Source organism: Pomacea canaliculata, linkage group LG8 (assembly GCF_003073045.1).
Source record: "Pomacea canaliculata isolate SZHN2017 linkage group LG8, ASM307304v1, whole genome shotgun sequence".
Taxonomy (NCBI): Eukaryota; Metazoa; Mollusca; class Gastropoda; order Architaenioglossa; family Ampullariidae; genus Pomacea; species Pomacea canaliculata.
The window spans coordinates 10,983,269-11,235,330 of NC_037597.1; the positions used below are offsets into that span (position 1 = coordinate 10,983,269).

At 40.0% G+C, this 252,062-nt stretch overlaps 5 protein-coding genes across 11 annotated transcripts; 3 read left to right on the forward strand and 2 right to left on the reverse strand.

Annotated features, from left to right (window-relative positions):
* The first annotated feature begins 6,024 nt into the window (after window positions 1–6,024).
* Window positions 6,025–81,571, forward strand: LOC112571248 (protein O-mannosyl-transferase 2-like). 2 transcript variants are annotated; one of them, XM_025250123.1, is made up of 20 exons: window positions 6,025–6,731; window positions 7,117–7,201; window positions 25,764–25,868; window positions 26,109–26,217; window positions 28,160–28,268; window positions 31,205–31,255; window positions 31,810–31,903; window positions 35,298–35,404; window positions 39,427–39,509; window positions 41,017–41,126; window positions 41,474–41,601; window positions 43,341–43,419; window positions 56,169–56,320; window positions 57,316–57,404; window positions 62,892–62,968; window positions 63,178–63,249; window positions 67,078–67,234; window positions 71,195–71,335; window positions 76,062–76,173; window positions 81,302–81,571. In XM_025250123.1, exons 1-20 carry the CDS (start codon window positions 6,181–6,183, stop codon window positions 81,405–81,407), a joined length of 2,517 nt encoding a protein of 838 aa, XP_025105908.1. In that variant the 5' UTR covers window positions 6,025–6,180; the 3' UTR covers window positions 81,408–81,571. The 2 variants fall into 2 exon arrangements, with proteins under 2 accessions (XP_025105908.1, XP_025105907.1); XM_025250122.1 differs by having other exon boundaries at window positions 6,026–6,731; window positions 31,190–31,255.
* A 1,735-nt stretch (window positions 81,572–83,306) lies between these two features.
* On the reverse strand, window positions 83,307–107,612 carry LOC112571249 (coiled-coil domain-containing protein 42 homolog). The gene is made up of 8 exons (XM_025250124.1): window positions 106,870–107,612; window positions 106,294–106,399; window positions 102,453–102,557; window positions 101,096–101,181; window positions 100,607–100,778; window positions 99,816–100,048; window positions 99,142–99,226; window positions 83,307–83,622 (listed from the first exon to the last, which is right to left on the reverse strand). The coding sequence occupies exons 1-8, from the start codon at window positions 106,923–106,925 to the stop codon at window positions 83,527–83,529; spliced, it is 939 nt and encodes a 312-aa protein (XP_025105909.1). The 5' UTR covers window positions 106,926–107,612; the 3' UTR covers window positions 83,307–83,526.
* Window positions 107,613–114,501: 6,889 nt separating this feature from the next.
* LOC112570696 (protein FAM161B-like) lies at window positions 114,502–122,692 on the forward strand. The gene is made up of 5 exons (XM_025249264.1): window positions 114,502–116,656; window positions 117,062–117,137; window positions 118,446–118,595; window positions 119,283–119,382; window positions 120,056–122,692. The coding sequence occupies exons 1-5, from the start codon at window positions 114,946–114,948 to the stop codon at window positions 120,173–120,175; spliced, it is 2,157 nt and encodes a 718-aa protein (XP_025105049.1). The 5' UTR covers window positions 114,502–114,945; the 3' UTR covers window positions 120,176–122,692.
* Window positions 122,693–123,884: 1,192 nt separating this feature from the next.
* LOC112570695 (nephrocystin-1-like) lies at window positions 123,885–188,707 on the reverse strand. Of its 3 annotated transcripts, XM_025249261.1 has the most exons (30): window positions 188,523–188,707; window positions 185,672–185,757; window positions 184,717–184,777; window positions 179,945–180,019; window positions 175,912–175,973; window positions 172,965–173,056; window positions 170,967–171,093; window positions 169,035–169,278; window positions 168,645–168,736; window positions 159,654–159,723; window positions 154,292–154,325; window positions 151,755–151,809; window positions 150,820–150,862; window positions 149,843–149,927; window positions 148,430–148,524; window positions 146,528–146,603; window positions 142,910–142,962; window positions 140,931–141,005; window positions 140,539–140,611; window positions 140,237–140,274; window positions 139,987–140,069; window positions 139,671–139,747; window positions 136,648–136,650; window positions 133,475–133,574; window positions 132,809–132,921; window positions 132,039–132,112; window positions 130,780–130,824; window positions 128,741–128,857; window positions 127,242–127,400; window positions 123,885–125,476 (listed from the first exon to the last, which is right to left on the reverse strand). In XM_025249261.1, the coding sequence occupies exons 1-30, from the start codon at window positions 188,586–188,588 to the stop codon at window positions 125,462–125,464; spliced, it is 2,388 nt and encodes a 795-aa protein (XP_025105046.1). In that variant the 5' UTR covers window positions 188,589–188,707; the 3' UTR covers window positions 123,885–125,461. The 3 variants fall into 3 exon arrangements, with proteins under 3 accessions (XP_025105046.1, XP_025105047.1, XP_025105048.1); XM_025249262.1 differs by lacking the exon at window positions 136,648–136,650 and having other exon boundaries at window positions 188,523–188,705; XM_025249263.1 differs by lacking the exon at window positions 185,672–185,757 and having other exon boundaries at window positions 188,523–188,663.
* Window positions 188,708–190,030: 1,323 nt separating this feature from the next.
* LOC112570697 (Golgi resident protein GCP60-like) lies at window positions 190,031–241,277 on the forward strand. 4 transcript variants are annotated; one of them, XR_003100682.1, is made up of 11 exons: window positions 190,031–190,427; window positions 193,579–193,720; window positions 195,500–195,517; window positions 213,499–213,639; window positions 217,002–217,115; window positions 218,684–218,771; window positions 223,452–223,716; window positions 228,226–228,356; window positions 232,144–232,318; window positions 233,948–234,068; window positions 234,488–234,614. XR_003100682.1 is itself a non-coding variant. In XM_025249266.1 (10 exons), exons 1-10 carry the CDS (start codon window positions 190,268–190,270, stop codon window positions 234,700–234,702), a joined length of 1,449 nt encoding a protein of 482 aa, XP_025105051.1. In that variant the 5' UTR covers window positions 190,034–190,267; the 3' UTR covers window positions 234,703–241,277. The 4 variants fall into 4 exon arrangements, 3 of the variants coding, with proteins under 3 accessions (XP_025105051.1, XP_025105053.1, XP_025105052.1); XM_025249266.1 differs by lacking the exon at window positions 233,948–234,068 and having other exon boundaries at window positions 190,034–190,427; window positions 234,488–241,277; XM_025249267.1 differs by lacking the exons at window positions 228,226–228,356; window positions 233,948–234,068 and adding an exon at window positions 229,420–229,541 and having other exon boundaries at window positions 190,040–190,427; window positions 234,488–241,277.
* The last annotated feature ends 10,785 nt before the right edge of the window (window positions 241,278–252,062 follow it).

Here is a 252,062-nt window from a genome sequence, read left to right on the forward strand (position 1 = left end):
TTTTTGGAGCTGAGCTTAATCTGCATGAAGACTTAAAAAAACACTGACAGTCAATTATACAATGAAGAAACACAGGCATCAACAAACAGATAATGGTTTTAGCAAACACAAACCGCATGAACAAAGAACTGAGGAGTTCACTTAATTAAGAGATACTAATTAAAAGAGGAGGTTTTGAGGCTGGAGCTTTGAATAGAGACACAGTTCAAAGAAAAAGGGGAAAATAAATCTAGGCAGTTGGCCTGAGAAGAAGAAGTAGCATCAGCCAAATTTCTCTTATCTGATGTGTGGCGCAGACAGGAAGTAAGCACAAGTAGACTAAAGAGATGGACTCAGTAAAAGTGTCAGTAGCTTATACATATATGCTGGTGTGAGGCTGTAAAGACAACAATAGCCCATTGTGGTGATCTTGTAAGCAATGCAAGCTCAAGTGGCAGCCAACACAAAAGCAGATACATTTTTGGCAAGGTTAAAATCCCAAGATTGGTAGATTGTTGTGTTAGTAATGACTTCAATTTAAATGCGCAAAAGCAAAGATACCAGGAATTTATTTTAGGTGACGGAAAGTTCCACTTCTGCCTCTTGTCATCAATGGCACATATGCTGAAAAGCTCACCTTCAAATTGTTTACAACAGCAACCCTAAATGACATGAGCTAGAATGTGAACACATTATTGTGAAGAAATGTCAGCAGTAACAGCACTTTGAGAAGTTTGGCATGCTTAAGAAGCTCATGGCGCAGTTCTATCATTGCTGTAATTGAAATCCTTTATTTCTCCCTAATTGTCTACTGCTGTTGTTAAGGAAAAAGTGTTTCTGCCTAAAGGTCAAAAGCAATATGAAAGGGCCTTTACGTGGAAGCACCTTTCCCTTCCAAAAACAGCAAAAAAAAATACCAGCTCAAACATACTGTTAAGTTAGCCTCCAGGATTGCTGGCTGATTTTTGAGTTCTTTCTCATATGCATCAAACAGAAGGCTCATTAGATCATCCAAGATTCTTTTCACCCAACCATTTATCTTCTGCTTTCAGGAAAACTTTACAAGGCACCTATGAGGACACGATGGCTTTGCTCCAGCTCCTTACCCGAGGCAGTTCTGTCCGTAAACCACAGAACTTGACTCAGCACCAACTACTCCAGTCCATGTGTACAAGCATATTTTATGGGGTAATATGATGTATGTTTTTGTCACACCAAGACACAATCCTTGTTTCACTTGGATAGCAAATTATCTTATTTTTATCTTTTATTTTCAGTTTGTTGAACATCCAAGGTTTCATAGAATCTACTATTTGTGGTGCGGACCATTTGGAGCTGATAAGCAAGGCAAGATGCTTGCAGCTGTGTATAATCACCACTAACATTGTATAGTTTGCAGCAAGCCAGATAATATTTTTGCAGAATAATAATACTGTATTTATAAAGCACCCATTCCTGTTATGGCAATTCACAGCATACACATAAAAGAATTTATAAATACAAGTATATATATGCATGTATACACACACAATGGAAGGAGAAAAAAGTTTTAAGAGATGTTCTACAGGGAAAGAAAGGTTTCTAGTGAATATGGAGTGGCAATTTATTCCAGTAAGACAATCAGAGACAAAATAGGCACACGCAATAAATGTAAGAAATCTGGTCCAAAGGGTAAGCCAATCAGAAGCAAAGGCAATGAGGTGATGTGTAGATATGAAGAGAGCTGGACAGGTAGGTGGGAGCAGAGCCATTAAGATATCTAACAGAGGATGTTGACTTTATAAGTTTAGCAACAATTTGAAACACTTATTAGAGGTGTGCAGGCAGAAAGTTTTTTTTTTTTTACCTTAAGTTCAATTACTATTAGTATAAAGGACACAGCAATGAATGAGAGTAGTCCCTGGGTAAATGAGTGCAAGTGTTCATCTGAAAGGAAATTGTGTTGGAAAGGTTGAGTGAGACAATTAGTTTTGTTTCACTTGTTTTGTGGATGACAATTTTTTACAGCTTTAAAGGGTAACATCACAATTAAAAAACACAAAACAAAGCAGGAAATCAAAGTAGATTGTTACATGAAATCGCTGTTCCATATTTTCGAAAAACCAACCTAATTTTCAATGAGACACAAAATCTGATGTTTCAAGAAAAGGAGTTGTAAGAATGTCCACTTTTTTTTTAAAAAAGCATAGTAAGCTTGATGTTGCTTTGGGTACCATGCTATATAAGCTCACTGATTATTATTACCATCAACATTACTGTTGGGCAGCAGGCCTTGCGTTAGACCATTTCTTTCTCATAAGAGCAGCCTGTCGTTTTTTCTCTATCTCCTCCTGTGAACACTTCCTGCTGGAGAAAGATGCCTGACCATTTTCTTGTGACTGACTTTGCAGGCTGCCCGGTAAACCATTTTGCTGGTTCGCTAGAGCTGTTGAACAACCATTTGTTATAAGAGTTAGTTTTATTTGAAATGGCTACTAAAAAAAGCTGCTTAAGCCATATTTAACAACAGGATTTCAAAGACATGATCACAGATAAGTTAAAATCCCCGAAGAAAAGTAACCCTCATGTAAAGGGTAAAAATTACTGTTGGAGGGCTTGCAGAAATCATTTTAGACTGAATTGATGAACTGTTTTAATGGGATTCAAATTAGCTATAATGCCTCATACTTCAGCAGCAACAATTTTAAAAATGCATCTAAGAAGTGTTCACCTATGGATCAAAGCAACCTCAGTATTTCAACCAATCCCTTTTTTGCCATTTTGTTTAAAATATGTGAGAAAGACAATCAGATACTAAGACACTGTAGCAGTAGTAGCTCAGGTCAGAGATAATTGAAATTGACATCACAGGGAGAATGACATCAGCAGGTACTGAGGTATGTGAAAAAAAGGTTGCTGAAAAAGCAAATGTTAAAAAGATGGAAGCCAGATCAGAATAAAGAGGCTTACTCTTACATGGAATCAGAAATGTGGATTTACTCAACCCACCAGAACCATTGCAACTACAAAGTAATGTTGCCGACAATGGGAATCGCTTTAAGCAAGCGTTTCAAATTTATCAAGCAACAAGTGGCCTAGACACTTAAAGCAGTAAGGTACAGAGCATGACATTGCTTCACATTGCTGGGCCAGAAGCAATAGACATATATAATATGTTTCAATGGCTAGCAGATCAGTGCAAGGACCACTGTGATGCAGCAACTGACTTTCATATTGTTGACTGCATTCTCAGTAAATCTCAACAATACTTTGCCCCAAGAAAGAATGTCACCATCAAGAGACGTGTTTTCTTCTAAAAAAATCAAAATGAAGGTGAAATGTTTGATAGTTTTCTAACAGACTTGAAAATTAAAGCTAGAACATGTGAATTTAGAATGCTGAAAGACTCTCCGATTAATGACAGAGTTGTGGAAGGCATCAAGAGTGACCATGAGCAAGATTACTATGAGAAGCTGATCTCTTGCTCCAGAAAGCTGAGGACATATACCAAATATCAGAAGCGACAGAGATGCAAGTCAGACTCATGAAGGAAGATCCACAAACTGTTAGCACCATCAAGAAGAAAGAAATGGGGAAGAAAGAAAAGACAGACCATACAACAAGCACTGACAAAGTATGCATCTACTGTGGCAAACGAGACCAGCCCTGCAAGTGTCCAGCATATATGGACAGACCTGCAAGGGTAGCGGGAAAATGAATATCTGCAATAGCCATGTTATGTATGTGTGATAGTGTTAGGCCCTAGAAAATTGCATTACAATCCTCTCTTTTAAAAAATACACATGCTAGCGCCGAACCAACTGTAACTTCAGATGTAACCACCGCTGAAGCAACATGTGACCCAGCACCTGACAGGCAGGGGGGTGGGGATTGGTGTTTTACGCCGTGTCAGCAACTAAGGCTATAATACGGCAAGCAGCAAGCCCTGTAAACAAATGCCACGTGCAGAGAAAGAACAGCGTGCCCGAGACGAGAAATGAACTCAGGGCAGCCAACCTTCACTGGATTGGTGACAGGCGCTAACCGTTGCGCCACCGGACCGCTCTAGCACCTGACAGGCAGGCTCAGCCTGTAGTAACCACACACTATGGCAGGCAAAGCTGACCTCCAGTGCGATTTCCAAATACATTGCAATCTTGACAGACCATCTTGCATTTAACATTGAATAGTTAATGATAATTATTTATTTTATTTTTTATGTCATAAGGTCATATTAATGTTGTTGTTGTTAAGAAGAAAGATGTAGCAGTAATACCTCAGTAATACCTCAGGTCAGAGTTAATTGAAATTGACTTGTGGAGGGGGGGGAGGTCAGCAGGTATAGGTGTATGGAAAAAAGGATGTTGAAAAATCAGACGCTAACAAGATGGAAGCTAGATCAGAATAAAGAAGCTTACTCTTACAACATTTGTACATATTAGAGGTGACCTGGCTGTCATACAACCATTTCCCATTTCTCTTGAGCAGATATAAAAAAAAAAAAATTCCGAAATACAGCTATATTAGATTTATCTAAGTTAACTCGTAAACCTAAATTATAATTATTAGATGCGTGTGTTAAGACATTTAGTTGATTCTAAAGACCCCTGATGGTATCAGAGATGAACAAAAAGTTTAGGTGTGCATAGGTTTGCAACTAGTGAATGTGGACAATAATTTATATTGATCTATTGTTGTCAGTGTGTCAGTTTGAAATGCTAAACTGCACTTTAAAAAAAATGTTCTTGTAAATGCATGGCATTAAAATACACATATTAATTTCTTGTGTGACAACAAGCTGTATTGCATCATATGAAATGCTTATTCTGCCTGTGGTGAAAGCTTTCTTTCAATGACCTGGTGATGAAAAATTAGATGTTAACCCTCCATGTACTACTAAGGGCACATACAAGTGTCATATCGTCTATTCCAAAACTTAGAGTCCAACCACTGACAGAAGTCTTTCAAATAACAAATTAAGGTGATGTGCAGATTGCAAATACATTTCCATAAGTCATTCGTAAGATATGACAAATAATTTCTATATTACGGTGGTTACATGATCCACATCTCACCTGTATGCAAAGCTGGTAATTTGCAAAGCTAACCTATTTGTAATGGCCACAGGCTTTCCAGCCAGTAAACTAGTGCTTTGCACAATATTGACAGGTTTCAGAACAGTCATTCTTCCTGCCACTGCATCTACTTCTAGCATTGCATTGCCCTTCACCAAAGTGGTGAGAGGTCCTACTCGTGGGCCACTTTCATGCCAGTTTTGCTGAAAATTACCATTTTGCTTAAAAAACAAACGACGAGTAGGCTTTCTGTTGTTGTCGTCCCGATTCGAGGTTTCAAGGTCGAAGGTAAATTCATCTACCATCTCTAGAAAGACATGATGATGAAATCTGAACTTTTAATACACTTCTTTGTCGTCGTATATATCTGTCTATCGCAAAATACTTATTTATTAGAAGATCCACCGTGAATATCATCTTCACGTCTAAACTCTACAACTATGGCGGCCATCTTTGCGCCAGTGGCGTACTACCTCTAGAGGAGGTAACGCGTTTCGCTCCGGTACGGCCCGACCGTCATATGCGCCCGCGTTGCGATACACTCAGGGCTGTGATCTCGCTGCGTATGAAATGCTTAAAGAATGAAAGCATTAAAAACAATATTTTAGAAGCATGCGGTGAAAACAATGGATTGCAATTGAGGTAAAGGCCGGGTTAGATAGGCAGCCACGTACAAGCCGTACTACTCGGCTACCTATATATATAAAAAGACTTGAAATTAAAAGGATTTTTTGCCCCGAAGTAAGATTTGTGCCATCAATGGCTTCGTAGTGTTTGTCCATCCCCATTTTGTCAAATCCCCATAATTTTCAACTACTTATCCCTGAACATGGTATTGTGGGTGCTATATTAAAAGTAGCAGATTGAATTACTGACACTTACCAGTGCGTAAAAAATGTACTGCTATCAAAGATACTAAAAACTAGCATCTTTGCTGCTGTCAAATATGTGTCAAAGTGGGTAAAGGTTATGGTTGTGAAGACAGAGGGAGACAATTTGAAAGGGACGCCACTCTGTCTAAACAAGAAATGAGGCAATTTGTAAATCAATAGGAGCTAGCTACAGGTTAGAGCGTGTGGCCATTTAGACAGAGTGTTGCTTGAGGCACGATCTTTCATACTACAATTACCTACGTGGATTTGCGCTCATGGATGTTTTTGAACCATCTCTGAGACACAGAAAAATTCCCTCGAACAGAGCTCTTCCGGATTTGGCGACAAGTAATTCTAACTGCAAGGCGAACCAGTTATTAGAATCTAACAAAACGGAATGTTTCGGTGCTACAAATTTAGATGCTGGAGCAAATCGGCCCTTAAGTAGTTCGACCACTTTGACAGTCACCAACACAGAGAAGAAATCATGCTCGTCAAGCTTTTACGATATCATTAAGGCTATGAACAGCTTCACACGAATCGGCGATGAAAGTGGAGATTCGAACCCTAATAAAGGTGATGCAGAAAAGAGCGACAGCAAAACCGAAGCGCAATCTGGTAAAGAATTCAGTTCAATTGAAGAAATATCAACTCACTATAAAACCAAAAGCATGGAGAGGGACAAAGACTGCATCTCTAATCAAGTAAACAGTCAAAATGCAACAAACATCCAGACACCAAGAGCTTATTACCCAAGTTTGCTTGTATTTTCAGTAACATCTTTACTCTTGAGATTACACAACATTGAGACACCTGCGCATATTTGGTAAGTAAATTTCAAGATATTGAATTGAAAGGGTTATATATGTTTTATGTAAAGATGCTATGAGTTATTATATATGATGGAATAATGGTTCACCATGGAGATAAACTATTGTGTGTGTGTGTACTTATATAGGTGGATGGGTGAGAAAAATTGACAGCTTCTTTTCAGACTGAAAAGCTTTTAGTTGTACTGATCAGCTAGTTTCTAGTAAGTTAAAAGAATGCTAAGTTGTACACTCTAAAGACATCTTTTAAGCACATTATGCTCAATTCACAATTTGCTAATATTTTGTACAAGTAGAGCACTAAGTGAACCATACAAAGTAATACATTATTTATGTGTATAATCTGTTTTGTTGGTTGTCTTTCGTGTCTTATTGCATCAGCTGGGATGAAACACATTTTGGCAAGATGGGAAGCTGGTATATCAACAGAACATTTTTCTTTGATGTTCACCCACCTCTTGGAAAGGTAGGAAAAAACATATTTTACTAACTTCTTTTCAACTTGGTTTTAATTTTTTTTTCTTTTTGTTTCCTCGGCTGACCAAATACTCTTTTAGAATCTGCAATAGTTCCCAGCTGAACCTGGTCATAGCTTTAAAAAAAAAACAACCCAAAACTAGTTAGGATGATTTGACTATGCTCATGGAGTGATATGACTTGGGAGAAATGACCGGCCACCCAAATCTAGGAATCAATTATTGCTATTGTTTCATCATTGTCACAGTCAGCTTTTTATTTATATACAGTGATACCTCGGTTCTCGAACGCCTTGACTTTCGACCAAATCGGTATTCGACCAGGAAATTCGAGAAAATTTTGTCTTGGAATTCGAACAAATATTTGGAACTCGAACATCCGAACGTCCGAGATGAGCCGAGTTGAGCTGAATGGCGTTCATTCGGCCCAGCGTGCCTTGCTTGCGTCATCAGTGACAATAACCATCCCCCTTCCCTCCTCCCTCCACATTCATTCCCTCCTGCCATAAAGTTTGGTACAGGTACAGTAAATGAAACACAATTTACTGTACTGTACAGTACATTTGTTTTTGTTTTTGTTTTTGTTTTAATAAATACACTTTTATTTCTTATTTCTTGTTGAGACTCATGTTTTTCTACATATTATATACAAATTAGGCCAGTAAATAGGCATTTTCTGGGGCTTGGAACGAATTAATCCAGTTTCCATTATTTCCTTTGGGTTTCATTGCTTTGGTTCTCGAACAATTTGGTTCTCGACCGTCCTCCCGGAACGAATTATGTTCGAGAACCGAGGTATCACTGTATTTATAATGTGAGGCAGATAGTAGTTTACCCTTATAGCATGATGAGTCACAAAAGTGGCTTTGCCCAAATGACTCAAGAAAAGCTCTCCTCTTGGTTGACCCAATTGAAACCAACCAATCAGAAAGTTTGTTTCTATTCTCAGATCTTCTTCCTGCAGTATACGAACCATTTTGAATCTGTTCCGAACGATTTTGCGATTTTTTTTCCTTTTTAAAAAATCAGTCTCACATTGAGCTATCGCAGGAGGATGACTTTGTTGGTGACACCAGCAAAGAGTCTGCTGTTGACAGCAACTCTGCCAGCAATTTTGAAGGTATTTGTGCCAGTTTTTATACTGCTAATTAATATGTAGATGCTTTTGCCAATCTCGTCGATGAAGGCATGTAGGCCACATGGAATTGTTGATTTAAAATAAATAGTTCACTTTGTTTGTAAATGTTTTGCAACCACTAAATTCTAAAGTGTTTTATTATCAATATTGTATCCAGAGAGGTATTTATGAATTAGATTTGTCTTTTTCATTGATCCTACTTTAGTTTTCTTTGTCATTTCTGCAGCAGTCAGTGTGTGCCTTTTGAATTACAAAGATAATTTAGAAGTGTATGTCAGAGCAGAGAGAGCAGAGAGCCTGGTGTATCAACAATGAGGGATGGGAAATTACTGCTGATTATTTCCAGTATCACTGTTACAGTGTTACTTATTTTTGTATTTTCACAATGCAATATACACAGAATAAAATGTCATTATAAGTACTATTCAAAATGTAACTAATGTAATATTTTTAACGGCTATGTTGGTGTGGGGGTGAGACGTTGATATGTGACTGAAAATGAAAAAGTGTTTAAAGTGTTTAAGTGTTAGCACATGTATGCATGTATCATTTATCATGTGGCATTATCATAGTTTTTCAGTATACAAAACAGTAATAATAATAATTAATTTTTGTTTGAATATGCAGAGTTTAGCAGAGGAGAGAGTAATGATACTGACCAAGCTGATGATAATGAGGGTTATGGCCAAGGTGTACACCACATTTGGCTGCCCATCACTGGGACCTCACTGGGACCCTGGACCTCAGTCTATCCACTTCACCACTGCTCCATGCCTGAAGCACCCTTCATCCCAGGATGCAAGGCCTGTTGACTTATTTTGCCTTAACCTTTGTGGAGCAAATAGTGACTGAAACCAACCAGCATGCCAGAAAGTGGATTCACATTCACAGTGACTACCTCTGTGACAAGCTCAGTTCTGCTGTGCACCAGTGGATTAAAAAGGGAAACCAGGAGCAATTTCAGGCATTTCTGTGCGTTTCCCTCAACATGGGAACATTTTAGCAATATATAGTGAATATATAGTGACATTTTAGCGATATATAGGTGAATTGTTTGTTGTTGAGGACAGGAGATATGATAGGCATGTGAGAAATTCGTTGATGGCTCTGCAACGGACCTACATTGCCGCAGGAGTTGAAACATAAAGTTTACTTGTGACAGTGATTCGTGCTTGTGAACTTACTCACATTCTCGCCTTTAGTTTTTCCAAGGATTCCCCAATGCTTTTGAAAGCACAACAGGTTGCAGACATCTACGGTGCATGTTACTATGCAGAATACTACAATACAGTGGAACCTCGGTTAACGAACTTAATCCGTTCTGGAAAGCTGTTCGTTATCCGAAACGTTCGTTATCCGAAACAATTTTTTCCATAAGAAATAAAGGAAATAGATTTAATTGGTTCCCAGCCCCTGTTGACTCGCTAATATTTGAAAGTTACAGGCTATACAGGTATTAGTTTTAATGAGAACAGTTATAATGCAATATAACTGGAGTTGAATAAACATAAAAACATTAACGAAAGCATTGAAACATCAGAAAACTTGCCGTTTTGACGGCGTGGTTGGAGGCAGGTGGGGGGAGGAAGGGGTGGAATTACTGCTTTGATTCCCCCTTCATGAGCACGTGACATTGTAAAATCGGGGGAGACTTCCCTTTTCTGTAGCTTTGAGGTTAAAGAAAAAACTTGTCCAGTGTCTGTTGCTTCTGCCTTATTTTTGTAAAACTCTTGGGTAATACGACATCACATATCCGACAGACGCATGCCACCTTCATACTTTGAAATCATTTCCTTTTACAATTCAATTGTTGGCCGCTTCCTTGTCATTACCTCACTACTGTTAATTGCTCTTAATCTTCTTTGGAGCCATGATTGAGGATTATCTTATTAAAATAAAGCACAAAAATCACTAAATAAGAAGGATGCGCACAGATAAGGAACTACCGATCGTAACTGTGTCTCGAGCACGAATGATGACATGCTAGTCGGTCACGTGTGGTTCACGTGGCTGTTCGTTATCCGAAATTTTGTTCGCTATCCGAGACAAACTTTTAACGAAATTTTTGTTCGTTAACCGAAATATTCGCTATCCGAGGCGTTCGCTAACCGAGGTTCCACTGTATATGAATGTAGTAATAAAGAATAGTGTCATTATCATTGTCATTCTTTCTCTCTCTCACTCTGTGGAACATGCCGGCGGATGTGATCCAGCTGCATGTAAAGAACTGACTTTTTAGCCCGGACTTGATGGTCATTCTACAGATAAAGGCTGACATTGCGAGGCGATGAATCAAGGGACTCAATTCACAAAACTGTGTGATCCGCTATGTCATTCTTCTTTATTTTATCTCACTGTTAGAGAGGTGTCAAACTTATCCCGGGCCCTATGGATGAATGTACCTTCAACAAAATTTTAGAAAGAATAGAGAAAAAAATGTAGGAACAACTCAACGTGCAAATAGAGGCCTTTGAAAAACTTTCAAGAAAGTTAGATGAAAATCAGTGCTGAAATGAAGAAAAAATAGCTCAACTTGAAAATGATTTGAGTATATTAAAACACACACTTGACCAACATTCTGGGGACATAAACAATCTATATGTAAGGGACACACACTCCAACTCATGTATGAACGAACTAGAGAAAGAAATGGATTCTTTAGAGAATTTCTCCAGAAGAAACAATGTGAAATTTATAGGTGTCAGAGAGTTGGGTAAAGAGGACTACAAGGAGTGAGCACGAAAGATTGTGAAAATCCTAAACGATCACTCGAAAACAAAAGACTGGACAACAGATAATATTGAGTGGGCACACAGAGTGGATCTTCATAAGGATCATTGTACGCTTTTAAAAATGGGGAGATAAGATGGCAGTGTTACAAAATTCTGAACTAAAAAATACCCTCAGGAATAACGGGATTGAGGTCGCTGCCGACCTAACAAAACGACAGCGAGCAGAATTAGAACACGTGAAAAAAGAAGGAAAATTTAGCTACTCCAAGAATGGTAGACTCTATAATGAATAAAAAAACTTATGGATACAAGACCCCAAGAAGCCTCCAGCTTCAACCTTCAACGAAGTACTGAAACACATGGAGAAGTGACCAGAGACGCCTGTGCGGACTACCCTCCGCTGACCCCACATCTCTCAGATATAAACTAGACAAGGGAGACAACCAGGAGGCTCCCCTCTCCAATGGAGAGGAGACAACCATGTGCGACGAGAGACCCAAGCATTGAGAGAAGTTCATCTGATTCAGACTCTATTCAACACAGAGGTAACAGTGTTACAGGAGGTAGCCGCAACAGAGACCACTCTGGCAACAGTACTATAGGAGGTAGTCGCACCAGAGACCATTCTAGCAACAGTACTACAAGAGGTAGTTGCACCAGAGACCACTCTAGCAACAGGTCCCAGTCTCTACTCACCGACATGTTCCAGCGGTCACCGATCACCACTCGGTCTGGCAGCACAAGAGGTACACAGAGACAAGAAACGGACCGTAGCTAGGGATGTGGCCCTGGCCCCAACCTCACTAACCTGCCTAATGTTCTTAATGCTTTCTTTACTCGTTTCGAGACTCATGACTTCTCAGTGCAAATGAAAGATGTGCTTAGTTCTCTTCACCCTGTACAGAAGGTTGAGATTTGTCATGAACAAGTTGTGGAGCTGTTTCAGCGAGTAAATATTTGCAAGGCCTCTGGTCCGGATGGTATTTGTGGCAGGACATTACGTTTCTGCGCGCACCAACTTGGAGGCATTTTTCAACATCTTTTTCAGCGCTCTATGGATTCATTCTCCATCCCAGCCGCTTGGAAATTGTCTACCATTGTCCCAGTTCCCAAGAAAGTTTCAGCTCGGCATCTCAATGACTTTAGACCAGTGGCCTTAACATCGTTGGTCATGAAAGTATTTGAGTCAATCATCAAGGCATTGATTCTTAAAGCCACTAACAATTGTCTTAATCCCTTGCAATTTGCATACCAGTCCAAACAAAGTATCGATGATGCTAAACTGTTCATCCTCCACACTTTACTCAAACACCTGGAGAATCCTCGAGCCCATGCTCGACTGTTGTTTGCTGATTTCTCGTCGGCCTTCAACACTATTCAGTCACATATCCTAGCTAGAAGACTCCTAGACGAGTTTTCCCTTGACCATCTGTTGGTGTCATGGATCATTCACTTCTTGGTTGACAGGCAGCAAAGAGTTCTTGTCAATGGCACTTTTTCCGACTTAATCACCACGTGCACCGGCTCACCTCAGGGCTGTGTTCTATCCCCGCTTCTGTTTATTCTGTACACCAACAGTTGTCACAGTCGCCATGAGGGTCAATATCTTGTCAAATTCTCTGATGACACTGCACTGCTGTCTCTCCTTAGCGGGCCAGTGCATACCCACGGTGTAGCTTTGGAGGAATTCATTGTCTGGTGCGATGACAACTTTCTAGAGCTTAATGTGAGTAAGACGAAAGAGATTGTCTTTGATTTCCGTCGGAATTCTTCACCATGTTCTGTGTGTGTCATCCATGACAAGGAGGTGGAAATTGTTTCTGCTTTTAAATACCTGGGCACCATCTTCGATAGGCGAATTTGCTGGAATGTCAAAACTCTAAAGGGTTGTGAAGAAGGCTCAACAATGCCTCTTCATTCTACGGAAGCTGAAGTCTTTCTCTGTCTCCCACCAATTTCTTTTAGCTTTTTTACAAATCGCACATAGAAAGCATACTGTCCTTCTCGTTTATTTGTTTCTACAACAGTTTATCGGTGAAGGACAAGAGCAGCCTACATTGTGTGGTATCCACCTGCTGCTCCAAAGTCATTGGGTCAACTCAGAGTTCTCTTCAGGCTCTGTATAATAGGCGGGCTCTTCTAACGGTGTCTGCCATCCTTCGTGATGACAGGCGTGCTCTGTCGACAGAAATTGTCCGGCTCCCGTCGGGCTGCCGATTTTGTGTGCCTGCATGCAGGACAAACAAACTGCGGCTGTCTTTTGTTGTTTCAGCCGTGCAACTTTTGAATGGGTTATGAATGAGACATGAATAGTTTTGTGCATGCAATTGTGTATGAATTCTAATCTATTTTATAAATCTAATCGAGCTGCACCAGAATTGCCCTCTGGGACAAATAAAGTCTTATCTTATCTTATCTGGTTAACAGAAAACATTAACCTTTCTATGTTGGAACGTCAAAGGTGTGATACAAAAACTCTGCGAGTCTGATTTTCTTGACTTTATCACATTTGATTTATGCAGCTTAACAGAGACATTTACGAGCCATTTATCTGACTTCTCCAGTTACTTTAACAACTTCAGGGTTCTCCATGTACCGGCTTTAAAACTATCTCACCAAGGCCGCAGCTCAGGTGGAATCCTTCTACTGATAGGAAAAGACCTCTCCAAGTTTGTTTCAAATATGAGGATCCCCATAGACAATACTATCTGTGTCAAAATTCAAGGCACCTTACTTAGCAATCCACAGGACGTTATCCTTGTATGCACATATGTACCACCATATGGTTCACCTTACTATAAGACCAAGACACAGAATAGTAACATTCCACTCCTTGAAGAGTTTCTACTCAATCTAGAGCAGACCTGGGCAAGGGCCGGCCCGCCTCCTATCTCTGACCAGCCCGCCCGCTGGCCAGTATATATACTATATATATAGTATTGGGTAAAACTGAGTTAACTATATTAGTCCGGCCCTCTAAAACCATCCCAATTTCTCATGCGGCCCCTTGGGAAAATTAATTGCCCACCCCTGATCTAGAGGATGCAGAACAAAATTTTCAGACTATTTTATGTGGAGACTTAAACACACGTACCGGTCAATGACAGAACAGTTCACAGGAGGACACCCCTAAGGCTGACCCAAGATGGTTTACACAGGAGAACGAAAACCAAAGACAATCACAAGACACAGAAAGAAACTATTTTGGTCGTCTTTTAATTGAATTGTGCTCCTTGGTGTCCTTGTTTGTGTTAATCAGTGATTTTGGCGACGATTCTGCCCGCTACACTTACGTGTCACCCTACTGTAATAGCATGGTGGACTGCTTTTTGTGTAGCTCTGACCTAACGACCAGGTGTTCAGTGAAGATCACCCCATGAATAGTCCTCCCACATGCCAGTTGAGATGTACATTTCAAACAGTTTCCAAGAGGCAGGAGAGACTACCGAAAAATAGTGCTCACTTAGATTTATATGGGACCCATCAAAAGAGCAGGAATATAAAGACTGAGTAAACTCAGAAGAAATCAGAAAATCTTAGAAGAAGCTTATGAATGCATGCAGACATCCCCAGACGCACCTATTCAACACTTCACTGACTTCTTACTAACTTTTCAACAACAGACCACATATGCTCACTAGGATCTATAATCCACATGTTCTAAGCACAGACAGAAATTATATGTTGCTTTCATTGACTACAAACGGGCCTTTGACTCGGTGGACAGAGAAAAGCTGTGGGCGGTGTTGCGCAAGATAAAGGTTTTTACTAAAATGTCTGAAATGCTGAAAGCTATGTATAGGTTAGTCCAAGCATGCGTGAGAGCAGGCTCCCAGTATTCTGACCTCTTCGACTGTCCAGCTGGAGTTCGACAGGGTTGCTTAGAAAGCCCACTAATCTTCTCCCTTTTAATCAACGAAGCGGCAGAACATGTCCATTCACACAGCAAACACGGGGTACAGCTCTTGCCTGGCCTTCAAGAAATATTTTGCCTTCCATTTGCAGACAATGTCGCACTCATCTTGAAGACACCCACAGGTCTACAAAACCAAATTACAAACCTTGAGCAGTCCTCAAAACAGCTTGGATTAGAAATTAACCTAGAGAAAACAAAAACCATGGTATTCAGAAAAGGAGGGCATCTCTCAGAAAGTAAACACTGGTATATTGGCTCAAAGGAAATTGAAGTTGTAAACAGCTACAGGTATCTAGGTTTTATTTTAACAACAAAATTCTCTCTCACGACTGCACTCTTTGAGGAAAAGAAAGAGTAGCTCAGCTACTGAAAATGATATGGAGGCTAGGTAACCTGAATTCTAGTATATTATTTAAACTGTTCGATACCCAGATGTTACCATTCCTGCTATATTCCTCTGAAATCGGCGGTATGACACCTTTAAAAGAGATAGACAAGGTTCACTTATTCGCTATTAAAAGGTTTATGTGCGTAGACATTAAAACTCCCAACCATATGGTTTATAGCAAGGGCGGGAGATACCCTCTGTATATCAATAGTACAATACGAGCTGTAAAATACTGGTTAAAACTAAACACCATGGACAGGTCAAGATTCCCAAACCAAGCTTATAACATGCAGCTAAACTTAGGACTACCATGGGCAAAGATAATGGAAGATACCCTGTGCGACTACGGATTCAGACACGTGTGGGAACATGGTGGTGTATGAGATGCCAGGGCTTTTATCTTACTGCTCAAACAAAGACTGAAAGACAACTTTGTACAAAAATGGTCAGACAAAATGTAGACGAGTGATAGGTACTCAGCCTACAGACAGTTTAAAAAGGAATTTGAACCAGAAAGACATCTTTCAGTATTAACCATAAAAAAGTTCAGAAATACTCTAATATGATTTAGACTAGGAATTAGCAAAATAAATATCAATAACAGATATTCTAACACTTTGATCAAAAACTGCCCTTTTTGCCAAGACAAAACGGAAGATGAACACTTTCTGCTACACTGTCAAACCTATGTGGATATCAGGACCAATTATCTTACACCCCTGATGCCAGCAGACGACGTTGGCTGTGTTGCTGTCTAGAGAGGAAACAAACGATATCAAAATGTAGCCATGTTCATTCTTTTTGCTTTAAAGAGGCACGACGAGAACATTGAAACTACTGGACAAACAACATGACCCAAGGTGGTTGGACTCACAGGACTGGTCAAAATGTAAAGCAGGCTGGGGCCGATGGCCTAATAATATATGTGTGTGTGTGAGAGAGAGTGCGTGCATGGGTTTGTGCATGTGTGGAGCGTGCGTAGGTGTAGGTGTGGAAGATGAGAGAGAGGGCAAATGAAGAATGGTTGGTAAGTACTAGGTAGTGAGTGATTGAAACGATACGAGCATATTTATGCACTTCATGTAATTTACATATTCTACCTGTGTATATTCTACTGCTGAGGACGAAATGTATACCACGCCCTGCTTTGAAAGGGTGGTTGACCCATCAAATAAATAATTCAATTCAATTCAATCCCTCAACATGGGTTGGATTTGAAATCCCGCCCTCAGCTCATACCAATGACTGAGAAACAGAGAAGTCCCTGAACACTGCAAGGGGCAGAACACCACTGATAGGGCCAAGCTGACCAGGCACTAGTTCATGGTTGAGGTTGTGTTGTCTGATGGCTACTACCCACCCAAGGTTTTTTGGCATTGCTGTACAGCTGCAGAAATCTTGGCTGCCAGATAAAACATCTCTCTGCAAGTTGCCTCAACCCCAGCCAGCTGTTGGAGATAGTGGACATAAACTTAGAAAGTTGACTGTAGCCAAGAAGAGAAACTGCATGGCTGGACACAACAGATGTGTAAGGTCATTTGCATGTGATATATGACTGTTACCTGAGGGAAATGGCTGGCCCCCTTTATTCATTGGGATAGGAGCTGTTTCTTTCAAGACTTGTGTTACTAAGAATAATACTTAAAATTTCCTTTTAAGTAGGTTTTTACCTGTTAGAAAATCGTAAAAAGTGCTGCTGTTCTTAAGAATGCGAATACTGACATTTTAAAAAAAAAGTTACAAAGATGTGAAAAAAAATGAAAGCTTCACAGCCTGAAAAAAGCTATCTTGCATAATCTAATATTTAATAAAATTTTCTTTGAGAATGGTTTGTTCAAATCCCATATTCCTGGCTAAAGAACAGAAGCAGTTTTAATAAAAAACATGCACCATTTCAAGGGCTTTCTGTCACTCACACATGCACACACAGAGAAGGAAAGGAGGAGTGAGAACCCCTCCTGCAGAAGACAGAACCATTAAAAAGTGAGAGTAGGTGTCTTAGAATGAAAGAGGTCATGTCACCAATTTTTCGTCCCCCCACACCCCCCATGACTGAAACTAGTTTAAAAGTACAACTCAAAGCAGAAAAATACAGGAAGAATAATAATAGAAAATAACACAATAGAGCTGAAGCTTCTTCAGCCCCGAGAAGAAAAGTTACTGATAAAATTGTGCACCATGTTGTATTTTCTTTTTTGTAATCTTTACATCAGTAATAAATGAAATAAAATGAGTGACAGATGACCTGTAGTTTTGTTTGCATGTTGTGAGAACATCCTTGAATGGTCCTTAAAATAAGCTCATTAGATGTTCTTGTTTTCAGTTAGACCTGTGTGAACCCTGTTAAAAGGGTTGAAGTATATGACAGAAACTCCAATTTTGGACCTCAGCACAAGACATGACACCAGAATATAATTGCAAGACTCTACTTTAGCAAGCTATTCAAATTTACATTCTGATATGGCCTTTCCTGCTCTGATTTTGTCTGCTGTTTAATAATTTATTACAGTTTAACAAGCAGATTGGGAAAAAAAGCCATTAATCTTGATAACAACAGCTTTGTAAATTACATTCAGATGTCGAAAGAGGGAGACTTTAATTTTTTTCTTAAAGCAGATTGTCAGGTAGACTTGAAGATGGGGGTGAGTTATCTGATGGATATCTCCATCACAAAGATGGTGTAATACACGAGACTCAAGTGTGTGTGTCTCAGGGATGGGACCTCATGCACATTGCAAACATGTATGTTCCATTATTTTGGGGCTGACTAATTTTGTTGTAAACAGTCAGTTTAAAACTCTTAGAACATGTATTGATCAAATGCAGAGATTCCATCAAGCAAGAAAACACTGAGGTGTTGGTCAAGATGTTGATTTTTAACCTCGTCTTCCACAATTTCAGGTCTCATTGTCATGAACCTTGGGGAATGAGTATGTGAAGACAGCCAGGGGGTTATAATTGCTGTTGCCTTGGACTGATTACATTCTCATATTGACATTTATGTGTATGTGTGAAACACAGTTCAATTGCTAGTAATGATTCAATCTCACTTCAAGCCCCCAGCGAATGTCCCCAAAAACAAACTCAAGGCAATTTAATGTATCAAGAAAATTATTAATAATTGAGAGTTTTTACACATCAATTACAAAGAATTACATTTACAATTACAAGAGTTACAATTACATTCCAAAATTCCACTTGTGGGTGTTTTCTAGGAGTCCTGTTACAATTCCTTATGGCTAATCCAGATATTGTGTCATTACCTTCACTCCTCGTTCATCACACACTCACCACTTATCTCTACACACGAAAGTCTCTTGCGATGTGGAGGAACCTCTGATGTTCTTGATATCTGGGTATCAGTTGATATCACCTTGTCGGATATCACCTTGATGCCTCTTTCATGAGCACTGAGACTCTGGGCACGACCATGTGCCACCTTGTGTCTTTTCCGTTGCCTCTAGGCCGGACTGCTGTCTGAATCTTAACAGCGCCTAATAAGTCACCAACGCTTATGTATCAGTCTCAAGCCTCTGCTGTTTGCGATGAAACAGCTACTGGTGTTGAAGCATTAAGCACTCTGTGTCAGAGTAGGTCTTTACACACCTCTGAGTCGGCTGTGCTGAAGTAGTTGCGATTCCATTCTTGGCCTTGTCCATCCCGATGGCCTGGTATTGTCAAAGGGCAACCGCTGTGTTCACTATGTAATGCCACCTTAACAACTAACCCATTCCCCAAGTTACCTATTTATAAGCACATATGCTTAACTTGTGTAGGAAGCAGAATTGTGGCACCAACACTATAACCCTATTCCTGGTTATCTTATAATATTAATAAATGCAAAATTTGTAAAGCGCATGCTCACACTTCAAAGGAGCATGCTCTTAGTGCCTAAGAACGAGAATGAAGCATCGACAGCATATGAGGGACAGGAAAATAAACGAATAAAACATGAGCTAAGAAGAATAAACAAAAGTACTAATGATGAATAAAAACATGAACAGAAAACGCAAGGAGGAACCAAATAACAAGAACTGAGAGTATCATGATAAAGATGAGCAGGGAACAGTGTGAAAAAAGGACTAGCATGGTGGGAAAGGGTGTTACGAATAATGTTTATGGAAGAGGTGCATTTTCAGTGTACATTTAAAGGATTCAGTAGTGGGTAGGTGGTGGATGTGGAAAGGGAGAGAGTTCCATTGTTTCACTGCACACAATAACTAAAAATTCTGTGGTCATATGTTGTTCTGGTGACAGAAGGAGTAAGGAGGCAATCATCAGACAAGGAACGGAGCTAGGATGTAAGGGAAGAGCTATCTATCTATTCCTCTTAGTGCATCAGGTTGCACATAAGGTCTCAACCAGAGTCCACCACTGATGTCGATCGGCTGAAACCCACTCCAGGTGACCCCATGTCCAGCCCTTTCCTTTCATCTCCCTTTCCACTGTTCCTCTCCAAGTTTCCTTTTGGTGGCCTCGTTTTCTTCGGCCGTCTGGAGTCCATCGTAGGGCGACTCTTGAGAGGTCTGCTGTCTGCTGGCGGAGTACATGTCCAATCCATCGCCAACGCCTTTGTTGAACCTGTGTGGTGATGAACTCAGTTTCAGTTCTTTTGTGGAGTTCTTCGTTGGTGATGGTATTTGGCCAAAAGATGTTAACTATGCACCTGAGGCATCTGTTTGGGAAGAAGTCAAGCTTGTTACTGATGGTTTTGGTCAACTTCCATGATTCTGATCCGTAAAGGAGGGTGCTGATCACATTTGACTTGAAGATTCTCAGCTTGATCTTCTGGCTGATGTTTTTTGCCTTCGATGTGCTCCTGAGTGAGGCGAAGGCCTGGCTGACTTTTGCCAGTCGGGCTCGAATCTCCACCTCTGCATCCCCAGTGTTTGACATTTTGGACCCAAAATAGGTGAAACTGTCAACTTCCTCAATCTCTTCTCCATTTACTTTGATGCTGTCTTGGACTCTGGCGTTCACTCTTATATTATTTGTTTTCTTTGCGCTGACCTTCAAGCCAAGGTTTCCAGCTGTTTCTGAGAAGGCATTTGTTTTTTCCTGTATGTCTTAGTGGCGGTTTGACAGCAGGGCAATGTCATCAGCCAAGTCCAAGTCTTTACAGCGTTGTTGTTGCTGTCATAGTCATGGTCCATCTGATCCCTCTCCTCTCACTGTCGGTGGAAGTCTTCATGCTCCATTCCATGGCCAGGATGAAGAGGAATGGCGACAGAATGCAGCCCTGCTTCACCCCAGTACTGACATTGAAGGGGTCTGTGAGCTCAGGTGTCACAGACACAATGGAAAGGGAAGAGCAGTTCAGAGAAATAATCAGGGCAGGAGCCAGCAAAGAAATTAAAACACGGCGCGGACAGTTTGTACTTGACCTGAGAGTGGATGGGAAGTGGATGCAGAAAATGAAGAAGAGGGGTGGCATTGTCCTGTTTCCAAGCTTTAAGCACCAAATGTGCAGCAGTTTTGTATTTTCTGGAGCTTGTGAAGAAGGTATACATGACACCGAGCAATCAAGGAATTGCAGTAATCAAGCCTGGATTGAAGATGGCGCTGATCTTGCATAGTTTGTAATAGGCAGACTGACAGACAGCTGTGACTTGTTTAGCAAGAGTCATGTCTGCAGTGACAATGAATCCCAGTCTTCGACATTGTTAATACAGGCTTCTATGGTGCTAATAGCAGAGTGAGACTCAGCCGGTGTAGTGGAGCAGTAGAGTTGTGTATCATCAGCATATGATGAGAAACGTTGCGAGACTGGAAGCAAGATAAAGCGGTTTTTTATTCAGAATGAACAGAACTGGGCTGAGTACTGAGTCTTGAGTCTTGAGGGATGCCACAAAAATGTGGAGCTGGGTGAGGGTAGGTGGCAGATATGGAACAGTGAGATAAGAGTTAAAGCACGCTTCTGCTGGTTCAGAAATTCCATAGAGGGTGTGTTGTCTATGAAGGAGCAGAGAGTGGTTGATAATGTCAAATGCAGCAGACAGGTCCAGTAGAGTTAAGGCAGAAACATCACCACAGTCAAGGGCAGATAATATGTCGGTGGTCACTTTAATTAGAGTAGTTTCGGTACTATGAAAAGGCCTATATGGTGACAGCAGGAGAGATGAACTGGTGCTCCTGTAAGTACGCCCAGAGCTGTGTCAAAGCTACTTTCTGTATGATCGTTGAGAGAAAACACAAGTTGGAAACTGGGCGATAATTGTTCAACATATTGGCATCAAGCATGGATTTCTTAAGAAGTGGCTTCACCGGGGCATTTTTAAACAAAGATGGGAAAACACCTGATGACAAGCTGACATTTAAAATGTTTGTGATGGAAGGAAGTAAAATATTTATGCACTCAGAAAGAAGGCTTGTGGGTATTGGGTCTAACTGGAAAGATGTTGGCTTGGCTTTCAGAATAATCGCCTTTATATCAGCATCAGAGACTGGTCGAAATTTGGTCAGAGATCATCCCAGAAGATTATCACAAGATGCTGTCAGGCATTGGTTTTGAGTCCAAGGATGATTGAATATCTGAAATCTTGTTAGTAAAATAGTCACAAATAGTCACTTGCAGCAGCTGTGAAGCAGGACAGGCAGTGGGCAGTGATATCAGCTTGCTAATTCCAGTCATTCGATTGCATATGTCAAAAAGAATAATCGCCTTTATATCGGCATCAGAGACTGGTCGAAATTTGGTCAGAGAGTATTCCAGAAGAACATCACAAGAGATGCTGTCAATGACCGATATCAAGTCCTAAGATGATCGAATGTCCAGCATCTTTGTAGTGAAATAATCATTGAAAACTTGCAGTAGCTGTGAAGCAGGAAAGGCGGTAGGCAGCAGCATTGCCTTGCTAATGCCAGTCAATCGACTGCAACCGTTGAAAATTGTCTTGGAGGACATGCAATTAATATTATTTGGGCCTGAAGATATGATGTTTAGGTCTTGTTGATACATTTTGCAACGCATCACTTCGCTGTGTTATAAATTTTTTTGTGGATGGTGAGTCCACTGTTCCGCCAAACGCGCTCAGCTCGCTGGTGAGTATGGGCACAGAGCTCAACATGGATTTGCGAATACCAAGGTGCACATTTGGACTGACGCATCAGACGTTGAGACACTGGGGCATGGTCATCAACAGCTCTATGCAAAACACAGTCAAGTTGCTCAGCAGAGGGTGGCTGGAGCAGGACTATTTGCAGTTGTGCTTTGAATGCGAGGATATCAACACTGTGACGAGCAAGTGAGTCTAACAACGGGCACTGATGATGGGCATTTGCGATCAAGCTTGATTAATGGCCCAGTAATGGTGAGATGTGAGATCTTGAGAAACATGAACTGACTGCACTAATTGGTTATATCAATCCATGACCCATTCTAAGATGTGATCTCTTTTATGTGGGCTGCAAAACAGCATGAATGAGACGAAAACTGTTCAACAATTCTGACATTTTTATGTGTCAGGATGAGACTTGTTGTCAAAATGGACATTAACATCTCCAAGAAGCACTACGGGTCCATTCAGTGCATTGCTATAGTCCAGCAGATCGTGAAATTCTGAGTAAAAGGTAGAGGTTATGAGTTTGTTCTTGGCACTTGGAAGGGGGATTGATGCAGAATGGGTGCATCGAGCAATAGGGAGCTGAAAAAGAGACTTGTACACATTCAAAAGATGTATGTGGGAACATTGAAGCAGTAGTTAAAGACAGGTACATGTACTTGGCAAGTGATGATTTGAAGATAATTTGAGGATTTGCCGCCTCCACATGTAGGATTAGGGAATGATTTCAGGCAGTAGCTCACATACTGATCAACACACATACTGTCGTCACCTTGCTTTTTAAGCCACATCTCACTGATGATGAAAATATGACAGCAAGTGATTAGTTGTGTGGGGGAAATGAGGCAGTCTCCTGTTCTCATACGACCATGTTGATTTTGTCAGTCATGCTTACAGCTGGTGTTACAGGTGATAACATTAACTAGTACTCTTTGATCATGCCAATGTTGATCCTGATGCTGACTATAAATCAGAGAATCTCATGACACCCATCATATCCAGCATACTTCCAGAACTTTTTGCTAAATTCAGAAATGCATAGGGATGATCCAATAACTCAGCTCTACATACTTGATAATCCATATGCAGTTAGATTGGACCATGACTACTTTAAAGATATCCCCCTTCAGATATGTTTTTAAACCATCAGCATCTCAGAAGTTGATGAATGATTAAGTATATGGCTCTAATAAAGCATGTGAGGGGAGAAAAAAAATGAAGATCTAAACCTCTGTGTGCCTCTAATTTTGGTGACATTTGTCTCATGACAAAGATCAACAGTGAAAGGGTAGCCCAAGGGCTTCTTAATCCTAAAAATGTTCAAGTCAAAACATGCCTTGCATAGTCATACATTTGAACCAGTAGCTGTCAAAATAGTATAAACAACTGTATAACATGTCTACTGCTGAGACTGGATTAATAATCTGCAGACACCATCCATTTCTGGCCTGCACTCCAGATTGAATTGCTAGTAATCATCTCCTTGAAGTAAAGTTCCCTTTTTTTTGCAAGAGACCCCCCCAAAATAAGCCCAAGTACTGTGCCATACTTGATCATAGATGAAAGGAATCTCATGCTGGAGCTGAAGAGCAGCAGTGCTTATTTTTACCAAGTATAAGGTCAAATGCTATGCACAGGCACTTCAACAGTGGATTTTGCAGTTTTCACTCATGAGGACTTCAAAGTCATTTGAGCTGAAAAAGATGAAAAATTTACTACTGAAGTGCTGTTTTCAAAGAACTGTTCTTGAAAAAATTTCAATCACTTGAATAAATTGGTCACATCCACATTACTTGTGCTGAGAACATGCTCCTGTGAAAGACAGTGGGCGCAACAAGTACAATTTTGCAAAGTGGGTATAGGCTTTAACCTGGAGACTCATAGAGATTTCTCTGTGACACCTAGTTGATCTGTTTTTATTATCAGCCAGTGCACATGCTTGCTAGATTCTAATAAAGTTAATTTTCCATTGAAAATGCACCTCTTCCATAAACATTATTCCTAACAGCTTTTCCCACCACGCTAGCCCCTTTTTCATACCCTTCTCTGCTCATCTTTATGATACTCTCAGTTCTTGTTATTTGGTTTCTCTTTGCGTTTTCTGTATTTCTTTTTAATCATCATTAGTACTTTTATTCTTTCTTAGTTCATGTGTTAGTCATTTGTTTTCCTGTACCTCGTATGCTGTCCATGTCTTGTTCTTAGGCGCTAAGAGCATGCTCCTGAGGAGTATGAGTATGCGCTTTACAAATTTTGCATTTATTATTATTATTATTTTTATAGTCATCAAAGGCTAGCTCAGAGCACTTTACAAAAATTAATAACAAACTGACAGAATAATAATAACTGTTTCAAAACAGAAAGTTCATTGTGTTCATGATTAATGTAGCTGATTTTGAGAAATAGGTGAATGCCACCAGCATATATGCCATCACTTCATCTCAGTAACTACCAAAATATCCCATCTACCCTTCTCTTCTTCTCTCATAGTCATTTGACTTGTGGCAATGCTTTGTGGTTGTAGTATTAGTAATAGTAGTGGTAGTGAATGCAAAAACATATTTTGAAGCATACAGAACTGGCATGGAGCCTGTGTCAACATAATGGCAGTGAAGAATGAGGCATGATTGTAGACAAGAGATCAAAGGATTAAGCCCATGCATGAGGCTCATTTGGGTGTGGGGAAGTTGCAAGGAAAATGGACCGTAGACCAAAAAGTGTTGAACAGCTGCAGGAAAGTACAAAATTAATCCAACAAACAAGAGATTCTGTGAGATGCGATATACAGAGATAAACGTTTTACTGAAGAAGGCTTTAGGACAGGGGTCTCAAACTCATATTAGCATGAGGGCCGCAGTGGAAAGTAACAGCCAGTCAGCGGGCCGCACCACGAAAAGAAAATGTTTTTTCATTAAATTTTACGAACACTACTGTCACTGCAGTTAAATGCTAAAATAAAGTTTTTATAATTATTAATTACATTTAGTGTAGTTTATTACATGCACAGGCAGTTTAGTTTATTAAAATAAGTTGACGTTGTCTCTGTCACTAATAACGGGGGTAATTTTCACTGCGGGAGTTAATCACCAAGCACAACATACATATACACCGCGGACGTGGCCGAGGGCCGCACAAAAATGTTTCGCGGGCCGCATTCGGCCCGCGGGCCGCGTGTTTGAGACCCCTGCTTTAGGATGAACCAAGATGATTTATATGAATAATTGTTAGAAACTGTACGTTTGAAGACAGTATCACGATATTTGCATATGTTGTCACATTACCTTTCAATATGTGGTAGTGTTTCAAAAATGTTTTAGATGCTGATTGGCCTGGCTGGCTACTTGACAGGGTATGATGGATCTTTTTCATTTGCTAAGCCTGGAGATGAATATGGTGATACCCCATATATGGGTATGAGAGTGGTAAGTAGTATTGTGTATTTTATTTGCCACCTTCGGTACTACTCTTTGAGTGAAATCATTAAAATAGGTATGATTATGCCATAATTTGATGTGATTTGTTTGATGTTTTTGTCATTTATTTCTATCTTTTCATATAAATGTGTGCAAATTTTGTTAAATCACATCAACTATGAAGGAAAAATAACACCGTTTAAAAAAACCTTTGACAAATTAGAAGGAATATGTTGTATTACTTTCCAGTTTTGTGCCATTCTTGGAGCAGCCTTAGTGCCAATGACATTTCAAATAATCTGGCAGTTTACTAGCTCCATTCTACCTGCTATTTTTGCAGCTTCTTTTGTTCTCTTTGGTGAGTACACCCAGTAGCATACGCTAGTAGGAGGCTGAGTAAGGCTGAGAGAGCATATGCAGCATGTGAGAAAGAATATTTGGCAGTGATTTTTGGTATTTAGAAATTTAGCCTGTATCTCTATGGGCAAGAATTTGTGCTAGAAAGTGACCATAAGCCCCTGGTATTCTTAGCCCAAGCCAAACACTCTAACCAGAGATTAATGAGATGGTCACTTTTCCTTCAGGAATATCATCCCTACATTTAATACATAAAGGGGATAGAAAATGTTGAGGCCGACTACCTAAGCCGTAGCTAATGTCCTGGTCCAATTTAGAAGCAGGGTGGTGTAATGAACATGTAAATATAATGGGAGCTGACTCTGCTATTCTTGGAAGTTTAAGTTAATTTTACCTGTTAGAGTTCAATACTTTGTTCTTTCAAAGAGGAGAGTTCGAGTAGCCAGAAGGAAGAGCATTATAGGTGAGGGTTCTATGTTAAAATATTTTGCATAGTGGAGTTTATCAAATCAATATAGCGACCTAGTTGGAACAAATCTGGGGGATTTCATTTTTAGCAAGGGAAAGTGTGGTGAGTTGTGGTAGTCTTATATTGTTCTGTGTACGAATGGTGTCTTGTGTCTGACGTCATTTGTTCCACATCACTTGGAGCGGGGAAAAAGATATCATATATAAGAAAAAAGCAGTTGCTCTAAAAATGGCCAAGTGAGCGGGGAAACACAATGGTCTTCTCCGCCATCTTCTTTGTGACTCGGTGACATTCCTCAGAATTTGTGCCTCTTCGATTTAATTTACCTACAAATCTCTTCATCCTCATCGTCATTTGAAGGGGGCTTGTCGAGTGTTGGGTTATATATGTGTAATACATCGTGCATATACAAGGTAAGTGTACGTTCTTCATATTACAGTGGCCTTGGCCTCGAATGTCTACCTCTTACAGGTAGTGCAAGCCCTGATCACATAGCCCTTTGCTTTCAATGGTGACAGCAGGCAGTCCTGACAGTTCTTCATCACTGACTCGCTCCCTTGCTCAAGGTTCTCTAACCCAAGCGTCCATCCTCCTGAGACTTGTCATCTTGGATTAAGACTCGGTCTCAAGGTACAAGTGAAGTTGGCATTAGAGATGCTGAAGCCGCTTCGACTGCTGACCAGTTGCTCCATCCAATCTGCCGTTGTTCCAAGAAGTGTCCTGCTGGTTCTCCATTCCCTATTTTACTTTGTGCATTCGCATGTCACCTACACCAAGGGATGCCATTGGTCACTCACCAACCAATCAAGAAGCCCACATTGACAAGAGAACAACCACCCTACTGACGCTCCACCCCACCTTCAGTGGCATGGTGGACAGGTGACTAACCCCCCCTCCCTGTCAACTTGGTGGACAAGTTTGTGAGCCCCTGAAGAGACGTCACTGACACCTCTGCCAGCTGGCTGGTCATGCTTGGCTTACTGTAACCACTTAGGGCTGTCTCCCACTTATAGCACCTCTGCGCTCCGACTGCATACAACACCTCTACACTGGCACATACGTTCCCCCTTTTCTTGTCTAAGGTCCTTGGGCTTGTCAACAAGCCATCCTAGATGCTAATTGGGCAATTGTTACTTCCCCATTTAAGTTACCACATGACAGTTTTTCTTTTTTCCGACCCACCACACTTTCGTATATGATGAATGAAAGATCAACATGGGTAGATCAACCTTTAACAGTAAAGGAAACTACATTAAAATTCATTTGTTCACTGGTCAAATTATTGCATGAATGATGCATTTTAATTGACTGTTGGCAGTAGTCAAATCGACCATAGGCAGTGGTCATTTTTATTTGTGCAGTAAAATCAGCAAATGCTTGAATTGATTTTTATTTTATATTAAATATTTGAACAGACATGACTCATTATCATTTTGTATATTGTGAGGTTGACTAAGGTCATGTTACTGTGCAGATGTTGGCACAAACACATTATCCCGGTACATCCTCTTGGATCCCATCTTGATGTTCTTTATCCTGGCTGCCACTTACTGTAAACTCAGGGTTTTGAATCTCAGAAAATGGTAAGATGTGCTCACATACACACACACACTGTTACTGCATGCATGCTGATACCATAAAAAACAGGAAAGAGAGAGAAAGAAGATAGCAGGTAGAATAAAATAGTACCAAAAATATTTTTAAAATCATGAGATATAATCTTTTTGGCATATAACCAGCAAACATCTTCCCACATTATCTGGTTTGTCTGTCGACTGTTCATTAGTATCATGTACTTCATCACATAATGTCATTGTAAGTTTATACAGGGATTAAACTCCAAAAAGAATTATGTGGTGATGGTTGGTTGGTTGCTATGGCAGAATAGTGCTTTCACCTGGAGGTAATTTCACATTATAAGAAGAGAAAACCTCTGTGAATACGTGCCACATACAGACAATGTCCTGAGACAACATCTGAACTTGGGATCTCTGCAGTAGTGAAGTGACAAACAAGTGTTTTAACCACTATACTGCCAACTGCCTCTATTATGTAGTGATCTGTATTCAGTTATTTTAACTGTGTGCATGATTACCGCCTTGATAGACAGCAGGTGAAACTCCAACACAGTCGCATCGAAGGCAATATATACCAATAGACTAAATCCTACATGCACAACAGATGATCCTTGTAACTGTTGGATAGTGTAGTCAGAAATTACTCCTATAGCAAGGCATACCACAAGGACTTTTCTTTTCTATTCTTTGTTAATGACTTTGTGCTAGAGCTTCTTAAAAGAATCTATGTGCTACTTTTCATGCAGATGATCTGGTTTTCTGGTGCTTGGAGAAGTATGGAGCTATGGCATTGTATAAGATGGTCTGAAAAAAATTACAGGTGTGTCAGGCAGCAAGAAAAGACAACAGCAACCCTTTTCTTAAACCCTTTACCAAAGCACAAACTGGCAAACTACTGATGGGAAACCTCTAAAATATGAAGATCAACAGACTTTTATGGATGTGACCTTTCACAAAAGACTGATAGAGAAGCTTTATATTTCTAGTGTTGAAGGCGAGGCCAGAAGGAAACATTAAGAGAAAGCTTGGCACAGACTAGTGGAACAGGGAGGCAACGAGTAAATCCTCAAAACCATGTATCAAAGAATTAAGAAAACACTTTGAATATGGGTCAAGCACATAAATGATACATCCCCTGTGGGACCCCAGGGTATGCTTTCCTAGCGAGCATTGCAAGAATAGGGTCCCTGCCATCCAGCCAGGCATGTTGTAAGAGGCGACTAAGGTGGACAACTCACCTAGAGGCAAAATAGGTTGTGGTAGGGCTAACAACCCCTCCATGTAAAAAAAAAGCTTGTTACAGAAACCAACATTGTCACGGATGGTGAGAGTAATGAAACACATGAATGATAGTACAGTGGAACCTCGGTTAGCGAACGCCTTGGATAGCGAATATTTCGGATAATGAACTAAAATTTCGTTAAAAGTTTGTCTCGGATAGCGAACAAAAGTTCGGATAACGAACAGCCACGTGAACCACACGTGACCGACCAGCATGTAATCAATTGCGCTTGAGACACAGTTACGATCAGTCGTTCCTTATCTATGCGCATCCTTCTTATTTAGTGATTTTTGTGCTTTATTTTAATAAGATATTCCACAATAATGGCTCCAAAGAAGATTAAGAGCATTTAATAGTAGTGAGGTAATGACAAGGAAGCGGCCAACAAATGAATTGAAAAAGGAAATGATTTCAAAGTATGAAGGCAGCATGCGTCTGTCGGATATGTGATGTCATATTACCGAAGAGTTTTACAAAAAAGGCAGAAGGAACAGATACTGGACAAGTTTTTTCCTTTAACCTCAAAGCTACAGAAAAGGGAAGTCACCCCCGATTTTATAACACCAATTAAACAAGATGAAGCAAGTAATAGCAGTTCCCCCCATGAGCTACAAAAGAAAGTGCAAAGCCATCAAATATAAACACCGCACGGACCATTTAATGATTGGCAGGTGAAGACAACTATCTTTATCCACGCTTAAAAGATCAAGCTTCGTGAGAAAGACACAGGCACTGCAGAGACAACACCAGAAGCAGAGAACTGGATCCTCTCTAACAATTCTCCTAAAAAATGGCAGAGAACCTCTTTGTCATCTGTATCACAGTTTCCCATTTTAGAGCCAAGGACAAACATTAAGCAAGAAAATCCTAGCACTTGTTGGTAAAAGCTACCTGGCATTTAAAAGAAGAGAAATACCCATCTAGAACCATAAAATATAGGCTTACACAGACAGGTCAGTGACTGATGCTATCCAAAATGCACGAGCTGAGTAATCCATGATGGTCACAGGCAGGAGTAATCATATCAACAAGTTCTCACTTCACCAACAAGAAATATTGATTGCTTAAAAATAATACTATAGGGGATACCTTCACATCATGATTTTGAAGGCAATGAGCAGGCTGACAAAAAAGGCAAAACTTGGGGATAAGACAGGAGGAAAACAACCTGACAGAGATGAAGACCATCATTAAGGCTTTGTACAGACCACCTAGCTATCAGACAGCTACAATCATCGTCCACATCAGATCAGGTGATAATTTCCAGCTCAGAGAGAGGGTACAACAGACTAAAGACTGGTGTCTTCCCTGCTTTGCTCATTCATAGATGCAGAAGAAACCATGTAAGCTCCTCCAGGAACTTGAGGCCCGAAATCTGGCTATTGCTGATGCTCCTTAATATTAAGCTGTATGCACTTGTGGACGCGTTGCAGGTGACTGCTAGTTTGATCTCAAGAGGTAGCCTCCAGGGGTAACTAAGGCAGAGAAAGACCGTCCATTTTAAGTGCTGACGTATGTCAAACCCTTATTATTTCATTCCATGATTTAGGGTTCTTTTTTATTTAAAGCTCAGTTATCTTTCACATGCAGTTGCCTCAAACCAAATTTTTTTATTTAACTGTGCCTCATTTTTAAACCATTGCAGTCCCTTTTCATTCAGTTGGTGGTTCTGGTTGACTGCTACTGGTGTCAGTTTAGCGGGAGCTATGGGGTAAGTGTTTAATATTTTCTATAGATACCCTTTTAACTTTTTTTCACAATTTATCCAATCTGTTATAAATGCTCATAATATACTTAAAACTTTCCTGAAAACATAATTTGATGTTTACAAAGAAATCTTTTTTTGTAAACTTCATGTTCTTTGCTTTTTTTCATTAATTTTGTTATCATCGACACTTGAAGCAGTTATTCATTGTTTTGAGTGTGCATTATTATAGAAAACAAATTTTGAAAATCACCAGCTGTATTATTTGGATATGAATAAATAAGGAAAAAGAGGTGTGTTTCACAATTTGTTTTCCTTTGTTTTCAGTTTCTTACAAACTTTGTCTCTACTTTCAAAGATTATTTTAGTTTGCTAGTTTGCTCACCGCTGAAAACAACTTAAAGTAGTCTTTAATGAAAGTTTCATGACTATGTTATAAAAGCAAATCTATTTCTGGCATGAAGAGAAATGCATAGAAGGCACACATGTGATGTCAAAGATCAGTGAAGGATTTTTTATTATTTTTTTGTTTTTGTTTTTTGCTGTAATCTTTGACTCAGGGTGAAGTTTGTTGGTCTCTTTGTGGTCCTGCTGGTCGGTGTGTTGACTGCCAGGGATCTTAACATGCTTCTGTCAGATCTCACTCTGGCAATGGTGATTATAATACTACTATAACTACTAATAATGATGATGTTACTATGATGATAATAAATGTACCACAACATTAGAGTTATCCTATGAGCACCCCTTTAACATGGCAACACAACTAGGTGCTTACTTAGTAATCACAAAGGCTGATCACAAAGCTGTACAAAGCACTCTTATGCTACTCACCCATTATGTTTTATGTATTTTAAATGCAATTGGACAGTTTGAGTGAATCCATTGTCCAGAAACATTCAACACTCGTTAATCATAAAGGAGTTGCGTTTTGTCTCGACAACATAAGACCATACACAAGTTTGATCACCCATCAAAAGTTATTGAAGCTTGGATGAGATGTGTTGACACACACACCATACTCGCCTGACCTAGTGATGTCAGACTTTGACTTGTTTTGATCTCTTCATAACTCCTTGTGTGGTATAATGTTCTGTTCAGATGAGGGTGTAAATGAGTACATTCTTCAGTTTTTCGCCAATAAAGACAGGTCCTTTTATGAACAAGGAATTATGAAGCTTGCTTGAACAAAATGGGCAATATATCATTGATTGATCTTTGTTCTTTATATAGATAAATGGCTTTAGAAAAACAGAAAAAAAAACTTTTCATGATTCAGGGCTTCTGCTTACGCAAAAAATTGCGTACAGTATGCATTAAAAGTTCGGAGGACCCCTTCAGTTTTCGTCAATGGGGTCCGAGGGGACCCCTTAAAATCTGGGCGAAGAACAGATACAAAATTTGGTAAGTGTAGTGTCTGACATCGTAGCCCAATCTATTGTCGTCTGCTACAAGGTGAGAGTCACTTCCCTTGCACTGAGTTTCTTCCTTTACTAGTAAGAGTTCCAAGATGTTGACAGCGAGGTTAGAATCATCGTCTCAGAAACGGAAACAAAGTGCGCACCCCAAGTACAGTGAGCTCATAAGCTCATCACAGATGCTTGCATACTCTTCACGGCACAGAAATCTCGCTGTTTCTGACTAGACATTACAGTGCTTTGTGTGTCTGAAAGGCAGTTGAACAAAGTAGTTGATTTGTTGGGTTTTTTTCAACTTTGTAAAGGGACCCCTTAGAGTTAGCCTGGGACCCATTAGAAATCTGAAGAAGGGGTCCCTGGGACCCCAAAGAATTTAGCCTTAGCAGAAGCCCTGATGATTTTTCTGACAACCCAATACAATGTTAATCATCCTTCATTGCATCTTGGGGCGGTCCGGTGATCAGAGGCCTGACAGCCAGTAACTATTCTACTTGGGCCAGACTCAAACTTTTGGAGGTGTGTGGCCATTTCATGCACGAAGATGACAATATCTCACTAAAGCGTTGTCAGAATTCTTTTGAAAAAGATACTGTGGTATCACGTTGGAGCATCAACATGAACTATACCATAACTTCATCGATTTCAAAAAAGCTTTTGATCGTGTCTGGCACGATGGACTCTGGCAGGTCATGAGATCATTCAACATAGAGGAGGGACTGATCCAGATGGTAGCAGCACTCTACAAGAACGCCTCCAGCGCGGTACTACTCAACAACCAACTAGGCGAGTTCTTCGCGATGACGATCGGGGTCCGTCAAGGGTGCCTACTCTCTCCCATCCTTTTTAACATCTTCCTTGAAAAAATCATGCAAGAAACCCTCCACAACCACCTTACCTCAATCTCCATTGGTGGCAGACCCCTGTGCAACCTCCGCTTTGCAGATGACATTGACCTCATGGCAGGCAGTAACAACGAACTTCAGGATTTGACGGACAGACTCTCCAGGCGAGCGGGGGCCTATGGCATAGAAATAAGCTCAGAAAAAAGCAAAGTAATGATTATTTCCACCACCGACAGCAGCAGCAACATCGTCATGAACGGCCAGAAACTGGAGGAGGTCAACAGCTTCAAGTACTTGGGTGCCACCCTGACTAGAGATGGTTGCTGTACAGCAGAGATCCGTATCAGGATTGGTATGGCAACATCCGCAATGCTGGACAGGATCTGGCGAAGCAACTCAATCAGCTTCAGTACCAAGCACAGGCTGTACAAGTCCCTCGTAGTGTCAATCCTACTCTACGGCTGCGAAACTTGGACGCTGCTTGCCACAACGGAAAAGAAACTCCAGGCCTTTGAGAACAAGTGCCTGAGAAAGCTGCTCCGCATCTCGTACCGCGAACACAAGACCAACGAATACGTACGGAGCACCGTAACCTCTCTCGTGGGCCCACATGAGCCCCTTCTGGCAACAGTGAAGCGGCGCAAGCTCGCCTGGTTCGGTCACGTCACCCGCCACAACACCCTGTCCAAGACGGTCCTACAAGGAACCCTCGAAGGGAGCCGTCGTCGTGGTCGTCCGAGGAAAAGCTGGGTCACCAACATCAAAGAATGGACCTGAATGCGAGATGCCAGACCTGCTCTCATCTGCTCAAGACAGAACCGGGTGGAAAATTCTATCTGTTGCTGCTGCCGGACGGTCCCCCCTACGCCCGGACCGGGCATGGGACTGACCTGACCTGACCTGACTGTGGTATAGTAATGCCTTGCTAGAGATGACTGATCTAGTGACAAAATGGCACCCTAATTTGAACTAAACATGAGAAATCAGGTGAGTGGTGTCAGACCCCCACCGTGTAATTCTTTGTTTGAAATCTCACCAAAGACTTAGGAGTATGATGATTATAGCATTACCCATACTGACATTGCTCATCAGAAAAACAAAAGTAGTCCTTATCTCTTCAGTCAAACAGGTATTGTTAAAAAATCACATGTATAATGAATGAAAAGCAACTCTAAACTGAAAGAGTGTCAGTAGTACTGTCCATTAGAAATAGTATGAATTTTTATAGAGGGTTTCATTGGTGTTTCCCATCCATCAAATGGAAGGGGTTTTCAGACCCCCAGTTAAAATTGGTGGTGGTGGTGGGGGGTTTATGTTGCAGGAAAAAACACAGTGTATATTTATTAGCATTATATTATAATGATCTTGATCCCTGATGTCAGTAAATTGCTTTAATTATTAATGCAATATTTTTATGCTCGTAGATCTGTCTCAAAGAGTGTTATTTCATAAATGTTGATAAAGTATGAACATAATATATATAGGTAATTGCAAAATGACTTACCTAATGAGATCTTCGACCTAAATTCTATGATTTTCAGACCCTCTTTGCATGCTTTGAATTTTTCTTACATGATGTACACATATTTCTGCCATATATCTCAAATATGCACATATGCATAAATACACACTTGAAGGTACACTAGTGTGCACACAACTGTTACCACATGCTCACACACCTCAGTTATTATTTTTTTTAATTTTCTTATAGCAAAGGCTAAATTTTAGATTTCTTCCATGTTGTCCCACAAGAATAAAAAGATCATTTTGCCTTTCTGTTTTGTACAGAATCATCTGATAAAGCACCTGATTGCACGCATTATCTGCCTGATTACAGTGCCCTTCATTTGTTATCTCCTGTTCTTCCATATCCACTTTAAAGTGCTCAATCACAGGTAACTATAGAGGACGCGAGAGTGGCCATTTAGTGTGAGTGAATGGGCTATTCTTCTGACTTAAGAAATCTAGAAAAGGTTAATATTTCATGTAGTCCTACTTTCCAGGAAATCATTTCATGAAGTATGACTATGGATTTCATAAGCTATTGTTCAGTTGAACCAAACACAAACATGATTGTGGCATTGACTCATTCAAAAAGCAGTTGTAGGGGAAAAACTTGCACCACTTGCCCATTCTCAGTGCTGTGGAAAGCAGACATTGAGGCTTTGACTACTACCCTCAATTCATCCAAGTAGACATTGACAAACAGTCTAGTCAATAAGCCCTGGGTCACATCTGACATACTAAGTCTGTGTGACAAGAAAAACGAATTGAAAATAATAAGTTCAGCGCTGAGGGAGCAGAATAATCCAAATGATTTAGCCAAATCAGAAAGAACATGATAAAAATGAGAGATTTGCATAGAGAAGCATTATCATGACCTTAATTTATTGCAGTCACACCGGCAAGCTGCAGCTGGTGGCTTGCCTTGTTTGATAAGTCACACCATACACATGTGCGATGCTTTTAGTATTTTTTAAATTCATGAATGGTTAACAGTACAGGAGCAAACAACAGCTCATTTTAAATCTGAAGCATTTCACCATATGTTACATCCTTTGGATTGTTCAACAACAAATCTGGTCTTTTTTTCGAATTTAAATTCTTTGTGGTATAACGAGCAAAACATGATAGAGTATGTGGGTTGATATTCCCCCTGTTTTCTGTCAGTTTTGTCTTCAAAATCAGCTGAATTACTGTGTATCTTGTGATTTTCCTGATTCTGGATTCTGGATAATATGTATTCACATTAGGATGAAAGTCTACTTGTGTATATTAATAACTGGAACTTTTTAAATATATACCAAGTTTTCACTGTTGCTCTACTTATGAATTACGAATCTACAAGTCAGTTTTGGATATGCTGATATATGTGAATTTTCTGCAAAAGCAAAACATACCACCTCCTACAGGTAAAGCAGTTCATTTATGCTAAATGTGATATATTCAAAGCTAATTCAAAATTATATTTTTGTGACATATAGTTTTGTATAATTTTTGGAAAAAATGGCTAAAAATGTGGCAACTAATGGAGAAATCATGTCTGAAAGGGAGGTGACCTTAGTTAAAGAAAAGTAGAAGAGTGAAAACACAATAATAAGACAAGGGTGGGAAAATATTGGAGTTGAGCTGTTGTCACAGTCCAGGCTGGCGTCTCTGTCCACTGACAGTACCAGCCTTCCAGTCTACCCCTAGCTGCTGTGCAAAACATGGCACCTTGCCTACGTGGTTTCTCACCACTGTCCAAAAACAACCCGCTCCTCTCAGCATCTTAGAGAGAATGCTTCAAGGGATGGTTTGCTGCATGGTCTCCCAGGGGCTGAAACCAATGGCCAGCACCCACAACACCCAAGCCACGCTAAAGCGCGTGAAGACTTTTCGCGCCAAAACTGCGGACAGGGTTAGGAGGGGCAATGAACAGCGAACCCCTAATGCTAGAACAAGCAGCAAACTCAGCACTCAAGCAGATGACGCATGACGTAGCATGGGCATGACTTCAGGCGTTGTACAGTCTGTGAAAAAGGCTTCAACCTTTACCTGTGAACCAGGTAAAAATAGCCTGGAATATAACATCTAACGTCGTCTGCTGTAAGCTGCCTTTCTAATACTGGTTCGTCCCAAGTGCTGAGAGAAAGACAGTTCTATTGTTTAAAGTTTCTATATTTAGAGATAAAGAAAAGACATGCTACTCTATGCTTAAGATGTTTTTCATCTATTGTGTATTATACTTTTCCCATGAAATATGTTGTATGCAAACCCTTTTGAATGGGCCCAAAGGCCTAACAAACCATTCGTATTCATATTTGCAAAACAAGGGTGAGTCTTAGCCATTCAGGAAAAATCAGTTAATTGTCTCATAGAAAAACATGACTGATAGACAGAGTAATGCTTTGAACTAAGCAATCAAAAAGCCAGAGGGTACCTAGAGGTACTGAACATTTCTGTTCTGTTATGAGGATAACTCAACTTCCTGCAGCTGTAGAGGAGCACAGAAAAGACTGAAGAAAGGGAAGTTACCAAAGATTGACAAGTCTACCTGGGAGCAGTTAGGCTGTATCTTGAATATAGCTCATCAGCATGATCTACACCAGATTATGGACATAGTCTTCAGCATCTGTACTCACTGAACAAGGTTACGAATTAAGCTCTGTACATTATCACTGGGTTCATGCAATCCATACAAACCAAAGTTGGTGCCATCCAGCAATAAACAGAAGAGAGATGTAAAGGTCATGGTCCAGGCAGAGTGAATTCTAGTGCCTGCCAAAATGTCTAGTAAATAAGACAATTGAGAAGCTGACAAAGAACTGCCTGAAGCACAGTGGTTTTGTTCGCTGAAAAATAGGACTTTCCAGAATAAATCAACACTTTGTTGAGTCCCCTGGACTTACCATAACCCAGGAATAAGTTTTCAAAGAGATTGACATCTCTACAATAGTTCCCCAAGTTGCCTCAGGATTGCTTTGCCAAATGCGTTCAGACACTGGCCACGATTGCTGTGTGCTCGGGTGACACTACAACACAGTCGCACCAGACAAATACGCGTTCTTTCAAAAAAACACAAAATGATTGCCCGAGGCTGTCCAAATCATGTTATTTAGTTGTTGAGTGGCTTAGGACTTTACAAACTACATCACATACATGCATAACGTACAGCTCGCCTCAACTCAATACTTTTCCGACGACACACAGCTCACGATACATACAATGTTTACAATCCGTGGCCATCCCCGATCAGTCACACTATAGCAGTCTTGACAGTCTTAATTACTTTACTTACAGTTCGCCGCTCTTCACAGGTGTCGTCAACAGGAATCCAAAAATATGAATCACACATGCACACACACTGGTCACAAGGGAAGTAATCCACAGTGACGTCATGGAGCTCCTAGCTCACGTGCTGCTCAATGCGGAGCCAAAACCGTCGATCCCGGAATGGTCCTGAGAGGTGATTCTTCTTTCCAGTAGAGCTCCAAATCTTCCGTCCATACACTTAAAAACCTGTAACTCGAAGTTACACGTTACTATACTTCTATTTTCAACCATATTTTCTAGTCCACACAACTTCCTCTCATACGTTCGTTCTTTAAAATCTACATAAGTTGTATTGCCATTCCATGAATAAAAACCCAACAAAAAATTGTCATACCTCGTCTAGGCAAGGTTACGCCATAAACGGGTGAGTGCCGCGCCGTATCCAACGTCGATCGACACTACCCTCTATTACACACAAAAATCTCACTCGGGAGATGTACACTCGTGACTTACCACTTCTTCCCTGGTAGACAACATAAGGTATCCTTGTTGACCAAACCAACAACCAGTCCTGTGTGCTTGTGGAAGTCTGACATTGCCCAACTGTCTCAGGTCTTCGTGGCCACAATTGAAAACCTTTAAATAAAGAGCCCACCTTGATTACAAATATAAAAAATCTTTGTTAATCCTTTTCAGGAAATTGCTTTTTCTGCCAACAAGCTATAAAAAGCATAAATTGACTATGTCATTATGATTATGAAAATGTGTTCCCCTTTGTCTTGGAAGAGGTCTGGATTAGTTCCAGCAGGATAGGTGCTTACTTAGTAATCACAAAGGCTGACCACAAAGCTGTACAAAGCACTCTTATGCTACTCACCCATTATGTTTTATGTATTTTAAAGTTAGTTTAAATAATAGCTTTTGTCTTTCACTTGAGCTTCTCTTTCTCATTTCACACATTTTAAAATTGGCTTTTTTTGCTATTTGCTGTTTTGTAAAACAGAAACAATGGCGACATGCCACAATGCTGTCACTCTGTAAAATATTGTTTTGTTTTCTGTATGGACTGGGAATTGAAGAATAATATGACAGTTATGGTAAGTTATTTCAATGATTTATTATATGAAATATGTTTGTTTATTTGATAATTTTTTTTGTGCAGTGGAAGTGGCGATGGATTTTTCAGTTCTGCATTTCAGTCCCAACTTATTGGCAACAAACTTTATAATGTCAGCATGCCTGAGAGTAAGTGAAAATAAATTTTATTAAGTGCATTCAACAAATTGTGAATGGTATTATCCACAATGTCAGTAAATAGCAAAACTACTTGTCTACTCATTCTAGGTGTAAACTATGGATTATGGATTTAATTTCTATTCATTTCATATAAAGATTGCATAGAAAGTAATGAATGAAAAGAACAAGATACAATTTTTTTTAATAGCTCAAAAATAAAACAGGGTTACCTTCTAGCTTGAATGCATTTAACTAAACCGTACACAATATGTGGTAGTGATCACTTACCCTAGAACGTTAGTATTTTCCCCAAGGGTGAATGGAACATGACAAGATAGATTGGCCTGCTTTTCAGACCCTTCTTTCAGGCTCTTGTTTTAAATTACAGATTAGGACCATTTTTATTTGCTTTAAAGTGGCCCTAAAACTTTTCTTTTGCACCACCTCTTTCAGGTTTTAGTAGGGTCTATCCTGTCAGATCCTCAGGAGCAGGAAATGAGCATCCCTCATGGCAGCATTCTTTCACTGAGTCTTTTCAACTTTAAAATAGATTCAATCTTGAAATCTGTCTAGGTTTGGAGGCCTTGTTATATGTAGATAACTTTGCTCTCTGCTGCGGCCCTATGCTCTTTGAGGAGTAACAAGGGCTAAACTAACCTTGCTTTCTGCAACTTTAGTACATCTTGCTTGCCTTGGAACATGTTCACCGCTCTGCAGAGCACAACTGTTTGATATTTTCAGATTCCCTATCTGCCCTTCAAGCTCTAGCCATTTTGACCACCCTCTAGTGGTCCAACTTGATCTCCAGAGTAACCTCCGGCAGTTTTTTTACAGCAAATCCTTTGTTTCTTTTGTTTAGGTCTGTACCTTTGGCAGCAGTCTTTATATTTTTAAGGAGGATAGGACTCTACCTTCAGATTAAGAAATTTTAAGTCCTGATAACTGTTGTCTTTTGGTTTGCTGGTGGCCTTTTTGGGCATCAACGCTCCTTTTTACACTTTACCCACTCTTTTACATATTGTTTACTTCTTACTGTGACTACAAGCAGCTTTTTACATTTGGCTCTTTGTTTTGTTTTTTTTTTGTTTTGTTTAAGTCCACTCCACTGGCATGTATTTTTTCATTTTGTAAGATGGTAAAGCTTTATGATCAGATGTAAAGTTTTAGTTTTGCTAATAACCTCTGGTTTAATGGTTGCTTTATAGGCCACAACACAATTTTATAACATATTATTACATTATTTACTCTTTTATGTTGTCCTTTTTCTTTTTTTCTAGTTTGTTTCGCTAGTAGTATTGTTATTTAATCACCTAGAAGTCCTTCACTGTTTTGATCAAAGTTACTCTCTATTACCATGATATAGTGTTAGTTATTGGCACCATGTTAAGCCCAAACAACCAACCAACTTTTATTTCCAGTTCTCTTTGATAGTCCAGAAATGCAGGTTTGTGATAATTATCATCTATCAATACAGCTAAAGCACAAATGTAATATAAAACTTAATGTGTCATGACAGATGTTGCATTTGGCAGTATTATTACGCTTAAGCAGAGACGGATAGGAGGGGCTTACTTACACTCACATCCACATCTTTATCCAGAGGATCACCCTCCTAGACAGCAGCAGGTAGAGTTATACCAAGATTTTTTAAACAGTTTTCTTACTTTTCTTGTCTTTTTCTTCTTCGTCTCTTCTGTTTTCCCTTCTTTCCTTCATCTTCCTCTTTCCTGTTTCCCTATTCCCTCTTTGTTTAGTTTCCCTCATCTCATTCTTGCTTACCCTTTTCCCTGTCCCTTCTCTGTTCTCAACATCTAACTTTGTGTAGGCATGTGTTCACATGCACATGCTTGTATGTGTACACATTTTTTTGTACAGGAGATAGTGTAAATCTGTTTTCTTTGCCATCTTGTTACTGAAACATGTTGTTATTTAATATGATTCTTTGTAAACTATTAACCTTTGCTTTAACACAGGTTACTACCTACAGTCACAAAGATGATAATAACTTGTGGAAGGTAAAGCCAGCTGACCAGGATGTTGACAGCTCTGAGACAGTCACTTTGTTGAAGAGTGGAGACCTTGTGCGTTTGGAGCATGTCATGTGAGTAGCATTTGTGAGGATGATGAAGATGACAGAGGTGTAGAGGTACCCTGTTCACTAAGTTAACTCATTCAAGCTGTTAGCGTCTAATTTGAAACTCCCAGCAGTAACACTTTTTGTGCCAGGAGTGGATTGAATAAGCTGCCCCTTTTTATCTTCTGGTTACCAATGCATTTTTTTGTGGACAAATTTCTCTCATTTTTTCCCCTAAATCTTTAGCACATTTACTACATTGAAGAGCAAGTCCATTCATGCTTATATTTGTGGTGGCATAAAAAGTACATTACGTTATAATAATAATAATGGGATTTATATAGCACATTTCCCCATGTGAAGGTGAGCTTGAAGTTCTTTACAAGAGACCAGGGGAAAAGAGGCCGTGTGATGTAGTTGTCACAATCAAGTACAAACAAGCGCAACGTACACGAACACGCACCAGTTAACAATACTAGAACATGAAGAAACGCATAGATAGGAGTGTGGAGGAGAGGACAACACGATGGACGAAATATAGTAGGTGTTTCCAAAAGATAAATGTTTTTAGTCCAGATCAGAAGGTATGAACTGACTTAGCTGTGGAGAGAGATGAAGGCAGGCCAGAGATGAAGAAAGAGTGACGGCTGAATGTCTCCACTGATACATGAAATAGAAAACCATCATGGGCCAAGTGAACTGACCTGCAAGACTGATCATTGAACCCACACAAAAATACATGGAATAAAAAGGTAGAACTGAGCAGTAGAAAACATGCAGTGCAAATGCAAGCCCTGTTCATTGTCAACACAACTCAGTAATTTTAGAGGCCTGGGAGAGTTTATTGCTGGTTTCTATGTGCCTTTTCAATCATGTCTCATAGACAACTATTAAGTACCGTCAGCCAAAGGAGGGTTGCATGGTCCACCCTGTCATGACACCTGCATACGCTGGGTATGACGCTATCTGGCATGGACAAGGCAGCAGTGGGCCACAGTCTTCTTTGCTGATGAATCTGTTTGTTTTTGAAGTTTGTAATCTTTGTCACCGTATTTCTTATTTGGCTTTGCTACTCAGTGAGGAAATGTGCTATGTAATTTCTTCATTATTATTATTAGAGGTTACGGTGTACTATCTTGGTTGCTGTTACCTAAATATCTTTCTTCTAAGTTATCATATTTCTTGGATAGAGAAGCACATGCATGCATAGTCATAGCACACACAAGGCTGCTTTACTTGTGGCTACGCAGACAAGATGGAAAGGTAAGATGGAACTTGGTATGGGTTTAATTTGTAAAAAAAGACAGCTTCTCTTTAGTCATATCACGGACAGGTATAGGTGGACTGCTGTCCATCTGCCAAGACCAACACTTAGCCTCTTGCGAAGTTCTCCACTGTTAGTCTTGGCAAGCCTAAACAATGAATGGGACTAAACCAGGAGCTTTGTATACACCAGCCTCATTCTAGTAGTTAAGCTGAAACGTGGCAAAATTGGAAGCTTTGTATATAACAGTCTTGTTTTAATAGTTAACTGGAAAAAAATCATCTGTAACCAGTGCAGTAATACAAGTTCAGAAGGTGGTTCTATTTTCTTACAGAATTGCATCATCTTAAGTTTTTCTGCATTTTTCTCAAAATCTTATTTTACAAAAGACAGCAGAACGGCATCAGAAAGTAACAAAAAATATTCTCACTAAATTTTATTTATATATTCTTATTATTGTGATGATATTAATACTATTAGGTTATGATGACATTTATTATAGGACACAGAGAAATCTCCACAGTCACCGGGAGCCAGCACCTCTTAGCAAAAGGCATTACCAAGTGTCAGGATATGGGGTGGTATGTAGCGTCTTTATGTTTCCTGTTTCATGGTGTCTTTTGCAGTGCAGTAAGATCTCTACATACGAGTGAACCAACATACAAGTAATTTGAGATATGAGACCAAAATTCATGGAAATTTTTTCTTGCAAGCAAAAATTCGATATACGAGCTTGTGTCATTTATATATTGTAGCATAAATCTCTTGGCAACTCTTGCTTACTTGCTATTGTTGCCAGTCCCGCAAGGACAGTGTTGAAAAGAAGAAGCGTATGATCTCCATGGAACAGAAACATGATATCATTAAAAAGCAAGAGTGTGGTGTTATGGTCGTGGACACTGTCCACAAGTACAGTTGAAGTACAGCTACATTGTGTACAATTTTAAAACAGAAGGACCAGATCATGAGTATGCCCCCCTGGGCCTGGATTATCATGCTGGGGGTGAACACCCAGGATCTCTCTGGCCAGGCTGGGTGACTAAGGTGGCCCGCCCCTTTTTCTTATGCTTTTCCTTTTTCTCCCTTACCTGGCCCTTTCATCTATATTTATCTTCTAAACAAACATCTCCCTGTCATAATACAGTTTTATCTTTCATATATTCTGTCGACACTGGTCTTTCTCCTGTCTTCTTGCTTCCCTTCATGCCTTTCTGGAGGTTGAAGTCCCTGATGGGTTGCAGCCCATCATACCAACACACCTCTTTGGCCCTAATGTCTCCTAGATGGGAGGTTGGTATGGCACACACCAATCAACTGGCTGATCATGTATTGCCCTAGCTTTGCTAGAAGGCTGCGGTTAGGGTCAATCTGATCTTCATACTTGGAAAGCCAGAGTATATTCCATATGTATCCCTGGTGTGTCCCAGCTGGAAATGCCCTAAGTGGTACTGCTTGGTCACATCCCTTTGTTGGAAGGGAGCAGCATGAATGAATCATTAGATAGTAGGATGAAGTGAGAGAAGCGTGAAAAAGAATGTTGAGGGGGCCTGGCCCTGTTTTCTTGTGGTAGAGGGGGCAGAGCTGGCCCAGATGCTCTCATCTCTCTCCCTTTTTGCAATAGCAAAAGGGTTTAAGAGTATCTGTAAGAATATCTCTGCTATCAAACATCTGCGCTTTGGACATTTTCTTGTCCAGTTTGCAAATCTGAGGCCTTGCGCCTATGGGACAGAAAACAGTTCGTCGACCGACCCATAAAAGTAACCACACCGAAAGTACCCCAACTCTTCAAGCTGTGTGTGTGGGGGTCATTCGTTGCCCTGACTTTGCCGGAATGTCAGACAATCAAGACAGAACTAGCATCCCAGGGGGTCACAGAGGTGCAGAGAGTCATCCTAAAAAAATGTTTAAAATCTGTTCTTACCTATTCACTTTTCATAAATGACTGTTTGCCCAAAATACCTGACTTCATACCTGTTTTCTTTTTTTTCTAACACTTAGTCTCACTTTAAATTCACACATGGCGGACCTCCACTATGTTGTATAGCCGTGAGTACCTTCTCGCACTCTCTCTTACTTCAGCGACCCTCCATTATGATACTTCCACCTTTCCAACTAATATCCTACCTCAAGACTCGAAAGTCCATCAGAAAGAAAAAGCGAAAGAGAGGTAGGAGAGGAGGAGTTCAGCGCCGGCTGAGGAAATACGGTCTAAACGACAAATGTAAATCTCCACCACTACTACACCTAAGCACCAAACGAGGTACAAATGGTGGGAAAAAGAATGGTGACCTAAATTTTAATGTGAATTTTCCTTTGTCAAAGAGCGGGCGACTTTCAATAGAAACGAAAAACATGACAAGTATATGTGTTGGTCACTTTAATGTGCAGTCAGTCTGCAACAAGGCTGTGGACATTCATGATTTAGTGTTGGATAATGACTTTGATGTATTTTTCTTGTCAGAGACATGGTTAACAGAGATAGGTGATGAATCAGTAATCAAAGATCTTACGCCACAGGGTTATACATTTGCACATAATCCCAGGAGTGGTAGGAGTGGAGTTGGAGTTGGAGTTTTATTTAAAGTACATTTGAAATTTACAGTGCTGAAGAGACAAACACTGTACAGGTCCTTTGAGTACATAACAGCAAGACTGACATTAGCCAAGCAGACATTAGAGATCATTTGTTTGTATAGACCTCCTCCATCTAAAAAGAATCAGCTTTCCGATTCTCTGTTTCATGAGGAATTTACTATGCTGCTGGACAGTTTACTCACTAAGGAGAAGATTCTTATTTTGGGGGATGTAAATTTTCACTTTGATAGACCTCAAGATAGTGATGTGAAGCGGTTGATTGAGGCTTTAGATAGCCATGGTCTTTGTCAGCTGATTGATAAAACAACTCATAGACTTGGACACATTCTTGACTGGGTTATCACTCATGCGCCATCAGAGTCACTGGTCAAGTCAGCTGTTGTCGAGGATTTTTTGATTTCAGACCATTTTGTGCAGTCCTTGGTGACTGATCTTTCTTGACCAAGGCGTAAAAAGACATCTGTTTTGTGTAGAAATTTGAAGAAGGTTGACCTGAATGCTTTCAGAGAAGACCTGCTTCAGTCAAAGTTGTTATTAGATCCTCCCACAGATGTTGATGAGTTAGCAGAGTTATATAATCAGACTTTACTAGAGCTGCTTGATAAGCATGCGCCTGCAGTTAGCAAAATTGTTGTAGATAGACCAGATTGTGCGTGGTTTTGTGAGGGGGTGAGTGAAGCCAAGAAACAGAGATGGCTGGCAGAGAAAAAATGGAGGAGGACCAAACTTGAGATTGACAGACAGCTGTATAAGTTAGCCAGAAATAAATATGTTTGTGCTGTAAAAAAGGCTAAATCGCTATTCGTGCAGGAGCAGCTAGAGGCTGCGAGTGGAAATCCCAGAAAGACTTTTGACATTGTGAACAGATTGTTGGGTAAGAACGGCGCTAGTCCGGTTCTTCCTGAGGTGGATGTCAAGTCAGCTGCTGATCAGCTGTCTCCCTTCTTTGTTAATAAGATAACAGAAATTAGTGCTGGACTTGAGAGTGCAGCTTGTGAGTTGCCAGAGTGTGAGGAAGATTATTCTGTGCCATTTGTTGGTGTTCCGCTGACTTCTTTCACGTGTATTGATGAGAGTTACTTGAAGAAACTTGTGGCGAGATCAACTACAACTTCATGTGCCGTGGATCCTGTACCAACTAAATTTCTTATTCAACTTCTGGACATTCTATTTCCTGTCATCTTGGACATTATTAATGCCAGTTTGAGAGCAGGATGTGTTCCATGGTGTTTTAAACAGGCTGTTGTGAAGCCCTTGTTGAAAAAAGCAAACCTGGATCCCTCTGACTGTAAAAACTATTGTCCAGTGTCAAATTTATCATATATTTCCAAGCTACTGGAGAGGGTGGTTGCAGAGCAGCTTATGACCCATTTTATTACTTATGGCTGCCTAGATAAATTTCAGTCAGCGTATCGTCCTGGCTTCAGCACAGAAACTGCTCTTCTTCGTGCAACTTAGTGCTGTTAGTATTACTCAACTTGAGTAGTGCGTTTGACACCATCAACCACCGCCTGCTGCTCCAGAGACTGTCATCAGAGGCTGGTATCCAGGGCGCTGCACTGCAGCGGATTGCCTCCTATCTTGCCGATAGATCTCAGAGTGATTGTCGGCTCTGCAAGCTCTGAGGCAGTTCCTCTGGCGTGTGGCGTACCACTGGGATCCGTTCTGGGTCCATTATTATTTTCGGTATATGTTTCACAGCTTGGACGGGTAATTGAGCGCTTTCAGATGGGACGTCAGTTCTTTGCGGACGATACACAAATTCTAAACAGTTTTCCCCCCAACCCAGCAGCGGCTAGGAATGCGCTTCAACGACTTGAATCTTGTTGTGTTGCGGGGAAGGCGTGGATGACCAGGAATCGTCTTAAACTCAACGATGACAAGACAGAAGCGTTACTGTGTGGCCCCAGGGCCAGAAGGGAGCAGATTGGCATTAGTGCCGTGCAGGTCGGTGACGCCTCCATCGCCTTTGCTGTGTACGGGACCTAGGGCTGTTTATTGATGCAGAGCTCTCTATGTGCAACCATGTTAGTTCTGTTGTGGAAAAGTCCTACTACTTTTTGAGGCCTTTAGGTAGGCTACGGCCCATGCTGACTCAAGCTGCTGCCAACTCACTTGCTGTGGCTAACGTCATATCACGATTAGACTACTGTAACAGTGCATTGTGGGGTATACCTGCTACTCAGTTGGATCGACTCCAAAGAGTTCAAAACACAGCCGCCAGGATTGTCACCCGTGCAAAGTCGTCCACTGAGTACATCACCCCTATCCTACAGAGCCTTCACTGGCTCCCAATGAACAAGCGTATTGACCATAAAGTACTGTCTATTGCTCAGTCCTGCATGTTTCAAACTGCTCCTGACTATTTGCAAGAGATAATTCCTCCTTACCAGCCGTCGCGTACCCTGCGCTCAGGCTCCCAGTCAGTGACAGACACCAACAGGAAGCGCACTGGAGCCAGGACCTTCAAAAACGTGACACCTAAGCTGTGGAATGCTCTGCCCTCGTCACTCTCCACCATCACCTCACCAACCACGTTTTGAAAAAGGCTGAAGACCCATCTGTTTCTTTCAAAACAGTCTTAAACAACCAAGAAACACTTCTGTCTCTATTTTTTACTTTCTTGGTGTTTTATATATTTGTTCACTTTATTTTTTCTTCTTTTGTTTTTTGTGCGCAATGAGCATTCTTCTGAATGGATACCTGCGCATTACAAATCGACATCATCATCATCGACATCATTCATTGAGGTTGGGTATTTGCGGGTCAAAGTCTCTCTGTTTATACCTTCACTGTTGTGCTGCTTCAGCTGTCAGCATTATGGTCATGGGGGTAGCTTTTGCAAGTACAGGCCATACTGCAGCTGATTGTTCTCGAAGCACCAAGTGTGTTAACTGGATGGGTCTCATGTTGCTTCTTCTAGAGAGTGCACAAAGTAGAAGGAAGAGGCAGCCATTCAGCATATACAAGCGGAATTTGCGTCTCTTACGCCGATGCTCACTGTCATGTAGTGGGTGGCTCCTGAGCAGCTTTTTCTACTGTAAGCTCCATTTCCTAATCGGCAGCGGTAGCATAGAAGACCATCAACCTCTGTATCTATCCAGACGGACATGATATGGGTCTCTTCTGAGGGCCCTGTCCCTGTCCATCAGGCTATGCCTCCTCTTTTTACATGCAATGGTGGCTCCTAGTCATCACGATCATCTCAAACCACACAAGCATCCCTCTTCACCTGTCAGAAACACTGCACGCCACCAAGCACACAACACAAAATCACCAAGAAACTAGAACACAAAAACAAAACCAAAATCCCCAGAAAAACCCACTACTCAGCAGAAAACATCTGGGACCACCACAGCAACCCTTGTTTCTAACCGCTTTGCTTCTCTTGGTGAGCAGGGGATGGATGTGGATGAGCGACATTTAGTGTCACCTTTTCCATCCTGGCGCCCCCTGCCTTCCTCTTCTTCTCCTTCCTCTGCTTCTGTGAGGCTTTTCCTCACAGGTAAACTATGTCTACAATCCTTCAATGGAACTGTCTAGAGATCCGAGCCAACTTTGAAGAACTCCGATGCCTAGCATCTTGTTTCTCCCCTGATGCAATAGCTCTACAGGAGACCCTTATCCTACGTTCGACCTCTTTTTCCTCTTTTTTCTCCATTTGATGGAGATCCAAACTACTATGATAATGTATCCTTACTCATAACTGTGTGTGTTAAATGTCTGTATGAGTATGTATGCCTGCCCTTGTGAGCAAAAGAAAAATTTCTGTCTTGGGTCTCCTCGACAGACATGAAAGTCTGATTTGATTTGATTTAATTTTACGTCAGGATTCTCAGACTGACGTCCCTTCAAGTGGGACTGCTCTTGTCATTCGCTCCCACCTTTTGTTTAGTTAGATACCACTTTCCACTTCTCTTCAAGCTGTTGCTGCCTTGGTTACCCTGGACAAGACTATCACTACTTGCTGTATCTATATTCCTCCTTCTGCTCGAATATGCCGACAAGACCTCGAGTGCCTTTTGACCCAACTTCCAGCTCCCGTTCTTCTTTTGGGGGACTTAACGGGCACCACCCCATGTGGGACGAGTAGGGCCTTGACTGACACCAGGGCAGAGATGTTTGGATTTTTTTTTTATGGAAAGTGATCTGTGCCTTTTGAACGACGGCTCTGACACCTTTTGTCCATACAGTAGCACAGTATCAGCAGTCGATTTATCAATGGTCATCCCAGCACTGTTATTAGATTTTAACTGGGCTGTTGTTGAAATACCTGTGTGGCAACGAACACTTTGCTATAATTTTACTTTTTCTAACAAGTCTGGAGCGGGATAATAATCTTTATAAAAGCAGGTGGAATTTGACTAAGGCACATTGGCCTGCCTTTCAGAATCTCTGCTCCACCCGCCTCCTTCATAGTTCTAGTTTTAATTTTGAGGTTAAAGACCTTGTTAATGATCCCACATTACATCCTGCTAAGCTCTTTACCTCAATTTTAAAGGAAGTCGTGTTGGAGACAATTCCTGCATGAAGGCATCGTCATAACTATTCATGTGTTCCCTGGTTTACGGAGGAGTGTAGGGTGGTTCAGTGCTTTCAGAAGAAGGCCCAGCGCCTTGCCTTCCGCCAACCCACTCCTGAAAATGTGATAAGTTTTAAACGTAGTAGAGCTCAGGCTCGTTATATTTTTAAATAGGCAAGCAAACTTGAATTGCAGAGGTTTATATCCTCATTGTCCTCCCGTATCACTTCCCAAGCAGTAAGGGTGGCCATAAGGAAGATAAAGGGAAGGTTTCAGGCTGGGTCGATAGGCAGTCTGCGAGATGGAGACTCTGTCCTCACAGAGGCATGAGATATAGCTGATTCCTTGGCATCCACCATTGCTCACAACTCCTCTACTCTCCAGATTTTCAGAGCCTGAAGTCTTTTCAGGAATCGTTTGACTGTGACTTTTCTTCTAATAACTCCGAAAAGTACAAGGCCCTTTTTCAAAGCTCCAGTGTCTTGATGTCTGATGCATCAGTCCAAATGTGCATCTTGGTATTTGCAGATCTGTGTTCAACTCCATGACCTGAAGCATACTCTCTGGCGAGCTGAGCGTGTTTGGCGGAAGATTGGACTCACCATCCACAAAGAGAGTATAACGCTTCTGTGTCAACAAGACCAAGACAACATATTTTCGGGCCCCAATAAATAACTGCACCTCCTCCAGAACAATTTCTGACTTATGCTATCGAATGTCTGGAATTAGCATGACAACGCTGCTGCCAACTGCCTATCCTGCTTCACAGCTGCAAGAAGTGTTTTGTGACTATTTCACTCTTACTAGTTGTCTGTGCTAAACTCTAGAACACATGGTGAATGCCAGGCTCACCTGCCATCTCAAGTCTCAAAGTCTCCTCTCCAATCTGCAGTGTGGCTTCAGAAAATGCAGCAGAACCCAGGACCATCCGGTCCATTTTGAAACTTTTGTCATGAATGCATTTGTTAGCAAAGAACATGTTTTTGGGGAGTTATCTGATTTGGATAAAGTGTATGACACTACCTGGAAGCAAGGTATTCTGTTGGAGCTTCACGCCCTTGGCTTCTGGGGTCATATGCCACTCTTCATCAAGAATTTTCTTTCTGACTGCCTCTTTCAAGTTTGAGTAGGGTCTATCCTGTCTGATCCTCCTCAGGAACAGGAAATGAGCATCCTTCAGGGCAGCATTTTCCTCCAACCCTTTTCAACATCAAAATAGATTCAATCTTGAAATCTGTATATCCTGGTTTGGAGGCCTCGATATACAGATGACTCTGCTCTCTGCATCCAAGGCCGATTCTTACCATGCCTCAAACTTTAACTTTAACTGTGCATAAACGCTGTGCAAAGATGGGTAACCTAAAATGGCTTCAAATTTTCTCCAATGAAGTTAGCATGCATCCACTTTTGGAAACTGCGAGGTATATTCCCATACCCATCTATTTCTGTCAATGGTACGGTACTCAGAGTAGTCCAGGAAGTAAAATTCTTTGGAGTCATCGTTAACCGTAGACTACCTTTTCTCTCTCATATCAAATCTCTACACCTTTCTTATCAGAAAGCCTTGGACATTTCCAGAGTAGTAGTCAGCTGGGGAGCGAACTGCATGGTCCTACTTCGACTGTATCGTTCCCTGGTCCATTCCAATTTAGACTATGGATCCATCATCTGTGGTTCTGTTTGAGAGTCCTACCTAAAAAATTCTCGATCCTTTTCACCACCAAGGGTTCCACATCTGTTTGGGTGCCTTCCGCACCACTCCTGTACAAAGTTTGTACACAAAAAGCTGGTGATCTTTCATTTTCCTTCTGTCATCTGAAACTCATGTATCATGTCTGTCATTTAAAAGCTCACACTAGGAACTCTGCCTACCATGTTGTTTTTGGACCAGAGTGAGACTCAGCCGGTGCAGTGGAGCAGTATAGCTGCGTATCATCAGCATTTGATTGATGAGAAACGTTGTGAGACTAGATGCAAGATGAAAGAGGCTTCATATAATAAACATTTAATAAACAGAACTGGGTCGAGTACTGAGGCTTGAGTGACACCACAAGAAAATGGAGCAGGGCGAGATGCTCGACCATCACCAAACACAGTCTGCATCCTATCAGTGATGTAGGAGTTGAACCACACTAGTGCAGGTCCAGAAATCCCGTAAAGGGTTGTAGTCTATGAAGGAGCAGAGAGTGGTCAATAGTGTCAAATACAGCAAACAGATCCAGTAGAGTTAAGGCAGAAACATCACCACTGATAATATGTTGTTGGTCACTTTAATTAAAGTAGTTTCAGTACTGTGAAAAGGTCTATATGGTGATTAGCATGGGAGATGAACTGGTGCTCCTGTAAGTAGGCCCAGAGCTGTGTCAAAGCTACTTTCTGTATGATTGTTGAGAGAAAACACAAGTTGGAAACTGGGCGATAATTGTTCAACATATTGGCATCAAGCATGGATTTCTTAAGAAGTGGCTTCACCGGGGCATTTTTAAACAAAGATGGGAAAACACCTGATGACAAGCTGACATTTACAATGTTTGTGATGGAAGGAAGTAAAATATTTATGCACTCAAAAAGAAGGCTTGTGGGTATTGGGTCTAACTGGGAAAGATGTTGGCTTGGCTTTCAGAATAATCGCCTTTATATCAGCATCAGAGACTGGTCGAAATTTGGTCAGAGATCATCCCAGAAGATTATCACAAGATGCTGTCAGGCATTGGTTTTGCGTCCAAGGATGATCGAATATCTGAAATCTTGTTAGTAAAATAGTCACAAAACACTGCAGCAGCTGTGAAGGAGGACAGGCAGTGGGCAGTGGCATCAGCTTGGTAATTCCAGTCATTCGATTGCATATGTCAAAAAGTGATCTAGAGGAGGTGCAGTTATTTATTGGGGCCTGACGATATGATGTCTTGGCCTTGTTGACACATTTTGCAACACTTTGCTTGGTGGCATTATAAATCTCTTTGTGGATGGTGAGTCTAGCCTTCCGCTAAACACGCTCAGCTCGCCAGCAAGTATGCTTAAGTCACGGAGCTCAACATGGACCTGCATACCAAGGTGCATATTTGGACTGATGCATCAGATGTTGAGACACTGGGGAGTGGTCATCAACAACTCTACGCAAAACAGTCAAGCTGCTCAGGAGAGGGTGGCTGAAGCAGGGCCAATTGCAGCTGTGCTGTGAATGCCACTATATCCACACTGCGTAACGGACAAGAGAGTCTAAAACTGGCGCTGATGATGTGTGATTAAGCTCAATCAATACACAGTAATGGTCAGATATGAGACCTTGAGAAACATCAACTGCCTGCACTAACTGGTCGTCAGGTCGATGCATGACCCAGTCCAAGATGTGATCTCTTTTATGAGTGGGCTGCAAAACAGACTGGATGAAACGAAAAGTGTGCAACAATCCTGACATTTTTACTGTTTCAGGATGAGACTTGTCAAAATGGACAGTAACATCTCCAAGAAGCACTGCAGGTCCACTGAGAGCATAGCTATAGTCCAGCATATCATGAAATTCTGAGAAAAAGGTAGAAGCTGTGAGTTTGTTCTTGGCACTCAGAGGCAATCTATAGATACAGAACAGGTGTAATGAGCAATGGGGAGCTGAAAAAGAGACTTGTCCACATTCAAAAGATGTATGTGGGAACAATAAAGCAGTAGTAAAAGACAGGTACTTGGCAAGTGATGATTTGTAGATAAGAGCAATGCCGCCTCCATGTGTAGGACGGGGGAATGTTTTCAGACAGTAGCCCACTGGAGTGAGATCGACACACACGCTGTCATCACCTTGCTGTTTAAGCAGTGATGATGAAAATATTGAGGTGGCGATCGTTTATAAACTCAGCTATTTCAACACACTTCAATGAATGTTGTGCTGTTGTGCTGACGATACAGACTGGGCGTTGAAAAGCCCAACTTGGAGGCAAGTGTTGAGTTGTCGTCCAGGAGAAACATGGCAGTCTCCTGTTCTTATGCAACCATGTTGATTTGGTCGGTCATGTTTCCAGCTGGTGTTACGGATGATGACATTAACTGGTACACTTTGATCGCACCGATGCTGATCCTGATGCTGACGATGAGTCAGAGAATCTTTACAATGGCTGTGAATGTTCAAAGTACTACACACATTGAAGAAGGTAGTGTGCAAATGACGCATGGAAGAAACATGATCCAGTAGAGAGTTGACAACACACAGCGAAACTTTGGCAGAAGTGGAATCTGTGTTAGAACTTGGTAACAAGGGACATTCAGCAGAATAAGGACGAGTGGCAGAGCAGGTGGTGGATTTTTTCAAAGGACGCTGTTTACGACGACCAGCACAGCAGCAACAGATTTGAATCCGTTGTCTTGATGGAGTGTCAGAATTCACAAAAAGGGAAAGTTTTCTCAAAATGTCAGCTAAACAGGCTGGAAGTTTCAGGGTAGCCAGGGGATTCAACAATGCCTCCCTCTACTACCAGCTCCTCTATGGACCCCTTCTGTTCCTGAGATTTGTCACAATCTTACAGCCTTTAAAAATGGGACACTAGCCACCTAATTTTTCTCCAACGCTTTCAGGAACTTCTTTCTGACTATCCTGGATTCTATTCTTTCTTTACAGATTGCTCTAAAGTCCCAAGTGGTGGCTTGCTGCTGTGGCAGCAAATCCATCCCGCCAACTGCAACGGGCTGCATCAGCCTAACTGGCGGTTGGCTGCTTTATTTTCTGTGCAGCACTTAAGTCCATCCTGCTTGCCTTGCAGCATGTTCACCGCTCTTCGGAGCACAACTTTTTTGATTATTTCAGATTCCTATTCTGCCTGCTAAGCTCTTCTTTCCAATGATTTTGACCATCCCATTGTGGTCCCATTTCATAAAATTCATGCAGCATTGTAATTCATTGTAACAAGGACATTGTTTTTATCTGGGCTCTTGGCCACGCAGGTATCCCAGCCAATGTTTGAGCAGATGAGGCTGTCAAGGCTGCATGTCAGTCTCTTGGAAAATTGCACTTGCTGGTAACCACAGATTGTAAATCTATCTTCTCGGCCTATATTCAGTCCCTATGGCACCATCACTGGGAAACTCTGGGACAATATAAATTACATGCCATCCTTCCCTGTCTTTCCGTCTGCCTACCTTCATGCCATCCTTTGAGGTGGGAGTAGGTGGTCTTCAGTAGATAAAAGTTAAGACACACCAATGCCATGCAAGAACACTTCTTGCAAGGTGAACCACCACCAGTTTGTCCATGGTGTAAAGGAAGTTTTACCATGGTACATGTTTTGATTGCTTTTCCTGAGCTCCAAAGTATCCACCAGCAGTTTTTATTGAAAATTCTTTGTTTTCTTTGTTTAGGTCCATCCCATTTGCAACAGTCTTTACATTTTTAAGAAGGATAGGACTACCATCAGATTTAAGATTTTTATGTCCTGACATCTGTTGTCTCTTGAGTTTGTTTGTTTGCTCTTTTTGTTTGTTGATGGCCTTTTGGGGCCACAACACTTCTTTGAACACTTTACCCACTCTTTTACATATTGTTTACTTTTTGCATTGACTTTTTTTGAGAGTGTTATGGTTATATTACTAGGGAAGGGGGTGGGGGTTCCCTTAAATATTTAAAGGTAAGAATACTATTTGTTGTCATGATATAGCCTTAGTTGCTGGCACGGTATTAAACTCAAAGAACGAAAGATTATGAGTATCTCACTGGCCAAAGGGATCACCATTATCTCGAAGAGAAGGTCAAGTGTGAATGAAGAGATGGAGAGATTGCTGTTATTGTCATTGAAAGAGATGCAGTTGGCTGGAGACACAATAAACAAAGACCTAAAGAAGCAAGAGCCTGGTACTTCAGCATATTCTTTATTATTTTATCATCTGTATTATTTATATTATTGTGCCATTACTTTTTTTATTTTATATGGGAAAAACAATTTTATTATATGAGTTTTTTTGACATGCTAGCTTGGTTGTGGAATAATTAAACTTGTATGTAGAGGTATTATATTTTTTAGAAACAACCTATGTTGTTTCAAGTTATTTTTGTTGAAGGAGATGGTAACTTCTGAAATTCTTACATCATACCATTTACATTCTACTCTAATTTTTTGGGTGGCATTAGGAAGTAATGGGAGAAACTAGGAACATATTAAGATAAATATATTGTTGAAGAGCTATTTCAAAAAGATTTTTTTTTCTGTCTGTCCTTTTTTTGGTGAAAGGCAGAAAGGAACAGGTGATGCCAATGATATTTGGTTGGTAGAAGTAGCTGGAGCAACTCCTGGTTCTCTGGTACAAACAGTGCGCTCAAGGATACGTTTTGTTCATTACTATGTGCGATGTGCTCTTTTCTCTCATGAAAAGAAGCTGCCAAAATGGTGAGGTACTTCATTCTATATGATACAATATATAGTTTCTTCCTTCTGGTTAATGTAGGAGAGATAAATGTATAGTCTGAAACACTTTCTACATGTACTAGCCTTGTGTATAAACTTCAGTGCTGAAGGTACTAATCTTGTGCATAAACTTTAGTGCTGAAGGTGTGATGATATGACAGTTAAAAAAAGTAAGTACCTTATTCCATAAACCATTTCAAGATATTAGCAACCCACCACAAAGTCAGAAAGTCACAAGGACTCTCAATACTTTGACGCTGTCAAAAGTGTGTGGCCTCCATTTACTGCCATCCGTTAGTCCATCTTTCTTACATAGTCTGAACAAGTATCTCTAGATTCACTTGAAGGGTGGCCAGCCTGCTGCAAGAAGTGGAACACCTCTACTATGTTTGCTGCCTGTTGGTAATTAACCTGAATGCAGCATCTTAGGATATTCCAGATATGCTTGATGCAAGCCGATTCAGGCAAACATTGTAGTCAGCCAACCTGCTGAATTTGCTGCTGCTGCAAGAAGTTGGTCACCATGCAAGCAGGATAAAGAGGGGCATTGTCATCTGTTAGCACATAACCTGGACCCATGGCCTTTAAAGCTGATATGATGAAAGGCTAAACAATCTACTGCTGCAGTCTACTTAAATGTGTGCAGGGATTGTCATCACTGCTTTGCACACAAGATAATAGAAGTTTCTTATTTTCAGGAGCCAGAAGTTCTGTAGTCAGATGCACCCACAATCACAAGCTCAAGAAATATAAGTGTATCTAGTAGCCAAAATAGTTTTGCGGTCTACATTTCCTACTATAAATGTTGGAGGAAATTTATGCTCCAAGATATTTAAGTTTCTTGTACACTTTTGCTAAAAACCTCAATTTGGTTTCAACATTTTCCAAATGGCACATGCATGCCTAAAATGGATTGATTGCATCAAGCATATTTTTGTTAACCATGTGTTTATTATAAAATGTCATTTTTTACCAAGGGGCTGGGAACAACTAGAGGCAACTTGCACTACAAACATTCGTGATCCTCGTGCACAGTGGAGTGTAGAAGAAGTTCATGACAACAGACGTAAGTTGAAATGTTTGTTAAGGCTATAAATTTGGTTGGATTTTATAATGTTCCCTTGGTGAAGACATCTTGGTTTTATTTGAATCTTCCTTTCTGGTTATTGTTCTTTTTAAGTTAAAACACTATCATTGTCAAAAAGTTGTCAGGTTAATTACAGGTTAATGTGCATTGGATCCTGTTCCGACAACATCTTGTTTCAGTGCCTTGCCGGACATCATCAATCACTCCTCATCTACTGGCTTTGTTCCTTCCTTTTTCAAACATGCCACTGTCACTTCACTATTAAAGAAGTCTAACCTTGACCCTAACAACCTAAAGAACTACCACCCAGTCTCCAACCTTCCTTTCTTATCCAAGATCCTGGAGAAAGTCCTTCATCAGCTGCTACAACATTTCAAAATGTACAATCTCCTGGAACTATATCAGTTGTCCTACCATCAGCACCACTTGACTAAGACTGCTCTGGTCCAGGTGGTGAACGACTTTTCTGCTTTTAAATGCAGTCAAATATCTATGCTTTGATCTGCTTTTGACGTTAAACTAACCAATTCTACTTCAGTGGCTTCACACTACTGTTGGCCTCTCTGGCACAGTCCTATTTTGGCTCCAATCCTGCCTCTCTGCTCACACCAACTCTGTTAGTGTCCATGGCTCCACATTAGAACCCACTGCTGCACTTCATGGAGTTCAGTCCCCAGTCCTCTCCTATTTACTGCCTATGTCCAGCCACTTGGCCTTGGTATCCGCCACTTTGACTTGCAGTATCACATGTATGCTGATGATACTCAGCTCCTGGCATCTGGCCCACCTTGCCAATGCCACAGTCGGCACTCAGCAAACCCTCAACTCTGTCAAACATTGGATGTTGATGAACAAATTAAAGCTCAGTTGAGAGAAAACTGATCTTCCATGCTGCCTGCTTGACAAGCTAGAGAGCTCAGAACAATGCTACTTGCATTGTATTCTATAAGAAGAAGGCCAACCATGCTACATCGCTTCTGTGCGATATTCACTGGCTCCCAGTTTGGGCTTGCATTGAATTGAAGATTGCCAGGCTTTGCTATTGTGTTGTTCATGGCCTTGCCCCTAATAAAATAAAATAAAATAAAACTTTATTGTCTGTCCAAGGAAGTCCAAGACAGAAATTTTTCTTTTGCTCACAATCACAACCACATACACAAACATAATATGAACTTAAGTATATATACAACATAATGGGCAGACACGCATAAGCATACATCATACACACACACCTACACCTTTCACATACATGTGAAACCTCCTAAGAAGGATGCCAGGTAATATGGTAGACCCATGAGTCCTTGTACCTTTTATTCAGGGTGGTGATGGCTACTGGCATGAAGGACCTCTGGTAGGCAGTTTTTCATGCACGTGGCACTATGTAGTGCCTGCCCGATGGCAACAGCTGAAAGTTGGGATGGAGAGGGTGTGTTTGGTCTGAAATGGTGTTATGTACCATCATTCTGACTGCATAAAGGTACAAGTCAGAAAGTGGCAGCTGTGATGTGCCTATAATTTTATTTGCCTGGTGGGAGACTAGTCTTGCCTTGTCTTTGACGAGGTGACCATAACAGGCAGCAATGTTAAATATGAGAATGCTCTTAACAAGAGACCTGTAAATAGTCTCCAGCACCCCAGAGCTGATGTTGAGACTGCGTAGTTTCCTCAAAAGGTTTACTCTCTGCTGTGGCTTTTTGTACACTTTTTTTTTCAAGTTTTTATTTTCTCCACCAATAATGTATCTTATAATATGAAACACAAAACATTACACAAAAGTTCCTTTGTATCAGAAATTCACAGGCAAAAATTGACCTATAAATGTTGTAAAACAAAAAAAAAAAAAACAACAACAAAAAAAAAACCAACAAAAACAAAACAAAAAAAATTGGTACTGCAAAAATGTGTTTAGGATTGAACACTGTGCATCTATACAGCATTCAAAAAGAAGGGTGTGCATGCACACACAAAAGAGCATAGACAGAGACTGAGAAACATGTAAAAGGAGTAAACTGTACTAAACTTTTCAGCAGCCCACAGAGATAAGCACTCCCGTTTGAAGTATCAACTGACCAGTAGGAGAGATTAAATGTTTCCCCAAGAAAGCATAATGCCAATACTGTCCAATAACATGTGGCAACCACATGATTACAACTGGCAAAATTTGGGCAGTACTCATAGGTTTCATTCACAATTTGACCATTTCCCAAACTCAGAAAATATCCATATAAAAAATATTCACTCAAGAAAAACTCTGGAAATGGCATATTAAATGACCCATCTTAGTTAACACCAAAAATAACTTAAACAAAATGTTAGTCACTGAAACTTTGACATGAAATCATTATTTTCATTCCAAAAGTTTGCATATGTAGCATCACTACTAAACAGACTTCTTAGTCCTGTTTGCCCCCACTGGAGCATAGGACTGCAAACAAATCAATAAACAGTACCCACATAAATAACATATCAATAAAAACAATTAGAAGTTGCACAGTAATTGACGTGATAATTGGTAGAACATGGAGGAAATAATGTCTGTTTAACATTTAATTATTTTTCTCTGAACCTCCCAGATGTTTGTTTGTTGAGAGAAAATAGGACTTTTAAAACTAAATGCAGAACAAATTAAATATATTTTACTTTTCTTGTTTTACCTCTCCCCCAAAAAAACAACCCCAGAGAATAGCTTTTTGATCTCCCACCCCTGAAAATATTCTTAATTTCAAACACCTCCAGGCACAGGTTCACCACATCTAAAAACATCAAAGAAGGATATGGCAACATTTCGTTTCCTCGCTGACAAGCCGTACTTTTTTCTGGTTGGTTTGGCCTTTTCATCTATATTCTTCTTCTAATCAAACATCTCCTTGTCATACTACAGTTTTATCCTTTCTGTCTTCTGTCTACACTGGTCTTGCTTCTGTCTTCTTATTTCCCATCGTGCCTTTCTTTTGATGACCTTTTTTTTCTCTCTGTGGCCTCCTTTAGGCAGCCTGCGTTCGCTGTGCAGGGCAACCAGTGTCATGGGAGGATGGGATCCTGGAGATTGAGGTCCCTGGTGGGTCGCGACCCATCATACCAACAGACTTCTTTGGCCCGAACTTCTCCTTGACAGGAGGTTGGTGTGGCCCACATCAATCAACCGGCTGGTCGTGTATTGCCCTAGTTTTGCTAGAAGGCTGCGGCGAGGGTCAATCTGGTCTTCATACTGGGAAGGCCAGAGTATATTCCTTATGTATCCCTGGTGCGACCCTGCTGAAAATGCCGTAAGTGGTACCGCTTGGTCGCATCCCCTTGTTGGACTCCATGGTGGGTGGGGAGCATAAGGAACAAATCATATTGATTCCATTATGGCAACAACAAAAAATAAGCCTGGGAAAATGCACAAGAGAGGATGAATCTTTGGATAGTAAAGAGGCGAGAGATTGCGTGAGAAAAACGTTGAAGGGGCCTGGCCCCGTTTTCTTTTGGTAGAGGGCGCAGAGCAGACCCGGCCGCTGTCATCCCTCTCCTCTTAAGCAATAGCAAAAGGGTTTAAAAATCTCTGCAAGCGTCTCTGCTGTTAAACGTCTCCACTCTGGACATTTTCTTGTCCATTGCTTAAATCAGAAAGCATCTGAGGCCCTGTGCTGTTGGGATGGAAAACAGTTCATTGACTGACCCACAAAAGAAACTCCTCGTCGACCCCTCAACTCTTCAGTTTGAAGAGTTCATGTCAAGTTAATGTCTTAACTTGACATCAAATCAGAACTGCCACCCCACGGGGTCACACGGGACTCACATCCAGTGAAGAGAGTCATCCTAAAAAAAGGACAGAAAATCTATTCCTACTAATACCATCTTTATAACTTTCTGTTTGCCCAAAATACCTGACTTCACTGAGGCTGGGTATTTGCCGGTCAGAGTTTTTTTAATTTATACTTCACCGTTGCGCTGCTTCAACTGTCAGCTGTAATGGTCATGGGGCTAGCTTCTGCAAGTCCCAAACCTGCTGCTTTCACTGCAGCAGTACAGGCCATGCTGCAGCTGATTGTTCTCAAAGCACTAAATGTGCAAACTGGGACAGGTCTCATGTTGGTTCTTCCAAAGACAGCCTGAAATGGAAGGAAGAGACAGCCATTCAGTGTGTACATGTGGAATCTAAGAACACAAAACAAAACCAAAAGAACCAGAAAAACTCACTACATGTATTTAGAAAACATCTTGGACTACCACAGCAGCACCATCAATGCCTGTTTCTAATCACTTAGCTTCTCTTGGCGAGCAGGGATTGGATGTGGATGAGCGACGTTTAGTGTCACCTTGTTTATCCTGCCACCCCCTGCCTTCCTCTTCTTTTTCTCCTCCCTCTGCTTCTGTGAGGCACTCTACTATGTCTATGATCCTTTAATGGAACTTTCGAGGGATCCGAGCCAACTTTGAAGAACTCCGATGCCTAGCATCTTGTTTCTCTCCTAATATTATAGCACTGCAGGAAACTCTTCTCCTATCTTCCACCTCTTTTTCCTTCAAAGGCTTTCGAGTTTCACTTCAGGAGTCACAGACTGACATCCCTTCAGGTCTCCCCCTTTCCATATCCGCTACCTGTCTACTATTGAATTTTTTAAATGTGCACTAAAAACACACCTCTTCCCTCAACATTACTCCCAACACCTTTTCCCACCATGCTAGTCTTTTTTTACACCCTTCCTTTTGCAGTATCATGTTACTCTTAGCTCTTGTATTTTATTTCATTTTTTGTTAGTAGTGTTTGATTATTCTTTTATAGTTTGTATGCTACTTGTATATTATCATGTCTGTCAGTTTTCAGTGCCAACACTAACAGTTTTTCTATCTAATAATATCCAACATTATAGACCAACACATACTCTAAGGTCTCAAAAAGCCTTGTAACTTACTCCCTATCCATATTTTACAAGAAATCCTTTGCAGTATTGTACCAGTATAGCATTACTTGCTTGTGTTCATTACATGATTCCAATACTTGTAAGTTTAAAAAGTCATCTTAAAAGTTGGGATTTCAAAACATAATTTTTGGCTTAACAGTTTTCCTGATAAATAGAGCTACAGTATTGTTTTGTTCAATATCTACCAGAATTTTATTGTTTGAAATTTTGATTGTTCAATTTTATGTCTTGTTGATGTTTACTACTTTTATCTTCAATTTGTCACTTTACTCTTGAGTGTAGCTATTTAGTTAAATGTCTTGTAGTTTTTTGCTATTGTTCTCTCTTAAATGAGTTTTTTTTTTAGCATTTTAGTAGTGAGGGCAAACATTTTCTTTATAATTTGTTTTTATTATTATTTATTTTTGTGTTCTTCAATACAGCATTTACAGTACTTAGTTTTTCAAAGTTCATTGACAAGAGCTGTTGGCTTGCTGTAGTGTTCAGGTTTTTTCCAGTACTGATTGTCAACTTTTTCACCATTCTTAATGAAAAAATTCATAGAGTACATTCTTTTCAGTACCAAATGTCAGCTTTGACCTCTATTCACCATCATTTTTAGAGAAATTCCTGGAGAGCCATGCTGTAATGTCTCAGGTGAGAGTTAGACATTGTGTGGAGTTTACAAAGTAATTGTGTTAATCAAGAAAAATGTAAATTACCTCTTCCTTAATTTTTGGTCATTATAAATATTTATCATCACAACTGGTGATGCATTTTTTTCATTCTCCATCATTTTTCTCTTTTTAGGTTTAAATGTGTACAAATCATTATTTCAGCAGTATGTGAATGTTTTTCATTATCAGGGTAATAGTGGACTGAAACCAAAAGAAGGTGAAATCACATCTAGACCATGGCAGTGGCCCATCAACTACCGTGTAAGTATATTACAGTTGTTACCTTGATTCCCATTTCACAATTTTGGTCACTTTTTTTTTCACAAAGGTCAAAATTGTACAGTGACTTTTGGGACATTCTGTTTTGGACACAATATATTATAAAATGCATATACCTGTTAATAGCTTTCTTAGCCGGCCATGCTAAAAAAGCATCTAACCTTTAAAGTTTAAAAGTCCAATTCTTCTTTACCAATTTCTTGTGGACACACCTTTGATTGCAGAAAAGAGATGGAGGAAGCATATAAACACAGGCACATTGTTGAAGAAATAATGGTGTACAGCAGTTGTGCCAATATTTTCTTGCCTGAGGGCCAGACTGGAAATGATATAAAATCTCGTGGTCCAAAACAAGGCGGTTTCGCCAGAATCATGATGTTAAAAATGAAATTATGTTGATTAGTGGGCCAAATGAGGCACCTTCATGGGCCGTAGGCTGGGCAGCCCTGGCGTGCTCATCCTGGAAACTCTGCGTACTGTGCTGTTTTCAGACCTCAGCGTGCTGCCCTGTATACCATTTGTGCCAGGGAGCAAAAGCCATTATCACTCCACGTTGCATCTCACCTACAAGCTGCTGGAGTAGATATTCAACAAGTAGAGCCTCTTCCAGCTCCTCCTTTGACCCTTCTGGTTGCAAAGATTCCTCTTGATCTTACAGCCTTTGAAAAGGGGACACTAGTGACCTCATTTTTCTCCAACCTTTTCAGGAACTTCTTTCTGACTATAGTATGCGTTTTGAGCCTGCCTGAAATGGTGGGAAAAAAGCGCTATGCAGATTCAACATCTTCTCTTCTTTCCTATACGCCCCCAGTGGAGCATAGAGCCGCAACCACACGCCGCCATCGGACCCGGTCCTGGGCGTCCCTTTCTAGCTGGCACCATGTTATGCCAGCTGTCTCTGACTCCCTGTGGACTGATCTCCTCCACGTCTGTCTGGGTCTCCCAACCTTACGCCTCCCCTGTGGGTTCCAGCCCAGAGCCTGTCGCGTTATATTGTCGGCTGGCTTTCGTAGAGTGTGGCCAATCCAGCCCCACTTTCGCTTCTTGATGTCTAGGCTGGCAGGGTTTTGGTTGGCTCTCTCCCACAGGTCCGCATTGGAGATCTTCTCAGGCCATCGGATGTTAAAGATGCGGCGCAGACAGTTGTTGATGAATGTCTGTATCTTGTTGGTGATGGCATTTGTCACCCGCCATGTCTCAGATCCATACAGAAGGACTGACTTTACATTGGTATTATAGATGCGGATCTTGGTGTGTAGAGACAAAGCCTTGGAGTGCCAGATAGGTCTTAGGGTGTGGAATGCAAGCCTGGCTTTGTTTATTCGGCTTCTGACATCGTCATCTGTACCTCCGTCTTTGCTGCTGACTATACTGCCAAGGTAGGTGAAACGGTCAGACTCTGTAATACATTCTCCATGTAGTTGGAGTGGGGCTTCTTGCTTTGTGTTGACTTGCATTACCTCCGTCTTCTTGATGTTGATGGTTAGGCCAGTCATTGCTGCTTCTTCTGAGAGCCGAGTGAGTTTTGTCTGTGCGTGTTGTTGATTGTGGGACAACAGGCTGATGTCATCCGCATAGTCAAGATCCTCAAGCTGCCTGGCGAAGGTCCACTGAACGCCCGTGTTGCTGTTAGAGGTTGTTCTCCTCATGATCCAGTCTATGACGATCAGGAATATTGTCGGTGAGAGCAGACAACCTTGCCTCACTCCAGTCCTCACTGCGAAGGGGTCAGACAGTTTTCCCTTGTGTATCACCCGGCATGTCGAGTTCTCATACAACTGCTGGATGATGGCAGTGAACTTTGTCTAGATTCAACATATGATATTATTATCATCATCCTGGATTCTGTTCTTTCTTTACAGATGTCTCCAAAGTCCCAAGTGATGGCCTTGTTGCTGCTGCAGCAGTTCTATCCTGCCAACCGCAACAGGTTTCTTCAGCCTGACTTGCGGAAGGCTGCTCTATCTTCTCTGCAAAACTTCACGCCATCTTGCCAGCTGTTCAGCACGTTCATCTCTCTTCAGAGCACAACATTTTGATATTTCAGATTCCCTCTCTGCCCTCCAAGCTCTTCTCTCTAGTCTTTTTGACCACCCTCTCATGGTCCAACTTTACAAAATTCATGTGGCTCTCATTCGTTGAAATAAGAACATTGTTTTTATCTGGGCCCCTGACCATTCTGGTATTACTGGCAATATCAGAGGGGACCAAGTGGCCAAGGCAGCTTGCTAATCTCCCAATCAGTTTAAATCACTATTATCATCTGACTACCTCTATCTTCACGGCCTATATTCAGTCCCTGTTATTGTTCAGCGAAACATGGGAACTCTCACCCTTTCCATATCTGCAACCTATCTACTATTGAATCCTTTAAACCTGTATTGATTTTTTGCACTAAAAACACACCTCTTCCATAAACATTATTCCTAACACCCTTTCCCGCTATGCTAGTCCTTTCTCCCTTCCTTTTGCTGTATCATGTTACTCTCAGCTCTTATTCTTTTTCTTTGGTTCCTTTTTTGCATTTTCTGTATTTTATTTCATTTTTTGTTAGTACTGTTTGTTTATTCTTTTATAGTTTATATGTTATTTGTTATTTTCCTGTCCCTCGTATGCTGTCCATGTTTCGTTCTTGTTCTTAAGTGCTGAGAGCATACTCCTTAGAAGTGTACGTGCTTTACAAATTTTGTATTTATTATTATTAATGTAACCTTCACTTGCTATGATAAGACCTTAGTTGCTGGCATGACCTAAAACTCAACCAACCAATCAGCAGGAAGAGGTAGTCTTATACCAATTTCAAGACACATCTCTTATACATATTACCTTTTAGAGGGTAAATCTCCTCCATTTTGGCTTTCGACCCCTGACTCCGATCATCAATATTGGCCATGTTGTTGAGTCCCTGCCAAGCTACTCGGATGTTACCTGTAGCAAACTGAGACTCTATTTTTGACTAGTGTTTCACCTTGACCCAACGGATAGCATCATGGACCTCTCTATGTACCAATTTTCTGTCGTGGGCAGAACCCGTGAAGAACACATGTTTCTTTTTGTTAAGCACTGCTTTTAGGCCCTTGGTCACCCAAGGTTTGTTGTTAGGATAAACATAAACTGCTTTGATGGAACGGTGCAATCTACACTTTTTTACTCCTAACTTTTACTCCTAACTGTGTGTTAAATGTCTGTATATGTATGCCTGCCCTTGTGAGCAAAGACAAATTTCTGTCCTGGGTCTCCTGGACAGACAATAAAGTCTGTTTTGATTTGATTTGATTTGATTTGATTTGATTTGTGCTTGTGGCAAGGAACTGTCAACACTTGTGCATCGTTAGCACACATACCCCCTTTCCCCCAGCCCATACTGCCACCAACAGTATTTTTCAGTTTTTTTGTTGTCCTTGTTTAGACATATTTGACCAGCAGCCTTCCTAAAGGATGTAAATTAATAATTTTTAGTTTCTTTTTATTAATTCATTAAAATCCTAGTTTTACAGGAGGCCTCTTTGGAGGTCACAATACACTTTCAATAAACCTTTTTATCTTCCTTAGAAGCTCACATCCTGCATCCTATACTGCTTCATATATCTGTCATTTATCCTTGATCACATAGGTTTGTTGTTCACCTCTGTTTCTTACAAATTGTAATTATGACCCTTGAAGTTGGTCTCTATATTGCCTAAAATTAGTTTTCCCCATGAACTGCGACACAACAGTTTTCCACACATGATAAAACATTTGACAGCTTTTGCTTGTTTAAGATGTCTTTTAAAAGCTTTTCTTAAATTTTAATTTTTTCTTTGTGTTCAGGGCCAGATATTTTCAGGCAAAGAGCATCGCATTTATCTGCTGGGTAACCCTGTGCTGTTTTGGTCTGCCCTGGTTCTGAAAGCATTGTTTTTTGTCTGCTACCTGATTCATACAATCAGGAAAAAACGGGGAAGTAAAATTGATCCGACACTTTTGGGTGAGTAGTTAATGAAATTCTGTGCCTTATACCTTTTTCGGCTCTATGTGATGTTTCTCAATGTAAAATGTAAAAAATTTTAGCAGTGGAAATGATACCCTTCACCTGACTGGTTAGACTGAGGGTGTGATAGTTCTCCATCACTTTTTGTCCTTGCTGTTGATCTGACTCAGTGTCTTTATATTGATCTTTCAATATGTTATGCCATTTCCTGTTCCTGGATTGATTTCTATGTCTGTGACACTTTTCTTCTCTTTTTCTGGATCATTTTATTTCTACTGCCACATTTACACCATCTTTCTGTAGCTTAGATTTTGGATCTGCATGTCAGCAGTGTCATTTTGGCAGAGAGTGTGCAAAAGTCTACAGCAGTGGCAACCAACCTTTTCGCGCGGGAGGGCCACACTCGACATGATATAAAATATTGTGGGTGCAAGATTGTATTATGATAAAATGGTAGCCAATATAGACATTTACCTAACTGCTGTCCAAAATGGGATAAAGGACTAAATAGAAATGTTGATTGGCACATTATCTTCAGAAAAGTAGCCAATGTTAAAGATATTAGATTCAAATGGCTTCAAATCAGAGTCCTGCATAGAATACTGGGGATAAAAATAACTTTACTTAATATAGGTTTAGAGAAGGATGATGTTTGTGACTACTGTAGATGTGAAAAAGAAAACATTCAATATATTTTTTTGAAAAGTAAATATGTCCAATATTTCTGGCAAAACTTTCAAAATTATGTGTCAAACAACTGTGGGATTATGACAAGGATGATTTTAAGTGAATACCTTGGTTTTTTTGGATGCAGTAATAATTTTAAGACAGATGCAGTACTGGATTTAATCCTACTGCTTGCTAAATCATACATGTACTCCTGCAGATTAAAAAAAACCACCCTCTAGTTGCAACCATTCATTTGCATACTGCATCATAGATACAAACTTGAAATTTTTTATGCACGCTTGGAAATAAGAGAAGACAAAATTATAAAACAGTGGCTACCTTATATGCAACTTGTCAAGTAGAATTAATACAGTGACTGGACTTCTATACATATATTTTGACATGCATTACTTTATATGTTTGTTGTATTGTTATATATGTTTGTCATATTGCAATGGGTATGCATTGTTTAAGCATATAATGTGCTAAAGGAAAAATAAATGTTATATTTTTAAAAACTATCTCGTGGGTCAGAACATGGCATGTTTGCCAGAATCATGACCCCATTAAAAATGAGATTACCAATGATATACCAAAGCCTAAGATTCTGCTAGAAAGAAATCATAAGCTAAAGGTATTTTCTGCACTCACCATTTGACGCCATTTTATTAATGTGACGTCTGCAGTTGTTTTTTCCCCTGTCACCACTAGTTGATGCAACTTACCTTTTAGTGCTGTGGTGGCTTGCACGCCTTGTCAATCCACGGAGCTATGTGAGCTATGTCATCTGGAGCCATGTGCTCCTGGCAGGTCTAACCAAGCCAAACAGGTCTGTCAAGGCAGAGGCCAGACTAAAATTTTGCAGGTTGGAGGTTATTCTTTGGGCTTACAACCCACTCATGTATAAAAAAAAAAAAAAAAAAGGCTGTTACAGAAACTACAACTTGCAGCCCTATGCTCCTCAAGGAGTAACAAGGACTAGAGTAAACTGTATTTTATTCATTTGGTTACAATATAGAACACTAACGCTTTGAAAGTGTATTGATACCATGGACAATTTTTGCTATATTTGTGGGAAAGTGACATTTGCCAACCAGAAGAAAGTATCACTTCTGAAGTGAAGAAGGCATATCTTTACTTCGTGTGCAAGATTGGCAACCAAGACAAGCCTTGGGGCCTGCATATATACTGTGCTAGAAGTACAACAAAGCTTTCATAGTGGTTGAATGGCAGAAGACCATCTATGCTTTTTGCAGTCCCCATGGTGTGGAGAGAGTCAAGCAACTACACAAATGACTGTTTCTTCTGCTTGGTTCCTCCTCTTTCTGTCAGGATAAAGAAGCAAAAGAAGTCGTTAATAGTCTACCTCAACATTCTGTCTGCATTAAGAGGAGTTCCACATGGTGAGGGACTTCCTATTCCAGAACCTCCAGCAGAATATTATCTTGATTCATCTGATGTGGACAAGGCTGAGCCGACCTGTTCTCCTCCTGTTCAGTCAGCATGCAGTGATCCAGATTTTCACTGTGGTCCATCATCAGTCTCACATGAAGAACTAAATGACCTGGTTCGTGATTTGAAATTATCCAATAGCAAGGCAGAATTGCTAGGTTCAAGACTCCAGCAATGGAATCTTCTAGAAGATGTCACAATCCATATCAAAGCGCCACCAGCAGTTGGAGCCTTTTTTCAGAAAGGAAGGTAATCTGGTATTCTGTTCCAATATTGAGGGCTTCATGAATGCCTTAGAAATTACTCGTGACCCACAGGAATGGCGACTATTTGTAGACTCTTTGAAACTGAGTCTTAAGGCTGTGTTTTTGCACAGTGGAAACTGTCTTCCATTTCAGTAGCATATGCTGTCCATATGAAAGAGACGTATAATAACTTAAAGCAGTTACTATATTCCATTCAGTATAACAAGTAGAGATAGTTGCCCTTTCAATGGGACTGCATCAGGGATATATAAAATACATGTGTTTCTTATGTGAGAGGGAATTGCACTACTTGAGGAAGGAATGGACTTGCAGACAAAATGTAGCAGTTGGAGAGTGGAATATCCAGCACCCAGCTCTGGTCAAGGCTCACAAAATCCTGCTACCACCCCTTCACATCAAACTAGGTTTGATGAAGAACTTCCATGGACTGGACTTCACCAGCTTTCCAATATCTGCATGAAAAATTCTCTCGACTCAAAGAGACAAAGATTAAAGAGGGAGTTTTTGTGGGTCCTCAGATTCAAGAGCTCTTTAGAGATGACCAGTTCAAGAACTTGATGCAGGTGGTGCAAAACAAGCATGGAATGCTTTTTGCCTAGTGCCTACAAACTTTCTCAGGAATGTTAGAGCAGAAAACTACAAGGAACTAATAGAAGACATACTGATGCAGTATCAGAAACTTGACTGCAATTTGTCTCCAAATATCCACTTCCTTCATTCCCATCTGGATTTTTTCCTGACAACTGTGGCAGGGTTAGTGATGAACATGGCGAATGTTTTCATCAAGATATGGCAACAATGGATAAAAGATACCAGGGAAAACTATCCACTACCATGCTGGACATTCCCCAGAGATGCTTCCGAACAGCTATATAAAAGACAGCCAAAGAAACCTAAGACATAGTCTATGATGATTTTTTACAGGTATTAACCATAGGTCAATTACTATTAGCATTTGTTTTGTGATGTGCACAATAATAATTGCAGATCAATAAAAAAAACCCAAAGCCAATTTTGTATGTTGTTTGTCTTACTCATGTCAAGCACATAAAAATTTATAAGGAAATGACTAATTTTATTTCAGTAACATGACTTTTGTAAAAATGTGTTGACCAGTGTTACTTGTCCTGGCATCCAGAATGTCCAGCAAAGTTTTACAGCTGACTTTTTGTTTTTCTTCTTTAAGTTCACCCCACAGGCAGCTATTGTTTTCCATTTTAAGATGGTAGGGTTTTACCATTGGATTTAAGGTTCTGGTTTAATGGTGGCCTTTTAGGTTGCAATCCCATTTTCAACCTATTACCATTTTTTTATTATCCTTATTTCTTGTTAATAGTGGTGTTATTGTGTCACCTGGGGAGGGGGTCTTGTTTTCACCTTTTCAGTGTAGTTTAACCTTCTGTTGGTGTGAGATAATTTGGTGGCATGGCATAAAATCCAACAATCAGTCAGCCATCTCTTACATGTGTGTGTGTGTGTGAGATGAAATATTAAAGCAATTAAAAATTTTAGATGCATATCTTTAATCCTGCTAAAATTTTGCTGTTGCTTCTATTTGAACTGTCTGCAGAGTACAACGATAGAATGTTCAGAACAGCATGGTGGCTTCTTCTAGCTTGGGGACTGCATTACCTGCCTTTTTGGTTTATGTCTCGTGTGCTCTACTTTCACCATTATTTTCCTGCCTTTCTCTTCAGCGCTATGTTTTGTGGTAAGCTCTTCTTTCTGCCAAGTAATATTTTATTTTTAGCATACATTGCTGTCAAGCCATAAGCTTGTGCCGTCATTTTCACAATGGTAGACAGTCTTGATGTGTTGATTAACCAATAGTGATCGCCTCCCTTTCAGGCAAAATGTCTGGTTTAGCTCAGTAATTTATTGCTGAGTTTTTTTCCAAATATGGAAAAGTAGCAATATGTCACAAAAATATAATTTCAAATGAGTTTTTATTATAAGAAATTGACAGTTTTGCCTCTAGGCAATAGCACATTTTTCTCTTTTAGAAAATTCTTATCAGCTAATCCAAAACTTTTCAAAAATGTATTTTTGAAATAGTTTGAACCTAGTTGTGAACATAAAAAAATGTCACTTAAGTAATTACTTAACTCGAGAATCATCCTAACATAATGAATTATGATTATTCAGGAGGGGAGTCTAAAGATACTTAGTAACTCCAACAACTTTGCCATACCAAACTGTTAAAAAACACATGGACCATCAACCAATATGGACATGCTTAACTCACTTCACAACAAAAGAATTTAATTTGAAAAAGACTGGATATCCTATAGTCAAATTTAAACTAAGAGAAGTAACTTGTTGAGAAGTGATTCTTCTTTTAAATGCAGCATTTACTTATTTTTCTGACATTAAACAATTAACCATTTATCTCATCCAGGCTATTTTGCAGCCCATTCATAAAAGAGATCACATCTTGGACTGGGTCATACATCGACCTGATGACCAATTAGCAGTCAGTTGATGTTTATCAAGATCTCATATCTGATCATTACTGTGTTTTGGTTGAACAAGTTTGGCAAAAGACTGGACTCACCATAACATAACACTGCGAAGAATTGCAAAATGTACCAACAAGGCCAAAACATCAAATCTTCAGACCCAAATAATTAATTGCACCTTATCCAAGACACTTTTCAATATCTGCAGTTCAGTTGAATAACTGGAATTAGCAAGACAATGCCGCTGCCCACTGTCTGCCTGCTTTAAAGCTGTCACAAGTTTTTTGTGACTAATTTGCTAACAAGTTTTCATATATTTAATCATCTTTGGACTCAATATTTGTGCCTGACAGGATCTCTTGTGATGTTCTTCTGGGATGCTTTCTGAGCAAATTTTGACCAGTCTCTGGTGCTGATATAAAGGCGATTATTCTGAAAGCCAAGCCAACAACTTGCCAGTTAGATCCAATGTCAGCTTGTCATCATATGTTTTCCCATCTTTATTTAAAAATGCCCCGGTGAAGCCACTTTTTAAGAAATCCACGCTTGATATCAATGTGTTGAACAATTATCGCCCAGTTTCTAACTTGTCTTTTCTCTCAAAGATCATAAAGTACTTTTGGCACAGCTCTGATCCTAATTACAAGAGCACCAGCTTATCCCCCATGCTCAGTCAGCTTATAGACCTTTTCATAGTACCAAAACTACTCTAATTAAAGTGAACACTGACATGTTATCTACCCTTGACAGCAGATGTTTCTGCTTTAACGCTACTTGACTTGTCTACTGCATTTGACACCATCAACAACTCTCTGCTCTTTCATAGACTACAGACCCTCTATGGGATTTCTGAACCTGCATTAGCTTGGTTCAACTCCTATCTCACTGATAGCATGCAGACTGTGTTTGTTGATGGTCAAGCATCTCACCCTGCTCCACTTTCTTGTGGCATCCCTCAAGGCTCAGTACTCAGCCCAGTTTTGTATATGAAACCACTTTCATCTTGCATCCAGTCTCACAATGTTTCTCATCAATCATATGCTGATGATATGCAACTGTACTGCTCCACGCACCGGCTGAGTCTCACTCTGCTACCAGCACCATAGAAGTCTGTATGAATAAAGTCAAAGACTGGATGGTAACAAACAAACTGAAACTCAATGATGATAAAATGGAAGCCCTCCTATATTCCACAATAAATCCATCTTTTCTCGTTTGTCCACCAAATCACATCAAGGTTGGCGATACAAACATCATCTTTTGTGTCTTCCGTCAGGAACCTAGGATTCATTGTCACTTGAGACATGACTCTTGCTAAACAAGTTACAGCCGTCTGTCAGTCTGCCTATTATGATAAACAAGTTACAGCTGTCTATGATAATAGAGAAGTTACAACTGTCTGTCAGTCTGCCTATTATGATAAACAAGTTACAGCTGTCTATGATAATAGAGAAGTTACAACTGTCTGTCAGTCTGCCTACTATGATAAACAAGTTACAGCTGTCTGTCTATGATAATAGGCAAGTTACAGCTGTCAGTCAGTCTGCCTATAATGAAGTACGCAAGATCACCGCCATCCATCACACTCTGTCTGTGCGGGCTACCGATACACTTAAGTATGTGTGTGTTCTATCCAGACTTGATTACTGCAATTCCTGGCTTGCTGGCTGTCAGAATACCTTTGTAGCAGGTACTGCTGACATTGCCTAGTCCCTCCACCCCACATCCCCTTCCACCCCACGCGTGGTCGCACGAGCGGCGCGCAGCGCGAGACGGGCAGCAACTGCGGGTGACGTAGTACCCAAGCTGCCCTGTACAAAATACGGGCATAAGGCAGCGCCTGCGCCTTTTCTCTCGATACGAGAATTGGTCCTGCTGGGTCTGGCAGTAAGAACATTTTTGAGACTGAGTTAGCGAGAAGCACCAAGGCGCAGCGATGCATCTGGTCCGCTGGAAATAGCGGCTCGCGACGCTCAGTCTCTTTCCTTTTTCTCTCCCTTGGGAGTTGAGCTAGCGAGAAGCACCAAGGCGCAGCGATGCATCTGGTCCGCTGGAAATAGCGGCTCGTGACGCTCAGTCTCCAGCCCCACCCCCCACCCCCGGAGTTAGGTGCTATAGGTTCTCAATAGGTAGGTAGGCTAGTATAAGTTTGGTAGTTGTTTTGTTGGTAGATGTGGATATGCTGTAAATAAATTTATGTCTTTAAGTCCTTTATGTCTTTATCTTTATCTTATGTCCTTTCAGTGTGTACCAGTGTTGTCCATAGGAATGGGAATCCCATGGGAAACCAGCACACATTTGTATTTCCCATGGTAGTCGGTACTTGATATTGCAAAATAAATTTACTGTTATTTCATTCATCAAGGATCTAAATCTTTCCTCTGAATCATCTATTGTATGTGAAGTAGCAGGAATTATAGAACAAAAGCCGAAAAGTGGTTTTCAGTGTTGTCCATAGGATTGTTAATACCATGGGAATCCCATGGGAAACGTCCCATGGGATGGGATGGGACAGGCATAAATTGCCATGGGATGGGATGGGATGAAATAGAAAAATATGTCCCATGGACAACCCTGGTGTGTACTGTCCCTGTGTATGTAGTCGTGACACAGCAGAAGAGAAGAGAACACACGAGAAGGTCCGGCGAAACTGACACACCGACTGAAAAGACACTTTACGAGTAGTTAGAAAGTAAAGCAGGGTCTTTTGTGGGCTCCTAGGTCGGCTGAAGCTTGGGTGCGTGTAGAGATAGGTATAGGTAAAAAAGAACACAACGCGAGGTAAAGGGCTAGACGACGCACCCGACTAACGAGAGCTAGAATTTTCGTAGCGTGGAAAATTCTCCTAGGGAACTTCCGTCCTCTTCCCTGGAGTGACAAAGAGGAACGGACTGATTTGGCGCTAGGGTGTTAGCGAGAGGTGCCGGTCAGTCCGGTTACACCTTCACAAGCTCCAGAAAGTACAGAACTCTGCTGTATATCTGGTGCTTAGAGCTCAAAAACAGGACCATGCCACCCCTCTCCTTTGTTTTCTGCACTGGCTACCCATCAGTTCTTGTATTCAGTACAAATTGTCCGTGCTGTGTTTTAATTTCTTTGCTGGCACCTGCCCTTATTATTTCTGTGAACTGCTCTTCCCTTACGTCCCAGCGAGACAACTCTGCTCCTCGTCTGATGATCATCTTCTTACTGTTCCTGTTACCAGAACAACAACATGTGGCCACAGGATTGTTAGTTACTGTGCAGCAAACCAATGGAACTCTCTCCCTTTCCATATTGGCCTCCTATCTACTATTGAATCCTTTAAACCTGCACTAAAAACACACCTTTTCCGCAGGGCTTCTGCTAACGCTAAATTCTTTGGGGTCCCAGGGACCCCTTCTTCAGATTTGTAAGGGGTCCCTGTTCTTCGCCCTAATTTGAATGGGACCCCATTGACGAAAATTGAAGGGGTCCCCCGAACTTTTAATGCGTACTGTACGCAATTTTTTGCGTAAGCAGAAGCCCTGACTTTTCCGTAAACATTACTCCTAACACCCTTTCCCACCATGCCAGTCCTTTTTCACAGTCTTCCTTTTGAAGTATCATGTATCTCAGCTCTTGTTCTTATTCTTTGGTTCCTCTTTTCTGTATTTTATTTCATTTTTTATTAATACTGTTTGTTTATTCTTTTATAGTTTATATGTTATTTGTTTGTTTTCCTGTCCCTCGTATGCTGTCCGTGTTTTGTTCTTGTTCTTAAGCGCTAAGATCATATTCCTTAGGATTGTGAGAATGCGCTTTATAAATTTTGCATTTATTATTATTGTAGCCATTTACAAATGGTTTATAAATTATACAAATATTTCAGGTGCATCAGCTTCATTTAAGCATAGACTGGCTAAAGCATGTCATTGCATCTGCTTTGTTTTAGTAAACTTTTTTATCCTCATATTGTTCTCACTATTGTTTATATTATGATCTTGTCCTCTGTTGTAGGTGTAATGCTTGACTATGTGGTGAGGCAAGTTTGCCTGTTGGTACCAGATGGCCTTCATGTGCCTTTTCTATACTCGTGCATGATCAGCTTCATGGGACTGATCGTGTACAGGTGAGGATATCTTGTAACCAGTCCTTTTTAACTCATTTTCTGACCTTAATCCATTTGAAATATTTTGCATTTAACCTTTCCTATGGAGATAGGAAGTTTTGTGTCATTTTTTTTAATGTAAAATGTTTATAAAGCAGATCTGTTGTATTTTTTTTATTTAATGTATTTTATTGTTGCTGCAGAGATATTTGTGTTAACCCAGTTTGGATGTTGTACAGATTCCCTTGCAGGCATGGCTTTACATGCTGGGCTAAACATTCAGCTTCTCTCTGGGTGACTAAGCTGGTCTGCCCCTTTCTCTTCTGCTTTACTTTTTGCCTTTCTGGTCTTTCACTTGCACTCTTTTCTAACAAATCCTCTCCCTTTTCCTCTGCTGTTTCATCTTGATAATAATAGTTACCAACATTTATAAGACACCTGTTCTATAGATAAGCATATCCAATCATACACGTCTTTCATAAAACAACAAACATCTTAGCTTCAAGCATTATATACTGACAAACAATACTAAACAATGCCACAAGTACCACTAATACTTTCTGAACAAGCAGGTTTTCAAGTTAGACTTAAAAGATGAGAGTGAAAAGCATTTCCACATGTAGGGTAAAAGCAAAGAGAATCATCACGAGATACGGTTAGATAGAGAAGACAACTGTCAGTAGCAAAACCAAGAGAGCAAGGTTAGCCATAGCAAGAGTAGAAACATAATCAAGAGCTACACCAGTGATAATGGAATAGCGCATACAAGCAATGCCTTATACTTGATGCATTTAGATAGGAAACCAAGGTGGAAAGAAGAAGTAGCTATCCATTGTGTATGCGTGGAATCTATCATTTCTTATACTTACACATGAGTCACATCCTGGGAGTTTCTTGGGAGCAGTTTTCATGTCGGCCTTCAAGTCTTTCTTGGCGAAATTACCATTAGTTTCTCTGTCTGTACAAACTGAGATGATATGGGCCGCCAACCCACTATTCACTACTATACCATCTCTCTCTTGTGCCTCATATCCCTTCCTACAGGCAACACAAGCTATGCCAAATAGAAATATCACTCGCAGGTAGTACACCACCATGGAAATTACCAAATGCAGATATTTTTGATGTAAGTACAATACTAATGATCTCCCTCTATCGGATCATCCATAGAACTTTTTCTCTCCTTTTTGACATTTCTTTGGCAGATTGAGGTGAGGGGTCTGTAATCACCAACTATAAGTTCCATGGTTTAACAAAGTGTTGAAAGGCTCAGCATGTTCATCAGAAGGTTTGCCACATTACTTTCTGCCCCCCAACTCCAGAAAATATGCATTTTGTTTTGTACAGGCTTGGTATCCTTTTAGAGCTGGAAATTTAGATAGCAAAGGTTTGCGTCCTAGCCATTGTGAGCTTGGCTTATCATGACAAAAGTGAACTTAGACCTTTTTCCTGTCTTCTTTTTGCCTATACACCGCCTCTCTCTGGCTGGGTGATTAAACTGGCTCACTGCTTTCTCTTATGCTTTTCTATTTTCTCTCTTACCTGGCCCTTTCATCTTTATTGTCATCCATACAGTAGCATAGTGTCAGCAGTTGATTTGTCAGTGGTCAGCACAGCACGGTTATTAGATTTTAACTGGGCTGTTCATGACGACATGAGCAGCAGTGATAACTTTCCTATAACTTTACAAGTTTTAAATATGCTGGATCAGGATGATAATTTTTATAACAGCCTTTCAGACCCTCTGCTCCACCCACCTCCTCCATAGTTCTAGTTTCAATTTTGAGGTAAAGGACCTTGGCAATGATTCCACAGTACATCCTGCTAAGCTCTTTACCTCAATATTAAAATTAAGTCACTATGGAGACGATTTCTGCCCAAAGGCATCGTAATAGCTGACCACGTGTCCTGTGGAAGAGTTTAAAATGGCCCAACACGCTTGAACGTAGGCCCAGTGCCTTGCCTTCCCCCACCCCACTCCTGAAAATAAGATGAATTTTAAATGCAGTAGAGCTAAGGCTCGTTATACTTTTAAACAGGAAAGGAAACTTGTGTGGCAGAGTTTTGTGTAAGAAGATAAAGAGGTTTCAGGCTAGCTCGATAAGCCATCTGTAGGTTGGAATCTCTGTCCTCATAAAGGCACAAGATACTGCTAATTCTTTGGCATCTACCATTGCTCACAACTCCTCATCTCACTACTGTCCAGATTTCTAGCCCCTGGAATCTTCTGGATGTGACTTTTCTTCCGTTAACTCCGAAAAGTACAATCTACCCTTCTCTCTCTCTGAACTTCAGCAGGCCCAGACATTTCTTATCAACTGCTGACATCTTTCACAGGTCTCTCTCCTTCTCCTTCTCCTTCTCCTTCTCCTTCTAGACATTTATTAGGGTGTTGGGGCTATTTCACTCCCTCATGGAGAGAGGCAGTCGTAGTGCCCATCTTAAAACCTGGCAATGATCCCTCTGATCCCAGCTCTCACCATCTTATCGCTCTCACTAGTTGTATGTGCAAAACTCTTGAACGCATGGTGAATGGCTGGCTCACCTGGCATTTAGAATCTCAAGGTCTCCTCTCCAACCTGCAGTGTGGCTTCAGAAAATGCCGCAGCACCCTGGACCATTTGGTCCGTTTTGAAACTTTTGTCAGGGATGTGTTTGTTGGCAAAGAACATGTTTTAGTGATAGGTTTGTTTTTTTTATTTGGATGTATACGACACTACCTGGAAGCAATGTATTCTGTTGGACCTTCACACCCTTGGCTTCTGGGGGTCATATGTTACTCTTCATCAAAATAGTTTCTTTCACACCACCTCTTTCAGGTTGAAGTAGGGTCTATCCTGTCTAATCCTCAGGAACAGGAAATGGGCATCCCTTTAGGCAATGTTTTTTCACTGATTTTCACCATCAAAATAGATTCAGTCTTGAAATTTGTCTGTCCAGGTTTTGGGCGACTCATTATATGTAGATGACTTTGCTCTCTGCATTTGAGGTCGATCCCTACCAGGCCTTGAATGCTGGCTTCAACTGTGCACAAACGCTGTACAAAGATGGATGACAGAAAATAGCTTCAAATTTTCTCTTACGAAGTCAGTATGCATCCACTTTTGCAAACTGAGAGGTATGTTTCCAAACCCATCTATTTCTGTCAATGGCTCGGTACTGAAAGTGGTCCAGGAAGTAAAATTCTTAGACCATAAACTGTTTTTTCTGTCTCATATCAAATCTCTGTTTTTCTTGTCAGAAAGCTTTGAACATTCTCAAAGTAGTTTGCCATGTCAGCTGAGGAACAGACCATACGGTCCTGTATGGTCCTGCTTCGTCTGTATTGTGTCCTGGTCCACTCCAAGCAAGATTATGGATCCATCATCTATGGCTCTACTCAAGAGTCTTACCTAAAAAAATTCTCGATCCTATTCACCACCAAGGGCCCTACATCTGCTTTGGTGCCTTCAGCACCACTCCTGTACAAAGTTTGTTTTCAGAAGCTGGTGAGCCTCCACTTTCTATCTGCCGTCTGAAACTATCCTATGTCTGGCGTTTAAAAGTTCACCCTGAAAACCCTGCGTACTGTGCTACATTTGGACTATGGCATGCTGCCCTGTATGCCTTTCAGACCAATAAGCAAAAGCCATTATCACTCCAATTTGCACCTAACCTACAATCTGCAGGAGTAGATATTCAACAGGTAGAGCCTCTTTCTCTACTACCAGCTCTTTCTTGGACTTGTACTGTTCCAGAGATTCGTCTTCATCTTACAGTCTTTAAAGAAAGGGATACTAGCGACCCCATTTTTCTCCAATGTTTTCGGGAACTTCTTTCTGACAATCCTGTATTCTGTTCTATCTTTACAGATGGATCCAAAGTCCCAAGAAGTGGCCCTGTTGCTTTAGCAGCAGTTACATCCAACCGCAACAGGCTGCTTCACCCCGATTGGCTGATGGCTGTTCTGTTTTCAATGCGGAACTCTACACCACCATGCTAGCCTTGCAGCATGTTTACCGCTCTTTTAGAGCACAACTTTTTGAGAATTTCATATTACCTATCTGCCCTCCAAGTTCTTATCTCCAGTCGTTTTGACCACCCTCTCACAAAATTCATGCGGCTCTTGTTCATTGCAATAAGGACATTTTATCTGGGCTCCTGACCATTCTGGTTTTACTGGCAATGTCAAAGTGGACCAAGCTGCCAAGGCTGCTTGCTAATCTACTAGTCGGTTTAAAACACTAGTATCATCTGACTGCAAGGTGCAACACTGCTGGGACACTTTGGTTCAAAACAATCTACAAGCCACCCTTTCCTGTTTTTCTGACCACCTACTTTTCGGCAGGAGTAGGTGGTCCTTACTAGATTAAAGTTAGGACACACCTATGCCAAGCAAGGGTCAGCCACCACCAGTTTTTCCATGGTGTAAAGGAGGTTTTAATGTGGTAAATGTTTGGATTGTTTGTCCTGAGCTCCACAGTATCTGCCTCAGTTTTCTTTACAGCGAATTGTTTTCTTTGTTTAGGTCTGTCCCATTGGCAGCGTTCTTTACATTTTTATGGAGAATAGGACTCTTCCATCAGATTTAAGATTTTTGTGTCCTGATGAATGTTTGATTTTTTTTGGTGGCCTCTTTGGGCCACAACACTCCTTTTTACACTTTATCAACTCTTTTACATTAGTGTTTACTTTTGTGTTGGCCTTTTTTTTAAAGGATGTTATCGTTATATTACTGGGGGGTTTTGTCCCTTAACTGTTAATGGTAAGAATATTATCTGTTGCCATGATATAGCCTTAGTTGCTAGTATGGCATTAAAGAACAACCTTAAATATTTGCATCATACAATGGCTGCATGATCTGATGATGTGAAAGATTCAAGTAGTGTTGTGAAACACATTCATTTATGAATTGAAAATATGTCACAAAGGGATTGTGATGCAATGTTGTAAAAAATATTCTTCTGTGTAAGATTGTGAAATGATATTTAAATACTTAGTGTGATTTTTGGGTTTATCCTTGTGGTACATAGTAAGTCACTTGTCCCACCATCTATTTTCTGATGTTGCACATTTCTGTTCTAAAGACCAAAGAGTTGCTAGTTGAGCTTTATCCAGATGTAAATAAAGTTCATTGACTTTTCTTATAAGATTCTTTGATCCTTTCCAGCTTCTATCTGTTCCATCCTCTGGCATATGGAATGCAAGGGAACCCACCCAGCGCAGAAGGAGGAATGATGGAAGGTCTTCATTGGCTAGAATCATGGGATTTTTAAATTGTTGCCTCCTCCTTTTAAATGACACAAAATCTTGCAAGTAAAGCTGTTGTTCATAAGAAGCGCTATAATGATGCTTTTCATTCAGCAAATTGATGGAAGTATACTGAGAAAAAATATGTATCTTTGTTTTTTCACATTCTGAAATAAATACCTTACATCTCTTTGATTTCATGAAACTTCTCTTTTCTAGACAGCTGTACTCTACAAAAAGTTGAAGGCTAATTGCAGTATGGGGATAATTAATATAAATTAAATCCTGTATTAAAGAAAGACATTATGGAAATTGTGAAGAGTGACTGTGCACTGTACTTAAATGACTTGTACTTGTTTTGCTGTTCTTGCATTTGTTTGACAGTGTCCCACAAGGTTTTAATACTGTATGAACATCACAGAAAATTAAAATACAACCGCACTAGTGAACCAAATTTTCCACTATAAAAATGTGCATATGTTCAAGTCAGGGGTAGTGTGAACACTGTTTGTTTGAAGGAGTATTTAAATAGGAGGAAATAAACATGCTCTCGGTAAGAATTTTGATTCCAACGAAGAGTGGCAGGGCTCTTGAAAGGCGCCAAGACAACATATCTGGCAGAGAAATGTCCTCACAACTAGGAGTGAGCCAATCTATTATTTAGCAACTCTTGGAATGATTTCAGATGACGTGCAGGACTGAGCAAAACCCTCAATCTGGACAGTCTACTCCTTGTCCTGCCAACCTGAATAGGCCTCCTCGGCCCAACTTGTGGATGGTTGCTCTATCTTCTCTGCAGAACTTCACACCATCTTGCTAGCCTTCTTTGAGAGTGATGTCCCCTCGCCTAAATGGCTGGAGGGGACTAGCTCTCTATATTTACTATTGTCTCTGAGGACCTGTTGCAAGTTTCGTCCTGCATAAACCTGCATATATAGATGAAATCTTATAGCTTCCATAAATCTAATACACCGGGTATGGTGCGAACCGGGTGGACGCGGATTGGATAGTGTAGGTTTGGAGTTATGGGAGGATTTTAGATTTTGGAAGTGAGAGTGTAGAGAAGTCGCCGAATGAAGCTCTGAATAAAATCTACAGCTATGCAGCATTATAGGACTAGCATTATGGGAAAAGGTTGTTAGGAGTAATGTAATGAAGAAGCGTGTTTTCAATGCACGTGTAAAGGATTCAATGGTGGGTAGGTGGCGGATATGGAAAGGAGTTCCATTGGTTAGCTGCACAATAAATAAAAATCATGTGGCCATATGTTGTTGTTTTGGTGACAGGAAGACTAAGGAGACGATCGTCAGACGAGGAGCGGAGTTGTCTAGCTGGGACGTAAGGGAAGAGCAGTTCAGAGAAATAATCAGGGCAGGTGCCAGAAAAGAAACTAAAATACAGCACCGACAGTTTATATTGGATGCGAGAACGGATAGGAAGCCAGTGTAGAAAACTAGGGAGAGGAGTGGCGTGGTCCCGTTTCCTAGCTCCAAGCACCAGACGTGCAACAGAGGTCTGTACTTTCTTGAGTTTGTGAAGACGGTATACAGGGAGACAGCAAGCAAGATGATAGGAGATGAACCATGCTGGTGCTGTTGGCAAACTGTTATTAAAAACTTTGTGAATGGCATGAAGTAAAACATCTCAACAAGAACCCTTGTGGGCATTGGGTCTAACTGGCAATTTGTTGGTTTGATCCTGGGAATAATCGCTCTAACATCGGCCTCAGCTGGTTATGCAATTCCCCAACTTACGATTTCCCTATGTTGTAGGAGAACAATCTTGCCTCCCATGTCGTTTTCCAACCTCTTAGGCGAAGGCGAGAAACATGAAAACATGACGGGAAACTCTGATCTGAATGAAGTACTATTTAAAAAATTAAGCTGTCATATTATATGTCTCATTCCAGATACAACAAAATCGCATTTGACGAATCAATGCATATGCGTTTTGACTTTGTGTCTTTATTGATTCTTTTTAGTTGGGAAAAAACAACTGGTAGCAATTTTGCGAAAAGTTTAATAACAATACTAAAGGAAAGTTACCTCAAAATAGGAAAAATATGAGCCGCATAAAAGTTATTCTCAAACCAGACGAATTATATATATATATGTTGAAACAGATCTTTATTTGAAAAATCTGCCATCAGCTTGATGATGGAGGCACTATAGATGTTCCTGTCAGTTCCATTTTCTTGATTTCTGTTGTGATTTGTGCCAGGTCTTGCACAAAGGTCTGGATCTGAAAAATTTATTAGCAAATTCAAAAAATCAGGTAAACAGGAATGTTCTTGATTTGACATATAGGCATTTAACCAAAACCTATTGTAGAAAGAGCTATCATTTAACATCAAACCAAATTTTTTTATTTTTATTTTTTTAAGGCCCTTCGCCCCTCCTGGGGCATAGGCCATCGACAACAGTTAACTGTTGTTGTGGTAGCAAGGAGTTGTTTTACGGGGTGGGGGTGCTGGCCCCACGCCCAACCCTCCCCCTTTTTCAGCCGGGCTTGGGACCGTCCATGGCGGAGGGCAGCCAGCCCTGTAAACAGATGTCACGTGCAGAGAAAGAACAGCGTGCCCGAGACGAGAAATGAACTCAGGGCAGCCAACCTTCACTGTATTGGTGACAGGCGCTAACAGCGCTAACCGTTGCGCCACCGGGCCGCCTCATACATCAAACCAAAACCTATTGTAAAAAGAGCTATACAATCTATTTCTGTTTTCTCTAATAATCATGAAGCCGTCAACCAGCAGGGTTTTAATCCTTAGTTATTTATGAAAAAGTAATGTTATCTAATCAATACATCTACCAGAAAAAACTCATTTTTTTGTGTCGATAAAATCCACACAGGAGGGTGTAACAATTTGCAAGTCAAATGTTTTGGCATTATCTTGTGTTGTGATATTTTTGTATCTATTTCTATCTGTCGGTAGTCTTACGAAAGACAGTTCACTGTACGACTCGACCCACTGCATACTACATTATGACATGATGCACAAATTAACTCAAAAGAGCTCTGATGGGCTTGTAAAGATATTACAGATATCGTGGTCAATACTCTAATATTACTTTTAAAAACAGGCATTTTCATAAAGACTCAAAAGTTAAGCTAAAATGTAAATAAAGTTAAAGCTCCATTAAGACTGATCAACTCACTCAAAGTATGGACCTTATTCACGCAAATCCGATCTCAAAGTGGCTACCGACCCATATGAGCACTGAACTTTGTTTCAAAACCTCCGCAATACAGTTCTGCGGTTAAAGGGGTTCTTTTCACATTTTATTTTATTTGCTACACAATAAGGTTAGTTGTTCATTAATAATACAGAAAATACTATTTTTCATGGTAAAATTCCTTTCTTCGAGTACTTACCAGATGACATGACTATGTGAGGTTACACCAACTAGCTACCTCAATTCCAGCTGTCCGCTCCCGATTGGTTTGCAATGACCAATAAACGGGGAGAACATAAACTCAACCAAGTCATCCCCCTCCCATCCACCCCTATCTAGCCTGTGAGTTCACACACGGACGTGTTTAGGTGGACTGATGTCTGTCTAATAACGGCAGAGATGTTGAAAGCAGATGAAAATGTGACAGCTCCCATGCTGACTGAAATCTTCAGGCAAGTTTGGGAATCAGGGCAGTTCCCTGATGCGTGGAAGACAGGGCTCATCTTCAAGTTACCCATGAAAGGAGATCTTGGAAACTGAAATAATTAGAGGGGCATAACACTTCTTTCCCTCACCAGCAAGGTCTTTAGCAAGATTGCTCTGTCAAGACTGACGGCAACTCTTGAGAAAGACCTCCGACCACAACAAGCAGGATTTCGTCCTGGGCGATCCTGCTCCGAACACATCTTCATTCTGCGACAGATTCTGGAACACACCGCTTAACATCAGTTTCATCGACCTGAAGAAGGCTTTTGGCAGCATCCACCGCGAGTCCTTACGGAAGATCCTGAGGCATTATGGAGTCCCTGCAAAACTTGTTCAGGTTGTTGCAATGCTGTACAGCGATTTCAAATTCCAGGTTGTCTGTGACACGAAGCTCACAGACCCCTTTAAATTCAGTACTGGAGTGAAGTAGGACTGGTCGCCGTTGCTCTTCATCCTGGGCCTGGACTGGAGCATGAAGACTTCCACCGACAGTGTGAGGAGAGGGATCAAATGGACCATGACTATGACAGCAACAACAACGCTGGAAGACTTGGACCTGACTGATGACATTGCCCTGCTGTCACACCGCCACTAAGATATACAGGAAAAAACAAATGCCTTCTCAGAATCAGCTGGAAACCTTGGCTTTAAGGTCAGCGCAAAGAAAACGAAAAGTATGAGATTGAACGCCAGAGTCCAAGACAGCATCAAACTAAATGGAGAAGAGATTGAGGAAGTTGACAGTTTCACCTATCTTGGGTCCAAAATGGCAAACACCGGGGATGCGGAGCCTCACTCAAGAGCACATGCAAGGCAAAAAACATCAGTCAGAACATAAAGCTGACAATCTTCAAGTCAAATGTGATCAGAACCCTCCTTTACGGATCAGAATCATTGAAGATGACCAAAACCATCAGTAACAGATTTGACGTCTTCCAATAGAGATGCCTCAGGCGCATAGTTAACATTTTTTGGCCATCACCAACGAAGAACTCCACTGAGTCTATCACCACACAGGTTCAACAAAGGCGTTGGCGATGGATTGGACATGTGCTCCGCCAGCAGACAGCAGACCTCTCCAGAGTCGACCTGACTTCCGGAAGAGCAGCGCGAAGATGGAATTTAACGAGACTTTTGATATCGAAATATAATGACTGTAAGTGCACTGCTTTGTTGCACTATTAACCAAACTTGTGCATATTATATCACAAAAGTACTTGCTTCACTAGTCTGAAATCTTTCTTATAAAGTGATAAATAATATGAAAAGCACAGAGATCTACAATCACTGAAGTGTTTGCATATATGCTTCACCTTGGTCTCTCGTTTATATAAAATCGGCTTGTATGTGTAACGTGGCTCGGCTTGTTTTCTATATTTATTTGTGCTCAAAATTTGGTATTTTGTGCTTTCAGGATGGTGATTGCTTGTCACATATTCAAGATAGTGGTAGTCCAGTTAAAAAAAATCGGTAGTGACAGCAAAGGTAAATATATACAGACTTAATATAATTTGTGTTTTTGTAACGCGCAACATTACGGCAGAGATAAGTTGCACTCTGCGCCGACCAATAATGATAAAAGGAAGACAATGGCAGGTTAGGCACACTGAACAGATGCGATGAATACAGCCTTGCCATTACACGGAATCTTCGATAAGTCAGTAAAGTTCTGCATCCAAAAATATCTGAAAATTATTATGATACTTGTATTGAAGCTCATCTTGCAATCTTCGATGCATTGGACCAACTTCCGCAGATAGAAATATAGTTCCATCAACACAACTCTTGTGAGAGCAACACGCTAACGGTCATTGTAAGCTTAGCTTGCTGGACATACATGATGTCAGTCATGTCAGAATTGCCTGTATTGCACGAGAAGCTTGCTGTGATAGCTCGACATCAAATCTTTCTGAAAGCAGCTGCAGGGAGGTTATCAGAGTTTGAAGTCTAAATGACGTCTTAAATCATCTACATGTCGGCGAAGAGGTGCGTGAACTGAAGGGACTTCTGTTAATATTAGTTAGTTTATAGTTTTATAGTTTATTCCTAAATGCTCCTTAGAGGAGCATAAGGCCACAACAACACCTCGCCAGCGGACCAGGTTTTGGGCAGCCCCATTCAGTTGGGCCCAGGTGGTTCCGATGTCCTTTGCCTCGCTCTCTACTGTTCTTTTCCAAATCTGCTTTGGTCTCCCAACTCTCCTTTTCCCCTGAGGGTTCCAGTCAAGTGCCTGTTTGGCAATAGTGTCAGCTGGTTTGTGAAGGGTGTATCCTATCCAGCATCAGTTGTGCTTTTTGATGTCTCGGCTAGTGGCATTTTGGCTGGTTCTTTTTCACAGGCAGCTGTTGGAGATCTTTTCGGGCCACCATATTCCCAGATTATGGCGTAGGCATCGGTTGGTAAATGTGTGCAGCTTGTTATTGATGGTGTTTGTCACTCTCCAGGTTTCAGAATCAAATAGTAGGACTGTTTTCACATTGGTGTTGAAGATGCGGTTCTTACAGCTGAAGGATAATGCTCGGGAGTTCCAGATGGGGCACAGGCTGTTGAAAGCATGCCTGGCCTTGTTGATGCGGCTTTTGATGTCATCATCCCCTCCACCATCTTTGTTGACAATGCTCCCCAGATACTTGAAGCGGTCTGTTTCTAGAATGTTCGACCTCTCCTTGAAGTTGGATTGGGCTGGTCCTCTAGCTGTTTGGTGAAGGTCCACTGGATACCGGTGTTGTTATCTTGGGTTGTCTTGCACATAATCCAGTCTATGACCATCAGGAAGATTGTTAGTGATAATATGCAACCCTGTCTTACGCCAGTCTTCACTACAAAAGGTTTAGTGAGTTTGCCATTGTGAATAACTTGGCAGTACGAGTCTTTATATAACCCTTGGATGATGATTATGAGCTTAGGTGGAATGCCATAGTTGATCATCAGCTTCCAGATGGCGTCCCTGTCTACACTGTCCAATGCCTTCTCGAAGTCCACAAGAGTTATGTAGAGGAAGGACTGCCACTCTATAAACTGTTCAATGATGATATGTAGGGTGGTAATGTGATCCTGGTGAAACCCTGCTTGGTCTGGTCTCAGTCTCTTGTCTAGTTCCTTCTTCAGTCTCTCTAGAATTATCCTTGATAGGACTTTACTGGGGATGGACAGCAGCATGATCCCCCACCAATTGTCGCACTGAGAGAGGTCTCCTTTCTTCGCTAACTTGGTGGCCTAGTTTCCTGTCTTTTGGTACTAGCTCTTGTTCGCAGATCTTGTGTAGAAGGGACTGTAAAACTGTTGCTGTTGTTTCCAAGTCTGCCTTTAATGCTTCTGGGGGTAGGCCATCCGGGCCTGCTGCTTTTTTCCACTTTTCATGCTTTTGATAGCTTTGATGATCTCTGTCTTAACAGGAGGGCTGGTGTTGACATGAAGTTGTTCAGCTGCTGGTGGTATGTCAGGTAAAGACGATGGACGAGGTCGATTCAGAATCTCGTCAAAGTGTTCCATCCAGCGGTCTCTTTGTTCTGCATTGTTTGTTATGGTCTTGCCGTCTTTGTCTTTCCATTGCTTGTTGGGGTTGATGTTCCTACCTGACAGAGTTGGTGTTATTTCGTATAGTCGCTTCATGTTTCTCAGTACAGCTATTATCTCTGCTTCTTCTTTCAGTTCATGGGTGAAGCATCTCTTGCCCTCTCTGACAGACCTCTTCCCTTGGCGGTTGGCTTCCCAATATTCAGCTCTGAGATCTTCCTTCTCTTGTTGATCGACACTAGTTGAGCTTCTGTCATAATCCCTTTCTTGATTCAATCTTTGCCCAGGTGTCTGGGGTTATTGTTTCCTTGTGTTTTCTATCCCTCTTCCCTAGAACATCTGTACAGGTTGTCTTCCAAATGCTCTTGAGTGAAGACCAGTGTTCTTCCACTGATTCTTCTGTCCTGAAAGGGCCTCATACTTATAAATTTTCCTTGTTTTCCTTGTTCTTAAGGTATTGAGTATTGAACTTGTGGTGTGGTCTGCCTGTTGGATCGATGAAAGACTTCAGCTTGAAGACTGCCACTAGGAGTTGGTGGTCTGAAGCAACATCTGCACCTCTCCTCACTCGGACATCTTAAAGACTCCTCCACCTTCTAGCAACTGTTATATGGTCAATCTGGTTTTCTGTCTGGCCATCAGGGGAAGTCCAAGTTGTCTTGTGTATATTTTTGTGTGGGAACAAGTGCCACCTATGACATGGTTATCGAAAGCACAGAAGTCTGTGAAGAACTCCCCGTTTTCAGTTGCAGGTGCCGACGCCATGTCTTCCCTTGGTGAGTTCCCTGTTGGTGTTATCATCTCCCACTTTAGCATTTAGGTCTTCCAGAATGATCTTCAGATCTCTTCTCGGTGTGTGGTCAAGCAGACTTCAGGGAACTGTAGAAATCTTTTTCCTTTTCCTCTGCTGCATTTGTTGGGGCATAGCATTGGATGATAGTGGTTTTCCTTCCTTTGGCAATGAATCTTGCTGACATGAGCCGTGGTGAGACTGGTTCCCAGGCCATCAGTGCCTTTGTTGCCTCTGTTGACATCAGCAGTGCTACTCCCTGTGTGTGATCGTGGTCCAAGCCTTTGTGGCCAGAGTAAATAATGGTTTCTTCTGATGTTAGTCTGGTCTGGCCACTTCCATTCCATCTTGTTTCGCATAACCCGAAAACCCTGATGTATTTTCTCATTTCTCTTGCCACTTCAGCTGACTTGCCACTTTCATAGAGGGTTCTGATGTTCCAGGTCCTTATCCTGGTTTTTGCCTTGGTCGTCAAAAGATGAGTTGGCAAGCTGGCTTCCGTAATGCTTTCACCAGCATGCATCATAATCTCTTCTAGAGAGGAATCTTCCCGACCAGGCCCTTGTTGTGGTACTGTTGCGGTTTCTGTACCACCTTTTGTTTTTACATGAGTGGGTTGTTAGCCCAAAGCAAAACCCCCAACCTCGACAGCCAGGGGCAACATTTTAGTCTGGCCTCTCCCCTGACAGACCTGTTCGGCTTGGTTAGACCTGCCAGGAGCACAAGGCTGTTGCCGATATAGTTCTGTGGATCAACAAGGCGCGCAAGCCACCACACCACCACAAGGTATGTTGCATCAGCTGGTGGTGGTCTGTTGATATTAGCCTGTTCCCATACAAGGAGTTTTTAAACAATAAGAAGAATAGTTAATCAATACACTTCTCGAGTAATTTAAGGAATGACGTGATTGTTAATAACTAAATTTGTTTTTATGGGCATATCTTCGGCAATGTGGAAATTGTCTAAGCCTTATAGTCGCAAACTAAAGGCATGTACAGGAAAGAGGAGAGTAAGAGGAAAATAAGTGAGCCAACAATGAGATCAGTACCTTTTTTATGCACTCTTCTTCAAAGTCTCTTGAACAAATCTTGGCTCTCAATGGATTGAAAGTTTTGTCTGAACGGCCTATAGCAAAGTGTAGAGGCGGCCCTCCCCGCCTGTAACTCGCGTTAGGCTCGCTAGCTAATGATGGCTGCTGTATACTTGATGCTGTATGAAGCGGAAAGAAATCTTCGCAGAAACAGAATATTTCGCGATCAAACTAATCCCATTGATTCATGGGATGATTTAGCCCTCTATCAACGATTCAGATTTCGATGTAATGACATCCTGGAGATTGTAGATGACATACAAGCGGACTTGGTAATTACAAATCGGGGGCGCAATGTCACACCTACATTGCAAGTGTGTCTTGCCCTTCGTTTTTATGCAACGGGTTCCTTTCAGAATGTGTGTGGTCTGTGTGTGTGGTGTGTGTGAGTGCTGATCTAGCAGGCGTCTCCCAAAGAATGCTGGCCGGATTATTAACCGAGTCACAAGAAACTAAAAAAAATATAAACCCTCCAGTGACAGTTGCTTAGTTTTGACACAAGTTACGCTGTCATAGTGACAGTCTTTGAAGGCACATCTGTACAAAATAATAATAAAAAGTAGGAAGTACCTGTACACAAATGTTTTATGTAAGAAAAAGGAGCAGTATACACTGATGCTAATACATGTTGTACAATGCATTAGTCGAGTCAACGTGTATCAGGCTAGTTAGTGTATTATTTGTTCAGTTCGCTTTTCTCGTCTTTTTATATGGCGGTATATAATCTTCATCTCTCTTTACTTCTATTGCTGACAACGACATAAAATAGAAATGTGTGGCTTATTTCAGCTGAATTTTAACGGTACAAATAAACAAAGTTATGCAGTACCAATGTTATCATTTTACCTACAGACTATAAGGACTCCATATCGCTATATTCACAAGCGTTTCTCACAAACACTTGGTTCTTTTCAGCTTGCTAGTCAATGTCATCGACACTGATTTTGATGCGCGCCTCTCAAATACTATTTGCCAAAAGAAATGAAAATCTCGGAAGCATATCAAATAGATTTTAATAGAACATATAATACTCTATATACCATACACACAAAATGCAGCGTATTTCAGCTTTTCGTAAAGCGCGATGTGAAAAGATGTTAAATTGTCCTACGATTGTTGGGCAAAACCCGCGCGTGTAATACAAGTTGATACGCGCATGCGCACACGTGGAGTTCCCTAGGTATTCCCTCAAGGTCGGGGTGTCGAAGCCGCGTATGCAAATGTCGACGACCCAACATAATTGCTGACCTGCGGTCAAACGGGTGACACAGCTCGCGCGTGCGACGCTTGCCAGGCGACGGGCCAGCTCTCGGGAGGTTAGAGGTTTAGCGACGTGGAAAATGCCGGCGCGATGTAATTTCGGCCCCTGAGAGCTGTTCGGTCTACACACAATCTAACCCTCTATACACAAATACATAACTTGGTACACTACTAGAGAGCTACATTATAGATGAAGCTATGAAGGATATTGGCAACAGTTGGAGCCGTACTTGATGGTTAACATGATAGTAATACAAGGGAGTTAAGGATAGTTATTCAGAGATAGTACTTTGTGAACAGATATGCGTTCAGAGAGTGTTTGAATGTAGCCTTGGAGTCCAAGTGCCAAATGTGATGTGATCATGTGGATGAGAGTTCCACTGCTTAGTAGCACTGAGGGAAACATCCATTGTCCGTATGTGACTGTCTTTGTGGAACGGAGGATAGAATGCCGGAGTCTGATGAGGATCAAAGCAATGTGGGCAGGAGTGTGGACAGACAAGATTTCAGTAAAGTAGTAGGGGGTTGGGGGAGGAGCCTTCAAAGAATCCATAGCATACACTTGAGAGCTTGTAGTCTATTCTAGCTTTAACTGGTAGTCAATGAAGGGAGTGAAGAAGTGGTGTGATAGATGTTCAGATTTGTGAGTCCAAAAAAAACGAGACAAGCAGCTGATAATTTTGGTGGCTGAAATTGACAGAGTGTGGCGAATGGAGCTGATCTTCCGGAGCTCATAGAATGCAGAACTACAGATGTAAGAAAAATGCTTATCAAGAGACATATGTCAGCACACATTATGTAACTGTAAGTTATGTGCTGAAGTAGTAAAAGGAACATCGATGATCGATCAGTGTCATGATAAGAGTTATCCCGGGGGGACATCCGGGGCTTTAAGTTCAGTATTATTGATGTCAAGGTTGTCTTTTAGTTGAATAAACACGGTCATCAAATCGACAGTGTCTTGTGTTGGTCGGCTGAGAGCTCGCAGCACGATACATGGTGTCAGAACTGGGAAAGTCATAATCACAGAGAATCAAGCAAGCTGCTGAATATGGCTCCGTTTAGAGCGCCAGAACAATTCAATTTTTCCCAGCCAAATTTGTGGCCTGAGTGGAAACAACGATTTCAGCGTTTCAGATGTGCATCAAAACTAGACAAAGACGATGAAGCAGTTCAGGTCAGTGCGTTGATCTACACCAGTGATGCCCAACCTTTTTCGGCCTGCGGGCCATATCCATTTCGGACAGCCGTGTCGCGGGCCATATCCATTTCGGACAGCCGTGTCGCGGGCCACTTCGCCGCAAAAATACAAAAAGGAAAAAAAAATAGAGCAGATACCATTTTTTTTTATTAGAAACAAGTTGTACTTACCATTAATTATGTACTAATTAGTGGGATATTTGAAGTTGTTTTCTCGAAACCAACTTCTCAATGTCCGGCTGCATCGTAGAGACACCAAGTCCGAGCACTGAATCGAAATGTTCGTCCATCGAAAAAAAAGATTGGGAAACGCCCCTAAGTGGGGATAAATACTTCTTCTTCCTTTTTTTCGTTTTTTAAGGTCTTCTTTTATTACTAACATGCCGATTTCCTGCACTGTGGGCCGGATATGGCCCGCGGGCCGTAGGTTGTGCATCCCTGATCTACACTATGGGCAACGACGCAGACCGCATTCTCACGTCGTTTGGTCTGGATGCACGACAGCGGCAAGAATACGACACTGTTCTGGAAAAATTTGATGACTACTTTGTGCCAAAACGCAATATCATCCATGAGCGTGCACGATTTCACGCCAGAAATCAGAAGCCGGACGAAAGTATCGAAGAATACATTAGAGATTTATACGAGCTCGCTGCAAAGGCAGACGTAAGAGACAAGGATGAAGCTATCAGAGATCGCCTCGTGTTAGGGATCCTCGACAGAGACTTGTCCGAAAGATTACAATTAAAGGCAGATTTAACACTGCAAGACGCCATCTTGCAGGCAAGGCAATATGAGCAAGTGAAAGCACAGCTCTCTGACCAGCGTCGCACAAATGTGGACGCAGTGCAATTCAAGAAAAGTGCCTCTGGTGGTGCTCAGCAAGTACATAGTCAGTGCAAAGGTGCAACTGGCAGTTCGCGCGGCTTCAGTGGTCGTCGTCGCGGTAGAGCAGAAAAGAGTGACTTTGCATCGTCAGCAGTTAACGTGTCAAGCTGTACTCGTTGTGGCAGATGGCACGCTAGCACATGTGTGTGCCCAGCTCAGGGAAGGAAGTGTAACAAGTGTGGTAGGATTGGACACTTTGCTACAGTGTGCAGAACAAAGTTAGTGCAGGCACTTGAAGAAAAACAAGTAAAGGAACATTTTGTAGGGACTTTGTGCAGTGACAGTAGAGAACCACCGTGGACAACTGTATTACACTTTGGCGGTTGTGATGTCAAGTTCAAAATTGACACAGGGGCAGATGTTTCTGTCATTTCATCTATACAGTACAAAAAGTTGTCACCATGTCCCAAGCTATTGAAGAACAATGTAGTGTTAAAGAGTGTAGGAGGAGGCCTGAAGTGTGATGTACAGTTCATTACTACAACAAGAATTCATGACCAGCTTCATGTACTGAAAGTGTTTGTTGTGCAAGCAATCACTGAAAATCTGCTTAGTAGAGAAGCAGCATCCAGAATAGGTTTAGTGAAGAGGATAGAGGATGTCAATGCCTTATTTGGAAAACTTGACAAGACGCCTGTGCAGTGTCCACCAGTCAAAATCATCTTGAAAGAAAACATTGAGCCATACAGTGTTCATGCAGCAAGGAGAATACCAATACCATTGCTGGACAAGGTCAAGGAAGAATTAAAAAGAATGCAGGAAACAGGGATTATAGAGGAAATAACAGAGCCAACAGATTGGTGCTCTCCCATTGTGCCAGTAATGAAGAAATCAGGTAGCATACGTATTTGCCTTGATTACAAGAAGCTCAATACCGAAGTGAAGCGGGAGCGGTATACCTTGCCAACACTGGAAGATATTTTACATAACCTTTCTGGATCAGCAGTTTACAGCAAGCTGGATGCAACATCAGGATTCTATCAGATTCCCCTTGATCCAGATTCTGCAAAACTTACTACATTCATCACTACTCCATGTGGGAGATATTTCTTCAAGAGATTACCATTTGGTATTTCATCAGCTCCAGAGATTTTTCAGAGGACCATGGAGACTATCCTAAAGGATGTACCAACATAATCTGCTATTTTGATGATATCCTTGTTTATAGTGAGAATGAACAAGCTCACGAGAAACATCTTGAGAGAGTCATGAAAACACTTGCCAGTGCTAACCTGAAACTCAGCTATGAGAAATGTGAGCTCAGGAAGCATGAGATTGAATTTTTGGGCCATAGAATCAGCAAGAATGGAATTTCACCAGACCCAGGAAAGGTTGAAGCAATAATCGCCATGCCAGATCCAACTAATGTACCCGAGTTGAGGAGGATGCTGGGCATGTGCAACTTCTTAGGGCGGTATTTGCCAAGTCTGTCTACAGTACTTCAGCCATTGACGCAACTGCTGGGGAAGGATCGAGAGTGGAGTTGGGGCTCAATGCAAGTCAAAGCAATGGCAGATGTGAAGAAACTGCTTACTTCAGCACCAACGCTAGCATTCTACGATCCGGCAAAGCTTACAATTGTCAGCTCAGATGCTAGTAGTTATGGCATTGGTGGCGTGTTGCTACAGCAGCATCCTGAAGGTCTCAAAGCTGTGGCATATTGTTCAAGAACATTGACTGCTAGTGAATGCAGATATGCACAGATAGAGAAAGAAACACTGGCAGCAGTCTGGGCTTGTGAAAAGTTCAGCAGATACCTGATTGGTCTTGACAATGTTCGACTACAGACTGATCACAAACCTATTGTGCCACTAATCAACAATCGTGACTTGCAGGATACTCCTATCAGATGCCAACGCATGTTGATGCGCCTCATGAGATTCAGCATCACCGCAGAGTATGTGCCAGGGAAGAAGCTTGTCATCGCAGATGCTCTATCCCGAAGTCCTCAGTTAACCACTGGTGAATCTGAAGTTATAACACTTTCAGAAGATGTTGAGGCATATTTGAGTAGTGTAGACATTTCGTGGTCATGTGCAGCTTCAGATAAGCGTCTGAAAGAGATTGCAGAAGAGACAAGAAAAGACAGACTGATTCAAGCAGCAATTCGCTACACTAATGAAGGCTGGCCAAAATACATTACAGATGTAGAAGATAATCTTCGTGACTATTATGCAGTGCGCATGGAACTTAGTGTGCACCATGGTCTCCTTACCAGAGGAACACGCATTGTTGTGCCAGCATCACTTCATGATAAGATAAGATAAGATAAGATTACTTTATTGTCCAGAAAAGGAGATTTGTCTTCCAGCATGCAAGCAGTCAGAGTAAAAATCAAAGACATCAACAATAACATCAGCAATGGCAGAAGTGTGAGCACACACACACCCACACACACACACGCCCGCATCAAAGGACAATACATCAGTGGACATATCCTGAAGAGGATACATGAAGGTCATCAAGGAATCACCAAGTGCAGAGATAGAGCAAAAGCAGCAGTTTGGTGGCCAGGTATTAATGGCAGGATTAAAAGAATTGTTGAAGAATGCAGACATTGCCAGAAGAAGAAACCGACACAGAGCAAGGAACCTTTGATACCGACAGAATTACCACAGCGTGTATTCCAGAAGTGTGCAGCAGATTTGCTGGAATTCAAAGGACAATCATACCTTGTGTTTGTAGATTATTATTCGCGCTTTATTGATCTTGCGCATATCAAGATTAGTACATCAGCAGAAGTTATCAAACTTCTGAAGAGCATGTTTGCACGCCAAGGAATCCCAGAGATTCTTGTTATAGACAATGGAAGGCAATTCACATCTAGGGAGTTCCAGGAATTTGCAGTAAAGTGGGGATTTCAACATGTTACAAGAAGTCCATACTATCCACAAGGTAATGGAGAGGCTGAAAGAGCAGTTCAAATTGCCAAAAAGATTCTGCAGCAAGATGAACCTGAATTAGCTCTATTGATATACAGAGACACTACTATTTCTGCTACAGGATATAGTCCAGCAGAATTAGCCTGTGGAAGAAAACTGAGAACTACATTACCTACATTGCCTGAGAACCTTGAGTCAAAGACATTTGATAAAACAGCTGTAACAGTGAGCGATGCAAAAGCAAAGCAGTCTTACAAGAACTGTTTTGACAAGCGTCATGGAGCGCGACCGCTTGACGAACTTCTTCCAGGCGACACTGTATTGTGGAAGCTAGATGGTGAGAAGCACTGGAGAAGTCCAGCAGTCATTCTGCAGCAGTGTGCTCCAAGGTCATATATTGTACAAACTCCAAGAGGCAGTTTTCGACGCAACAGACGTCATCTCAGAAGGTCAAGAAACTTCGAGCCGGAGCAGTCCAGTTCCAAACCCAGTCCTGTCCAAAATGACTTTTCCCTGTATACTTCCCAAGTCCCAGTGACAGGTGAACAAGAGACAGCGCTTCATGTCAGCGATCCGATTCAATGTCCAGAATCGACGTCTAGTAAAGGTGGTCCTGCTACAGAAGCCAGACATAGTGCTACTCCAGATCCAGGAGATTCCCATCCCAGTAGCAGCTCTACACCTAGAATGACTCGTAGCGGCAGAATAATCACCCTGCCCGCACGTTATAAAGACTGATTATGTATTGAACATTGATTAGAGAGTAAACATTCTCCCCATCAAGTGAAGTATCTCAAGGGAGGGGAGATGTCATGATAAGAGTTATCCCGGGGGGACATCCGGGGCTTTAAGTTCAGTATTATTGATGTCAAGGTTGGCGAGTAGCCATATTGTCTTTTAGTTGAATAAACACGGTCATCAAATCGACAGTGTCTTGTGTTGGTCGGCTGACAGCTCGCAGCACGATACAATCAGCATTGCCTATCCAAACAGAGACAGGCAGTGAAGGGTAAACTATAGTTTCAAAGGCAGCAGACAGGTCTAACATGGTGAGAAATAAGATGTCGTTTGTCACCTTTATCAGGGCAGTCTCAATGCTATGAAAATGGCAATAAGCAGAGTTTAGCAGACTGTGATGGAGAAATCCAATTTTCAGAGTTAAGATAGGATAAAAGTTTCTTGAGAACTACTTTCTCAAGGATTTTGGAAATATATGGCTGATTTGAGACCGGACGGTGATTGCGTAGTACGCTGATGTCAAAGATAGACTTTTTTAACAACGGTTTTGCTAAGGCTGCTTTGTTAGTTTGGTTAGCGAATGCTTGTTAGCATAAGGTGACCAGACGTCCCGCTTTAGGCGGGAAGTCCCGCTTTTGACCTCTTGTCCCGCCTGCTTCCCAATGTCCCGCTTTCTGGCTTTCTGGCAAGTCCATTAAATGTCCCGCTTGTCTTTAAAAATCACTTTTTTTTTGGCGTTCTTTGACGGTGACGACACCATCATCGGCACGTGTCCCGCTTTCGCCTCCGAAACGTCTGTTCACCTTAGTTAGCATTACGTTTAAAAGCTAAACTACCTGTGTACTCGATGATAAGAGAGGCGCAGCCCCATCCCCTGGAAGAGAATAGGGGTACACGACATACCACATTCTCGTATATCCACTAGATTAATTTCTAGATGGGTAACGTGGCCTGGAGAGCAAGGGAGTAAACCCATAAAAACCGGAGTGGAGAGATTTGGGCGCCACCATTTTGTAATTGCCCTATAAAGTAGAGTAGCCCTAAAAAGCGCCAATTGCCTACGAGGCGTAGAGAGCGGCTTCTAGCGCTCGAGGCCCAAGCGGCCCGCTTCATGGTCCTTCCGCGATGGAGAAATCCAATTTTCAGAGTTAAGATTGGATAAAAGTTTCTTGAGAACTACTTTCTCAAGGATTTTGGAAATATATGGCTGATTTGAGACCGACGGTAATTGCTTAATACGCTGATGTCAAGGATAGGCTTTTTTAACAACGGTTTTGCTAAGGCTGCTTTGAAAGTAGATGGGAAGATTCCAGAGGACAAGCTGTAATTTACTATTTCTGTGAGGGGAGGGAGTAGGATGTCAAGAAAGTCTACCAGTAGTGGGGTGGGAACTGGGTCCAGTAGTATTTTAACAAAATGAACCACACTATTTTTTTCCTTTTTATGCCAAGTAATTCTTCCAAATTATCTTCTATACTATCTTCTATTATCCTACTACAGTAACAGCAAAGAATTTCTTCTTGACACTTTTTGTATGTTGTACAGGTATATCTAAATTGGGAATTGTTATTTAATATTGCAATTTCTACATGGGATGGAGTGAGTAGGTGTCAGTATGTTAAAGTTTAGTTAGGAGTAACAAGTTAATATTTACATGTTCAAATGCATTTTTATTTATTTTAATAAAGACGCAATTATGACTGCATGCATCCATGTGTATGCACTGTTTGTTACCTGTGTAAGCTGTTCAATTGTTTCTTCTGCAGCTTCTGCTTGCTTCTGATGTTTCTTAACCAGCTGGTACAAGTTGTGGGTTGACCTTTAGAAAGAAAAAAATAATAAAGTTTGTGGTTGTGCAGAAACAAAGTGCATGGTAACAATACAGGATAAGATAAATAATCACATATAGAAACCAAACCGAACAAAGTGAGATTTTTTATTGCTATCTAGTCATCATCTTCCATGAAAGCCATTTAAAATTTCACTATGGACGGTAATTTAAATTTAAATTCTGTTCCTGAAGAACATCAATTTGTCAGGAGTGTTCAATATGTTTTGATCCTGAGCTACACTTTATGCAACAGAATTAAAGCTAATCATATGCAATAAAAACTCTTCCTTTCCGCAATAACCTAGGCTCTAAAATCTCTGCTTTTCATCAAAAGAGGCACATCAGAAAAATGTATTCCTTCCACCAATAAACACATTGCTTGTAATAGAAAATATCATGTTTTTTGAAATTTACGAAATCTGCACTACACAGAAAAAGCTATTCTTAAGAGAAGTAACTGTCCATTACCATGCTAAGGCTTAAGTTGGGTGTTTACATATTTCTTCTTGAATATAAAAGTTTAAATAGTATGTGCAAAATTGAAAGATAGCTAGGTCTTAGACAAAAGCCAACATACATTTTTATTCGTCCAAGAACCAATGTTTTCTTTGCAGCTGTATTCTTGATATGGTTCCACATTGATTCCCATTTGACAGACTCACTCTGTGCAGCGTCCAACTGTGTCTGTAGGCCAGACAGCTTGTTGTTGTAGCCAAGAATTTCATTATCTTTTTCTTCCATGTATCTCATCAGATTCTGTCGTTGCTTTTCAATAACTTCCTGATTTTCTTGATCCCTCTCTAAAAGATCCTGCCATAGTTTGAGATCATTTTCTGCATTTATAATTATGAACTATTTTTGATTACCATGTTTTAAAAATTATTGACTGGTAGGTAAAGTTTCCTGGGTGAGGTTTTAAAGAACAAAGAATATCAAGAGTTTCTTCATACAAGAGAAAGTGGGGGCTCACCACACTCATCCTCCTGACTGTATTTCCACAATTCTGAATGTTTTGTGGTTATATTTATGAGAGGATGAGTCCGCCCCCAGTGCAGTCACCCAGCATGGCAAACACAGAGGCCTAAAGAAGGTCACTGAGAAAAATAAAACAAGGGAAATGACAGTTTTATTGGGAAAAGGAGGAGGACAGGAAAAACAGAAGTAAAGACAGAAGAAAGAATGCATTTAACTGCTGCTAAGAAAGAGTTTGTCAGAAATGAATATAGGTGAAGGTGATAGCAAGATGGAGAAAAAGAAGTAGAAAGGGGCATGTCAGCTAGGCTACCACCCTACCAAGAGGAATCAGGGTACAGCTATCAGCTTCCCCAGAACTTTAAATACTACATATTCACCATTCAAAGCAGATACCTGATGTGTAGCTGTGAGTGTGTCCCAGCGGGCAATGATGTCACGAAGTTCATGAAATTCTTCACCTGCTTCTAGAACTTTCTCCATGTATAGATGAAACCCAGTGTAGTTTTCTAGCTTTTTTTGCAGCTTATTCTTCTGATTGGTCAAAGCCTTATACTCTTCCTCTAATCTGCAAAAATGACAAGGAGATCCTGAATTTTATTAAATACTTTACAGCTCAGATTCAATAGAATTTTTTTTTTATCCCCAACCTCTCATTATTCTCTTCTTCAGTAACTTTTTTTTCACTTTTCAAAGACACATCTCCACTTATTAGTATTGTACCATAATGACAACTAGTCTTATTTATTTAAAAACTTCACTGAAAGAAATCACTACTCAAAACCCACATTACATAAGAATGCACAATTCAGTAGAGACTGTGACTGCTCTGAATGAACATGATAACTGGTGGTAGAATATTTGTTCCCTAGCTGAACCACAAACCTGTCTATTTCTTTGTCCTTCTGTCTTTTCAATTCTCTTTCATCGTTTGCTTTCTTTACAGCTCGTGCACGTTTCGAATCATTTTCCTTTCAAGAGAATAAGCAAAACAACTTATCACATACTGTCATTAAAACATTAACTGTGATAAAGTAAAATTAAAGACAGAGTTGCTGTTCAGTGCTGTGTCAGCAGCAAATGCCATATCACAGCAACAAATAATGCCAACCAAAAACATTTAATCAAAAATCTAACACAAATCAACAAATAAACATAAGGCCAAAGAGGCATGGTTTGAGTATAAACACAGAAGGCATTCCAGGGCCACTTGTAAAACTATGCTTTTGGTAAAAAAAATCTTGAAAGTTTAAATGTACAGCTTTCAGAAAGGAGAAAATAAAAGCTGGTGGAATAAGTTTGAAAGGAAGGTCAAACGGACAAGAAGGAAAAGCTTACGGGGGAGATAGTGAGTCAAAAATGATTAAGCCTGGGGGCCACATCCAAGTTGCGAAGGTGCCTCATGCAGACCGCTCATTTTAACCAGACACAGGGCGACATCACCCTGGTTTATGATTTCTTTCTTTCTAACCAAATCTTATGCTTTGGTATATCACTGCATAATTTCATTTTTAACGCTGGCATGATTCTAGCAAAAGCGTCATGTTCTGGCCTGTGAGATTTTATGTCGAGTGTGGGCATCGATGATGCTACAGCCCTTTTTTTCTTAGAGAGGTCAGTTAGTGGCTGTGCCTTCTCCCTACGGACAATGGCTGCACCGTTAAGGGACCTTCCACGGACCCGCGCGTCTGCTCAACAGAAGGGGGAGGGGACGTGGCACCTGAACTATAGTGCTATTTCTACTCTTTCATGACAGCTGTATCAAAACCACTTTCTCAATTATCTTAGAGAGAAATGGGTGTTGGAGTTGGAAACTGGGTGGTAGTTGTTCAACACTTCAACATCAAATGTGGACTGTTTAAAATGTAACCTCACCATGGAAGTTTTGAACAAAGATGGGAAAACACTTCAATTGTTGACAAACTGATACAATATTTGTAATGGAAAGAAGTAAAACATCAAAGCATTCTAGTAGAATGCTTCATTGGGTTGAACTGGCAAGTAGTTGGCTTGGGTCTTAGAATGATCACCTGTACATCAGCCTTGGAGACTGGAGTCTACTCAGTAAGAGAGGATCCCAGGAGACCATCATATAAGATGTTATCAAGTACTGATATGGTGTTTGTGCTGCTGATGCTATAGACGACAACAAAGGGAAAAAATATGAAACTGTGCCAACCTCTCTTTCCACCAACATACACAAAATCAATTATTGAAGAATTAAGTCATAATACTACTTAACCTTCAAAAATTTGTCAAATTTTAGTAAAGATTCCTTCAGTTGGTACTCTTTTCTCTCCAGTTCTTCCCTCCTCTGCTGTAGGCTCTCCATCTTCATCTGGAACTCCTGTTGATAGATACAGTTGTTACCGCATGTGATTTTTATAGCGCATATTCATGCTCATTAAGGAGCATGCTCTTAGCACTTGAGTCAAGAACAGGATATGGACAGCATACAAAGGATGAAACGATAAACAATACTAATGATAGCTAATAAGAAAAATATAGAAAATGCAAAGAGGAATAGGGTAACAAAAAAACTGAGTTTTGTGAATCTGCAGAGGAAGATTAATAAGTGAACCAGCCAATAAACACCTCCCACCCCCCCAAAAAAAAGATGAGAAAAAGCATTAGAAGATGGAACTCTGCCTGGAACCCTCCCAGGTAACCTGCCGGTCCCAAGCCTGGATGAAGGAGGAGAGTTGGACTTGGGGCTAGCAACCTCACCCTGTAAACTAACCATGCTACAAAAACTGTTAATGCAACACAAGCACAACGAGAGCCTGGACGGGAAGATCCCTCTATGGAAGGACCTATAACGCATGTTGGTGAAAGCCCTTGGGAAGTCAGCTAGCCAACCCATCTTCTCACGGCCATGGCAAAAACCAGGATAGGGACCTAGAAAATCACAACCTTATATGATAGAGGAAAATCATCTCAGATAGCCCAGGAAATGAAGAATGATAACATCAAGCTCCTCAGCCTGTGCAAGAAAAGGTGGAATGGCAGCGGTCACACCAGACTTTCGTCAGGGGAGACTATCATCTACTCTGGACATGAAGACCCTGACCATGACCACACTCCAGGAGTATCTGTACTGGTGACACCAGAGGCTGTAGATAGCATGGGAATCAGTTTACCCACGACTCATGTCAGGCAGGTTCAACTCCAAAGGAAAAAAGATCACTATCATCCCGTTCTATGCACCTACCAACGCAGCTAAAGAAAGAGAAGGAGGACTCCTTACAAGCACTGGAGGATCATGACAGTGTTAATCTTGATGTCAGAGTCGACTACCTCGATGGCATCATCATGGATAATACTGATGATTGCCTCTGGCCTGTTTGTATGAAAGTCAAAGATCATTTCCTTAGTCTCTAAGGCATTCATGACAAGAAAGTGGTCGTCACACCAGCAAACAAAGTCAGGAAGAGCACCAATATGATCCTGTTCACTATCATACAAAAGAGACAGCAAGGCAGTGTCATCAGCAAATTTGACAAAAAAGCTCCTATCCGTAGTGCTTCTACAACTGTTAGTATACAGTATGAACAGTATTGGAGAAAAGAAGCAGCCTTGAGTGGAACCTATACAGCTGACAACAGGATCTGAGAGGAGACTGTTAACAGAAACTCTCTGCTGCCTTTTTGTTATTAAAAAGTCCAGGATCCAGAGAGTTTGTTGGTAAGATAGATGGAAGTCTGAAAATAGACTATCTGCCAACAAGTAAGGTTGCACAGTGTTAAAAGCATCATGTCATGATGTAATACAGTGGTTCTGAAAGTATTTCAGATTGAGGACCACTTTACTAAAGTAAAAAATATGGCAGACCACCAAGGCCTGAAATCCCTCTGTATCGTGAATTTCACATTTAAATTGCCACATTTGTTTTATTACAATTCAAAACTAAATGTACTTTTGTGACAGTAGTATAGTAATATGTTTACATAAAATTACATAAAGTTCTTTATTAATTAAAATGTTAATGCGATGAATGTAGTTGTTTTTGATGAGAATTAAAGAGATAAACATCATGTGATGACCATCAGCTGCGGACCACACTTTGATAACCACTGATGTAGTACACAATAAGTTATATCATCCAGTCATGTGACTTCCTTTTGACTGCCCTGAGATCATAGCCACAGATCTAATTACTAAAATTAAAAACATTAAAACAAACAACCCATGGCAGAGTGTATCCGAGTTGTGAAACGTTACCATGATATACACCTGCAATTGAAAAATAGATGTACTTTTTCTTGACAGAAAGTAATTCTTATTATGAACTAAAGACCGAGAGAAAATACTTAAAAAGCAATTCTTTGATATTTCTGGTCATAATGAATCCTTGTAGAAACTATTTTTATACTACTTTAAAGCAACAAACACCTGGTCAGTCTGGCTTTATTTGATAGTTTTTCTGTTAAATGAGAGGAGAGAAAGATTGAAAGTACAGTGGAACCTCGGTTAGCGAACTCCTCGGATAGCAAACATTTCGGATAGCAAACTCCTCGGATAGCGAACATTTCGGATAGCGAACAAAAATTTCGTTAAAATTTTGTCTCGGATAGCGAACAAAATTTCGGATAACGAACAGCCACGTGAACCACTCGTGACCGACCAGCATGTTATCATTTGCGCTCGAGACACAGTTACGTAGAAAACCAGTTTTTTACTTTAATGCAGCAAATGTGTAGTTGGTACAGTGTTATTTGATAGCTATCCATAAGATGAGAAAGAGAAAGCAGAGAAAAATCGAAAGGACTGAAGTGGGGTAGCTTAGTGGAGAAGGGTATTGATAAATCTATCCCACTTAAAAGATATGGGATTAGCAGGACTGGACCAGGAAGGGTAGGGAAAAATGTAGTTTTAACTTTAAACTGAAAACCTACAGGACATTGTATCTCACTTTTCTCAGTGGCTACAGACATCTCATTAGAATGTTAAATCATGCTGCTTGATTTTGTATTTGTCTGCTCAGACAACTAGGAACTATCATCCTTGCAAAGTTGTATTGTTAAAGATCTTTCAGAAGATGTGTCCTAAACTGTACTTTTAAAATATAGTACTATATTACAATAAGAATATATATAAGAATATATCTGTGAACTTGACTGAGTTGTTTGGTAAAAATATATCCATGGACTAGATTGTGTGTAAAAATATATTTGTCAACTAAACTGTGTCCAAAGGAAAAAAGCATGAATAAAACCAAGATCCAACAGTGGATACATCACAATGTCATGAGAGTTTATAAAGATAAGTTTGCATGATTTTTATAAGCTATCATATAACTGTATAGATTTTATTAACACAATTTGTCTCTTTACTTAAATTATATTTCCTTATTTATTATAGTACCTATCTTGCTTGAATGGATGCAAATGGCTGAGTTAGTCGTGTTGTAAACAAAACATTCCATTGCACAAATGGGTCTGTTACAGTCCTGTCTATAGTCTTTATCATGTCATAGTAACACTTGTTGTGGTCTTTAGAAGGGAGAGAAATGCATATATACTCAAAAAATCCAAATATGATGAGTCCTGAGATAGACCATGACAATCATTAATGGTAATAAGGGATCCTAAATATATCGTTTAAATTTTCACTCATGAAAATAGAGTTAAGCAGAAATGTCTAATTATTCCAATATTTTTGTCAATAAATGGTTCACTTTTTGGGGGAAAGGTGTGTGTAGGGGGGTGGGGGCAGCTAGCCTTGTGCCGAGCCTGGATAGGTGTTAGACATGCAAGGGGAGAGAGTTCCACTGTTTTTCTGCAAAGTAATTAAAAAATCCTGTGACCCTATATTGTTCCGGTGACAGGAACAGTAAGCATGTGGTCATGAGATGAAGAACTGAGTTGTCTGGCTGGAGTGTATAGGGAAAGAAAAGTTCAGAGAAATAGTCAGGGCAGGAAATTAAATTAAAACACAGCACAGACACTTTGTACCGAATGTGAGAATAGATGGGTAACAAGTGAAGAAAAGGAAGGGATTAGCATTTACTGACATTGTAAGAAACATGAATTATAGCGTGAGTTTATTATAATCTGGTTACTTCCAGAATGCTAGAGAACAACCTCTTTCTGAGCAGCAAGTGCCTGCTCGACTTCAGCCATCTCTCTTCGCTTCTCCAAAAGCCTTGTTGCTGGGGTCAGATGATCATCTTCTCGATCTGGCATCTTCCTGTAAATGTTTATGCGTGCATAAAACACATCTAAAAGCAAATACAAATACACAATTTAATAATATTTAATTGCTTGCATACACTCATATATTCACATACATTTCACTATTCATAATCAATATGGTAACAAAACAATGCAGCTGAATGTAAATAAAATGCGAACGTAAGTATGCGGTGATGCAGACAAATCAAATTATTTGGCAAATGATTCCCCAAACATTAAATATTGACAATTTAATTATCTCTTAACTAAACAAATCTGCCATCTGAAATGTCAAATGTATTGCATCCAAACCACATTAATATTAATATAAAACATCTCACAATCATGTTTCGAATAAGTTGTATCTGTAAATAAATATAAAACCTCTTTCACTATGCGCAGAATGTGCATAGTATACAAATTTAATTCCACCATGCTGCTGAGCATTGTAATCGTATATTAGATACGATTATGATCGAGACTTACACGAGAAGTTTGTCCTCAAAGGTAGTCCGGAAGTAGTCCTCTAGGTTAACAGTCATCGTTGTTGATATCGGCTTGACAGTTGCCTCAAAAAAAGTAGGGGAAAGCAAACACAAAAAATTCAGCTTCGACGCAAAGAATCAACCATGTAATACCAATGATGTCGTTGCCAAGCGACGCAACTTATCTCCCTTGCCCTTTCCGGTAGCGTGTTGTATAGGATGTCGCGAAGCTAGCAGACCTACTACCCCAACATCCCCGAAGAGAATGAAGTATAATACTTTTCCTTAAATGCTTAATACATCGGGAATACGATAAAACAATAATTGTGCTAAGTCAAACTAACTAGATTAGACTTTCAAGGTATTATTAAAGCATTTAAACATTGCAATTAGATAGCTCTGTAACGGGTAGCAGCCAAAGAAAATACATCGTACTTTGCCCTCCCAACGCCCGATGACAGAAGCGGGATATGACGTCATCGCCAGATGGGGCCTGGGGGTGGTTATTTTGCCACAAGATCATATAGCCCCAGTTATCACCCGCAGCTTGAGTCAAATTGTCCCAGCTATGTCTATATATATCGTCCCAACATTGAAAGCTGAATATCGTTCGAGGCCTAAAAGTCAAATTGATCACCGATCACTATAACGACACAATTAATTTAAGCAGCTACAAGGTGACCAGACGTCCCGCTTTTGACCTCGTGTCCCGCCTGCTCATCGGGTGGGAAGCCCAAAGTCCCGCTTTCTGGCTTTCTGGCAAGTCCATCAAATGTCCCGGTTGTCTTTAAAAATCACTTTTTTAAGCGTTCTTTGATGGTGACGACACCATCATCGGCACATGTCCCGCTTTCGCCCCCGAAACGTCTGGTCACCTTAAGCAGCTATTAATGTCAACTATTACCAAATGAGCCACAGTTGTTCTGCGAACACTATATGTATATGCAAGCTCGACAGTGCCATGCGAATAATTAAGTTAACCTAAAGGCGACTGGCGGCGAGGCACCATGCACACAAATATATCTTACTACCGCATAAACACGGATTTTCTCTTTAAACAACTTTCGGCGAGATGGTGGCTCCTAAGTATTTAAAGCCGATGACCACTTCACTCAGTTCACTGTTTTGCCGTTACTATTGACCATAACTTTGCTATTTTCGGCTCTTGTCTCCATTCCATAAGCATTTGAATTCTCTATCAGTCTGTTAGCGATGTCTTACAGTTCTTTGATAGTGCCTGCTAGCAGATTTATGCCGTCGGCAAAGCGTAGGTTGCAGAGCGGTCTTCCACCAATTGAGATGGAAGTATGATGGTCGTGGAGAGCTTCGAGCATGATGTTCTCCAAGAAGATATTACGCCGGCGATAGGTGACGTCCTTCACGTACGTCTAATGTGGTGCGAAAGTAAGTTCCTATTTGGTTGTTTAGCATTACTGTACTCGTTGAACTATTATACAGCGCTTCAGTGACTTGAACGAGGCCTTGTTCTATGTTGGATTTTCACAAATCATGCCATAACCGGACTCTGTCAAATGCCTTTTTAAAATCGATAAATTAAATGTTGTGGTAAAAGTCCTGCTTTTCTACAAGGAGACGACAGTTAAAGATATGCTCAACTGTGCTCCTGCGGGGTCCGAAGTCAGCCCGTTCTTCTGCTAACAGCTCCTCTGTGGTGGTTGTGATGCGGTTCTGTATGACCTTCAGCATGACATTGCTTTGGTGGCTGATAAGGCTTATTGTTTTGTAGTTCTGGCACTGTTTGCCGTTTCCTTTCTTTGCGAGGGATATGATTAGTGACTGCGTCCATTCTTTGTACCACACAAGTAGTGTTTAATCTAAAATTGCCTCAACACCACTGCGAAGAATTGCTAATAAATGAGTAAACTGGCTTCAGAGCAAGTATGATAGTTGAACAGATCTTCAGCAGTTGAATACTGATTTTTAAAGAAAAAAAAAAAAATATGAGCAAAATCCATATCTATCACAACTTTATAAATGTTAACTTCGGAACAAATCTGATGCGTAGGAGGGTGGTCAGCATTCAACACCAATGGAACAGACTTAAAAATGTATCTCACTATGTAGCTTGGGCTAATTTGTCAATAGTGCTTTTTTAACGGCAAAACAAACACACATCATGACGAAAATTAAACATTTATATGATGTATAACAGTTAACTGGGAAAGGTGTCAATGATCACTAATTTATTACAGAAATATTGGCGTAAATGGTGCAAATATTACGAGCACTTGGAAAGAACTGTGAACAAATTCTTATTTCAAAGATAAATTTAAAAATACAAACTTCAACAGCGTTCTCTTTTCTAAAATGTAGATAAGACCAATGGCTTAAGAAAGAATAATACAAAAACAGCTTGACACTCATCCTCACATGGAGTGCAGTCTATAAAATGTTTACTATTAGCCTCGCCACCTTCTGTGCTGAGCCCTAACAGTTTCATATGTAGGGCTTAGGGTCACATCATTTAGGAAGTTCTGAAGACCACCAAAGCCCTCAGTCTCCAGAATGCCATTTTTTAATATGATAAGGCATATATGGCTTCAATACCCACAGCTTCCCTGTCATTTGTGCTTGTGTCTTGACGCCTGTTTATCTGTAACAGTCTCCAATATTATAAGTCACATCAGTATGTTTAAGTGATTTATAACTTGTGCACTTTACATTCTAGTTCATCGTCTAATAATACACCATCATTGGCCAATGTGTCACAACTTATCTCTCCTAACTATAGAAATTTATCTATCTATTCCTCTTTGTGCATCAGGTTGCACATAAAGGCCTCAACCTGAGTCCGCCACCGATGTCGATCAGCCGAAACCCGCTCCAGGTGACCCCATTTATAGAAATTTATACCATGCAGTTAAAGTTACATCTTTTGCATCATATTTGAAGGAAATGTACAAAATTTGATCAAACTCTGTAGCATGCAGTATTGATTAAAAAAAAAAAATAAATAAATAAAAAAAAAACCCTATGAAAACACAGTCACTGTCTATAACAATGGCTCTTCCTTTCGTCTAACACATCTACCAAGTGCACCGAACTCCTTGCACACTATTAAAACTCACTGTCTTGGCAATGTCTCCTATAACACAATCACACAAATCCCTGTATCTATTACTATTCAAACTCACTGTCTTGGCAATGGTTCTTCTAACACAATCACATATCTCCACTGAATCTTCTACACATTATAAAGCACACTGTCTTGGCAATGGCTCTTCTAGCACAATCACAAAAATCCACGGAATCTACTATTAAAACTCACTGTCTTGGCAATCACACTTCGACTAACACAACCTCCAAACTAAAATGTACTCGATCTCTTACACACTAGTGAGGCACACTGTCTAGCAAATGGCTCTCTACTCTTAAACAAGTGTCCACCTTTTCTCTTCTCCCTATTAAAACACACTGTCCGGCAGTGGCTTCTCCCTTCAGTAAGAAACACAATCCTCCTCCCCTTCATTAAGTGTCCTGTTTCACCTCCTCTCACTCATTGCTTTCTACCCCAATCTCTCCTCGCTGGCCGCTCTCTCCCTCTCCAGTCACACCTTTTCTTTCTTTCTTCTTTAACATCAAACAAGAACTTTTGCACATTCAAATGCATATTGTTAATCCTTTTCAAAAAAATTTTTTTGTGTCTGCTGACAGAACATAACATAAAAAATCATTACAGGGTAAGAAGGAACATATCAAAATCCCAATCTAAATAACATCACTGATATGGATTACTAAGAAGAACTATTGGTTAGGTAATCTAAAATCCACAAAGAAGCTCTGGCATCAATATTGCTCTGAATTAGCTTCTGAGCAAGCAAACGGCATTTGCATTCAAATGACAATAACATTTGATTCAATTATACATGTTTGAGCATCCTGTTAATAAGCAAAAAATATTAACAATATTCTGTCAACAGCAAATATTTTGATCAACAACATACAAAGCATGACATCTCCAGCAAGGAACAAATTCTATATTGTTCACAGTTTCACATCAACTTACCAAGTAACTTATCTGATCAGTTGGATATCGTCATGCTATTATAAATAAAGTGCGAAAGAAAAAGAACTACAGTAAGGTAATTGTGCATTTTATATCTGAGAATAACTTCTCTGGTAATGTAAACATATACAGATTGCAAGCATGCATTCTGAAAATAAATGCTGATTTCAAACTAAAAAATTGCACTATAGCTACTCAATAGGCACTATAGATTTATGTAAATTTACAATGCAGCAACAAAGCCAAACTAATTTGTCTATGACTGGATTATCATCACCAGGCTTTGTTGCCATCAGGTCAATAGGCACTTCAGACTGCAAAATTCCAAACTTTCTGCCTATAACTCTCTCAACATGAATTCGTACAGAGGCTATTTTTCTCGAATTTTCCACTTGTAGTGGGTGTAGTTGCTTTTTCCTATGGGTAAAATCTGGAACTTATTAATTTAGCTTGATAAAAAAGAACTTCATCTTCAATGTTGCAACCTTTGTCGGACATAATTACATCACCTGGTAACAAGTTGGACAACAAAGAAGTATTTTCAATGATGTGTTTGTCTGAAGCCCTGCCACCAAATGCATCTGAAATGTACCTGATTGAACCTTGTGGTGTGATCCCAATCAGATATTTGGCAGAATTATATTTTTTATAGTTGGAATAAACTTGGATCTGATTGGTTTGGCCTGAGGGTTTCTGTGCTTCAAGTTCAAAACAGTCAACAATAACAGCAACTTTATCTTTAAAGTTTTCTCTAAAGCATATTGGCATAGACAGTTTCAGAGCTTCTCTTGAAGGCCAGTGCAACAAAAAAGACAACCGTGCCACAAGTACATCAAGAGTTTGATGAAAACTCCTTTGCACAGTTGACACGGATACTTTCAGCTGATATCCTATATCCTGGAATTGGTAGTTCAGCCTGATCTTAATTAAACACAGCTAAAACTATTGCTCTTTGGACAGTCACTGTGTTTCATTAGACATGTATGGCTCTACCTTTCTGAAAATAAGGTCCATTACTGCCAATGAAGGAAGTCCTGTGTAGAATGGAACTTTAGCTTCATCTTCAACATACACCTGTCTTTCATAAATAGAACAATGTTGTCTGTTTTTAACTGAATCAAGAAGTCTGGTCTCAGAGTCCTGCATGATTGCATCTATATTTAGTCCAGTCAAATCTGTTTGACTTTGAGTGTTCTGATCATTTGAACATGAATCTTCTATGCCACCATGTAAACTTTCTTCGCAAGCACTTGAGCAACCAAAATCACTTTCACACAATTTTTCTTCCTGGCTTGTCTCACTGCTGATTGATTTTCGCTTCTTGCTTGCAGTAGGTAGAGTAGGGACAGATGTATTACTTCTTTTGCGAGACACAAGCCTCAAATACCTGTTTTTCGAAGTCTCGAGACTTCTGAGCAAGTACTTGATCGCTCATGTCCCAAGTGTAGAGTGGGAAGCCAGGAAGGGCTGTTCCGGAAATTCACATAGGCTTGCTTTCCTAGACACAAGAATAAAACAACCCATGAATTACATCTTTGTGACATTGGCTACAAAAAAAAAAAAAATAATAATAATCAGCACTGACACAAAATAAACCAAATACACGTCTAAAAAGAAAAATAATGAAATAGAAATAACATTTTTTATCCTCTCTCTCTATAGCTATAGTTTATTAGTCATGGTCATGCATAATTATGCAAGTCTTGTTTTGATGTTCACTCAAATCACGTGAACAATTAGCAAAATAAACAACTGATCAATGCGTACGTGTCATCTACGGTGTCACCGATCACCGCAACTAAAAAATATATCCATGGTATTCATATTGCCATGGCATAGCGTCGCACGAACTGTTTCATCCTACACTTTGTGCGAGTTTGTTGCCTGTCTCGCGGTAAGTCGCTGCGATCTGCGCGGTTCGGACACGATAGGGACTCATTTCTGGTACTGTCATCTGACACCACAGACACTGTTACTTCTGGCACCACAGGCATTGTCACAAGAGTTCTGTGGTGATGGTTTGGAAGAGTAGCATACCACCCTGGCGTTTCCTCTTCACTGTCGTCATCCTGAAGGTATGGCGCCTCCCGCAGTTGAATGTCCTTTATCTTGGAGTATACAAGAAGGACTGAAATTAAACAGTTCGGCATGGTGGTCTGCATTAACCTCTGGAAAGTGGCTGGTGTGGACGTCAGACCCATTGGCATCCTGGAACGGGCGTGTTGCCAGCGGCCCTAGCCAGTCCTTTTGTTGACAATGTCTTCTCAAGATGAGCTTCATGCACGGCTGCCTGTACTGCCTGCGCCACATCTGCGGTAGAGTCCATTATCCGATCAAGGACGTTCTTCCCTAGTAGAAGCGACACGCGCCTCCTGCGCTCACTTGTGACCACATCGACCAGGTCCTTGACCACCAGGATAGGAACGTCCTCAGACGCTGGCCGTAAAACATGTCCACCACCGCCACTCCTGAGTTTGTTTTAGCTGTAAGTCCTGTATGTGCCCTCGTGCCCACTCGTCAGTGACCGTCGTTACCTCACTGCCGGTGTCGAGCAACGCCATCACTCAACTGCCATAAATGACAACCTCCGCCGTCGGACACTTTCCAGTCAGGCCAGCTACACTTTATTTCCCTGTCATCCTGTTACGGACGACGGGGGCAGTCACTTTCCCTGACCGGTCGGGCTGCAGTCCTCCGAGATGGTGTCAATCGCCGCCACTTCGACGCTCTGCGCCGCCTTCTACCTCGCCTGCTTAAATTCTGGAGCTTCGCGGCGTATTCGTCGACCACCTCCTCACGTTGCTGTGGCACTGTTTTTCTTTCCGTTCGCCGTACGCCTCCACTAGGACACCCAAGATCTTTCTCGGCGTATCTCTTGCGTCATGCGGAAGCATCATAACTCGACGTCTGGCAGGTCCCTCCAGAGAGCTCAAGATGTAACCACGAGCCGCATTCTGACACATCGGGTTTATGGCGAGAGCTAACTCGACCTCTGTTTCAATCTCGTCGACACTCGTTGGTCCACCGGCAAACTACTGAAAGCGGACTAACTAGTATGCTCGTAGAGCCTCTGCCCACCCAACGGATAGCATCATGGTCCTCTCTATGTACTAATCTTCTGTCGTGGGCTTCTGCCCGTGATGAACAAATGTTTCTTTTTGTTCAGCAGTGCTTTTAGGCCCTTGGTCACCCAAGGTTTGTTGTTAGGATAAACATACACTGCCTTGATGGACTGGTGCAATCAACACTATTTTACTCCTCACTTTTACTCCTAACTGTTTGTTAAATGTCTGTATGGGTATGTGAGCAAAGACAAATTTCTGTCCTCCTGGGCAGACAATAATTTAAAGTCTGTTTTGATTTTGATTTTGATTTTGATTTTTGATTTTGAACGGTCACCAACCTACGCTGAAGGAAATATTTATCGCAATGTGCACAACATGCAGAATAACGTTAAATACTTTAGCAATTCGGAAAACGTCTGGTTTCTTACCGCCAACAAAGTGTTTCGAACAGATAAGTATTTTGTTCCACTTCTCTTCTGTTGTAATATCCTTTCGGTAAAGCCTTCCACAGACGACGTCGTTCTTCTGTAAGTATTCTTGTTTCGTCACCTTGGTTCAAAATAATTTTGGGTATCCTATGAAAAGATACATCTAGAGGAACATTTCGTTTACTGCAGGGCTTGTTTCCGCATCCTTTTATACCGCAGACGACCATGATAACCGATCAACTGCTAGCAAGCTTCTGTAACCACTGCTTTAATAGGGTAAACAATAAAGCAGCGCGCAAAAACTGATGACGTCACGTGAAAACCACCCATAACCATCTGTGTCCGTGCCGCTTTGCGTGTGACGTCATGATCAGGGAGGGAGTATTTCTACAAACGGTGTACACTACTTCATGTACCAATAAAAATAAATTGCTGTTGACAGAATACTTCTAAAATTATCCAAAGAGATTACATATTTCTATAATATTTTTTCAAAATTTTTTTCCAAATGCCCGAGACTACTTTGACCTAATTTTCTAGAGTTGAACATAGCAACAATGGCAACAAGCCACGGTTTGTCCTCATACATCACTTCTTGTGTTAAAAATCCGCTAGATCCTAAAACAGGATTGATTAAAACATTCCCGGAACGTTGTTCTGGGCTTTGTGGACTGGTTGCGACGGATACAGCTTTATCAGCAGTGAATGGTGAGTGTTTCGACGATAATCAAGGTGAATTCTTCGGTCGCACGACACTTCCACTTAAGTCGCTTGGTGTTGAAAATGAGCTCGATTATCTGTCTGATGAGCAGTTCTACGAAAAACTACAGGAGCTAAAGAAGGCCAACTGCAAAACTTTGGAAGAGTGTGAAAAACTCTATAGCGAGAAGTACGGGAATAGGACAGCGAGAGCAAAAGAAATGGTTGAACATATGTTTGCCGCTCGACTGGCTGATCGGTCGGTTCATGCCAGATCAGCTGCGACAGCAGAAGACCACATAGACAGTCGGATGAATAGCTACATGCACATTCTGGGAGATAGCGTGAAAGACATGTCCGCTAAACCGCCACTTGCGCCTGGTGCTTTGGCAAAACGTGCTTCATTAGCACAAACCATGCCAACGCGTAGCAACTGTTTTCCAACAAACAGTACAACAGGCTATAGACCACGCCCCAGATCAGCCCCTTCCTTAACTTACCTAGACCGCGAATATTGCAGCCTTGATGAAGAAGACTGGCGAAGAGCTGTCTCAGATGATGGTGATTATGAAGATGAGGATGCCCAATGGGAAGTCAAACACATGGATGGGGAGTTAAAGTCTCCAGTTTCTAGAATACATGACATGTGGCAGGACTTTAGAATAGATGATTACTTACCTAAAGAAAAACAACACTCTGGTGCTTTTGTGGCAAATAAAAAAGAAAAGCAAAACAAAAATGCAACAGAAGAGTGGCGACATAGAATTACTGTACCAAAGCCTTTTCAGATGTCTTTGCGTGAGGAAACAAAGACTAAGAAAAAGACCAAATCTCAGATAGAGTTGGAAGAAAAACGTTTGCAGAAACTGCAGGAAGATGAGGCAGAATGTCAGAAGAAATTCAAAGCTCAGCCAGCCCCTGCTCATATTTACCTCCCTCTTTATGATGACATTCGAGAAAAGAATGAAGCCAGGAGACATTACGTCAAACAATATTGCAAGGAGATGCTGAAGTCTATGGAAAAGCCTTTTAACTTTATGAAACGAGAAGAAGTAAGAAAGGCTTATGGAATTGAGTCTGCAAGAACAGCTAAGAAAAAACCTATCATGAAGGTGGCAAAGAAACCAAAATTTGTTGCAAAACCTGTACCACAATTTGTGTTTGATGATACATTAAAAAATAAACACTTAGAAGATGAAGAATATCGCAAAATCCGCATCAAAATGCGAGCTGAAGAAATGTTACAAGCATCTTCCTTGCCTCCTAGTATGATAGTTCAGAAGAAGGTTAGAGAAAAAAAAGAGCTTGTGAAAGCTAAGCGAGAGGAGAAAGGGAGCCAAACTAGAAGGATTTATAAAGTTCCTAACTATGATTTCCTTTACCAGAACTTTCAGAAAGAACTAGCTCAACGCAGAAAAGAAAGGGAAGGAACTGTGGTTAAACCATTCACTTTGGAAACAGAGAAACTGAGATCTAAACGTATTTTGCAAAATGCTGAAGACAAGATGCTGACAGAAAACCAGTGGTCATTCCAAAGTAGTGGCACTAATCCACATTCAAATCTGGCAGGTAAGAAAAAACAAGAATTTACAAACACTTGCTAGCTGTATCCCTGACAGAAAGTAAGATGCCATGATTCATTCTTTCACAGAATGTACATGCATGACTTTGTGTGTAGAGGAATTTGGATTACAGTTCACACACTTTACAAAAAAAAAACAAAAAAACAAACAGAAAAACACTGTAGCACAGCAGCATTGTAATAAAACATTAAGCCAAGGTACATTTCTAAATCTTCATAATAAGTAGTCATTAGTCAAATGTTTCAAAGCAGGGTTGGCATGTTTGCTCTCAAAAGTTCTTGCTTTCACAATTGCAACAATCTGTTTCTTGATATATTTACTGCAGTTTTAATGGGTTTATTACAAGGAAAATACAGAAGTCGTTTGACAACAAAATCTGCTCTAATATTAGGTGCATCGTCCTCATCTTTGGATTCCATCCCCTGTCGGACAACAACATCAACAGAACTTCGTGCTTATTTGCTGAAGTAAGTAAAGTAGGTGTAATGGAAAGTTTTCAAAAGTAAACATTTATGTCAAAATCAACTGTTTACCATTTAACTCTTACAGATGCATTTTAAGACACTAAGTCAGTTCTCAAGTATTTTACATGACATAGCCCTATGCTCCTCAAAGGAGCAACAAGGAATAAACTATTTATATTACTAATCTTTTAAAACAAATATTAAAGTTTGGGAATGAAGGCAGCAAATTTAAAACAAAGCATTTTTTTCAAAAGACAAGCTGATTAGTACAACCTTTGCTAAGGTATATATGTCACTAAAGTTTACTAATGAAAAGGCAGGGTACAACAGAGCAAAATTTGGTTCTTTATTAGGTTTGGAGAAAACAAATTAAACCTTACACTAGCAATTTTTTCTAGGGATGGATTGTGTGGGATAGGAGAGATGGGCAGTGGAAAAATTAGATTAGCTGGATTGAAATAGGCACACATGACAAGATTTTGTAAATTGTTTAACATAAAGCCAAGTTGAGTTTAATTGATAGGTACTGATATTTTGGATATTTAGCCTTCAAACTTTTTGGTTCCAAAACAATGGTCTGAAATGAATAGTTGAATTAAAGACTAGCTCTTGGGCAGCACAAAGAGGCTGCATTGGGGTGTTGTGATGTCATTAAAACCATCTGGTTGTAAACAGTCAGTTTTCTAAGTGGAGTCGTCAAAACACTGGTAATCTGGATTTGCAAATTTAACAAATTCTGAGCCATAGTGGGAGGTTGAGCAAATTAGAGAACACTGTTATGACAGATGAGAGATGAGAAGGTTAAGTAACACTGAGTGCATGTCAATGTGGTGTCAGCATGCTTCAGTATGGCAACATTGTTGAAGAAGGTTCAGCCAACAGCCTCCCTGTGTGAAAAATTGAAGAATGTCATTATAGAACTGAATAAACCTGCATCACTTTCATTGAGAATGGTTGAACTGGAAGTAGAATTTTTGCTGACTCCTACATTCAAACAAGGCACACACACCCTGTTTTCTCAAAGTTTTCTAGACAAATCTGTTTACATCCTTTCTGTAATCCAGGCATGGGGATATTTTATTCCTCAAATGGCCATTATGATCTTAATAACATCATTCACAGGCCATACAAAATTATCAACTTTAAAATTAACAAAAGTTACTGAATTCTGAGTCCCACTTGCGGCTGCCTTGATTGGGCCAGAACAAATGATTTCAAGGGCCTTATCATCTCTCAGCCGAAGTAATTCATTTGTGGAAAAAGGAAAAGTGTGTAATGTGTGATTTATCCTTGTTTTAAAAATGTTGGCAGGTCTAAGAAAAATCGAGAAGCAAGGTTAATGGAGACAAAACAAGAAGAAGAACGAAGACAGAAGATGCGTGAATTGAAGCTTCGCAAGTATATTGCTGAATATGGCACACCGCACATGGAGTCTATCAGCAACTACCAGAAAAAGCACAAGTTTGTCACCATTGTCCTGCATATGGATAGATGTGTACTCTTTTCCTGGTTTAGATATCTGCAGTTAATGAGACCATTCTATGATTTTTTTTTTAGCCTTCTGCATGCATCAGTTTGTCTTTGCTGAAAATACATCTTTATTGTCTATTTCTGTGCAACAGAATAGAAATTTTTCTTTGCTGGGAGCTCATTAACTAAATAGCATGTAGTCATATCCTTAACTCATTCTGAAACTTACATACTCACGCATTAGGTAGAATATTACTCATGGTGATGAAAACATGGTGTAGTATATCATTTAGTGGGTATCAGCCTCACTGTTTTTGCTGCATATTGCCAGTTTTACACAGATAGGGTGGTGATGGGAAATTTTGAAACCTTCTTTTTAACATTTTGGTCTAAGAGAGATAATCATGTTTGAAACTACTTCAGCTAGCTGAACTATTGATTTTTTTTATTTGCCTGTCATTAATATTTATAAACACTTCAATTGTGTCACATACACTATGGAGCTTTCTATATAAGCTATATATATCACTGAAACTATGCTTATGTCAGCAATATTAACCAAGATGTGTACAGGGTGGATGTGTGTGTGTAGTGCATGTGCTGATGCATGCATATATTTGCATTTTGAGTATTTATAGACAGATAGATGTCTCCTCATATTATTTTTATTTTATCTAGACAAGCAGATCATGAACAAAAGGAACGATATGACAAGTACCTTGAAGAGATGCAGAAGAGGGTGGAGAAACGTCCCTTGCTTTTTGAAAAGGAGACCCAGGTAGGTTTCCAGTAGAGTTGTTTGAAAGTATGCAAATATAAAGTGATTTTGATCCAAAGTGTTGACTTTTGGAAGTTTTTTTTAATGAAGATGTGGAGGGATTTCATTACATACAGAATTTTTTTTAAATAAGAGACTGCATGTTTGAGTAGTAAAGGCTGTAACACAAAATGGTACATGCCACTTATAATCAATCCTTGTGCTCTAAAATGTAAGTGTAATATAGATTAAGCATACTTTTTCTAAGCTGAATTCCGATGGAATCAAAGTCAGTGCATGCTCATAAATGGAATGTGTGGGACCAGACTTACAGCATGCTTACAACCTGTGTTCAGATATCACTCACCATGGTAAAAAATTTAATTGATTACACCTGGAGCATGCTTTATCCAAGGCATAGCATATTAAACTGAGTTCAAATGAATACTCACATCATGCTCATAAATTGAACGTGTTTACTATCTGTAGTGCAGATAACAGAAAGTAATGCATTTCTACAGATCAGTCAAACAGGTGTTAAACCAATGAAACAGCATTTTAAAGTGATATGTTTCAGAATATTGTCAGCCATAACATTTGCATCAATAAATTTCTCAATAAAAGTCCCGTTTACTTGGGGTTTGCTTTTCTTGCAACTCTTACTGCTAGCAATAAGCGGTTTTCATTTCTACAGATCAGTGCTGAAAAGGCAGCTGAAAAGAAGTTTAAGTCAACCCTCAGAAGCGCAGGAATTGATGAGGAATTCCTGCAGAGCCAAAATATTCATGTGTCAACAGGAAAAGACAGGGAGTGATCAACTGACAAAAAAGAGACCAATAGATCTTTTGCCAAGGTTATAGAAGAACAAGCAGCAGTATAATCTAGAAATTATAATGCAGTTATGACCAAGAGTTCTTTTTTGATGCCTAACATTTATTTTTGAAGGGAACAAGATTTTGCTGATGTGTTTACATATTCTGTAGAAAGCAAAATGTAAACTGTTGTTTGCAAAAGAATGTTAAGATTACTACTTTTTAACCTGCTTAGATGTCTCCTCCCTGAAAAAATGTGCCAGAAATACTTTTTCAACAAAAAAAGGTATTGTTATGTCTAACAGAAATATCTAAATATAAAAAGTACCAAACTTGAGCATAAGTAAAGTGGGGAAAAAACCTAATAGTAATAAACATAGTTATATAACACATTTCCTCATTGTAGAGTATATTCTGTGTGCTTTACACAATTAAAAATAAATGTCACTTACAACTCTACAGCTATGTTCAGACTAGATCAAAACACCAACAAAAATTGTGAATTTAAGAAATGTAATATTAGAAAAATAGTCAAACAAAATGGTTGACCTAATTCACCATACATTAACATTTTGATAACTGTAAGGATTGTGTGCATATAATTTTAATTATTTTGACAAATTTAGGGGTAAAATAATGTGCAGATTTCAAAAATGTTAATTTGAAACTGGTATTCCACACAGATTTTGAGATACAGCATGGGGACAAATGTGTCCCTATGGTTGATAAGGGAAAGGTATTGTAAATAAGGTGAGGTATGGGTTTTGTCAATATAATGAAATGTACTATTGTTATAAACATCAGAAATGATATGACACTGTGATTAGAACAAAGATACATCTTTTATGCATGTAATGTAATTTATAAATGATACTTCTCAAAGCAGTTGCATGATGTTGTGTAGCACAAGTGAACATAGCATAAATCACACATCTTGTCAGTCCTGCTTTTAATTTTGTCATTTGTACATTTAACACACCTCTTGAGTTTTTCTTCTTTGACTAACTTAATATGCTCAGGTCGTGGGATTGGCATGATCTTTTTGCTGCTTCTAACAGGTCCTAATGGAATACTTCTCTTCCTGTTTGTGTTATTTCCATAGGGCTCTTGCTATCATTGACTGTACTCAAGCTGTGATATCTCCTATTATTCAGGATTGAATTCCTGATTCGTCTACGTATAAGTACAGTGAACGTTGTTCACTGCTATGTCCAACAAATTGAAAAATATTCGAAAGTAGTTCTTCACCTTTGACTTTTGATCAACTTCATATGTAATCTTTTCCTGATTCATGAGATTGATGCCACCCATAAATTTGTTGTAGGCAGCAACAATTTCAGGACAAGGCACAACAGATCTGTTGTCCATCCACTTGACACTCCCTCTCCAAGTCCATATTCAGTTTCAGTTTTCTTCTCTGTGTACTATAGTAGAATTGATACAGGTAATTTTGAATTGCATATCTGCACCACATCATGAATTCCCATTTTAGTGGTTTGTCATGGATGTTTTGGAAGTGTGTAATACATCCATACAACAATTAAAGTGCCTTAGTCTCACAGGGTTGCCATCGCAATGTTCAATACACCTGTAAACATGACCCCTGACGTCTTGTCACTGAGCTGACGGTGCCACGTCTTGCTGAGGTTCACTTTACTACCAGTTTTTTTATCTCAGCTTTTATACTTTTAGCAAAGTGCCATTCCTCGTTAATGTGTGTAACATCTTTATTTCTCGCTAACTCATTAATTGCCACATTACGGTCGTGAACATGCTCTTGAATGATGACATCTAACGCATTCATATTTTCATACATCCTCTCGCACCGGCCACTGTTTCGTGCCGCTGGGTGCACACGTCATCCTCTTTGGTGATGTGCTGAAGATTTAGAACCTTTTGGGTCGACACTGCCAAAGTAACATCATCAGTGTGATATGAAGTTCTTTGACATGCGTGCCTTGCATCTGTCATCACACTATATAGTCCTGTTGATCAGAGGAGACTGTTCTGCTTGAAGTGAAACCGCGACAGACTGCATGGCGGTTCATGAAGTCAACGACTGCAGATCTACAGAATAACTGTCACCTAGAGGAGACTAGTTCCACACAATATTATGTCTGTTAGGACAGCCAAAGATGATCAGCACAGGCCCCTCCATTTTTTGATATCTTCATCGCGTGTAATAGTCAGCACCGTGTACTCCTATCTTCCCTCGCACAGGCGAAACCATTGAAAAAATAAACAAACAAACAAAAAAACCGCCCACAAAAAGTTTTATTTGAAAAAGTTTGCTATTTTTAATCTGCCTGTAGATCTCCACCTATTATGTTACTTTCAGGTAAAGGCAGTTGTCATCACCTTATCCACGGATCGAATTTATGCACGCCTAAAAAAAAAAAAAGACCATTGAAGCACCTAAGCTATAAACTAGGAATGCTATTAGTGAGCATTAATTAATCACTGCTGTGATACATGGTCACTGTCAAGAGTAATGCATGATTAATAAATAATGTGTTTTACATGAAACTGTTGACATTATGTCTACCAATTTAATATCTCTAGCTTCAACATTCTGCATTATACCTCTTGATGCCTTTACATCCTTGCATGGTAAGATACTCATATATTTCATGTCAACTGGTTAAAAACATCTGCAGTAGCTAAGCTACAGCACTAATAATTCAATAATAAGAGGTTGTATTATAACTTTTGTTTACATTTTATGACTGTTGACTGCAGCACTTTTACCCTTAAAGCATCTTTTATTAACTCACTGTATAAAGTTCAGAATCTGCACTGCATGTTACATATAATGTTACCTCACCAATGGTATCAATTAGTGGATAAGAATGAGGTACAATTAATGTTCCTTTATTACAGACTCCTGTCTCTTGTTTTGCCTTGTTGATCCTGACCTTTGCTGAAATACAGCAGAGCAATTTAAAAAAAAATACAATTACTTAGGCAGTTATATTTGTTGATTTGAGTGTGCATGAATTTGAGTTCCAAAAGTGAACAAAAGCCATGGAATCAACATTTCACATCAATTTTTATTTTGTGTATATATATACATCAAGTAAAACTCTTCTACTTGTATGTTTAAGATTCCAATGCTTTCCAGATAATTAGGCTTGCCAAAACAGTCCAATTAGATTTTATACAAAAAGCTTTACACATGTATGATGATAATCATTTTCTACATAAACCTAAACTTTTGAGAGGCCAGTGGTCAGAAAGTGAGGAGATGCAGAGGTGGGAGCACCTTTTACCGAGAGTGCGAGTGTGTGGTGTAGAAGTTTCGCCATAAACAGCACTATGGACTGGCGTTGGAGTAAAACGATTCAGAACCCACGAAAGTGTTGTGTTTAGTTCTTGTGGAAAGATTGGGAGATCAACCGCATCTACCCTGCTACATTAAGGCGGCCAGTAATTTAACAGCGCTGGAATGTTCGGTGTGAGAGAGAGCGCATGCGTAACGAGAAAAGGCAAGATGTTTCTAGATAGCTTTTGTACAGTGTACAGCCCTGAGTGAGAGTGAGCGTTAGGAGTAGGAGTAATCGCAGTTAGAGTAGTGTGGAGTAAATGAGAGTTGTGGAAGCTATTGTGGGCGTGTGTGTCTCCGATAGCTTAAATACGGAACAAATATACCACCGTCCTACTTTCCTTGTAACATTCACAACCATCCATATCAATGATTACTGACACCATGTATTCAAGAAAGTTCAACACAATTTTATGTCTCCAGTCATTCATTTAAACATGTGGTTCTTAACCTTATTTGAGGTACCGAACCCACAAGTTTCATATGCACGTTCACCGAACCCTTCTTTCGTGCCATCACGAATTGCGGGTGTGTCTTGACCTCCGTGGCGGAGGCTCCGCCGAACCCCTGAGACCGACTCACCGAACCCCTAGGGTTCGATCGAACCCCAGTTAAGAACCACTGATTTAAACAAAATAACAGTGATGTGAAAATGGGATTAGGGAGAGATGGGAGGAAAGAATACGGCAATGTAACGTACAATGTGAAATGAATTCAATTAAAGAGTACATTACTTTCACATGTACTAATCAATCATACTCTTGGGTTTGCCTGTTAAGCAAACAATACACAATGAAACTGTTCATACTATTCCTAAACAGGGTCACAACTTCAAGGCTATTTCTCCCTGATAATGCGCTAGCGAGAACAAACGTAATAAGTGAGATGAGACTGAAATGAAACAAAGTCGTTGGCAGTCTATAGGCAGACACAATGTCCACAATCCTCCTCCTACCATTCCCTGTACCTTGACACAACTTATAAACTTAGACCTGTACTACATTTTCAAATTTCAAAGTTTGCGTGTGTGTGAGAGAGAGAGAGAAAGAAAAAGTGTGCATACCTGAAGTTGTCCTTATAAAAGCAGTGGGTGTAAACCAAGATAGATTTAATTGTTCAAGTTTGCCTTGATGACATCACATCATTTAAGAAGAACTCCTTCCCCTCGACCTAATCATGATAACTGCCTATGGTACAATTTTTATGTCAAAATAATTAGATTAATATACAGCTGATTATGAAGTGGCTAAGAGCTTCTGTGCATAAACTGCTGAGCAAGAAGTGAAATTATGGAACAGAAAAACAATGTTTGTTTCAAAAAAGACTTTTGTAAAGATGTACACGACTGAAGATGAAAGAAAAAAGCTATTCCCATCTGGCTTTCTAAACATGTGAAAGGTTAAATAAGAAGATTGAGGAGTAAATTAAATAGGAATCTTACTCTCTGTGTTGATTTAATCTATGGGAGAAAGAGAGTGGATGTGGGGTGAAATTGACTTCTAAGATGGGTGGTAAATAGTTTTCATATATATATAAGTAATTTTTAGGAGTGGCATTCTGCCTGATTATTACAATTTAAAAATCTTGCAGAAGCACTATCTTCTTTTGTGTACTCATTACCTCGTAAATTTTCTACTCACATTAAAAAAAAAAAAAAAAAGTAAACTGGAACATCTTAGCACTTCTAACTTACAGCTATACTTCTGTTTTAAACAAGCGCTTCCATCTTAGCTAGCTTTTCTTTCACAGGTCACAGTCAAGGTTTGCATGCCTGACAACCATGTAAAGCTGTCCACACATGCATACAATGAGTAAGCTGCTGAACTTCATGAGAAAATATAGTTCCAGGCAGGCTAAAAGTGCTTAACAAAAAAGATACAATACTAATAACTGCTAGGAGCGAAAGGTCTTCAATTCTGGAACGGAGGAAGCATGGCAGAAGATTCTTGAGCAAAGATGCCAGTGTCTAATCATCAGGAATCTGTAGGTTAAAATGAAAAGATGAAATGAAAATAATTTTTTGAATACAGTTTCTTTTGCTTTAACAATACTTAGTAAAATGGATTTGTAACATAATTTACTACATTAAAACCTTGCTAAAATCCACCAAACTCGGGTCATTACTTAATGGGGTTGTAGTAGGGAGATCAACTATAGTCACTGCACAAACCAGAACTTCAAACATTTGCAATTACTTAATGGGGTTGTAGTAGGGAGATCAACTATAGTCACTGCACAAACCAGAACTTCAAACACTTACAATTCTAAATTCAGTCTTTAAATGTTCAAATAATGCTCTTAAAAACTATAGCAGTATGATTTTTGTCGTTTTCCCTTTTACTTGGTTGTTTGTTTTTAATGCCGTGCCAGCAACTAAAGCTACATCACGGCAACAAAAAGTAACCTTACCTTAAAAAGTTTAGGGACAATTGTTTGTTTACTTGTGTTTAGTGCCTAACTAGGCTAATGGCTAAGGAAAAGTAAGATGGTTGGTTGTCCAGTATTTAAATTGCGTGATGAAGATTAAGTACCATGCGCTTGTATCATCGTCAATGGCTCATTTCGGGTCCTTAATCTACAGTGCCAACCTCTCCAAGAAACTGAGTCTTTGCAGTTGAAGATATTTTGAACAAAGAGGTTAATTTACAGTTTGCACAACAGGTCTACTTGTATACCCACTGGCAAAATAGTGACTCCTGCTACTTCAACAGCAACACATGCTTCACAACTGTGACCACAGCGACATTTGCTGACTACAGGCGACACAAGCCTGACACAGCAATTAAGTTATCGGCAACACATGCCCACAACAGCTTCCACAACTCTCGACTCACTCTCTGTCTTAACTCAGACTGCGACTGCAAGTACTCCTAACACTCACTGTCACTCAGGGCTTATATACACTATACAATAGTTACCTAGAAATATCTGCCAGGGTCAGGTACCACATCAAAGTGCTTATGGCGCCAGGTGACACCTCGCGCTGACCACTACCACATTTAATTTGTAACAGTGTTTATATAGAATTGGTGAACAATTTGGGGGTTGTAACTTGGAAGGTGGAGACCAAAGCAGACTTGGAAAAAAACATCAGAGACCTAGGCAAAGGACATTGGATCCACATGGCCCCAACTGAGGGGGTGCTACCCAAAACCGGGTCCGCTTGCGAGGCGTTGTTGCGTCTCCTCGAGCATAAACTGTCGGTTGTAAATTGGAGTTCGGAGGTAGTTGTAATAGATGATGTCTATAGACCTAACTACACATATGAAACATTTTTTGGCTCCTAAGTGAGGGGGTCCTAATCGGTAAGGTCTTAACAGAAGTTTTACTGTATTTATAATCAACAAAACTATAATACATGTGTGTGCCTCTTCTGCTGCTCTTGTTACATTGTGCGGAATGCAATAATAACAAAGACTACTCCCTGACGTACATACTTTTAATGTAAAAAAAACAAAACAATGAGTCAACGAAAGTGTTGAAAAAAAAACCCCTTTAAAATGCTTAAAGACCACCCGAATGGTACACTGCTCGTGGAGCTCGTTGATCGCAGGTGCGAATCGCATACTTTATTACCTAATAAGGAATGGGTTCTGAGGGCTGAAATTTACAGGTTGGATTTATATCGCCTGTGTCTATCTCTATTTGCAAAAATTCAGGTTGGTCTCAGAAATTTAATAGGGGTTCATGATTAATAAATATTTTCGCTTGTAGTATCAAAGAATGTTAAACCAATTTTCACTTACAGGCACTGACTTCTGCAGGCAATGGGGACCTAGCATAGAGAAAATCATTTCGTCCATTTCAAATGGCTGAAATATGATGTCTGATGACAGCAGAACAGCAAGCGTTGACTGCCTTGTCTGCCTCAGCTCCCGGAACCTGTGCACCTCCTCAAATCTTGACTGTTGCCAAGAAAAAAGGAAAAAAAATCTATGAATGAGAAAACTGTGGGGAATTTTAGCTCTAATGATTAATACATGTGATTTAGCGGTCTGGAGCTTCTCCAAACAATGGTTGGTTGGTTAGTTGTGTTTTATGCCATGCCAGCAACTAAGGCTATATCCCGGAGACACAAAGCAAACTTACTTTTAAAAGTTTACGGGTAAGTTCCTCAAGTGCTATAAACGCAAAATCTTAATCAATAAAACCCAACACAAGAAACAAGAATAATGTAAAAAAAACTAAGTGCAAAAAAGGGTTGTGGCCTAAAAGGCTACCAACAAATCAAAACCCAAAACTATCAGAACATAAAAAAAATTCTTATGATACAGCCACGTCCCTCTTAAAAATAGTTGCCGATGGGATTGACTTAAACAACGTAAACAAAGAAGCTGTTGTAAAAAATCTTCTGGTGGATATTTGTTTGTGCTTAATGCCGTGCCAGCAACTAGGGCTATATCATGGCAACAACAGGTAATCTTAGCATTACAACAAAAAGTAACCTTAACAAGTTTATGGAAAAAACCTTCCATAACATTCTTTTTAAAAAGTCAACGCAAGAAATAAACAATATGTAAAAGAGTGGGTCAAGTGTTAAAAGAAGTGGTCCTATCCTCCTTAAAAATGTAAAGACTACTGCCAATGGGACGGACCTGAACAAAGAAAACAAAGAATTTTCTATTAAAAAAATGCCTACGGATACTCTGGAGTTCAGAATAAGTTATTAAAACATGTACCACACTAAAATTTCCTTGACAACATGGACAAATGGTGGTGATTTGCCTCGTAAAAGGTGCGATTGCATGGCAAAAGTGTGTCCTCCAAGTAGTCTTTTCAGAACTGGCTACTCCCCCCACACAGGACAGCATGAAGGTAGTAGGTCAAAAGAACAGGGAAGGATGGCATGTAATTTATTTTGCCCAAAAATGTCCCAGTGCTGTTGCCACAGTAGTGACTGAACGTAGGCTGAGAAGACAGATTTATAGTCTGATGAGTCTGTCTGTGTTTCATGCCGTGCCAGCAACTAGGGCTACATAGAATGGATAAAGTGTAAAAAGAGGTGGTGAAGCCCAAAAAGGCCACCAACAAACCAAAAATCAAAAGAAAACTATCAGCACATAAAAATTTCTTAAATTTGATGATAAAGTCCTATCCTCCTTAAAAATGCAATTTGTGGCCTCCCTCTCATTCCTCATGGAGAATGACCTTTACATGATATAAATATAACCAAATCAAAAAGGAAACAAGAATACAAAAATAAAGACTGGTCTAACATGCAAATATCAACTATTGTATGTTTTACCTGCACATTATCATAGTCACCAGGTTGGTATGAAGGCAGAGCAGCAATATGTAGCACAGGATACACAGTATCCATCACGGCTTGCTTGAATAAATCTTTCATATACTCCTCATCTCTCTGTTAAAAAAGAAACAACAAATATTCTAATAATGTGTATGTGTAGTGATTATCAAATAAAAGCAACAAGCACAAATACCAAGCAAAGCCTTAAATACAATGAAAAATATAAAGAAAATATTTTGAACCAAATGTATGGATTCTAAATGTCAATTTAATATCATAAAAAAATTGATTCAAATGTGTAGTCCCAAAAAGTGAGATATATGTATTCAACATTATGCTCCTATTCTCAGAATGATTTTCTCTTGCTTATATTTTGCTCCAGTTTTTGTGCTTGGTAAGTATACCGATCATCTTTGTGTTGCTTTGCATATTTCTCACAAACATATGCATGCACAAGTAGTCCTTGCTACTCCTCGAGGAGCATAAGACCGCAAAAAACACCTCACCAATGGACCCTGCTAATACCCAACCTCAATGAAGTCAGGTATTCTGACATTCCGGCGAGGTTAGGGCAATGAATGTGCACTGGACGAGATAAGCGCAGACATTTAATAGAAGAGAAGTTCACAGAACTATTATTAAACCCTTTTGCTAAAGGGGAGAAGAAGAGAGCAGCTAGGACGGCTCTGCACCCCCTACTACAAAAAAAATGGGGCAAGGCCCCCTCAACATTCTTTCTCACGCTTTCTCTCACCTCATTCTCACTATCTGATGATTCATCTTACCGCATGTATTTTCCCAGGTTTAATTTAATTTAAGATATAAAGAATTCGGTTCATTCTTTATGCTCCCCACCCACCATGGTCCAACTAGGTGATGCGATCAAGCAGCACCTCTGAGGACATTTCTAGCAGGATTGCACCAGGGATACATAATATACTCTGGCCTTCTGAGTATGAAGACCAGATTGACCCCAGCCGCAGCCTTCTAGGGCAAACAAATGACCAGCCGGTTGATAGGTGAGGGACACATCAATATCCTGTCTAAGAGGTCCGGGCCAAAGAGGTGTGTTCAAATGATGGGCAGCAACCCATCAGTGACCTCAAACTCCAGGATCCCATCCTCCCCCAGCACGAGTCGCCTGCACGGTAAAACTTTGGCTCAGTAAGCACAGTCTCTGACCTGCAGGTGACCTACTGAATGTACCTAAAACCTCCCCTGTATCTTTCTGACAGTTGCTCACACCACATAGGAAATGGTGAATGAGGATAATGAGGACATTACACATTCCTTGCTTAGTCTAAAAAGTTACTGAGTCTGTGCCTGAAAATGCTTAAATAAAAGCATATTCTTTGGAATGGGGTAGCTGAATCACCTAGCATACTTCTGTAAACCATAGAATATGTGGCGTGTAATTGCATATCCATCACCTCCGGAACTTTGCTGAAGCAATGTCTGTTAAAAGTCAATTGGATTGTCTTGTAGATGGAGATCAAAAAGCATCAGTAATTTCTAAGTTAAAACTAAAGCATGAATGAAGGTATGTGGTGCAGTGTCTGAAATTTAGGCCACGTGCCTTTGACTTATTCCACCCATCTTCTAGTAAAATATTGTCACTTAGATAAAAATGACATAACTATTGGAAAATGACCTCTCCTGCAGAGATCATCAAAGACGGTCCACCTAAAATAAGCATGTAATAATTTGTGGCTATTGACTGGTAACAGCTGTAAAAGTTCTGGTGTACATCGGTCAGAAACTTAAAACCTTCATTAACTGCTTTACATGAAATATTAATTCTATAATAAAGAATTACGACAAAAATGCTAGGCCTTAAAAAGCTTGTTTATGGATACATGGAAGCACAGCTTTAGCAGAGACAGTGGGAAAAGAAGCAAAATCTTGAAATATACATTACTTGAAAAAGTTATTGTTAAACAGAAAAATTTAATTTGGGTAAATCTAAAAGTACTATTAAGATTAACATAGTCTTTAATGTGAAGACTTTTACTTCTTTAATTCAAATCAGTCATTACCTTTTCAACTCTGTGGGCTGAACGCTGCTTTTCCAGCCAGGAAGCCTATAAAAAAAGACATTTATTGCCATATTCATTCTTGAAGCAATTGATGAACATGACAAAAAAATATGCCCTTTAACGATCCATTATTACCCTATAGGTTAGAAGACTGCTAAGCAGGTTGAATGAGACTGGGGAAGGGGTGAGGCTTACCTGGGTGTTAATAACAGACAAATAGGTATCCCAAACTGAGCCCTATCAACAGTAAGTCTACAGGAGACATGATTCAGATTTCTGACTTCCCACACTTGTGATTGAATTACATCCAATAATAATAACAATAAATGTGTGATTTATGTAGTGCATAATCATGCCCATGAAGAAGCATGCTTCCAGCACTTAAGACAAGTAGGAGACATGGACAGAAGACAAAGGATGGAAGGAGAAACAACTATGCAGATAGGTTATAAAAAAACATAGAAGACACAAATAAAAAAAAAAAAGCTCAGCTGTCTTTGCGATGAATGAGTGCCGCAAAAATTTTGTAAAGTTGGACCATGAAAGGGTGGTCAAAATCATTGGAAAGGAGAGATTGGGAGGTAAAAAGGGAGTCTGAAATAGTGAAAAAGTTGTTCTCCAAAAAATGAAGAACATGCTGCAAGGCAAGCAAGATGGCATGAAGTTCCGCACAAGCCGTACTGACAAAGGCTGTTGCGGTTGGCAGGACAGAACTGCCGTTTAGTACTTTAGAGCCATCTGTGAAGATGGAACAGAAACCAGGATAGTCAAAGAGAAGTTCCTGAAAGCATTGAAAAAAGATGAGGTCCCTGGTGTCACCTTCTCTGAAGGCTGTGAGACCAATGGTTTTTGCTCCTTGGTATGAGTGGCATATAGGGAAGCTTGCTGTGGTTAGATGATGGAGGCATAGTCTAACTTAGAGTTGACCAGGGCTTAGTACTGACCATGGTCTGTTCCACCCCTGCAGCTGAAATGGCCAGTTGGCCTGATAAATGTCCAAGGCTTTCTGAGATGAGAGGCACAGAGATTTGACATGAGACAGAAAAGACAGTTTACGGTCAAAGATGACCTGAAGAAATTTCACATCTTGGACAACTTTGGGTACCATGGCATTACTTCGGGCACTGTGGCTTTACTTCTTAGTTACAAAAATAATATGTATATCTGAATGAATTACGCCTGAGAAAACTCTTTAAAAATTCCACTATATAGACATAATGTTTCAAATGCAGGGATAGTGAGATAAAAACAAATGGTACCCTTAATAGTTGCATCAAATCCATTTGCTCTGCTGCTGTTGGAAACAGGGAAAGTAATGGATTGTGGATCAGCTCTGAAATTAAGAGACACCACAGCATTTATAGTTACTCACTTTTGTAATCACTCATGTCCCTGGTCTCACATCAAAATCATAAAAATGAAACTGGCAAAATTTCGAGGACTAGTGGACACATAATTAAGCATATCATGACATCATGACTTTGACTACCGACTAGCAGTTGCTTTGCTTTGTTTTTTTTTCCATAAACGGGCACGCTTCCCAATTACTGAGATTTATTTTATATAGAGGATAGAATAAAACGTAGCTTTTAGAGATGTGGTGTTCCATGCAGAAGGGTGTGGTGTGAGAAGAAAATGAGCCTAATGTATCTCTGAACTATTAGATTTCAGCACGGACAAGGAGAAAATTGAGTGTTGTTAACTTATGGGATGGAAAGAAGGCAGGGATATTTACAGAGTACAGGCACAAGGGAAATCTTAATACCTGACTGGCCATGAGAGAAAAGGGGAAAAAAAAAACTGAGGGAAAGAAACAGACTTTCAGCAAAGTATTCTTGAGTATGGGACCAGTGGGCATATAAGAAATTCCCTCTCCTCCAGATTCATTTTCCCATGGCATCATCAAATCACTGTGCCTGTCACTTCAAGTAGGATCATAGCTCACACTTTTTTTTGACACCCATCCTGTCCAGCACCCAGACCCCCTTCCCCCCACACACTTGCAGATCATTCCTAGCCATTTAAACACCTGTTGAATCCAAGTCAAGTCTGTCACGCAGTAGGACATCAGCAAGAATCTGACGATAGTAGCTGTAAAAAGGAAGAAGGATGGTATTCCCAACCAGAGGCTCAGGAAGAGTGCTGTAGAAAAAAACACACAAAAGCAAACAATAAAAAAATCCCATTCTGTATTCCTCTGCTTTTTAAAAAAAGTTACATGTAAAGTATACATGTAAATTTTTTTTTATTGGTGTTGTATATATTTCTTTGATGAAAAAAATGTCCACATTAATAATGATGACCTTTTTGAGAAAAACAGTAAGAATATTTGTAAATCATGGTGAGACATTCACAATATTGAGGATGAAAACCAATGGGGGCCATATTTAACCCTAATCTAAATTTTCCTCTAAATGTAATCGTTTAATGGTTTTTATATCATTTCAGTGGAAGTTCAATACATTTTTTAAATCATCAAAATGTGCTATTCATAATCAACACAATCATACAAAAGATACCCCTTGTGATACATAGACAAATTATGTGTAATAAATAAAATATATAAAAATAGCATTTAAAAAAATGAACTTAGACTTTCAAATTACTATTAAAGTAACTGAATACTCTCCCCCTCTCTATCACACACACTGGCCAAGGAAATATATTCAAAGCTACACTTCAGTTGAAGACTTACTCCATTTGATCCTTGAATTCCTTTTTGGGTATGCTCAACCGTACTACCAGCCGTGGTTGTCTGTTTCCCGATATAAGGGACATTAAAGCATTGGAAGTGGCTGCAGAGAAGAAGCACCAGTTGCTTACCTTTATTAAGAATTTTCATATGCCTATGAATACCTGATTTATCAAGGATGTTAAAATATGGCACAGAAAGTTGTGTGGCTTGAAATGCTTGTGTGATTTAAGATTTTTGTGATGACTGGGTGCCACCACAGCTTGTAGGGAGAGGAGGAGGCATAGCCTGACAGACTGGGATAGGGCCCTCAGAAGAGACCCATGTCATGTACGTCTGGATAGACACAGAGGTTGATGGTCTTGCAACAGCTGCTGGGTAGGAAATGGAGCTTACAGTAGAAGATGCTCTGGAGGAGCCACCCACTACACGACGGCAAGCATCGGCAAGAGATGCCAGATTCCACATGTATGCGCTAAATGGCTGCCACTTCCACTTCGGGCAGTCTCTGGAAGAAGCAACATGAAACCCATCACAGTTATCACATTTGGCCCTTCAAGAGCAACTGTTTTCAATCCCATCTGCACAGGGCCTCGAAGCTTTCTGATTTGCGCACTGGAAGAGAATGTTTAACAGCAGAAAAGTTTGTAGAGATATATTAAACCCTTTTTCTATTGCGAGATTGTCCTCTACTACCACAAGAAGACAGGGCCTCCTCAATATTCTTTCTCATACCACATCTGAAGATTTATCCTCTCTTACGTGTTTTCCTTTATTTGTTTTCTTTGGTGCCATGATATAAAGGATTAAGTTTGTTTGTTATGCTCCCAACCCACCACGGAGTCCAATAAAGGGATGCGACCAAGTGGTACCACTTAGGGTTATTTCCAGCAGGCTCGCGCCAGGGATACATAAGGAATATACTCTGGCCTTCCGAGTATGAAGACCAGATTGACCCCAGCCACAGCCTTCTAGCAAAGCTAGGGCAATACACGACCAGCCAGTTGATTGGTGTGGGCCACATCAAACTCCCATCTAGGAGAAGTCTGCACCAAAGAGATGTGTTGGTATGATGGACAGCAACCCATCAGGAACCTCAACCTCCAGGATCCTATCCTCCCCTGACATGGGTCAAAAGCAGGGGGCCACAGAGAAAAAAAATGACATCAAAATAAAGGTATGATGGGAAACAAGAAAACAGGAGAAAGACCAGTGCTGACAGAAGAGAAGATAAGATGGATAAAACTTGTTTGACAGGGATATGTTTGTTTATAGAAGAAAAATATAGATGAAAGGGCCAGGTAAGGGAGAAAAAGGAAAAGCATTAGAAAAAGTGGTGGGCCAGCTTATTCACCCAGCCAGAAAGAGAAATTGGGCGCACGGGGGCAATAAAATATCTGGATTTGTATTATTATCAAGAAGACTGGGGGACTGTTGAAGCACTCAGTACCCCCATCATCTGTTACAATAGCTGTTACAAAAATAGTTTGCCAGGGATATCATTATACTTCAGTACAGTGCAAACTTTTCCATTGTTACAAAATCAAAGGCTTTATAGAAATAGATGAAAGCTATGTACAGGTCATTTGTGCTGAACAAACTAATTCTGAACAGAGATAGAGTGAGTGAGAGGGAAAGGAGAAAGAATAGCGAATAACTGGCAAGGCATTGTCATAGCAGCACATCAACTGACCCGCTGTTGTTGTAAAATTAAAGAAGCTCTTCTAAAACATATTCTAGATGCAGAATATAACGTAAAAACACACACACACAAATACACACAAGTGAAAAAGTGCAAGCCACCAGAATAAACAGTACAACAGAGCCAGAATCACTGATCTGAAACATTGTAAAAATGCTGCATTTCAAACAATTTGTTCGAAAAACAAACTAGCAATCTTCAACTTGACACAAATCTGCATTTATAAAATACAAACAACACTATATTAAAATTATGAACTTAAAATTAAAATTATATAATATAGACCGTATAGACTTCCACTAAACTAAATTTAGTAATGGTACTCTCTATAAAAACAAGACTACAGCAAAGGATGAATAATTAGGTCAAATAGCCTCATTCATTAAAGCATCTTTAACACCAGAGCATTTGTTTTCAAAGACTGATTGCAAATTCTTGCTTTTATTGTTGTTTTCACAAGAAAAATCCTTTAATAATTTTCATTAGACTTTTGGGGAAATGAAACCGATTTGAATAAACACAAATAGCATGTAGTAGCATGTTGCGATAACAGAAAACAAAATGAGAGCACACTGCTCAAGACTGCCTATTGTTTGTTTCTGCATACATCTTAATTGGTTTTTAATATCCTCTAAAGGTTATTAAATATTTTCTGAAGCTTTCACATTGTACTTGCTTTAAAGTTTTCTAGGGTACAAAATTTTGTTTGAGCAACATTAATGCAAGTAGTTTGTTTTTGTCGCATTTCTTTATTCCTGTGCTTCTTTTGTTCATGCTCTGACACAGGATCTTGTTTCATAAACTAATTCACTAAGCACATGCAAAAGCGAAATAGAGGCTATGTACAAGTCAAGTGCTTGTCTAAAGACTAACCTGAACAGTTTGTGGTTTGTTTTTTTCTTCAGACATCAGTAGATATAAGCAATGTAAACCTAACCCATAAATTTCAGCCTTCAAAACCCATTTGTTAATTATCCGCCATGATTTGCACCTGCAATCAATGAGCACTGATAACAGTGTACCACGTCACGCATGTACACCATTCACAACATTGCCTGCAGTCAACAACAATCAGAGAGAGAGAGAATGAGCAACAGTTTGGACTATTCGGACGCTGACAGTCTGGATTTCTGGTGGTTCTGAAAAACTGCTACTTTAGCACAAGAAATGCAGGTTTCCAATGTCTGAATAACCTGAACTGTCGCTCTGATTGCTGTTCCCAGCTGGCAATGTTGTGAATGGTGTACCAACATGACGTAGTACACTGTTAGTGGAGCTCATTGATTGCAGGTGTGAATCGCGTACTTTGGTAGCAAATAATGAATTAACTCATGGGTTTTGGACGCTGAAATTTACAGGTTCTGTTTATATCACATATACCTACCGATATCTGCAAAAAATGCAAACCATTCATGTTGGTCTTTAAACCTTATCACACAGTTAATCTAACATTCACAACTGAAAATTTGCTTACCCTCTGGAATGTGGACATGGATAAAAGAAACTGAACTATGTTACCTAAATTTTTACTGTGGTATCAATATTAAAATAACAATTATTTACATCAATGAAAAGAAAATGAATTGGTGCATCAATGGTGCAAATGAGGGTAAAACATTGTAAAAAAGAATTGGAACATATAAAAATCTTTCAATAGTTGAATCAGACCAAACAGTTTGTGCAAATTCTTGTTAGGAAACATGGATGCCAAAAATACAGGATAAAAGTTAAAGGCCCATATGCTTTCTGTGGAACCTGTATGTTTGTGGCATTCTGTGCTGCTAGGGATATGAATAAAATTCTACATGAGGATCACCAGATGAATGTATTAACCCGTGACCATAACTACTGCAGATATGCCAAAATTTTATGGTTTCCCATATATATACACATACACACAAGGAAAATATGCCACTTTGATGCTTATCCATTATTTATGAGACTGCAGGGTTCCAGACCAATATTTCTTCACCTCTTGGGAAAGAGAGACCACCACATCATGAATAATGCAGATATTCTTAGCAAGCTATTACAGGTTGATATTACAAATATCATTTGGGCCTAAACGAGTGGCTAGTCTACTTTGATGGCACTTTCACAAAAAATAACAACAAAATTATGAATATGAGACTTGAAAGTGAAGCAACCCTAAGAGAGAAAGAACAAAGCTGCCCCTTCACAAAATATGTGAGCTTCTAAGCTGTTGCCTGATCACAACATACTTCACATATGAGGATAACTTCTACCAGCAGACAGGAGCAGCAGCCATGGGATCACCTATCACCCCAACAGTCACCGGTCTTGTCATGGAGGGCTTTGAGGAAAAATCCTTGCTAACATTTCACCACTCTCCTCCCTTTTGGGCCGCAACATGGATGACATCATATCCATTTACACAAAGATATGGTTATGGAGTTAATCCACCATCTGAACAGCCAGTTTCCTATCATGAAGTCCACCCATGATGTCAAGCAAAATAATAGCGTTACCATTCTTGACACCAAGATCACGAGAGGTGACGACAGGGTGGTCTTCAGTGTCTATCGCAAAAAACTGATCAGTACCTCCAGACTCCAATATGATAGTCATCAACCTCTCCAACTAGGAATGATCCACACTCTACCTCATCAAGCAAAGATCATCTGCTCACCATATGAAGCTCTGGAGGGAAAACTTCACCTGAAGAAAGTGCTCAGCATTACGGGCTACCACATATAGGCATGGCACTTACCTGGGAGCCTTAGGACTACTCCCCAACCTCATTTAGCAGAGAGACCCTACAGTATGGATGTATCCCCATCCTGTCTGTCAAAGATGTCACAAAAGACACTGTGATAATGAACAGTAGAATAGTGTTGTTGACAGTGATGCATAAGACCCAGGCGCTTATGTTGTAGTCAATGGCTCATGAGTTCTAATCTATGTTACTAGGACTTTCGAGCAGATGATGTAACCATAGTCCAACTTTTGTAGATAAGGGCATGATACATGTGAAGTAAGACTATGCAGTCTACCTGGCTGACATGGCCAACTACTCAAAAACTCTCAAAGGCTTTCTGAGATGTGTGCATACACATTTGATATGGGGAAGGAAGAATAGTTTGCAAACTTTACTTCCTGGACAATATGGAGTACTGTGCCATTTCCAGAGATAGTTCTGGAAACATGCCTAGCAGTTTATATAAGTAAATGAAAACTGATTTTGAGTGAAAAAAATTTTAAATCGTTTTCTGTCATCCACTTCTGCACACCATTAATGCACATTCGACGACAGTGTTCAAGGCATGGTAGGGATCAGAGAGTGAAATAATCTACATACAATGAACTTTCAAATCCTGTAAAGCCATCTTTGTGGTAGAGGTAGGCTAAGATGCCAGCTGATGGCCCACTGGTTGGTAGTGCTGATTTGTTTTGGGTCCGGGGGAGGGGACCGCGAGAGAAGGAAGGGGTGGCAACCCCCCTGCCAGGTGGACGCAGTAGCACAGCCAGCACTGTCGTCCTGTACGACTGGGTACCCATGGCACATTACCCCTACCGAGGGATATAAAAATGGAGGAGGAGAGGTTGAGAGAGAGAGAGAAAGAGAGAGCAGCTTGAGGGAAGGACACGACATATCATTGCCAACCAGCAGCCCAGTTGACTAAGGACAAAGTCTGTGCTCGGAGCTACGTTCTGTGTTAAGCTAAATTCTTCAGGCGGCCAGCAAGCGGTCACCTTAAGAGGTTCCAATAACCTACAGCTACATGTTCGAGCATTAACTGCTGAGTGAACACGAGTGTGAGCTGTGTGGTAGGTCACCCTGTTACATCTATTGTAATGTTGAGGAGAGTAAGTGAGAGTATGCTGCCTTCAGGGACACCCATTTCCTGTTCCCAAGGACAGACCCAACACAAACAAAAGAGGCTATTGGAAAGAAACTTTTTGATAAAGAGTGGCATATGGCCCAGAAGCCAAAGGCATGAAGGTGTAATACAATACCTTGTTTCCATGTAATGTTATATGCCTTCTCCAAATTAAAGAAAAACATTCCTAATACAGGCTCTTTGCAGACAAATGCTTGAAAGCAACTCAACGTTTTGCACTCTTTTCAGTACAGTATTAATATATAGAAAATACCAGCAGTTTGAAGCAAATACTGAGTGTATGCAGGACCAATTTCTTCTTATGTATATTCATAGTGAGCTTTCCTCTAGAAAATGATATATGATGTGACATTCCTCCAATGCATCTGCTGCTGTTGTGTGTGTGTGTGAGGGGGAGATAAAATGTGCATGTGAGAGACATTTCAACATGTACATTTATATTATCTCTTTTATATCATGTATATATTATTGCTAGTATGAGCACTATTTTGAATTGCTCCTGGGGATCAATAAAGTTGTATTGTATCACAAGTGAGAATTTCTAATAATTCACTTTAAAATTAAATTTTATTTTATTCTGCTAAGGATTAGACTTTGAAGACCAAAATGTGTATAAAAAATGAGTTACACTCACTCCTTCTGCTGATTCTTGGGTCGACTTCAACACCTTTCTCATATGGTGTCCCACCATTTACATGAAGGTCAAATGACCTACACAGTGAAGTCAGTAGTAAAAGCAGATTTAAAAAAATAGCATAGTTACTGAGATAGAGAACAATGTCTTACAAATAAGCCTGTATATTCTAAATAAAAACTTATCTCCCAAAAAAGTACTTCAGCAATGTCTATTGAGATTAATTTTTCGTTATTGCAGCCTTTGATAATACTAGTGCACTTCAGTAAGTTCAAGAACTATTCTGAAGACCAAAATATTGATCACTGGACTTTACTTGTTCTGAGTAGCAGTCCCATTTTCACCCAGAAGGGGCAAATGTGCCCACCCACAGCTCATTTCTGTTCTCTCCTTTGTGCTCTGGAAATGTGAAGGAAAACTTCAATATTCCAAGAACTAAGCAAAAGCAGACAACATCTTATTCAGTGGAATTTACTGCCATTATTCACAGTAAAGAAAGTTTTGAAAAGTGCATAGCATACTGATCACTTTTGTGTGGCAAGAGTTTTAAAACTGCACATACTCACAGCCCTGAATGTTGTTATACACAGCTCAAATAGGATTCCTGAAATACAATGTTGCATCTGTTGTTCATATGACATTTCAAAATGGCTCTAGTCATTTGCTTTTATGTGCTTAATCTTGAAATACTTCAAAGTAATAAAGGTAAATCAGTACCGATTTAAGATTAAGTTTTCAAATATGTTGGGAGAAAATTATACTAAATACCCCATTTAATCATGACTAATGTGTAATTTATCTCTTCTCCAGCTAACACTTTTCTAGCCACAAACAATAGTAGTTAAAAACTTCAAGATTTCATCATTACCTATGTTATCAACAGTGTTGTTCGAACGAACAAAGACCTCTGCATGAGAAGCCAAATCCATGGTATCAGTAACCTATAAATTAGTGAAAAAGGACCTTAAATAATGCAAAGAATGACCAACACCTGATACATTAGTGAATTTTACATTAATGATTATTTATTAAAACTGTTCTTTACAAATTTAGATTTATCAGCACTATCTACAAAAACCTATGCTTTTTAAGAAGTCTGTTTTGCATATTTTAATCGGTTCGTTTTCCTTCAAATCAGACTGTATTGCTTCCTGCAAAATGCAATCATATGAAGGCTAAACTAGTTCTCATTTTAAAAGGTGAACAAATGACCACTGAAAGTTAAGAGATACTATCAAGTATTATGTTTTATGTTGTTACCTTGGTTGTGAAGGACCAAGTGTTCTGTGACTTGTCTATTGATGACACCTTCACACAATGAATGTTGCTCAGGATCTATGGGCAAGATTTATTGCAGTAATAAACAAAAGCCTTTCTGTCAGCCTTAAGTTAATCAGAAATTGTTATAATTATGTAAGACTGACAATAAACAACCCTTTCGGTCAAAGGTATGGCAGTAATTAAGATAGTAATCGTATGGTTTAACAAGATGGAATAAGGAATAACCAAAACAAAAAATGGCTTTGTCAGCTTCAGTAATCGCATATCATTTTGCTGCTGATTTTCAGACCTTTGTTATGAAAAAGCTGAAAAGTTTGATGAGGAAAGAAGTTGTAACACTTCAGCTTTTAACACTTCATTAAAATACCATCTGGGCTTTTTGCTCTACTACTTTTTAATTGATTGCTTCTTTAACTTCCTCTTCCCTGATATGACTGTCCCTGAGTTGGGTTTCACTACTCATGATTTTACAAGAGTTGTCTTGGCCCTCAATATACCTCCCTTCTTTAATATTGTTTAGAACTGCTTTCTCCAATCCTCTTAACTTACTTGCCCAATTACAAACTGCCTTCTTCTGAATCTCCTGATAGCCTACCAAAAATTCTTTAGTTTATTTACTGCATTTTTTAAAAACAATTTTTTAAGTGAATAAAATGTTCCTGTACCTTTAGCAAATTTCTGTATACTTTTCTTTTTCTTCTGTAAGCTATTCTATCTTCCTGTATTTTCTTCTTTCTAAATCTCCGCAGACACTTTCTCACTAGCCTTTTCTTCGCCATACATTTCATGCCTCACAGGGTGGCACCCCTCTTATGTTATAATTACATTCTTTGTCATGCACTCAGCAGTCTTCTTCAAGGCCTCATGAAGCATGGATATGGCTGTTTCTGTATAATTTGACACTATATTAGAAACCTTCCTTAGCTGGATTGTAAAATTGTATATTGTTAAAAAATGTGTCAATGCCAATCGTGCATTTTAGCTGAAAAAGGTGTGAGTTTTGTGAGCAAGTGTCAAATTATATATGTATGCAAGCTCTGTAAACAAGCAAAGAATTTGCTCTTTGCTGCAACATCATAGTTCCACCACCTCTATCAATTGTCTTTGATACATTGTTGAAGACAGCTCACTCACATGGTGGTTACACAGTTTTGATATGTAGCCACAGTTGAAGTATTTTGGTTTCTTCCTCCTGACATGAAATCCACATAAATGAATGTGGTACCACAAGGGGATGCACACAAGTGGTACCACAAAGGCAGTGCCACAACAGGACTACAGGAGGAGTATACTGTGGCTTAAAGTTAGTCCAGACTGACCCAGACTGCAGTCTTCCAGCAAAGTTAGGGCATTGCATAACCAGCTGATTGACTAATATAGGCTACAACAAACTCCTGTCCAAGTGAAGTTTGGGTCAAAGATGTGTGTTGGTGACCTCAACCCTCCTGATCCCATTACCCCTCCCAATCCAATAAGGATCTCTCTGCACAGCAAGCTCAGGAGACTTAAAGTAGGCCATAGAAAATAAGGGTAAAAGAAGGCTTAAGCAAAAAAGAAAACATGAGAAAGACTGGTCAAGACAAAGGACAGAAAAGATAAAACAACAGCAGAAAAGGGAGTGAGTTTGTTACAAAAGAATACCGATGAATGGGCCAGCACAAGAGAAAAACTGAGGCTAGGTATTCACATAAAAAATAATGATCTTTATTTTCAACAATCTATTTATGTCTAACTATTAATATGCAACATTTTTTTTTTTGTTGTGCCTTCAAGAAAACGGTATTATTCTAATTCATTTCTTATTTGTGTTCAGACTATCACATGTTCTAATAATTCCAAGACAAAAGTTGCTGAACACCATAACCTTGATTCTTAACTAGTAATAACGTATGCAAATGTAAATACAGAGTATTATATGCAACAGAAACAAAGCAGGTTTAAACTTGGCAGTAACTTACGTTGTTCCCATCGAACAGACATATTCTGACTGTACGATCTAAGACATCAATTCCTGAAACATAAGTGGTACTCACAAATCTATTACACATTTTCTTTGCTAACTGCATTTTACTAATAAAATAAAGAAGTGTTAAATATCATACAAACAAGTAAATCATGCTGTTTTTCTTTGAACTTGCATTTTTGAAGACTAACAGAGAAATAGGTATGTAAGCAAGCTTTTGATCAAGTAAACCAGGCAGATAGAAATCTACTAGACATGTAAGTTTGTGATTATATGTGATGTTCCATTCTGGCCAGACTTGGTGATAAAACAAACCCGGTGAATTTTAAACAATTTTGTCTTATTCTTCAACTTTTTCATCATAGTCCCCACATTTTTCAGCCCTATGGATCCCTTTTTAAAACATTCCCAAAATGCTGATTTTTGCACCAATTTCAGTTGTTCCCAGTTCATTCCAAGCAGGGGTTCTTTCAGCTTTGGAAACAACCAAAAATCGCATGGGGCATGATCTGGTGATAAGGGAGGAAGCTTCAAAACTTTGACACCCGACTGCGTAAGAAACTCCAATGGATCACTCGGTGGAGCATGCATTGACTTGCTTCTCCTTTCCATCTGGGGAAAACTATGAGGGGAAAAATTATGAAAAAAATATGGAAAAACACCAAAGAATCACTCTATCAAGTCTGCATGAGCTGCACTCGCTGAAACCATGCAAAATACTGGTCTGGACAAAATTGTAACATCCCTCATACATGTACATGTATTGATGTATCTAACCAAATGAATGAAAAATACCATTTTGTGGTAAAATTTGTTTCTCATACCAGATGACATGATGTTGGGAGCTTATTTTACCACTAAATTCCAGTCAAATTCAAACAGATTAGTCTAAACCAGCTAATTACAAGTTCCCTCTTATTCCCTTGCTTTTACGCAACTGTATAACTGTGAACACACTACTCCCTTCCAGTTCTTGGTGCAAAAGCTACCCTCTGTTGGGCAACTTGACTGTGTTTTGCATAGAGTTGTTGATGACCATGCCCTAGTGTCTCGAGGTCTAATGCACCAGTTCAAATATGCCACCTTGGTATTCACAAGTCCGCGTTGCAAGGCAATGCTGCTGCCTACTGCCTATCCTGCTTCACAGCTACCACAAGTGTGTTGTGACTATTTTGCTCACAAGATTTCAGACATTTGATCATCCTTGGACTCAATATCTGTGCCTGACAGCATCTCCTATGATATTCTTCTTATTTTTCTTCACAACCTCCCCGAGCCAGGAATGGCATGCCTTCTCTTTTCCTTGAATGTGATGTTTCCTCTATAGAATCAAACCTTGATTCCCCGTTACCCGTACTCAGCCTATTACATACCATCAGCAAAGTGCTTAAGCTCACCTGCAAGCTCACACACTACAAATAGGATATCATAAGGTTAAGGTATGATGGACTGGCTTTGAAGAAATGGTAACAGAGGAAGGGCACAAGCTGTGGTAGAGTGGTGAGGGAAAAAAAAACCACATAAACAGTGTCGGCAATCCTCAGATGATCCTCATCTCCAGCTGGATGTTCTTCATCTTTTATCACTGCCAAGCCCCATACGTTGTGAGTTTGCAGTATGAATGTCAGGCGAGTACAAATGCTAGAATGATTCAGGGAGATTCCTCTTATATATATAAATTTGCTAGCTGCTACCAGTTTCATAAGAATTATAATTAGGGTTTCTAAGTTGTTGACAAGCAAGGCAAAGAGCTTCATTCTTGTTTCCAGTACTCTGCTAAACGAGGTTTGACTAGGCTACATGCACAGGTGTGTACATAGTTTCTTTTTTTTTTTTTTGAAATGAAAACCTGGTAGCAAAACATTAATTTCTCCCATGAGATAATAAAATTGTATTGTGCATTGTAGTGTATATCAAGAAAGTCATGAAATAACTCTAAGGCCTGTAAGCATATAAGATCCTAAGAAGTTCTCAAGAAACATATATTTAAGCTGAATCCTTCCTTCCACACTGCATATAGTTTGTGTTTAAAGACAGTGCATGCCTGTTGCTGATGCAAATGTTTTGAAGAAACAATTCCTGCTCTAGTTGTCATGGCACACCTTACAAACACTATTGTTTCAAGCATGTCTCAAACACGCGTGTCCCATCCAAAAGAATTGGAGATCAGATAACAAGTCTGAAATTATTGAGAAGTTCTGTTCCAAAGATCAGAAGACATGCTGCAAGGCTAGCAAGATGGCATGAAGTTGAACACAGAATATGGAACAACAGCCCCCTCCATCAGCCTGTAAACAAGGCATAATATAGGGATGATGATTTTAGCTCCTTGGTATAAATGGCATACGGGACAGCATGCTGAGGATTTAAAAAAAAAAAGTAGTAGACAGGATATCTAAGGTGAAATTATAAATGACAGACATAAGATTATGAATTCTAAGATGAGCGCCATCCCCCACATTCTCTCTACATGTGCTGTTGCCACCTTTGTCTGTGTATTTGTTCTATATTGGATTGGTTATTGTAACTCCTTGCTTGCAGGCTGCACCGCATATCTTCTTCATAAACTCCCAAAAGTACAGAACTCCCCTGCATGTGAGGTGCTTAGAGCTAGGAAATGGAACCATGTCACTCCTCCCCTTCGTTTTCTGCACTGGCTAACCATCCATTATCAAATTTAGAAAAACTGTGCTGTGTTTTCATGTCTTTGCAGGCTCTTGCCCTGGCTATATCTCCGAACTTCCCTTACATCGCAGCCAGACAATGTCCTTTAATGACCATACATTTACAATCCCTGTCATCAAAACAACCACATATGATGACCATATTTTTAGTTACAGTGTTGCAAAACAGTGGAACTCTCTTCCCTTCCATATCTGCCATTTACCCACCACTGAATCCTTTATACGTGCACTGAAAACACATGTTCAAAGAGTATTACTCTTCATGCCAATCAACATAGTCCTCAATAGTTGTGATATAGTAAATTATCTAGTCCTCTGCAGATTTTTGACACTCTCCAGCCTTACTGTTGGTTTTGTAATTCCAATTTGTGTCTTCTATGTTTATCTTGTTTCTCCTTCTGTTCTTTGTATGCTGTCCATGTATCCTACTTGTCTTAAACTCTGAGAGCATGCTTCTTTGTAAGCACGATTATGGGCTACATAAATCATATATTTATTATTATTTATTATTATCATCATCATCTGTATTGAGAAGCTTGTTTTTATGAAACAGGGAAACGTCTAGTGTCATGTCATCTGGTAATGATCGTGTCATCTGGTAATGTTTGAAGAAGAAATGAGAGGTCATGTATGTGCATGGTCTCTCTCACATGTGCACATTCATAGACAAACCCTTCCCTCCAAATCACCAACCACTCCCCACACATATATTTGTGTGTAAAGATAAACATGTGCAAACAACGAAAATGCTCAAGCATGCTCATACACAAATGTATCAGATGCACACATGTATATACATGTTTACACATGCATGCAGACTTATATCACACAAACATCTTTTCTAAAGGCTTTCTCTCCAAATGAGGTTTCAAAACGTTTATTAAAAGAATAAAACTGAGGGGACAATTTTTTTTAATGAAAATATTCACCTGCACTAGGAACAGGAATCTGACGACATGCACTGATGGTAACGATGCGCTCAATTCTCACCATCCGAGGACGAATCTGAAGAACATATTGTTTTAATGGTCTGATGGAATGCAATTTTGTTTTCAAATGATACGGTTAAGCACAGCACAAAGTTGTGAAACACCTTGAGTTGTCCACAGGACATGATAAGGTGCTATGCAAGCGAACAGTTATTATTATTTCTCTCAATTTGAGCAAATGAGCCCCCATCATTTCTCAAGATATATGCCTACAAACATCATCATATGCATAAAGAACTTACAACAAAAACTTTAGAAATATAATTTAGATATGTTTGTATTGCTCAGACTACAGTCAGTGGGGTAGAGTTGGGATCATATGTTAATTAAGCCTGCCAGCCCACATTTGTGAGATCACTGGACTCATTTAGTACACTGTGTTTGTAAGCTTGTATCTCAAGATCACAGGGGTGTTCCATCACCCAAAATAAACTGAAAACAAATTAGGAAAGGGTCATCAAGTCTGCAGCAAGTACAAATGTTTCACTATTTTGATACATGCAAATCAATTATTCACTAAGCTTCACTCAAATGAAAAGGCAAAACAAAAGTTGACAATAACATCACAGTTGGAAGAGTCTGCATGGGTAATTATCCTGGGTGACACCAGGTACCCCAGAGAGCATATATATATATAGAGAGAGAAATGTAGAAAGCTCTCATGCACAAGGAAAGATGTCTTCAGCTAATGTCACATTTCTTTGCTGGTAAGTCAGTGGAAAGATTTCCTCCTTCTACTAACTCTTTTGTAAAGTGTTGATTGGTCTCTAAACCACAGGCAATGCAGTTATGTAATAATAATTGGATTTGTAAAGAACATTTACTTGTATGGATATGAGCTTAATGCACTGCACATGAAAGACTACAAAAGATTTGTGTCTGGAAAAGATATGCATAGTTTGTTCTGCTCTTTATATTTCTCCTTGCCTTTAAGAGCAACTAGCTAATAATTATCCATCATGTCATACAGTTGTGAGTGCCTTCTTGCACTCTTCCCATCTTTGGCTACCCTCCACATTTGCATTTCTGAATTTCCCATTGAGATTATACTTCAAGACTCAGGCGTCCATCCAAAAAGTAAGAGAAAGACAAGTAGAAGAGGACCAGTGCAGTCAATGCAGGAAATTCAACCTACATATGTTTCCCTCTCCGATTTCAGTCCACTGTAACAAAATTGATTAGCCAGAGGCTTTTGCCAGATGCCTGCAGTAGTTCAATGAAACATTTTTTCCACCAAGACAAGCCTGATAGTGACACTGATTGCTAATGTGTCATGCAAGTTAGATGTCATTTGCATGAAGACCCAAATTTATCCTTGGTGATTTTAATCACTGCCAGTTAATTGGGGTTTACAGAAGCCATGAGAAATATGTGTTGTGATCAACTACACAGAAGAATTTTACAATTGACCTGTGCTAGGGTACTGTACCTGGTGTTTAAAAGAGTCTGTGCTTACCATCCCTTGAAGCATTATATCGCAGCAGATTCTTATGGTGCTAGTGTATAAGACAGTGTGTCAGTAATATCACATTGGTTGAGAACAGCTCTTTGATTTCAATTTCAGACCTAGTCAAAAATGTCACATTCTGAGTTTAAATCTGAAAGTTTTTATTCTGAGGATGACTCTTTTGTCATCTCTGGTGAAGAGAATGTGGAAGAAGATAAAGAAAATAATTTTATTTCTCCAAACAATGCAACCACTGATCTTGACAAAGACATGTAAGTTTAATTCATGTTTATTTTTTATTGCTTACTGTTACTAATAATATCTCATAGCCCTTGTGTGTTAATAAATATGTACATTTCCTACAAATTGTTTTAAGCATCTTTTACAATACATACCCTGTTACTAGAGGGATCAAAAAAGAGATCTTTGTAGATGAGGTTGGATGGGCTCAGCTTTATGGCCAAATAGCTGACTGTTCTGTATGTTACTCCTGTCCGACAGAAAAATTTTACATTTTAGCTATGAAGCATTACATATCAAGCAATGAGAGACTTCAAATGAGGTATAAATTAAGGTAAAAAAGTGTTTATCCCTCACCAATGCCTTTATTCTTTTTTTCTATGTTAAGTGCACGCTACTCACAAGCATATTTACTACTGCCTGAACTACATAAATCTGAAATAATTAGTTTTAATGAAGAAATAATGACTGCTTTTAAAAACTCCACAATATACCAAAAATGTTTGACTGACAGACAACTGCACTACTTGTAAATTCCACTTTAATAGTGCTTCCAAGTAAGGTGACCAAACGTTTCTGGGGCGAAAGCGGGACACGTGCCGATGATGGTGTCGTCACCATCAAAGAACGCCGAATCAGCGTACGGTATTCCGATTTTTAAAGACATGCGGGACATTTGATGGACTTGCCAGAAAGCCAGAAAGCGGGACATTGGGCGTCCCGCTCGATAAGCAGGCGGGACACGAGGGCAAAAGCGGGACGTCTGGTCACCTTATCCAGGTAATGACAATGACAATGATCAACTTTACTGGTCCCAGTGGGCAATTTAAACATGGGAAGGTGCTCTAGTTACAGTAAGTTAAAAATAAAAGTAGAACAAGTTCACGGTAAGGTGCAGCATTAAGATGTACATTAGCACATGAAAGGAAGGCAAATTATATATACTATAAAACAAGCGATAACTTGCATCAAAAATAATCATGTGTGCATCTACAACATCACACACACACCACTGACACTTCATCTGAGGTTCAGCAGATGCCAAATTTCCAAAGACAGAAGCGGGCCATGGTTCGGGGGCCAAATCATCAACAAAAACAAGTTGTTCCTTTCTAGGGATTCCATTAATGACAGATGCAAGATTCCCAAAGATTTTGCCCTTTACTTATGGGGCCATGGCCAATGCTGGGGAATATATGCTAGTAAGAGTGACACGGCCTTTGTTGGTATTGAGACAATGAAAGACTTTGGTGAATACAAAATAGAAAGCTATTTTTTCTTCTTTTCTAAATTCTTAGAGACAATTAAATAATTTTCTGCCAATATTATTATTGTGTTTTAATTTTTTTTCTTTTTTTTTTACACTAGGTATGAAAATTTTGTACATGTGCACACTTTTTCTAGATTAATGTGACCATAATGACTGTTAGAAAAACTGATTATAACACAAATTTTCAAATTATGAACTGCCCCTCTGGAATGCATCCCATGTAAATCCCCCATCACTTGTACTTTATAGCTATTTTTTTTAGGTTTCAAAGCAGTAATAAAAATCAACAGCAATCTACCTTCTGCGTGTTTTTTAGCAAGAGTGGATTGTCGAAACCCTGAAGGCACAGCTCCCATGGCATGAAGAACATCAGATACTGTGGTCTGAAATGTTTAAAATAGTAAATTTTATACAATGAATTGCAAAACTAACTTTTTTGGCAATTAAGAATGGTTCCAATACTGTTTGTACAAATTCATAGGAAATGTGGTACTGTTTGACAAATGATCTGCATAAATAAATCTGAAATACAGCAAAATATTTCAACTTTTATATAAAGAGCAGGGCTTCTGCTTACGCAGAAAATTGCGTACGGTACGCATTAAAAGTTCGGAGGACCCCTTCAATTTTCGTCAATGGGGTCCCAGGGAACACCTTCAAATTTGGGCGAAGAACAGATGCAAAATTGGGTAAGTGTAGTGTCTGACATAGTAGCCCAATCTTTTGTTGTCGTCTGGTACAAGGTGAGAGTTACTTCCCTTGCACTGAGTTTTTTTTTTTTTTTCCCCCTTACCGGGAAGAGTTCCAACCTATTTCCAAGATGTCGTTGACAGCGTGATTAAAATCATATTGTCAGAAACTGAAAGAAAGTGAGCAACCTAAGTACAGTGAGCATAAGCTCATCACAGATGCTCGCACAGACTTCATGGCACAGAAATCTCGCCGTTTCTGACTAGACATTACGTACAGTGCTTTGTGTGTCTGAAAGGCAGTTGAACAAAGTAGTTGATTTGTTGATTTTTTTTTCACATTGTGAAGGGACCCCTTAGAGTTAGCCTGGGACCCCTTAGAAATCTGAAGAAGGGGTCCCTGGGACCCCAAAGAATTTAGCCTTAGCAGAAGCCCTGAAGAGCATTAATTTCAGCAAAAGGTACAAAATTAAAAACAATGTTACTGAAGCTGTGTTTTAGACCTAACCTTCAGTAATTATTTTTGCACACATTACAGATTGTTTCTGGACATTGTCAGCAAATTTTAAATACCACTTGCTCCTACCTCAGTTATAGCTTTCTTTATGCCACTCCAAAGCTTCTTTGTTCTAAGAATTTCAACAACAAAATAAAAATATCAAAATTTCTGTTATGAGATGCACCTATTATGCACACATTAAAAGGTTATTTAGTCTTGTTGACCTGTTATGACAACCAGCATGCTAAAAATGCATTTGCTTTTGATGGTTCTAAATAAAAGGAGATCAGCATGCCATGTACACATCAAGCACAGTAAGCCAGACAACTAAAGGCTGTAGTGCTTCTTAGTTCAGCTGCTGTAAAGACAGAATGGAGAAATCATAAGTGAATTAAGCATCTGAGACAAGGGAAGTTATTCAATCTATACACAAAAACCAGCCAGTGGCTGCATGCTTGTATCTGGTTCTCATGAGTAGGTTCATAGAATCCCTACACTGCTTTAGCTGAATCTCTGAATTTTTTGCATTCTAAGTGCCTAATTTTTCAGTGACATCAGAAATGATAATTTCATGGTTTTCCCAAATGAATGACAATCAGAAATAGATGACAATAATTTAGCAATGCACACTGCAAATCTTCTGAAACATTATTTAGAAAATAAAACACCTTGAGTGAAAGAAACAACTCTGAGCACACCAAGGTCTAGCTTAAAGTAGTAATGAGATGCCTCTGTCAGGTCCTCTGAGTACCTGAGTATTCAAAGATCAGGCATGAATTCAGTGCTTGGAGCCATCATAAAGCCGACAGATGTTCCAGAGAGTTATCCTACAAGAAATTATGTTGGGAATAGAACTTTTGATATACTCTGATTTTGGCATATCAGTATCATTTCTTTACATACACTGTTCTTAATCCAATATCTCTTGAAAAAAGTGCAACCTAACTTTTGATTATTCTTTATATCTTGTATGCATAACAACTGAAGCAATGTCAAGGAAGCAAAATAAAGAAAGACCCCACCTCCTTACTGTGTCTCCATCTCCCTGCTCACTATCAGCACCCTCCTCCTCCTCATCTATTTTTGGAAACAAAAAGGTGTTAGTGTGTTTTCTATTTATTCACAAGTGGATAATCATTTTTAAATAGTCTTTATGTTCGAACTTTAATAGGATGTTTATAAAAAAAACTCTGACCTAATTTATTAAAAATTTTAAAGCAAATTTTCTTTCATTTATATGTGCTGATGACATGATCATCAGAGTTCCTTTAATGCCAAAGTTGCTTAGAGTGAACTCAAAAGAACGTGAGGTGTGGCTTTCCTGACCAGTTACTCCTAAGTACCCCTTTAAGGCTCATCTGCCAGTTAAAGATCAGTTCTACTCTTCTGTCTGAAAGATGAAGTAGCAGTTTGTGTTTAATGCCATGCCAGCAACTGAGACTATACCACGACAAAAAAAAAGTAATCTTAACTTTAAAAGTTTGGGAACAAATCCCTCTGAGTGATATAACCATAACATTCTTTAAAAAGTCAACACAAGAAGTAAACAATCTGTAAAAGAGTAGGTAAAGTATAAAATGGAGTGGTAAAGGCCACCAACAAACTAAATATCATTTCTTGAATCTGATGGTAAGGTCCTATCCTCCTTAAAAACGTAAAGACTGCTGCCAATGGGACAGACCTGAACAAAGAACACAGAATTTGCTGTAAAAAACTGCCGGTGGATACTCTGGAGGTCAAACAGTCATAACATGTACCACACTAAAACTTCCTTTACACCATGGACAAACTGGTGGTGGTTCACCTCGTAAGAGGTGTCCTTGCGTGGCGTAGGTGTGTCCTAACTTTAATCTAGCAAGGACCACCTCCTCCTGCCTCACAGGATGCCACAATGGTAGGCAGTCGGAAAGACAGGGAAGAGTGGCATATCATTAATTTTGGCCCAGAGTATCCCAGTGGCGTTGCCATAGGGACTGAACGTATGCTGAGAAGAGTGGTTTACAGTCTGATGATATCAGCAACTGTAATTTGCAAGGGGACTGACACACAGCCTTGGCAGCCTAGTCTGCTCGAACAGTGCCTGGGATACCAGCATGGCCAGGATCCCAAATAAAAACAGTGTCCTTGTTTCGCTGAACGAGTACTGCATGAATTTTATGAATCTGGACCACAAGAGGGTGGTCAAAATCATTGGAAAGGAGAGCTTGGAGGGCAGAAAGAGAGTCTGAAATAACGAAAAAGCTCTGAAGAGCAGTGAACATGCTGCAAGGCAAGCAAGATGGCGTGAAGTTTTGCCGTGAAAATAGAAAATCCATCCGCCAGTCCAACTGAAGCAGCCCGTAGCGGTTGGCAGGATGGAACTGCTGCCGAAGCGACTGGGCCACCACTTGAGACTTTGGAGCCATCTGTAAATACAGAACAGAATCCAGGATAGTCAGAAAAGAGTTCATGAAAATGTTGGAGATAGATGGGATCACCTTTTTAAAAAGATGTAAGATCAAGACAAATCTCTGGAACATGAAGGGTCCAAGGAAGAGCTGGTAGTAGAGAAAGAGGATCTACCTGTTGAATATCTACTCCGGCAGCTTGTAGGTGAGGTGCTACATGGAGTGATACTGGCTTTTGTTCCTTGGTACGAATGGCATACAGGGCATCATACTGAGGTCTGAAAACAGAATGGTATGCAGGGTTTGCCGGATGAGCTTTTAAACGACAGACATAGGATAGCATGAGTTTCACACAATGGACAGAAAGTGGGGGCTCACAAGCTTCTGCATACAAACTTTATACAGGAGTGGTGCAAAAAATGCAGAGCCCTTGATGATGAATAGGATTGAGAATTTTGAGGTAGGACTCTCGAGCAGAGCCATAGATGATGGATCCATAGTCTAGCTTGGAGTGGACCAGGGCAAGATACAGACGAAGCAGGATTGTGCAGTCCGCTCCCCAGCTGACATGGCCAACTACTCTAAGGATGCCCAAGACTTTCTCACAAGAAAGGCGTAAAGATTTGATATGAGACAGAAAAAGAAAGTTTACAGTCAAAGATGACCCCAAGGAATTTTACTTCCTAGATCACTTTCAGTACCGTGCCGTTGACAGAAATAGATGGGTTTGGAAACATACCTCTCAGTTTGCAAAAGTGGATGCATACTGACTTCGTAGGAGAAAATTTGAAGCCTTTTTCTGTCACCCACCTTTGTACAGCGTTTACCATTTGAAAATGGCTATTAATTTGAAAATAATGGATAAACTGTATATTTGTGAAAGACAAAGAAAAAAAAAGGTTGTCCACAGATTCTCTGTCCATAATAGCATTTAACAGGTATTTGCTAGTCAGTTTTGCTAGTCAAGTGGCTTGAGATGGGAGGTGTTTGCCGGTTAGAAGTGTTGCATGGGAGGTTTTCCTCTGTATAAGCTCCACAAAGGTAGTTTTTCCTTAATTCTAATTTTTAAAAGTTAAATAGTATCTCTCACTGGCTTTGTAACTGATCTGTGATAAGAAAGAATTTATAGAGATTTCATAGAATTAACAGATGCATGGCTTAGTCAAACATACCATCTTGTTGAACATCTCTGTGCTTGTTATGCAGCTGGAAAAGAAAGAGATGCCACATCCTAATATCCAACTTTTTCTATCCATTCAAATATACTGCAATTCTTTATTCTTGAGAACTATTTCTTCGTCCCAATCTTTGCTTTTATGCTATTGTTTCCTACACTGGGCTGTGGTGAAATATATACAATTTGCACATTCATACTGGTGGTGGTGGTGGTGGTGATGACAACTACGATGATATTGATGATAACGTCAAAGCTGAATGGGATGCTGAATGAACCCTTTCCAAAAATACCATTTTTGGTAGTAAAATTTCTTTCTTTAAGTACTTACCAGATGCCATGACTATATGGAGATTACCCTCTAGCTACCTCAAAATCCAGCTATCCAAAGCATGCAACATGGTAGGGCTGAACAAAGCTTAGCCCCCATCCTACTGACACGTCAGTGAGCACTCTACTTCAGTTTTCACCTGGACTGAGTCCAAGCCCAGTCGTCAGAGAAATCATGCGTATGTCCCAGGACTGGGACAGGCTTGACACTGTAGCGGGAGAGCAGTCGTTGCTCTCTGACGTGGTTGGCCGATCAGGCAGGAAGGATGACAGACAGGGGGAGCAACACTTTCGAGGGAAAGTCATCAGAGTGCCAAGACTGTCGGCATTAGTCTCCACCCAACCATCACTGTGAACCAACAATAACAAGAACAGCTTTAAGAGCTAAGTTAATGACCGTGTGAGAGTGAATGGTAGAGTTAAAGAGAGGTAAAAGTACTGGAATAGTGGAAGTAGGCATAGCAAGAATAACACTGGGACTCCCCCCTAGACAAACCTTATTATTGTATGTATTTTGCATGTGTTTATGTCTATTCAATCTATTTCTATATGTTACATCACATGTCGAGTTTTGTGTTTGGGGAACAGCAGGGGTGGGGGCTCGTGAGCCACGTGGTAAACTGTGTGATCGGTGTGTGAGTGTTAAACATCTGGTTACCCTGCAACTTTATGTTGACGTGGGTAGTGAGAACTGAGCTTAACTCTCACCCAGTTGCACGGTTCCTCGGTGACCCGGGCCAGTATTCACGTTTCTGATAAAACCGGAAATCCTGCAACAGTCCCCCGAATAAAGACGGGAGCAGGAAATTGGGTCGAAAGATCCTCAAGGTCCTGTCAGGATATTCGAGCAGAAGGAGAAAGACACAGAAAATAGTGAGTCTTGTCCAGGGTGACCCGGGCAGCAACAGTCTGAAGAGGAGTGGAAAGTGTTATTTGGTTAAACAGAAGGTGAGAGTGAATGAGAAGAGCAGTCCAACTTGAAGGGACGTCTGTCTGCGAGTCCTGAAGTAAAACTCGAAAGCCCTTGAACAAAAAAAGGGTAGAAGGTAGGAGAAGAGCCTTTTGTAGTGCTATAATATTAGGAGAGAAATGAGATGCTAGCCATTGGAGTTCTTTAAAGTTGGCTCGGATCCCTCGACACTTCCACTGAAGGATTGTAGACGTAGTTTATCTGTGAAGAAAAGACGCAGAGCGCCTCACAGAAGCAAAGAAAGGAGGAGAAGAAGAAAAGGAAGGCAGGGGATGGCAGGATGAATAAGGCGACACTAAACGTCACTCATCCACATCCATCCCCTGCTCGCTAAGAGATGTAAAGCAGTTAGTAAAAGGGATTGATGGTGCTGCTGTGGCAGTCCCAGATGTTTTCTGCTGAGTAGTGGGTATTTCTGGCAATTTTGGTTTTGTTTTTGTATTCTTGTCTGTCTGCAGTCTGCTATTTTTGTTCCTTGTTAATTTTGTATTGCATGCTTCCTGGTGTGCAGTGTTTCTGACTGGTGAAGGGGATTCTTGGACTGTGATGCTTGTGTGGCTTGGGATGCTTGTGTGGTTTAAGATGTTTGTGATGACTGGGTGTAGAAGGAGGAGGCATAGCCTGACGGACTAGGACAGGGCCCTCAGAAAAGATCCATGTCAAGTGCGTCTGGATGGACACAGAGGTTGACGGTCGTCTTGTGACAGCTGACAGTAGAAGATGCTCCTATGGGGCGACTCACTACATGATGGCTAGCACTGGTGTAAGAGACACCAGATTAACCACGTACAAGCTAAATGATTGCCTCTTCCTTCCACTTCGGGCAGTCTATAGAAGAAGCAGCATGAGATCCGTCACAGTTTGCGCATTTGGCACATTGAGGACAATCAGCTGCAGCATGGCCTGTACCTCTGCAGTGAAAGCAATGGGCTTGGGACTTGCAGAAGCTAGCCCCATGATCATAACACTGACAGTTGAAGCAGCGCAACGAAATACCTGACCTCAATGAAGTCAGGTATTTTGGGCAGACAGAAAGTAAAGAAAAGTGTGTTTGTAGAGACAGATTTCCCGTCCTTCTTCAGGATGACCCTCTGCACCGCTGTAACACCCTGGGATGCCAGTTCTGATTGGATTTCTTGGATCGGCAAGGTCAGGGTAACGAATGACCCCCCCCACTCCCTTGAAGAGTTGAGGGATCTGTGTGGTTACCTTTATGGGTCGGTCGACAAACTGTTTTGTCCCATCGACGCTGGGCCTCAGACGCTTTCTGATTTGCGCACTGGACGAAAAATTGTCCTGGACGAAAAATTGTCCAGAGAACAGATGTTTGACAACAGAAAAGTTCGCAGATATATCTTAACACAATCGCATTGCTCCCTCAGCCAGCTGAGGGTAAAACGGCTACTAGTAATGGGCCCTGCACCCACAGCCCAGGGCGATGCACTGCGGTAAACAGTGTAGTGTCTTAATTTGTAACCCTGTGCCTAAATGAATAAATACATAAGGGAGGCAACCTGGAACCTTTAGGACTTGTTCCTCCATTGATTACTTCCCTTTAAAGGCTGAAAAACCAATCAGGTATTTTCTCATGTTAATACCACGTGAAAGTTTGTTTACTTGAGCGCAATATTGACATCCGTTGAGGGTTAATCGATTTGACGTTGATTTGTACTCAAGCAACCGAAAATGAGAAGAAAAACAGTAATATTAAAATTCAAAGGTATATTCTAATAAAATATATGTCTGTTTTGTACTTTTGTGTGTGTTTATATATTTTATAAATATTTTTTCTGAATGTCGAACTTTTGACCTACATCCCGATTTGTGAGTTTTCCGTCCTTTACAGTTACAGTCTTTCAGTTGATTTTACTACAACAAAACGTATATTTGTTAAAATGTACACCAGATATGATCTTTAAAACGGAATATTACAGATAGTTGTTTTTTATTGTAGGATATTAGATATAAATTTAAAAAAATACCGGTCGAAATTTCATTCGCGGTCATTCGCCGCTGCGCTGGCCGAGAGTGAACGGGCTATGCAGCACCAATGAGAATAAGTTAAAAAGTTGCAAAAGGGGAGAGGGACGAGAGTGGCTGGGCCAGTTCTGGGCTCTCCACTACAAGAAAATGGGGCCGGGCCCCCATCAACATTCTTTCTCACGCAATCTCTCATCTCATCCTATCTGGATTCCTGCTTTGGTACCAAATCTGGTTTACTAGATGAATCAACCACTCTGTCTTTCAGTAAGGTTACAAGTTACAAGTTTGGACGTCCCACGCTGTTTATCGTGACCATGCAGGAGTAAATCATCCAGGCAAGCGGATACCACATTACTTCTGTTCCATCATCCTGAAGCGACAGAACCACCTCCGTGATCCTGGTAAGTACCCAAGGTGCCAGGCGAAACCCAACGGGCATCCCTGCAAATCTGAAAGATTGCTCTCCGACAAAGAGTGTAGAAAACGGGCCACTGGTGGAAGCACACTGGAATGTGCAAAAAAGTCTACGCTGACTGCATAATCTTTCACTGAGATGCCGCTCTCACCGACCTGGCAGTTCCATTGAGAAGCGAAGGGCCGGAGATAGGCATGGAGTCTCCAACTCCCCCCTGGTTTAGGAAGCAGGAACAGGATGAAGTAGCGGGCCGGAAGGTCAGAGGGCCGGAAGGGCCGGAAGGGCCGGAAGGGCCGGAAGAGAAGCGCCACCGCTTGAACAGCTATTTTGAAGAGAAAAGAGATATTTTGCTTCTCATGACCATGGCTCTATCCCGGCACTGGAAAATTCTTGCAGAAACCCTGAAGTCAAGCGAAATCCATCGCTGAGACCCAAGGATCAAAGGTCTGAAAAGTCTCCCATTGAGCCGTACGTTCTCTCAATGTCACCCCGAATGACGTCGTTGGAGATGTCAGGGTGAGAAGGAGCTGGAGCTGTGAGAACACATAGCCCCACCTTGGGCTTCTCCCCCACCCTGTCCCTGGCTGCCGGGTAACTTCTCTGGCACCCCCAGTCGAAGGTGAAGATGGAGGGAGAACTGTGTTGCTGTTGCGGACATGGTTCGGCTCTCCAATCCAAGTTGAGCAGTGCGGAAGTGATGCCAGTGGAGACCCTGCCCTGCCTCTGCAGGGACACGCCTTCTCTTGCAGAACCGCACCGGGCAGGCACAAGTAGGGGCGCAAGGTCTCTGACCACATGCCAACTCATGACTGAGCAGGACATACCCGACACCCAGGCTGCGACCTGGGAAGGTAAAGACGAAAGCCTCCCTGGAGCGCAGCATTCCCCCTGGTAGCTTCCCTCACCTCATCGTGCAGGCCAACAGGGGGCGTTTGATCCAGCCTGTACACCCTCCCACTCGTGGACATCCTTGGGAACGCTGTATCTGGCCTGGCTGCTTCCCTCGTCGTGAACCACAGAAAAAACATAGGCGTCTGGCACGGGCCTCACCCCATCCCACGGTCTGTCAGATCTGTTGCCCTGACTGGCTGCTTAGGTGAGACCTTATCCTTTCTCAGCTTGTGCTTCTCTAACAAGCAGGATAAACGAAGCTCAGCGTTCTATCCTATTTCGGTTCGTCCTGAACCCTCTGCATCCACCTGTCCTCGGACCCGCCTTGGCAGACGACACACGGCAGATTGGTGGAACATGGCAGACAGTTGAGACACCTTCCATGTGAATTCGTTGGGGACAATAGCCATATACCACACACCGTACACGGTAAATTCCATAGCGCTTCGAAGGACAAGGTAGCTACCACGTGACTGAACGGGCCAGAGGTGGGTGAAGACGGGAGTAAAGTGCTCACTAACGTGTCAGGTGGGGGTTGAATGGGGACTGAGCTTAGTTCAGTCCTATAGTGTTGCACGGTTTGGACATCTGAATTTGAGGTAGCTAGAAGGTGATCTCCATATAATCATGTCATCTGGTACAGTTCGAGAAAGAAACACACGAATTCATACTTCTACATATACACATGCACTTGAGAGAGAGAGAGAGAATAAGAGTGATTTGGTACATAGACTATATATATAAAGAGAAACTAGGAAAATGAATTTTTACCTGAAGGTAGGTAGACGGTACAAGACCCGTATCACCTCTGTCATTTTCAGCCATCCACCAGCCATCTTCCCTAATTAAAAAAAAGGACTGGATACTTCAAACTTACAGGTCAAATTGAAGCAGATTGCATTATTCTTAATTACTGCTCAATTAATCCTGACAGTCACACTATACTGATGACACGGACAGGGGTTATTACCCTTGTTTTTGGGTGAACATGAGTTGTCACCCTTGGTTGCATGAATGAGGAGGAATTTGAGTTCAAATCAAAAATCAAAATCAAAACAGACTTTACTGTCTGTCGAGGAGACCCAGGACAGAAATTTGTCTTCGCTCACAAGGGCAGGCATACATACTCATACAGACATTTAACACACAGTCAGGAGTAAAAGGAGTAAAAAAGTGTAGATTGCACCAGTCCATCAAAGCAGTTTATGTTTATCCTAACAACAAACCTTGGGTGACCAAGGGCCTAAAAGCAGTGCTTAACAGAAAGAAACGTGTGTTCTTCACGGGTTCTGCCCACGACAGAAAATTGGTACATAGAGAGGTCCATGATGCTATCCGTTGGGTCAAGGTGAAACACAAGTCCAAAATAGAGTCTCAGTTTGCTACAGATAACATCCGAGTAGCTTGGCATGGACTCAACAACATGGCCAATATAGACGATCGGAGTAAGGGGTCGAAAGCCAAAATCTCGATCTCAGGCGTTGAGAGTACGGAGATGCCTAATGCTCTTAATGCTTTCTTTGCTCGTTTCGAGTCTCACGACTTCTCAGTGCAAATGAAAGACGTGCGTAGTTCTCTTCACCCTGTACAGAAGGTTGAGATTGGTCATGAGTAGTTTGTGGAGCTGTTTCAGCGAGTGAATATTCGCAAGGCCTCCAGTCCGGATGGTATTTGTGGCAGAACATTACGTTCCTGTGCACACCAAATATTTGTCAACATCTGTTTCAGCGCTCTATGGATTTGTAGAGGGCGGGTAGTCCGGCGTTGTTGCTAGTTTTGGCGCACACCTGCTGACTGTTTCTGCCTTTGTTTGAGTGTTGGACGTTTGTTGACGTCACATACGCCCCCCCCCCCAACACTCGGTTCCATCTTTGGCGCTGCGAGCAGGATGAGTGTCAGCAGAGAGGTGCACAATGGTTGCAGAGGACTTCAGCATAGCAGAGGCTCTACGAGCATACTAGTTATTCCGCTTTCAGTAGTTTGCCGGTGGAGCAACGAGTGTCGACGAGATTGAAAGAGAGGTCGAGTTAGCTCTCGCCATAAACCTGATGTCTCAGAATGGAGCTTGTGGTTACATCTTGAGCGCGCTGGAGGGACCTGCCAGACATCGAGTTTTGATGCTCCCGCATGACGCAATAGATACGCCGAGAAAGATCTTGGGTGTCCTAGTGAAAGCGTACGGCGAACGGAAAGATGTTGACATCATTGCCAGTTTCTACGGTACACGGACGTTTCGCCGACGGACGTTTCGGAGCCGGACGTTTTGTCGACCGGACGTTTCGGAGTCGGACGTTTTGCCGACCGGCGTTTCGCCGCCGGACGTTTCGGCGCGGGGCACTTCATTTCGGCATTTCGCGCGGGACCTTTAGCCGAAGTCAAGTGTGTGACGCCCCTTAGCTCACACATTTCTCTCGCCATTGTATCAATGTATCAGTGAACTCTCTCTCTCACTATCCCTCCTCATGTGAACCGTTAGCTCACACATTTCTCTCGCCATTGTATCAATGTTTTTTCTCAAAGCTGTTGCGCATAATCTGTGACAATCAAAGTGAACTGTCTGTGAAGTCTGTGTGTAAAATTTGTTTGAAATAAAGAATTATTGTGTAATCTAGTAGTTACTTTCATTCTTTGAGAAGTAAGCTCTCTCTCTCTCTCTGACATAATGCGGCGAAACGCCGGTCGGCAAAACGTCCGACTCCGAAACATCCGGCGGCGAAACGTCCGGTCGGCAAAACGTCCGTCGGTGAAACGTCCGTCGGCAAAACGTCCGCACACGGTTTCTACAATTGCCGACAGCGACGTGATGAGGCGGTCGACAAATACGCCGCGACGCTCCAGAATTTGCAGGCGAAAGCGAACGGGCAGTTTGTTAAGGGGCTTACAAAATAGAGTTATGTAACTGAGTGAGTGAGCGAAGTCTTCACAACATATTTTTAGTGAATTGAGTTTTGGGCATTCCCAGTTAAGACGCTTAAGGAGTGAGACGCAGAAATACTTGCTGTGTGAAGGAATGAATGTAATTTCTTGCTGAGTCAAGGTTCTGAACACGTTATTCTTTTTATCACCACTAATGTACAATAATAACCGCAGGTGAAAAGGTGTGTAAAATCTGAGTAGAAATGCAAGTGTAAATAACATATTTTTGTGTATGAAAGAGTTTATGTGCCTTTAAACAGAGTACTCATTAAGTCATGAGAACTGCAGGAATTACGTAGTGGAGAAGTTAGAGCTGAGAGTAGAACACCCTGTCATTTCCAAGGTAACCCAAGTGTTTCCACTCCTGTAGTGGACATAATTACATCTACAGAAGAATCCGAGGTTTGCTTCCATTTTAACTTTTCCATGATTTCGATGTACTTGTCGCTTTTCTTGTCTGTTTGAGGCTGATCACACAACAGCGACACTCGCTGGGGACGTGTGCGGACGTTTTGCCGACGGACGTTTCACCGCCGGACGTTTTGCCGACTGAACGTTTCGCCACCGGACGTTTCGGAGTCGGACGTTTTGCCGACCGGCGTTTCGCCGCATTATGTCAGAGAGAGAGAGAGCTTACTTACTTCTCAAAGAATGAAAGTAACTACTAGATTACACAATAATTCTTTATTTCAAACAAATTTTACACACAGACTTCACAGACAGTTCACTTTGATTGTCACAGATTATGCGCAACAGCTTTGAGAAAAAACATTGATACAATGGCGAGAGAAATGTGTGAGCTAACGGTTCACATGAGGAGGGATAGTGAGAGAGAGTTCACTGATACATTGATACAATGGCGAGAGAAATGTGTGAGCTAAGGGGCGTCACACACTTGACTTCGGCTAAAGGTCCCGCGCGAAATGCCGAAATGAAGTGCCCCGCGCCGAAACGTCCGGCGGCGAAACGCCGGTCGGCAAAACGTCCGACTCCGAAACGTCCGGCGGCGAAACGTCCGGTCGACAAAACGTCCGGCGGCGAAACGTCCGGTCGACAAAACGTCCGGCTCCGAAACGTCCGGCGGCGAAACGTCCGTCGGCGAAACGTCCGTGTACCGCTGGGGAGGGGTTCTTTTCTCTTTGGATATCTTTACTGGGTTTGGGGTCCTGGGCCCTATAGTAGTGACAATAGTGGCCATATCGTTGACAATTGTAACATTGCCTTGGAGGTGTTCAGGGTGATGGATGGCTGGGGTCATCCTGTCCCATCTGATGTGTTGGGGACGAGGAATTGTTTGGAATGGGTGGAATGTGTCTTCGATCATCTCTGTAGGAATAAGGAATCCTGTAGTTCTGTTTCTTAGGGGGTGTTGCCGGGCGTCTATCTCTCTGCACCCGTGTAGAAAGAGATGAAGGTGGGGAGCTGTAGTCCACGTTGGCAAACATGGAAGTTTCGCTCCTCGCCAGAGACTTATTGAGTCAGAGTTATTCGGATGTGCAATGCGGTAGCACTCAGCATGTTCTGCCAAAGCTTCGGATGTAAGTCCCTCTCTCGCAGGAAAACGGCTAAATCCTTAGAGACACTTTGATAAAAATTGTTCACGCAGGATCAAGTCCTTTAAATGATCGTAGTCTTTCGGTATGTTGGCTACGGAAATCCACCTATCGGCCAGGCTGACCAACCGAATCATCCGTCTGAGGCCACACTGTCCGGAATCTCTCTCTGTACCCTTCTTCGATATACTGAAATTTCGCTAGTAATTCTTGCTTCCTTTTGTCGTATTTGACGAATCCTTGTATGCAAAGCGCATGATAGTCTTGAGAGACTCGCCCTGAAGGATGGCAGAAAGGTGAAGGCGTTAGCATTCGTTTCGAAACTATAGAGAAATGAGTCTATGTCATCGAGTTTCTCTTTAAAAAGTGGAAGCGTTGGGGTGAGTCCTGGGGATTACAACCTCCACGGCCGGGTTTACTGTCGTGGTTAATTGTCCTTCCACCGTTTTCTAACCGAAGCTTTTCTAGCTAGAATTCTCTTTTTCGGCTCTTCTTCTCTCTCTGCTTCCTCTAGTCTCTCTTCTCTCTCTGCTTTCTCTTTCTCTGCTACTCGTGCTAAGCGTTGCTCATGTCTATGCACTGTAGTATATATTTGTATATATTTTGTCAAAGCGTCACCTTCCAGTCCTGTTGTTTTTCCTTCCTCCTTATAGGTTGCAATATCCACCGCAATTTCTTCCCGACCAGCCATTCTAACTCTATTTCTATTCTACGAATCTCTATAAAACAAATGCGACAACGTCTTCACGACGCTGACAGACCCGCAACAGACAAATCACGTCTGGGTCACCAAATGAATTGTCACGACACCATGTAGTGTCTCTTGCTCACTCCCGTTTCAAACACACTTGCGGGGTCAGACAATTACCTACGTGTTCTTTCACATAAATAAACACAATCATTTGCCTATGTTTACTAAGCAAAACAAAATAACGTAAATAATAATAATAAAGTCCTAACTACGATCTATTTCCTCAAAGTAGTAACAGTCAATAACGCAATTGCTGGCCGTTCATACGTAGAGTTAACATAAACGCAGACTGTAACGCGTTCTTCAGTTTCTCTATACTATTCCTTTAGATACACTGTCTCGGCAATGGCTCTTCACTTCAAATAACACATCCACAAAATGCAGAATTCCTTATAAACCAGTTAAGCTCACTGCCTCCTGTCTAGGCAATGGCTCTTCACTTCCAATAACACAATATCTTCTACTTACAATTAAACGTCCAATTTCTCGTCTTCGATCTTGCCCTTTTGCTCTTGCTCAAATCTCTCCTCCTCTCTCCTCTCCCGGCACACCTTATTTTTTTTTTTTTAACATCAAAGACACACGCATTCCAGAGACTTCCATCATTCGCACCTTTTCATCAGTGCACGTGCGCAGCTTAGTCCTAGCACTCTGACTAGATCTGTGACACCTCTGGCAGGACTGTCTCCTGAAGAAAACTGCACTGCAACTGGGTCATTTCCTCGGTCATCCATTGTAAGGGTCATGTTAAACAGCAGTCTAAGGTGCTCCACCTTCTTCATCATATTCATCAATGACATCTGTTATGAGTTAAATGTGGTAACAGTCTGTGCAAGGTGTCGCCCGATGCCAACAGCACTTTGATGCGGTATTAGATTTCACTTGACCTAGCGGTGACGGCTGGGCGGCTTTGACTAGAGCCACCTAGACCTTTCTAGCAAGTGCTTGAGGGAGTATGACTGCCCTAAGCCTTGGTACCTGGAATGTTCGGTGCGAGAGAGCGCATGTATAGCGAGTAGATTCTGAATGTTTCTAGATAACTTTTGAAAATTGTATATAAGCGGTGAGAGAGAGAGAGTGTTAAAGTAGAGTTGAGACAGTAGACAGTTGTGAAAGCTACTGTGGGCATGTGTCGCTGAGAGCTTAATTGTTGTGTCACGTGTGTGTCGCCTTTAGTCAGATCGTGTCGATGTGGTCAGAGTTTAGGAGTGTGTTGCTGTTGAAGAGGCTGGAGTCGCTATAGTAGTCTTAGTGTGTGTCGCTGATTGTTTATCTGGAGTGTCGCCTCTTTGAGTGGAATTTGCAAGTGGAATTTGTTGTACAAACTGTAAAAGAAGTTCTTCATTCGTAATATCTTTGACTCCAAAGACTCAGTTTCTTGGAGAGGTTGGCACCGTAGATTCAGGACCTGAAACGAGCCATTGACAATGACATAGGTGCCTGGGACTTATGCTTTGTTGCTCAATTTCAATACAGGACAACCAACCATCTTACTTTTCCCATAACATCACCAACAACCTCTTCAGACACATCTCTACAGCACTTCATGCTGATAATTTTGCAATGTGGAATGCCTCCAAGTTCTGCCAAACTGCAACCTCACATTCTAGATAGGAAATGGACTAGTGCCGCGGTTCTCAAACGGTGCTTACAAGGGGGGCGCGAAGGTGGTCATTTTTTAAGTTTCTTATACCGGTATTAGTGAAATTAGCTTACATTGCTGGCTAAGGGGGGCGCGCGGAAGTACCTTTGTTCGTCGGGGGGGGGGGGGGGGGAGTAAAAGGTTGAGAACCGCTGGACTAGTGTGTCACTATCAACAACCTGACGACAGTTGCCACTCTCTTCTCCTTCGCAAATACAAAAGAGACCTTAAAGCGTTTCACAGCCAAGAGTTATCCTAAGAAGAGATGCCCGCCTACCCTGGCATCACACCAGACAATAGGCTTACGTGGGATCCACACATTGAGGAGGTAGAAAGATGGGGCACATAGTGACTGTACCTGATGAATAAACTTCTGAAACTAAGTGGGGAGCCAGAAGCACCATCCTCAAATATGTACATAGGTAATGTCCACCCCATGATGGAGTACAGCTCTTCCGCTGGGCAATGCCAGCAAAGAACAACACAAGCCAGACAGACAAAGTGCAAAATGCAAGAATACAAATCATCACAGGTTGACTAAAGACTTACATCCATCCACTTCCTGGAGACCACCACAAGACTCGACTCTCTTGACCAGAGACAAGAGGAGAAGTTTCTGGTCCAACACAAGAGCCTACAAAGCCTTCCCTCCCATCCTGTCCACCAACAGCTTTTAGAGGTTGAAGAACAAACTAAAGAGATTGAGCTTCAAACACCTGGCAAAACAGCTGACACGCGACCACACACAGCAACATTACTACAAACACCCCAGAAGAGTGATGGCCCCTCCAAGATGCTGAACAATGGGACACCTAGCTCCACACGAGGGTGGCTGATCAGCGAATCCCTTCACACTGCAGCTTGTCAGGAAACAAGGTGTCACATAAACTTGTAAGGTCTGGCAACTTTCTGAAGCAAACAAAGCAAGCAATCCCCTAGAGTGAAGCAAGGTCTAAAACACTATTTCATGGGCCAGAGAAAAAGTGAACACAACCCACCATCAGAGGGCGAAATGGTTGGTCTGAAATGCCACTAGCAGACCATTATCTTCCCCCTGCACACTGCTAACTGCATACACACTTGTACGACCTAAGGATGTCATCCATTGAAAACTGAAGTGCCCATGCGAGATAGGCTCAGACCTCTGGAATGTCCTGCAGCTCTGCCTACTACACAGACATGAACAGAGCTGTGGCCTCAGGGAGCCATACTGGAAGAAAAACTTTGGGACATAATGGAGAAAACAGTCCTTTCATTAACCACAGAAAGTCTGACAAGCATGATGCCTGGAATGCAAAAGAAAACATGAGAAAAAAATATAAATGTAAGCTTAAGCACAATTGTGCTAAAACACTGCTATTGTCCCTCAATCTCATTTGTGGCACTTGCTGGAGTATGTACTTTGTGCCTCTAGTGCTAGTGCTTAAGGCTTGGGTAGAGCATGCTTTCTCCATTCTATGGAATGGGAGGATAGCATACTATTTTCTGCTATGATTCTGCTCCCTCAGGTACTGGCCAACGACGTCAATGACCACAATACTGGCAAAATGATAATGCAACACCTCATCATGTTTGTGTGGTGACTGCAGCAGCAGCAAGTTCAGCAGCCCATGTTCACCTGACCTGGTTCCTATTTAACACATCTAGGACATCCCATCCTGGGATGCCACCTTTAACCCAACAACCCCCAACCAGCAAACATGGCTTAGCTGTCCAGTTCTTGCAGCATGAGTGCCTGACAGTCCCTCAAATGACTTTAGAAACAGTCTATGTGTAGTCAAGTGGTGGGGTTGTGGTGAGACAGCAACAAACTTCCAACTGTACCTTTGTTTCAAACTTGTCGACACACTGAGTTGGTCCTCCGACAAACTTTTGAAGGCGAAATAGCTGCTATGTTTGTAGAGCCTCTACTGTGCTGTCGCCTTCTGCAGCCATCGTGCACTTCTCTGGTGACACTGATCCTGCTCACAGCACCAAATGATGTGGCCAAGTGGTGGGATTGTGTTGAGATGGCAACAAACTTCCAATACACTTGAACAAAGGCAGGAACAGTCAGCAGTTGTACGACCCTTTAATCCATGGGCTTGTACAATGGCCACGGCTGCGTTGCATCATCAGAGATGCTACAAGTTAGGGGTAGATTCTTCTCTGTCTCGTGTCTGTGCTCTCTTTCTTCCTCTGCCGATGCTCTGAGCTTTCTCTTTTATGACTATGAGGTCTCTCACTCCCCTCCTCTCGTCAGAGCTCTGCCCTTATATGCCTATCGGAAGGCCAGACTTGCCGCGATGCCGCTGTACGGCCTGAGCAATTAGGCACTTTAAGCCCAGGCAATCAGCAGGTCCCTAACAAACGCTGGCTTACCTGCCCTTTACAAATATATGAAAGACGCATTGAATGTTTAACAGCAGAGGATGCTTATAACCCTAACCTTATTGACCATCAAAGTGAACTGGTAGTTTCTGACTTTTTCCTTCATGGGTGTAGGGTTGTTTGACTGCCCATTTCTTGGAATACAATTGGTTTACAAACAATATTCTTATACTTTACTCAGATTCACATATGTTACAAATATGAACATATGTTGTGGTTGGTTTCTGTAAGTTACTTTTTAATCTGACTCTTAACTAATTTGCGAGTACTTCATCTCTTTTTTAAATTTTTTTTTATGTTATAAAATGCACCATGAGGATTGAACTTTGAAGATCAACTTGAAACTTATACTATGTTTTAAAACCAGTTTCAGTAAATGCTGGATCATGAGGAAACAACAGAAAAACTGCTAAATAAAAATTAAAGTAAAACAAAACCTAATAAATAACACAATAGCAGTGCTGTCCTTTAAACAAGGCAGGATAAAATAACTTATGAAGTATCAAAAGACTTATAAATAAAGAACAAACCGTGTTTCAATGACGGTGATCACCTCTCCTCTTTTGAAGCTAAGATCCCCTTCCTCTCCTTCATAGTCGTCCACAGTGATGAACTGATGTCGCTGAAATTACAAAGTTTTCCTTTTTGTTCAGATGTGTCACTCTGACACTAAGAACATTCATATTAAAAGGTAATAAGTGCAAAGACAGGACACAAAATTACAGTCTCTTCTTGGTTGACAAAGTTGCTGAAAAAGGTGCCAGTCTAATGTATCACTCTGTCATTTTGTATTGTGACATTTCCATACATCCATCTAAAACAGATATATAGAAAAATGAGAAAGCCACACAGACATACGAACACAAGGAACTGAACTAATTGCTATATGGCAAGAAGAAAAAGCAATATTGGGGACTCACAGCCTCTTTTACCAAAGGATCCTTTCTCTTTTCTTTAATGTTAGCTTTCCCTACATTTTTAGGTGCAACCTCGTTTGTTTCCTGTGTTTTCCTCTCTTCTTTTTCCTCCTCCTCCTCTTCTTCTTCCTCCTCCTCTTCTTCCTCCTCCTCTTCTTCCTCCTCCTCCTCCTCTTCTTCTTCCTCTTCCTCCTTTTTTTCCTCCTCCTCTTCTTTCTCATCAGATTGTCTTGGTACTTTGGCAGGGCTGTTGGAAACAGTGACCAGATACCAATTAAAATTTTCAAAATCAGAGGCCTAATGTACACATATCCATGTTCATACAGATGAATACAACCAAAACAAATATAAAGATCAAGCCATTTCCTTTAATTTAATGACTAAAATGATTGTCATATGTAATCTCTACAGTTCTTTTCTGTTGGAATTAACTATAGGTTGTTTTATTTTACTTAATTTATACTTTTACTACAGTTACAATTCATCTGTGTGGATTCAGGAAGAATAACTATACACATAAACAAACAAATATAAGAAAAGCCAGATCTAGAATGATTTTGGTTTCTGTTAGCTACGTCAGATGACATGGTACTACCTGCTTGCACTATCTGGTTGTTACTTTTGGAATCTAAAAGTTATGCTTTATTGGTTGTTTTATCAAATTTTAGGAAATGTGATACTGTTATCTGATTAATTTTACACAGAAAATAAATAAGGTGAAATCAGGTTTAGTGTCCGAGTGGAGGCTGCTGTAGAAAGAAAAAAAATCTCATCAGTTTAGAGTACAGGGTAACTTAAAAACCAGTCACAGAAGAACAAAACTGTTAGAATATGTCTTCCTAGAGTTAGCTGTATCTTACAGTTTGTGAGGACACTTGGTCACTACTATTTTGAATGTCACGCTGTTGTATGGATATTAGCAGGTAATGATTTGAGGAAAAAACAGGATATTTGTATATAAATTTAGGGAAAAAACCTGCAGATGATAAATGTAGATGATGGTAAATTTAAGAAACAGTCTGGTTTGTGAAAGAAGAGAACTGCTAGTAGAGATTAGTAGTAATGAAGAAAGATGTGTATGAAAGAATAATTTGAATCTAAAGTTATGATAATAATAATGTGGAAATTTATAAACCACAATATCTCAGCCAAAGGTGGACTCATTGTGCTGATCAAGACCACAAAATAGTAAGAAAAAAAAAATATGTAGAACAAGATCATAAAACAGTAACAAAGATGTAGAAGAAAAAACAGTGCAAAGGCTTGCTACGTTCCGGCAGTAAAGGGTGATGACTGTAGATGTAACGGTAGCGACTCCAGAGAATAAAGTTAGTGAAATTAGGAGAATATTGTGAAGATATTGAACTTAAGAATATGAGAATATGAAGAAATGTTATTATTTGAAACTGCAAAAAAGTGATCATCACTTCAGCTTATTCAATTCAGCTCAAGGTCGTTGCTGAAGCGAGTGAAACATAGCGGAGTGGAATCCAGTCAATAGATCCAAACAGTTCGCACTTAAATAACATTATATACAGTTACTTAAAGACTACTGAATTATTTTACATATTTTGTAGAACATCACATATATTGAGAGAAAACAGTGAAATTGGCATAAAAATTGGCCCTTGCTCTGAAGACTACAGGTTTTTCCTGAGATTTTTTTCCTGAAATATTTTATGTTGATCACCCTGAGGGGAAACAAGTCTGCATGTATCATGTCACTCTCTTTCCTTTTGATTTCTACAGACACAGGATTTGTGGGAGAGCTAATGACATGAAATGACTGAGCATCCTACCATACTCTGTTCTTAAATTTTAAATGGAACACAATGAATATTTAAGCATTATATAATGTTGGAATTTATTCTGTAGTCTTACAGGCAATAAGAGAAAGGTTCAAAGCTAAAGAAAGATATGTAACAGTGGTGTTACCTGACTTGCTTCTTAATATCTGTTTCTTCTTCAAATTCCTCATTCTCTTCATCTTCTTCATCCTCCTCATCTTCTTCATCCTGCTCATCTTCTTCATCCTCCTCATCTTCTTCAGTATCGTCATTCTCTATCATATATGTACATGCACAAATCAGTATCCATAAACACAAAGACATCAAAATAAATCTGTGCGAATCGTGAAAGTGCTACAAAATTTGTAAATAAGTTGCCAAAGTGATAACAGATTTGAAATCATGTAAGATTCCTCGAGCAAAATGCCTAAAGCTGTACATATTTTATTATTGAATTACCATCAAAAATAAATATATATACACACACACACATGTTTTTTTGTGTGTACATATGCACCAGTATCTCTCCAAAAGTATTGCATAAGAACACATCTGTCATAGGCTATCAGCCCACACAGTGAAGGTGGCTGAGCCCACCTGCTGAATGACTACTCCGGGTTCTTTTTTTCTTTAGATAGCTGAACAAGAAAGAGGGAAGATGATTCAAATTGTTGCTAGCCAACACTTTACTTCCCAGAGAGACATGGTGAGTGCCAAGACACTACGTGTGGGGGAGTGAATGCTGCATCTTCCTAGAAAGTGTGGTATTTGTATTTTGTATATTTCGGGATTTTTATATATTGAAATTTGGATGTATTCTTTTAAATAGATATGTATAAGTAATTTTGCTCTCATTTATAACTGTTATAGGCGCAGTTTATTGGTATCCTAGAGTACACAACCCAGGAAGACAACGTCTGAACCCAAGAGGGAGCGTTTCACCTGTTGAGAAGCGTGATCGCTCATCCCCAGAGACAGCATCATATTGTGTGTGAGGTCACTTATCCCCAGAGACAGTGACATTGAGTTGTGTGGTCGCTCGCCCCCAGAGACAGCATCATTTAAAGTATAACGTCTGTCCCAAAGCGGAGACGTCAGTTGTGTTTTGTTTGTGTAATTGTTTTTACAATTTAAGTTGTTGAGTGTGGAAAATATATATTTAGATTTATAGAACATTAGTCTTCAGTGACAGTTGATACAGTGAAAGAAGTGTTGTGCCAAACTTTACACTTTATTATTCTTAAGTTGAACATCTAGAAAAGGAACATTCTTTCAGGACTGATTTTCAAATTAGATATCATTAATAAGTAATAATAACATACCTTAGATGGTAGCCCTAAGCTCATAAACATCATCCAAGGGTTGTACGAAGACTCGTCCTGCCAAGTTATTCACAATGGCAAACTCACTAAACCTTTTGTAGTAAATGCTTTCAACAGCCTACACCCCATCTGGAACTCACGAGCATTATTCTTCAGCAGTAAGACCTGCACCAATGTGAAAGAAGTTCTACTGCACGGTTCTGAAACCTGGAGAGTGACAAACACCATCAACAACAAGCTGCAGACCTTTACCAACCGATGCCTATGCCACATTTTGGGAATCAGATGGCCTGAAAAGATCTCCAATAGCTGCCTGTGGAAAAGAACCAACCAGAATGCCAAGATATCAAAAAGCGCGAATGGGGCTGGAAAGGACACACCCTACGCAAACCAGCTGACACCATTGTCAAGCAGGCACTTGACTGAAACCCTCAGGGAAAGAGGAGAGTTGGGAGACCAAAGCAGACTTGGAAAAGAAAGAAAGAGAGCGAGGCAAAGGACATGGGAACCACCTGGGCCCCACTGAAGGGGGCTGCCCAAAACCGAGTCCGCGGGCTGGTTGTATGCTCTTCAAAGGAGCAACAAGGAATAAACTAAACTTAGTAGCAAGGATTAACTGATGTATGTTTACTAGTGTTTTATTTTTAACATTTTTTTTGTAATTTTATTAGCTCAAATTATTAAACATATACAGGCAGAATTGTTTTGTGTAGAAAAACATGCAAAATGTCCAGGCGTCTACATGAAGGCTAGTGTTTGTGACAAACATGAAAAAACATATTTCATACAATAGAAAAAAAAGTCATACAATCTTATTATCTTACCTTCTTTTCCATTACTGTCTTCACCTTCATCCTCATCTCCTTTTTTTCCTTCTTCAACTCTTACATCTCTGAATTGTTCCTGTTTCAATTTTCTGAAATGCATGAAGATAATCCATGGAACAAGCGAACAATGATGGCAGTGTATTATTTGTCATTGTGAAAGCTGGCCATAGGATGGTCATCATGATCAAACTGAAGACAAAAGCATATTGTGCTCTAAAGACTCCATTACATTAGTTAATGCCTCAAACTCATAGTTGCAAAACTGATTTTTGATAAATTTAATAAAATATCTGTTCAGCAGCTGTTATGGTCAAAATGATGACAGTTTGGTGCACTTTACATTTTACTGATTTTAGCATGGCTGAGCAAAAGCCTGTTTGACAAATAAGGGAGAGTAAACAACTTTTAGAAGCTTAAAGAGAAAATTGCTGTGGTATTGCTGAATGCATATGACTCAAAATTTAACTTACAAACTAATGCATATATATATGTATATAAAAATATTGGCATGTATCATTTCATGGGAAGATAGTAGTTGTACCATACTGCCAAAAACTCAAACACATAAAATTGATATCTTGCATCAGGGTTAGGTGAAGTAAGAAATATACTGTAGAAAAATATGAAAGTTTCTAAGCAAGACTCAAGTGGTTGCCCCATGACTAAGTTGTTGGACTATTTATTCACTTGCTGACCCCTTTCGTCTTCCCACCTCCCTATGAGATGAGTTGTTTGGGTATTTTGCAAACCTAGCAAAGCTACCCAGAAAACCAAAGCTATCCATGAGCCAGAAGTCGTTGTGCAATGGCCACTATGAGTTGGTGAAGAAAGCTGCTAGCCTAGCAAAGCTAGAACTCCTCAGAGGCTCTAACTTTGAAATCAAGATGGCAGGCATCACCTCAGGTTTCAAATTTGAAGATTTTGTCTTTAGTGCTGTAGATGGGTGACTGACAGGCCAGTGTTTGCTGTTAGTTTAAGTTTGGACCTCAAAACATATCAATGTGGACCTGCTGGAGCACCACAAAAAAAGGTGCTCAATAGTGATTGGGTAGGGTTCTTACTCCAAATTCCTGCGGGTGTACAGGAGCATCACAGAAAGTTTAGCTCTGCAAGGGGTATATAAGGATAGAGCTGAGACGGGATAAAGAGAAGGGGTGCTCAGTAGCGTAGTAGTTAACCCCTGCACTCGGGGTTCAGATCTCATCTCGGGACACTCTCTGTATCTGACACCTGTCTGCATGCCTGGATGTTAGGGGTTTTCTCCAGGTACTCCAGTTTCCTCCACTCTCCTCTTCCCCCATAGTGCGAAATCACCTCAGAGTGAAAGCACTTTCCTACTAAACCAGCCAACCAACCAGGGATAAGGGGAACAGGCATGCAGCAGATAGAAGAGTGACATACAAAGTTGATAAGAGACAGCTTTGGCACTTTACTTCCTCTAATGACATGACACTGAACTTGCCGTCAAAGGATGCGGCTGTGGCAATAGCTCAAGCCTGTTCATAGGCTTGCTGGCTATTTCCTGCCTCTGTTTGAATGTGTGGGAGAAAGTTTGCTGACACACCTTAACCCCATCACTCAGTTACGAAAACCCATTGATTGCCAAGTGAAGCAATATATCTAGCTGTGTAAAGTCTTATCGATAGTCACTTACCTAATGATCTCTACTATCATAAATAGATATTGAAATATAGATATTTTAGACTCACAGAATCCTCAGACCACATTTATAACAAACTGTAGCATACTCAATAATGAAATAAGTAATTAATAAATGTACAACATGTTTAAAGAATTATGTATTAAACACACAGAGAGTAAATGAAGACAAAGTAATTAAATGTTCACTATATAGACAATAACAACTTTGATCTTCATTCTTTATCACCCAATTGGCCATGATGTTGGCAATTAGATTATTCTTATAAATCTTGCTAAAACATCTTTTTTTTAGTACAACCAGATATTTAAACAACAAAAATAAATACACCAGCATCAAAAGCACTTCATGTCAAACTAAAGGAACTGTGTGTAACTATTATGCTACAGAGGCATCGCACAAACCTCTTCCTAATCTAACCTACTTAACAGTTTCACATTGTCTCGGTTATTTTGGTCCATAATTTATTTACCTTTATCTGTGTATTTTTTATAATCTCCCTTACTACTGTCTCTCATTACCTTTTACGTGGGCGTGCAGTAGTCCTCTATTTTCTTGTGTATATATCTATATCTATTTTCCCATTAAAATTTTTTTATCTACATGCGATTAAACACTATTTATAACACTAATTTCATCTTTGTTGTGGTCTATGCTCATGAAAGGTTCGATAGATATGTTGTGTCTCACCTCTGGCTGAGTGTTCATACCGGCTGTGTGAGCAGTTGCCAGCAAGCATCGGCAAACTGGGGGGCGATCCGCAACACAAGATAAATCTGGTATACTTAATTGAGAGTCCTATTTTAGGAAAATGTTTTGTACTTATGGTTTTGGTTATGCAGGGAAAATGTAGACAGTTGGTAATAAGTTTCAGTCCATGATCAACTCAAGACTCCGAAATTCTATTCATGACATTATTCACAACTTTCAACAGCACTTCTCACCCTACTGCTCTGTTATGGTCTTACTCCTTTTCAATACAAAGGCACATAAATTATGTCATTAGGTGCGTCTTAATTAGCATGTCATAATTTTGGGGATCATCGAAAAACTGTTTTACTGCCTTTCCAAAGGGTTTTGTTCTATAAACATAAAACATAATTATTGAAAGGTAAGAGTGTGATGAAACTACTTTTTCAATTCTAATTTCTAATGCTATCATTGTCCTTGTTGGATCTTTTAAAAGATCACATGTACTACAGACTTCTTTATTATTATCCCATGTGATAAGAAACAATAACAAAATAAGAACAGATAATCTGTAAACAAGTAAAGTCAACTTACTGCAAATAATCTTCTTCACTCTGATTTGGTAACAACTTAGTCATTGCCTGAGTTAACTGGACCTGAAACAAAAAGTTACACTTACCCTCTGGAGAAAAAAAAAACTGTATGAAAGGTGCACAACGGTCCTACTTGCAGTCATATTTTAATAAATTCCTGCTGGTTTTATTTTCTTGGCTATGTGACATTTCCTTTATAAATGTGCCTTGCATAAATGATCTCCTACAAGTAAATGTGGCCTAAATGCACCCCGAAATGTGCAGAAGCATTTCTGAATGTGCGCATAATTCAGAACTTTGATGCAGAATTAGAATGGGCCCCAATGCAATGATATCATTCTTTATCACAGTACATGAGATAAGAACTGTAGAATTCTTAGTAAACAATACAAGGGATGTTCCACTTCTGCCCAGACTGTATTTTGCGAGTGAGTGCAGACCCTGTGGACTTGATAGAGTGATTCTTCAGGGTGTTTCCACATTTTTTTTCATAATTTTTCTCTTCCTTGTTTTCCCAAGATAGAGAGGAGAAGCAAGTCAATGCACCAGTCCCATCAGCATGTTGCATCACTTCTGGCGTGGCTTCCAGGCTGTTGACAGCTTACACTACAGTGACTGTCACAGACCGGTTTCAGTGATTTGGCAGTGGTAATTTTGGCTGTGTGGACCTTGAGAAGGCCTTTGACAGTGTACACAGGGACGTCTACAGAGGCACTATGGCATTCCACTTAAGCTCATAAACATTATCCAGGGGTTGCACGAAGACTTGTCCTGCCAAGTTATCCACAAAGGCACTAAACCTTTCTGCTAAGGCTAAATTCTTTGGGGTCCCAGGGACCCCTTCTTCAGATTTCTAAGGGGTCCCAGGCTAACTCTAAGGGGTCCCTTCACAATATGAAAAAAAAAATCAACAAATCAACATACTTTGTTCAACTGCCTTTCAGGCACACAAAGCACTGTAATGTCTTGTCAGAAACAGCGAGATTTCTGTGCCATGAAGTCTGTGCAAGCATCTGTGATGAGCTTATGCTCACTGTATTTGGGGTGCTCACTTTCCGTTTTTGAGACGATGATTTTAAACTATGCTGTCAACATCTTGGAAATAGGTTAATGAAACTCTTCCCGGTAAGGGTAAAAACTCAGTGCAAGGGAAGTAACTCTCACCTTGTAGCAGACGACAACAATAGATTGGGCTACGATGTCAGACACTACACTTACCCAATTTTGTATCTGTTCTTCGCCCAAATTTGAAGGGGTCCCCTGGGACCCCATTGACGAAAACTGAAGGGGTCCTCCGAACTTTTAATGTGTACTCTACACAATTTTTTGCGTAAGCAGAAGCCCTGCCTTTCGTAATGAAGACTGTCATAAGAAAGGGTTGCATATTTTCACAATTAATCTTCCTGATGGTCATAGACTGGATTATGTGCAAGACGACCCAAGACAACAATACCAGTATCCAGTGCACCCTCACTAAACAGCTAGAGGACCTGGACTTTGCAAATGACATTAGTCTCCTATCTCATCGGCAGTAGCATGCACAAACCCAACTGATCCTGCTAGCAGAGAAGACTAGCTTGTGAAGGTCAACAGAAAGAACACTTGAGATGAGAATCAACAACAAGCATGTCAAGGAAATGCTTTATTTACTTTGTAAGCGTAGTTCGCAAGTGTGTGCACTGCATGGTAATGAAAAAAGGGTCTAATTTGTAAACCTTGTGCAGGAGCATAACTGATGATGCTAGTAACAAGAGTTCTCATTGAGGTTTTTTGCTTAGTGAACAGTGCATGGGATTCCCAACACAGCCGCCGAGAAGGTTGGTCATTCTTGTAAACATGTGAACACAGACAGGGGAATCTGTGCATTTAGTTCCTTGCCGAGTCAAGATTTTTATATTGTCCTGAATTCTAAATTCTGTTTTCATAGAAAAAGTATTGTTAAATTGTTTCATGGGAAAAATCTTAATGTTCAAAAAGAAATCACTTTATGAGTTTAACACGATGGAGACTTATAGCAGTAGTGAATGGTTGAGTCTCATTAGTATTTAAGTTATAGGAACTAATGTTGAAGAACAGTTAAGTAGGACCCGCTGAGAAGGATTTCTAACTATGGGAGAGCCTGAAAGCATTCTACCTACAATGAACCCACCCAGGAGTGACTGTCAACAGAGGATGGGCTGGATAGCTCAAACCGATCCGGGGAGACCATGATTTTCTTCCCTTGTCGGGTATACAAGGAGTCGAGCATTCTGTTGATGTTTCAACTAATGTCCAGGCCAAAGAGTTTGGAAGTGTCTACCAGCATTGGTATTTCCATAGGAATATGTGCAGTGGTGTGTTAGTGTAACTGCTAGTGCGACAGCGCACCTGCCTAGCAGTGATTGGGTAGGGGAAGAACATTCCTGGCGCTGAGATTCGTGAGAGTATTGTACATCAGGAGGCCACAGATTGACTGGAATGCTAAGTGTTATTTCTGAATTACTTAAATTTTTCAGTATGGCCACTAGTCACCATAGTCCCATTCTTCTTATCAGCAAGTAGACAGATGTGAGGACAAGTATGAGAAACTTTGAGTGGAACTGAGAATTGTGAAAAGGTTAGTATTGAGTTTTCTCTGTGCAAGTTGTCTAGGTACAATTATTTGGTATTTATACTGTGTGTTGGGGGTCAGTATTTGTGTTATTGTGACCTGACCAGAACGAGCTTAACAAAAAAGATAGCAGATAAGAAGAAAAAAACAGAAAAGTAGACATCGGGCACTTCAGTAAAAGATGAGAAGCCCATGGACAGGTCATTGTTTTGTGTTGTTGAAAGACCGCGTGTGGACGTCGTGTGTGTGTTGCTCGTGAGAGTAGTGTCCATGACAAGCAGGAACTCCCAATCCAGCTTCCATGAGAGAACATCCTGGAAATGGACCGCTTCATGTATCTGGAGAGCATTGTCAACAAGGATGGTGGAGCGGATGATGACATCAAAAGCCGCATCAACAAGGCCAGGTATGTTTTCAACAGCCTATGCCCCACCTGGAACTCCCGAGCATTATTCTTCCGTAGTAAGACCCGCATCTTCAACATCAATGTAAAAGCAGTCCTACTGCATGGTTCTGAAACCTGGAGAATGACAAACACCATCAACAACAACCTTTACCAACTGATGCCTACGCCATATTCTGGGAAAAAGATGGCCTGAAAAGATCTCCAATAGCAGCCTGTGGAAAAGAACCAACCAGAATGCCCTTAGCCAAGACATCAAAAGGCGCAATCCAAATTAACTAAACTAAGATTAAAAGGAGAATAACATATTACGTACAACGAGTTGGAAGGGATTAAGGAGATGATTTTGCTCTATGTACACAATAAAACTGGTCTGTAATTGCTTAAACAGTTAAGATTTAAGAAGGTTTCTTTAGAAGTGGGCGGACAATAGCTGACCTGAACTCGGAAGGAAAGTGCCCAGATGTGAGAGAAGCATTAATGATATAGGTTATAAGTCATATCAGGACATCTAGACAATCAACAACCAGAGTGGAGGGAATAGAATTGAGTTCATATGTCTTGAGGCTACTACTCAGACAAATTTCCTTAACAAGCTGTTCACTAACTTTTTCAAAACCATATAACTAAGGACTATTGTAGACTGCATCTGACAGATGAAGATGGAACAACAGCAGACTTGACAGTTGCCTGGACCCTATGAGCATGGAAAACGATTAGAAGATACCAATAACATACATCAATCTGTGGCATTAAGGAACAATGACACTTCTCCCGTATTTACTCTAACCCTTTCTCTACTCACCCCTTCCATCCCCCACATTCCCCAGATCTCCATCCCTCCACAGTGTGAATTTCCTTCAGGTGCAAGCATATTTCCCTTTCGAACAACAACATTAACAACATATGTAGAGGAATTAATGATTTATATATGCCGTCAAGCAGACCTGCATTCATGCTTATTCTCGTTTTTTTTTTCACTCACAGATGTCTATATCTGCCTAGGATGCCCATGTGTGCACACACATACATATATATTACCATAAATGTCTCCAGCCTTTTCACTTCATTATTCTTCTTTGTCTCAAAGTATTTTATCTTCTCTGTTTCATTCTCCTAAATAAAAACAATTTTTAAAAAATCCATAAACCACATCAATGCAAAATATATTATTAAATACAATGGTACCTTGACACTCAAACTGATCCATGCTCGAACATTTTAGTCCTCAACCAATATTTTTGAAAGAATTCTGTTTTAGCGCTCGACCACTTGCTTGGCACTTGACCACCATTCTAAAACCTGTCTGAGGTGCCATGCTTACCTGTGATGCTTCAGGCATGCTTTAGGTATGCTTACACATATATTTCTAGCAGTAAAGACTTCTCCTGGTGCTGTGTTCACGATGTAGCGTTTTGGGGTCTTTTTTATGTGTGCATGTATATAAATATATACATATACCATACAGTCATCATAGCATCCAAGAAACTTTCTGGTGCTTATGGTAAACAAAAGCGAAAAACAATGAGAATTATAAATTGATAAAAAAAAAAAAAAATCAACTATCAATTGAATTTTAAGAAATTAATTGGAAAATGCATGAGTGATATACATGTGTCTGAATTAGGCATTCAGTATGGCATGGTTAAGTTGACAATATTGACAATACTGAAACACAAAGCAGCCACCAAAGCAGCTGATGCAGTGAAAGGACTAAGTTAGTTAGTTAGTTCCCGTTATGCCGGTCGGCACGTAGGGCAGCGACAAAGGTCCTCCACTTTTGCCTGTCCTGGGCTAGACTCCCCACAGTACCCCAGCGGAGGTTTTGGGTCTTCATGTCTGCCTCCACAGTTCGGCGCCAGGTGACCTTGGGCCGACCTCGCTTGCGTTTTCCTTCTGGCGTCCAGTGTAAGGCAGTTTTTAGGATGGAGTTGCTCCCGCCTCGGAGGACGTGACCAATCCAGCGCCATCGCTTTTTCAACAGGATGGTGGCCATACTCTCCTGCCCGCACTGGGCAAGTAGTTCTTCGTTGGAGATTGTCCTTGGCCAGAAGATGCCCAGGATTCTTCGCAGGCTTTTGGTGTGGAAGACTGACAGTTTGTTGAGGTCGCTGTCAGTCATTCGCCAGCACTCCGAGCCATACAGTAGAGTGGACATGACCAGACTCTGGTAAAGTCTCAGCTTGGTATTGATGCTGTACTGTGTCGACTTCCAGATGTTGCGTAGGCTACAAAAGATGCCCCTGCCTTTGCTCAGTCTGCTCTGGATGTCACGGCCTGCTCCTCCATCTTGCGTGACCACGCTGCCCAAGTAGGTGAAGCTTTCAACCATCGGCAGGTCTTCTCCCTCTATGCTGATCGGTGTTGGATTGGTGGTGTTCAGGGTCATCACTTCTGTCTTTGTCCGGCTGATGTGCAGTCCGACCTGCCGCGCAAAAGTGTGCAGGCGAGTCGTCTTCTCCTGCATGTGCCGGTGGGTGTGTGACAGCAGGGCCAGGTCGTCGGCAAAGTCTAGGTCTTCTAAGTTCGTGGAGAGTGTCCATCGTATGCCCCTTGGTTCATCTTCCGTTGTATGGCGCGTTACCCAGTCAATGACAAGGTTAAAGAGCAGGGAAGACATCACGCAGCCCTGTCTCACTCCGGTCCCGACCTCAAAGTAGATGTCCCTGTTTCCAACACAGCATGAAAAGTTCGCATAGAAGCTTTTGATCAGCAGTACAATTTCCATTGGTATTCCGTATGCTCTCAGGATGCGCCAAAGGCTCTCTCTATGGATGCTGTCAAAAGCCTTCTGGAAATCTACGAAGTTAATATAGAGCTGCCTCTGCCACTCTGTGCACTGTTCAATGATGTTGCGTAGTGCGAATATCTGGTCGGTGCATCCTCTTCTACTACGAAAACCAGCCTGTTCTTCTCTAAGTTGTGTGTCCACTGCCTCTGAGATTCGTTGGATGATGATCTTTGTCATGATCTTGCTCGGGATGGACAGGAGAGTTATTCCTCGCCAGTTGTTGCAGTCGCTAAGGGATCCTTTCTTTGGGATTTTGACGATCACTCCTCTGGTCCAGTCATCTGGGACTTGCTTCCCTTCCCATATTGCGGTAAATAGGGGTTGCAGGATATTGGCTGCCAGTTCTGGGTCTGCCTTGAATAATTCAGCATTCAGATTGTCCTGACCTGGTGCCTTTCTGTTCTTCAAGGACTTAATCGCTGTGATGATTTCCTGCTTCTCTGGTGGGGCGATGTTAACGTCTAGGTCCTCAATGGCTTCTTGTATGTCGGCTTCTTCGGAAGGTGGTGGTCTGTTCAGGATCTCTCTGAAGTGTTCAGCCCAGCGTGCTTCTTGTTCTCTCTCTGTCGTTAGCAGCTTCCCTCCCTTGTCCTTGACTGGGGCATTGTTGGTGCTGTAGAATTTGCCGCTAATCGTCTTGGTGATCTTGTACAGCTTTCCTTGTTCTCCTTTTCTTGCTGCTTCTTCGGCCTCACTTGCTAGATTGTTCAAGTAGGCACGCTTATCTGATCTCGCCGAGTGCTTCACTTTCCGGTTCATCTCTCTGTACTGTAGTTTGAACGTCTCTTGCAGTCTTTCAGATCTGGTGCTAGCCACCTTCTTTTTAAGGTCTCTTCTTTCCTCTATCGCCTTCCACATCTCTGGTGTTATCCATTCCTTCTTCTTAGTTCCTAAGGAAAGGACTAAAAGGGATAGCAAATTCAAGTACTTAGTTTAAAATAAAACATGTTTGAAACAAACCTATCTTTTTACATGATCCATATGATTTCTACAAGAAAATTAAAGATGTGCTCAATTCTCTTCATCCTGTTCTGAGGGTTAAGATTCATCCAGAACAAGTCATGAAGCTGTTTCAGTGAGTAAAGATTTGCAAAGCTCAAGGTCCAGATGGTACTTGTGGAAAAACATTAAGTTTCTGCACACATAAACTTGGAGACATTTCCCAATACCTATTTCAGTGCTCTATGGATTCACTCTCCATCCCTACTGCTTGGAAATTGTTTGTCATTGTTCCAGTTCCAAAAAGAGTTTCAGCTCAGCATCTCAATGAATTTAGACCAGTGGCCTTAACATTTTTGGTCATGAGAGTATTGAAGACAATCATCAAAGCACTGATTCTAAAAGCCACTAACAAATATCTTGACTACCTGAAATTTGCATACCAGTCTAAAGAAAGTGTTCATGATGCCAAACTGTTAATCCTCCATACTTTGTTTAAACACCTGCAGAATCAACATGTCCATGCATGACTGTTGTTTGCTGACTTTTCATTGTCTTTTAACACCATCCAACCACCTATTCTAATTACGAGACTCTGGATAAGTTTTCCCTTGGCCATCAGCTAGTGTTGTGAATCTTTCACTTTTTGTTTGATAGGCAGCAATGACTATTTGTCAATGGCACTTTCTCTGACTCCATCACAATATGCACCTGCTCACCTGAAGGCTGTTTAATCCCTGCTTCTGTTTATTCTTCTTCTGTATACCAACAGTAACCATGAGGGTCAATATCTCATGAAATTCTCTGATGACACTGCACTGCTCTCTCTTCTCAACAGGCCAGTAGATGCACACAGTGTAGCTTTGAATGAATTTATTGGTGCAATGACAGTTTCTTAGAACTTAATGTAAGACCAAAGAGACTGTCTTTGGTTGCTGCTGGAATTTTCCACCCAATCCCATGTGTCATCCAAGACAAGGAGGTGGCAATAGTCTGTACTTTTAAATACTTAGGCACCATCTTTGATAAGAGACTTCACTGGGATCCCAACGTTCAAGCTGTCATAAAGAAGGCTCCACAGCGCCTTTTCCTTCTCCAGAGTTGAAGTCTCCCACCGATTTCTTCAGCTCTTTTATAGATTGCACATAGTGTGCTGTCTGTCTGTTTATACAACTGCTCATTGGTGAAGGATGAGAGCAAATTACATTATGTTGTATCCACTTGCTCCAAAATCAATTCAACAGCCTGGAGTGTTCTTCAATCTCTGTATAAGAGGCAGATACTTCTAAAAGTGTCTAAAATTCTTTGTGATGATAGGCATATCCTCTCAGGAGAATTTTTCCAGCTCACATTGGGCTGCTGATTCTGAGTACCTGCATGAAGGACCAACAGATTGAGGCTGTCCTTCATTGTTTCGGCTGTGTAACTTCTGAATGTTACTGTGACTAAATGAATGCAGCCATGAATGTATGAGCAAGTTTGCTGGACGTGAATATGCTGTGGTATTGTTTTGTGATTTTGTATCGAGCTGCCCCTAAATGCCCTCTGGGAAAAATAATGTGTTATACTATTAAAATATCATGAATGATAAAAGTTAGTTAGCTGCTGATGGGTGCTAGGACCAGTTGAATAGAATTACATTTATTTATGAGGAAAAACATGTTCAGCACTCAAACTGATCATAACTTGACCAAACTTCCAGGACATATGATCGTCAAGTATCAAGGTACCACTGTAGACATGTTAATACAGCATAATAACTACTGAACTTTTGAATGTCATTAAAGTGCTGATGACTGCACTACCCACTCTATTCTCTTAATGGCTGTGAAATAAGTACTGCTCAGCTAATAAGGGACATTAAAACTGCCATCAGAAGTTATCATGCTTATTTTTCATAAATTATTCATCCAAGTCAATGGTTTGCTTAGACACACAGACGACAGATGTAGCTTTCTGTTTTTTTGGCTGCAAATCAAGTTTTATAAGCAGTTACCCATTGCCAAATTTACTGAACTAAAACTTCCTGCAGCAATCAAGTAACAAAAATTGTTCTTTCTTTATGGGAAGTCCTAAAGCTTACCTCCTTCAGACCATTTACAGCTGAAAGAAGAACTTTAATTTGTTGCTGGAGATCAAAGCAGCTGAAAAAAAAAAATCATCCACAGGTTATTACCTGTCATAAATCAACCAAAATTTCATTTGTAAAATTATTCAGTTGTATTTATATTGCATTTCTACACAACAAAGAAAAACAATCAACTTTCATAAATCATATACAAGATGTAAAACTGAAATAGTCTGCAAGAATGATGATTTTAAAAACTACGTAATAATAATTATGTGAACATAATGTGCAGCGTCACGACCAAGCTAGATCGCACTCTCTGCACAGACCAATAATGATAAATGAAAGATAACAGCCAGTGGACAGTGAAGTATGTATAGAAACACTGAACAACATAAAGATGAGGTACAAGAGAAGAACGTAAAAGCAATGGATGAAGGTATTAAGGGATATAAACACTGTAAGATGGAGTTGTTACATGATGGTTAGCATGACAGACAGTATTACAAGGGAGTAAAGAATAGTAATTCAGGGATAGTACTTTGTGAAAAGATATGTTTTCAGAGATCATTTAAATGTACCCTTGGAGTCACAGTGGCGAATGTGGAAGAGAGTTCCACTGCTTAGTAGCACAGAGGGAGAATATCTGTTGTCTGTATGTGACTGTCTTTGTGGGAGGGAGGGACAGAATGCAGGAGTCTGATGAGGAACGAAGATTTTGGGCAGGAGTGTGGACAGAGAAGATTTCAATAAAGTAGTGGGGGGAGTAGCCTTCAAAGAATTACTTTATTGTTAAACTTCATCATACACAATAATAATTTGTAACACAGTATTAAGTTTACATTTAAATTATAAAATGTTATCAAGTTTAGAATAAGCTTATATTTAAATCCATCAACTGGCACAAACTATAGCCTCCTTTCAGACATAAATAGACCTGAAATATAGCTGCCCAAGAAACAAGTATTACCTTCTATACAGCTGTTGCAATTTTTCATCTGTTTTCAGTTTCTTGTTACTAACCACTTTGTTCGATTCTTTGACCAGCCCCAGAACCTGGCAAAACCACATTTATTGCATACCACTGTGAGTTCTAGTTGTTTTTGCTGCTGTTTTTATCTTGCTAATAAAATTCAGAGCTATTTAGATATGTTATGAAATAAGAAGAGGTAGGCATAAACAAATAAAATGTGATGCTTTTATAGATGTACACCTCTGGACCAAAGAGTAAGGATAGGAGAGGTTTCATTTGAAAGGAATCATCAGTTATCTTTCAAAACATGATGTTGCCAAGACAAGATGGGCAATTATGTTCTGCTGTAAACTGTAAAAAAGCCAATTTAAATTTAAATTAAAACCAAATCTTTTCCACACCTTTGTGAAGATCAAAAAGAGGTAAGCTATGCATTATAATCTCAAATTACTCATGATAAGTGTACTATGAGAGCCATCTGTTACAATGTGAATACTTGTTACTCTGAATTTTTTAGTTACCATAATGATCATATTTATGGTACAAATGTGAAAATCAAAACTCGCTTACTCATGATGTTGGACCTACTGAAATTTTTGTTATAGCATTATCTTAAGGCATGGATGCACAACCTACAGCCCGCGGGCCATATCCAGCCTGCGAAACTTCTGCCCACAGTGCAGGAAATCGGCATGTTAGTAATAAAAAAATACCCCCAAGTAGGGGCGTCTCTCAATCTTTTTTTCGATGGACGAACATTTCGATTGGTGTCTCTACGATGCAGCCGGACATTCAGAAGTTGGTTTCGGGTAAACAACTTCAAATATCCCACTATTTACTATATAATTAATGATAAGTACAACTTGTTTCTAATAAAAATGGCATCTGCTCTATTTTTTTTCTTTTTTTGTATTTTTGCGGTGAAGCGGCCCATCACCTGCATGTCGGAAATGGGTATGGCCCGCAGGCTGAAAAAGGTTGGGCATCACTGTCTTAAGGCATTTGTTACAGGAAGGTGTGGGTGAGGTCTCATTTAACAAAAGGTGCGTATCAAACTAATGGCAGCCACACATAGAATTGGTACACCTGGGTACACATTAATAACTTTATCATTACTAACATACTATTATGAATATATTGAAACACTTTATTTCTATAACACATGCAAAATATGAATGAATTTCACATGAAGAAAAGATTTTGACCCTTTAAACCAGGGATGCCCAACCTACGGCCCGCAGGCCATATCCGGCCCGCAACACGGTGCCGTCCGGCCCGCGAAGCTTCTGCCCACAGTAAAGGAAATCGGCATGTTAGTAATAAAGAAAACCTAAGGAAAAAAAAAAAAAACCGAGAAAAAAGGGAAGAAGAAGTATTTATCCCTACGTAGGGGCGTCTCTCAATCTTTCGATCGATTTCATTCTAGATTTTCATCTTGGGAGGAAACCAGTGTTTGAGAATGAGGGACGCCGCATTCCACAGGGGATTAGTGATCTTTTGATTGATTAATATTTGAATCAGTCGTTAAAGAGATTGAAAATACAGACTCCAGGCTTTCTAGCAAGGTATAAGACAATGGGGTTCTGACAGGGAAGCAATACCGAAACAGCGTTTGAATTTCGTCATTTTCCTGTGGAAAACAGGACGGATCGCCTTGGGGTACCTCGATTAAAATGTATTTTCAGACAATTTCTAACTTTTATTTTAACAAGACAACTTCAAATATCTCACTAATTACTACATAATTAATGGTAAGTACAACTTGTTTCTAATAAAAATGGTATCTGTTCTATGTTTTTTCTTTTTTGTATTTTTGCGGTGAAGTGGCCCGCGACACGGCTGTCCGAAATGGATATGGCCCGCAACACGGCTGTACGAAATGGATATGGCCTGCAGGCCGAAAAAGGTTGGGCATCACTGCTTTAAACCATCTGATATGTGTAGAACATGCTAAAGCATGTTGATGCCTGTCTTGTTCCTCTGCAGGACATGGCTCAACCACCTCCACTGTCTTTGTTTCACCTCCTCACAATATTGTACGTTGATGCCTGCGTACCAACTGTAACTTGTTTTGATGCTGTTCCTAGTAAATTTTAAGCATTTGACATAACCATCATCCCTCAAAACTCTGCCTGGAAACCCCCTGGTCCCAAGCCTGGATGAAGGAGGAAGATTGGGCCAGCTCTCAATCTTCTAGTTAGTTCTCCCAGTTTCTGAGGCATATGGGAGAACTGAGCGGACTTTGATTTGGGGATTTTTAGCTTGGTTATGGCCTGGAAGCCCCAATATATCGTAAGCATTTTCAATTGTTATGCATCTGTTTGTTTGCATAAGAACAATGAGACAGTCTACAGAGGAACAACTAGACATTGTAGCTGAGCCTGCATGCTATAGCTTTGTGTCAGATTCATCTAGAAAAGGTGACGATCTCAAGCAGCCCCCTCTCCCACCAAAATAGAGAGCAGTCTGATAGAGGAGCTTGGAAAGAATGAAACCGAAAATCATAATAGAAACAGTAAGAGGCTAAAAATATTAACAGTAACAGTAAATATTTGTATGTCCCCCAAACCAGGCTTTATGTTTAAATGAACATACAAACACACATGTGTCTATAAATTGACATACACCGTTGTTCTAGTGTGAAATGGAACATTTATTTTAGATAGTGCTTGGCGTATTATTGACGTTCATACTTAACAGACTTCACTCAGTCCATGAAACTTTGACATATACCTCGATAACAAATAACTATGCAGTGCAAACATCCGTTGTTCGAAGGTAATCGTGTCTGAGCAGGTCAACTCTGATCTCGAACAAGGATGCGCGCAATAAATATTAACTATATTACCTGGTTTTTTAAAACATCTGCTTCATATATTGCCTTCGAAAGAGGCCCTGTCTCTTTTTTTGGCATGTTTTTCTTTCTCTTTTTCTTTCGTTTCGAAAATCAATTGTCAAAGTAGTCACTCGGCAACACACACCGCCATGACACAACAACGTATGTTAATAGAGTTTTATGATCTCTAGACTGAAGATTTCCCCGAATCACGGACGTGTATACAAGGCAGTGATCGAGTGTGGCGAAAAAGGATTTCCTATCCAGAATCGAATTCCCAGCGAGGAATGCAGACGCTGGGTCTTCTAGTGTTGCTGAATGATTTAGCGATATTTTCCTGGTATTTTGTTATCAAACCCAAAAATAAAGCGTGAATTGTATGTGTTTAACTTTGTCGTGTTATTTTATTTCATGATAAATGAAGATTTTAAGAATATAGCGTCCTAAAAACATGCTTTCATTAACATGCAAATGTGTGTTGACACTTTCAGGTTACCATCAGACTTTAAGACTTCACATCATGGGGACATATGTGTGGACTTCAGAAAGAGAACAAGTTGCTGCCTTGCTAGTGCTTTTTGTTTTACAATGCTTAATTATTCATGCCAACATATTTTACGGACATGTCTGCATCTGCTCTTTAAGAGTTAAAAAATAATGGGAGGTTATATTCTGTCAGTATCCTTAAAATTGTAAGATATTGTGAAACTTTTGTGGCAGACTGTGAACATTAATAAAGCACACTCTGGTCAATGGAAGAAAATTGTGGTAGCCAAAATACTGATATTCCCACAAGGGATTTGTTTCCTGAACTCAGTGAGCATTTCATTCATACTAGACTAACTAGAGTGTATTATTTAAACAAGAGTGAGGGGGTAATAGGTGTTTTATGCCTAGCCAGCACTCTCGTCTTTGGAGATTCAAGGTGCTATATATCCAGACACTTTTTGTAAGCGATATCACGAACTTGTATTGGCGTCCGTACGGTGGTATAGATATCATGTGAAATATTAAAACCGATTAGTCCACGGGTTAATGAGAGAGCCAGCAAGACAAAATGGCAGCAGAAGCATCTCGATCCACTCAACAAGGACAAAATACAGTTAGTACTCCAGCAGTGACAGTAATTTTTGTCATTACATTTTAATGAAAATGGTGATCGGCTGCATTTTCAAACGTTAACTGGCAACAGATAATCAAGTGTTCACTCAGATAGTCGTCTGAAACAGCCGAACCATGAATCTGTATCCCTATCATGAACGTAGATCCCCTATCTACATCCATGCTTATATTGCGTGTCCGCGGTTAAATTAATTTTTTTAAATTAGTACAGGTAAAGCAAATTCAAGACTGCGTGTTTAATCTAAATCCACACTACTGTGTCCTTCCAGTGTGCAAGCGTATAACCACAGCAAAAGTAATCATGATATGATTGTAGCGGTAGCACCTTTCAGTAACGACGACAGCGATCGAAGAACGGAGTTGCATTATAAATTTCCGTGATCGAAGGTAGTTACCTGACCTCTACGCATGTTTTGATGACGTCATTAAAAAAAACCAACTTTTTTATATCTGTTCGAAAAGACAGCCGTGAATGATTTTTCTCATGTGACATCAACGTTTAACCAATGGCCGCTGGTTAGAGTGCTGCGATTAGGTTCGTGTAACGCAAACAAAAATCGATGCATGCCACTCCCGACTGAAAACGAGGCAAACGAAGAAAAGAGTCGTTTCCTACGTGGCTAAGCATTGTCAACATGGCCGCTGTCGACTCGCTGGTAAATGGTATTAGTAATTTGCAAGTAAATAGTTCACATATTGATGGACACAAAAGTGATGATCGGACAGATGAATTTTCATTGCAATGGGGGTTCCCCCTTGAAGACCTGTACAAGATTGCATTGAAATTTTTCAAAGGTATGCCGCAGTTGATCTTTTTCACCATCTAATGACGAACTTGTCCAGAATTTGAAGTCATGATTTAATTACCTGCTGCTAGTATTATACTAGTTTTGAAATCAGCTGCTCAAGGTATACTGCACATTCAAACTTGTTCAGTGCTTTATAAAATCCCAGTCACTTTTAACACGTTTTGTTGAATTGATAGCAAAAACCATGTTCAGTTGTTGACGGTAACTTGTCGCAAAAACGCAAGTTAAAGCGTAAGAAGTATTGAGCTATACTATAAGTAATAAGTGTGAACATATTTTTGAGTTGCATCATTTTACAAGCGACATTTGTGTTAGATATGGCATAGGAGGATAAACATGGGAGGCATAAGGATCCCAGTGAATAGACCCCATTGGCCAGTACTATTCAACGATGATTTAAGCAAAATACTTTACCTCTGTCAAATTTAAATTGACCACACAAAGACTAAGTTGACCACTGCCGAAAGATAAATTGATCATTACTTGATCACATAACTGAAATTGCTATTCACTGAAAATTGCTAATAGGATGATGTGTTGTCAAAAAACCCTAATACTATCTAACTAGACAAAATTTTAGCTGTTCAGTATAAATTTATGCAGCTTAGATGCCATTTTACTGATGAAAAATGAATGCTGGTTGCAAGAAAAATCCATGTTAAAACATACAGAGAAGAAATTTAATAATTGCTCATATGTAAAATCCTCTTATTATTTCTTATATCAAGAAAGTGCCCTTGTCTTTTTTTATTCTTTGTTTTGGTAGTTTGTATGAAATGCAACTGGATGTTAACAAGAAGAATAAGAAGTTATTTATTTGACACTGCACTTTGAATATGACTTGATGATGGAAGAGAAAACAAAAGAAAGAATAATCTGGCCTATCCTATACATGTGCGCATACATCTATACACACAGCTCCTCTTCCTTACTTGCTCTCTTACTCTCTTTATATCACAGACACTGCTTCACAGACTGCAAAATGACAGATTAAACTAGTATTGGTCCCGACATGAGCTACAGCAGAGGTCACGAAGGCTGTCGCTTCAGCATAGAAACTATACATCAACTGGTAATTTCTGGTCCAGATAAGTCTATACCTGACCCCAGAGGGCAGGAGACAGAATAGGCCATTATAACCCAAAATTTCAAAATTCAGAAAAACGATATCAGAGAAAAAGACAGTCAATATAATGCGTGTTTATCATTGGCCTGAGTGCAGGCAAGACACCATTGTCTCATGGACTGAACCAATGTTCTCAGAATCCTTTAAGGAATTGCTTGCCACTCTTACAGAAGAAATGAATACAGCTGATTTAAGGTCAACTACAGGGGATTGATTGGCTCAAAGTTGCTAGTGCAGGACATCCCACAGTTGTTAAATGGAATTCAGATCTGTTGAACAGGCCAGCCATTCCATACAGTTGACTTTGTGCTGCTGCAGGAAGTTGTTGACCCTGGCCCCTTTGCGGTCTGTCATTCTCATCCTGAAGAACTGTGCCTATTCCAATGGCTTGCAGTGGCAGTAAACCCTTTCAGGGCTCTAAAATTACTGTTATTTTGACAGTGAACAGGGCTTGCACATACACTGCATTGTTTCTTGCTGTTCAGTTCTGCCTTGTCGTTTGGATATGTTGTAATTGCACTCATTTTTGGGGGGTTCAGTGACCTTTTTTTGCTCGACTGCTGTACTGAGTATGTACAACACCAAACTGGATTGCCATAAAATTCACGTTGACTGTTCACCCACTCAACGAATTCACTGTTGGTACAAACACGATTAATAAAAATGCATCAAACATGAAGGTGGCCTTTCTATTGTTTTGAGCTGTGTACATCGCTTGACAAGTATGTGAAGGGAAGTGTAAAAGTGAGTGCATAGAGTACTGGCATTCAGTCCTGAAACACACTAGTTAATACTCATTCTTCTTGTTTCTATTCACCCCCAGTGTAGCATAGGGCCACAACCAGGTTAGTACTCATGATGTGCTTCTAATTTTCTACAGTCCACACAGCTGTTAAATGGGAACTTGACTCTTTAGAGGGCTGGAGAAGGTATGGCAAGACATAGGCAGAATCCTCACAAAATACTTGCCCTAATAAATCTGGACTACCTTTACCTTTTACCTTGTTATATAAACAGCTTAAACGAAACATTGCTTTATTGCTAAGGACTTCTTTAATGAGCAGCTTTTCAGTGGTGGTGAAGTTGGCTACAGAGAGTGGTAATTATAGAAGAGGTTGTTGGCTTTTTATGCAAGGTCGAATTGATCAGTTTCATTAATGCACTCTTTATTTTTGGACATCATAAGTTTTAAGATATACCTTTTTTGTGAATACCCCCAGTATTTGGTGGTCTCCTCTATTTCCCACTATCTCTCCCTCCCTGTCTTCCTCTTTTGTTTTGTATTTGTTTCTTGTGCTGCTCTTTTGTTTCAAGGGTGGCCTGGTGGTGCAGTGATTAGCACCTGTCACCATTACAGTGAAGTTTTACTGTCTTGTTCAGCTCTCGTCTCAGGCACCCTGTTTTTTTTCTCTGAATGAGGCATCTGTTTACAGGGCTGGCTGCCCTCCCATGATATAGCCTTAGTTGCTGGCTCGGCATAAAACATCAATTTCCCCCTTCTTTTGTTTCAAGTATATTGAAATAATGCTTGGGTTAGATATATAGATTCTTTTTCATTATTTTAAAAATCAACATTTGGCAATTGGTATTCACAGGGGTTAGGGGTGCAGGATCCCTGAAAAAGTGGAAAATATGAATAGCTCTGAACACTTGACTCTTAATTGTGTTGATAATATTTAACATAAAAATATAAAACTACATTATGTAGGATAAAAATAGATTAAAGAAATATTTATGATGTACTAAACTTTATTTTGACAGTTTCTAGTTTTTTTCACATTGTTTGAATTTTTCACAGGGTTGCTGCAAAACTTAAAAAAAAAACTGATTTAATTACTAATAGCAAACCCTTGAGTAACCAAAACCATGAAAGTAAAACCCAAGAATGTTGAAAGCTTAATGTAGTTGTAATTTATTTAAATCTGTAACATGTATCTTTTCATTTCTTTAAAAGTACAAATATCTTTTAAATACAAGTATTTTAACAGTGTCTTTTTTTCTTTTTACTTAGAGAAAGAAGGAAAAGCCCTCCAGCTCACATACAAAGACAAACTCCGCCTTGTGGCATACACTAAACAAGTCCTCCATGGAAAGTTTCGCAGTGATGCAGTGCCAGATGTAGGATTTTTGGATGTTGTTGGAAATGATCGAAGGTAAGGTATTTAAACTGCATTGCTAAATTATTAAAAAAAATTGTTTATCCTTGAACATTGTGAACTAGCAACATTCTGATTCATGCAACTGTTCAGTTGTCACAATTTTGATTGCATTTTGGTCACAGCTTTACAATTATGAGAGATTTGCTTTCAGTGGTTAATAATCTTGCTTGTATTGTCATTCTTTTTATGGAGTGTCAATGGTCCATGATTTTGGCAAGCAAACATGGTTTGCCAAAATCCAGTAAAGAGCCAGACAAATGAGGGGCAGCTTTTTCAAAATTTCAAAAGCAGGGATTTCTCAGCAATGTATTCTTTGAATGAAAATAGCCATGAGGTCTTTGCTTAGCTAACAAGCTGATTCTATGGGATTACAATGTCACATAACCACACAAATAACTCATTTCCATGTGAATTGAGCAATTTTATTAATAAAGCAAAATCAGCAACTTATTTTCAGATTGTCTAAAGTTTTACTGCTAAACTAAGATATGATGTTGCCTAATGTATTACAAACTTTAATTTCTTTTAAAATTAAATGATTTACATTAATATATAATAGTATATTGATATGATAAATAAAAGTTATGATAAAGGTTGGGTGTGTTGAAGAGACCTGATATTCTTTTAGTGGTAGCAATTAACCTCAATAAACTGTACTTTAAAATTATTTCTTTCAAGTATTTTGTAGGCCATATTTTTAATTTGGAAATTATAATCAATTTAAAAAAAAAGGCCTATTCTTACGTGGTTCTTGCTTAATCACATTCTTTCTTAATTTTTTTCCTTCTTATCCTTAAGTATGCAGGTGTAAAATTTAAAAATGTTAGATTTCATATAAAGAAATGATAAAGTTTAAATGGCCACATGAACACCTTATTTGACTTCCAATTAAAAAAATCTCTGAATGTGCTAAATGTTACGGTAAAGGAAGCTCATGAATAATGAAATAAGCAAATATAAAATTCATTTTTGAGAGCAATGTGGGTATAATTAAAAAAAAATTTCCTGTCAAGATGACACCTGAGTTCAATATTTTTAATCCTCTTAGCTTGAAGGGCCATGATCATGGCTTTGCCGGGAAGCATGGGGAAGGTGATTTTCATAACTTTTATTGCAAAGTTCAAGTTTTCTCCTTTCCAAAAATAATTAGATTTCTTGGTCCACTTCAGAGCAGCAATAATAAAAAAAAACTTCACCCACTGTTGTCTTCACAGTCTTCAGTTATAAGCCAGTCACTGTAATCACTGTAATGTTATATTGTTATATCATATAAAGGGGCTAAAGATACCATAATCTTTGATTTGTCAGCAAGACTGTGTGGTTCTCTATTAACAATGCTAGTAAATACAACATATTGTTTTTATTGTTTATTGTTATATGGTTCATTCATTAATTTGTGATGAAATGTTATGTGGCATCATTTGTTCCCAGCAACATTCATTTATTTATTTTTTTTTAAAGTTACAGTTATTATAAGAGAAACTTGTTTTGAGTAAAATGGAGAAGCATGGAGATTTTATTGAAAGGGGTATACAGTAATGATGCTTGGAATTTGATAACATATTTGGACTGATGCCCAAGACAGTCACATTGTAACATCCATCAACTTTTAGACTGTGAAAATTGAAGCTTTGTCTAATGCAGCTTTTTCTGTTTAGAGCTATTTAATTTGTCTCATTCTCTTTGAGAGAGTTTTTTTATAATTACATACCGAGATTCATATGCAGAGGTAAAATGAATCATTCATTTGATGTCCAACTTTCATTGACATAGTACTGATCCTGAAGAATGGTGAGTAGAAATTGCTATAATTGTACAGTGCTGTATCACTGCTCTGTGTAAATGCCGCTATCACACTCTGTTCAACTCCATTGACCATACAGGTAGTCTTCGGGTTACGACGGTCTCGAGTTACGTCGTTTCGTGGTTACGACGCTCATTCCCACTTACGAGGTTTAGCGAAAGTAGACTCATCTGATAACAGTGCATCAAAGAAAAGGAAGGCCATCACCATGGAAGTGAAAGTGGATATCATAAGGCAATCTGAGAAGGGAAAACAGCAACAGAAATTGGCAGGTCATTAGGACTTAGTCGCTCGACTGTCGCTACGATTATCAAGATAAAGATCGCATCGTTGAACACGTGACAGGATCTGCTCCTATGAAAGCGACAGTGATAACAAAGCGTACTGTACTGCACAATACTTTACTGTACTTATGTTTATTGATAATGATGTAGGGTGCTGTGTTAGGATAGGTGTTTGGATAGGCTAAGTGTTTGCAGTACTGTACTGTTATTATGGTACAGTACTGTATGAAAGTATGATCCGACTTACGTCAAAATTCGGTTTACGACTCCGCGTTAAGAACGGATCCCCGTCGTAAGTCGAGGACTACCTGTATACTGCTTTGTGCACTTCCAAATGTTGTTGAACAGTTTACTGTATTCCCACTTATACATGAAAATGAATTACAAAGGCTGTACATTCTTCTAGAGATCTATTATTCATCTTGCTAACATAGCTGATGTTCAAAGAGTGGAAAATAGCATTTAGGAAGGCTTCTTAAAGACATTAGAATATATCTGGAGTAAGAAAAAATGACAGTCTGGGTAATTCTTAAAATCCTATTTGTTTTGTGCCAGCTTTTGGCTGACACATTTTGACCTTAGCACATCTACACATAAGCATTTTGTATCTATTAATGTAAACAGAAGCACTGCTATTCTCTGTTTTTATTTTAGTGCTGGTAGTATAAAATAGTACTTGTTCCATGGTGTAGTTGTGTAACAAGAAATACAGTGATTGTGATCAAGGTATATTGTCTGTGGATAATCTGTGATACAATTAAATATCTATCCGTTTGCTACTTATTTATGTGGATCTTCTTCTTTTGGTTTTTTTCTTCTCCTCCTTCAGTGTATTTGAAAAAAAGAAGGTCGACATTTAATGACATGAACTATGCCAGGTGCTAGCAACAACAGTTTCTTTAGGCATGGTATTGTGGATGCTGCAGTTCAGAATGTTTTCAATGTATCTTTCTCAAGATTAAATTAGCTCTGTTTAGGCCTTGATGCTTATATTTATTGCTCATGCATAGATGTGTACATCCATTTATTTTTTCCATTTACATGTCACCAGCATCAGAAAAAATAAAAATTGTGATAAGTTGAATTTTTTTTTTATTTTTTATTTTGCAATTGCTTAGTGACCTTTAGGGGAAAACGATAGGTATATATACTGATGTACATTCAAAGAAAGAGGAGTGTTTTTAACTTCATGAAAATATAAATTATATTTTATGTTTGTAATGTCAGGTCCACTTTATGCAAAGACATAATATTAGGTGCTCCAAACCTTCTTTGCATGACTATGATGTGACCTGATAGCAGTTGGATGTAACATTTATCTGAAAACAAATGAAACTTTGTTTTAACTTTAGGAGGGCTAATGATGTGATAACACTTTATAAAAACCATACAAAGAGGCTATAATTACTGTTAGAGTTAAGATTTTCTGGTTTCATGGTGTATGTCAAAGCATCTTAAGAACCAGTGTGGATATGTTGTCAACCTTCAAATTTAAGATGCTTAAAAAACCATTTAAAAACCAAAATGCTCTGTTCTTTTTCATGTTGTGCTTTTATTACATTTTTTTATATTATACTTTATCATTATAAAAAGTGACATTAATTATAGACACATGCATTGTTTTTGGAAGGTATCATACACTCTGAAAACCAAATGCTATACATTTGATCAGGATTTGCTTAAGAAGACCTCGCTTTTGTTTAATTTTTTTTTTTTTTTTTTTTTTTTTTACCCACTTCAAAGTAATAAATTTTTTGAGTTATCACTGAGCAAAATCAGTTTGAAAATTGATTTAAAAAATCTGTAAAGTTTGTTACTGTTTTTCCAGGCTTCAAAAATCTTGTTTGAAAGATCATCATTTGAAATGATTTTTATCTCCCTCATCCCAACTTATCTGTACTATTGATGACTGACCACTTGAGTTGGTCTCATCAATCTGCTTAAGCAGCCACACATCAGACGAAACACATTCAGCTAATGGTTTTTCACTTCTTAGAATTCTTAGCTCCTTTATCTTCAAACTCTGGCTCCAGTCTCAAAACCTGTCTCTTAAAGAAAAATCTTTTATAATCTAGTGATTGTTTTTTGCATTCTCCTTAGTTTTTCATCTTCATACACTTCATTCATGTTTGCAATAGTGTTTTCTCTTTGCTGATGCTTGTGTTTCTTTGTTGTATGGTTAACTGTTTCTTTGTTTTTAGTCTTTCATGCACAGCATGCCTCAGAATCCTCAGGCTCAAATGTTACGAAATTAAGTATTGACGTCATTATGTTACGAAATTAGGTATTGACGTCATTATGTTACGAAATTAGGTATTGACGCCAGACGCGTTGTGTCATGGAGTTGTTGGTTAACATCTGGAAGTTTGGGTTAGAGGACGAAGAAATACAGGATTTGTCTGGCGGATGACAAGGAAACACATCGGAGTCAGCTTTATCTGTTGGTTGTAGATGGCGAGTCGGTGCAGCTTTGAAGTGGAGAGAGAGATAACAAGCAGTTAAATTTTTGTGTCCGTTTACTAACGTTACTGAAAACGTAACATCTGGGGGCTCGTCCAAAGATATATCCGCACCGTCATCTTTGCCGTTACAGAGAAGCTGCTGCAGTAAAGTCAAGAGAACTGTGGGTGAATCTTTTCAATTTTATTAGTGTACAGTCATGGAAGTCACGAAGGAGTTAGTGAAGTTAGGCAAAGAGTTAGGCCTGGAGGGAGAAGAGTTAAGAGGGTTTGTAGAACAGAAGGAGAGGGAAAGAGAACAAAGAGAAGAAAGAGCTGCAGAGCGAGAACTACGGAAATTACAATTACAACTGGAACACGAAGAGAGAGAAAGACAACGCGCGCATGAATTGGAGATAGCGCGTCTGAGGCCTGCAGTCACCACATCGGAGGTGTCTGTGAAATGTGAGAGGCCAAAGTTGCCGAAATTTGTAGACGGAAAAGACAGTATGGACAGTTATTTACAACGGTTCGAGCGCCATGCTGAGCTGTTTAGCTGGCCGAGAAGTGAGTGGGCGGTGTCACTCAGCGCGTTGTTGTCGGGACATGCACTGGACATTTACTCACGCATGCCGACAGAAGCGGCTCAGGACTACAGTCAGTTGAAGCAAGCGCTGTTGAGTGGCTATGACTTCACGGAGAATGGCTTTAGGCGACGTTTCCGTGCAAGTAAACCGGAAAAAGGGGAGAGCCCCGAGCAGTTTACAGAAAGGTTAAGAGCGTACCTCTATCGATGGACTGAGGCAGCGGGGCAAAAGACTGACTTCGACGGTTTGTTGTATATAGTACTCAAAGAGCAGTTCCTCGAAGCCTGCCCCAAAGACTTGGCTGTCTTCTTACAGCAGCAAGAAGACCAGAGTCTGAAAGCATTGTCCAATGCTGCGACAAGATACCTGCAGTCGCAAGGCAGAGAATTTACCGCTAGGTCAAGAGGATCCTTGGTTGAGGCTGACACGGCCCAGAACACTACATCCACCCAGCTCAGCCAGGGTCACGAATGGCATCGAGGCAACGAGCTGCGGTGTTATTCCTGCGGTGGAAATGGTCACAAAGCAATGGCGTGCCCGAGCAACTCAACGAAGCATTCGACCAGCCGCCAAACACTGGAGGGAAACACTCGACGAATCCCGCAATTGTCAAATCGTCGTCCCTTGATGTCAGCAAACGTGGCCATTTGTGAGGGAGATAGCCAAGGGCCAAGCTATGAGGGCCGACGACAACACACGATCGCTACTAACAGCACGACCCAGAACGAACAACACACTCCAGTGGTAGACTGCGCGTTTACCATGAGAACTACCGGCGATATTGGAAATATGCCGGTGTCACGCGGACAGGTGGGTGGTAACAACGTCACCGTGCTGAGGGACACTGGGTGTTCTGGAGTCGTCATCCGGAAAGACCTTGTGTTAGAAGGTCAGTTCACAGGCAACAGCTCGAGGCTCAGATGCTGTCACGGGCATAGTCAGGATGTGCAGACGGCCGATGTTGAAGTATCATCGCCGTATTTCAGTGGCCAGGTGAATGCATTGTGCCTCGATAACCCGCCATATGATCTGATTATCGGCAACATTGAAGGCGCTAGAGCCGCTGATGACCCCGACCTGGGGTGGGAGCACACATGTGTTGTGATAACTAGAGCACAGGCGGCACAAGAAAAGGTAAAAACCCAAGTTTTAGCTGTCACACCGGACATGAGAATGCCTGACATCGATAAGGACAAACTCATTCAGACGCAGCGAGATGACTTGACACTGGATGAATATCGCAAGCAGGTCGAAGCAAGCGAAAGAAGAATCAGAGCTAACATCAGATGCGGCGCCAGAAAGAATAATTACCTCGACTCTGAGAACATGATAGTTGGAGTCACGCAAGTTGGGGGAAAGCCACTAGTGCGCAGTGCAACAGACACTGACAATTTACCCAGTGAGGAGGAAGACGTAGACTATAGTACCTCAAGGTGGAGGAAGGGTCAACGTGAGATACCATCTCATGTTGTTTGTTACCGCTGTAATCGTGCAGGACATGTTGCTAAGTGGTGCCCTAAAAAGGCAGGTAGGCCTGAGGCGCATACGAGGGTCAAATGTTACGGCTGCGGGACAGTAGGACACTACTCGCGGCGCTGTCCTCAGGGCAACAAGTCACGGTGGGCGACAACGAATGACAGAGTTAAACGATTGACAGAGTCTTCAGAGGTTAGCGTCAGCGATGACGAGATTTGCGATCTGGACGATAGCAAGTGCGAGGCTAACGAGGTAAATGTTAGCGAGACCGAAACCAAAGTGTGGGTGACTAGTGAAGTAGATGTTAGCGAGGGCGACACTAGAGAGTGGGATGCTAGTGACGTGGAAGCCAGCGAAGTAGGCATTAGTGGGTACGAAACCAACGAGGGCGTGGCTTATGATGTAGACGAGAGAGATGATGAGGCGTGCAGGATAGATAGCGAGGATGAGTTTAGCGATTTAGACTCAAGCATTTGTGATTCTGGTAGAGAGGGGGCGGGAGCCATCGACGGACTGATGACTTGCGCTGGAGGAGAGTCAGAGTATGGAGATATTCCTGATCTCCTGGGGAGCCAGGCTAATCGAAGCCACGAGGGAAGTAAGCAACTGCAGGTAGATGACCATAGTCTTGGGAAGACGGGAGCACCTATACCAGGTGCTGGGTCAAGGCAGGATGCTGAAAGGGGCGATCGCGAGATGCGAGGACCAACTAGCACGGCGGAACCGCTGCAGGTAGATGACAGTGGCCATCGCGGGTGGCGAGAACCAGCTGTCGAGGTTATACCTGTGCAAGCGGAGGGCAGCGGCTATCGCGGGATGCGAACGCTGACTGTCGAGGAGACACCGAAGCGGGTGGGTGGTGACAGCTATTGTGAAGGGCGCATAGCAAGTGTTGCCATGGAACCGCCGCAGACAGGTGTTAGTGGCGAGCGCTCGACGCAAGCGCGGAGTACTGAAACGGAACTGCAATATGCAGGGGGCAGTGGCAGTCGCGAGACGCGGACGCTAATTGCAACTGGAAGACCGCTCGAAGCGGGGAACGTGCAGACTCTAGCTGTTGAGGTAGTGCCGGTGAGGGTATGGGACAGCGGTGAGCAATGGGAAAAGAAACTAGCTGTCGAAAAAGCGCCATTCTTGGCGAGAGACAATGGTGGTCCTGGAAAGCTGGTGACAGCTGTCTGTGGGTTGCCACAGGCAGTTGAAATAACTACTATGAGTGGAGGAGGGAACACTATCAGTTATGACCTGTCTGTCAAAGTAGACGGTGGGCCGAGTTTGACTACACGACCTGTAATGCCGACAACGAATACAGAAGGAGAGGTTGGGGTAGATATGCAGACGGTAATCGTCAAGTTAAGCTCCATAGTCTTTGCAGAAGGTGCAGAAACCTCCAGAAGGGACTGCATAGTTAGAAGTATAGGAAAGAAGAAGCGAACAAAGTGGAAGCAGGCGGTTGTAAGGAGAAAACTGAGGAAGGCAGGAGGCGTTACTTCGTCACACCCTGCTATAGTTAGATGGAAAAAGTCTCCACGGCTGTTACATGACAGACAGCGTGAGAGAGTACAAGTTGTGGTGAAGATGCACCATCCGTGGAAGGCGAGGACAGAATCGTTTGCAGGACCTACAGACAAGGCTAGAAGGCGTGGTCTGCTGAAAGGCATGCGTCCTCGCGCCTGGAGGCGGAAGGGAGGTCGTGTGACATCAGCTGGAAAGGTCAGTTTGCAGTGTGAGAAAAGTCAAGGGCGTGAACGACTATGTTGTGCGTATAAAAGGAAAGCTAAGGTGTTCCACGCCATCCTTCTCAAGCGGTACGTGGAGAGAGGCCCGGCTGGAGCGGCTGAAAAACACTACCGATACATCAATCGCTTTGAGTGCTTATTTCTTTAGCCGGGTTAGCTCAGTGAGCTGAACTGAGCTGAATATAACTACATATTTGACGTTTGTGAAGTTTTGTTGGTTAGCTCTATTGTTAAGAGACTGGTTAGTATTTGATGTTAGGGTAGATAATGCTTTAACTTGGTTTTTGGTTGGGAAGATGGATGATATCTTAAGAATGTCCATTTAATTTCGTATGTTTGTGGAAGAAAGTCCTGCGGAGTTTCTTTTTGAAGTGGGGGGGTATGTTACGAAATTAAGTATTGACGTCATTATGTTACGAAATTAGGTATTGACGTCATTATGTTACGAAATTAGGTATTGACGCCAGACGCGTTGTGTCATGGAGTTGTTGGTTAACATCTGGAAGTTTGGGTTAGAGGACGAAGAAATACAGGATTTGTCTGGCGGATGACAAGGAAACACATCGGAGTCAGCTTTATCTGTTGGTTGTAGATGGCGAGTCGGTGCAGCTTTGAAGTGGAGAGAGAGATAACAAGCAGTTAAATTTTTGTGTCCGTTTACTAACGTTACTGAAAACGTAACATCAAATATGTAAGATTCAATACCTTTAGTTTATAGTTCAGGGTTTCATATTTGTCTTTGCTACTAGAGCGTGATAAATGCAAATCTTCTGAAGCATCTGATATATATGCTGGGCATTGTTCATATACGTGTTGTGAAATGTCATGGACTATGACATAAAGCACAATTCATGCATGGAAGCCGGATTTTGCAGAACTTGTTAATTTCAGGTGTAATATGCCAATTTGAAATTAGATGACAAATAAGTGGTTGTAGTTCAGGTGCAGAAATTTACTGAATATATTGTCTCTGCCTATCTGAATCTGTGTAAAACTCAGATTACTCGACATAGACCAACACATATAAAGACCAACTAAAAACATAAATCCTTATATTTAATTAGGCAGATAAAATTAATTGCTATATGAATCTAAATTTCAACATTGTGATTACATGAAAGTAATCAGACATCATCTGCTGCTGTTAATTGACGATGTTGAAATTTAGTCAGTCTGATTATCTTTTTAAAGCTGCATGCTCTAAATAGGCTACTCAACAAACAAGTACTGATGTGAGCACGGAGGAATACAGTTTTTACCGAATGAAGGAGGTGGGTGACTTAGCAGTTGACAGCGTTTAGCATCTATTTATGGTCAGTCAACCTACACAACAATGTCTCAGCTCATCAACGCTTCACCTTCACTCTTTACACCTCAATACTAATCCTGGGGTACCGTGGCGTGTGTTTGTTGGGATGAGTTTGTTTACACACATCAGAAGCATGGGCTTCCAACATTCAGCAGAGAATGGTCACAAGCCTGTCAGCAGATGTTTAGGGATAGAGGACCAGATGGGTTCCCAGGTCATCATGAAACATAGACAAGTCCATATCACTTAAATGGTTTCAAATTTTTCCCTTCAAAATCTGTCTGCATTTACTTTACAAAATTAAGAGGTCTGCATTTACTTTACAAAATTAAGAGGTCCATTTCCTGAACCTTCTATCCTGATAAATGGAATGGTACTCAAAGTAGTAGAAGAGATTCGTTTCTTGGGTATTATTTTTGATGGCAAACTCTTTTCAAACATCCGCCATCCTCAAGCTTCCTGTCTGAAGGCCCTGGATATTCTGAGAGTGATTTGCAATACAAAATGGGGTGCATACCAAATTACTTTACTCCATCTATATCGCTTTCTAGTACGCTCTAGATTGGGTGATGGATGCATAGTCTATGGATCTGCCAGAACTTCATACCTTCAAAGGCTAGATACTGTACATCATTATGGGCTCAGAATCTGTCTTGGAGCATTCAGGACTACTCCCATACACAGACTATATGCAGAGGCGGGTGAACCACTGCTAGGCTTACGACAACTAAAATTCTGTCATATGTCTCTAAATTTCAAGCTCTGCTTCAGAACCCTGCTTTTCACTTGGTTTTTTTTCTCTACAATTTTTAGATAAGTATAGAGCACGCGAATATAAACAAAAACCTCTACCCATACGGGTTTATCCCAATCTACAGAAATTGGGAGTGGACCCCAAAACAACAGCACCATTTACACTGACCAAGACACCACCATGGCTACTTCCTGTACCAGAAGTTCATTTTGACCTTTCCAAACTAAAGAAATCAGAAATCCCTGATATAGTCTATATACAGCATTTTAGAGAAATAATCACAGACTATCTAGATTTTCATCAAATATACACTGATGGTTCAAAAAATCCTGTAAAAGGAACTGTTGCAGCCGCAGCAGTCTCCATGAACACCTCCACACCACCTCTGACAGTTCCATAGCTCTATCTTCTCTGCGGAGTTAAAAGCCCTAGTACATGTACCTGCTTTGCAGTACATTAGCACATCTAGAGATAAAAACTTCTTGATCATTTCTGACTTTGCACTTTGCACACCCTTATTTGCACTTCACTCCCAATGTTTGGATCACTCACTATTAGTGCAGTTTAACTGGGGAAGTTTGTTTAAACCCACTGCAAACCTGAGAATAAAAGTGAATAAAGCTACCTGTGAATTTTAGTAGCAGATGTAGATCAGTTTATCTTCAGCACTACTGGTGTGCTTATTTTATCATTGCTCTTTTAACCATGTTACCGTGTGTACAAACAAATACACACAGTATTATTTTTCCATCCATTTCAAGACATAGCTGTCAAAGTAAGCAACAGTTTCAGAAAAACCCTTAAGGTAATTTAGGATATTAACAATGTTTTGGAAAGGAGGCATGAGAAATATTGGCTTTTCACTGCCTCACGTTAGTGTGTACAGTTGTGATTGCGTATGCTTTCAGCAATAAATGTCATCTTCTGTTTTGGAATGGAATAGATCAATATGGTTGTGAAGCAACCAGCTATAATTTTCAGTGGAAATGCACACTGGGCTGTAAGTTCCTAGGTGAGCTATAGAGAATATGGTAACTATAGGTGGTAAAACTGCTCACGCCCTACATGAAAGTTTCACTGCTGGCCTACCTCCTTTTAGAGCACATAAAAGCAAAGCATCCAATATATGTAGTTCTTTTGCCATTTCATTTTTTTAATTTGTTGTAGCAGTTGATACAAAACTTTAAAAAAATTCTCTTTTGTAATAGTTTCTTCAGTCTTTTTCCTAAGAATAGCATTTAAAAATATTGACAGTGGATGAAAACATCATTAGTAATGATGACATCCTTCCTCCACACAGACCGCATATTAAGTAACTGCCTTAATGGATCTTTTCAGCAGTATTAATCACTTTTATCATATAGACTGTGAGAACATCAAACTATACAAAACACCAATGCTTTCAGGTTACGATGTACGCAGTTCTTCACATAGTATATTATCATCAGTCACTCTATTCTTGTTGGCAGGGGAATAATCAGAAGATATTTGGAACTACAGTAAAACTCCCTTTTAAGACTAAAATCCACCAAAATCAGGTTATAAGAGAGACTGTAGAAGTGAGAAAACAAATCTTCCATTTCATGAGCTGTAGCTTTAAACATATAAATTGAAGCTCATTTATTTCAATGTTGAAATAAAGCTCTTAAAGCACATATCATGATGCCTTTTTGGTTGTTTTCACTTGGTCATGCTTATTATGCCATTTTTACTCTTCACTGAAGGTTTATTAGGGAACTAACTCAAAGTAAGAGCAATCAATCAATACACAGGTACCCTGGTAGACAAAGACACTTATAATATACTCATAATATTTTTGAATTTGATTTTAGCAAAAAGTCACAATCAAACGCGCACAGCCGACCACAATGATTTTATTTTTATCAACATATGACTTCTGTAAAAGGTTGTTAATAAAGCACAATCGACTGATGTGTGCTGATAAAGAAACAACAGGGAATGTGGTATAATAATTTTGACACAAAAACCATATCACATCAGCTGTATTGACCTGCCCAAGTTGACTCAAACCTGCCATGACCACATATCCTAAATAACACAACATCGTCCCAAACTAAAAGTTGAACTGACCAAACCCAGGCTAAATGAATAACTGAGAAGTAATACTGCAGGGCTCTGTTGATTATATTTGATATTAATATCTAGTCCTCTCATCAGAGGTTGACTCATCTTTTGTCCGTGAATGGATTTGACTTTTGGTGTTGGGATGATATGATGGCTATGACTCTACAGTTTGGGTCAAAATGACAGGTGACCTATATAACAATTCGTCTCTTTTGAAATGTATTTATTTTATGTGATTTCTGCAGAAAATCACATCATGATATGGATTAGCAACCAGCCAGAAGCAGTCTGTTTTAAAATGTACTTAATTTTTTTCAACATGCAATTTTTGCATAGAATGTTGTAATAGAGCATATACTGTCAGGCATAAGTTGTGACGGCTGTCATAATACAGTGAAATACTTCCATGAAAAATGTTTGGGTTATAATCAGGAAGGTCTTAATAAAGATGTTTTACTTTATCGCTTTTATAAATAATATGCACTGTCAGGAATATCATCTGATATTTCATGATTATTTATCAATTAAATATCAGGATAGTTTAGGATTCTTTGCTATAAATATCTTACTTTTTTAAATTGTTGTCTTTAACTGTCATGTGCATTAACTCTCATTTTGGTAAAGAGATGTAGCTCTGTTCAGATATAGCTAAAGCTGTATTGTTTTTCATCACTTTACAGACCTGTAGTAATGGTGTATAAAACATCAATTTATGCTGCCTCCCTCTACCCCCGAGTGCAGTGTGCACTCAGTAAAAGTACAGCGGCATGTAAATATGGCAGGGAATATGAGCTAAAATAACTTGCATTTGTCGCTAGTAAGTTTAACAGAACACATGGCTGCCATTACTTTTTACAAAAATACCCAGTTCATTTTAAACTAATTTTTTTTATGCATTTGGTTTGGTCTAAGTTTAGATCGTCACTGAAGATTGCAGCCAGCACATAAGCTTCTAGCCTATATACTAATGAGTCATCACATAACCAGCAAGTTAACACTTGTGACATCTTGAGAAAAGCAATGTTTAAAGGGCTGCATCTTGTGAACGTGTCATCACATAATTTTTATTCATGTATAATTAACCTTCACGTTCTTCACATCTGTTGGAGACAACATTGTTTCCTGTTTCCCATGTACAGCTGAGCATTGCTTGAACTTGTGGCCTCTACCTGAATAGTCATCCTTGTTTTACTTCTAGGATACTACAAACAATATAGAAGAATAGAATGTTGTACTTATAAAGAGGTTGCATTCTTCTTGTTGCTATTTAATTGATCTTAGACCTCTATCATGCATAACTGTATAGTTCAGAACCGCACCCAGTCATCTATTTTCTTAGGAATGTTTCCTTTAGGAATAAGATAAAAAAAAATCTCATTGTGGCATTTGATCAGTTTTTGAGAGTGAGGGACTGAGGGTTTCTGCTCAGATGCAAGCATTCTTGACAGTTTGATAAGATGTTTTTATGGCTTGATATTAAGGCATCACACACTTTAGAAAGAGATGAGGATTAAGTAGGGATGAAAAAGCATGCAAATAAAGGTAGGAATGAATTTTAGCATAAACTTGAAATAGGTTAATTAAAAGCTGCATATCAGTGAAATGAAAATCTATTATTAACGAATGTGATAACATCAGAATAAAAGCTTTTTTAAAATTACTTTTGTTGGACTGCAGTGGGATGGATTTGTAGGTGGTCTACATTCCCAGATTACCTCAAGGCTCCTTTCTGATTCCAAATAAGTTTGTGATAGCTGATCTAATCCAACAGAGCTAACCTAATGGTGGTGCACAAAATTCCTCTGAATCATCCTTGAGACCTTTGCACTCTTGATAAGGCCTGTTGTGTGCTGCCTCTTTTCTGATTGCATTGGAGCACCTTGCAACAAGTCTTGCCTTCTTCAACTGCTGTGTGCACTGGTTTTCTTGTAGCTTCTTTGCAACTTCGTTTCCACAAGTTTCTCTTGCCTTAATAGGAGTGATTGTTAACCTTCCCCATAGCAACAGCATACTACTTCTGTTGTCAGTGGAAGGCATGCAGTGTCAGGCTCTTCTTCTTTTTTGCATTCATGAGCCCTGGCTGTTCACAACTTTTTTCAACAAGCTATTCCTATTTTGTATTTGTCTTGTAGCATAAGCGGGGAAGACTTGTGATGAAAAGAAATGTTCCTTGACTTGCTTATGTTGAAGTACATTTGCCCAAAGATATATTCATAGCTTATTGATGTTTCAGTATGCTGTTGATCTCTTCTGTTTGTTACTTTCTCACCTTACAAGAAGTCAGAAAGTTGAATGCAAATGACAGGCAAGATGTCCAATATGAACATTTCTACTAATAACCAACTGAAAAAAAGGAAGGAAGGGAGCAAGCAGCCTTAATTAGATGAAAAGCTGTATATTTATAGTCACCGAAGAAAGACTAACACCCTATCTATCTATTCCTCTTCGTGCATCAGGTTGCACATAAGGCCTCAACCAGAGTCCGCCACCGATGTCGATCGGCTGAAACCCGCTCTAGGTGACCCCATGTCCAGCCCTTTCCCTTCATCTCCCTTTCCACTGTTCTTCTCCAAGTTTCCTTTGGGCGGCCTCGTTTTCTTCGGCCGTCTGGAGTCCATCGTAGGGCGACTCTGGAAAGGTCTGCTGTCTGCTGGCGGAGCACATGTCCAATCCACCGCCAACGCCTTCGTTGAACCTGTGTGGTGATGGACTCGGTTTCAGTTCTTCGGTGGAGTTCTTCGTTGGTGATGGTGTTTGGCCAAAAGATGTTAAGTATGCGCCTGAGGCATCTGTTTTGGAAGATGTCAAGCTTGTTACTGATGGTTTTGGTCATCTTCCAAGATTCTGATCCGTAAAGGAGGGTGCTGATCACATTTGACTTGAAGATTCTCAGCTTGATCTTCTGGCTGATGTTTTTTGCCTTCCATGTGCTCCTAAGTGAGGGGAAGGCCTGGCTGGCTTTCGCCAGTCGGGCTCGAATCTCCACCTCCGCATCCCCGGTGTTTGACATTTTGGACCCAAGATAGGAGAAACTGTCAACTTCCTCAATCTCTTCTCCATTTAGTTTGATGCTGTCTTGGACTCTGGCGTTCACTCTCATACTTTTCATTTTCTTTGTGCTGACCTTCAAGCCAAGGTTTCCAGCTGTTTCTGAGAAGGCCTTTGTTTTTTCCTGCATGTCTTGGTGGCGGTGTGACAGCAGGGCAATGTCATCAGCAAAGTCTAAGTCTTCCAGCGCTGTTGTTGCTGTCATAGTCATGGTCCATCTGATCCCTCTCCTCTCACTGTCGGTGGAAGTCTTCATGATCCAGTCCATGGCCAGGATGAAGAGGAACGGCGACAGAATGCAGCCCTGCTTCACCCCGGTACTGACGTTGAAGGGGTCTGTGAGCTCCGTGTCACAGAAAACCTGGGATTTGAAATCGCTGTACAGCATTGCAATGACCTGAACAAGTTTTGCAGGGACTCCGTAATGCCTCAGGATCTTCCATAAGGACTCGCGGTGGATGCTTTCAAAAGCCTTCTCCAGGTCGATGAAATTGATGTACAGCGGTGTGTTCCATTCGTTGCTCTGCTCCAGAATTTGTTGCAGAATGAAGATGTGTTCAGAGCAGGATCGCCCAGGGCGAAATCCTGCTTGCTGTGGTCGGAAGTCTTTCTCAAGAGTTGCCGTCAGTCTTGACAAAACAATCTTGCTGAAGACCTTGCTGGTGAGGGAAAGAAGTGTTATGCCCCTCCAATTATTGCAGTCTCCAAGATCTCCTTTCTTGGGTAACTTGAAGATGAGCCCTGTCTTCCACGCAACAGGGACCTGCCCTGATTACCAAATTTGCCTGAAGATTTCAGTCAGCTTGGGAGCTGTCACATTTATATCTGCTTTCAACATCTCTGCTGTTATTCCATCTGCCCCTGGTGCTTTGCCGCTCTTCATTGTCTTGACTGCTGCTGTCACTTCTTCCAGGCTTGGTGGGTCTGTGCAGATGTCAAGGTCTATAGCTGCTGGCTGGATGTCTGAAAGCTGAGGGGGATCTGGTCTGTTCAGAACCGACTCAAAATGTTCCCTCCAGCGCTGTAGTTTTCCTGCCTCTCCCTCGATGACATTACCGTTCACGTCTTTCACTGGCACATCACTGTTCTTAAACCCGTTGTTTAGCTGTTTGTTTATCTTGTACAGTGTCTTCAGGTCATTTTTACTTGCTGCATTTTCTGCTTCATCTGCCAGTTTCTCTATATGGTCTCTTTTGTCGGTTCTTGCCATCCTCTTTACCTCTTTGTTTAGTTTTGTATATCTTTGTCTGAGTTGTTCCTTCAGGCGTTCAGATCTGGTGCTGTTGATTCTTTGTTTGGCTGACTTTCTCTCTTCTATCTTCTTCCATGTCTCTTCTCTGATCCACTGTTCTTTCTTTTTCCGTTGGAAGCCCAGTATTTTCTCTTCTGATTCCTGTAAGACTCGATTGAAGTCGTCTAAGGTCATCTCTTGTTGGTCTCCTAGTGCCTGGAACCTGTTCTTTACTTCCATAGCAAAGGCCCTTTCGGTGGTTGGATTTTTTAGTTTGCCGGAGTCCACTCTCTGCTGACGTGCCTCCTCGTGATCGACGCAGCTTCAAAGAAACTGTGGCTATCACAAGAGTGTGGTCACTGGCAATGTCTGCTCCTCTGTAGGCTCTAACATCTTGAAGTGAGCTCCTCCATTTTCGGTTGATGATGACATGGTCTATCTGGTTCTTTGTGATCCCATCTGGTGATGTCCATGTTGCCTTGTGGATGTCTTTGTGTGGGAAGAGTGTGCCTCCAATCAGTAGGTTGTTTTCTTCACAAAAGTCTGCCAGTCTCTCTCCGTTGTCATTGATGGTTCCGATTCCATGTTTGCCCATGACATGCTCCCTGCAGGTGTTGTCACTTCCCACCTTGGCATTGAGATCGCCGATGATGAGCAACATGTCGTGGGCTGGAACGCTTTCTGAGGCTGCCTGGAGCTGATCGTAAAAAGCATCCTTGTCTTCTGCCTCAGAGTCATTTGTTGGTGCATAGCAAGCTAGCACTGTCAGCTTGGTGTACTTTGAATGGAATCTTGCTCTCAAAAGCCTGGGTCCATAAGGCTTCCATTCCAGCAGTGCCTTTTCCGTTTTCTTGTTGAGGAGTAGAGCTACTCCTTCAGAGTGCTGAGCGTCTGATCTTCCTGAGAACAAGATGGTATGTCCTGACGCTAGTCTCCTCTTTCCCGTGCCGGTCCATCTGACCTCACTGACTCCAGGATGTCCAAGTTGTAGTTGTCAAACTCCTTGACTAATTGGAGCATCCTGCCAGTCTGGTACAAGGTCTGGACGTTCCAGCACCCCACCCTCAACTTTTGCCTCGGCTTCAGTAAATCCGCTATCGGGGCGCCAGCTCCCTTTCGGGTTTGGCTGTCGTCCGTCATTAGTCCAGTCTCCTGGTGTTCTTCATTACCTTCGCCATCTGTGACGAGTTCTCTGGTTTTAGTTTCTGTAACATGATTTTTTTTACATGGTGGGGTTGTTAGCCCTACACAACCTATTTTACCTCTAGGTGAGGTGTCCACCTTAGTCGCCTCTTACGACATGCCTGGCTGGATGGCAGGGACCCTATTCTTACAATGCTTGCTAGGCAAGCATACCCCGGGGTCCCACAGGGGAAGACTAACACCCAATGTTTTCTATTTGACGAATCTTTTCCATACACGAACAACTCTTGTTTTCCAAGCTGACGGTTTAAGTCACATGACCACACATATTGCTCATCTTTTCATAATTGGCATCACATGAACAGAATTCAAACTTTTGATCATTTAGTTCTAAACAGCAAACCTGGTAGTCTTGCAGTTTAAAGAAGCTACATCTTCTGATATCGGTATTAATCCATTGTGTACTTAGCATTTATAACAAATTGCTATTCATATTTTTCACACATGATTTTGAGTACCTAGATCAGGGGTGGGCAATTAATTTTCCCAAGGGGCCGCATGAGAAATTGGGATGGTTTTAGAGGGCTGGACTAATATAGTTAACTCAGTTTTACCCAATAATGTATATATAGTATATGTACTGGCGGGCGGGCCAGCGGGCGGGCCAGCCAGAGACAGGAGGCGGGCCGGATCATGCCCGCGGGCCGGCCTTTGCCCAGGTCTGACCTAGATGGAGAAGATTTTGCTGAAGTTTGGACTTTTCCTTGAGACAGTTATTTGGGGAAAAAGAAACTAAAGAAATTACAGATCTATGCTTGTAATTTCCTGATGTATGTGCACACTATTTAAATTTGAATAAAAGGGTTTTCATAATTCTTTACAAATAAGGGTAAATGTTTTCACTGTCTAGGGTTAACTCTGAAAACATCTAAACTTATGTGACTATGTGACAAGGCTATGTGACCTTGACATTCATATTCATACCATTACCCAGATGTACACAAATTACAAGGATTAAAAGCAAATTCTAAACTAAATTTTTTAAATGACATGAATGAAAACTACAATTAAATTTTAAAGTAAACAGAAATAAACTGTTCCTACCTTTGCTAGAGGGGCTACACGTGTTTGTACACTATGTTGTAAATATATTGAAGCAATATGCTTTTTTAGTATTATAAAAGCATTATAAAAACACAAAGCTGTTATGAATTTATGTGTGCTTTATATTATTTATTGAGTTTATGCAAGAACCATAATCCATAAAAATATTTAATAACTGAAGAATAAAATATTTCTAATATATTGATCAGTCCTTGTTTGGAAAAAATTCATATGTTCAAAATTTTGGTATTTATTTTTTGAATGCTTGTATACATTAATAGCATGATGTTTACTGCAAAGTTCCTGTCAAACTATGATGATTTCTCCACAAACCATATAGAAAATAAGCTATATTATAAGTTATATAAGAGTCCAAAGAGGTGTTTTTCTCCATTTTTGTTGCATTTGCTGCATTTGGTATCTTTTTACAGCATAGTGGGGAGACAGACAAACTTATTAATAATCTTTGTATTTTTATATTTTACATGTGATCACATTCTCTTGTGCTGTAAATCCACCAATGAATGTAGTTGGCATTGATTGATTGGCTGATTTATGCTGTAGTTCCATTTGCAGTGAAAAGTTTGGGTTTTTTTTTTGGTGTGTGGTTAATAGCGAGCTAACTGTGCAGTTAACTTAAACTTATTATTTTAGAAATTGGATGCTTAGCATGAAGCTTCATTCATCTCACTGTTTTGTCTTGTTATTTAATGTTTGAATATTTGGCATCTATTGTGAGATAAATATTCTTGGATTTTACAATTTTGCAGGCAAGCATGGCAGATATTGGGGAATATGCCCAAAGAGACTGCAATGACAGAGTTTGTGGAGCAGTTAGATGCTATGTGTCCACTCTTTCGACCTTATGTGCAGGCTCACAAGACAGAAAAGGAAGAAAAACTGCGGAAACAGTGAGTCTTTAATTGTGCACATTTAAAAAAATTGTACAACATTCAGTCAGAATTCTGTGATGTTGATATTAAATGTTAGTCTTCATGCTTGTTTTGTCTCAATATCAGGAGCAGCTTATCTGTAAAGACAATTCTGTCACATCCTGGCTAGTGTATTTATATCTTAGTTTCTGTCTTCTCTTGTTTTTAATAAACAATGCTGGTAACCCCACCTTTGCCCTGCCCAACAGAATCACATGGTACCATATGGGTCAACCTTAGACCAACAGGGTTTCTTGTCAAGCAGACCTCTTGTCCCTGCCATGCAACTATGGTGATAATTTTTATTCACATAAGATAATACATTGATTAAAGGGTTTGGTAACTGAGGTATTTTGACTAGAAAATTATGTTTAACAGTTTGCTAATGAAGTATGCTTCTAAGGTGCAAAATCCCATCACTTTGGCTTACTGTGTTTTATGCTGTACTATTTACATTGAAAGTTAAAGTACTTCATTCAGTGTTCTCAATACCATTATATTCTTTTCAAAAATAACAATGATTGTTATAATGCTGATTAACAGTTCTGTTGATCTTCTTCCTGCTGGGATCATAGCCTTGATCATGCCTCACCCCCCTATCCAGCTTTGTACCCTGTCTCCCCTACTATCCCAGCGGTCCGGTGGCGCAACGGTTAGCGCCCGTCACCAATACAGTGAAGGTTGGCTGCCCTGAGTTCATTTCTCGTCTCGGGCACGATGTTCTTTCTCTGCACGTGGCATCTGTTTACAGGGCTGACTGCTTGCCGTAATATAGCCTTAGCTGCTGGCACGGCGTAAAAAACCAATTCCCCCCCCCCCCTACTATCCCATCGTAATATATGTGTACCCAAAGTCTTCTGGAGTTCAAAACTAGAGGGATGTTCATAAAGTGAAATTTTAATGATCATGAGTCACAATTGTAAGTACAAAACTACAGGGTGTCAATGCCCAGTTGAGTCCTGTGTATCACCCTTACAGAGAGAACAAGTTCGTGACAGGGAATTAAATTGATGTGAAATTTGTCAAGAAAACTAGATGAATTATTTTATATTTTTTTTAATAATTAATCATTTTATATTTTAATTCAACAGACTCTTCCATGATATTTGTTTCTTAAATTCTCTAAGACTCTTATTAATAGGTAATCATGACATTAGTTAAGTGCCCACTAGCTCAAAGTTTGTAAGTAAAAAAAAATGAGCATAAAACAGCCGGCCAAACCAAAAAGACACACGTGTTAAAAAATTGTTACAGTTGTGCCTAAACCCTACTGCAGTTTCATAAGTTTAGAACCTTTTCCGTTTTCACGAAAGAAGAGTGAAAAGCTAGGCTGGCAGATCTTCTTTGCATCCTAAGGGTTTGCTCTGACCAGCCCCCCTACAATCCCGCCCCTCTCCTGCCCTCTTCCATCTTGCACACCCCACCATACACTTCTTCACTGGTAAGTTTGTCACAGTTCAGCACGTGCCTTGATGCCCTCAGATGATGGCTCTTTCCTGTAATATGTGTACTGAGAAACAGAAACTTCCCTGGTGAAGGCAATCTACAAACAGGAAAGGTTTCCTGCAGATGTCATGCTATGAAAATAATATTTTCCCTGAAGTCATTCATTGCTTTAAAAATAAAATTAGCAGGCTATCTTTGTGCCCTCTTTGCCTAGTTCACCTAGTGGTAAAACTGGCTGTGGCTCTACCCTCACCAATGACCCCACCACCTTGTGGATATAGCTGGGAGGACTTAGGAAGGAGAACACCTTAACAGAAAATAGAATGTCAACATGGCAATTAGGCAAAGGCTTTCCACGATGGAAGTACCAGCCACAACGCTTACCCAAGGTGTAAACTTTTATCACGAACTAATATCCCTGGACTCCTGGCAGACAGTTTTTTTCCAGTTAACTGCTAAAACAAGGCATGAGACAAGAAAGCTTCTGGCTTAGTCACATTCTTTGTTATGGCTCGCTGAGACTAACAGCAGATCACTTCCCAAGAGACTAAGCGTTGGTCTTGGCAGACAGACAGCAATCCACCTATACACGTCCTTGCTTTTATTGATAGACATGCCAACCAGGGTGAAGTGTCACATGTTTGCAATCAGTTGCATATGGGCCTGCAGCATTGCAGGTAATCTTAGGAAAGACAAAGGGAGTAAACTCCAGCAGAAAATCAGGGTGTTAATATTCTATAATGAAAGTACCAATTAGGATCTGGCCCGCCTCCTGTCTCTGACCGGCCCGCCCGCTGGCCCGCCCGCCAGTATATATACTATATATACAGTATTGGGTAAAACTGAGTTAAATATATTAGTCCGGCCCTCTAAAACCATCCCAATTTCTCATGCGGCCCCTTGGGAAAATTAATTGCCCACCCCTGCTCTACTCAATCATTAGACTGCAGCGACCTCTGCAACTTTCTGCTGATGATCCTCAAAGAAAATCATGATACAAACTCAATCAAGTAGACCTTCATTGCAAGCAACTAATTTTTATACATCCTGATGAATTGTTATATATATTTTTATTGTGGCTTCAGGAGCAATTTAAAAATATGGACCTAACCTGCGCCTTTTAAAGTTTTGTGAAGTTGCTGAGCAGCGTATGCTCTCACTCTGGTTCTAATCTTGTTTCCCGTCTGTTAAATTTTTTTTTCATTGAAAATCTTTTGCCAGGCTGTCTCTGGTATCGGAATTTTTACAGTTGTACATGTATTAATAAAATGTCTTGGTCTCCAGAGTGCTGTACAGAAATTTTTATTGCAGATTCTTTAGATCGCTCCCATCATCAGCTATTTTTCATTTTTAAAGAAGATAGGGTTTTACCATAAGGATTTTTATATCCTAGATTTTGTTTTTAGTTTCTAGTTTGTTGGTGGCTTGTAGGTCACAACACTCTTTTTTCTTACACATTACCTACCATTTTATAATGTTGCTTCCTTGTATTGGTTTTTGTTACTAAGAATGTTATTGCATTACCTGGATATTAGCATCTCAACCTTTTAATGTAATATTACTCTTTCTCACTGTGATATGGCTTTAGCTGCATTTAAAATCTTTAAGAATACTTTTGAAATCTGCTGTCAAATACAATAATTTACTGCACTGCATAAAGTTGTTATATCAAAAATTGATCACATTTTTGTCCTGATAGAAAATCTACAAGAAATTTTATATCACATACAGTAATTAACTGCACTGTGTAAAGCTGTTAAAGCAGTTAAATAGTAAAATTATATAAATTAAGTAAAAGATATCTTTATAAACAGAGTTAGTATGGGGTTTTTCATGCAGCTCCTTAATATTTAGGGGTGGGCATATATTTAATTTTGGATTTTCTGTTTTGCCAGGCAAGAAGAGGAAGCGTTGCATAGAAAGGAAGAAGAGGAGAAGCACATGCTGGAGGCAGAAGATGCAGCTCGCAAACAGCAAGAAGCTGAGAGACAACGTCAGCATGAGCAAGAGTGCGTGCTAGTTAATTGTAATATTTATGATGCACATATGTCCCCTGGTAAGAGTCACTCATGGTGTTTAAAAAACAAGTAGATAAAACATAAAACATAAAAGCATGTTCATGTAGGAAATGTGCTTTCAGATTCAGTTATTACAAATAATACATGGTTCAGGGAACAGGAAAAAAAAACTCTACCTTATATTATTTCAAACATGTTAGATGTACCTGTTGGAATACAATGATATACAACACAAATGCATAAAAATATCATTCCATAAAAGGTTAAATGAGAAGTGTCAGGCAATCTCAGCATTAGCTGATAAACAAAATCATCAAAAAAATAAAACTTCTTAACCAAAAATAAGACAGCCACAAGTTTAAAAGAGTATTGAAAGAGTATGGAAATGAAAAAGATATCAGCAAAGTTTGTACATTATCATAATCTTGGCAACAGGGAAAATCATCCTCTTACTACAGCATGCATCTTTATCATTCTTATTTACTTTCTTTTTTAATAAAAAAAATAAAATAAAACTGCTTAGTTGTATCCCAGTTTATTCATGGATGTCATGACTTTCATGCCTATCATTTGACACACGCTTCATTATCATTCTGTTCAACGATCTGCTTGCCTGTGGCCTTTTTGGTTACAACTATAACCTTCTGTTGTCCTGTTGATGGTCAGCTTCCTGTATCTCATCAGCTTCCTGTATCTCATTCTTTGTGCTATTCGAAGGTCACACAGTTGGTGCAGTCCTCTCTGCTTCATGTTGATACTAGTGATCATCTTACGATGATTTAATCTATAGACAAGACTGTTTCAAAGTCTAAATCGATCTGTTTTTATTACAGACTTTGTAGATCTCAACAGATGTGAACAGAGGCTACACCCTTCCAGTTACAGTTGTTGACTACTTTTGATTTGGTGCTTTCTTGCAAAAGCACTGGAAACCCATCTTTCCTGATATTATTTGTTTCTGTGAAAAATTATAGCAAATTTTCAACAAATTCATTAGGTGTCAGATTAAAATGATATATCAATATGAACACCTCTATGTCTTTGTGACTTATTAAATTACAATTTGAGAGTCTTGTAAATATATCATTAATATGATTGAGAGTTCTGTCTCTTTGCCTAACAGGCTGAGGGGACTGGCTTTTAACTTTAAACCCACAGGACATCAACAGCATACTTCTGATAAGTTTAATGCTTAGTTGGCAAATGTTGTTGGCATCCTCTGAAAAACACGGCAGACAATAAAACTTGAGCTTCAGTACTGCAATCTATGTAAGAAAATGTATCATCAGTTCTTACTCTTCATTCCCTGTTCTAGGAGTTATGAATGTGAAAATTTATCTGCCAACAGTCCACTCTGTATGTGGTCCTTGGTTATATTGAGTAGAACAAAAAAGGATGAGGGGAAAGACTTGGCATGTAAATGTTGGCTCGGAGTTTGTCTTGACATGATGAAGACAAAGACATTGTTTTGTCATTTCACCTTAAAAGATGTTTTTACTTGTTTTTTGTTTTTTAATTCAGGAAACATTTAAATTAAGATATAAATCATTTCATTTCAGGTTGCAGATAAGGGCAGCACTCAATCAGCAGACTGCCCATCAGTTCAGACAGTACTCTCAACAGCAGTATCCAGGCAATTCACAAATGGTTAGTTCTGGGTTATGTATGTAAAGCCATGAGAAGAAAGTAGTTTCAGTCAAGTGGCATGTAGAGTGTGGTTTTGTTGGCTATTTTATGTAGATTATAGATTTTTAAAATCTCACTTTAATGTAATTCAATCTTGATCCTGAATAACTTTCTTATGTCTTCCTGCATATTCAGTAATTTTCAAGCATATTCAGAGCATTTTGCATAAGCTTGTGCGCTTCCCAAACAGTTGTATGTATGCATGATGTTCCATAAAATTGACAAAACTACTATGCTTGCAAAGAGAGATGGAATTCATTCATTTTTAAGTAGAGCTGCATCTCTAAACACTGGAACAGGAAGATGCTTAATTCAAAATAATGAACTTATTTGTACTTATTCTTATGCTTATCTTATTTTCTGATTTTACTTTACCAGATGACTTTTTATTACTATTTTTATCCACCTCTGTAGTTTCTTATATAGCAAAAAAATGCTGAAAAAGAGGATGACAGTTAACCTAGCTAGTTATTTTTCTGAGTACTCCAGGCCCTTTGAAAGACTCTCTCATTAGCTGACCATATGTTCATCTTCTGTGGCTGTTGTTATAGTTAGTTGCTCTACTGCTTCATTTGGTCATGATTTTTAGAGCCTCTGTTTTGGTTTTAAATTGTTTCCCAGGCTGATGACTGAGTTTGCAAATTGCAGTTTTCTCCATGACATTCACATGTTTAGCTGAGTGGTGGAGGTTGTGGTGTGACAGCAACAAACTTCCAACACACTCGAACAAAGGCAGGAACAGTCATCATTTGCACGACCCATTAATCCACGATTTGTACAATGGCCAAAGCTGCATCATCAGAGGCGCTAAAAGTCAGGGCTGTCTCTTCTCTGTCACATGTCTGTGCTCTCTTTCTCGTCAGGCGATATCTGCTCTGTTGTTTCGTCGCAGCTCTGCCCTTATCTGCTTCTTGAAAGGCTAAACTTTCCGTGGTGCTCCTATACGGCCAGGGCAGTTAGGAGCTTTAACCCCAGCCAGTCACTGCTGAGTATCCTCTCTCACGATACCTCAGCAGGTCCCCCCAAAAACTGACAACCACCGTTGGCCCCACTCAAAGCTAACAACAAAAACTGACCTACTGGCGCTCTACACATGGATACACAGACATATAGACATTCATGGGTCACCTGCATTCTATTTGTTTTTCTATCAATGGACAGTCTTTAAAGATGATTATGGATAAATTTTACGAAAAATATGTGGCATTTTTTTTTTGAAACCAGCATTATTTTGTAGTGTTTGTATTGATTGTTTTGATGATCAGTGTAGTCTTTATTGAAGCAACAAGCTGGCTTACTTCACTCAATCCGAAAATTTTACATAAAACTTTTTTTGCCACATTGTCAAAGCAGTCTCCAGGGAAAATTGCTAGCAGACGACAAAGACTGAATTGGTGAAAGGATCAGAAAGAGCTTAAAAGATAACAAAAGACATGCATAACATTGCATATTGGTTGTACGCATGTATGTTTTAAGATTACATATTGGTTGAATAGTTCATTACTCTTTTCTCGGAAAGAGCGTATTTAGTGTTTCTCCTAAACTCTTCTGGAATACTTGGTAAAAGCCAACTTAAAAATAAAAAAGGCATGTGTGTTAATAAGGCAGTTATTTTCTCCATAATATTAGCCATTATAGAAATTTACAAATTGTCTTTTACCAGTTCTTCATAAAGTATAACAAAGGACTACTTGCCCTTCAAAATTCTTTTTTAATGCTATGTATCAACATAGCTCAACAACGTGTAGCGATCATGCTTGGTAAACTTCTTGAATCGGGCTTTAAATTGCATGACACTGATTTTGCTAAAGGGGCTCTCGAAAATAGTATACAATGGATAAGTATTGTGATCTGGTTTGGGTTGAAACGATAAGCAACTCACAGATCAAACAGTCTCTTTAAAATGTACTTATTTAAAGTGATTTCTACAGAAAATGGTAATATAGAGTAAGCAGCCTGCCAGAAACAGTATATTTTAAAATGTACTTAATTTTTTTCAACTTTTGCAGAAAGTCATAATAGAACAGAAACTGTTGGTAATAAGTCAGATTGGGAAGGTAGTTGTAGTAGAGATGACATACAGTGAAATATGTCCATGAAAATTTTGGGGTGGTAACTATGAGGGAGTCATAATCGGGAAGGTCTTAATAAAGAGGTTTTATTGTAATCTTTAAAGACAGTCACTTTTGTCCTGAATTCCTATCCCCTAATTCCTATTTCAGGTCACAGCAGTGTGCCCTGTAGACAGGTGCATAACATGCAGAGATTACCCAGCACAGGGTAACAGGCAGGGTAAAAGTGCTTCATAAACATGTCATGAACAATAAAGCCATCCTTACATAAATTTAACACATGCTCGCTTATTTTCTTTATTTAATCTCTTATTTCACTGAAATCAATCTTAGGGTATACAAACATTCAGATCTCTGTTGCGTGACCGCGATGAAGCCAGTCGAACCTCAACTGAGCGCAGACCATACACAGAAATCACAGACAAAATTCACGTAACAAAGCAAAACTAGTTTATTAGCCACAAAAATAATACTGATAGGAATCAAATATCAAAACATTCCAAACTCTCACATGAACAAATAAAGATCAGCACGAGCAATCCAACAAACAAAAATAGGTAAATTAAAATAAGACAAAGCAGTTGCCCTGCGCACAGGCGAGTCTCAGTCACCGTATATACAATACATCACCCGCATGCACTGCGGGGTGACAGTTTAGAAGTCCGTTGAAGGCAAAGATGGAAGATGAAGAGAAGAAGAAAGAAGGGGGGGGGGGGCAAAAGCGTGAAGAAAACACCCAATGATGGGCCAGCTCAGTATGGGAGGCATATGAGGATGACAGCACAATCGCTGACACGCGACAATATCGACATGAGGTAGATTGCTAGGAGTTACTGTAAATTGATTAGAAGTATTATTTGAAACACAGTCTAATATTTCACATTGGGAATTTATAAAAAAAAATACCTTAAATATGCTATATTAGTATTTTCCAAAGCAAGCATATGCTGCAAGCAGAAGTACTATGTAGTAAAACAATGGCTCGGGCTGGGCTATACAAATTAAGTTAAACTAATATGAGAAAGCACAGTATTATACAAACTGTTCCAACTTGTATGAATATTCAATGTCATAACATGTGTAAGAATTTTAGGGCACACTTGTCACTTTATTTTCAGGAATTTGTTTCTTACATAGTACCATGGACCATATATTTCACATGGTTTCAGAATGATGATCTTAAGATGAATAACGGGATTCCATCACAGTACTGAAGGCTTACAAAGCACCATGCTTTCTGATGTGATTCATGCAGCTCAAAACTATCCATCTCTAGTTCCTTTGAAAAACCAACATTTCTGCAGTGCATGTGCATGTATGTAGTAATAAACCAAACTGTAACATAATTTTAAAGCAAAACCATTATCACCCCTACATGAATAGTTGGAAAAATTAGCTCCATGCATGCAAAACAAAGCAATTCAAAAGGTTTTGTAAGTTTGGTCACTATTGCAGGAATATTCCTGATCTTAAAACCATCTGTATGAAGAACAGAATTCATAACTTTTTTTTTTTTTTTACGCCACTTTTCTTTAGGTCGTGGTCCATTATAAATGTTCAAAGATGCATCACAGGAATTGATTGATGCCACATCAGTTCCATCATATATTTTTAAAATTTAGCCAAAGCAGCAACACCCTTTGTATATTTCCAGATGTCCTTTTCTTTTAGGAAAAGATGGCAGTGCAAAGGCCTACACGAAAGAAGTTCATATCAACATCTGAAGCTTAGAGGCTGAAAAACCTTTTATTGTCATCTGATGGCTTAAAAAACTCAGCTTGGGAAGTTTTGAAGGATGCTAAAGTTTCATAATTTTATGGTAGTTCCAGAGAATTTTCAGACAATAGTACTGAATTTCTGACTGATGGAGATGACGATGGCAAATAGGAAAACATATTTTAAAGTCCTTTGTATGTAAATAATTTTTGTTATAGAAGGCATTGATTCTGGATGGATTGAAGTAGAAATGGTTGAATGCAGCCTTTTCTGAGTTTTAATTAAAGTGTGCCTTTGTTCACGTACCAATTTTAGTTTATTATTTTGAAAACACTTGATTTTTGTGTTGAATTTAGAAGACCTTGTCAGTATCAGAGTCATGCTGCCAGTGTGTTAATAAAAATGTGCTGCAGGAAGAATTTACATGTGCTGAAACCACAGATGTGTATAGGTGGACTACTTTCTGTCTGCCGAGACCAGTGCTTAGCCTCTTGTGAAGTTCTCTGCTGTTAGTCTTGGCAATGTGACTAAACCGAAAGCTTTGTATACACCAGCCTCGTTTTAGTAGTTAACTGGAAAAATTTTTTTGCAAGCAGTCCAGTAATACAAGGTTGTGCTGAAACAGTATGTACATATGTGTCAATATTATAATTCTAAAGAATGGAGGAAAGTTGCTTCCCGCATCATCATTGAAACAAAAAAAAAAAATAATAATAAAAATAAAGATGTGTTGTAAAAAGTGGATAAAGACTATTATGGATAAAGACTATTATGGATAAAGACTATTATATACTAATGTTCACAAATGATCATGGTCAGTAAGATAATTGTTCTTTTATGTTGGTATTAACAGCAGGAGGAGCTCATTCGTCAACTGCAGGAGCAGCACTACCAGCAGTACATGCAACAGGTCTATCAGCAGCAGCTCTTGCACCAACAACAGCAGTTTCAACAGCTTCAAAATACTTATAAAAACCAGGGAGCCTCTTCTAATTCAGCACAGGGTTCAAATGGTTCATTTTGTCCAGCTACCAATGGCTCAAGTGCTGGTGATGGTGGTACTGAAGGACAAGGGGATGAAGATGGTGAAGTAGGCGATAGTGCTGCAGGTGAAGAAGGTGTGTATATATATACATTTTTGTGCATTTGTTTAGGTGTTTAGAAGTGTGGTAAGAGTTTAAGGGGTAATGGGTTAATGGTTGGGTTGATTGAAAAACTACTATGTACTTGAGTGCTTCTGTACTTTTGACAGTCATAAATCAGTTTTGGTCATGTATTCTTAGGTGGTTTTGTGCTGCCTTCACTTGGCATCTTGAAATCTTTCTGTATTCATCCACCATGGCTCTGTTTTATTTGATGGCTTTATCATTCAATCTGCTGTGTACCACCTCAGCTTTAGCCTTTAAGAATTCTCTCAAATGAGGAGCCCAATGCTCACATTTCCTTCCATGACTTCAGTGTTCTTTTCATAAGGTGCCATTTTAGGTTATACTTAATGACAGTCTATTTTGTCTGTGTATAATTCACTGAGATCTGCATGTATACACTCACCGAACCTGGTACTTTATTCTGGTTGGTGAAATAAAAGTCCAGTAGGAAACAGTATTTGATAATGGTAACTTTGCACAGTTAGTCCCTACTATCCTGCCCTCTTGATTGAATTTAACATACACAATTACTATCACCCTTACTGTTACTTACTACACAAGTACTACAATGGTAGCTGTGCAGTTACTTCACTCAAAATGCAGCAGAAACTATCTCCAAACCTTCTCCAACTACTTGCAGATGAATCACCTAAGATAACAAAGTAACTGCCTTACTCTAGACCTTTGGCATATTTGTACCTGTTGGTGAGCAAGCAAGATGGGCTAGGGAGACCAATTCCCTTGGGGATGAACTTTCAACCTCTCTTTTTTCTGGGTGAGTGAACATGCCCACCCATTTCTCTTCTACTTTTTTTCTCTTTCTTGTTGGCCCTTTTGTCTATGTTCTTTTCCAGCAAACTGTCACGTTTTTACCCTGCTGTTTTATCTGTTCATCTGTCTATTCCGGTCCTTCTCTCTTTATTTCCCCATAGTTCCTTCTTTCATTGGTCTCTTTCTTTGTGGCCGCCTTTAGGCCCCCTGCATCTGCTGTGCAAGGGGACCTAGAGGAAGATGGACTTCTGGAAGTTAAGGTCCCTGATGAGCTGCATCTCATCAGAGCAACTCTTTGGCCCAGACTTCTAGATGGAAGTTGGGGCCTATGCCAATCAATCAGCTAGTCATGCAATGCCCTGGCTTTGTTAGAAGATTGCAGCCTGGGTCAGTCTGGTCTCCATCACTATAGGCCAGAGTTCATGTCATGATTCATGATTTAAATTCCCAATCTTGTTTTATTCATTCAAGCACAGGTAGAACTGCATGTTCAACCATAGGTAAAATTGTAGTACGTTCTGAGGAAGCCGCATGACATGTGATGCAAGACCGTGCAATGTTATGTGTACCAATACCATTTAATCCAGATAGGGATTAAAATTATATAGTTAGATGGCATCCCCTTAGCTACTTAGCTCGTAAGAGCCTGACTGGTCAAACAAGTAGAGGGGGGAAACTAAGATAGTGTTGCAATGCTTTCATCTGCTTTCAGTGAAAATCTTTGTATGATGACTGTAATAGACGAACGTACACTTACCTTGCATCTGCACGACATATTACACACATACACAAAACACAGCGCTTGATAAGCCCCCTTCAGATGAGGACAAAGAGATTTGTAGGTGAATCGAATCGAAGAGGCACAAATTCAGAGGAATGTCATTGAGAGAGTCATAAAGAAGATGGTGGAGAAGACTGTTTTCCTGCTCACTTGGCCATTTTTAGAGCAACTGCTTTTCTCTTATATATGATGTCTTTTATTGCTTCAAGTGACTTTGAACAAAGACGTCAGACACAAGACACCATTCGTACACGAAACAATACAAGACCTACCACAACTCAAGGACAGACCTCTGAAGTATTAGCCATACATTTACAATGGATGCTAACACCTCTCCTACCAAAGGGTAGTGCTCAGACAACATCTTTTCTACTGAAGGGTAGCAATTGAAACAATATTTTTCCTGGAACTCACCATAACAAGTTTGCTTTGCAAGTTGTGAACCACAGTGGTGTTGTTGAATTTTAATACATTAATTCGTCATTTTGGGTGAACTGCAGCGCTAACATTTCACCCAACTTGGTTCTTCTTGAATGTAATTCGCTTGGGATATAACCTGTTTGGATGCATTTGGATATATATATAAAACTTGCCCAGCTCCACACCTCCATATTGTCAGTCCGTTTGTTTGGATATAATTTACCGGTCATCAGTTTGTGTGAACACCTGTGCCGACGATCCACTCCCTTGGATCTCCAGAGTATCTGCCAGCAATTTTTTGCAGTTGGCCTTTTGTTTTTCTTGTTTAGGTCCATCCCATTATCAGCTGCCACAATAACTTTTTTGTAAATATCATCTACCATTTTATAATAATTTTGTTCCTTGTGTTGACTTTTGCTGTTAAGGACGTTTTCATATTTCCTGGAGGTTTTTGTTTCTCAACCTTATAATATTACCTTCTCTTGCCGTGTTTTAGCCTTAGGTCAGTGGTTCTTAACCAGGGTTTGATCAAACCCTAGGGGTTCGGTGGGTCGGTGTCAGGGGTTCGGCGAAGCCTCCGCCATGGAGGTCAATACAGTGAGGGTTGGCTGCCCAGAGTTCATTTCTCGTCTCGAGCAGGCTGTTCTTTCTCTGCACGTGGCATCTGTTTACACGGCTGGCTGCATTGACGTAATATAGCCTCAGTTGCTGGCACAGCGTAAAACACCAATTCCCCACCATGGAGGTCAAGACACACCCGCAATTCATGATGACACTAAAGAAGGGTTTGGGGAATGTGCATATGAAACTTGTGGGTTTGGTACCTCAAACAAGGTTAAGAACCACTGCCTTAGGTGCTGACATGGTGTAAAACATTAACAAACAACAATGGGACACGCTGGGCTAGAACAAGTTATATGCCACTCTTCCCTGTCTTTCTGACTGCCCACCTCCATGCCATTCTGTGAGGTGGGAGGAAGTGGTATTTAACAAACTGAATGGGACACAACTATGCCATGCATTGACACCTTTTGTTAGGTAAACCCCCACCAGTGTGTCCTTGGTGGCGAACAGTTTTACTGTTATACATGTTTTAATTGGTCTGGTCTCCAGCAATTTTTTACAGCAGGGTCTTTGTTTTTCGTTTATAGGTCCATCGGCAGCTATTTTTTTTACTTTTAAAGAGGATAAGGCTTTACCATGAGATTTAAGATTTTTATGATCTTTTAGATTCTGGTTACAATTTCAAGGTTAATGGTGGCCCTTTAGGCCACAAAACCCTTTTTACATATTACCTACGATTTTATATTATCCTTTTGTGTTATGTCAGTTTTTATTGATAAGGAAGTTGTTACTGTATCACCTAGGGGTTTTGTTTCCTAACTTTTGAATGTCTCACTCTTTCTCTCACCATGATAGAGTTGCTGGCATGGTGTAAAACACTAACTTATATTTCATGCTTTTAAAGTAATTAACTTTCTCTCGCTACGATATACCTTTTATGCCGGCACGGCATAAAACTTAACCAATGAACCAACCATCCAGCCTACTACACTGCATTCTGGATGTGTGTAATGTTTTACCTGCCACTCTGTTAACTTTTCTGCCTTTTCTTGGTCATGCTTATTTTTTAAGCCTTTTCTTTATGTCTGGATGGTGGCCCACCATGGGTTGCTATTTTAAAATCCACATTTCACAAAAATCCAGTGCATGCTGACAATTCTGTCTCAGCAGAAGTTAAACGATTTTGAATTCCAGTCAAATTCATTGATCAAAAGGCCTCATGAATATATAAGGATTGATAGAAACACTGTCCCTATTGTCTGCATAATTTTCTGGAGAGGTGAACAGCTTACAGTGGAAATAAATTTGATTCATATCCAATATAGAAGGCTTTAAACGACAGAAAGCATTGCTGCTAGAGTTTGAAAATGTTAGAAAAACAAGTATATAAAAATGGTGGTATGCTTAATTGAAGTAAGCTTATTGCATGAAAACTGTGGGGTTTTTTTTTGTCAACTTACATTGTTTGTCAAAATAGGCTTAAAAATTTAAATGTCCAAAACAACCTGGAAGTCATAAATTTTGCTTCCTCTTATTGCTTAAAAGATGCCCAGAGAAGAGGTATAAATATGTCTATGTGCATTTCTGTGTGTACACTCATCTGTTTTTCTATATTAACCCTACAAGTAAGCCTGCTGCTCTGAGTTTCACCAATTTATTATTTCCTCAGATTATTGTGTAGAGGTAGTGAGGTATTTCACAGTGCAGGTTTTATAAACTTAACAAAAATCAAATATTAAATAATGCTGTTTTTTTCGATTATTGGGTGAAGGTGGTATTGTTGCATTCCTGTGATGTTTTCGGATGCCAGTTTCAGCACTTCCAAAAAAAAAAATCATGCCTTCTTTAAATGCAAATGTTAGATATGACATACTTTGGGGAGATGTTAAGGTGAAACAGGCAGACCGATTGGCCGTTAAGGAAGCTCTCTGACATACTTTCAGCCTCCCTGCCACCAATGCCCAAAATAGTGCCTGCCTCACTGTGGACACGTAAAGATTTGAAGGAATTTAAAAATGGTCTACGCAAAAGTAAAGAGAATGTCATTTCAGTACCTTCTCTTGGAACAGCTACGGTGAGTGTCAACAACAGAAACGTGTTGTTTGCACCCAAAATCTCTTTCTTGCATCAATATCCCCTGGTATATCTTCAGTGTACCAGGTTGCTATTTGTTGTCTCCGAGGAGATTGTCAACATGTGCGTAACTTGCATAAGCACTGCATTGAGTTCATGTTGTTTAGGAAAGAGTTGGTTGGATATGGGCTTGCTTGGTCTTATATGACTGTTGTGAAGCACCATTGCCTGTTAAGTGTCAGTTTTTGTTTCAGTGAAAAACCTAGCTCAGTGCCCGATAGGGAGATTTCATGTGAATAGTTTTCTGATTAGAGAATTTTTGCATCATTTTCTTAAAGATGAGAAAATTGCAGGTAAGAGTTGTGTGTGCCTCAGAAGCAAATAAAACATAAATAATGTTTGATGGGTTTAAATTGATGCACACCATTTATATTTGTATAGATGACATAAACAGATGGAAAGGGGACTGAAATAAATAAGCATAACAGAATCAAAAATTCTAGCATTAACTTGATCCTTGCATTCTGAAATGTCATTGTCAGTGTGGCCTGAGTGTTTGCTTCTGATCAATATCCAAAATTGCACTTAGTTTGAAAATTTTCTACTCTGCATTCAGACATGATTCAGATAGATTTTTTGTAGAGTTTTACCCTAATATTTCTTACTTCACCATTGAGTCTCTGCTGATTTGTTAAAAAAGCTTTATATGAACTTCATTTGGTTTACCCAGCAGGTCATTTTATTTGCAATATATCAATAGCATCTAGAGTTGTTTCTTTTTAAGCATTGTGTGTGCATGTGGCTGTGTGCACATAAACATATGCATGTCTGTGTTCACATGCACACATGCAAGCACATATATGCATATGCCTGCACCAGCACGAACATGTATAACGCACATGTTGACAATTGGCTCCACAGAGACTCATGCCTTGTGGTCAATGTTGGCTTCCAAGCACAGCACATTCTTGCAGGTTACTTGCTCTGCCTGTTTTCAAGTTCTATGCGTGTTGTGTTTGTCATCTGATGTTTTCTTGTTTCTGTTCTCTTTGGCTGTGTTGTAGATGATTTACCCCCAATAGCAGCAGCCTCCATGTGGACACGAAAAGATATAAAAGATTTCAAGGACTCACTCCGTAGAGATAAGGACTCTGTTATAAAGATAGGCTCTGGAGAGACTGTTACAGTGAGTATTTTCCTGTCTGTATCCAGTTAACCAGACTGTTCTTTCAAAAGTACCTATTTAGACAATTGCACGTTAAAACTCAGTATATTTAAGCTCTAATTCTAATGGATGGTTTTTTTTTCACAAGAATCTAATGTGCTGTCTTTTAAAGCTGTAGTAGCAGGAAATATTAATTTGTAGAAATGTCTTTTCTACTATTTTACTTTTAATCAGTCTCTGTGCTTTGCATTTTTATTTTGCTTAGAACTAATATAGCTTATTTAGATTTGTACTTTGTTGTTGGTACATATTTATTCTGGCCATTGTGTCTGCTATTGTGGACTGTCTGCTTATCCAGCACAAAGGACATTTTTCTGTTGATACCTGTCTTGGAAATGTCATCATCTGTGTGCATGTTTGAATTTCTTTTAACAAAAGCTGTCTCAATCCAACAAGATTAAAGAGAGCACCCTGCACAGATTTGTGTGTATGTGTTGGAGAAAGAGTGCTATGAATTAGCAGTTGATAATGAAGAGATCAATTAATACTGACATTTTAGTCGGTTGTTGGTATCTTCACAATTCAAGCTCCATTGTATCAGGTATTGTGCAATGTTAGATAATCTATTTCAGAGTCTATATCCGATGTTCTGTACAGCTGTGCATCCAAGTTTGTTTCCTCCAAATCAAATAAACCTTTATCACATCATTTATAATAATTATTGTGGTCATGAAAAACTTTGTCTTGTAAACCTTGAATTTTCTGTCTTGTAAACCTTGAATTATGCTGTATTCATGATACCATCAGTATTATAGCAAGTAGCATAAGGACTTTTAAAGAGAAAAGTAAGTGAAATAGCAAATGGGGCTTACCTGATATATGCTGATATTTGGAATCGCTTCCAGTCAAAATTTATATTTAAAAAATTTTTGATATAATTGTTTTAACACACCTCTTGGCTGGTTTATGGTGGCCGCCATTGCACTTTTGCAAAGAAAACTCTCTCTGACACATGTGGGTTTATAAACACACACATTGTTAGGTCACATGCATTCACCTGTGATCAGTCATACATAAATCATGACATGCACATGTTCTTTCACTCAACATCAAACACAAAACAGACTTGCTACAGGCACTGTCTATTTTTAATTATACAGCTGTACTGTGTTGCCATGCTGTGCTAGTGGCAATCTAAGTTGAACCGAGGAGCATTCAGACTGAGGCTGAAATTGTGATCCTCTCACTATTCTACACTAGCCTAGAGGTCTGCTATAGTTGAGTGACAAGTTTACAAGTAGTCTTTACTATGGCAAAGCATATACACCAGAGGAGAACACTAGCTTGAGGTATCCAGTGGTGAAAAGGGGCAACACAGAAAAGATGCTCAATACTCCATTGGAAGGGCTTGCTCTTGGACCAGCATCCATTTGAGTAATAATCAGCTAGTGAAGTCCAATGGTCTCTCCCTCACACAAACTATCAAGCTTGGTGGGCACAGTCTCTGAAACTTGATGCGATAGCCAGGGTGTTTCCTTGTGAAGTGAAAGACTGGCCACGCATTTACGATTTATGCATATCACTCATCCTTCCAGAACCTTCTAAACTGCCATTGCCACTCAATCCCTTAGCACTCACTCTGTTCTTCCTCATCATACTATCTCCTGATTCTCAATCCATGGTGCCAGCATTTAGACTACTGCACTTAAGAGGCTGATAGTGATTTTTGAGTCAGAAGGATTGAGCTTACTGACAAAAAACAAAACAAACAAAAAACCTACAACATTGCAGTCTCATGGTACTGTCCCAGAACTGAGTTTTTGAGTTGATTTTAAGTAAATCATTGTTTTGAAACCCACAATTTTGAGCAAAAATGATTTAGAATGTCAGTATCATTTAAGCCTTACTTGCCTGTTCCTTTAAGAAATATAAAGCATTTATGCTAAGAATATTTTTAATGATTTTTGCTGCTTCATCAGAAAAAGACGTCTTTAACAGAGATTTAGGTGCTCTATCTAATAAATAAACTGTAAGCGCTTACAGTGTGGTTGCAAAGTTTGTACAGGAATTGTTAAAAATGCCACATACAGCGTGGCATTTTTAAAAAAAAGCATGTAAAATGACCGCTAGGGTAAACTAATGACTAAGAATAATGACTACTGAATAAAAGAACAGAAAATTAAAAGTTGAAAATTAAGAATTAAAATTGCATAGTTCAGTCTTGTAGCTAGTGTCCAAGAGAGAGAAACTATAATTTCTTGTTTTGCTTGGTGCAGAGACTGAACTACCTGCTTTTCATTCAATTGTACCCTGATGTATGTGTCTAGTTAAGTCTCAGGAGTTTTGATATATTCATTAGTCGAATCCCTTGTATGCACAAAAACCATATAATGACTACTTGCATATGAATGTTCAGCTGTTATTATAACATGTAAGAAGGTTTTATGAAACCATATCCTTACCAAATACATTTTGACTACATTGTTAATCTGATATGGTTAGAAGAGGCAAGCAGTGTGTTTTTTAAAGATCAGAAACAGTGGTTCATTCATCAGAGTTTAATAGTGGTGAAAGGAAAAGGATTAAAATTTCTCATGCTGCTTTTTTTCTCTCTCTATTTTAGGTCAGAGTACCAACACATGAAGATGGTACTTGCTTGTTTTGGGAGTTTGCAACTGACAGTTATGACATCGGCTTTGGTGTTTATTTTGAATGGACAATAGCCCCCAGTAACACAGTCAGTGTCCACATCAGTGAGTCTAGTGACGAGGAGGAACAGGAGGAGTCAGACGCAGGAGGTAAGCTGTATAAATTATATCGATTTTTTAAAAAATTCATGCCTCTTCATGTATCTGTGAACGCATAAGGCTTTTAGTGACCCATGAAGATTTGCAAGATATGCAGTGTTTTCCAAAAAAATAAGACCTGACCTGAAATCAAACCCTAGAATGATTTTTCAGGAGACTTGTGATATAAACCCTACCCTAAATGTGAGCCCTAGTTAAAGATCACCAGCCATATGGATTTTGTTCATCTGTTGGAACACGTGATGGACTTAATGAATTATGCTTGACAGAGGATTAAGTCTGTGGCATCTGTTAATCAGAAGGCAGACTGCACTAGAAAATCAGTCAAACTCAATGGCGTGAGTGATCAGGACTTTGCCAAATGTTTTGAATAACTTCTACGCATGTTTTGAGAACTGATTTTTCTGATAAATTTAGGGAACTGAAACAGTTGCTTGTCCCCAATAGCGACGTAGTAATTTCTCAAGTCTGTGTAACAGAATTGCTAAAGCAGGTCAAGGTTAACAAGGCACAGGGGCCTGATGGGATCTGTGATCGTGTCTTGAATTGCTGTGCTGTTCAGTTGGGTGTAGTGTATTAACATCTCTTCCTACTCTCTCTCGACTCAGGGCACATTCAGCACTTTGGAAACTTCCCAACATTGTCCCTTTCCCCAAAAAACCTAATAATACTCAACCTAATGATTTGCGGCCAATAGCACTAACCTCCCTCATAATGAAAACTCTTGAAAAAATTGTCAAAAATCTCAGATTAACATCTGTAGAGAGTAAATTTGACCTACTGCAATTTGCTTATAGGAAGGGGAGGGGTGTTGACAATGCCAAGTTGTTCATTCTGAGCACACCGTGTAAACATTTGGAAAAGCCCAAGATGCATGTTAGACTACCCTTTGCTGATTTTAGTTCTGCATTCAATACAGTGCAACCATACCTTTTGGCTTTGAGACTGATTTCTTATTTTAATCTGCCACGTAAACTGGTTTTGTGGATAGTGGATTTTTTTTTACTTGCAGACACTGGAGGGTGTATGTTAATATTAATTATTCTGATACTGTTGTCACAAGAATTGGCTCCACACAAGGCTGTTGTCCATCACCCCCTGTTGATTATCATGTACACTGACAGCTGGAGAAGTACAGAGGAGAATATTACCTCATGAAGTTCTCTGATGATACTGCATTGTTGACTCTTTTGGAGGATTATAAGAAGAATCACCTTCACAAATTTTTTACAGTGGTGTGATGAGAACTTTCTGGAGTTAAATGTAGACAAAACAAATTAAGTAAATATAGACTTTAGGAGAATCAAAGAGGATTATGTTGCTCCCAGTGTTATACACAGTAAACCTGTTGAAACTGTTAACTCTTTCAGGTACCTGGGAACTAATTTTGATTGCGAGCTCAAATGGAATTTAAACACCGAACACATTGTTAAATGTGTCCAACAAAGAATGTACCTTTTTTCATAAGCTTAATAATTTTTCAGTTAGTCAAGCAGTTTTAGGCCGTTTCTACCAATCGTTTATTGAGAGTCTTTTATCCTTTTCATTTGTATGCTGGTTTCGCAATCTCTCTGTCCATGATAGGAATAGTCTAAACAGTATTGTCCACATCTGTTCTAGGATAATTGGTATCAAACAGGGGGATTTAGCTTCTTTCTGTGATCAACTAAACAGGAAAGCTTCACGCCTTTTGTCAACACCTGAACATGTACTAACTGTACTTTACATGTACTTTACTTTTGTGAGTAGAGCATCTTCCCTTGTTCAAATTCCCCACTGAGACAAATAAAGTTGGTCATTGTCATTAAAGTAATTTTATTAGCATATAAATAGTATTACTGCATTAATACCTAATATAAATGATATAAATTACAATGGACTATAATTCAATGGAAAATGGAGTCAGGCTGGAATTCAGGATTTGGAGAGTAATGACAATGTTCCAGAAGAAGATAAAATGACAACTAAATAAATGTAGATTTTTGTACATGAACATCACCCTATAATAAGTCCTAAATCCCTTTTTTAAAGTAAAAATTAATATAAGACCCGGTCTTATGTAAAGGAAAACACATATATGGAGAAGACATTGACATAAAGTTTTTTGTAGCTGTATGATCATTGATTGTAATACTTTAACAGATATGTGTGTGTTTTCAGAGACTAAAGGAGATGTTGAGAAGGGTGGAAAATCTCAAGAAAATAAACCACCTACAGATGAGATAATTCCAGTCTACCGACGGGACTGTCATGAAGAAGTTTACTGTGGAAGTCATGTGTATCCAGGCCGTGGTGTTTATCTTCTAAAATTTGATAATTCTTATTCATTATGGCGCTCCAAAACTCTGTATTATCGTGTGTATTATTCTAGGTAGATGAGTTTTGAAATAGCAGTCATAAAAAGCAGTATCACATTACAGGCAAAGATAAGTGTTCTCTGTTTAGATTTTGTGGTTGCTTTTACTTCCAAAAACTGCGTGTTGGTATACAATGGTTCCTGAATATTGCTCTTTAGCAAGACATTCTCAAAAAAGCCTTCACTTGTTCCAAAATGAATTTGTAGCATCCAAAAACGATGAAACTGTATGAGTTCAGGAGGCAGACTGGAAGTGTTTTGAGTGTTTTTGGATTTCTAAAACATTACTGGATCGAAAGAAAATACAGTGAAAGTTCCTTTCCCTGCAATTTGTGCACATGCTTGTGTGTGTGTGTGCGCACGCGCATGTGCGCTCTTCATTAAACTGGGGATCTGGGTAGGCGGAAGTAAGGTTTAGGGAAATATGGTTTTTGGTAGGGTCAGCGTTGTTTTGAGGGTTTGGTTGGGCGAGAATTAAGTACAGTGTGTGAGTTAATTGATTGAAAGGGACACATGTTGGATTGGTGTATTCAGGACATCAGCTAATTTTTTTTTCTGCATTATGAGAAAGAATGATTATTGTTTTGGATTTTGCATGTAGGGTAGTGGAGTCAGGCACAAACTGGGGCATTGTTTGTGGTGGCAACGTTAGCAAGGGAAAAAAAGGTCATTTTGTGGAAATTTGTGTATTTAAAATGGGACTGCCAATACATGTTGATTTTGGCTAGGAAAAAGTGGCTAATGCCCAAAAAAACCCAAACAATGCATTTAGGAAGCTGGGGAGTGTGAGTTTTTGTTTTGTAAAGTTTAGGTGGGTGTTCCTACTTTCCAAAAAATATGAGATGGGAATTGGGAGCGGTAATTTCATGATTTACATATAAATGTGTTTTCACATACAGAAAAGAGTCTATGCTTGCTGATTTTGAATGAATATTGAAATTTTCTTTAGGTACATATTTCATAAGGAATGCTTAAATATAGGATAAAATAAATTGTAACCATGTGTTTTTTAATATTATTTTTATTTACTAAAGGGAATTGATACAGCCAGAATATCAGTTACCCTTGTGGCTTAGGACTAGGTAACTGTGACAACTTTGTAGAAATTAACTGAACAAGTGTTGAAAAATCTGGGTGTGGGAGAAATGCTTAAGTTTAGAATGTGGCGTTCACAGCTTCAAATAATTTTATAGAAGAGTGCTGCAGTTAGGATTAAATTTTCATGATCATTGCAATTTTTTTAAATGTGCAGCTCTTTGGTAGTTTCTATAATTGAAAATTTTGTGCATACAATCCTAATGACCATATTAAAGAATGATTTGACCAGGGTTAAAAGTGTTCATGTTTAGTACTATTAATATTGTTTATAATGATTTATATAATCCCTATTTGAAAGGTATTTGGAGCTGAGTTTGTGGACTCAGTTTTGTTAGTATTTTTGTGTATGGGAAAGTAAGAGGGGATGTGTCCGTATGTGTACTTAAAACATCCCACTTTAATGAAAAACTTGCTGTTCTTTGTAATTGTTGATGTTCATTAACACACTGCCCCTAGGGCCGCGGTTCTCAAACGTGCTTACAAGGGGGGCGCGAAGGTGGTAATTTTTTAAAAGTTTCTTATACCGGTATTAGTGAAATTAGCTTACATTGCTGGCTAAGGGGGGTGCGCGGACGTACCTTTGTTCATCAGGGGGGCGTCACAAGTAAAAGGTTGAGAACCGCTGCGGTAGGGTATCGTTAAGACTGATACTCAACCCATGCAGACAGCAAGCCTTCATCATGTCTACTGAAATGGACACCAAAGATCAGATATTGCATCTCATGATCAGTTAGTTGCAGGGGAGTGCTTAAGGGCAGGTGGCCAAAGTGTCTGCCTAGGGCCCCACACTTTTGATTAAAACCGTGGCAATTGTGGTCAAGGGCTCCATACATACCCTATGCCTCAGGCCTTGCAGAGGCGAAGAACGAGCCTGGTTAGCTTAGTGACAACACTTTAAGGATCTTACAAATAAGAGTTTGGTGAAGCATCAGTTCCTTGTTAAGAATTAGTCCCTGCATAGTTTTTATTTAATTATAGGAATACAAACATGTCATTTTTTTCAGAAACCTAACACTTTCTTTAATAATTTATTTTATGTTATTTTTGTTTGTTTGTTTGTTTGGCGTTATTTACATCAGAGTGATTTTATGAGAGAAAAATTGGATACCAGTTAAGGACAGTTTATGAAAAGGATTGGCAGTCGGCAGGATAGGATGGCTTGAAGGAACCCGAGTACAGTGTAACATTGAATTTGGTACTTTGGATTTTAAAAGTTTGGGGCTGATTGCACATTTCTAAATTTAAACTCTACCAATTTAGAAATTAAAAAAATCCTTTAAGTCATTTAAATCTGTTGCATGAGCTTTCTTGCTTCAAAAAAATCAATAGAAAGAACAGTAGTTTCAGAATCAGCTTCAGAGAATAACTTAAGGTGCTTACAAGCAAACAAGACCCATGATGAAATAAAATGACAGCCAATTGTTTTAGAGGTTTGGATGTTGAACCAATGTGGTCACAATCATTGAAGGGATCATATTGACTATTGATGATGGCACATCTCAAGTCTACAGTTTACCCCCCCCCCCCAAAAAAAACAAAACAAAACACCAAAAACAAAAACAAAGCTATTGCAGTTGGATGTTTATTCATTTTCTCAGAATTTTCATTTGAAAATTATATTTTAACATATAATGTACTCATTCTCATTAGATTACAGTTGATAGGCTAGTAACAAAATTTCTGCTTTTGAGAGAGTGGTCAAGTCATTTAATTGTGAGTTTGTCTCTTCATAGTGGTTGAATTGTCATATAGTTGAGTCATGTGGTGATTTGTTTACACACTGTGTTTGCCACATCAGTCGCTTGTGCATCTTTTTAGTTACACCGGTCTTGAATTTCATGAGTAAACCATTCATTAGTTCTGCTCCTGCTATGTAGGAAAAGTTTTCCGTAAGCTGCTTTTTAATGGAAGCCACCATTTCTTTTTTAACATTCTGATGGGAATGGGATGAGATGGAAGGTCTACTTCAAACAGTTTTATTGTAATTTTGATTTGAGCTTAAACTGTTTGGAAATTGTTTTGTACTGCTTGTAGGGCCTTTCTATAAAACTGCTTAAAGAGGATTTAAGACTGAAAACTATTTAAATTTAGAAATACATAACCGGCCTCAGAAATTTAAATAACAAGGGTTTGTACAAAGGCATAGTACACAGCTTGTTCATATTGGAGGTTGTTATTTTCCCATTGTGTCAGAAATACTTCTGAAGTGACTGGTCTTTGTTGCAGGAATTCTTTTGTCCACAAAAGATATTAAATCACTAAATAGAAACTGGGTTTTTTTTTTTCAGAACTTGTCTGTTTGCATTCCACTTTGTTTTGTTTGTTGTGATGGAACTTAAGGCAAATTGTGAGCAGAATTGAGTGGCGATTTCTGTTGTTGTGGGTGACGCTTTGTGTAAACCAGGATTCAAAAGACTGCACTGTGAGTGCAACAAGAAAGGTAGTTTTAGTTTACAGGAGTGTAGTGTTTTTATAGTTTGATGTTGACACTGTTGGTGTTACGTGCATTATGGTGTTCTTATTTGTGTTCTTTCCACATTCATACAGTTTAAATGAAAAAATTCAAGCACCATTTTGAATGTATATTTAGAACCAACGAGGGGAGAAATTAGTATTTCATGTAAACCGCTTCATATTATAAGTTGTGCATTTGTTTTTTTATCTGTTAGCAAGTTGTGTTTATTTGATTGCCAAACATGATTTTAAGTAAATCAGGAAGATGAGGAAGATTTGCTCAAGTCATTTTAGGTCATTTTAGGTCTCTACACTGATGTTCCCTTCAAGCATGATGTTGCTGAACAATCAGGCATGTACCATTCAATTCTATCTTGTACCTCTCATAGGTAATGAAAATTTTAAACACTGACTTTGTATTCTTTTTCTGATCTGTACTTGTGTTTGCCATGGTCATTGGCTTCTTTTTTGAAGAAAGTAGGTAAACAGGTATTCTGGATATTCTTTAAATGGAAACCTTTGTTAAATCATCTTCAGTGATTAATCTTTCATTGTCGTTCAACTTGATTGTGGCAATCTTTCTTAATAATAGTCATGCAGAAATCATGTCTTTTAGAATAGAACATAATTGGTGGCATGAACATGTCTTAAATATTCACTCATACCAGTTAATACATTCCTTAGTTTTTAGGAGCATTTTATTTCCATTATTTTTTAAAGTTCAAGGTAATTGTGTATATGTTCATTTTTTTAATTGTCAGAAAGGTAATTGGGGTTATTTTTGACTATTTTTAAAATAATTTAACACCATAGGCAATTTAGAGAAAGATTAAAAAATCTTATTTAAAGAAATTTATTTTGGGTGCTCAAAAGAAATATTCTATAAATCCCCCTCAGTATTGAAGCAAATAGTGGCTTATACCTAATTTTGTCTTGGGTAACAGGACATTTCAAGTACTTTACATGTACAGTGCTAAATGTTTTGTAAGCAGTGGAAAAATAATTGATGTGTTTAATAACCATCAACTATTGCCAAGATATTTGATCTTGGATGTCAAGAAGTTAAGGGGTGAGCGCATGCTGCTTGTGTTTGGATTAACATTGCCTGTTGGAATACATTGGTTGCTTGGTGGCTTACATAATGTGGTAGGCCACCCGTCAAGAGCTTTGTGCTTTCAAAATTATTACATATAATAAGTCCGTTTGTGTTGACAAAGATGCAAGGGTCAGCAGTAGTGATGACATAATTATTTCTCAAAGCATATTTATTTTGAAGGCTTTGTAGCATTGACATATTAGTGTTCCACATTGTTATGCAAAGAAAATTACAAATGAGAGATTATAAGTGGATGTGATGTATTTAGCTCAAGCAAGGCTAATTTTAAAAACTTCATCCTCATTCTTTGAGTACAACAATTTTTAAACAAGGTCTCAACAGTTGAACAAGAATCGCATTGCTAGTGCAGACTCCTTGAAGCAAAATGTATTTTGCACTTGATTTTTTTTTTACTGGTCATGTTAGTGTCATACCGGTTTACCTCACTGTAACAGAGTGCCTAATTCAGTGACTTGCTTGTTCTCTTTTTACTCTGTGCATGTGCATACACATGTACATGTGCACTTAAATATACAACATTTTATAGTAATGAAATCTGTGGCAAATATGACTTGCATATCTTATCTGTGAAAACATGCATGGGGGTTTGGAGTTAATTAAATGTATATAGACATCACTGCTTTGGTCGGCTAAACTTTCAGCTTTTTATTACAAAAATTATGTGCACTACTACAAGAAATGTACTTTGGCTGGCTTCATTAATTTGAGTAGTATTTCTGGTATGACTGTTTCAGACAATATTTTAGATGGTTAAGGATAATTGAGTTGTACTATAATCAGTTTTTAATTAAAGGTTGATATTTGGCTCTGTTGGAAAATAAATTCGAGAAAAGTTTTTTATTTTTCTTTTTAAAATCAAAATAGAGTTGTAAAATCTGATGAAGACTGTTTGGAGTTCTCTTTTGGGGTGAGATGTATTTAGCACTGTGATTGTTTAGTTCACCCAAATCATTAACAGTTATTGCACTCTGGTAACCATATTCCTGGTTATCAAAGGGTTCGAGTCAAATTTTACATTTAAAACTGTGCATGTATTTTTTTTATTATTTTTAAAAAGAAGGGATATATGTTTTACCTTTTGTATTATGTTAGTATCCTTGTTAACTTGCTGTCACTAATTATGAATATTACTATGTACTTAGTTGTTAATGGTGTACAGTGCTGGGTTGTCTAAGGTTCTGTCATTTATTTGCTGTAGTGCAATAATTATTGATAGATGGAACAAAAGACGATGAACTTTCTGCATGGACAGCATTGGTCATGTCAAAAATGAACTGGTGGAGAAGAAAATTTTATTGTGATAGATTGCTGTTATTTGTACCCTTCAAAAGACACATCAACTGGGAGACAAAAATGACAAAACTTATTGGAGAAAACCTTACACTAAAGAACAAGGAATACGCCGGAACTTTGCGTTCCACTCCCTACCCAGAGCAGTCCAAAAGCGCAATGGCTAGCGCCTGTCACCCATAAAGAGAGTATTGGCAGTGCTGGGTTCAGATCTCATCTCGGGCACTTTGTTGTTTTCTCTGAATGTGGCATCTGTTTATAAGGCTGGCTGCTTTGCCGTGATATAGCCTTAGTTGCTGGCTCAGCGTAAACACCAACTTCCCCCACCTAGAGGTCAACTTTTGTTATGAAAAAATAAGGAGAAGGAATACATCAAGTGTTTGTCTGAACTGTTTGAACAGCATGGCATGTTTGCCACTATTATGGTTACCTGATATGTGATGTTTGTGGGCTGTTACATGTTGCCACACTTTTTGGATTGTTAATGGATTTTTCTGCCAAGTGTTTGTAAACATTTGCAAAGGTTATTTTTCTGTGTGTTTGTGTGCATGTAATGCATTAATATCGGTCTGTCAGTAGAGTCAGTGACATGTACCATCGTTTCTTCGTAATAAATATGTTCACTGGTTTGCGAATTTGAATGCTTATTTTCTTGACATCGCTCTATGTGTGTGAGCGTATGAGAGAGAGAAAAACAAGTGTTGTATTCGCGAGCTTCCCATATTAGGATAGTCACCCCATTCCATTGTGACTAATATTACATATTGAATTAAATATTTAGTGTATACTAACAGTTGCACAAGCACTAGCACTACGGATAGGAGTTTTCTCGTAAAATTTTTCTGATGACACTGCCTTGCTGTCTTTGTATAATAGTGAACATAATCATAGTGGTGCTCTTCCTGACTTTGTTTGCTGATGTGACGAACACTTTCTTGTCATGAATGTTTCAAAGACTAAGGAAATGATTTTCGACTTTCAGACGAATAGACCAGAGGCAGTCATCAGTATTGTCCATGGTGATGCCATGGAGGTAGTCGACTCTTACAAATATCTAGGTACTATCTGATAGCAAGCTTAAATGGGACAGTAACACTGACATGATCCTCTGTAAGAGCCAATAATATCTGTACCTCCTATGGAAACTCAGACCTTTCTCTGTCACCTCTGTCATCCTCACTCGGTTCTATCGGTCCTTCATTAAAAGTCTCATCACACTTTTTCTTTGATCTATTGGTTCCACAACCTCTCCCTAGGGAACAGGAACAGTCTTGTCTCCCTTGTTAATATCTGTTCCAAAATCACCGAAAGTCGGAATCAGGCAGAGGGACTTGGCAGCCATTAGTCATCAGTAAATCCTCAGGAAGGCATCACGCATCCTCTCTATTTCTGATCGTGTGTTGGCATGTGAGTTTTCACTTTTGCGGTCAGGCTGTAGGTACGCGATGCCTGTATGCAAAACCAATCGTCACAGCAACTCATTTATTCCACGTGTCATTCACTTGATAAACTCTACTGGCTGTCATTTTGTGGTAGCAGAGGTGGCCTGGGGTCACCCACTGTATCTGCTGTTGTTAAGAATGTGTGTGTGGGAGAGAGAAAATGTATGCGTGTGTGTGGGAGAAACACTATTTTAACGTGTACATTTATATTATCTCTTTTATATCATTTATATATATATATTATTGCTAGTACGAGCAGTATCTTGAGTTGCCCCTGAGGATCAATAAACTTGTATAAAGTGAAACAAGATTTCTTGCACACGCATACTGTTATTATATTTTCTTTTTCTTTAGCGTACCAGGAACCATTTGCTCGAAAGTGGAGGAGTCTCCAAGATGTCCGTGTGACAAGAGGAGCAGATGTTTCAGACCAATTTGTGGGTCTAAATACTTCAAAAGATCTCGCGGAAAGGGAGAGGGAGAACGATTTTTTAAAGGAATTTCATTTTTTTTTGTCAAGGAAATGGCTTAACAACAAATACCAAACCGTATTAGGTGCACGACTGATGCAGAGAGTAGCCAAGGATCGTGTCCGGAATGCACACAGCGCTTCCTTTACAGCTACAGTTATGACTGCGTGCATCGTACTCTCGGGCAAAGCACAACACAAACACTCGCAAAGCAGTTAACATTCTGTCCACTTCACCCGTATCCTACCCAAAGTCGCGTTTGGCACAAACTGAGAGTGGAAGAAAAGACATGTGTCAGTTAAAACAATAAATTTTGTTCATTTTTTCAACTTTTGTGAGCCCTTTCCTACAAAAAATTAAGGGTCACCAACATCAAAGGGAGCTAATATGTATCGTCTGCTTACGCCAGTTCATCTTCTGTTCAGGCCAAGAAATTTAAATTTTAAACTGTTAAAAAAGAAACGAAACAAATTAAATAGATGCTATAGAATGTAATGAGGTAGAAAGTGTAGTTATACTTGAGGTTTAAGTACCTTGTGTAGTACGAGCAGTTTTTAAGGCAAAAGCAACAACTTGTCTGGAAAATGATACTACAAAGATACAATTCAATAAATGCCAGACCACCGTGTGACCTTGTCCTTAAATAAAACAATACACACCATAAATGTAAGTCAATATTGTGGGCAAAAGCTTTATAGAGAAAATCTCACTTGATATTCCGGAGAGAGCACAGCAAGAGGCAGAGCCCCAACTAGAGCAGAGGACAGCAGTACGAGCTCCTCGATGACGGTATGCTGTCGTTCAGGAGGTTAATAAGACAATCAAGAGGCTGAAAATATTCAAAGAAAGGCAAGAGGAGACAAGTTCTGGAGAAAAAAACCTACTGCTAAAACTTCTAAAAAAATAAAATCTGTGACCTCTGGGCTGATGTGCATAAGCGAACTTAAACATGATGGCTGACGTAACTTTAAGTACAGTAACTCAGTGTGCACAAGACAACTCAAGTCCGCTAAGTACAAAATTTCTTACTCCACATTGTATGGATTAAAATACCGGTTAAGAACCACTGTTTTAGACTAAAGGGACAAAAGGCTAGGAACCTTAGAATGAGCATCCTCCCTGCCTAGCCAGCCTTGTAATCATGTCAAACAGATCGGCCCTACGAAATCTTACACTTTTACCAGCAGCTTCTTCGTCCGCACAAATCATTAGGTTATGAACCCTTTTGTAGAAAGTTTGCCTCTGTGTGTGTGTTTTGATTTTGTACACCTGGAAATGTTCATTAGATCAGCCTGTTCATTAAAGACAATGTTTAGATAAAAGCGAAACTGGGGTTACGTGTGTGTGTGGGTGCGCATGTACATTGTGTGTGTGGGTGAGCGTATACATTGTGTGGCTGGAAATTCCTTGTTGAACACAAACTTTGTTTATTTCTTCTTCATCTTCAAATGATTAGTAAATATGTTTGAGAACACACAGCTTGTCTGACCGCTGTCATCAGACGATCCGACATCTAACCTCTTTTTTCACACGTTTATGTGAGACTGCTTTCTCCATCCCCCGTTATCAACATCCGGGTAATTCCACGCTAGCTTTTGCGAATTCTGGACTTTCTGTGCCGTTTGCACTTCAGAGTCGGTCGAAGGGTGCAGAATGTTGATAAGAAATAACCCTCCCTTTCCTTGCCACTCTGCCGCCAAAGTGACATGAGTCAGAAACGGAAAGCTGTTCAAAGGCACATGCGACAACGGTGTAGACAGAAATGCTTGTTACCGCTTTTCCTGGGCTGGCAAGTTCTGCCCTGATCTGTCCGACAAACTGGAGAAAAGAGACGTCCTTAAAACCTTTTTAAGAGGTCGGGTTGGCATTGTTATTGTCTCTAAAGAAGGTGTTATAATGAGAATGTATTAGGATGAGCTAAGTCTTCTAACAGTTATCTTGCTATCTTACGAGATTAAAAATAAACAGTGGTAAAATAATCAGGGTCGCGTACCACCCCCCGGCGTCCACGGAGCACGCTCAAGGCCACTCACACAGCAGGCCACACACGCTCAGTCACTCAGCCGGAGGCAGGATGCGACTTACTTCTCGAACCCGTGCCCAAGCGAAGACCAAGACAAAGACGAAAAGAACGACACAAATACGAAGTTTAATCAAAAAAAAAAAAATATATATACCCAAACACCCAAATACCTAATACAACCAAGAAAAAGAAAATACCGATGCGAGTACTCACAACAAAAAAAAACCAACAAAAAAACAAAACAAACCAACAACCAGGTACTGCACCCCAGCAAAGAAAATAAAAACAAAGCGCAAACGCGCACAAATTATAACACACACACACAAAAAAAAAAAAAAAAACCGCGCACCGCGGCCCGGTACAGTCAGTTAAACGTAGTTTCCCCCTCAGTCTTTAATTCTTAACACAGAACAGGGGCTTGAGGCGCTTAGTACACAGTCTCAGGAGCTGGTTCACAGTACAGTTCCCTTTCTGAATGCAGGTGTAGAACCCGTAGACGTAGACTTCACAAATGAAGAAGTGCAGAATGGTTGATTATATCTCAGACGAATGCTCGTCGAACAAAAAGGCGTGGAGCCAGGACACAAGGCACGCACGCATAGCACGTATACACAGGAAGTACACAGTAAATACACACCAAGGGCGTGCACCCCGGACATACACAAAAAGCCCACCCGGCTTATGCTAATGACCGACGGTCACCCCGAGAAGAAACGGAAGCACACTCCCGTAGACACTAGATGTCACAGCCGAATGCTGTCATTCCGCCACCCTCCGCACTTTCCACAAGTCCCGGTGGTCACTGCTGGCATCAACTCGCTAGTACAACCAGCCTCTCAGTGCCCACAAGCTTGGGTCAGTCGTGGCAGAGCATACAACCGGCACCTTGCCTCACAGCACAGACTCCAGCCGTCTTCTCAAAAACAAACTCTCCTCTCTACTCAGCGCCTTTGTAAGAAAAACCCTCACCAGCAGCGACCAGCCCTCGAGCAGCTCTCTCAAGACGTAGTAAGACTGTGACGTCAGCTGCTGCTATAGACAACGGGCGAAGGCCTTGACCTCTTCCCGCGAACCGGACAAAAATAGCCTGAAAACAAACGTTGACCGTCGTCTGCTGTGAGCTACCTTTCCAATACAGGAGCGTCCCCCCGCGCTGAGAGACTCAGAGATGCAGACCTAGACGAAATCATGACACGCGACAATCAGAATAAAGAAATAATGGCCTTTAGACTTCTCCGTTGTTTTGTAAAGCGTATATACATTCACTCCTTCAAGTGAACCACTTCTTTCTTAGTTTGGTTATCGAATGTCCATCTAGTCAAACTGAGACCGAAAGAACAGTGTTTTATGAGTTACATATCGTGTGCTTTACATATCGTGCTTTTCTCGAACTATATGGCTACCTTCTATTTTTTAAATATACAAAAATTAAATATTTACAAAATAAAAAAAAGTAAAATCCAGTTTTGGCCCAATTTTGAGGTAACGTACAATCCTCAGAGAACACTCTTTCTGATACAGATATAGGTCTCATCTTACAGGTCATCATCTTACAGATATGAGGATATGAGTATGTGTATGAATGTGTATGAATCTGTGACTTGGGTAAAAGTGAGAGGGCAAAATCATCCCATGACAAACGTTCATCCACTGTTTAAATGTTTTTACATGCTTTGATTTATTTAATTACATATGCAGATGTACAGAGCAAAATTGCAACTATAAGTTTGTCAAGTTTAAATTATTAATGTGAGCATCGTTTTATTCTTTGTGGACTTATTCAGTATCTACATTATAGTTTATACTAAGGATAAATTTGGTACTTTTCAGATAGAATCTAAAACTCCGGATATACTCAAATGGCCATCAAGGCATTACAATTTGAGGTATTTTTATTCTACTTTTGTTCATCTTTTTGTAATCTCACTAGTAATTAGTAGCTTTATGAAAACTGTAAGATTTCATTTATTTATGGAGATTCTAAATGTTTCAAAAAAAAAAAAAAAAAAAAAAATCCAGGTATGTAAATATATTGTACTTTTCTTTTTTTCCACAGGAATTCCACTACTCATGGGTTGATTTTTGTCTTAGTTTTTAAAATTAGTTTTTATCTTCCATGTAAATAAATTGTTTTGATTTTATGTTCCAAATAATTATTTCAAAAATAAATTTCATGCTGTAAATAATTAATGATTGTAATTTGTATGTAAATAATTTGATTACTGTTTGTTGTACATAGTTTGTTCAAAAACAACTTTTGCTGTAAATAATTTAAACTGCTTAACCTTATACTTTTTGTTGTAATAATAAAATTGTTTAATTGCATCTTTTGCCTGCTAGTTGTACATATTTGAAGGTGAGGAAACAAAGAGATTGTGAAAAGCTGTTGAATGTTTTCTTCATGGTATGCCAGACTTTGTACTAGGGGTGGATTTAGGAAGGTCGATACAATATTTATACATTGTATAATGTTCAGCAACTGAAATTCAACTGTTTATTTATAATATGATTTCAAAGTTGGTGACTTACACCTGTAATCAACAAGTCATGCGAAATCTTGAATTTTACATACATTATCTACCTACAAATTACATACCTGCACGAATGGATACATATTCATTTATTCTGTTTATTCGTAGACCCAGGATTTTGAGGTAGTACTGGCGATATTCCCCTTTCATGTGATAGCAACTAGGACACAATCCGTTCCTAACGCATACGACCTCGTCGAGAGACCTGGCATAAGGACGTGCTGCCCGCTCCAAAAGTTTTTGACTGTTGCGAACGTACCGACGAGCGAAGGCAGAGGAATGCCGGCCTACGGCTGGTGGCGGCGAGTTCTCTGTCACGGATTTTTCGCACGATTAGTACGCATAGCTTTGCAGGTTCTGGCATTTCGGTGGGTCGGAACTTTTCATCTTACTTATTGAGTATGTCAGGTATACGAGGAACCAAGAGCCGCGAGGAGAGGTGGGAGGACTGGTATGTAGTTTTGCATGTCGGCCGCTGGTTCAGAGATCAGAAAATCTGCTTTGTTTGTCGGGTGAAAGCCTGCTGTACGCGCGAGAAGGTAAAGAACAAAGTAAATCTCTTTCTCTGTGTATACAAGTCTGTCTACGTGTCCATTCGTCGAAAGTTGCCATTGAAAAAGACTTTTCAGCTCTGTTTTATTTACATATTACAGAAATTTGCACCGCACTCCTTTCTAACCTAAAAATGCCTATAGAGCAAATTACGGTTTTTTAAATCATTCGAGAGAAATAAATTAAACGAAGGGACTGCTATTCTTCATTTCCAACATAGGTATCCTGATAACAACGAAAATTATTTTTTTAATGGGAGTGTAGACTCGGAAGTTTTTTAATTTAAAGAAGCAGTCGTTGGTAGCATAGTCGGTTCACTGTATAAGTCCAGCTTAATGTATAAAGTTTAGTGCATTTACACCTTATAGTCAGATTATAGGTCAGACAACTACGGGAAGATTTAAAATTTCTTTTGTTGCTGTTATTCAGTACACTACTCTCCTTTCTCATCCTCCTCATCCCCCTACTGTTTAAGTAAACGCCACAGATATCGAGTGTGTCACGAGTAGTCTGCACGGTCAGATCATGCTACCGAAGCTTTCTCGCCCGCACCTACGGCAAGATCTTCATCATCTGGGCCAGACCTGGGCAAGGGGCGGCCCGCGGGCCGGATTTTTCCCGCCTCCTGTCTGACCGGCCCGCCCGCCTGTATATATACTATATATACAGTATTGGGTAAAACTGAGTTAACTATATTAGTCCGGCCCTCTAAAACCATCCCAATTTCTCATGCGGCCCTTGGGAAAATTAATTGCCCACCCCTGGTCTAGGCTGTATGCCTGTATCCAGTCAACAGTCGTGACCATTGTCACGACCCAGTGCACAGCTTAGTGACATAGTACTCGGTGCCACGAAATAGTACTGAGCGCTAGAATGGATTGATTGCCAAGCCAACACAGTTCCTTGTCTAAAGCAGTGGTTAGGTGGTCCGCGGCTGACAGTTGTCATATGTCACCAAAGTGATGTTTAAAGTGATGCATTCCTCGCATTATCATTTTAATTATAAAGAATGAGGTATACGTAGTTTTATGTCAATTTATTACTATACTACTTTTACAAAAAGACATTTAGTTTTGAATTAAAATGAAACAAATGCGGCAATTTAAATTTGAAATTCATACTACAGAGTTATTTTTAGGCCTTGGTGGTCCGCCATAGCTTTTACTTAAGTAAAGTGGTCCGCGGTCCGAAAAACTTTGAGAACCACTGGTCTAAAGTATACATGGCAATCGGACCTTGTAGCAGCATGCACACTATGAAAAAGGTTGTGAAGCCTCACGTAGTACTGCCTTGTGCAATAAATATGATTAATAATAGTGTTGCACAAATCTGATTAATGGGATCGGTCTACGTAAGGATTAAAAACGACCGCTCACTACTGACAAGATCAAGGTTGGGAGCAGTGAACAGTATTCTACCTGAGCCAAAACAACCATTTTAAAGTAGGAACGTCCACTGGAACGTGCAACATTCAAATATTAAACTAGTGCAGCAAGGTGAGATAACTCACTAATAGCTACAACAATATCAGTGGAACATTGTGATATTGGCGGAGGTCAGATGCCAAGGATTTGTGGAAACAACGGGAGAAGACCACAAGCTCTGTCTGATACAGTGGTGTAGGCTTCGGAAGAAGTACTCGGAGTCGTCATCAGCTCTCGCCCATTTCTTACAGAACGAGTTGGGAATCTCTGCCAGTCCTCACAGCATCACTTGTATCTAAGTCTACGCTCCGACTTCACTAACGAAACGACCAAGGTCTACGGTCATTTGGGAAACGATCGTAAGACAGAATCAAAAAAGGGCACATTATTAGTTCTTGGTGAGAGGAAGGCGAAGGTCGACCCATACTCATACCAACAATGAGCAGGACAAGTAAGTAAATTTGGACAAAGGAAAACCAAAGAGAAAAAAAATTATACTCCTAGACATTGCACCACAGACTAAACTTAGCCAATAAACTTCATCCCTACTAGGAATGGACAATGATCAGCTTTATTTGTCTCAGTGGGCAATTGGAACATGGGAAGGTGCTCTACTCACAAAAGTAAAAGTTGGAAATAAAGTTTGTTGCAAGGTGTAGCGTTTAAAGATGTCAACAGTGAAAAATATTGGCAAATGAAGGGAAAACAATTGGCAAGTCACAAGTATATATGTATAAAACAAACTTACATCAAGGATATTCATGTGCACACCTACAGCATCACACACACACCACTGACATTCATCTGAGGTCGAGCAGCTGGATTTCACATGGCACAAACGATTTCAGGTGCCTATTACTTTTACTTATAGGCATGTAATAACATTTACCTGAGCTTAATAATACAAATTCTCTCGTTAGTACATGTTCAGGTGTTGACAAAAGGCGTGAAGCTTTCCTGTTTAGTTGATCACAGAAAGAAGCTAAATCCCCCTGTTTGATACCAATTATCCTAGAACAGATGTGGACAATACTGTTTAGAGCTTAGACTATTCCTATCATGGACAGAGAGATTGCGAAACCAGCATACAAATGAAAAGGATAAAAGACTCTCAATAAATGATTAGTAGAAACTGCCTAAAACTGCTTGACTAACTGAAAACTTATTAAGCTTATGAAAAAAGGTACATTCTTTGTTGGACACATTTAACAATGTGTTCGGTGTTTAAATTCCATTTGAGCTCGCAATCAAAAATAGTTCCCAGGTACCTGAAAGAGTTAACAGTTTCAACAGGTTTACTGTGTATCACACTGGGAGCAACATAATCCTCTTTGATTCTCCTAAAGTATACATTTACTTCTTTTGTTTTGTCTACATTTAACTCTTCAGATCATTTGCTCCACAACCAAACTGACTAAACCATGCAATAAATATTCAACTCCTTTCCAAAAAAGGAAACACTAAACAGTGTGCCAAAATTACAGAACCATCAGTAAAGTGATGCTCTAGTAGCCAAGGTATTTCGAATTTGCTTCAAAACCACCAGTAAGGAACTGTTAACAGAAGAACAGGCTGGTTTCGAACCAGTTAGGAGCATAGGAGCACAAAACCAACGCGATCTCTTCAATAATTTCATTGACGTAAAAAACTCAACAGATTATAGCATGGTTTCTTGAATGTGATGCAAAATTCAACATCCAAAAGGGCCTAGTTTCGGTCATTAGAGCGTTACTGAAACAGGCAACTCTTCGTACGAGATAGAAAACACATACACAAAAAAACTGAATTTAAGAAGTAAATATAATATAAGAAAATATTCAACAAAGTAGTTCCCCTATTACACAGATATACACTACGATACACTAAAACCGTTAGCACTCCTTTCACAATAAAAGTCTTTCATTACAGTTATTTCTGCTGAAAGTCCTTTTTGAAACCTCTACCGTCAACATGAAAGGACATAGCATAGACACAATTTTTTCCCGGCTGCTGCCCCTCTCGAAGTACAGGAAGATCCGGCACACAACATATGAAGAAGTCAGATGAAAAAAAAAATGGCTTGACAGAAATATACAGTTAAAAAATTTTATAGCCATTCAGCTTAATTTTACATTACTCCTATTTAAATATTACCCAATTAATAATTTACATTTGGTTAAAAAGTACACAAGATTAAAATAAAAAACAAAACTTATACAGACTCACCTCAACAGGTTTTCCAGGGAATAATGTTTTCACAACACAGCTCCGAGGAAAACTGTCAGGTTCCGTGAGTGTAGCACATGCCTGCTTTCGACTAATTTGCAAGAACAATGTCAGGTTGTAGAATTGAAGTTAAAAGGGATACAAATGTATATTTGTAGAGAGAGAGAGAGAAAGAGGGGGGAAAGAGAGAGAGAGAGAGAAGAGTACTTCTTATCCTAGACCAGGGATGGGCAACCTATTTTTTCCAGATATTTTTCAGGCCATTTGGATATTCATAACATAATTCTCGGGTCATGCAAAATTCTCAACTTAACAATTAGTTTATTGCTTGTTACTCCTCGAGGAGCATAGGGCCTCTACACCACCTCTCCAGCGGACCAGGTTTTGGGCAGTTGGGCCCACGTGGTTCCGACGTCCTTTGCCTTGCTCTCTACTGTTCTTGTCCAAGTCTGCTTTTGTCTCCCAACTCTCCTCTTCCTGAGGCTTCCAGTCAAGTGCCTGCCTGGCAACGGTGTCAGCTGGTTTGCGCAGGGTGTGTCCTATCCAGCCCATTTGATGTCTTGGCTAGTGGCATTCTGGTTGGTTCTTTTCCACAGGCTGCTGTGGGAGATCTTTTCAGACCATCTTATTCCCATAATAGGCATCGGCTGATAAAGGTCTGGAGCTTGTTGTTGATTGTGTTTGTTACTCTCCAGGTTTCAGAACCATACAGTAGGACTGCCTTCACATTGGCATTGAAGATGCAGGTCTTACTGCGGCAGGATAATGTTTGG

Coding starts and splice junctions, on each gene's coding strand:
- LOC112571249 (XM_025250124.1), bottom strand. CDS start 106,925: ATGACTGTTAACCTAGAGGACTACTTCCGGACTACCTTTGAGGACAAA. Junction 101,182..102,452: donor AATTTGACAAATTTTTGAAG/GTTAAGTAGTAT, acceptor TTCTCTTGAAAG/GAAAATGATTCGAAACGTGC. Junction 100,779..101,095: donor AAGGACAAAGAAATAGACAG/GTTTGTGGTTCA, acceptor TCATTTTTGCAG/ATTAGAGGAAGAGTATAAGG.
- LOC112570695 (XM_025249261.1), bottom strand. CDS start 188,588: ATGCCAAAAAAAGAGACAGGGCCTCTTTCGAAGGCAATATATGAAGCA. Junction 140,612..140,930: donor CTTGGTCCTTCACAACCAAG/GTAACAACATAA, acceptor ACTAATTTATAG/GTTACTGATACCATGGATTT. Junction 139,748..139,986: donor GGGACTGCTACTCAGAACAA/GTAAAGTCCAGT, acceptor TTCACTGTGTAG/GTCATTTGACCTTCATGTAA.
- LOC112570697 (XM_025249266.1), top strand. CDS start 190,268: ATGGCCGCTGTCGACTCGCTGGTAAATGGTATTAGTAATTTGCAAGTA. Junction 218,772..223,451: donor ATCCAGGCAATTCACAAATG/GTTAGTTCTGGG, acceptor TGGTATTAACAG/CAGGAGGAGCTCATTCGTCA. Junction 228,357..232,143: donor CTTCTCTTGGAACAGCTACG/GTGAGTGTCAAC, acceptor TCTCTATTTTAG/GTCAGAGTACCAACACATGA.
- LOC112570696 (XM_025249264.1), top strand. CDS start 114,946: ATGGCAACAAGCCACGGTTTGTCCTCATACATCACTTCTTGTGTTAAA. Junction 117,138..118,445: donor CTTCGTGCTTATTTGCTGAA/GTAAGTAAAGTA, acceptor AAATGTTGGCAG/GTCTAAGAAAAATCGAGAAG. Junction 119,383..120,055: donor TTTTTGAAAAGGAGACCCAG/GTAGGTTTCCAG, acceptor TCATTTCTACAG/ATCAGTGCTGAAAAGGCAGC.
- LOC112571248 (XM_025250122.1), top strand. CDS start 6,181: ATGGATGTTTTTGAACCATCTCTGAGACACAGAAAAATTCCCTCGAAC. Junction 31,256..31,809: donor AGTTTAGCGGGAGCTATGGG/GTAAGTGTTTAA, acceptor TCTTTGACTCAG/GGTGAAGTTTGTTGGTCTCT. Junction 41,602..43,340: donor GTGCGTTTGGAGCATGTCAT/GTGAGTAGCATT, acceptor CATTTATTATAG/GACACAGAGAAATCTCCACA.